General features: G+C 41.4%; 1 protein-coding gene across 2 annotated transcripts; it reads right to left on the reverse strand.

The window, feature by feature from the left end:
• Window positions 1-47,565: 47,565 nt before the first annotated feature.
• Window positions 47,566-215,041, reverse strand: LOC126188855 (piwi-like protein Siwi). 2 transcript variants are annotated; one of them, XM_049930498.1, is made up of 17 exons: window positions 214,891-215,041; window positions 190,355-190,595; window positions 167,912-168,014; window positions 167,588-167,701; window positions 167,286-167,497; window positions 154,130-154,324; window positions 153,879-154,046; window positions 153,594-153,749; window positions 153,257-153,508; window positions 138,659-138,809; window positions 133,254-133,395; window positions 112,129-112,283; window positions 100,885-101,012; window positions 99,169-99,337; window positions 82,884-83,154; window positions 51,340-51,487; window positions 47,566-48,236 (listed from the first exon to the last, which is right to left on the reverse strand). In XM_049930498.1, the coding sequence occupies exons 2-17, from the start codon at window positions 190,592-190,594 to the stop codon at window positions 48,120-48,122; spliced, it is 2,721 nt and encodes a 906-aa protein (XP_049786455.1). In that variant the 5' UTR covers window position 190,595; window positions 214,891-215,041; the 3' UTR covers window positions 47,566-48,119. The 2 variants fall into 2 exon arrangements, with proteins under 2 accessions (XP_049786455.1, XP_049786453.1); XM_049930496.1 differs by lacking the exon at window positions 214,891-215,041 and adding an exon at window positions 214,541-214,709.
• Window positions 215,042-288,358: the final 73,317 nt, after the last annotated feature.

The following is a 288,358-nucleotide window of genomic DNA, read 5'->3' on the forward strand; positions in this document are numbered from 1 at the left end:
CCATTCAGTTCAGCTGTGCTACCATCAAGACCTTACGGATTACTGAATGTGCAGAAGCTACATGTTCCTCAAAGGCTTGCAGTGGGTGCTATGGATCTTCCAACGTCTTGGCGGCATTATTACGACCGTATGTGGGCCAAGCGGATTCATATATCATGAATTTGGCACATTTTATCACTATATTAAACGGCATAGTGATCCAGCTGGAGGACATATAAGTTAATTTTGATGTGGTATATCACTATACACTGTGGTCGCGCTAAGTGAAGTGTAGCAACAGCTGAGTCGGCGTTTTCCTCCCAAAGTTGCAAAACTGTTTAAATATTGTCTCTCAACCATGCATTTCAAGTGCAACGATGAGTTCTATGAACAGACGGACGGTGACGCTGTGGGGAGCCCCTTAAGCCCAGTTATAGCGAACTTCTGTATGGAAAAATTCAAGGATCAGGCACTGGAATCTCCGAACAAGAAACCGAATCTTTGGTTCCGGTACATGGGTGATATGTTTGGCTTTTGGATCAATTCAAAGATTCAGTTTACCGTGGAGGAAAGAGGCAGGGCGGAAGATTAAGCTTTCTTGATGTGTTTCTTCAAGAAAGAAGGTAGTTTGGGTCACACGATTTATCGAAAAGCCATGTGCACAGACCACTACCTACACTAGGATTTGAACCACAACCCACAACAAAGACGAGGAATCATGAAAATGTTGGTGGATAGAGCAAGGAAAATCTGTGAACCATAGCTGTTTGAGACAAAATTAAAACATCTCACCAACCCATTACTCAAAAATGGTTATTTGTTCATTGACGTAAAAGGAACGTTAAGTCCACCGTGTAAAAATCAGACCGATGTTCAAGCGCTGGTGAAATCGAAAGCTTTCTATCTTTCGTTAAGGACATTACTGACCGCATAGGAAAAATCCTGAAAAAGCGGAACATTATAGTAATCTGGACACCCACCTGGAAGACTGTAATGTTCCCCAAACCTTACCGGATTTCGTGACTCTGTGTTTTCGCGCAGTAGCACTGAGATGATTTTAACGCTGCTTAATAGACACTGTGATTACAATAAAACCTGGTATAGCAACTAGGCCTAAGCACAATGAGAAACTCAGACAGGAGAGTACTGCAAATGTTAGAATAAGGAAAGGTTCTCATGAAAGTATAATTAAAAATAATGTAAGTATATTTCATCAAAATATTGGGAGTTTAAAGAATAAAATAGATGAGCTTCTGGTTTGTTTAGAAGATTTAGAAGCTGAGGATGAAATACATATACTATGCCTGTCTGAGCATCACATTGTTACTGATATGGATAAGGTAAATGTAAGTGGGTATAAGCTCTCTGCACATGTAATGAGAGAAAATATGGAGAAAGGAGGAGTTGCCATATATGTCAAAAGTTATCATTGTGCAAAAAATATAGAAACAAAAAAGTTTTGTTTAGAGAAACATATAGAAGCATGTGCCTGTGAGCTTAAATTAAATAAAGGCACATTTATAATTGTAACCGTATATAGGTCCCCATCAGGAAATTTTCATCTATTTCTGAAAAATTTGGACTCCTTGTTGTGCTATCTGTCAGACAGGGGAAGCAAATTATTATTTGTGGGGACTTCAATGTAGATTCTCTGAAAGAGGGTAATAGGAAAAATGACCTTGAAGTCTTACTCGGTTCTTTCAATTTGACACCCGTTATTGATTTTCCTACTCAGGTGGTAAAGGATAGCAGCTCACTGATAGATAACTTCTTTATAGACCAAGATAAGTTTAACCAGATAAATGCTCAGCCTGTTGAGAATGGTCTTTCTGATCATTATGCACAGCTAGTTACAATATACACTCCTCGAAACTGAAATAAGAACACCGTGAATTCATTGTCCCAGGAAGGGGAAACTTTATTGACACATTCCTGGGGTCAGATACATCACATGATCACACTGACAGAACCACAGGCACATAGACACAGGCAACAGAGTATGCACAATGTCGGCACTAGTACAGTGTATATCCACCTTTCGCAGCAATGCAGGCTGCTATTCTCCCATGGAGACGATCGTAGAGATGCTGGATGTAGTCCTGTGGAACGGCTTGCCATGCCATTTCCACCTGGCGCCTCAGTTGGACCAGCGTTCGTGCTGGACGTGCAGACCGCGTGAGACGACGCTTCATCCAGTCCCAAACATGCTCAATGGGGGACAGATCCGGAGATCTTGCTGGCCAGGGTAGTTGACTTACACCTTCTAGAGCACGTTGGGTGGCACGGGATACATGCGGACGTGCATTGTCCTGTTGGAACAGCAAGTTCCCTTGCGGGTCTAGGAATGGTAGAACGATGGGTTCGCTGACGGTTTGGATGTACCGTGCACTATTCAGTGTCCCCTCGACGATCACCAGTGGTGTACGGCCAGTGTAGGAGATCGCTCCCCACACCATGATGCCGGGTGTTGGCCCTGTGTGCCTCGGTCGTATGCAGTCCTGATTGTGGCGCTCACCTGCACGGCGCCAAACACGCATACGACCATCATTGGCACCAAGGCAGAAGCGACTCTCATCGCTGAAGATGACACGTCTCCATTCGTCCCTCCATTCACGCCTGTCGCGACACCACTGGAGGAGGGCTGCACGATGTTGGGGCGTGAGCGGAAGACGGCCTAACGGTGTGCGGGAGCGTAGCCCAGCTTCATGGAGACGGTTGCGAATGGTCCTCGCCGATACCCCAGGAGCAACAGTGTCCCTAATTTGCTGGGAAGTGGCGGTGCGGTCCCCTACGGCACTGCGTAGGATCCTACGGTCTTGGCGTGCATCCGTGCGTCGCTGCGGTCCGGTCCCAGGTCGACGGGCACGTGCACCTTCCGCCGACCACTGGCGACAACATCGATGTACTGTGGAGACCTCACGCCCCACGTGTTGAGCAATTCGGCGGTACATCCACCCGGCCTCCCGCATGCCCACTATACGCCCTCGCTCAAAGTCCGTCAACTGCACATACGGTTCACGTCCACGCTGTCGCGGCATGCTACCAGTGTTAAAGACTGCGATGGAGCTCCGTATGCCACGGCAAACTGGCTGACACTGACGGCGGCGGTGCACAAATGCTGCGCAGCTAGCGCCATTCGACGGCCAACACCGCGGTTCCTCGTGTGTCCGCTGTGCCGTGCGTGTGATCATTGCTTGTACAGCCCTCTCGCAGTGTCCGGAGCAAGTATGGTGGGTCTGACACACCGGTGTCAATGTGTTCTTTTTTCCATTTCCAGGAGTGTATATTAATGACTTGCCATTCTATATTCATGAAGAGGCAAAGTTAGTTCTCTTTGCTGATGATACAAGTATAGTAATCACACCTGACAAACAAGAATTAACTGATGAAATTGTCAATACTGTCTTTCAGAAAATTACTAAGTGGTTCCTTGTAAACGGACTGTCACTGAATTTTGATAAGACACAGTACATACAGTTCCGTACAGTGAATGGTATGATGCCATTAATAAATATAGATTGATGAGAGATTAAATTGGAAGAAACACATTGATGATATGCTGAAACGTTTGAGTTCAGCTACTTATGCAATAAGGGTCATTGCAAATTTTGGTGATAAACATCTTAGTAAATTAGCTTACTACGCCTATTTTCACTCGTTGCTTTCATATGGCATCATATTTTGGGGTAATTCATCACGGAGGAGTAAAGTATTTATTGCACAAAAGCGTGTAATCAGAATAATAGCTGGAGTCCACCCAAGATCATCCTGCAGACATTTATTTAAGGAACTAGGGATATTCACAGTAGCTTCTCAGTATATATACTCTCTTATGAAATTTGTTATTAACAACCAAACCCAATTCAAAAGTAATAGCAGTGTGCGTAACTACAATACTAGGAGAAAGGATGATCTTCACTATTCAAGATTAAATCTAACTTTGGCACAGAAAGGGGTGAATTATACTGGCACTAAAGTCTTTGGTCACTTACCAAATAGTATCAAAAGTCTGACAGATAACCAACAAGTATTTAAGAAGAAATTAAAAGAATTTCTGAATGACAACTCCTTCTACTCCATAGAGGAATTTTTAGATATAAATTAAAAAACCAAAAAAACATAAAAAAAAATAAAAAATAAAAAAATAAAAATAAAAAACACAAAAAATGAAAAAGTTGTTATATTAACCTAAGTATGTTGTTAAATTAACTTAATTATGTCATGTATTGGAAAATTTGACTCGTTCCACATCATTATGAAATATCGTATTCATGATCCATGGAACTAGTATTAATCTAATCTAATCTAATCTAATCTCTGTAATTTAATTATCTATGTTAAATGAACCGGACCGGCAACCTTTTGTTCTCTCTCTTCTTGATCAGCCATTGTCCGATACGGTCGCAGTTAAGTAGAGATTCTGTTGTTTGTGCTCATTTTGTGTAATAATAATTATTTAATTTCATTGCGTTTATCATTACGACTAATCATACTTTTCTTCCTCTGTTTTTTCATGAATTTGATAAGTAAATGTGGCTTACTTTGTTGGGGATGTCTGTTGGTGAATGACCGCATATTAACGGCACCAATCAGTGGAATACGATTGGTCTGCTTTCAAAATAGAAACTGCAACTAAAATTTCACATTTTACAAAACCAAGTCCGACGGCTTTTAGGCGTAAATCACGTCCGAAAATTATTCTCGCCAACAGACAGTCCCGGTAGAGAAGCCTAGCTAAAAAATATGGTGGTCATTAAATTTCAAAATTTCAATATTTAATTTCAAAAAGATAAAATAAAAGAAAAAAGAAAAGAAAAAACCGCCACCATAAGACACAAGATTACTTACCACCGGTCAAGATACTCGCCAAACGCTGGAAAAAGCAGGGAGCTATAGGATTCCATGTAGTTGTGGGGAGGTGCGCGTGGGTACTACAAAACGAAAGGCCAAAACACGACAAGAAGAGCACAAGGGCAATTGCAGAAGAGGGCAGATTGACAATTAAGCTGTTGCAGAACGTGATTTGCAGCCAGGAGACCACCACATTTATTTTGATAGGACTCAAATACTGGCAGCGACAAGCGGATACTATGAAAGACTATACAGAAAGGCCTTAGAGATTGTGAAACACCTCAGGAATTTCAGTAGGAAGGAGGAAGGCGCGAAATTGGGTGACATCTGGATTCCAGTGCTGAAGAAGATGTGTACCAGTCTTTCACCATGGGGTGATAGCAACAGCGGACGATGGCAGTCGACAGTGGGCAAATGCGCTCGGGTATTCCAAACGTGTGATATCACACCACTAAGTTGGATTTTTGTTGCAGTCAGTAGCGAGCGCAGGGTGTGAAACAGACATTCAAAGAAGCTACGATTCCCCTTGAAAACGTCTTCTGCAAATGGGGACGAAACGTTTGGTTTTAATGTGAAAGCCATTTGACCACAACATAATGGCCCAGAATATTAACTGTGACATATCTGACTGAAAGTTTATATTTTACAAGTAGACTGGTATCTGCACGAATGGGTTCATGCATTCGAGGACGATGAACACTAAAGTGCCATTGAAGGCATGGTTTAGGTCTTGAAGATTCTGGACTCGATATCTGTCCAGTGCGTATGCATTAAGAGTACAGTAGTAGCCACAGGGTCTCCAGGATGGATCCTCTTTCGATATGAGGCGAGACGCGAGGACGAGGTGCTTTAGAAATGGCGAATGATGTCATCTCATTGTCAGATTCAATCATTAAGACATAACCATGACATAATAGTCCAGAATATTTTATTAACTGAGACACCAGTCTCCACAGAAGACAGCCTGAAGACAGGCATCAACCGCTCCCTTTGGTCTCTCCGAATTACTTTACATGCTAACTGGTCTCCAACATGCTGCTCAAATATTGTAGTGATACATCAGCAATGTGCTATGCGACCCACCCTTTTGCTTCCCTTATCTTGACGACAATCTGGTGTCTTCTTCTTTATCACAGCAACACAGTGAATATGTGTCAGCAATATTTCCGTTGCTCAAATATTTTAGGGTTATCATTAATCCTTCCAAATCCATCTTTGGTGCCACCCAGGTGACATTCTTGGACCACCACATTTGTACACAGGGCATCACTCCCCTCCCTGAAAAATTTCAGGCTGTGAGTGAAATTCAGTGCACAGAAACTTTTTGCCAAGACCACCAAATCCTCAGGATGCTAAAATTTACCATTGTGACCTCCCAAGCACAGCCTCCTTTCAAGGGTCATTGACAGATGCACTTTCTGGACCTAACACAAAGGGCAACAATCCCATTACTTTGATGAACCAGACAGATGTCACCTTCACTGCTGCCAAGAACAGTCTTGCTAATGTTGCACTTTTGGTTCATCTACGTCATGACACCCAGCTGACAAAGGTGGTCGACAGAAGCCAGCATGTCTTAGGTGGATCCTTGCAGCAACACTTCAATGGTTCCTGGCAACTGTTGGTTCTCATTTAAGTGAAGCTCATGCCTGCACAACGTCAGTGAAGTGCCTATGACAGGGAGCTGCTTGCCCTCTACTTCCACTACTGTCAGCCACTGATAGGCTGGGAACTTTATGATATTTACCGAAAACAAACCCATCACACATGCCTTCCAGTAGACCAATAATCACTGCTCAACACTCCAGTTTCTCCAGTTGGATTATACCTCTCTGTTCAGCACAGACATTCAGCACATCTTGGCGATGGTCAGTATTGTTGCTGATACTATCAGGAGTTGCCAGGATCACCCGCTGCATTATTCTGGCACACTCGCTGCAGCGTAAGAGATCAGTACACAACAGCACTCTTCTCATCTTGATGTAAACACTGGCCTCATATTGGAGTGTATGTCTATCCCTGGCACAGACACAAAACTGACCAGTCAACCTCCACTGCCAACCCACGACCTTCTATCAGCAGAACTTGGCACCATCACAACCTAGGCCACTCTGACGCTATGGCCATTACCAGGCTTGTTACCCATCGCTATTTATGTCATGGCAGCCGCTCACATTGCCACAGTTGGGCCCACTGCTATGCTGTTTGTCAGTGTAGTAAAGTAGTTCATCATGTTCATGCTCTTGCTGATGATTTCCCTGAAGCTACATGGAGGTTTATCCATGTCCAAGTTGATATTGCTGGTGAACCTCCCACGTCTCAGGCAGCCAATAGTATCTTTCAATATCATTGATCAGTTCACACATTTTCCAGAAGCAGTGCCAGTACTTAAGATCTCAACTGAAACTGTGGCACAGGCATCCATGAGTATGTGGATAGCTCGTTTTGGTTCCCCACTCTACATCATTGTGGATTGTGGAAGGGCATTAGATCTCCAGCTGTTCAATGACCTTGCCTGATTCTGCAGCACCCATAATCACTTCATCACCACATACCACCTAGCCGTCAATCGTGTTAATGAGTAATGGCATCACACTTTGAAAACTGCTCTACTTTACCCTTGAGACAGCATCAACTACTGCACTCCCCATTGTCCTTCTATCCAGTGCACCAGCTTCAAGAAGGGCCAGTGTGCCTAAATGAGATAACTGGTCTATGGTAGGCAACTTCTTATACCTGGGGAATTTATCAAGCACTCTCCTACCAATTCTGCCTCTGGCACACTAAGGCTTCCTGGATGGGCTGCCCATTGTGAACATCCATCCTCAACCTGTTTCTCAACATGGCTCCCCACTTTAATTTATTCATACAGATTTGGCCATTGCCACACACATCCAGATTGAAAGGGCCATCCCTGGTCTCCAATCTCCATACTCAAGTTCTCACAACAATACTGGGCATGACAATCTTACACTAGAGGTTGTCATCAATGGGAACACCCACACAGTGTCATTGGACCTCATTAATCTGACCTACACCTTCCCATCTGAAACTGTCCCTATGCTGTCCCCTCACATGGCCTCAGCACCACCTAACCTGCCAGCATAGCCACCTATTCAAGACCATTAATCCCACTATGCATGATGAATTTGCTTGCCATCTCAATTTGCCTCCATGCTCCACAACTCCTTGGGGGAGGGGGTTGTTTGATTACTACCGTCCATAACAATAACTTTATCTTGGAAGTCTTCCATTTGGCCCGTACTTGCATAGAAAAACAAAAGTATGGGAATTGTGTGTCCACCTTGATGCAAAACATTTTGTCAATTTGTTTACTTATTCCCAAACTAATTTCAGCGACAAATAACGCCATCATCACTGGGTTCTTTAAATATTATTTCTTGTACATTGTGGTATGTTTTTAAGAATTATTGTCGCTGTTTGCAGCACATTTTCTGTGCCATTTTTTCTCAGCATACATCATGTCAGCTGCAAGTTCTTCGGATGGCGTGCAGCTAATTCTATACAAGGAAAAGCAAAACTTTCGTACTTAGTTCATGATCCAAACATTATCCATCACTGTCATGCACACCCAGCCATGATATCCCCATCTGTTAAACAAGATGCAAACTTACAGCACAGGTCGCAATGCAACACTGCTTACAGCCTAAGCCCACCTGTGAGCTTGCAGTGTTGGCCGCAGCACATGGATGGGCCAGCCAACAAAGGCAGAAATACAGCAACTAATGGTAGAGTTTGTAAGTGTAGTACCCAATTCCTACCAATTGTAGTGTCTTTCCACCTCAGTGGTCACTTATGCGACAAAATATGTCAGTGGTTGCGGCAGTCACCCATGCGAAGGATTGTGTACAGTGTTTTCAGAGGTTACTTGTGATGGGTCATATTCAGTGACTAAGTGGTCCCCCTGCAACACGTAATTTTCTCATGACAGTGTGATCATTTCTGTAACTAGTTTCTTGTACCAGTGAAACTATCAATAGGTGCTAATTTAGCGAGCAACTGTGCCAGAACATGCTTCTTATATGTTCTATGTAAATTATCCCAAAAGCACATGGAGGCTGTTGTTCACTTCCTCAGAAGAAACCGAAAGAACTATGAGAACCAAGTCTTTCGCGACGACACTGATATGTAAACATTCTCGGTTTTCTAGCCGCGTCCATTCGGGATAAAATCTCAAGCTTTCGACGATAGCCTCCATCGCCATCGTCAGGAGCAACCGTCTGTCTTCACTGCTGCTGTGGTGGCTTATATAGCCTGTGGACGGCTTGTCATTGGTCAGCTTGTCATTGGTCGGCGATATGGAGGCAATTATATAGGTCAGACCATTCGTACCGTTTCCAACCGCTGTACAGAACACCAACGGCATATTAAAAATAGAGAACTTGAGAAATCGGCTATTGCGGAGCACAGCCTCCCGAGCAAACACAAAATACTGTTTGATGAAATAAAAATTTTGTCCCATGCCTCCTCATACTGGGATTCTGTTATTAAAGAGGATATTGAAATAAGAATGAGCGAGAAGAACTTTACCAAATCCCTCAAACGCCCTATCCTCTCCTACGCCCACCCTGCCTGGATCTCCGCTCCTCCTACCTTGTACAAATCCCTTCAGATCCTTGAACGCCATGCTCTTCGCATCGCCTATCGCATCCGTCTCCCCTCCCCCACGCGGATCCTGTACGACTTTATTCCGTTCCCCACCTCCTCCTTTTCCTCGAACGGATATGGATCATCTACAACTCCCGTAAACTCGATCCTCCTCACCCTCTTGTCTCTCCCATCCTCTCCAGCCCCCGTCTGCTGCCACGCCTGTATTTTCATGTCCCCCCTGCTCTCCATCTCTCCACTCTCTTTACCCTCTCCCTAGGTGGCTTCCGCCAGCTCCCCCTCCCTGATGATGCCCTCCTCCCCTCCATCTACCCCTCCTACCAACTTTGATACTCCGCTCCCTCTTCCTGTGTTTGTTCCCATGGGCACCCTCTCTCCCCCTTCCCCCCTCCTCCCTTTCTCCCCCCTTCTCCCCCGGGCTTCCCCTTGCCCCATACCTTCATTCCTCCCACCATCTCCTCTGCCATTGGCATCTTTGCTCCTCCCTCTCCCTATCCCTCTCCCTCCCCCACCACCTTCTTCCCCTCTTGGCAGGTCGCCAGACTCGCACACGTTAAGTGGACATTCGCACGCCAGAGAGCATCACCATCGTTTTAGTGTGTGTGCCGTCGTGTTTGTGCCTTAGTGGTTTTCGCCTCCAACGCTCCATCGTTCACATGTCGTCTCCGTCATCAGTGTCCGTCTGCAGTACCAACAGTTTCTTTAGGTGTCTTCGCGTGTGAACGGCTACGTGTTATTTGTTTCTGTGTCTACCGTTTTTTGTCCCCCACTTTGTTCTGTATATTCTGTGTCTCCATTGTTTTTCCTTTGTAAAACTTGTGGCTGAAGAGCAGCGTAGTGTGCTGCTGCCAGCTCACCTTATGTAAGATGTTTAAAAAAAAAACTTTACCTGTGATAGCGAATACTACCTGAGCAGTGCATGGAAACGAACGCTCGATGCAGAGAAGCAACACAACATCCCTTGCAGGGTTTACGTTCCCCCGGAAGCATTGGCGTCACCAGCGCGGACATTGACACCGTCTGCGACAGCAGTAAGTAATCGCCGGCCAACCAGATGGCGACCACGGGCTACATAAGGCCATCACAACAGCAGTGAAGACAGTCAGTTGCTCCTGACGATGACGATGGAGGCTATCGTCGAAGGCTTGAGATTTTATCCCAAATTGAGCGGCAAGAAAATCGAGAATGTTTTACATAAAGCCTTAAGAACTGGTGTAAAAGTGTTCTGACAACAGAAATGAGCTTGAATTACAAACTAAGCAAATGAAGTTGAATCTGAACAAAAAAATACAGATATAAGTAAATGAAATGCAAGCTAATTAAACTGTAAAAATTATCAGATTATAAACGAATCAGAATCCTCTGAAATTGAAAACTGTGTTAAAAATTCCAAAATGTAGCCCCCAATATACACACAGTATCTAATGAAGCAGCATTTGTTAATTACAAAAGTTTAAGAATCTTAAACCTTATGGTAATGTCCATCCTATTGATTTTATAGCGGAATTTGATGATTCAGCTCATAGCTAAAAAGAAAGGATAAATATGTCATGCGTAAGAGATTGGATTAAGGGAGATGCTCATGGATAGGAACCAGAGGTCACCGATTCTCGTAATTTGTGGGAACACTTTCAAAAAATTTATTGGGAAGAACAGGTTCCACATACACTACCGGCCATTAAAATTGCTACACCAGGAAGATGACGTGCTACAAACGCGAAATTTATCCGATAGGAAGAAGATGCTGTGATATGCAAATGATTAGCTTATCAGAGCCTTCACACAAGGTTGGCGCCGGTGGCGACACCTACAACGTGCTGATATGAGTAAAGTTTCCAACCGATTTCTCATACACAAACAGCAGTTGACCGGCGTTGCCTGGTGAAACGTTGTTGTGATGCCTCGTTTAAGGAGGAGAAATGTGTACCATCACGTTTTTGACTTTGATAAAGGTCGGACTGTAGCCTATCGCGATTGCGGTTTATCGTATCGCGACATTGCTGTTCGCGTCGGTCGAGATCCAATGACTGTTAGCAGAATATGGAATCGGTGGGTTCAGGAGGGTAATATGGAACGCCTTGCTGGATCCTAACGGCCTCGTATCACTAGCACTCGAGATGACAGGCAACTTATCCGCATGGCTGTAACGGATCGTGCAGCCACGTCGCGATCCCTGAGTCAACAGATGGGGACGTTTGCAAGACAACAACCATCTGCACGAACAGTTCGACGACGTTTGCAGCAGCATGGACTATCAGCTCGGAGACCATGGCTGCGGTTACCCTTGACGCTGCATCACAGACAGGAGCGCCTGCGATGGCGTACTCAACGACGAACCTGGGTGCACGAATTGCAAAACGTCATTTTTTCAGATGAATCCATGTTCTGTTTACAGCATCATGATGGTCGCATCCGTGTTTTGCGACATCGCGGTGAACGCACATTGGAAGCGTGTATTTGTCATCGCCGTACTGGCGTATCACCCGGCGTGATGGTATGGGGTGCCATCTCGGTCACCTCTTGTTCGCATTGACGGCACTTTGAACAGTGGACGTTACGTTTCAGATGTGTTACTACCCGTGGCTCTACCCTTCATTCGATCCCCGCGAAACCCTACATTTCAGCAGGATAATGCACGAACGCGTGTTGCAGGTCCTGTAGGGGCCTTTCTGGATACAGAAAATGTTCGACTGCTGCCCTGGCCAGCACATTCTCCAGATCTCTCACCAACTGAAAACGTCTGGTCAATGGTGGCCTTGCAACTGGCTTGTCACAACACGCCACTCACTACTCTTGATGAACTGTGGTATCGTGTTGAAGCTGAATGGGCAGCTGTACGTGTACACGCCATCCAAGTTCTGTTTGACTCAATGCCCAGGCGTATCAAGGCCGTTATTACGAAGCAAGATGAAAACAAACTGAGATCACATGAAAGAAGTATATTGAGGAAGATTTTTGGGCCTGTATATGAAAATGGGACCTAGAGAAGGCGAAGAAATGACGAACTTTATGACTGCTATAAGGAGGATGATGTGGTAAAGTTCATAATGCTGTGTAAACTGAGATGGGCTGGACATGTAATGCGACTCGATGAGACAGATCCCGACAGGAAAACTTGCTGCAGTGAACCTGGAGGAGGAGGAAGAGCAAGAGGATGACCTAGATTTAGATGGAGCGACGAGGTTGGAGAGGACGCTGCCAGAGTCAGTTGCCGTAACTGGAGGCCCACGGCGAAGTCCAGAGAGGAATGGCAGAAACTTATTGAGGAGGCCAAGTACCATCACTGGATGTAGTGCCAATAGAAGAAGAAGGAGGAGGAGGAGGAGAAGGAGGAGACGGCTTAAACTTACAGAAAAATGCTTCGAATGTAAGCACCAACCTAATACTTCTATTCTAAATTCAAAAAATATTTTCTACATGTTGTTTCAACTTTGGAATATAACGAATGTGCTGAATACTCACTAATCAATTACACGCCTAAAGACTTTGTTATATTTCTCCTATTTCTGCGTCGTCTCGTAGTAAGAAGGTTCTTCATTACCTCTGTCAACGCCGTCCATTGTATCCTTATAGTCGCATGAGGTTTCATTACGTATTTAATCACCCCATTTTTTGTTTGCTTTATCTGCGAAGACGTGTTGTGTACAGTGCTCAAAACACAAATTATTTCTTTGTCTTGCTATTTTAGGACCATGACTGTCATTTTTGGAAGGCTCCGATTTCTCCTTTTTAGTTTTCATGGCCGCACGCACAATCGGCAAATCCTTACTATTTGCTGTAAGAGTTCCATAGATGTTTATTCCGTATTGTACAAAATAAGTTCAGGTGATGTGTAAAATTTTTACAAAACAGCTTTTGTCAAATAGAAAATAAATTATATTTAAAACTGTTTTGGTAGACACAACATATTACTCAACCAAGTATGCACTATTGGTAACACGATTTTTATTCAAGTAGAACAAATGATTCTTTACCAAAGTTTTTCGCTTAAATAATAACAATAATAATCTGTCGTTCTGCTACCATTTATTTCTGGAACTAATGCTGCGCTGAAATCGTTTTGTTCATCTTCCTTATCTTCGACACTTTTCGTAACTTTGGAAATGGATTTGCATCTTCCTTGAAAGTAGAATTCTTCGAAAAATACCAGTATTTCACAAACAGTTTGGTGGCACGACTTACGGGAAAAAAATATTTTTTTAAACTTCTAGTTTTCCTGGTATGCATACTTACCGGTTTTAATTAACAAAATACAAATCAGCATATCATCAAACAATATTTCAAAATGCTTAAGTGGCCCAGCATTTCGATCTAAATGTGTTTTTATTCCTAGGGCTCAAGTAAAAGGGAAAGCTGGTAGAGCAGGAAGAAAATTACACCGATTTCATTCCATACGTGTATGTGACAACCTGTAAATCCATCACCTTTACTGGGTTTGCTGTATTGAGTATCATCTCGTTACCAGAAAATATTGCACATCGACATATTTAGGATATAGGCTCACTCCAACACTGCTGCTGCACAACTACACGTAAGTTGTTACAATCCTTTCCACTGTTCAGTTTCCGCGGCTGTAGAGTCATAATTTTAAGAAATAATTTCGACGCAAATCCATTATTTTCATGTCATTAATAGCTTCAGACGATCATGTCCGTTTCCAAGCTACATCCAGTAACTGAAAACGGCAACATTAGCTGTAAAGCGAGTGAAGTACCTATTACTCGCGCAAAGATGACACTCGGCGAGCTGGCTGATGGAAGCGACTGTAAATGGGAAATGCCTTTGCAGTCGCTCCCATCAGCCACCGCGCCGAATGTTAACTTTGTTTGTGCACTATGTTTATACAATTTGCGGTGTACATATGCATTTTCCAATGAAGAAATCGATCGTAGTTTAATGAAAAATTACGTTTACAGATGCATCTTGCTATTTCGACATAAATTTCGCAATGTTACTATAGGTTGTTGGCAACAGTTTGTAGAATACGAGTACAAGTGTATGGCACCTGATGTATATTCTACGATGCAGTCAAACATATCATAACTAGTTCATTTCTGTCAGCCGTGAAACCTGAGAAAGTATAAAAAACACGACTCCCAATGTTCCACAGCAACAGAAAAAGATTCAGTGTGAAAACAGCGACTTCCAACATATAAATTACCTACTTCTACTGCGAGGTGCAAACGCATTTGTAGTATAGGATACCTTCTCAAAAGATGTAAAATTATACCGAATAAAAAGAGCCAACATGAGGACAATTACAGACAAATTAGAAACATTTTCATCAGACAATTGGCCACAATTCATTTCAGGACTGTTTATGCAGTGATTAAAATCGATCCTACCAAGATTTCATACTCTTTCTACAGGGAAATTTAAGTAAGAGAATATAGAAAATTAACAGGCATTACTATTGTAGCAAAAAAAACTGCTTAGAGAAGTCAAATAAGGAATTTTCACAGCATAATACACAAATTATGGAATAAATTTACTGGTTTTGCTCCTTGTAAATTTATGTTTGCAAAGAAGCCTACCGATATTATTGGGGAAAAAGTTTCAAATTTTAAGCTAAATAACTGAAGAAGAAAAAATTAGGACAGCAAGAGAGATTATGAAAAAAGAAAGCCACAGAAAGGAAAAGAGGGCATGATGATGGCTAGTTTCAAATTGGGAGATCTTATATTAGTCAAAACTAAGGCAAAATCCAGTAGCATGAATAAAGAGATATCTAAATTTCTATGTGTGTACCATAGTCCATTAAAATAAAACAGGACTGCCCACAAAACTGAATATGAAATAGCATACCTTATATCATCTACAGTGAAGTGACACAGCCTTGGGATACCGATATGCACATATACAAATGATAGTAGTGTCGCATAAACAAGGTATAAAAGGGCAGGGCATTGGCGAAGCTATCATTTGTACTCAGGAGATTGATGTGAAAAGTTTTCTGAAGTGATTACAGCTGCACAACAGGAATTAACAGGCTTTGAATATGGAACGATATTTGGAGCTAGATGCATGGGACATTCCATTTCTGAAATTGTTACAGTGTTCAGTATTCTGAAATCCACAGTATCAATAGTGTGCCAAGGATACCAATTTCGGGCATTACCTCTCATCACGGACAATGCAGTGGTTGTCAGTCTTCACTTAATGACGAGCAGCAGCGTTTGCATAGCATTGTCAGTGCTAAAAGACAAGCAACACTGTGAAATAACTGCAGAAATCAGTGTGGAACATATAACAAACGTATCCATTTGGACAATGTGGCAGACGCTAGTGTTAATAAGCTATGGCAACAAATAATCAACGCGGGTGTCTTTGGTAACAGCACATTGCCTGCCGTGCCTATCCTGGGTTCGTAACCGTATCGGTTGGACCCTACATGATGGGAAAACCATGTCCTGGTCAGTTGAGTCCTAATTTCTTTTGGTAAGAGCTGACAGTAGGATTTGAGTGTGGTGCAGAACCCAAGAAGCCACGCACCCCAGTTGCCAACAAGGCAGTGTGCAAGCTGGTAGGGTTCCACAATGATGTGGACTGTGTTTACATCAAATGGACTGTGTCCTCCAGTCCACCTGAACCGAACATTGACTGGAGTAGACCATTTGCAGCCAACTATGGACTTAATGTTCCCAAATAATGTTGCAATTTTATGGATGGCAATGCACTCTGTCACCAGGCCACAGTTTTTCACGATTGGTTCGGTCACCCAGATCGTCCAACATGAATCCCGTTGAACATTTATGGGACATAATTGAGAGGTCGGTTCGTGCATAAAAGCCTGCACCAGCAACACGTTCACAATTATGGATGGCTAGAGGGGCAGCATGACTCAACATTTCCGCACGGGACTTCCAATGACTTGTTGAGTCAATGCCATGTCGAGCTGCTCCACTATGCCAGGTAGCATATTAGGAGGTATCGCAAGACTTTTGTCGCCTCAGCGTATGCTATGATTTGAAACCATTTGCACTTTTCGATGAGTTGCTTAACAGTAAAACAAGGCAATTAATCATCTTTGAAATAAGAAATTATTTTGTGATCAGAGTTGAAAAAACACCAGAAGCAAATAAAATGAATAGGTATGGTGTTCATTGTTCTTTAGTGAATACAATACCTGGTGAGTAGTGCCTCCCCAGCTGAGTCAGCACATTCTTTTCCTGGGTCACGCCTTTCTTCTGCTATCCTATGTATACATTACACTTTTCTTACGATCACCTTATACTATCCTGAATTCACTTGTAATTTTTTAATGTTTATAACTGTACTTTTTGCATCAGTTGCCTGAAGAGGATGGAAGCTAATGATAAGCCAAAAAAATTAAATGTGTCTTTGTCTTTGAATCTACCATGCTGCACAAATTAATGAAGTACTCAAAAACATGATAGAATATAGAAATTTAAGAAAACAAAGTATATAAAAGCACCAGAAGTTGTAGAGCAGCAGTAGAAAAAGATCTTTCATATACGAAATTCATTGCCATTTGTGGAAGTATATGGAAGTGTCTAAGTCATTTGTTCTAGTTACAGTGAAAGTAAGGTCAGTTCTCTATTTTTTTAAAAATATTTTGAATAAAATGTGTGTCAGTGTAGCACTTCAGGCCAGATTAAAAGAAGCTAAAGTGAAATAAGTTATGCTGCCTCTGGTAATACCTATTATGAGAAAGATTCGTCACAGTATAGCTCTTCAGGCAGAAGTAGGGAGAAATATGTAGCTTAAATCAAATGATACTTGGATTAACTGGTGTTTTGTCTGATATTCACAGGAAGTAAGGGCTTTTCAGTAATATTGTTGTTGTGCAGCATCGTCATTTAAAGTCAGTTTTCTGAGAAAGACTAAGCAGGAAACTTTGTTTAATGGATTTGTAATGCCAAAGTCTTAACACTAAAAGTACCAGACTTCGCCATACCCCTCGAAGTACCATGTGGGTCATTTTTTACCAAGAGCAGGAAACTATTTTATCGGTATTTGGGTGGTGAACAATATGTTCAAGGAGACTTAAGAATAACCGAAAGACAATTTTGTCTCTAAAAGTGTCTAAAATAAAAAGAAAGTCCTCAGTCTTTCATCAAACGTCATTGAAACAAGTAAAACAGTATTACACTTTTTTATATAAAACGATTGAAACGGAGTCAAAACATACTGTTTACATGCGCACTAACAGTATTTTTACTTTTGAAGACAAATAAGGTCTATAGCATGCATTTGTAAAACATTCTAAAACGCAGAATATGACTAAAACGCTATGCATGTTTTCTTGCTTACTGCAATCAAGGAACAAAAACACAAGAACAAACTATTTCATTCTAGAATGATAAATATTTGGAAATACTTAGGAACAAAGCAGTGGACAGAACTGTCTAAGCTGGGATGGACTCCTAGTTTAGACATTCGACAAGTTTTGGCTTACAAGCTTTTGCACGCTTACTTGTTGCACATGAAACGTGTGTGACTTTGTCCCATTTTGTTCTTTGCAGGAAATCTGAATTTGACAAGACTTTCCATTTCCACGTTGACCAGCGCTGGCATCAAGTGTAGGGGGGCTTAAGGTTATCTGCTGCTCCGAGAATAAAATCTTGCCATTAATCTTCTAGAGATATGTAACTCAAAAATTGTGTGAACACTGATCATGGAAAAGTAAAGAATGTTGTAGAAGACATGCATAGGCTATCGGTTGGTACCAGCTCGGACAGTAGAATCTGGTCACCTGCTCAACTGTACTGAGTCCACCCTTACAGTCATTATAAAACTTAACAGTTTCTGGAAGTTTCTTCTCAGTATTCTCATTGACCTGAAAATGCGCGTTGCACAGAATAAGGATTTTTTTCCCTTTTTCCATTGGTATACTGTAAGACGATTGTCACCTGACTTGTACAAGCGTGCGCACATCAGTTAGTCTCCACTTTGTTTCACAAGAAGGACCTCTTTCAGTGATCTCCAAAGAGTGAACTGAACTTGTTACTTTTTGTTTCAGCTCATCCGTCAGTTTCACAAAGGTGAAGAAGTTGTCAGTCATATTGTTACGACCACAGCTGAGGGATGGTTGTGTCAGCATCATAATGACATGATGACAAAGACCCTTACTCGGATCATGAATTTCATGGTTGCCACAGTCAAGTGAATGTTTTCAGGAAGTAGTTGCTGTCTGAACTGCTTTAGCCTCTAGGCTTGACCACAGACAAGGATATACATTCAGAAACGCTCCGTAAGAGCAATTCACCTGACCTCTAATGTTCTCTGCTGGAACTATTAGCAGAGCCCCAGACAGTGGCGCAAGGGGGCCTACCTCTCTTTATAATTATGTTACTCTGTGGCTTCCCCACATCACTTCGTTTGTCTGCATGCCGCCAGTTGATAGGGAGCGGAAAGCCGCGCTGATATAAAGCATGGTCCGACCACGGAAGTCTTCATATTTCGGGTTATATTTGTCCTAAATCATCATAATGTTCTCCAACATCTCGTAATATTTGAGTCATGCCCAGAAACTGACAACCGATGTATTGATACCAAATTGCATTTCACTGCACACAGATAAAAAATGACCCACATAGTACTTCAGATATAACTGACACCTTTTTTGTACTTCGAGGCGGGCTAGGAGTATGAAATTTTGCCAAGGTGTACAACCCCATAAATGATGAAAAGTCACGACAGCGTTTGGTCCTGCAGTGATTATGGAAGGGTGTAGGGGCCTCGACAAACACTCGTGGGTCAAAATTGACTCACGTGGTACTTCTAGTGTTTGGAACGAATTGTAGTAATGAATCAAGAACCCAAGGAAGTACCATCGATGACATGTAGGACTGTGTACAGCGAGCTGAGAGGTAAGATACATGGGAGAACCATGAGAGTTTCCTATCGAGCATGAGCCCCAGGAATTACGTAGTTTCAATGAATGGAAGAGAAACAGGCACAAGATGTAGAGATGGTGACAGAAACCATTTGCGCCACCAGAAATTCATACAAATGATTTTGTCGGGGGAAAAGCAAAAGCTATTGTCGATGCTCCAAGAGTAAAGATGATCAAGACATCACTGAAGACGCCACTCAGTGAGACAGGTCCGTGGAGAACTGCAATAGATGGCAAAACCATCAACAAAAAGGGAGCCGGAGAAGCACGGCGGGAGGCAGGCCACAGTTTCTCGCAGCGCGCGTGCCTCGCTAGCACCGTGGGAAATTTGAAGCGGGGAGCGGAAAAGTAGCCCGGCCATATGCTCACATCGGAATGGCGCATATGAGCAGTGTTAGTATTGCCCATGCGATAAATTTTGTCTTATTGTGTACCAAATTTTATTGCCTTTGGGTAGTGTTTCGTTTTTCGCCATTTAAACGCTCGAGCTTTATTCGTTAGTACATTATACTTTTCTGTTATTTATATCTGTATAATTTTGTTTTGTTTTGTTTGTTTTTCTTCTGTCAAGAAAAATGCATACTTCAGTAACTGATGAGCCATTGGCCGCTGGAATTGTATCATATGCCTCCGCGATGTTGTCAGATCGCAAGAAGGGTCAGAGGGTAGTGAATAGGGAAGCAAGGAATATTATAAAATCATGTGATTAAGAAGCAAGGGAGGAAAGTAAAACAAGGTTATCTTCTCGTTGCCTAGTATGCTGTACGATCTGTTACAAAAATTTAGAAAGGGATTATCTCGACAGGCGTGATCCCTTTGTGCTCCTGGTAAAAAGCGTCCAAGATCTGAAGTATAGAAGTCTCACTGATTACTTGGATATGGATGTAATAATGTAACACGACACACTGTACTACATGCAAGTGAACATCACATTTCCACTGCAAGCTAGAAACAGTCGAAAAGCAGTCACAAATAACGAAGTTTTAATTGTTTCGCCGTGATGAGAAAAAGTATTTTAGTTATCATTAATAAACTAATTTTACAACAGGCTACACAAATGAAGAAAATGGTCGGTATTATTACGAAAGTAGGAATATCCTAAAAGAGTGATATGATCAGATATATTTAATTTGTTGAAATGTACTACTGACAAAGGCAGATCTACTTCTATGACAATGTTTTTCGAACTCCAACTCACAAGGCACACATGCGCATTCCTGTCGCGCGCATTATCCTCCGCTGCTGACAATACACTGACCATTGTGTTGTGCGACAGATCAATTGTTTATTTTTCTCAATAACAACTATTTTATTCGCGATCACACATTGTCAGTTTTCCATGCCATAGGTGAGTAACCATTATCTGGCATGTGCCTATCATTCCGCCTGAAGGAACGCTCGTCATTATTTTAATACAGCTCAGATCAAGAGAAGCAATAAAATCCTTTGTTAAGTTTCCATTCCAGTCGCTCAGAGTTAAAAATACGATGAGTTGCCGGGATTCCACCAAAATTCCAACAGAATTGGCAATCTGTTTTTGTGTGAGTTGTTAACCTTTTCTCATTCGAAGAAGCATCACCATTTGTGAGTAACGGCCACATTTCTCTTGGTGACTGGTTTAATTGTACTTCTTTTGTCACAGTGTAGTTTGCCAAATTCACCTCACAGCAGCTATTGCGACAGAATTCCATAACGGAGTGCCTCATTAAACAAGTAATTGGCAACCACAGAGCTAAATAGCTTACGAAAAACCTCATAGTGTCGGTTTGCAGTAACATAAAAGAAGAAATTTCATGTTAATTTTCATACTAGGAAGCTCTTGTTTCGCTAGCTGTCTACAGCTCTTAAAAAATTACAGTCACTGGAGTGAAATAAAAAGGAAAGCATAAGCACTGATATATAGCCATAGAAAAAAAAAAGTTGAGTGTGTTTAAGAAGTGGCAAAACACTCTCCTCCTTGTGTGCTATCATCCGCCAAACTTTCGTTTCGATGTCTCGAGCGGTTTAGGAGATATGAGAGATGTTGCGAGTATTTTATTCTCGCGGGCGTGAGGTCGGAAGTGAGCGCGCTACATGGGATCCATTTTCTCGAGATCGGAGGCAGATGGAGACCTCCTCCCAACTCTAAACAAAAATTCAACATGTTAGCTAAATTTCACACGCAGCAGCATACGGTGTAATACGCACCAAACGCAAAATCATAGCGACCCCTAATTTTCGTTGCAAAACTTTTGGAGTTTTGCGTAGTGTCTTACTAAATCGTACACATCACAATAAGAATGGTCATTAGCGAAATGATGAGCACTTCGCCACGAAGCTGACATACAACGCTACAAGTAAGGCAAAAATCAAATATTTTCAGTGAATAGTTTCTGTAAAATAGTTTGAGAAAGATAACAGATTGCGCGCGCTTCCGTTCTGTCAGCGCAGAGCGTGGTCAGGCGGCGCGTGCGAAGTATGGTGTACGCGTCGCAATATGCGCTGGACCCGCGCGACTCGTGCATATCGCGCTGTGGTGTCGTCACGGCACACGTGCTATACGCTTTTCAATTTGCGCCTAGCCTTATAGGGCTAATGCCGATAGCAAAGACGATAACGCTCAGGACGGAACCCTGACTAACACAATTTTCCTAGATAAAGGTGTCCGACAAGGCAGAACCCACCTGCACCTTGAAAACTATGTCTTGTAAAAATGTCTGAAGCAAACAGGGCAGGTGGTCACGGAAGCCCAAGTATATAGAGTAGGATACCAGTTCTCCAGCAGGTGTCGTAGGCCCTCTCCAAACCCAAAAACACGGCCACAGTCTGGGATTTCCACAGAAAACCATTCATGACATGGGTGAACAAAGTAACGAGATGGTCAACTGCAGAAAGCCACACTCGCTATCCACACTGGGCATTCGATAGTAAATTGCGAGATTCCAGCCACGACACCAGCCGGGCATGAATCATACGTTCCATCACCTTGCAAATGCAGCTGGTGAGAGAGATGGGGCGGCAGCTAGAAGGAAGGTCTTTGTCCTAACTGGGCTTAGGTATGGGTATGCAGTGGCTTCATGCCAATGTCCGGGAAATGTGCCCTTTGCCCAGATGCAGTTGCACGTGTTAAGCAGAAAGCGCTTGCCTGCAAGAGAAAGCTGCTGTAACACCTAAATGTGGACGGCGTCTGGTCCTCGGGCGGAAGATAGGGATGAACTGAGGGCATGATATAGCTCCTTCATAGTAAAGGCGGCATTGTAGCACTCACGATTCAGAGAAGGGAAGGCTACTGTCCGAACCTGCTCGTGTCTGATGGAAGAAGGCAGGGTGAGAGTGGGGAGAGCTCGAAACTTCCGCAAAACGGGGACCCAAGGTGTTGGAAATAGCAATAGGGTCCATGATGACATTGGCAGTGGCTGGTATTGGGGAATGGAGACTGGCCGCACGACAGAGGAAGGTATGGAACCGTTAAAAGAACTAGTGAATGAAATCGAGCTAGCTCATTTGCTATCCCAAAGAATGCAACGTCACTTTGCCCACATCTGTTTATAATGGATTGTAGGGTGGTGGTTAAAAACGCGGAGTGCACGTCTCCGTGCGCGAATTACGTCGCAGCATGCCTCAGTCCACCAAGGGACTGGGACACAGCATGGCAAAGAGGAACTGCGTGGAATGGAATGTTCCACAGCAACAAGAATAACGTTGGTGAGATATTCCATCTGGCCATCACAACTAGGGAAATCGTGCTCTTCGTAAGTGGGCAGGAAGGAGTAAAGCACCAGTCAGCCTTAGGAAACAGCCATTTGGGCGCGCATATGGAGGGTGTAGAAGTCAGCAAACGGATAGCACATGCAAAATGGTCGCTCGAGTAGGTGTCAGAAAGAAGGGACCACTCAAGATGAGGGGCAGGCTGGGCAGTGCACTAGGAGAGGTCCAAATGGGAATAGGTGTGTGAGGTGTCAAAGGAAAGTGGGTGCTCCAGTGTTAAGGCAGAAGTGGTTAAGTTGGTTAAGAAGGTCAGCCAAGAGGGCAGCTGTCTGACAGGTCCTGGGAGGACCCCAAAGGGGATGATGCACATTAAAGTCACCGAGTAGCAAAAATGGGGGAGGTAGCTGCCCAATAAGCTGAAGGGAGTCTGCCCTCATGACAGCAAATGGCAGAAGGACATATACAGTACAGAGGGAAAAAGTCAGGTGTGGAAGGAAAAGACGAACTGCAACAACTTGAAGACTAGTATTCAGAGAGATGGGTTGACTATGAATATTATCTTGTATGAGCAGCATGACACCCCCCGATGAGATGGAATGCCGAATTCAGGGGGAAGGTCAAAACGAATCGCTAAGAAATGTGAATGCTCAAAGCGGTCGTGAGTGCGCAATTTCGTTTCCTGAAGGCACAGTACAAGGGGATGCTGCGATGCTAAAAGCAGCCGTAAATCCTCTTTGTGGGAGCGAAGGCCGCGAACGTTCCATTGGAGGGGAGTCATGATGAGGAAGAGACGTAGGGGTGTCACCTCAGTGGCTGTCGAGCGACAGATTGGCGAGAGGCATTACTATATGGTACAGAAGCAGAAGGATCCTGCTCCATGGGGTCCACAGAAGCATCAGCTTGCTTGTGCGGTCAGTCTGTGGAGTCCAATGCTGGAAAACAATTGTTGGTGTGCACTGGCGGCATGGACGCGGTCGGGCTATGGTATTGTGTGGCACCACCATCGAAGAGGATCTTCGAGGTGGCGAAGGAGAAGACTACCTTGGGTGGACTTCTTCGGGCCTTTGCAGTTAGAGAAAGATTTGGGTGTCGTTCGGCTGGAGGGACATAGAGGTCTTCACGGGTGTACTCCATCTGTCCTATCAGTTGTGTAACTGGTGGCTTCACCCCTTCATGGAGCGAAGGTAACAAGAACGGAACTATAGGTACCATACAGTAGAATGCAGGTTTTGCGACAAGCCAATAACTTGTGAGCGATGGGTAAGGCACCTTTTCCTTTACCCGGATCTCTTGTAAAGCCTGCTCATCAAGATACACTGAACAATTCCGAGATAAGGTGGCGTGGCTGCCATTGCAGATGATACAGTGGGGAGGAGATGGACAATCGCCCTCGTGCACATCCCTACCACAGGTGACACATTTGTCCAGGTTCCCCCAAGACGTTCTAGTGTGGTAGAAATGATGACCACTGGTGGCAGCACATTGGGTTCAGAATGTACATCTCGACTGTGATAATTTCATAACCTGCTTTGAGCTTGGACGGAAGCACTACTCTATACTAAGGACGAATCTACCTTTTTCATTACCTGATCGACGGCAATGGCACCCTGATCAGAGAGGTAAGATTGTATTTCGGCCTCAGTTAGACTGTCGAGCAGCCTGGTGTGAATTATACCATGGAAAGAATTCAAAGTTCTATGGACCATAACACGAACTGGTATCCGTGGAGAAGCGAGGCAGCAAGCAGTTGTGTTTGAGAGTCAGAAGTGGTCTCCAAAAGCAAAGTAACGTTCCGTAAACAAGAGCAGGATTTCACAGGGCCAGCAACTGCATCTACACCTTTCTGAACAATAAACAGATTTACTGTGGTGAAGGACTGACTGACTTCAATATTTGAGACCCCGAGGAACCCTGGTGCAGTGTGAAGGGTCATTGGATCAGTATCCTCATTACGTTTACTTTTTGTAGACATTGAGTGGGAAGAAGATTGACTAACTGTGAGGAAATCCCCATGATTGCCAGCATCTCCAATGGTGCGCTCCTGCAACTATAGGCCCCCCTTCACAATGGGGTGCACCCACCTTAGGTGATTGTTCACACCTCAGGTCACACCTCCCCAACACCTGACAAAAGGGACGAATCGGCAATTTCAGAAGATTACAGCTCAGGCAGTCACACCTCCCTGGGCCTGGCCTGTACCAGGGGGTACATGCAAACCCTACCTGTTGACCCGGGGCTGGGAATTACCCATTACCCAATCACCTGTTACACGTCAGATGTGTGGGCTGGCCTTCGGGAGCACACAGGGAGGAAGAAGAAAAAGGGGTTCCTGAAACGCTGAAGCAGAGGAACGAGAGGAGAAGGAAAACAAAGAAAGGAAAAGGGAGTGAAAAACAAAGGTGAGACTGTTCGTACATCAGCGGCAGAATGCAGAACATTCCTAATAATACCCCAGACATGTTCCCCACGGGAAGGAAAAAATAAGAGCAAGAGGATAAACATGCAGCAGGGAAGGGGAAAAATGCTGCAAAGACTAGGGTGGTAGCTAAGCACAAACCAGCCAAAGAGTGGCGAGCCCCCCTGGGAGGGGTCCTGTATGGTGCCAACTCCCTCCAGCGACCTACCAAGGCCTCATTGATTCCATATCATGACGAGTCATCGCTATTATCCATGCCAAAGGTGAACATGCCAGCTATTACGTAGGTGGTCATAATATTCAGGCTGATCAGTGTATACATAACTAAGATGAAGACGGCCAGTGATCTCTTCAGTGGGGAGGAACAACAGGCTCAATCTCCTTCTTCAATCAGTGAAACGCCGCAAGTAATGAGGATAATGGACAAGGGGCACTACATAAGTAGTGTGTGGGTAAGTTGATAATTTGGGTTTGACAAGAGATGTGCTAGGGTAGTCCATCCAGTTGCGATGACCTAGGTGTAAGAGCATGTGCCTAATAAGCACCAGACCTGGGTTCAGATCCCAGTCCAACACAAATCTTCAATTTCACCACTGATTTAAATCAATTTTCACTCACAGCCAATGTCTGAAACACCTTTGTTTGAATTCATAGTTGCTGCAGGATCAAAACATGTTCGAAGGAACAGACATATTCCTCCGTAAAAAAAGATATCCATAAATATACATAGTCAGCTTGAGGATTTACATCTCTGATAGGCTACATTATCATTAATGAAAAATCAGAAGGCAAAGTAAGAGTTACAAACGTGTACAGGATTATGACTTACGTTCTCACCATTTCTTGGTGATACCTCAAATACATATGTACATAAAATGGAGAAAGAACAAAAAGTTGACAGGGAAAAAGGCTAAGGAAGAAATCTATAAGGTATATCTACTAAATGAACAAAGCGTACGGGATCACCATCAGAAGGCACTTAATCAAGAACTAAAAAAGGAAAAACAGCATAAGAAATAGAGACGGAATGGAAAGAGATAGAAATTGCAGTTAAGAAATCTGCTGAAGAAGCCTTAGGGAAAAAGAAAAAGATAAGAAGGGAAAAAGGGTTAAAATTTGGACATCGAATTTATATAAACTCAGTATTAAGAAAACAGTCTTAATCGCGTTTTTTTATTTATTTAGTGCTGACCGGTTTCAGCCCATCGCAGGGACCATCTTCAGGGCGAGCATACTGTGAAATTACTATATATATCTTAGACAAAACTAATGACAACTATCTTAAAACAGTAGATTATGTAAATGTTTTACCCGCTGGTTGACTGCTGGTGGCGTCACGTCTACCACGGTGTGACACGAGACTGTACGGAATTTACCTAATGTCTGGGTTTATATAGCAAGCTATGAGGAAAAAAAAAAAAAAAAAAAAAAAAAAAAAAAAAAAAAAAAAAAAAGAGAGAGAGAGAAAACCATACTACACACGATACGTCGATATTTTAATATTATTTGATGATACGATGGATGAAATAAATAATCAGACGGACATGGTGAATGACATACACCCGAAACTTAATTTTACAGCCGAACATGAACAACAATAGACTATAAATTATTTGGACCTCACCATTTCCAATGTTAACGGACAACATATGTTTAGTATTTATAGAGAACCTACCACGACAGATGCTATTATTCATGCTACGTCATGTCATCCTAACAAATATATAAGGGTTTTCTTCTTTTCCTTGTTAAATATACTAAACAGGATACCGCTAGCACCAGATCAAAGACAGAAAGAAATTAATATATTTAAGCAAACAGCGATAACTAATTGATATGAATCAATTATAGTAGAGACACTACTACGTAATATACAGGCAAGTCAACTTCAGCGACCCAAGAAGAGGATTTTTTTCGAAAATGCAGTATACGAGTAACATTTCTGATACGGTGAACAGACTTTTTAAAAACTCAGTTTAAGACATAGTACAGAAGATTCCAGAAGTAGGATACTGACCAAATCGGGAGTCTACAAATTGACATTTAAGGATTGCAAGAACCTTTATATCGGGCAGACAGGCAGAAACTTAAAGGCAAGGTTTAAAGAACATACTTTAGGATCATCACGCAGTAAATCAGTTTCTGGACAGCACCTAGATACAGAAAAACCCACTGAAATAAATATTGATGAAGGCTTAAAGGTGTAAAATGTAGTCCAAAAAGGGCCGATGATGGGGAAAAAAATTGGAGATCTTCATACATCATGAACAGGAACCAAAAGCTCTACTGAATTACCAAGAGGAGTTATATGATGGAACATTCTTTTCGAGCTTTTCGAAAATATTATTTGCATGTAAGGATGATACTTTTCCTTTCTGTAACTTTGATGATTTTTTTTTTTTTTTTTTAAAAAAAGGCATCCCACACACACGCACACACACACACACACACACACACACACACACGACAATAACCATTAAGTATTCCTTTGTAAATGACCTCTGTAAGTCTTCTAGTTACATGACATCTAACTATGACCTTAAGACATTTACTTTAAGTTTTACGTTGTTTTATGGTAATCCTATGAGACATGTAGCGCGACGGTGCTTTAATGATGATATTCATACCATAAACCACTAAGTGACCTAGCTGATACTTCTCTCAGCATAATGTACTGTTTGACAACCACATAACTATTTAGTAAATATTTACTTTTCTGCAGCTAACAGCAATATGACAACCGACATCCGTAAAAATAAAAATTAATACCTCGTCACTCACTAAATAGCGTTCATTCAAACATACTCAATATAAAGGCAAATAATTGTTCGTATTTTTGGGGGACGCCTCTGTATACAGTGGAGGCAACTTTGGCACTATGAAGATGGATTCCCTCGAAATAGGTATCGATCCTATCGTTGCCTAGGCGACGGACAGCAGCACGGCAAAGGGGGCAGTCATATTGCGCCGTTGTCATGACAACAGCGTCCATAGGGCCTGGGCTAGGCAACAAATAACATCGTAGCAGAGACGACAGCCATGTTGGGCAACGGGGTCCTTAGCATCTGGAGTAGAGTGCTCTGTGTATACGATTACAGATAGGCACACTTTACGTTATTAAATAATAGAAGTAGGATATAAATAAGCAGAAAGTAAATAGAATACAGACAGGAAATTGTTATCCTTCTCCCATGTGTATTACAAAAGAAGTTAACTTACTAACGTTCTTTTATAAGTTTGGCATTGAAAAGTTTTTTTCTCATACTTTGTTTGTCTAACAGTGTTTTTTTTTAAATGAACATGGTTTTTTTACATTGTAATTTTAACACAAATTGTATTTATATTTCAATTTTTAAGCCTAGAAGTCTACCATTGGTCACCGCTGGAGGCGTTGCTTACGCTCACATGCTCATAGCTTGCTATATAAACCCAGACATTAGGTAAATTCCTTACAGGCTCCTGTCGTACCTTGGTAGACGTGACGCCACCAGCAGTCGACTAGTGGGTAAAACATATTTACGTAATCTACTGTTTTAAGATAGTTGTCATCGGTTTTATCGAAGATATACTGTATATTGTTATTTCACAGTAAGCTCGCCCTGAAGATGGCCCCCGCGATGGGCTGAAACCGTAACCATGTTGTCCAAACATCGAATTTAGATAAAGTTATAGGGGAGGAGGGAAAAAAAAAAAAAAAAAAAAAAAAAAAAAAAAAAAAAAAAATGATGATCTTGAGTATCTCAGTGTAAAACAACACAAGAGAATCATCAAATTTACGAACAAGAGAGAAATGCAGCAAATTGAGTAGTGGAAAGAGCTTGTCGAGAATCTTGGGATAGGTTTATAAGCATAACAGAAAATGATATTCAGTGAAAGCAAATGCTAGCTTATAAAACAACGCAAATGCTAAATCAAATGGAAAAAGAAGTTGTTCAATTAACTAACATCCAATAAACAAATGGATAAGAAAATTGCCCCAAATGAATATGGAGGATGAAATTGAAATAGGATGTTAAACAATTTATGCATGGATCAATTTAAGTGAAGCTCGTAACTCCACACAAAAAAAAGAATTTACTGGTATGGATGGTATAAACACTGAACTGCTAAAATATGGAGGCCCCTTGCTACGAAAGACATTACTACATTTATTTAATATGTGCTGGAGAAAGGGAGCTATTCCAAATCCATAGTTGCAAGCAAATGTGATGTCGCTAGTCAAGAAAGGAGACTGTAGTCGGTGTAAGAACTATAAAGGAATCAATTTATTTGACATTGCATACATAGTTTATATAAGAAAGTGAACAAGGGGTTAAAGACTATAGCTGAGAGTTTATTAGATAAAGAACAAATGGGAATTCAGAGGGCAGATCAGATGCAGTATTTATAATAAAAAATAATCAAAAAACAGGAGTATAACAGGAAACCCATTTAGCACTCATTGATTTCATTAAAGTAGGCTATCTGATAATGCTGACTGAAGAATTATGAGAAAAAAGAGATACCCACAGCACCTAATAAACATTTTTAAAGGTCGGTACACCACACCTGTAATTTTACACGTAAATGGCACTAACACAGCCTACAGTCACAAACAGGAGTAAGAAAATTGTGCAGCATTTAACCCACACTTTTTAACATGTTTTTAGGTGATGCAATACAGAAATGGAAGGTGATTTTTAACGAGCTGGGGGGGGGGGGGGGGGGGGGGGGGAATTAAGGTTAACAATAATTCACCACTTGATTTTTTTTTTTTTTTTTTTCAGAAAAGAAGACAAAATTAATGGCTTTCAAAATGAAATATCCTATTCTGACAAAAATTGCGAACAAGAACAGAACAGGTCAAACATCTTAATTATTTAGGTTGTGATATCACATGAGTATGACAAAGGTATTGTGGAGAAAGCAAAGTTTGGGAATATATGTAGAACAAGAAAAATATGTCTAACAAATAAAACGAGGAAATAAACAAAATTGAAATTTTATAAGACAGTGAGCGTGCCAATGCTTGTTTATGAAAGTGGATCGCGGATTATAAGTACATGTCAAGGAAGTCGCATACAAGCAACAGAAATGGAGTTTCTAAAAGCTGTAAAGGAGATGACAGACTTCAAAATTGGGAAATTAGGGAAGAGCTGAACATACTGTACTTATCATCATCAACAATGTACAAGAACACAGAAGAAACTGAAATGAACATTTTGAAAGAATGAGTGGAGAGAAATTAACTCTCAAGATACAAAGATTTAAGCCAGTTGCGAGAGGTAGTCAACAAAGACTGAGGAAGTGATGGGTATTTTAACATGCAAAATAAAAAGGGAAGCCCTAATGCTTGAAGTAAAGCTGATAAGATGTAATAAAAAAAAACGTGAATTTGTTTTTGTTCTCCACAACTGATAGTAATGGGATAAGGTTCTCAATGACCGAACATTTAAAAAACTTTAAAATTGTGTATAACTGTAAAAAAAAAAAAAAAATTCATGCTCTCAAGATTTTACTATCATTTTTGCATTCAGCATTTAATCTGTGAGAATTTATGTTCTATATTTAATTCTTACCGTCCATTTTAAAATTTATATGACAAGCTGGAAGGAGCCAATTGTATGGAATTATGCAATTACAGTTCCTTTACTTAGGAGTACCCAGTTAAATATGTATCTGTACAATACATGTCTGCACCTGGCACTTATGCTTGCTGAGACTGCACAGTACATGTAGTTCTGCCTAGCAGATGTCAGTACAGCAGCTTTGAACCTGGGAAGCAACTGCACCTTGCTACCTTCATGCTTGTTCCAGCATCCCGTGCTCAAATGGCCTGACCGTCTCATTATCCGATCACCACTCCATCGCACGCTGCAGGATCCTGATGCAAGACTGCGTGATAGGTGAATGTGAAAGCAAAACTTAATTCAAAAGAATATTGCCAGAGTGCAAAAGACACTGCTCATTGCGAATTTCGGAGATATTTTCATTAGTGACCGACATGGATGAAAATCATATCAGCTACGTGTGATAGAGAATGTAATGCCATTTTCAAGGGTTTTACAAGGCAGGATCATGTTGCGATAGTGGGTGGAGCAGAGAACGACATTGATAGGGAGCAGGGTTACAATATTGAGTGTGACATGGTGAAGTATCCTCTGCAATGAACCGTAGAAACGTTGGCTTAGTTCTGCTTTCATGCAGTATGGTCATCCCATATGAACAGCTCTGTCAGGAGGGTCAATAAAGAACTAGTTCAGCTGCTTCTAGTGACTAATTTGTCAGGTATACATTGACTCCTGTTGATGGTATTGGTAGCATCTTAGTAGGAAAGGGAAGGGGTCTAAGACTAGTGCAATGTCAAATGATTTAACATTGAATGAAATTAAGCTGAATCATAAGCTCAGACCGGCACGTAATAAAGAAGTTAGTTTCACAAGATTCTCAGTGAAAAACAATGGTAGTATATTGCATCAAAATATCAGGGGATTCCAAAACAAAGTAGAAGAGCTTCTCGTTTGTTTAGAAGATTTAGAAGCTGAGGATGGAATAGAAGTACAAGGCATGTGTGACTGTAATGTAGTCACAGATATGGAAAAGGTAGTCTAAATGTAGGTGGCTATAAGCTTCCAGCACATATAAGTAGAGACACAGCATGGAGAGAGAGGAGGAAGAGTTGCCATGTATGTCAAAATTTATCATAGTGTGAAAAATTTAGAAACTAAAAAAAAATTGTTTAGAGCAACATATAGAAGCATGTGTTTGTGAGCTTAAACTAAATAATGGCACTTTTGTAATTGAAGCCATGTATAGGTCCCCACTGGGAAATTTTCAACTATTTTTGAAGAACTTTGGAGTCTCTGTTGTGCTATCTGTCAACAGAGGGAAGCAAATTATGTTTCTGGGGATTTCAACAGAAAGCTTCACCACCTTGAAGTATTACTTGGTTCCTTCAATCTGATGTCAGTTACTGATTTTTCCTACTCGGGTAGTACAGCAAAGCAGCACACTGATGGATAATGTCTTTACAGACCAAGATATATTTAATCAAATAAAAACTTTTTCCTGTTAAGAACGGTCTGATCAGGATGCATGGCTAGTTACAGTATATGTCACAGCTGCAAACAGTAATGCAAACCAGTTTTCCAAAATACCATTTTAATTCAAATTTTAAGGAAAGTTTACAACAATTAGATTAGGATGAGGTGTACAGGGAACCTTATGCTAATTCAAAATTTAACATGTTTCATGATACCTTTGTGATCACATTTGAAAACAGTTTCCCCTAAGTGAACAGTAAAACATTAAATTAAGAAACCAACTAAAAAGCCATCGCCTACTGAAGAGATAAAAATATCTTGTAAATGGAAAAGGGAAATTTACCTTACATCTAGAAGGAGTAATGATCCACAAAGCAGTCAAACATTATAATAACTACAGCACTGTTTTAAGAAAAGTTATTAACAAGTCCTGAAGTATGTGCACTATGCCTGAGATTAACATCTCTGATGATAAAATTAAAACAATCTGGAATATCGTTAAAAGGGAAACAGGGAAACAGGGCAACCACGAGCACAGAAAACTGTTCCTATAAAACGCAATGAAAAGTTCAACAAAAAATCAGAAGTAGAAAATATTTTAATAATAATTTGTTAAGTGTTATAGAGAAAACAGGATCCAGCTATTAATTAGAAAAAGCAGAAAACTGAAATTCAAACCCATCTCTCCTACAGAAATTAGGAAAATAATAATTCACTCAAAAGTAAAAGTTCACATGGAATTGATTGCATTTCCAACAGAGTACTAAAAGTTTGTTCCTAAGGGGTAAGTAGGATTCTCAGCCACGTATGTAGCAGCTCACTGCAACAGTGCATTTTTCCTATAGACTGAATTATCCTATTGTTAAACCATTGCTTAAAAAAAGGGGATCAGTCTGACACTAATAACCAATCTCAATTCTGACAGCTTTATACAAGTCTTGAGAACGTATAGTATTCAAGAGCAGCTTCACATATGAAGTACTAACAAAATGGCTTTGAACAGAAAATGCTGTATATGCTTTCACTGATGAAATATTAAATGCTCTGAATAACCAAACATCACCCATTGGGATACTTGTGCTCTCAAAGGCTTTTGGTTGTGTCAATCATGGAATTCTTCTAAGTAAGTTTAATTATTGTGAGTGAGACAGTGCACGAATGGTTTCATTCATATTCAGCTGCAAGAACGCAGAAGGTTGAAATTAAAAGTACAGACAGTCTGGAAAAGTCAGCAGATACCTCTAATTGGGGAGGTATCGATAATGGTATTCCATAGGGTTCAGTCTTAGGTCCTTTATTGTTCTTAATCTATATTACTGTCTTGCTACTCTATATTCATCAAAATACAAAGCTCATTCTTTTTGCCGATGATAAAAGTATAGTAATCATACAAACATTAGTCGAGGAAATTGTAAATAACATCTTTCAGAAGATTGTTAAGTGGTTCTCTGCAAATGGACTTGCTGAATTTTAAGAAAACACAGGGTATACAATTCTTCACAGTAAATGGCATACCACCACTGATAAATACAGACTTGAACAGAAGTCTGTTGCTTAAGCAAAATGTTCGCAATTTCAGGGTGACGAGAAAATTTTAGACATTATTTCTTGAAAGTATAAATAACTCTGTCGCCCATGGGTTGCAGGATAGTTGTGAATCAATGGTGGAAAGTGGTCCCCCCCCCCCCCCCCCCTCTCTCTCTCTCTCTCTCTCTCTCTCTCTCTCTCTCTCTCTCTCTCTCTCTCTCTGTGTGTGTGTGTGTGTGTGTGTGTGTGTGTGTGTGTGTGTGTCATTGTCGAAGCAGTTTATTAAAAATTAGTCAATGTAAATAGCAGAAGTCATTCAATCTTTTCTATTCAGTCTCCAGTGAACTCCCAGCCCACTCGTCAACTTGCTGATGCTGCTTTTTCTCTTCGTTAGAAATCATTTGGCTCGGCATTTGTTTAAAAAATAAGCCCAGGTCATGGAAGTTTAAAACGTGCTTCACAGTTTAGTCTTCCTCTGTCATACTTACTCTAAACTTTAAATTACTCAGCTCCAACTTCATCTGCTGCAGCTGCCTCTCGTCACTTTAACGCTGTTTCAGAGAAAACTGCTTGAAGTGAACAAATCAACCTGAGGACGCCGAGAAATGGGCCGGATCGTTCTCTTGTTTCGCAAGATCCGCATACAAGCTCTTATCTTTAACTTGGGTAGCAGCTCCAGACAGAGGCATGTGCGGTTGGTTGTGGTGCTCAATCCTACGGCTTAGCATTTTTTCCATTCTTTCCATTACCTACGACTGAGATCTGGTCATTCTACAGTTAGCTGAAGATTGAGCAGGTTTTCAAATTGATTTCACTTTGTGAAGCACAGTTCTCACAGTGGATTCACTATGTACGAGCAAGCTATGTAGAAGCACACTGGATGTCACAGCGATCCAAAACTTTGTTGCTACTGAACACAGCCACCGTACATGCTTCTTTACCTGGACAGGCACACTTACTGTCATTCTAGACGACATTTGAAATACAGACACTATCTAGCTCAACTTCACAGCTCTATTAAACTGAACTGAAGAGTCACATCTCCGCAAACATGACAGAAGATGTGCATAAATTGGAAAGTCATTGTAACGTTATGTCCAACAATACAGAGGTATGTTTAAGTAACACAAGACCCCAACATCTCATTTAGAACACACTTTGCGCCCAGAAATGAAAAATTGTACTTAATTGTACAAAGCATTTCAGTATCACTGGTATCTGGCAGCACAGCACAGTTGTCATTACCTTCTATTAATTGTAGATTATACGAGCAGTGAGTGCTGTCTCTGTGTCTCAGGAGAAATTCAAAATTCAGACACTGCATGCAACAGAAACATTACTGTGGTTGCCTTTACCATTATTGGAAATGTCTGTTTCTGATACAGATTAAACAAATACTGTGCATCAAATATGTGATGAAAGCTAGAACAAAATTATAATATGACACTCATCTTGTTCAATTTTTGTAGATCTGCAAATATATACTTAAAGCCTCTCTCACCGGTCAAAAAGCTGTAGTTTTCGGAGCCAGGGTTTCCCAAATTGTGTTCTGCAGAACACTGGTAAATACTTTAGTAAGCGCTCCATGAAAAACTATTCATAACAAGGTGGGTTTTTTCACAACATTTTGACAGTAGTAATTATTTATTTTAAAAAATTGTATTATGGTTTCTGTCATTAGGTATAATTTACAATCTGAGTATGTTAATGAATAAAACAAGTTTCTAATTTTTTTTTAATTTTATTAACCTGCAAAATAAACATGTTCCATGAAAGCACTGTGAGAAAAATTCCCAATTTGCAGACTTTTAGATAACCTAAGAAAGGTGATACAGAAGAGGAAGGAAAACCATGCCATTTGCACCGGGACCACTCCTGACAAACCCACTTCTTATTCTTTACTAGCTGATGATAACCTGCTTCGCTGGGGTTTTACTTTTCTGTCAGTAGTTCTATAAATGCCTATATTGTGAAACAATGAATTACTCATAAATATTATAAACAAATTGGGACGGCTGTTTTTTCTAAATAAGTCATGACATCTTGTGGATACTCATGCCTATGTCTGGGGCCGACAGTGAATTTATAAGGCAAAATTACTAAATCATCCTCAATTTTCAACATTTGTGTCCTTGGCTACCGCAACGCTTAAATGAATGTCTTCAACCTTTTGCAATTTGTTTTGGTTTTGACAGGGATAGAGATAGAGTATTTTTCCATACATATTGACAGTAAACTGTAGAAACAATTGTCAACAATGAAGTACACTATGTGATCAAAGGTATCTGGACGCCTGGCTGAATATGACTTTCAAGTTTGTGACGCCATCCATCGGTAATGCTGGAATTCATTATGTTGTTGGCCCACCCTTAGCCTTGATGACAGCTTCGACTCTCGCAGGCATACATTCAATCAGGTGCTAGAAGGTTTCTTGGGTAATGGCAGCCCATTCTTCACAGAGTGCTGCACTGAGGAGAGATACCTATGTCGGTCAGTGAGGTATAGCATGAAGTTGGCATTCCAAAAGTGTTCTATAGGATTCACGTCAGGACTCTGTGCAGGCCATGCATTATGAACAGGTGCTCGATCGTCTTGAAAGAAAGGTGCTTAAAACATCAGTGTAGGACTCTGCTGTGATAGTGCCACGCAAAAAAACAAAAACACGACCACACCGTAACACCACTACCTCCGAATTTTACTGTTGGCACTACACATGATGGCAGATGACGTTTACTGGGCATTCGCCATACCCACACCCTGCCATCGGTTTGCCACAACGTGCACCATTATTCATCACTCCTCAGAACGTTTTTCCACTGTCCAACTGTCCAATGTTTATGCTCCTTACACCAAGCAAGGTGTCATTTGGCATTTACCGCTGTGATGTGTGGCTTATGAGCAGCTGCTCTACCATGAGATTCACCTTTCTCACCTCCTGCCTAACTGTCATAATACTTGCAGTGGATCTTGATGTAATTTGGAATTCCTGTGGGATTGTCTGGATAGATGTCTTCCCATTACACATTAAGACCCTCTTCAACTGTCGGCAGAGGTCTCTTGTCAGTCAACAGAAGAGGTCTGCCTATACGCTTTTGTGCTGCACGTCCCTTCACGTTCCCACTTCACTATCACATCAGAAACAGTGGGCCTACGGACGTTCAGGAGTGTGGAAATCTCGCGTACAGACATATTACACAAGTGACACCAATTCACCTGACCACGTTTGAAGTCTGTTGAATTCCACGGAGTGCCCCATTCTGCTCTCTTACGATGTCTAATGACTACTGAGGTCGCTGATATGGAATACCTGGCAGTAGGTAGCAGCACAATGCACCTAATATGAAAAACATACATTTTTTGTCTGTCCGTTACATGTTATGCATAAAATATTTTTGAAGTAACTTTTTTATTTGTTGGACTATATGAACTTCATGTATACTGAAATGGTAACCATTTTCGCCTCGCCAAAGAATTCTTTGATATTTTAAGGCATCATAAGCGCGATTTGTTTCAGTGATACACTGCACTATATTGCTCCTCTGCTGTAACACAGTATCACAATAGCTATTTTCATTGCCCACAATCACTGCAGCTACTTCATTTGATTGAGGTGCACTGTACGTCTCATGCTCACCTGTTGGTTTCTTATCAGCTCCAACTTTTATTTTGTAATTACCTGCAACCATTTTTTCAATTTGATTTTTAAGCATATGTACCAATTCATTATTTTGATGTGTGAAACATTGCAGATACAGAATTATATCTCTATGCAATCCAGCGATGCTCAAAGAGCACTGATTGGCTTCATCACCTTCATTTCTTACAAAGTAAACTCGTAAATACTTGGGTGTTTCATTTGGAAATGGTAACAATGACACAATTTTATAACACACTTGTCATTGGTTCTAAACACTGGATTAAATTCTTCCTCCTAAACACTGTATTAAATCCTTCCTCCTGTGTTATTTCCCAAAAAGTCCTTCGATGTCAGTGCTTTGTCTTTCATATGTTCAAAGAATTCAGGTGGAGGTATTTAGTGCTGGCAATAAAATTACCATTTTGGCAGGATATACTTAGTGTTTCACCTTACAATATTATGTTGTTTATTCTTCCAACTGCTATACTTGGATGTTCATTACATTTTATAACTGGATCATAACGAAATGCCTCATTTTTAAGATACTGATGTTCTTGCCTCATTGCGCAGCTAGTATTTGGAGATTACTTCAATGATTGTACCACAACCTGGTTTTCTACGTGAATATTATTACTTCTATAATTTGTTCATCACTTTTACTGCTTCCCGATATTTTTCCTGTTTTCTGTAGAACTGCTTTCTTCTCCAATCTGTCTCACTAATATTTTCCATTGCTCTTCTGTTAGATTATTTCTTCTTCATCGAGAAATTTGTTGTTACACAGAGATGATGTCCTCCTCCTCCATCCGTTTCGTTGTTCCACGCCATCTTTCATCTTCCTGATACTGTAAGGAGTCGTGAAAAGTTGCTTTCAACTTTTACTTTTGGGCACTGTGCTCCAATATATTTTCTTGTTCTTTGTTATCACACGCAGATATTAATTACTCCTCCTGTGAATGTTGAACTGGAACTGAATCCCAGTTTCCGCAAGCAGTTTTTCCTTTGTTATTTTTCTCCTGTGATTATTATTAATAATAGTAAGATGTGCTAGGCAGGACCAGTACACTGTAGCTACCTGGAAATAATTTCATTAGGAAATATCCATAATTTAAGATTCATCATGAACACATGGAGATGAAATCTGCAGTGAAGTAATTGATGATTCTGGTTAAAATGGGACAGTCCTTTTTAAAGCCCTCATTCTCCTATTCTCCTTGAACATCATACTTTTCCAAAAAACAGTGTTTCAAAAATTACTCTTACGCAAAAGTCTCGTATCCAGAATGTACGAATCTTACATGAAGATTATTTCAAAAATTCAATACCCTAATTTAGCAGTCCTGGTAGTTTAGTCCAGCCCACGAAGGAAAAATAAGGAAGAAGAATTTGTGTTGTCAGTGAGAGCGCCATGAACTATGAACCAAAACTCCTGATCACTGAGGTGTTGACACAGGGGAGGAGAGGCGGGGGGGGGGGGGGGGGGGGGGTCTTAATGTTATAAAATTAATATTTGTTCTTACATGACATGGGTTAAGAACAAATACTGGATGTGTATACAAGAGGTTTGAATGAAAAGGGGCAAAGGAGGAAGATGCGCGAGGGAAGGCAGATCGCCAGATAATTGTCATAGGTTTCACTCCTTCATAGGTCGGCACATAGAAGAGTGGACAAGCATTTCCCCCACTCTAACCCCCTCCCCCTTTTCACAAGAAGCAAGTTCATGATGTTTCAAAAAGACATACCAACCCTTCTGCAGCGTGCTTCAAGAATCATTGGCAGTGCAGTGCAAAACATGAGCTGGGGTATTTATGATCCACGAAGTGTGTTAACACTACATGAAATACAGATAAGAGATACTAATAATACTAACACAAGAAATACATGTGGGCAGAATCTATGTAAATCTCTGCCTGCACGCTGTTCTAAACTGTGAAAGAGGAAATTTAGTATTAGTCATTCCGCCAGTTGCACCTGCAGCATTCTTCTGGGAAAGGCAACTTCGTCCACCATATGAGCTGGTCTGCTTTATACACTGACTATACGTCCCCAGCATTTCCTACCCAGTTCTCTGATGTTAGTAGACTCATTAACTTCCCTGAGCGTGTTTATTCAGTGAGTACTTATTTGCAGGTGATAAGCGAGCTGTTTTGTAACAAAGCTCAACAGCTATCAACTGTTAATCATATGGAAGAGTCTGCCCATATTGTAAAATGCTGTCAATATGTATTTGACAAGGCTAATTTCATTGCCTCCACTATCAATGGCTGGAATACTTTTCACAGCATGACAGGTGTCAAATGCACTTCCCACTATCTGAAGGTCCTAGAGACTTAAACTGGTTCCCTCTGCAACAGAAGTATTCCACCTAGATGTTATACCTCAGAATTTCAACCCATGTCAAGTAATGCATTACAGAAGGTTAATATTCTAGACTTAAACATGGTCAGTGCTGCTCCATCCAATATATTGAGAACCACCCTGCAGGATCAGTATATCCCACTAGTAATTTCTGAATGGAAGACATTTATGCAGTCAACAATAAACACAATTAATGGTGAGAGAAGTACAGCAACATTCTGGTCATTCATTAATTCATTATGAAGTGATGACAGCAACTTACATAGCTTTACAATGTGATGCCAATGAGAAGACAGCAGCTAGGTGCCACATTTACCAATCCAGTCTCTCTCCCACCAACACTAAATTGTTCACAGACATCATCACACTTACAAATTTCATATTTCTCAGCCAATGATTATAAGAACATGTTTTACATAAAAGCTCACTTAACAATTGCAAATAAGTACTCTATTAACAAACTGAATTTAACTTAACTCCATAAACATGAGCTCTACTCAGATATGAGAAATGGACAGTAAATTCTGGGGAGTACCGTATTTACTCGAATCTAAGCCGCACCTGAAAAATGAGACTCGAAATAAAGGAAAAAAAAAAATTCCCGAATCTAAGCCGCACCTGAAATTTGAGACTCGAAATTCAAGGGGAGAGAAAAGTTTTAGGCCGCACCTCCAAATCGAAACAAAGTTGGTCCATTGTAATATGAGACACAATTTAGGTCGAATGAATGACGATACAGCTACAGTAGTTTGGTTCGAGTCGTAAGCTTAGCAGTTAAGCTTTACCACGTAGCCATTGCTATGCGTCAGGCGCTCCGTCCGTATTTATACGGGTACCCTTCCTTTTTCACATGCTTCATCTGGTTTGAATCGATTGCTTATTTTGCTTTGATCTGATAAGTGCCGTTTTCTTTCTTATAGGTGTTTGCGTCACTCTTAAACTGAAAATGCGTTACTGCACTGTGTCGTGCATTGTTTGTCGCATTCTGATAGTGCGTGTTTACGGCCTGTCGCGGCTCGCAGCTTGGCTTGCTTTTGTGCGCGCTACCGCCGCGTACAATTAAAAAAAAAAAAAAAAAAAAAAAAAAAAAAAAAAAAAAAAAAAAAAAAAAAAAAAAGAGGAATCGTCTCATTAGCGAAACAATGACAAGAGACTGCTATTTGTTGTTACTTACACTGCTGCTTTCTTTGATAATGATCAACAAGAACCAAATAATAGACTGCGTATGATAGAACATGTTCTGAACGAGAGTTAGGCGAAAATTTTTCTCCGTTTGAAAATCTTTGCGGTCGCTTCTTTATTACATCAAATTCTGCACAGAAATTAGTCATCTTAGATTTAAAAATCTAGTCACTTGCCGTGCTTCATTTCTGACTGCATCACTATTAGGCATAAGAATAATACGAATATAAACATGACACGATACGTATATTCTTCCGCGTTTGCTGTTGTCTCACTCTAGTTTCGTAGTTTATTAGGCAGACAGGATTTAAATGAGATAGCAGCAAACACGAAAGAATACATGGCAAAATGTTTATATTCGTACTATTCTTATGGTGAAGAGAATACTGTATGTGATTAAAATTTCATCAGGTTCCTATTAACAACCATCTCTTCTCACAGATATGAAAAAATTCAGAACGTACAGTTGGCCATATTGACAAACATCCCAAACAGTCTTGCCAGTCAGATTTTCGTAGTACACTGAAATTGTGCCCACATTCGAAGATGAACAATACGGAATTTGTATTTACTTCGTTGGATAATGTATGAAAATGCAGTGGTCGAAACTCGCGGCGGAGAAAAACAGCTCGTCTTCCACTTCTTTTTAAAAAATTTATTTACTGACGCAGAGGTTTTGGCGCCAGTATTTATCTTTGTGCCTACAAAGCATGCCTGCCTAGCGCTACGTATATTAGACGGCAGAAGTTAGTTGTGGCGGCACGTACCAACATTTTTCATAACTTCAGCTTGCTTATTCGAGTAAATACGGTACACTGAAAATTGAGCAGTAATTGTGATGAAACTGCTGTACAAGATGATTAAGAATCAATTTTCCCTCTGGCAGTGTAGAATAGTCTCCAGAGATTTACACAGAATCTGTCTATATGGGTTTCTTGCATTAGCATTATTAGTAACTTTTTCATGTATTCCATGTAGTGTTTTGTGCTTAGTGGAAAATAAACACTCCCAGCTTGCCTGTTCACCGTGTCACCAGTGATTCCGAAGTCGAGCTGTGGCAGGGTTGGTATAGCTTTGTGAAACACCCAGTAGTTGCTTCTTGTGACATGTTTGAGTAGAGAGGGGAGAAAACTTGCCTGTTCGTTCAACCTACGAAGGAGGAAAGTGCAACACCATAATCTGACAACCTACCATCCTCCCATTGCACATCCACTTTCAACCCAATCCTCCTCCTCCTCCTCCCCCCCCCCTCCAACTGCCTGAGTCATCCAGTTACACCCTCCCCCCTTACCCACAATACAGTTTATCCATTAATATAGCTCTACTGCACGTAAGATGCAATCCACGCATTTAAAATTTGTTCCTAATGCATTTCATTTAAAAAATAATCAATTTCATACCACTAAAATACCACCTTTAATAATCTAATTTTTTCATTCCCTGCAACATGGAAACTGTTTGCCCTACAGAAAAAATGAACAGGAACTTTTTGTGGCAAATTCAATATAATTTGTACTTTGAAATATTTCCAGAAGAACCTGAGTCATTCAAGAAAAACGAAAAAAAAATGACCCTATGTTCACACCCCACCTGTTAGGATTTAGTATTTTCTTCGCAGCACTCACTGCTATTACTGAACAAAAATTTGCTGTTACACAAATTTTCCCCCCAAGTTTAACTTTTTTTGGTATCCACTGATGGACTAGTCTGTCAAATATTTGACTTTCTTGCCACTTTTTGGGTGGGCCCCAAATCCTAGTACAAGTAGAAGTAATACCCATTAAGTAGTACTTATTTGCCTTATTGCTAATCATACAGGTGATAGTTGAATGGACTTCACATTTTGCTTACTATATGTTTGTATCATCTTGATGTTTTAATTCTGACATGCATCTAAGTAATTGTGCAGGACAATGCTTTGTCAGTCGGGAGTATTATCTTGTAATATTGATGTCTATGAGTAGGGTTGCCACAATCCAAGATCTAACATGGAGGATGTCGCATCAACACTGTCGACAAAGGAGTAGTCATTAACAAAGTAAATGACTTTTAGTTTGCATTAAAGAACTTTTAATTAAAAAAGTGAACACAAATTACTATAATTTACATAGTGGTTTTGTTACGGTTGAGACCTGTTATACACTAAGCTTTGTACAAGTCATATTTGTTCTTTGAGCTTTGAACAGAAGAAAGGAACTTGTTCCAATTCTGAATGAAACCATGATAACATTTGTAACATATTTCTCATGTTTTAGTGGATTAAGAGCATTCACTGGCTGAAATTAATGCCAGCCTGTTCCTTTTTTCTGTCCATAGTGCAATCACATAAGAAAATACTCTCCACATTAGCATTATGCTCTGGAATGACAAAATACTATTGCACAACTTCAAGCAGTTCTGAATATTGCTCTTCAGAAACACAATGTTCAAAATATTTTACCCATTTCTTATGAGTCATAACTTCCAAATTATGATTCTTTGCTTCTCCTAGGAAACATTTCAATTTCGCTACCTGGTAAAACAGCACTCTTTCATCCAGTTTCTAAGCTGTATTTTCTTGCATCCACTTCAGTGTAGATCCTACATTTTCTCAATCAGGTACAGCCTTCAATAGTATTGTCAATGTTGAAAATGGTATAGACACTCACTCCACTTCATCAAGTAATCTATAGATATAGCCTCTTTCTCAATGCTGACAACTGCCCTTTGAAAGGGACACTTCTCAAGGAAAGTTGCAGGAAATAGCTCACCCACCTACTTTCGCATGCAAGAGTAGATCTGTGTGTCATACACAGGAAATCACAAAAATCCTTCAGTGCTTCGACATGAGAATACATCTAAAATGAGTTACACACTTTGTTATACTTCAATTGTCTTGTGGAAGTATGTCTGTTCCACTTTGGACTGCATTATGTAACACATGAACTGGTCAACCTATCCTTTCTATTGACCTGTTTGGTGTGTTTTCAAGTTTACTGAATACACTGTTTTCCCCTTCCTTCTAAAACCTCCAAATTAGTTTCAGTGTTGTCCCCACCACAAGCACAAACACTGCCACCAACGCTGTCACTGTCTGGACGGTCCATTATCACACTCACTTGAATGTAAGAAATTACTTTGACACTTCCCATGATATCAAAATACTGGGCCAGAACAGAAAACTTTTTCCATGCTTACTTTACCTTACCTCCGTTTTATTTCTTAAACTTTAAAACTGAACAGCTTCCTATGAATTACTAAAAATCAAGGAATGGTGGTGTTTCACAGCATGAAACACTAATGTGGCTTATGCTGCAGCAGTCTTATTTTGATCATCACTAAAGAATTCACAGCTCACGTTTTTTTTTGCTTGTAAAATTTTCATTCAGAACTGATTTCTGTCCACTGGAGACTGAAATATAACAATTTTAAATAAATAACTTGGGTTAGGTATACAGAACTGGTAAACCAGCCAGCAATTCAGTTTCAATTTGCTCCATCATTTAACAGTAATGTGAATCTCTTGCAATCATATGTTACTTGTTAATTTGAACTGATATGAAAATAAATTGTGCTTTTTAATTGATGTATTTTACTTACCCACACATTTTATGAAAAGCCTCATGTTCATTTCTTCCATGTCATAAATTGAACGAGTCATGTAGTCTTCTCAGAAGTGACCTTTTCATTTCAACAACATTTTGCTTTAAAATTCCATACAATGCTGTCACCAGTAACTGTAAATTGGGTTCAGATTCACAATTACACTCCACATAGCCAAATATTAACCTCATACAAACCACAGCACAAGAGATGCAAACACGAGGCAGGCACCAGAAATATAGGAAACTAAAACTGCACGATTCACAGCAAATCTGTCCCTGCACTGCTTCTGCTTTCACCGTTACCACAAAACCAGCAATATTTCAATGGTTTTGATCAAATAGTAAAGTACTGGATGTACGTAAAGCCCGAGAACACTTTCAATCATTTATTGCACAAGAACTAAACATTGTACAGATATCATGCATATGTTATTTTGAAGAGAAAGTCTTGAAGTCTCCTCCCCCCCCCCCCCCTCCTTAGTGGTGATCAATGGTAACATTCAAATTAGTAAAAATAGTATTTTAAACACTCACTACCTTTGCAGATTTTATCCTTGTCTAGAACAGGTATCCACAAACTACAGCCGAGGGGTTGAATGCGACTGCGCAAAAATACTTTCAAAGATGTTGAGAAAACATTAATGAAGTACAACCTGCAAGATGTGTGACAAATGCTGGTGGTAAAAATGTGTGTGGAAGGAACACAGGCTTAGTTGGACACATTTACAAGGCATGCTAAAATACACGGTGTTCAAAGCCTGTAGCTACTCATTGGACTATTCATCAACCGGTACTGTGTGGCAAGTATTTGAACCTATTGTATTTTTGAATCAGTTGTGTCATCAGTGAATGTCATTCGTTCTCGTGGACTGAAGCACCATCAGAAGTGGAATCTAAATTTCCTGATCATCATTTCAATGGCTTAGCAGTTGTGGTAAATTTTGTGAAGATATTTTGAATTCAGGGCAGATATTGACTTCTTCTTCTTCTCCTCCTCCTCCTCCTCCTCCTCCTCCTCCTCTCTCTCTCTCTCTCTCTCTCTCTCTCTCTCTCTCTCTAAGCCGCCCTGAATCACTATTATCCAACACAGAATGGCTTTTGAAATTAGCTTTTGCTGCCAATATCTTGAGATTTCTAAATGGGTTCCGTTTAAAATTACAAGGCAAAACAGTTCTAATAAGGGAGACCTGCACTATGATAAAGTAATTTCGACAACAACTGGCTTTGGGCCACAAATCATGTGAACGTGTTTCGTGCGCTTCCCGTGCTGTCAAACATTGTGATAAGTCAAATCTCCACTGCCTCAAAAAATCTCTAATGATAGATTTTCAAAGCTCAAACAACAGTTCCAACGACTGTCTTTTTACATCCTGGTGCAAGTGCAGAAGACATCTCTAAATCTGATAATCAACTTGTTGACTGTACCACTCAGAATTGTGACAATATGCTAAAAGCCAAATTTCAAGAGAAAAATCTACCAGACTTCTGTATGTGCGTGATGAATGGGATGTCGTACGCCGAGCATTAGATCTTTATGTGGTAGAGCCTATTTACCGTATTTACTCGAATCTAAGGCGCACTTTTTTTTCCGGTTTTGGTAATCCAAAAAACCGCCTGCGGCTTAGAATCCTATGTTTATATCTGACGTCAGGTCATACCAACCTAAGACTGCTCATCTAGTACGGATTAGCGTATTTCATACTGAAGTAAAAAGTTGTGAAAGCCCATTGTAGTTATGGCTGTCTTCAAAAGCAGTATTTATTGGTATAAATAACTGTGAAATTAAATTAAAGCTCTTTTAATTCCTTGCAATGAACAGAAGAAAGGTTCCTGCTATAGCAATTATCATCAGCATGTCACCATCATCACCATATGATCACTGTTAAGGCAGTGACTCAACATACTTTCTCCCCTTCCAAACACTGTGAACCTGTGAAGCAGGAAGCTATGGCCCCAACATGAAAACAATGAAAATTTTGCTTACTGTGCTAACGCTACATTATATGATCAACAACCTTGAATATAGTTTGTTTTTTCTGCTTTGTTCCAAGGTTGACTTCGAGCAGCAACATGATGTACTTCTTTGCAGAAATCTGTATGAAAATTAATGTTAAATGACTGATAACATTAAGTTAAAATGTGGGAATTGTTCTAACACAGAATCATTACTGATGGGAAAGCATCTGAGGGAATAGAACTTCTGTTGGGCATATACATGCATTTTCATCTGTCCCAAGGAGGTTGTGTGTGTGTGTGTGTGTGTGTGTGTGTGTGATATATATATATTTGCATTTTTATCAATATGGAAACTTTCTTCCTGTTATTAGTAGACCTACCAAAGAAACTCCAGCACAACATCCTAAGTAATGTTTGGCCCTTAATAAAATGTGTGTGCTGACCCTCAGTCCAGGGCAGGCAGCAATTTCCTTACATTACCCAGAATGCAGTATTAGTTCTGTGACCTATTCCATTAAAATTCTGAACAGTTAAGAAATTACTTCGAAGAAAGCACCCGGTACCTTCCATACAAAACTTAGGGTGACTGACGTTGATCTGAAATCCAACATAGACTGTTATTGGACCTAATAATATATGAGTAGCTACTCAGCACAGGGCACTGACGTTTTTGCAACTCACTGTTAAGACAGTAAACTGCTTTGCTATTGCTCAGTCCAAAAAAGTGCACACGCAACCACACACGCATACACACACAAGCTATATTCTCAGTAAAATTCTTTTACATTGAAAGTTGAAAAAGTGTTTCATGCTCGCGCATTTGTTTTGTAACCCTCACAAAACTGGAAAATACATGTGGACGAATTGGCAAGAAAATCTTTTACAAAATTACAAAAATATATTTTAACATTAAACACAATGACTCCCAGATCACACAGAACATTCTTGCTCTATAGGAACATTTTATATACAAAAAACAATACTACAAAAATGAAAATTCCTGAGATTCTCAGAGATCTCTTAACAGTGTGTCAACAACTGTACAATCCAGAAAGCCTCCTTTCATGTTAACATCATGTAGTAGAGAGTCTACAGCATCTCAATTGTCAGCAACACTATCAAACAACTATCATGAATATAAACGATCTGCTCATTATATTTAAATCTCCAGTATTTGAACAGAAATACTCATAAGGAACTCAAAAGGTCCTACAATAAATTATGCACTTACATTTTCACATTCATTTAACAAACCCTGGTTAAGCAAAATAATGAACTTAATTTAAAAAAATAAAAGTGATAAAGATTAAAAGTGATAAATGCTTCCTTCAATGAAAACACAAAATCCTCTTCAGAATGCATTACCGAGTTTGTAAAACTCAAGACAACATAAAAGCCTTTTACTCTTTTCAGCATGTACTATTACTACTTCTTAAAGGAAATACAGCAAGTCTTCCAGTGCTGGTTGTGGTGGCCTGTGTAATGCTTGTCCAACAAGATATGCCAGCTTATGAGCATATTGGCAGGGGGCCGGAACACGGACAGTACCCTGAAAATTAAATTTTCTGTTTAGAAGATTTCTCAGAATAAATTTACAATGTCTTAAAGATCTTTGTTTACTGGGGCTTAACACACAAACTGTTCACCTTTCCTCAATTGCCACATTGTACTGAATGTTAAATGCACTGTGAATAACAAACTGAAAACCATGTCAAAGCTGTATACAATCCACTCGGTCTGCACTATTAAAACAGAATCAAACATTTTGCAAAACTTGTCTCAAAAACGAACAACAGTTTGGCAAACACCAGAACAGCAGAAAAGTGTCAAAATGAACTTGCCATTGCTTTCTTTAATGTCACATCCAATTTCTTTTTATGTTGTCATATGAATTTCCCAAATTTTTCCCCCATTTGCAATGATGTATTACTATTCAAACAATATTTGTTTTCTTGGACATTACCTAGAATGGCAGAAGGAGTCCATCAACACCACTGTTATTTGTCTTCTGAATGCATGTAAATTAATCAACTGGCAACAATCGCGCTAAGTTGTTGCAGTCATTGTTATGTCTTTGCGCACACAAACACATTCCAATCTGGCACAATTTATATCATATCATTCAAGTAATATTATTTGTCCATGTAAGAAGTTTTCAAATACGTCTTGTCAGCAGGGACTGCCTGAGTAACTGTTATTCTGATGTTTAATCAGTAACTGACTTCCCCAATGGAGATGAGGATTTTTTATCAGGCAAGTACAGATTAAGCCATTGTAAGTGAGGAAGGATTATTGGAGGAGGACTCAGATGGTGGCCTGTGTCAATCTTTACCCAACTCATCACAGCAGACCCAGCTGCATATCTCTAAAAAAGAAGACTGCTAGTGATGGAACCAATTCGAAGATGGCTAATTTTTCATCTCCTTGAAGATCAGTTTTGAACATTCTACAGTAGAGAGGAGGTCCCACTTTTTACATTTGCAAAACAGTAAATGATTGCCATCAGTGCTTTCTGTCTTACTTGCGCTGATGCAATGCTATGTTTACAGAATCAAATGCTCAAAAAGTATTAAAAACAGTTAACCATGTCACTTTAGGAACAGGAAAAATCAATAGGTGCCGTACGTTCAGGGTGTCATTTGCACAACCATACATCAACGGATGACATTCAGTTGCATTCATAGAGACCTTCTTTGAATAGCGATGTTAATGGCATGAAACAGATTTCAGGAGTTTTGATAAAAAACCAATCCGAGCCTAATGCCTGCCAGCCAACAAATTTGCTCTTGTATCCGAAATTTAGGGAAAGTTCATTAAGTCGGTATTGGTTATTACCAGCCTGGGAAAAAAAAAAAAAAAAAAAAAAAAAAAAAACAACTATAGACATGCAATTATTACCAAGAAAAGTAATACAGGTTCACTTAATTCCTACCTCACAAACCTGACAAATACGGTCTCAGATCTTGGATTGCCGCCAATATAGCAATGAAGTATATACGTAATGCCTCCCATACCTTGGAAAAAGAGGACACACAGTAAGAAGCAACCACTCAAAGCCTATTGATGTTCACCTCATGGAGCCACTTCCAAATCAAGGAAGAAATGTAATGACTGACAACTTCTTCACGTCTCTTCAACTGGATAAGAAGCTCCGAGAATGGCAAACTTCACTAGCTGGTACAACGAAGAAGGTCCATCATAGACTTCCTGACAAGGTAAAGATGCCATATGCTAAAATACACTTCACGAGCATCCTGAACAATACTGGCAGAACATGCTGCATCCACTGTGCCTGTATACCCTTAAAAGAAGAATTAAGATGTCTTTCTTCTAATTACACTGCAAACTGAAACAGCAACAAGCAAAGTGGCTGACTGGAACCCTAACATTCTACAGTGCAACAATGTATCAATTGGGAGTGGTTGATCAAATTACCTGTAAATAAACTAGAAAGGTCACAAACAGAAGATGGACAATGCATGTCTGCTACAACATCCTGGACATGGCTACAACAAATGCATGATCATCTACCAAATAGTAAAGAACAAGAAAATGGAAAGTATTCAATGAACTGTGGATGAAGCCCCAACAGGCTAGCTTCTAACTGAAATCTAGACCTGCCAATAAAATTTATAAAGGGCGACTGATCGCTGCAATCTATAATTTACAAGCAAAGGAAGAAGTTCATACTTTAGCTACCAAACGTACTCAAGAAAACTAAAGAGCAGCAAGAGGAACAGGCAAAATAAGAGGATATGGCTTTCACTATCCATCCACGTTTGGAGTTTTCCATTGTGCTCTGCAGATTTTCTAGAGCACAATGAATGGTCACAAGCCATGGTTAACAGCAGCAGCTCACAATTCATAGGAATTATTAGAATTTTCTGTGACTGAGGTATTTCCTTTCCCGGCCCTAGTGAGAGTGTGTGTTATAATGCATTCACATGAGCAACAGTGTCCCATTCTTCTGATGGCATAATCATTTGCTAACAAACTAACGTCCAGGGTGTGTGTTATGAAATCAACCCCCCTTAAGGAACCTCAATAATAAGAAGATTTTTGCGTTGTTACACGATTCCAAAATTTGAGGAGACAATATCCCATGTTAATAAATGTCCTTCCCCTTGGAGTATAATTTACCAGTTTTTTCATCTACGTACATTCCACCACTTCCACCTCAGTCATTGGTGATAATAGCTGTCTTGTTTGAAAAATTTCCTAAATTATGGATGGAATTAATACCCTGTCAGTTGTGCTCGGATCATTTACTTGTATTCCATTGCATGTTACAGATGAATCACAGTAGCTTCAGGAAATCCTTTAGACATTACGAAAGATGTATCCTATATTTTTAATAGAACTTAAGTTCAGAATCAGACGGCTGATAGCATCAATGCTTAAGGTTAAATCTAATTGAAAGAACTACAAACATCTTTAAATATTGTAGCAACCACTTACACTGCCCGACAAAGTTGACAAAAGCACAGCTGGATGTCAAGGATCATCTTTTGCCGCAAAGAGAGCGGCACACAATGCATACTATGGACTCTTCCATTATACAGTTATAAATTAAATATTTTCATACTAACAGGTAGTAGCTTATATTTCACTGAACTGCAATTTAATTTAAAAAATCAGTTACTATTACTTACACTCCAGTTGTAATACAGATGTGTCAGTTTATATGTCAGTCGCTGCATTTTGTCAGCATCCAGTCCACCATTATCAGAGATGACATTGTATGCTGTTGGGCTCACAGTACCTTGTCGCACACTCTGTGATACTATGAAAAAATCGTACCTGGTTGGGGAAAAAAATTCAAATTTAAAGCAGTACCACAAAATGGGTGGCAAACCAGAAAGCAACATTTCTTGACATTCTACATATTTCTATATATGTTATATTTTTTTATGAATATAGATTGAAATGTGGGAGTGAACATTGAAAACTTTACCCTGAAAAGTTATTTACAGCTATTAAAAAGGTGTACAACAGGAAATCTCCTCACAAATACTCTGGACATCAATTAATTTTTCTATTCTGTTACTAGAACTATTATCCATTTCAAGAGCAACAGCGAAGTGCTGTACACGACACTAACATGACAGATCCATGCACCTTCCTGCAACTGTATTTGCAGAATAAATGGTGACTACCAGCTAAAATACAAACACTACAATTTATATTTTTTCATGTAGATGAAGCATTAGTCAATTAGATTATCAGAGAAATGTTAATGCCGCAGAATCTACTTGCTCAAAGCTCCTTAACTTTTTCGCTTCTACAAAAGTCTCCCCCACCCCCACCCCCCTCAATTGTTAAAGACCCATAGTAAACTGTTTGTTTGCCTATATCCAATTGGCTAAGTCAGCTTAAGGGTGGGAGGAAAGCAAGGGCAATGACTTTTAATAGAACCATACCTAGAAAAGCACTATGGTGTTCAAAGCAACATCAGAGTTGACAGCTTCACACCAGGATTCTTCCAATGAATCTGACTCTGGCAATCTGCCTTTACAACTCATTGGGTGTTGTCATTGGACCATGTTGTTGTTGTTGTATTCAGTCCTGAGACTGGTTTGATGCAGCTCTCCATGCTACTCTATCCTGTGCAAGCTTCTTCATCTCCCAGTACTTACTGCAACCTACATCCTTCTGAATCTGCTTAGTGTATTCATCTCTTGGTCTCCCCCTGCGATTTTTACCCTCCACGCTGCACTCCAATACTAAATTGGTGATCCCTTGATGCCTCAGAACATGTCCTACCAACCGATCCCTTCTTCTGGTCAAGTTGTGCCACAAACTTCTCTTCTCCCCAATCCTATTCAATACTTCCTCATTAGTTATGTGATCTACCCATCTAATCTTCAGCATTCTTCTGTAGCACCACATTTCAAAAGCTTCTATTCTCTTCTTGTCCAAACTATTTACCGTCCATGTTTCACTTCCATACATGGCTACATTCCATACAAATACTTTCAGAAATGACTTCCTGACACTTAAATCTATACTCGATGTTAACAAATTTCTCTTCTTCAGAAACGCTTTCCTTGCCATTGCCAGTCTACATTTTATATCCTCTCTACTTCGACCATCATCAGTTATTTTGCTCCCCAAATAGCAAAACCCCTTTACTACTTTAAGTGTCTCATTTCCTAATCTAATACCCTCAACATCACCCGACTTAATTCGACTACATTCCATTATCCTCGTTTTGCTTTTGTTGATGTTCATCTTATATCCTCCCTTCAAGACACCATCCATTCCGTTCAACTGCTCTTCCAAGTCCTTTGCTGTGTCTGACAGAATTACAATGTCATCGGCGAACCTCAAAGTTTTTATTTCTTCTCCATGGATTTTAATACCTACCGTATTTACTCGAATCTAAACCGCACTCGAATCTAAGCCGCACCTGAAAAATGAGACTCGAAATAAAGGAAAAAAAAAATTCCCGAATCTAAGCCGCACCGGAAATTTGAGACTCGAAATTCAAGTGGAGAGTAAAGTTTTAGGTCGCACCTCCAAATCGAAACAAAGTTGGTCCATTGTAATATGAGACACAATTTAGGTCGAATGAATGACGATACAGCTACAGTAATTTGGTTCGAGTCGTAAGCTTAGCAGTTAAGCTTTACCAGGTAGCCATTGCTATGCGTCAGGCTCTCTGACCGTATTTATATGGGTACCCTTCCTTTTTCACATGCTTCATCTGGTTTGAATCGATTGCTTATTTTGCTTTGATCTGATAAGTGCTGTTTTCTTTGTTATAGCTGTTTGCGTCACTAAGCTGAAAATGCATTACTGTACCGTGTCACGCATTGTTTGTCGCATTCTGATAGTGCGTGTTTATGGCCTGTCGCCGCTCGCGGCATGGCTTGCTTTTGTGCGCGCTACCGCCACTTACAATTAAAAAAAAAAAAAAGAGAGAGAAATCGTCTCATTAGCGAAACAATGGCAAGAGACTGCTATTTGTTGTTACTTACACTGTTGCTTCCTTTGATAATGATCAACAAGAACCAAATAATAGACTGCGTATGATAGAACATGTTCTGAACGAGAGTTAGGCGAAAATTTTTCTCCGTTTGAAAATCTTTGCGGTCGCTTCTTTATTACATCAAATTCTGCACAGAAATTAGTCATCTTAGATTTAAAAATCTAGTCACTTGCCGTGCTTCATTTCTGACTGCATCACTATTAGGCATAAGAATAATACGAATATAAACATGACACGATACGTATATTCTTCCGCGTTTGCTGTTGTCTCACTCTAGTTTCGTAGTTTATTAGGCAGACAGGATTTAAATGAGATAGCAGCAAACACGAAAGAATACATGACAAAATGTTGATATTCGTATTATTCTTATGGTGAAGAGAATACTGCATGTGATTCACATTTCATCAGGTTCCTATTAGCAACCATCTCTTCTCACAGGTAGGAAAAAATTCAGAAAGTAGAGTTGGCCATATTGACAAACATCCCAAACAGTCTTTCATGTCGGATTTTCGTAGTACATTGAAATTCTGCTACATTCGAAGATGAACAACACGGAATTTGTATTTACTTCGTTGGATAATGTATGAAAGTGCAGTGGTCGAAACTCGGGGCGAAGAAAAAAAAGCTCGTCTTCCAAAAAAAATTTTTTTTTTTTTTTACTGGCGCGGAGGTTTTTGCGCCATGCCTGTGTAGCGCTACATATATTTGACGGCAGAAGTTAGTTGTGGCGGCACCTACCAACATTTTTCAGAACTTCCACTTGCTTTGCACTCGATTCTAAGCCGCAGGTGGCTTTTTGGATTACAAAAACCGGAAAAAAAGTGCGGCTTAAGATTCGAGTAAATACGGTACTCCAAATTTTTCTTTTGTTTCCTTTACTGCTTGCTCAATATACAGATTGAATAACATTGGGGAGAGGCTACAACCCTGTCTCACTCCCTTCCCAACCGCTGCTTCCCTCTCATGCCCCTCGACTCTTATAACTGCCATCTGGTTTCTGTACAAATTGTAAATAGCCTTTCGCTCCCTGTATTTTACCCCTGCCACCTTTAGAATTTGAAAGAGAGTATTCCAGTCAACATTGTCAAAAGCTTTCTCTAAGTCTAAAAATGCTAGAAACGTAGGTTTGCCTTTCCTTAATCTTTCTTCTAAGGTAAGTCGTAAGGTCAGTATTGCCTCACGTGTTCCAGTATTTCTACGGAATCCAAACTGATCTTCCCCGAGGTCGGTTTCTACTAGTTTTTCCATTCGTCTGTAAAGAATTCGTGTTAGTATTTTGCAGCTGTGGCTTATTAAACTGATTGTTCGGTAATTTTCACATCTGTCAACACCTGCTTTCTTTGGGATTGGAATTATTACATTCTTCTTGAAGTCTGAGGGTATTTCGCCTGTTTCATACATCTTGCTCACCAGATGGTAGAGTTTTGTCAGGACTGGCTCTCCCAAGGCCGTCAGTAGTTCTACTGGAATGTTGTCTACTCCGGGGGCCTTGTTTTGACTCAGGTCTTTCAGTGCTCTGTCAAACTCTTCACGCAGTATCGTATCTCCCATTTCATCTTCATCTACATCCTCTTCCATTTCCATAATATTGTCCTCAAGTACATCGCCCTTGTATAGACCCTCTATATACTCCTTCCACCTTTCTGCTTTCCCTTCTTTGCTTAGAACTGGGTTTCCATCTGAGCTCTTGATGTTCATACAAGTGGTTCTCTTATCTCCAAAGGTCTCTTTAATTTTCCTGTAGGCAGTATCTATCTTACCCCTAGTGAGATAAGCCTCTACATCCTTACATTTGTCCTCTAGCCATCCCTGCTTAGCCATTCTGCACTTCCTGTCGATCTCATTTTTGAGACGTTTGTATTCCTTTTTGCCTGCTTCATTTACTGCATTTTTATATTTTCTCCTTTCATCAATTAAATTCAATAATTCTTCTGTTACCCAAGGATTTCTACTAGCCCTCGTCTTTTTACCTACTCTATCCTCTGCTGCCTTCACTACTTCATCCCTCAAAGCTACCCATTCTTCTTCTACTGTATTTCTTTCCCCCATTCCTGTCAATTGTTCCCTTATGCTCTCCCTGACACTCTGTACAACCTCTGGTTCTTTCAGTTTATCCATCTGTGCAAAATTCTATCAGGCGGCTTCCTCTTTCATTTCTTAGCCCCAATCCATATTCACCTACTACGTTTCCTTCTCTCCCTTTTCCTACACTCGAATTCCAGTCACCCATGACTATTAAATTTTCGTCTCCCTTCACTGTCTGAATAATTTCTTTTATTTCATCATACATTTCTTCAATTTCTTCGTCATCTGCAGAGCTAGTTGGCATATAAACTTGTACTACTGTAGTAGGTGTGGGCTTCGTATCTATCTTGGCCACAATAATGCGTTCACTATGCTGTTTGTAGTAGCATACCCGCATTCCTATTTTCCTATTCATTATTAAACCTACTGCTGCATTACCCCTATTTGACTTTGTGTTTATAACCCTGTAGTCACCTGACCAGAAGTCTTGTTCCTCCTGGCACCGAACTTCACTAATTCCCACTATATCTAACTTTAACCTATCCATTTCCCTTTTTAAATTTTCTAACCTACCTGCCCGATTAAGGGATCTGACATTCCACGCTCCGATCCGTAGAACGCCAGTTTTCTTTCTCCTGATAACGACATCCTCTTGAGTAGTCCCCGCCCGGAGATCCGAATGGGGGACTATTTTACCTCCGGAATATTTTACCCAAGAAGACGCCATCATCATTTAATCATACAGTAAAGCTGCATGCCCTCGGGGAAAAATTACGGCCGTAGTTTCCCCTTGCTTTCAGCCGTTCGCAGTACCAGCACAGCAAGGCCGTTTTGGTTATTGTTACAAGGCCAGATCAGTCAATCATCCAGACTGTTGCCCCTGCAACTACTGAAAAGGCTGCTGCCCCTCTTCAGGAACCACACGTTTGTCTGGCCTCTCAACAGATACCCCTCCGTTGTGGTTGTACCTACGGTACGGCTATCTGTATCGCTGAGGCACGCAAGCCTCCCCACCAACGGCAAGGTGCATGGTTCATGGGGGGGCATTGGCCCACATATAAAGGGTGTTTGAAATTTCAGGGTCCTAACTAACAGGGATGTTGACAGAGAAACAAAAAATATACTTTTAAAGCACCCATGTGTCGGAAATGCATATTATTACAGTACCGAATACGCAAGGAGGTTATTGTGTTTGTTTGAGAATTAAACTGTCGTAAATGTTTTTCTTCGCATCATTGTTCTGATCACTATTACATTAAAGTAGATGTTTAAAATGAGCACCATTAAGCACAGTGTAGAGCCAGTATCAACAAGGCATGTTGTCCGGTGTTTACTGGAAAAGTGTGGTGTGCTCTGTGTTTGTATGCATGCTGCAAGAATTCTTGCAAACAATTCCACCTATGAGTCAACAATGGTTGAATACACCTTGCCTTTCATGTTGCCTCAGAGAAGGAAGTCTAATGGGATGAGGTCCAGGGATCTTGCAGGCCAATGTACAGGTCCTCTCCAGCTGATCCAACAATTTCCAAAAGGTACTGGTTATCACTGCTCAGCCTAGTTCCGCCAAGTGCGCTGGAGCTCCATCGTGCCACACCCACATTATCCTCTTCATATCTAGGGGTACCCGTCCAATAACATTGGTAAGCAACATGTAGGGCCCAAATAATTAGTTACCCACGATATCCACAGGCTTACTGCAAAATGTCTTTAATAACCTCACACAACTGTAAAACATGGTTTTTCATCTGATCATACATGCAAATGGTGACTATTGTAAATGCCTACCCAAGTAAACTGAGCCACATCTGTAAATATGACTTCAGAAAAACAAGGGTGTTCACTGGCTCATTGCAGGAACCAGCACATGCACTCGAGACAAGATGGATAGTCATCTGGTCCCATGGCTTATACTCTCATTGGACAATAATAATGAAGCAGCTGCTCACGCAACACATCCCTTACTAAACTATGGTGAATACCAAGCACAGCAGCAACTACTTGAGTACTTGTCTCTGGACTGTTCTCAAATTGTAACAGCACGACTTTCTCGACATTAGGTGTATATACTGTCCATGGTCTGTCAGCATTAGCACTGCTTATCATCATCAGTGCGCTAGTACTTTCCTGTCGACTATGTACTACAGTAAATTTGCGATCGTGTGGAGATTGCAGTGCAGGGAAGTGTTTACGATACATTCACTCGGCTCAGACAAATATCTTTAGGCAGACCGTACACAAAGTGCATGTGTCTCATTTCTCCCAATGTGCCGTACTCCCTGTTGACAATGTAACAGTCATGTAAGTATTAGTGCTATCTGCTGTTGATTGACTCAGTGTCTAATAAAATGACATTTGAACATATTACACATCTCAAACCAACTACTACTACTACTACTACTACTACTACTACTACTATCTGCTCCACTTGTGCATTATCTATCCAGGCTCAGTGCTCACACAATATCTGTTTCCGACACACGGTTGCTTTACAAAATGTATTTGGTTTTGTTTCCTGTACCACCCCTGTTAGTTTGGGTACTGAATCTTTGAAACACTGTATAGTTCAACACCCTGTATACTCCCTAGTTATTTAAATGAACTACAGGAAACACTGAATATCTGCTGCTAAGTAAGACCATATATAAGAGGGCTTTTCAGACTGTACGAATCTCTGGAGACTCACTCTGATAAATACTACAACTCCCTTATTCATACACAAATGATGATTTTAAATAGTGTTGAAAGTTGGTGTCTCCCCAAAATGCTTCATCAAATCAAGTGAGAGCTATAACCATGAATACACTGAACTAATCCATCAGCTAATTCCTTTCCAAATTCAAACCATTTCAATTTTAACTTAACTGAAATTGACCTGAAACACATTGAATTTGCTACCCTGGTACAGGCCTATTGCGTGCATGTGATGCACGACAAATTTTCGAATCTTGCACTCAAGTCTGCAGCAACATTTGATGTATCTGTTGCTTTTACATCCAGGAGGGCATGGTCATCAGGAAAACCAAAACTGGCATTCCGCATATCAGAGCATGGAATGTTAGATTCCTCAATGGGGCAGGTAGGTTCAAAAATTTAAAAAGGCAAATTGATAGGTTGAAGGTAGATACAGTGGGAATTTGTGAAGTTTGGTGCCACCAGGAACATGACTTCCAGTCAGGTGAATTCAGGATTGTAAGTACAAAATCAAATAGAGGTAATGCAGGAGTAGGTTTAAGAATGAACAAGAACATAGGATCGTGGGTAAGTTACTTGGAACAGTTTAGCAAACGCATTATCACACCCAAGATTGACACAAAGCCCACACCCACCACAGTAATACAAATTTATATGCCACCTAGTTCTGCAGATAACGAGATTGAAAAAATGTATGATGACAAAAGAAATTACTCCATTAAGGGAGAGACAAATTTAATTGTGATGGGAAACTGGAATTCGATAGTGAAAGGAAGAGAAGGTAAAATTGTGGGTGAGTATGGACTGGGGGGGAAAGAATGAAAGAGGGAGTCATCTGATAGAGTTCTGCACTGAGTATAATTTAATCATCATTAACATGTGATTTAAGAATGATGAAAGAAGGCTGTATGCGTGGAAGAGACCTGGAGACACCTGAAGGTTCTAGATTGATTATCTAAAGGTAAGAGATTTATTTAATGGTAATACAGATTTCGGAACCAGATTTTACATTTTAAGCCATTTCCAGGGGGCAGATGTGGACTAACCACAATTTATCAGTCATGACTCGCAGATTAAACCAAAGGAAACTGTTAGGAAATTAAGGGGGGTAGGACGTCAAACGGGCATCTTGGAGTAGGAGAGACACCACAGGACATTTTAATTTCCCACTGTCTATACTTTTACAAATAAATTCATAAAACTTTGTCAGCTTGACCAGGAAGGATTCAGCATTCACAATCATAGCAGTGGAAGTTCAAAAAAGTAACAAAATAATTTTTTGTACATGTGATTGTTCATTTTTTCACATCTATTGGCTGCGTTTGTTGCTACAGGTACACGTTCCTTCATAAGTAAGAGAGATTCTTCAATGAATTTTGCACAGCATACAAACCATACTTATAGGTGTAGGAAACTCTAGAAATTATTTAATTTATGAAAACAATGAATGTGCCATTACATTTTCAACTTCATGTTTAGAAAAAACTCAAATTTTATAGTTAATTATCTCGATTTTTACCACAGTTTTTAATAGATTTGGGAAATTCTAGAGTTTCATACACCTGTAAGTACAGTTTGTACGCTGTGCAAAATTCATCGGAGAATCTTCCTTACTTATGAAGAAACTTGTACCTATAGCAACAAATGCAGCCAATGGTAAGTGAAAAAAGGTGAAATACAAATGTAAAATAATAATAATAATAATAATAATAATAATAATAATAATAATCCCCGTGGAGGCCCGGGAGAAGAATAGGCCTCCGGTATGTTCTGCCAGTCGTAAAAGGCGACGAAAAGAACAAACCACTAATAGGGCTAACCCCCCTTTTAGTGTGATTACTTGGTTCAGGACAGAACTAAAGAAGCCTTGGACAAGTGCCGTCATGGTCGGGGACGACGCTTGAACCCTATGCCCGCCCACAATGGTAACGACACTGCTAGCCAACTGGAAAAGGATTTAAATCCGAATAGAGGTGTTTTGCAGGATATGCTTCCTGCAACCACCCTAGAAGGAAAACAAAGACAGAGGATGAGATGGTCAGATGAAGTTAATCGACACCTCATGTTCTGTTATTACCAAGCAACAAACCTAGGAACCAACACAACTGGATACAGATCACAAGTATACACAACATTTATTACCAGATACCCGGAATTAAAATTTTTAACAGAACAACGACTAGCTGATCAGATCCGTGTAATAATAAAAAATAACAGGATACCCCAGTCAGAATTAGAAAACATCAAACAACAAATACTGGAACAAAATAATGTGCAATCAGAAGAGGAAGGAAACACAGTAATGGACTCAAACATCCCAGAGCAAACAAACAAAGACCAACACGCATCAATTAAACAATCAGAGGAAAACGAAATCTTAAGACAGCCACCAGAACAAGCACAAATAGAACACGAAGAGAGACATGTGTTAGATATAGAAGAGAAATTTCAGCTGACATATATAGAATACAAAGACACAAATACAGACATTAGACCATTCTTGCATAGACCGCCAAATAACCCACAAGTCGAAACAACAATAAAAACTATCAACACAATCATACACAACAAAATAAATGAAAACACAACTATGGAAGAGTTACAACTACTGGTTTATATAGGAGCACTCACTACACTAAATATACACACTAGGCAGAGATCAGAACAAACCAACACACAGAAGAAACCCACAAAACCAGCATGGCAACACAGGTTACAGATCAGAATAGAAAAACTGAGAAAAGATATCGGACAGCTAACACAATTTATAAGAAATGAAATATCAGACAAAAAACGAAAAAGGTTAGGTAAAATCTCACAACAAGAAGCAATAGAGCAATTAGATGAAAAAAAGCAGAAATTGCAAGCATTGGCCAAACGACTTAGAAGATACAAAAACAGTGAAAATAGAAGGAAACAAAACCAAACATTCAACACAAACCAAAAGAGATTTTACCAAACAATGGATAACACACACATTAAAATAGACAATCCACCAAACATAACAGACATGGAACACTTCTGGAGCAGCATATGGTCAAACCCGGTACAACATAACAGGCATGCACGGTGGATACAAGCAGAAACAGACACACACAAGATGATACCACAAATGCCTGAAGTGATAATTTTGCAACATGAAGTCACCCGAGCAATTAATTCTACACACAATTGGAAAGCCCCTGGAAATGATAAAATAGCAAATTACTGGCTAAAGAAGTTCACCTCAACACATTCACAGCTAACTAAATTATTTAACAGTTACATTGCAGACCCATACACATTCCCTGATACACTTGCACATGGAATAACCTATCTGAAACCTAAAGATCAAGCAGACACAGCAAACCCAGCTAAATATCGCCCCATAACGTGCCTACCAACAATATACAAAATATTAACTTCAGTCATCACACAGAAATTAATGACACATACAACACAGAACAAAATTATAAATGAAGAACAAAAAGGCTGCTGCAAAGGAGCACGAGGATGTAAAGAGCAACTGATAATAGATACAGAGGTGACATATCAAGCTAAAACTAAACAAAGGTCCCTACACTACGCATACATTGATTACCAAAAAGCCTTTGATAGTGTACCCCACTCATGGTTACTACAGATTTTGGAAATATACAAAGTAGATCCTAAATTGATACAGTTTCTAAACACAGTAATGAAAAATTGGAAAACCACACTTAATATCCAAACAAATTCAGATAACATCACATCACAGCCAATACAGATTAAGCGTGGAATATACCAAGGAGACTCATTAAGTCCTTTCTGGTTCTGTCTTGCTCTGAACCCACTATCCAACATGCTAAACAATACAAATTATGGATACAATATTACTGGAACATACCCACACAAAATCACACATTTGCTATACATGGATGATCTAAAACTACTGGCAGCAACAAATCAACAACTCAACCAATTACTAAAGATAACAGAAGTATTCAGCAATGATATAAATATGTCTTTTGGAACAGACAAATGTAAGAAAAATAGCATAGTCAAGGGCAAACACACTAAACAAGAAGATTACATATTGGATAACCACAGCGACTGCATAGAAGCGATGGAAAAAACAGATGCCTATAAATACCTAGGATACAGACAAAAAATAGGAATAGATAATACAAATATTAAAGAAGAACTAAAAGAAAAATATAAACAAAGACTAACAAAAATACTGAAAACACAATTGACAGCAAGAAACAAGACAAAAGCTATAAATACTTATGCTATACCAGTATTGACCTACTCATTTGGAGTAGTGAAATGGAGTGACACAGACCTAGAAGCACTCAATACACTTACACGATCACAATGCCACAAATATAGAATACATCACATACATTCAGCAACAGAAAGATTCACATTAAGCAGAAAGGAAGGTGGAAGGGGATTTATAGATATAAAAAACCTACATTATGGACAGGTAGACAATTTAAGAAAATTCTTTCTAGAACGAGCAGAAACTAGCAAAATACACAAAGCAATCACTCATATAAATACATCAGCTACACCATTGCAATTTCATAACCACTTCTACAACCCTTTAGATCACATAACATCAACAGATACAAAGAAAGTAAATTGGAAAAAGAAAACACTACACGGCAAGCACCCGTATCATCTAACACAGCCACACATAGATCAAGACGCATCCAACACATGGCTAAGAAACGGCAATATATACAGTGAGACGGAAGGATTCATGATCGCAATACAGGATCAAACAATAAACACCAGATATTACAGCAAGCATATTATTAAAGATCCCAATACCACAACAGATAAATGCAGACTTTGCAAACAACAAATAGAAACAGTAGATCACATAACAAGCGGATGTACAATACTAGCAAATACAGAATACCCCAGAAGACATGACAATGTAGCAAAAATAATACATCAACAACTTGCCATAAAACATAAACTAATAAAACAACACGTTCCCACATACAAGTACACACCACAAAATGTACTGGAGAATGATGAATACAAATTATACTGGAACAGAACGATTATAACAGATAAAACAACAACACATAACAAACCTGACATCATACTCACCAATAAAAAGAAGAAATTAACACAACTAATTGAAATATCCATACCCAACACAACAAATATACAGAAGAAAACAGGAGAAAAAATTGAAAAATACATCCAACTGGCTGAGGAAGTCAAGGACATGTGGCATCAGGATAAAGTCGACATTATCCCAATTATACTATCAACTACAGGAGTCATACCTCACAATATTCACCAGTACATCAATGCAATACAGCTACATCCAAACATATATATACAACTACAAAAATCTGTAATTATTGATACATGTTCAATTACCCGAAAGTTCCTAAATGCACTATAACATATACCATACAGTTACAAGGAAGTCACGCTTGACCGAGGTCCGCGTCACATTCCATTTTTAACCAGACTTAAGTCTGAGAAAAAAAAAGTAAAAAAGATAATAATAATAATAGTGTTTCATTGTTGAGTGAAAGACGTCGACACATATGTAGTCCAGCCTCTTAATTGCTACGGTTTTCCATCTTTTCGAGCATTGGCTCCTATGGTCTCCGGAATGGGAGTTTAGTTGCAAGTATAAAGTTCCGTGCAGATGACTGTGGCGACTTTAATTCAGAACCCTATTGTTGATGACGAGAGTGTCCTGCAACCTCATACGCATGCTCATCCAAAGTACCTTAGAAGTGTTCGTGTTGTTGAAGTTGGTCCACGGGATGGTCTACAGAATGAACCACAAATTGTTCCAACTGAAGTGAAAATGGAGTTCATCAACCGTTTATCAAGTGCTGGATTTAAAACGATAGAGGTTACAAGTTTTGTGTCACCAAAATGGGTTCCTCAAATGGCAGATCACAAGGAAGTTCTAAAGGGCATAAAGAAATGGGAAAATGTAAGCTACCCTGTACTTGTCCCAAATCTCAAGGGACTTAATGCTGCTATTGAAGCTGGCGCTAAGGAGGTAGCAGTTTTTGGTGCAGCTTCTGAGACATTTAGCAATAAAAACATCAACTGTTCCATCAGTGAAAGTCAACAGCGGTTCAAGGAAGTAATAACTGAAGCTTTAAACAATGGCATTAAAGTAAGAGGCTACGTTTCTTGTGTATGCGGCTGCCCATATGAGGGAAAAATTCAGCCTGAAGCTGTTGCGAAGATGGCTGCTGCTCTTTATGAATATGGTTGTTACGAAATTTCGCTTGGTGATACTATTGGTGTTGGCACGCCAGGTTCCATGAGAACGATGCTGGAAGAAGTGATGAAACATGTACCTGTCAAAAGTTTAGCAGTCCATTGTCATGACACATATGGACAGTCATTAGCCAATGTCCTCACTTCTTTGGAGTTTGGTTTAACAGTTGTGGACTCATCAGCCTCTGGGCTAGGTGGCTGTCCATATGCCAAAGGTGCATCAGGAAATGTTGCTACTGAAGACCTTGTCTACATGTTACATGGAATGGGCATTGAAACAGGAATTGACATGGAAAAGCTTCTCGAAGCTAGTGAATTTATTGCAAATAGTCTTAAAAGGCCAACTGGTTCAAAAGTGTGTCAAGCTCTTACCAAGTTTTGACATGTTGACAAAAAACATCTTGGCTGTATTTATATCTGTGATCATACCTCATTATAATAACTCAAAAAAAAAATTCTGTACTTGTGAGTGTAATATATTCTATTTTCAGGCGCTACTTTAGCCATTGTGCAACATATTTTGACACTGTTAAGCAAAACTACCTATGATATAGCAATACCTGTTAGTAATTCGGCTGTGTGAATAGTAGATGCTTGCCTGCTGCACATTCAACCTTTGTTTTTGAAGAGTAATTATTTGTTATCTTTTAACAGTAATTCCAAATTAGATTTGTGGATTTCCCATTGTAGGAGAAGTAATATTTTCTATTTATGGGAGCAAAGATTGATATTTTGCAACCATTATGTTTCTGTGATATCTGGTACATCTGCATCTATAGTTGAGGCTACTAAAGCATGCTGGGGTGGTGCCACATGTTTCAGAGGTAGTTAGTTCAAATCCTGGTAATGGAAGAAATTTGACCAGTAAGGTAGGTGTACAATTGTTGATCACCAGACTGCACCAGTGGAAAGAGAAATATGCTATTTGCTGTACCACATTTTTACACTCTCCTTCAATAATAATAATAATAATAATAATAAAGCCCGTGGAGGTCCGGGAAAAGAATAGGCCTCCAGTATGTTCTGCCAGTCGTAAAAGGCGACAAAAAGAACAAACAACTAATAGGGCTAACCCCCCTTTTAGTGTGATTAGTTGGTTCAGGACAGAACTAAAGAAGCCTTGGACAAGCGCCGTCATGGTCGGAGACAATGCTTTTTTTTTTTTTTTGTGGTTTTAGGGCGCACAACTTCAATGGTCATTAGCGCCCTGACTACTCTAAAAATGCACCGCGAGGCACAAGTTGACAACAACAACTAAAAGGGAAAACACGATAAAAGACAGACTGACAGGCATAGGATTAAAAAACAGCATCATCAAATGTCCTTAGAGAGGTTTGTCAAATTGATAAAACGAAGAACACGAGCAGCTGCTCGTGGGTCATCCGCTAAAATGGCATCGAAAGTACTTGGCAGGTTAAGATCTAGACGCAGTGTGTTAAAATCTGGACAGGACATTAAAATGTGTCGAACCGTCAGCAAGTGCCCACATGGGCAGAACGGCGCCGGCGCAGCCGTCAGCAGATGGCGATGGCTGAACCGGCAGTGTCCAATTCTTAACCGGGCCAAAACTACCTCCTCCCGCCGAGAAGGGCGTGAGGAGGACGTCCAAGCCACGGGAAGAGGTTTTAAGGCCCGTAGCTTGTTGTTGGTAAGTGCAGCCCAATCGGCATGCCACAGCGACACGACGCGCCGACAAATGACCCTGCTAAAATCGGACGAAGGGACACAACAAGAAGCTGTCCGAGGCTGGAGGACCGCAGCCTTGGCCGCGGCATCTGCAGCTTCGTTCCCAGGGATACCGACATGGCCAGGAACCCACATAAAGCTAACCGGAGAACCGACGTCCACCAGCTGCTGAAGAGAGCGTTGGATCCGGTGTATGAAAGGGTGAACCGGGTATGGATCACTGAGGCTCTGGATGGCGCTCAGGGAATCGGAGCAGATGACATAAGCAGAATGTCGGTGGCGGCAGATGTAAAGAACAGCCTGGTAGAGGGCAAACAGCTCAGCTGTGAAGACCGAACAATGGCCATGGAGCCGGTATTTGAAACTTTGTGCCCCGACAATAAAGGAACACCCGACCCCGTCATTGGTCTTAGAGCCATCTGTATAAATGAAAGTCATGTTGATGAACTTCGAACGAAGTTCCAAAAAACGGGAGTGGTAGACCGAACCGGGGGTAACCTCTTTTGGGAGCGAGCTGAGGTCAAGGTGAACGCGGACCTGAGCCTGGAGCCAAGGTGGCGTGTGGCTCTCGCCCACTCGAAAGGTTGCAGGGAGTGAAAAATTAAGGTGTTGAAGGAGGCGACGAAAGCGGACTCCAGGGGGTAGCAGGCAGAGACATACAACCCGTATTGATGGTCGAGAGAGTCGTCAAAAAAGGAACGATAAGACGGATGGTCGGGCATTGACAGTAGCCGACAGGCATACCGACAAAGCAGTATATCGCGCCGGTAGGTGAGTGGCAATTCGCCAGCGTCAGCATGAAGACTCTCTACGGGACTGGTATAAAATGCTCCGATCGCAAGTCGTAAACCCCGATGTTGTATGGAGTTGAGGCGGCGTAAGATGGATGGCCGTGCAGAGGAGTATACGAAGCTCCCATAATCCAGCTTGGAGCGGACGATCGACCGATATAGACGAAGTAGGACGGTTCGATCCGCTCCCCACGACATACCACTGAGAACACGGAGGACATTTAAAGAACGGGTACAACGGGCGGCCAAATATGACACATGTGGAGACCAGCTAAGTTTCCTGTCAAAGGTAAGGCCTAAAAATTTGGTTGTCTCCACGATTGGGAGAGCAACGGGACCGAGTCGTAAGGACGGTGGGAGAAACTCTTTGTAGCGCCAGAAGTTAATACAGACCGTCTTCTCGGCAGAAAAACGGAAGCCATTGGCGACACTCCAGTAGTAAAGACGGTGAAGAGAACGCTGAAGACAGCGCTCCAGGACACGTGTACACTGCGCGCTGCAATAGATGGTAAAATCGTCCACGAAAAGGGAGCCTGATACATCAGCTGGGAGGCAATCCATTATTGGATTGATCGCGATGGCGAAGAGAGCGACGCTCAAAACTGAGCCCTGTGGCACCCCATTCTCCTGGCGAAAGGTGTCGGACAGGACAGAACCCACACGTACCCTGAACTGTCGATCCAATAAAAAGGAACAAATAAAAAGAGGGAGGCGACCGCGAAAGCCCCATGTATGCATGGTGCGGAGAATGCCCGCCCTCCAACAGGTGTCGTAAGCCTTCTCCAAATCAAAGAACACAGCCGCGGTCGGGCGCTTCCGCAAGAAGATATTCATAATGAAGGTCGACAAGGTAACCAGATGGTCAACAGCAGAGCGGCGCCTACGAAATCCACATTGTACATTGGTAAGTAGGCGTCAAGACTCGAGCAGCCAAACCAATCGAGAGTTAACCATTCGCTCCATCACTTTACAGACACAGCTGGTAAGCGAGATAGGTCGATAACTGGAAGGCAAGTGCTTGTCCTTCCCCGGCTTAGGAATCGGGACAACAATAGACTCGCGCCAGCATGCGGGAACATGTCCCTCAATCCAGATGCGATAGTATGTACGAAGAAGAAAACCTTTACCCGCAGGAGAAAGGTTCTTCAGCATCTGAATATGAATAGAATCAGGCCCTGGAGCGGAGGACCGTGATCGGCCAAGTGCGTTTTCGAGTTCCCGCATGGTGAATGGGGCATTATAACTTTCACAATTCGAGGAGCGGAAGTTAGGTGGCCGAGCCTCCTCTGCCTGTTTGCGGGGGAGGAAGGCAGGGTGGTAATGAGCGGAGCTCAAAACCTCTGCGAAAAAGCGGCCGAATGCATTGGAGACAGCCTCAGGGGCCACAAGGACGTCATTCGCGACCTTCAAGCCAGAAACTGGTGAGTGGACCTTAGTGCCAGATAGCCGGCGCAGGCTACCCCAGACAACAGAAGAAGGAGAAAACTGTTGAAGGTGCTTGTGAAAGCAGCCCAGCTGGCTTTCTTGCTTTCTTTGATAATACGACGACACTGAGCATGTAATCGTTTATAATTGATACAATTCGCCACTGTAGGGTGGCATTTAAATGTGCGTAAAGCACGTCGACGAGCACGTAAAGCGTCTCGACATGCTGCGGTCCACCAGGGGACCGGTACGCGACGTGGAGAAGAAGTAGGGTGAGGGATGGAATATTCAGCAGCAGCGAGAATGACTTCTGTGAGGTGTGCAACCTGACGATCGCAGCTTGTGAAGGTTTGATCCTGAAAGGTCGCCCTGAAAGAGAAGAGCCCCCAGTCTGCCTTGGAGATGGTCCAACTAGAGGAGCACGGAGAGGGGGTATGCTGCAGGAGATGGATAACACACGGGAAGTGGTCGCTCGAATATGTATCAGGAAGTGCATGCCACTCAAACCGGCGTGCAAGTTGGGGAGTACATATAGAGAGGTCTAAATGGGAATAGGTGTGAGATGTGTCCGAAAGAAAAGTAGGGGCGCCAGTATTAAGGCAGACAAGATTGAGCTGGTTGAAAAGGTCTGCTAACAAGGAGCCCCTCGGGCAGGATGCTGGAGAGCCCCAAAGGGGATGGTGGGCATTGAAGTCTCCAGTTAACAAAAATGGTGCAGGTAGCTGAGCAATAAGTTGCATCATGTCTGCCCTGGTAACGGCAGATGACAATGGAGTGTAAACGATACAAAAGGAAAACGTAAAAGTGGGGAGAGTAATGCGGATGGGAACTGCCTGCAGGCCGGTGTGCAACGTGATGGGATCGTAGTAAATATCATCCCGGACCAGCAACATAACCCCTCCATGAGCTGGGATACCTACCACAGGGGGTAGGTCAAATCGCACAGAGGTGTAGTGTGCCAAGACAATTTGATCGCATGGGCGTAGCTTCGTTTCCTGGAGGGCTACGACGAGCGGACGGTGCAAGCGGAGCAGCAACTTCAACTCCTCTCGGTTGGAGCGAATGCTGCGAATATTCCAGTGAATAAGTGCCATCGTAAGAAAAGGAAGATGAAGGAAGGGGTCACCTCGAAGGCCGCTGAGGGCCTGGCTTCGAGCGAGCACTGCCGCCGCTATCAGGAGGCGGACAGTCATCGTCCATTGGGTCTATAGGTTCATCGGCCATCTCGGGAGGATGGCCGGGAGGGGGAGCTTCCTCCGCCGGTGAACGGCCAGATGTACGGCTACCAGCGGTGCGGCCAGGCGAAACGAATGACGGCCTGGGGCGGCAACCGCTGGGTGGCGCAGGAGAAGAAATGCGCCGTGGCGGAGAAGGAGAACTGTGCTTCCTATGAGCCTTTTTGGAAGGACGTTTGGTGGAAGTACCGGTCGAAGGCTGGGAGGTCGAGGTACGTAGGAAGTCTGCACGGGATGGTTCCTTCTTGAAGGCCCGTGCATCTGACTTCGGGGTCTTCGTCTTAGCAGAAGCTGATGAAGGGGCTGGTGTCTGTGGGGTGATGGGAGGAAGAGGAGACGTCGACCGCGCGATCTTAGCACTGGCCAAACGGACGACCGTGGTGCTGAAGGTCAGATCGCATGTCTGGGTTGCTACCTCCCTGGTAGTCCGAGGAGAGGCGAGGACAGTACTGTATTTCCCCGCTGGGAGCAGCGCGGGCTTCCTACTAGCCAATAGCTTGCGAGCAGCCGAGGTGGACACTTTCTCTTTGACCCGAATTTCTTGGATACAGCGTTCTTCCTTATAGACAGGACAGTCGCGGGAGGATGCGGCATGGTCACCCTGACAGTTCACACAACGAGGAGACGGAGGTGGACAGTCACCCTCATGGGCATCCCTGCCACAAGTGACACATTTAGCCGCATTGGAACAAGACTGTCGAGTGTGATTGAAACGCTGACACTGGTAGCAGCGCGTAGGTGTCGGGACATAGGGGCGAACAGAAATAACCCTGTAGCCCGCCTTGATGCGCGATGGCAGCTTAACACTATTGAAGGTCAAGAAAAGTGTCCGGGTCGGTACAAGGTCATTGTTGACCTTTTTCATGACCCTATGGACAGCCGTCACACCCTGCTCAGCGAGGAAAGATTGAATCTCCTCGTCAGTCAAACCGTCGAGGGAGCTAGTATAGACTACACCATGAGACGAATTCAAAGTTCGGTGGGCCTCCACCCGGACAGGGAACGTGTACAGGAGTGTGGCCCGAAGCAGTTTTTGTGCCTGAAAGGCACTCTCAGTTTCTAGTAATAAGGTACCGTTACGCAACCTGGTACATGATTTGACAGATCCGGCTATGGCATCTACGCCCTTCTGGATAACGAAAGGGTTGACAGAGGAAAAATCCTTTCCGTCCTCAGATCGAGAAACGACGAGGAACTGTGGGGCAGGCGGTAGTACTTTTGTCACTGGTGGCTGGTCACGTTTCCGTTTTTGGGCAGAAGTCGAGAGAGATGGAGTAGAATCCATTGCGGAGGAATCCCCCACGATTGCCAGCGTCTCCGATGGCGCGCTCCTTCCTTGTGGGGACCCTCTCAGAGGGCACTCCCGCCTTAGGTGAATGTTTACACCTCAGGTCACACCTCCCGAGAAACAGACGGAGGGACCAATCGGCATGGTCAGAAGGTATCAGCTCAGGCAATCACCCCTCCCCGGGCCTGGCCTTTACCAGGGAGTACGCGCGTGCCTTACATGTCTACCCAGGGCGGGGAATTACGCGTTACCCCGTCACTGGCTACGCGTGCGAACGCGTGGGTCGGCCTTCAGGCACGCACAGGGAGGAAGGAAGAAAGAAGAGGAAAAAGAAGAGAGAGAGGGAGAAAGAGGACAGACTGTCTCAAACGCCGAGGCGGAGACCAGAGAAGGCAAGGAGAAGAAGGCAATGAGAAGGCAAGGAGAAGAAGGCAATGAGAAGGCAAGGAGAAGAAGGCAATGAGAAGGCAAGGAGAAGTCAAGGGAAAGAGTAAGGAAGACAGTGAGGTGGAGAAGAGCAAAGAAAGGAACCAACAAAAGGAAGGAAGAAACGAGAAGTGAAAAACCAAAAAGACCACAATTATAGGTCGTGGAACCGTCCGTCTCCGGACGCAGGCGCTAACTACCCCCGTGAGGGGGATGGACTCCTTTTAGTCGCCTCTGACGACAGGCAGGAATACCTCGGGCCTATTCTAATCCCCGGACCCGCAGGGGGGGGGGGGGGGGATGCTTGAACCCTATGCCCGCCCACAATGGTAACGACACGGCTAGCCAACTGGAAAATGATTTAAATCCAAATAGAGGTGTTTTGCAGGATATGCTTCCTGCAACCACCCTAGAAGGAAAACAAAGACAGAGGATGAGATGGTCAGGTGAAGTTAATCGACACCTCATGTTCTGTTATTACCAAGCAACAAACCTAGGAACCAACACAACTAGATACAGATCACAAGTATACACAACATTTATTACCAGATACCCGGATTTAAAATTTTTAACAGAACAACGACTAGCTGATCAGATCCGTGTAATAATCAAAAATAACAGGATACCCCAGTCAGAATTAGAAAGCATCAAACAACAAGTACAACAAATACTGGAACAAAATAATGTGCAATCAGAAGAAGAAGAAAATACAGTAATGGACTCAAACATCCCAGAGCAAACAAACAATGAACAACACACATCAATTAAACAGGCAGAGGAAAACGAAATCTTAAGACAGCCACCAGAACAAGCACAAATTGAACATGAAGTGACACACATGTTAGATATAGAAGAAAAATTTCAGCTGACACATATAGAATACAAAGACACAAATACAGACATTAGACCATTCTTGCATAGACCGCCAAATAACCCACAAGTCGAAACAACAATAAAAACTATCAACACAATCATACTCAACAAAATAAATGAAAACACAACTATGGAAGAGTTACAACTACTGGTTTATATAGGAGCACTCACTACACTAAATATACACACTAGGCAGAGATCAGAACCAACCAACACACAGAAGAAACCCACAAAACCAGCATGGCAACACAGGCTACAGATCACAATAGAAAAACTGAGGAAAGACATTGGACAGCTAACACAATTTATAAGAAATGAAATGTCAGGAAAAAAAACGAAAAAGGTTAGGTAAAATCTCACAACAAGAAGCGATAGAGCAATTAGATGAAAAGAAGCAGAAATTACAAGCATTGGCCAAACGACTTAGAAGATACAAAAAAAGTGAAAATAGAAGGAAACAAAACCAAACATTCAACATAAACCAAAAGAAATTTTACCAGACAATAGGTAACACACACATTAAAATAGACAATCCACCAAACATAACAGAAATGGAACACTTCTGCAGCAACATATGGTCAAACCCGGTACAACATAACAGGCATGCGCGGTGAATACAAGCAGAAACGGACACATGCAAGTTGATACTACAAATGCCTGAAGTGATAATTTTGCAACATGAAGTCACCCAAGCAATTAATTCTACTCAAAATTGGAAAGCCCCTGGAAAAGATAAAATAGCAAATTTCTGGCTAAAGAAGTTCACCTCAACACATTCACATCTAACTAAATTATGTAACATAATAGAGGGAAACATCCCACGTGGGAAAAATATATTTAAAAAGAAAGATGATGAGACTTACCCAACAAAAGCGCTGGCAGGTCGATAGACACACAAATAAACAAACACAAACATACACACAAAACTCTAGCTTTCGCAACCAACGGTTGCCTCGTCAGGAAAGAGGGAAGGAGAAGGAAAGACAAAAGGATATGGGTCTTAAGGGAGAGGGTAAGGAGTCATTCCAATCCCGGGAGCGGAAAGACTTACCTTAGGGGGAAAAAAGGACAGGTATACAATCGCACACACACACATATCCATCCACACATACACAGACACAAGCAGACATTTGTAAAGGCAAAGAGTTTGGGCAGAGATGTCAGTCGGGACGGAAATACAGAGGCAAAGATGATGTTGAAAGACAGGTGAGGTATGAGCGGCGGCAGATTGAAATTAGCGGAGATTGAGGCCTGGCGGATAGCGAGAAGAGAGGATATGCTGAAGGGCAAGTTCCCATCTCCGGAGTTCTGACAGGTTGGTGTTAGTGGGAAGTATCCAGATAACCCGGACGGTGTAACACTGTGCCAAGATGTGCTGGCCGTGCACCAAGGCATGTTTAGCCACAGGGTGATCCTCATTACCAACAAACACTGTCTGCCTGTGTCCATTCATGCGAATGGACAGTTTGTTGCTGGTCATTCCCACATAGAACGCTTCACAGTGTAGGCAGGTCAGTTGGTAAATCACGTGGGTGCTTTCACACGTGGCTCTGCCTTTGATCGTGTACACCTTCCGGGTTACAGGACTGGAATAGGTGGTGGTGGGAGGGTGCATGGGACAGGTTTTACACCGGGGGCGGTTACAGGGGTAGGAGCCAGAGGGTAGGGAAGGTGGTTTGGGGATTTCATAGGGTGAACCACCTTCCCTACCCTCTGGCTCCTACCCCTGTAACCGCCCCCGGTGTAAAACCTGTCCCATGCACCCTCCCACCACCACCTATTCCAGTCCTGTAACCCGGAAGGTGTACACGATCAAAGGCAGAGCCACGTGTGAAAGCACCCACGTGATTTACCAACTGACCTGCCTACACTGTGAAGCGTTCTATGTGGGAATGACCAGCAACAAACTGTCCATTCGCATGAATGGACACAGGCAGACAGTGTTTGTTGGTAATGAGGATCACCCTGTGGCTAAACATGCCTTGGTGCACGGCCAGCACATCTTGGCACAGTGTTACACCGTCCGGGTTATCTGGATACTTCCCACTAACACCAACCTGTCAGAACTCCGGAGATGGGAACTTGCCCTTCAGCATATCCTCTCTTCTCGCTATCCGCCAGGCCTCAATCTCCGCTAATTTCAATCTGCCGCCGCTCATACCTCACCTGTCTTTCAACATCATCTTTGCCTCTGTATTTCCGTCCCGACTGACATCTCTGCCCAAACTCTTTGCCTTTACAAATGTCTGCTTGTGTCTGTGTATGTGTGGATGGATATGTGTGTGTGTGCGATTGTATACCTGTCCTTTTTTCCCCCTAAGGTAAGTCTTTCCGCTCCCGGGATTGGAATGACTCCTTACCCTCTCCCTTAAAACCCATATCCTTTTGTCTTTCCTTCTCCTTCCCTCTTTCCTGACGAGGCAACCGTTGGTTGCGAAAGCTAGAGTTTTGTGTGTATGTTTGTGTTTATTTGTGTGTCTATCGACCTGCCAGCGCTTTTGTTGGGTAAGTCTCATCATCTTTCTTTTTAAATATAAATTATGTAACAGTTACATTGCAGACCCATACACATTCCCTGATACACTTACACATGGAATAACTTGTCTGAAACCTAAAGATCAAGCAGACACAGCAAACCCAGCTAAATATCACCCCATAACATGCCTACCAACAATATACAAAATATTAACTTCAGTCATTACACAGAAATTATTGACACATACAACACAGAACAAAATTATAAATGAAGAACAAAAAGGCTGTTGCAAAGGAGCGCGAGGATGTAAAGAGCAACTGATAATAGATGCAGAGGTGACATATCAAGCTAAAACTAAACAAAGGTCGCTACACTATGCATACATTGATTACCAAAAAGCTTTTGATAGTGTAACCCACTAATGGTTACTACAGATATTGGAAATATACAAAGTAGATCCTAAATTGATACAGTTCCTAAACATAGTAATGAAAAATTGGAAAACCACACTTAATATCCAAACAAATTCAAATAATATCACATCACTGATAATACAGATTAAGCGTGGAATATACCAAGGAGACTCATTAAGTCCTTTCTGGTTCTGCCTTGCTCTGAACCCACTATCCAACATGCTAAACAATACAAATTATGTATACAATATTACTGGAACATACCCACACAAAATCACACATTTGCTACACATGGATGATCTAAAACTACTGGCAGCAACGAATCAACAACTCAACCAATTACTAAAGATAACAGAAGTATTCAGCAATGATATAAATATGGCTTTTGGAACAGACAAATTTAAGAAAAATAGCATAGTCAAGGGAAAACACACTAAACAAGAAGATTTCGTAATGGATAACCACAGCGACTGCATAGAAGCAATGGAAAAAACAGATGCCTATAAATATCTAGGATACAGACAAAAAATAGGAATAGATAATACAAATATTAAAGAAGAACTAAAAGAAAAATATAGACAAAGACTAACAAAAATACTGAAAACACAATTAACAGCAAGAAACAAGACAAAAACCATAAATACTTACGCTATACCAATATTGACCTACTCATTTGGAGTAGTGAAATGGAGTAACACAGACCTAGAAGCACTCAATACACTTACACGATCACAATGCCACTAATATAGAATACATCACATACATTCAGCAACAGAAAGATTCACATTAAGCAGAAAGGAAGGAGGAAGGGGATTTATCGACATAAAAAACCTACATTATGGACAGGTAGACAATTTAAGAAAATTCTTTCTAGAACGAGCAGAAATTAGCAAAATACACAAAGCAATCACTCATATAAATACATGGGCTACACCACTGCAATTTCATAACCACTTCTACAACCCTTTAGATCACATAACATCAACAGATACGAAGGAAGTAAATTGGAAAAAGAAAACACTACATGGCAAGCACCCGTATCATCTAACACAGCCACACATCGATCAAGACGCATCCAACACATGGCTAAGAAAAGGCAATATATACAGTGAGACAGAAGGATTCATGATTGCAATAGAGGATCAAACAATAAACACCAGATATTACAGCAAGCATATTATTAAAGATCCCAATACCACAACATGTAATGACACATTCCGACGCAGAGACGTACAATACCTTAAAGGCTGCGCCAAAGATTAAATTGAGAGGCATGTAGGTTATAATCTTTGTAATGTTCACATTGGATTCTCTTTTGTTTCATACTCCAAGAAGGAGCTAAGGGATACTTTTGATTGTTGCCTCGTGGAGGATGGACGTAATTTTTGGTGTCTGCGGAAAGGCAGCCATATTGTTAGTAATTATGGTTTGTGCGACGAGCAGAGCAAGTCTTATTGTCTTGTGAATAAAAAAATAGTGAGAAGTATCGAAGTGTTACGAAAATTATTTAAAGCAACGTAGCATTGTATTCCTTGGTTTCCACCGTCTTCGTGAAGTGGACCGATGCCGACTTAGGAAGATACACACGGTCAACAAAGAGAAGAACTTCGATGGCGACTGATGAATTAATATTGTGGCAGAAGGACTAATTCTACGTCTAAGGTGAGAACTCAGATTAAATCAACAATGACGTAGAATTCAAAATGTAATTGATCGGAATGGTAAATTATATTACAGGCATATTTCACGCAGCACTGTATTTGTCCGCATTCAAGCCGGTCAATACAATCCGTAAAAAAGCCTTTCAAAAATTCTAAAGTTAAAAAACACAATAAAATCAAATGTTTTTTTATTTATTTCGCCACAAACAGATAAATGCAGACTTTGCAAACAACAAATAGAAACAGTAGATCACATAACAAGCGGATGTACAATACTAGCAAATACAGAATACCCCAGAAGACATGACAATGTAGCAAAAATAATACTTCAACAGCTTGCCTTACAACATAAACTTATAAAACAACACGTTCCCACATACAAGTATGCACCACAAAATGTACTGGAGAATGGTGAATACAAATTATACTGGAACAGAACCATTATAACAGATAAAACAACAATACATAACAAACCTGACATCATACTCACCAATAAAAAGAAGAAATTAACACAACTAATTGAAATATCCATACCCAATACAACAAAAATACAAAAGAAAACAGGAGAAAAAAATTGAAAAATACATCCAACTGGCTGAGGAAGTCAAGGACATGTGGCATCAGGATAAAGTTGACATTATACCAATTATACTATCAACTACAGGAGTCATACAACACAATATCCACCAGTACATCAATGCAATACAGCTACATCCAAACTCGTATATACAACTACAGAAATCTGTAATTATTGATACATGTTCAATTACCCGAAAGTTCCTAAATACAATATAACACATACCGTACAGTTAAAAGGAAGTCACGCTTGATCAAGGTCAGCGTCACTTTCCATTTTTAACCAGACTTAACGTCTGAGAAAGTAAAGAAATAATAATAATTTTCGTATATTTTTGAACTTCCGCCACTGTAAGTGTAAATCCTGAATCCTTTCTGGTCATTCTGATAAAGTTTTATGAATTTATTTTTAAAATTATAGACAGTGGAAATTAAAAACTCCTGTGGTCTCTCTCGTGCTCCAAGCCGTCCCGTTTGACGTACTACGCCCCTTAAGGAGATGGGATGTGGGTAAGCTGAAAGAACCAGAGGTGGTTTCAAACGGAGCACTGGGCAACAACTGACTACAACAGGGGAAAGGAATGCAGTGAAAGACGAATGTGTAGCTTTGACAGATGAAACAGTGAAGACAGCAGAGGATCAAATATGTAAAACAATAAGGCCTAGTAGAAATCCTTTGATAACACATATTGAATTCAATTCATGAAAGGAGAAATACAAAAATGCAGCAAATGAAGCAGGTGAAAGAATACAAACATCTAAAAAATAGATTGACATGATGCACAAAATGGCTAAGCAGGAATGAGTAGAGGACAAAACTAAGGATGTAGAAGTATATAGAGGGTCTACACAAGGGAGACATTATAGGAAATTTTATAGAAATGGAAGAGGACGTAGGTGAAGACAAGATAGGAGATGACATACTGCGAGAAGAACTTGATAGAGCTGTGAAAGATCTACGTTGAAACAAGGCCCTGGGAATAGACAACATTCCGTCAGACCTATTGATAACCTTGGGAGAGCTCGCCATGACAAAACTCTTCCATATGGTGTGCAAGATATAGGAGACAGCCAAGTATCTTCAGACAAGAGGAATGCAGTAATTCCAATTAAAAGAAAGCTGGTGCTGACAGGTGTGAATATTATCAAACTATCAGTTTAATTCCTTACAGAAGAACGGGAAAACTGGTAGGAGCTGACCTTGGGGAAGATCAGTTTGGATTCTGGAGAAATGTGAGCAGATGCGAGGCAATACTGACCCTACAACTTGTCTTAGAAGTTTTGTTAAGGAAAGCCAGATCTACATTTATAGCAATTTTAGATCTAGAGAAAGCTTTTGATAATGTTGACAGAAACACAGTACTCTTTGAAATTCTGAAGTAGCAGGGATAAAATACAGGGAGCAAAACGCTATTTACAAGTCGTACAACAACCAGACTGCAGTTATAAGAGTCTTGGGGCATGAAAAGAAAGCAGTGATTGAGAAGGAGTAAACAGGGTTGTAGCCTACTGCCGATGTTATTCAATCTGTACACTGAGCAAGCAAGTGAAGCAAACTAAAGAAAAATTTGGAGAAGGAATTAAAGTTCAATGCGAGGAAAACAAATTGCAGGATTGGTCCATGACACTGTAATTCTGTCAGAGACACCAAAAAGAAAAGGAAAAGCAATTGAACAGAATGGACAGTGTCTTTAAAGCAGGTATAGGATGAACGTCAACAAAAGCAAACCAAGGATAATGGAATCTATTCGAATTAATTCAGGTGATGCTGAAGGAATTAGATTAGAAAATCAGACACTAAAAGTAGTAGATGAGTTTTGCTATTTGGGCAGTAAAATACCTGACAATGGCCAAAGTAGAGGAGATAAAATATAGATTGGCAATGGCAAGTAGAAAGTTTCTGAAGGAAAGTAATTTGTTAACATCGAATACTGAAGTGTTAGAAAGTCTTATCTGAAAGTATTTGTATGCAATGTGGCCATGTATTAAAGTAAAACACGGATGACAAATAGTTAGACAAGAAGAGAATAGTAGCTTTTGAAATGTGGTGTTACAGAAGACTGCTGAAGATTATACGGATAGATCACATAACCAATGAGGCGATACTGCATAGAATTCAAGAGAAAAGAAATTTGTGGCACAACCTGACCAGAAGAAGGGATTGATTGACAGGACACATTCTAAGTCATTAAAGAGAATCACTAATTTAGTACTGGAGGGAAGTGCGGGGGTAAAAATCGTAGACGGAGACCAAGAGATGAATACAGTACACATATTATGAAGAATCTAAGTTACAGCAGTTATTCAGAGAAGCAGCAGCTTGTGCAGCATAGAGTAGCATGTAGAGCTGCATCAAATCAGTCTTCACATTGGTAACACTACCAACATGTGATTATTGCTTGCAAGCAGAAGTCCCCAACAGTGGGATCGACTTTTTGAAACCACCTATACTGCTACGTAGGTTAAAATCCCACGTATCTTACACTGCAACCATTCACCCTGATGGGCGTTTGTTTGAAAATCATTGATAAAAATATTCAAAGTTTTGCACGATGCTCATTAGTGTTAAAGTTGTAATACGTGGATTGGTTGTGTGGTTTAATGGACAGGGTAAGGACTTCACATGCAGAAGGTTGTAGGTTCAAATCTTGTCATATGCATTAAATTTTATTTTATTTTTAAATCTTGATCAAAATGACTGGTCTTTATTTAAATTCAATTAATTTATTTGAATGTACTTTTTATTTTCATTCCTCTGTCACATCATTTTAATCATAATATTAACCTCTTCATTTGCTCTCGTTTTCCTTCCTATCATTCTCCTTCCATTTGAAATCTTTTTTCATGTGTTTTTAATTAATTTTGTGTGTTAATTTTGGAATAATTTCTTTTGTCTTTATCATCCTATTTGTTTCAAGTTCATGCACTTATTGTATCTATTCCTTATTTTGCTTGAATTTCATTTTACTTATAAACCCTTCCTTCATTTAGATCTTTATCTGCGTTATTTTTTCCATAGTGCGATAGAAATTTAGACTCCTTTTTAAATGTTTGTGAGATTACCGCGCAAAATAATTGCACATCTTGTATTAAATTCACATTAGCAAAAATTCCAAGAGAAGAGAATGAATGATATAAAGAAAAAATGAAATAGTTATATGGTGATTAAAGTGGCGTGACAAAGGAGTAGAACCGCTCTATTGTCATCCTCCCGGCAGATAAAGGCTCCACAACTGTGGACCTTGACTGTGTGGAGTATGTGGCAGAAGGACTGCGTCAACTCTCCAACACCTCAACCTACAAAGCTGTTGCCCAGGATCCCATTCCCTCCATCCAGACTGAGCTGGGCAAACGTATCTGCTCCAGTGACTAATCCCTCAGCAATTACACCAATAACCTGACCAGTGCTTTCCTCTCCCCCAACTAACCAGCAGACCTTGTCCACAAACAGATCTCCCGAGCAATACATTCCTCCCTATCCAACAACAATGTTCCTACCCCCAGACCACACAGAAGCATCCCCCGTCACCCAATATTATCCTGGCCTCGAATACATCAACAAATTACTCCGCCAGGGATATGACTTTCTCAAGTCAAGCCCAGAAATGAGATCATCCCTTGACAAAATTCTCCCCACACCACCCAGAGTTGCCTTTCGTCGCCCCCCTAACCTCCGTAACATCCTTGTCAAACCCTACAATATTCCCAGACCACCACCTCTACCCATTGGTTTCTACCCCTGTAACCGACCCCGCTGCAAAACCTGCCCCATGCATCCCCCCCCACAACCACCTACACCAGCCCCGCTACTGGTAAAACATACACAATTCAAAGCAGGGCCACATGTGAAACAACATGTCATTTATCAGCTGACATGCCTGCACTGCACAGCCTTTTACATCGGTACGACGACAACGAAACTGGCTGAGCGCATGAACAGGCACAGACTAACTGTCCGCCTAGGAGATGTCCAATACCCAGTAGCAGAGCATGCCCTCCAGCATAATTCTAGGGACCTAGGAACCTGCTACAACGTACGTGCCATTTGGTTTCTCCCAACCAACACCAGTCCCTCGGAACTGCGGAGACGGGAACTTGCACTGCAACACATCCTTTCATCCCGCCATCCCCCTGGACTGAACCTACGTTAACCAACCTCACTCCCATTTACTCTTCAGTCTCGTCCTTTTTCCCTCTCCTCTTTAGCCATTCACGCATCTTTTCATCCTACATAGTTGTGTTTATCTTTATACTATATATCTCTTTACTTCTGCACGCATCCTCTTTGGTTTGAAGCTGGCACAGTACTTAACAGTAGAATATCTTTGGCTTCCCTCTGACAACCATGCCTCCATCCTTGCTACCCTCCCTGTTTACCTTTCCCTGTTGCTTCATAACCTGGGTTGTGAGTAACTGAATCCACTTTCCCTTCTTCCCCCTTTTCCCCCCTCTCTCCTCCCTGATGAAGGAACAAAGTTCCGAAAGCTAGGAATGTAAATTTTCTGTTCTGTTGTGTGTATCTATCGGCTGTACTGAGCTAAGTACTGGCCAGCCCCTTTATCTCTTTGTTAGAAATAAAATATTACATTTAAACCAATTAATACAAATAATGATAAAAATCATTTCAATAAAGATTTAAAAATAAGATGATTTCATGCACTTGATGAGACTTGAGCCCACAACCTCTTCTATGTGAAACCCTTATCCCATCCATCATGCCACGCAACCCGTCTTCATAATGGAACTTTTTTGATCTACTGAGTCCCATGCAAAATTTCAAAAAATCGTTTGTCAATTACTTGCAAATATGGGCCCACCAGGGTGAATGGGGATACATGGGACCTTAAACCTCATCACCATATATTTTATTTCAAAAAGTTGATTCCACTGCTGGGGACCTCTCCTTGCAACAATATTACCACTGTCAGCATGTCACATTAGAACTAGTAAAAAATATGTAGATTTGGACACTGTTAAAATCTTATTACTCCAAACATTTGATTGGAGTTCAATTGTTTGCTTCCAGATACAAAGAACCTGTCGCATCAGCCCTGTGTATATTATGTGAGTCTTGGATGCTTAGCTGTTGAACACTGAAGGTCTGCATCACAGATGTATATGGCCTGCATATCTGCCGTGCAACAAGTTAGGAAGTGCTCATTCAGTGCAATACACTTGTAAAGAATATAAATGTGTTATACAACAGACATGTATTATTCTTTAACCACTGACATGTATCATTTTTAGGTATAAAGAGAGAGATGCATGCACTGTCTTATTTCAAAGCAATTCCTTGCACACCTCTCTCTCTCTCTCTCTCTCTCTCTCTCTCTCTCTCTCTCACACACACACACACACACACACACACACACACACACACACTATTTAGAAATGATGTAACATACCAGCTAGGATTTGTTATGACATCATCCACAACTGTTCCTGGTGGAGGATTTTCTTGTTTCAGGAACAACCTTGTATTTATTCTTTTTGTCACTATGATTACGGACAGCTTGAAAGCTGCAGAACCATATACTTCCTGCAGCCTCTGCTTCAACAAGGCCACCTCATGTTCAAAAACGTAATGCAATTGTCCTTCTCCCACACCATCACGATACAGAAATATTCGCTGTGGGAGAGAACCCTGGTTCACTTGCTGGTATTTCCGCAAAGCTTCTGTAATTCACAAAGGAAGAAAAGCGCTATAACAAAAGCAAGTGTGACAATTTAAAACCACTGATTCACTAATGTTTACTTTCTCAACATCATATGAGAAGAAAAAAGCAACCATGAATGCACATATCTACCTTACTGGTACAAATTAGATCTATTTTCATACCTGAATAGTATTTTAACTAAATGCAATACAGTGAAACCCCGCGTTTACTTTTGCAAGGAACTTTAAAAAAAAAAAGGTGTGTAAAAAGGGGGAAAATGTAAAACGTGAGAAACAACATTTTAAGCTGTGAATGTTGTGTTTAGGATACCCCCTTGCATTTTTGCACTTCATGTATGATATGTGTACATAACAGGCACCAAAAGACTTATCAGGGACTTGCTTATTATGTAATAAAGGTTAATTATCTAATAAGAACAGTTTATGTAACTGGAACTGATAACTGTCTAGGAAGTAGGAACTTTTGACTCAATTTCATACATCATGTAAATAATGAAATACTGCACTAGTTACGTATTTTGTCATGCTTAGCACGAAGTTTTTTGAGAATATTTCCGTCAAGTGCAAATATGTACATACGTATTTTGTGTGGTGTTTGAATGTGTGTTATTCTGCGTCCCTTCCACTGTAGTCATCTTTTTGAGGTTATCAAGTGCTGTGCCTCCTCAGGTATGTGGAAACCCACACACATGAAAACTATCACTCACATTACAAAAAATATGTAAGTAAATGCTGCACTTGATAACGAAAATAAATTCTCAAAACATGTTTTGCTCAGCATGAAAAAACTACATAACCAGCGCTGTGTTTAAACTGAAAACGTTACAGCAACACAAGGTGAATGACAGTGTCAACTTAATGCCCCATCACAAAACTGTGTTTGGGCAGTAGAGATAGTTTGGAAAGTGTTGTAATTGGTCACGATATCTTTATTCGAACAAACCTAGTTACTCCAATCAGCCACCACATCAAGCACAGCTTGGCAGCGGTGGGATATACAGCATTAATTGTCCCAAACAGATCATATCTACTGAGTGCACTGGTGTCAAGAAACTTAACCACGTAATATTTGTAAACACTACTGGACGGTCTGATTTTGCACTTCAGAATCCCAGAAAAACTGAAAAAGGTCAATATCACAAGAAGTATCATTTGACTACAATGGAATGTTAGCACAGAATTTCACTACAGTATTTTACTACCTACGAATGCAATCCACATCAACTTCAAGAAATTTGCATTCCACAGATAACATTTCTGTGTATGTGAAGTATCATTTTCAAACAAGGAATTACCAAACTTCATTTGCAAGAGCACTGCTTTCACAAATTTAATTGGTTAATATGTCTTATGTACAGTGTTACATTTCCATTGACATGTGTTAACTGGATCATGATTTGACAGTGATTAGCATGCACTTTAAATAGTTTACGACACCTTTTCAGAATTAGGCTAGTTTAAACAATCTGCAAGTGCTTTTTTTTTCACTAAAACAAGACAAAACTTTGCAAATGTCACAAAACGATGTGTGCGCACTTCAGAGACAGGGGGCCCGGCTACACGAATAAGGTCACAATGAAGTTCTTTTGTATCACATCTCCCGTAAACTCTCGTAACCGTGAAAAATTATTACATTTCCATGCAATGCTTCACATGAAATTCAGATACTATGTGGTGGACAATAAGTGGGCATTCCAATGAATTGTGGAACAAACTTATTTGTGATGTACATCAAACCCACATCAATAAACAGTATCACCTCCTCCTGCTCCTCCTCCTCCTCTTACAGACTCGTTGGACCATTTGAGTGACTCATTTTCTTGGGTTTTCCTACCTAATTTTCCAGAGTTTTTTTTTCATTTGTTCTGTTTTTTGTTGTTCCTCACCTGTAAATATCCTTTTTATTATAGGATGCTATTTTCATAGCAAGCAAGGACAAAAGAATAACTGCAACACCACAAGATGATCCTCTTTATTGTTTGCTGTTTGTCTGTTTTTGACTTAAACCTAATTATGTTTTTCAGTTTTTTAAAAATTTCCTATTTTGAAAATTGTCCAGTGTTACGTCTAGCTCTTTCACACACTCCCCGATTTCCTTCATCCATTCTACTTCTTGTTTCACATTCCAAGTTTCAATATAATTTTTCTTGCTAATCACATTTCTGGTGTTCTCATGTGGGGGGGGGGAGAGGGAGAGGGAGAGAGAGAGAGAGAGAGAGAGAGAGAGAGAGAGAGAGAGGAGGAGGAGGAGGAGGAGAAGAAGAAGGAGAGAATCATTTTTTCCCCGTGTAGTAGTTTCTATGGTCTCTAGTCCACTGCACACCACTTCATTTGGCACTATCTGCCATTGTCCATCCTCCTGACATTTCTTATTTAGGAATGTTACAGCTATTCTTCTCTCTAATTTTAGGATTTTGTCAATTCTGTTTTTCTGGGCAACTCAGAAAAGATTTTCACTCCACCAGCTTTCAGTTTTGATTGCTAGGACATTTTTTTATTGTATGTAGGTCATGTTAATTTTTCAGCTTCAGAATTTTGTTGGTTATTTCTTGTCAAGCACATTTCTTGTCCAATTTGTATATTATAATTTCTCCGAAGTATTTAAATTGTTTCAGTAGTTTCATTTTCTTGTTATTTGCTGTTATGTGGTTAATTACTAGTGGTCCGCTACCTTTACCTCAGTCTGTTCGAATGATATCTGGATTCCTATTTTTTGTTGCTATATTTTGTATGCTAGTTATTTGATTTCTGGCTTCTTGAATGTTATCAGTTAGTAAATCTAAGTTATCTGTGAACTCCAAGCAATTTAAGTTTATTTAATCTTTCTTGGTTCCAATTGTTACGTTTTTACGATTTTCCTTGTAACATCCCCCATCACGCACTCCATGCACAACTGTAAGCACCTCAGATATTTTTCCTCTAAACTTTACTTTACATCTGTTGTTTGTCCAAGTAAAGTAGATAATTTTTATTCATTTGGAATAAAGACCAAAATCATTAGTATTTTCATCAATAAAGATCTGTAGAAACAATCATAAGCTTTTTTGACGATCACAGAGGTCTGACTTCTTGTTTTGCCTCCTTCTTTGGGACTGATCCATTACCAATTTCTAAATGACTGTGTGTTTTGGGCTGTTTCTCCAGAGTCTAAACCTCCTTGATATTCTGTTAGATTCTGTTAAATTCTTGACATGACTTTATATGTGATATCGAAAAAGGAAATTCCTCTATAGTTGTCTGGATTTGATTTGTCTCCACTTTTGTGTAGTTGAGTGGATTAAAGCCCAATTTCCTGCTAGTAGTTGTTTGTTCGAGGTTTTTACAATGCACTGGCGTATTAGTATCTTCACTGGTACTGCTACATATTTACGAAGTTCTCCAAATGTTTGATCTTCTCACTTATAATACAGACTAAAACCCACCACCAAATTTTTCCATTCATAAAATTTGGACATTTATTCTTCTGAAACTGACAACTGTGCACGCGATTTAATTCATGAGCTGTGGTCATTCAGTTTTCACAAGGATAAATTTTGGAAAAGCACAGGAAACCTCAATGGAAAATAGCTCAAGTGTAGGTTTTTACACTGCACGCCAAAATATCTTCAGTGATCATTTTAACCTTTCATAAAGCTTCAGATATTTGTATGTAGTCAGCCAGTCAGTCATAGTATTCGCAAGACCTCTGCCCTTTTCTTGAATCACTCTGCAAAACTTTCCTAGCTGTTACACAGTGTAACTGGTATGTGACCAACATACAGTCAACTCATGTGTCTAGTGTGCATTATAGGAAACAAAAAGTGAGATGCCAACCCTCGATCACACCCACAGGAGGTGATGGACTTCATTGGGCTGCGAAGATACTGATGATAACTTCAGAGAAGGGAGAGAGAGAGAAATTTTAACCATAATTTTTTTTATCGGTATTAGCATGAGTTTATACCTATATGCAAACAAAGTGATGTCTCAACATAGTCCTTTCAGTTTTACTAAGATACAGACAACTTTTTCCTTGTCTTCCCAATTCTCAAACACTTAATTAAAATGAAAGTCACAAACCAGCTGGATCAAACAAAACATATTTGTTGGCAGTCAGACAAGGCAGGACTTGCTTTACAACCTTTTATGAATTAGTAGAAGACACATGGCCAAACCATTTTCGGATTGGTCACATGAAAGTTTTTGCCTTCCAGCCCTATCTGTTGCAAGGATGGCTAAATACTCGTCTCAACTAGTCTTTAGCACACACAGAAATAGCAGTTAAAATATCAATATAAATATGCAACAAATGTAAGACAGCTGCGATGTTGTTGATGACAATTTACTTTATAGACGACACAAACTACCAGGCAGTGGGATCAGTGTGGAAACAATAATTCTAACAGAACCCCAATAAACAATAAATTACTTAGTTGCAGGTTACAGTGGTTATTAGTTTCCTTAATAGTGTGTCTGAAGGTACGAGATAACAGATTATTTTTTTTATTTATTTATTTTATTTCTGAAATGAGGGTGCCAAACTTCCCCCCAGTATTTGTTTGCAGTTCCTATAGAATAATACCCACAAGCTCAACATGTTGACAATCTGTTGTGGACAGACCAGCTGACACAACACTGATAAACCAAAGGCTTTCATTGGTTCATAACCTGCACTTGTCAAGTTTTTGTCGCATTTCATTATACAGCTCACTTTGACTCTGCCATCACAAAGAACAACCATGTTTTAATTTTAAGAATACTGAAGGACTGCAAACTCTACAGAGAAATTATGGTTGTCACTTACAGCCATTTTTCTGTAACCCTGAAAGCACCTGAATACTACAAAAAGAAACTTAACTGTGCAAGCACTGGGCGACTCTCCTGAAGTCTTGAGTTTGCAAACAGATAACTATTTTTTAAATTATTTTTAAATAATGGCACAAAACTAAATTTTGTGTTTAGCAATTTTTATTTGGTGCAACACAAGCCTCTGTCATGTTCTAATCCAAACAAAGTCAGCCCAGTTACAGCAGCTTGCACAAAGGCAGTGGATAGTGAGGCAATGCACAGTGGCAAGACGCAGTGTACAATGTGACACTCCAGCCAATAGCAACATTCTGCTGCGTTTGCCTGTAGCATGTGCATCAGACCATGTGTGAAACATTTAACGTTGTCTTTCATCTCAGTTCATGTATAGTGATGTTACTGCTCCACTGTAATTTTCATTATGGGTGATATAAAGCAAACATGAGAAGTACTATGCTAAGTAGCAACAGCAATAGCTTTTAAAGCACATTAATTGCACTATGCACATTCAGAAGCAGAAATAATGGCTGGGTGTAGTGGTTATCCCTGTGTTGCCAATTATCAAGGTAGGCAATGGCTGGACTGTGAGGCATGGGACAAAGGACAGTTGGCACCACCAAGAAGTACACATTGTGCTTCCGCCTTTTTAAGTGTACCCCATTTTAGCAGCAGGTTACATCACAATTAAATGGGATTCCAAACAACAGTCAAGCTCAGTGTTTTGCACCTGGCTTTGCCAGATATGAACGACATTTTTTAATACATGTGAACCCTTACCTGCTGCTGTGGGACAATGTAACCCGAGAGTTATTTCTTCTGTAGGTGACATCTGACATGGTGAGAAACTAAAGTAGGCAGTCTCACGCAAATTCTTTCATTGTGTGGTTCTCTCTTGAGCACTATGTAATTCCTTTGTCGCCCTTACTGTGTCACTAATTTGCATGTTTCGACCCTGTGTTGCTAGGTATTTCAGTGAAGTGACCAGATGTAACTACACATCCTATACAGTGCTTCAACTCTTAAATTTTTTGCTGTCACTTTTCTGACTTGTTACATGCTTTAGATGTGTACACTCAATACAAAGTTTCTCATATCCTTTCTGAAAATGTCATCCTCCTCACAGATGAAGGAATCACGCCAGAGCCACTATGAACTTATGAAGAGTCTCTGAGGGAAGTTCACAAGCTGGAGAGGACAACACTGAAACAAGTGTGTGTGTGTGTGTGTGTGTGTGTGTGTGTGTGTGTGTGTGTGTGTGTGTGTGTGGATTAACAGCAAGAAAGGGAGACAAATGTGGATGAAAGCTAAAAATGTTCTTACACCGTGAACACAGTCTATAAAAGGACACACACTCATTCCCACTTCACTCTAGCACCTGCCGGCACTATTCCATTCTTCTCAAATTTTTATCTATTGTGTTCCTTCCTGAACAACCATCAAGAAAATAAACTTTAAACTTAAGACTGATGACACCTTTAACCACAAATTAATAGGTTTCTACAGGCAAGAAGTCTAAAAAATATCTGAGCATTGTCAGACTGTTTTAGACAGTGGAGGAAACTATACTGCTGAGTAATAGTTTCTCTCTTTATCTCTGCATTCAATAAACTAATAAAAAAATGCTATAAAGATTGCACTATACTAATACAAATGAATACAACTTACAATAATCTTACGACAAAGGTCTTCTTTTAAAGTGCCCATAAGACAAGTATACCCATATCTTCAAGAATTAACAAGATATTACACATTTTTAGCTGCAAAATAGTACATGTCTACATGCAGTCCACAGTCATACTGAAGTATTATTATAGAACTACCACAAAGGATAGCAATGGGGGAAGACAAACGACAAAATCCAGTTACGTTACTCAGTGCCACAATAAAGTCAATACAATTGTGTGTTAACAATGAACTAAAAATTATCTAGTCAGAAGAAGAAAAAAAAGCAGCCATTAAGAAGCGTGCAAATTCTGTATATTTTCACCTTTATATGTACAGGGTACTGAAACAATGCAGTGAGAAAACTTACGGGGGAAAGTTAGTTTTTTTTTTTTTTCCTTTTTTTTTGGGCCCGACTTTTATCACCGCTGATAATATATTAAATCATCATGAAGAATCTTTTGTTCGTTTGGTAATTATGAACATAACAAGAATACTTCTTTTACCTACTTTCATTGGCACTATCCTGAGGCTAAGAATAAAAAAGTTTGAAATCAAGAAAGTGAAGTGGGTTCAAAAACTCACAAAGAAATGATAACAGCAAGTGTTTCCAGAGCAAATTTGATTCCAGCCTCTGCCAACATGAAGGGAGGAGCAGTTGAAATAACACGTAAAAAGTATCACATAATGTTCGGAGTACTGTGTAGAATGAGTCTTCATTAAGCAAAACTGTCATTAAGCAAAACTGTCATTCCATCTGCAATAATCACAAGAACGATAATATAGCTGCCAACCTTGAAAAAAGGCTGTCAATAATCTCATGGTCAATATGGAAGACAGTCCAAGGGGCCTCCCCACAAAAGTTTAGGTATTAGAAGGCTGAATTAGGACTTAAAAGCTATATTTCAGACACTTTTTGACCCTAAATAAAGAAGATTTTCCAGGAATGAAAATAACTGTAAATGAAAAATCAAGTTCAGTGGAGAAGGCTTAAAATTAATTAGTGAACACCATGGGAGCTTTGGAAACATTTCTGTAGTTTTCATGTATGTACTGCAATATATCTCATGGATTACAAACATGGAAAAAAGCCACTTATTTCGGCATTTGTTTGGTCTCTGTTGTAACTGGTGCTTTTTTAATTTTTTACTGATAATCGACTAAAAACACTGAAACGTCTATTAGCCATACTAGTAGTGCTGAAGTTTTCATTTTTAAATAAACTTTTTACAAAAGGAATAATTCATATTCATAAATTTTGTGTTGGTTTGAAATATTGCATTATTATAGGAGAAAGGAAAAGTGATCAGTGCTACCTTACTAACAATGCTGATAGAAAAAAAGCAACAAATGCATGGCATAAGTACAGCATCGCTGAGATGATATGTTCCTGTTGCCATGTGTCATGGCTTAAGGTAGGCGTGTATGTGCAGTGTGTAAGACTTGTCCCCACCAGGTCTACATGGTAGTATCTCATTGTCGTCACCGGGCATCCATTGCATTGCAAAGTGGCGACAACCCTACTCTAAGTATTTTTAAGAAGCGGTATAGTGATGAAGTACAATGCTTCATTTGTGTTAAAAGCTTAAAGATTTGTCTGCCATTTCTAATGAAACAATAAAAGAGGAAGGTAATTATAGTAACAATAATAAATTATAAACTCAACAACAAATCATTCATATAATTGCATAGGCTTCCACAGTCAGAGTAAGTCGACATAAAAGCTTTCTGGGCATGGTACCGTGTCCTAATGTATAAAAATACTGCTGCTGGAGGAAAAAATCCAAATTTTTCTCCAGCAGCAGTATTTTTATACGTTATGATGCAGTACCGTACCCAGAAAACTTATGTCGAATTCATTCATAGTATGCAACAAAAAACAGATAGTATTTGATCAGCTGTCTGTGTCTACATAATATGCTTTCAAATGGTTGCAGCCCTTGGAAACAGACAAACTAACATGAAAAAACAATGAAAAACAAGAGTTCTTTAACCTCAGTTACAACAAAAAATCAGTTGTTTTGGTAATAACCACCACCCCTAGTGTTTTATATAAAAATAATCACAAACCATTCTCATTCACTGGCTCTTCTTGCTGGATCTGCCCTATACTTGTATTGTTAAGTATGAATTAACAGGCGAACTGTGTACCTTGTGATGTCATCTGGTTAGAAAAACCGCAACAGCTTACAGACAAATGCCTGGAACCTTGTGATGGCACTAAGTTCAAAAGCAGCTTTATTCCCATCTTTTAAGGTGACACACAAAGAATGAAAAAATTGTCGCGTACCATAACCTATCTTAGTAACAGCGATGAAATCATTCATGGACAGGTATACTACATACTCCAGAAGGAAACTATTACAACCTAGGAAGGAAATCATTACGTTTAAAGAGCATTTGATTAAGTGATGTGATCAGTACTTTTTCCAATTCTTTTTAAAACATCGAATTGTAAAATGTCAATTTCTGTAATTCTTAATATGTTCCCATAACTCCATAATTAAGGTGCTATATCCGTAACAATTATGGACAATCCATAATAGATGGCAGCCATACAGTATCATCTACTCGTATGATTAGAATGTGAATACTGATTTTGTCAACCTGCAGTATATTTCATGCAAAGATCAATGAAAACAGTAAGAGATCCACCAAGTCAAGCCTGTTTGCTCTTAAATTAGTTTCTGATGGTTTCACATTAACTAAGCCTCCAGGGCTGGTTCGCCACAGCTTGGCCAGTCAAGGCACTATTCAGTACTTCTCAGCTGTGCTGTGTCCTCCTTAGAACTACAGTACAGCACAATACTTCATTTAGTAGTGCAATGTGACAACGTTTCTCTTACAATTTTTTGTCAGCACAACTCCAGTTTGGCAGAATGCTGGTGGCACCAATGTTTTTCCTTAACTTTTGTTCCTAGTATAAAGAATGTTCACAAGTCCAGTGGCTGGCTGTGAAAAAAAGGTAATCTAGCAACCCATCGCCACATGTCTTTAAAATTATTTTGGGATTCACGGCTATTTACTGAAAAGGAGGATGAAAATTCTCAATGTCTATTCCGCAGTCACATAATTAACAGGTATCGCCTACTTGCTATAGAATGGCATTACAACACTAAGAGACTCCATTTTCTAACGCTTCAACGCCACCCTCCATAACCTACAAATAGGCAACATTCAATGTCACCACATAAAAAATACTGGAACTCCAAATGAAAATGACAGTTGATGAATACACTTATAGCAACCCGTGAGACAATTAACCAAACAAAAATGCCACAAGCTAATGAACCAACCTACTTCTTTCAAATACAATTTGTTGGCCACGATAGATTACATCGTTCAATATGGTCACATAGGTGTTACTGCATAGTGTTTACTCTAATTATAGTACACATTTACTGTTGGAAAATCAAACCAATATAATAAATAATTTTATACTTGTCAATGTGAATGCTGCACTGTAGATCATAGACACAAGGCACAAACCATCACAATTACCTGGAGGATGTTGGTTGCTGTCGCAGGACTGGTGGCTCATTGCTGTTGTCTGCATCGAGATAGAACTCTTTACCAGGAAGTGTTCTCAGCAAGACAGGCAGCCTCATGATCTTACACAGAACTGTTTTTGGGAAGTTTCTCGATTATTAGCTGGTTATAAAGGGAAGTACATTATCTTTGCGGTGCCATCTGAATGATACATTGAGCACAAAAAATGTGGTTTAAGACAAAAGGAAGAAGCGGGCTCAAAGTCTCGACTAATTTCAAAGTCGATCATCGAGAAGTCACTGTTTCTCAACATCATTTTTGTGGGTTGAGTTGGTTTTGTGGACTGGTTACTGCATAGTATTTTGAAGGTCTCATTTTCAATCCCCCACTAAATTACAAATTTTAACACATACCAAAAGACATCCTTTACTTTGGCAAAGCCTAGTGAAGAAACCAAGCCTTGGCCGTTGTTTAGAATCCCATTGAAACATATGATCTCCCACTTCCACTGCTAACAGGGCTGAAGTCTGTTTAGATTAGAGCATAACAGAGAGGTACATTTCAGCAAAGGAAACTCTTACATACAAAATTTAGTTTTTGTGACATAACTGAAAATAAGTAATTTAAGTGAATCACTACACATTTGTGAAAAAGTGGCTTCGCAAAATTCAATTGGTGCTACACAGAGTTCCGTTTTTCGTTAGAATTAGTATATACGCTACCTAGAAAAACATACTGGTTTGACTTGTCACTTGTTTTAGCTTCATGAGTATTATGTCCCAATATCATTATTATTTTTAATAAAAAGCTAGTTTAGGATCCATCAGGTGCTGCTGTAAAGGTTCACTATCTATTGGCAAATTTTCAGTTGTCAGAATTAATGTATGGGAATTAAAGTGTGGGGTAAATAAAAGTGGATAATATTAGACGTGAACGTATGCACAAAACCACACCCTGTAACGCGCACACCACAAGCACTCTTTGCCAGCAAAGAGTGCCATACAACACTTAGTCCGGAAATGGTGTCAGAAAATATCTGTTTTGAACAAGTCAAAAAACATTCCAAAATGTGCCTGAAAATCTGAAAATATCGCTGCAGTTTATCAGAAAATGCTTCAGTCCTACCAAATCAACCAACACCTGTCACAAGAGACCAGCATATCAAGTCAATCATACGGACGAATGCTCGAATTGGACCTGCACATGTATCCTTGCCAAAGTCTGTTGTTCATGCATTAAAACCAGCAGATGCTCCTCAGTTTCTCCAGTTTTGTGAATGGCTGTTCACTGAGATAACAATCAATGGCTTGGATATGGATCTGTTCTTTACGTCTGATGGAGCCTGGTTTCACGCGAGTGATGGTGTTAACACTCACTATCACAGGTCTGAGAGGTCTGAGCAACACGGGAAGCCACATAACTTCCATGAAACACCACTGCACGATCAGAAGGTTATGCCACATTAGTGGTCCCATCTTCTTTCACCAGATGCTGACTTTCGCACATTACATGTCAACATTTTGAAACCATTTGTGGCATTAACGGAAGAGGAAAAGTCCTACAGTTACTTCCAACAGGACGGAGCAACTTCTCAAACAGCTGAAGAAGAGGAAACCAGATGTCTCTAGAGGCACAATTAAACTAGAAGAGAAATGCTTAGGATACATTGCAAGACACAGTACCATCACTGGAACAATAGCACAAGGAGCTATTGAGGGGGGGGGGGGGGGAAGGGGGGGGGGGGGGGGGGGGAAGGGGGGGGGGATCGCCAGGGATGACTAAAGATGTCAGCCGCACAGTAGATTATGAATGATGTGGTATGCACAGCATATGCAGAAATTAAGAGTGAACTGGTGTGCTACTGCAAACCAACATGAAAGTTGAACATTAAAGAAAAAGAAGTGATACTGGTCCATGTGGTTGGCAGCTTTTGTTTTAGACAAACGTCTGACAATCAGAAAAATCAGGAATCTGTATCTTAGCACAACTACAAGGACTACCTTAATCTGGTGCTGCAACCAAGACAAAAAACCAAGTTAATGCCGATTTCTCTCTCTCCCTTATCCGAAGTTGTTGGCACCTTAGCAACCCACAAAATGTTCATCACCTCACTCCCGTGTGAACAACAGATCTAAGTACGGTCGAAATTTTAATGCCCTTGATCCAAGTCACAGAATTCCATGTGATGTACATTCCATTTTATCCCAGTGCATCATGAATGTAAAGTAATAACTGGAGCATGGGAAGTCTCATTGCTGTCTCCATTCACTGAAACTAAATGACAGATGTAGGAAAGAGTGAGTGTGTGTGTGTGTGTGTGTGTGTGTGTGTGTGTGTGTGTGTGTGTCACAACTTCAAATGCTGCGGGAAAACTAAAATTGCAGATCGGTTAGTTATGAAAAGGGAAAAGTTATAACAGGAATTTGAGCCAGTGATGGAGTGGCAGGGTAGTAATTAGGCCAGTTCTGGAGTCAGCCAAGCATCGGTCATTGACCTTCATGCTGAGTGGACTTATTCATACACCTTCCACAACACACCCTTCTGGGTGACAAAATCAGGGCAGTTACCAGGAAGACCTGCACTTTGACCTGCTGCCAATTATGATGACAAGTCATTGTCTTCTTTGCTGATAATTTGTCCTGACACACTAACACCGTAGCTACCTCCCAGTCAGTGAGCCGCCCATCAGCACTCAGGTAGCAGGGTCACTATGTGATGTCACAACACTGTCGCTCTGTGCCAATGACACAGAGACAACCACCACCACCCACCACAAACTGCTGCCTACTGCCTAAGCACCAAGGCATTGGAGCAGCCCTCACCCCATACTTTGTCACTGTCTCTGAAGTATGGCGTGGAAAAAAAAAAAGGGCATCACTGCCCTGACTGGAGTATCAATGGAAGGTCTCTAACACTCTGGGCACTGGAGGCTAACGAAGCCTGATGTCCTCACAGCAACTCCGTTGGTGACTATGTCTCCAACAGGAATCTGGGACAGGGTGTATACGGAGACAAGGGAAAAAAATTCCCAGATTTTTCCCGGATATCCCGTTTAAAAAATATCGAAAATACACTTTTTCTGTGCTAAGTGACAGTAGGTTTTCCGTAGATTTTCCCTCGGAACTGTAAAACTTATCAATCCTTTGAATGGTTAACGTTTTATATAATCGCGTAGAACTTCTCGAAGAAGGGGGGGGGGAGGGGGAAGGATGGAGCAGAGAAGTTTTGGAGAGACCTTTGATTTGCAGCAACATATACGCTGCATATTTTCGTACTACGAAAGCATAAATTCGAACTGCACCAAACACAGCGCGTTAGTTTCTGGAACGTTGAAACCGAGGTTGCAATGTCCTTTTGTAAGCGAGTCATATCTCAAGCCACGAGATCTCGCCAGCCGATGACAGCAGCTATTCATAGCATAGGATACGTGTTATAGTCAGCCAATAGCAAGATTACTGGTTACATAGCGCGAACACACAAGAGGAAAAGTTAATGGTTTACATTAATGGACACAGTACCGTATATCTACAAGAAAAGCTAAGATTTCACATATAATATTGGTCTCTAAGATTAACACGCTGCAATAGAAGTTAAACTTTCACATGTAATATTGATCTTTTTTCGCGTGTGTTATACTTTAAGATACATCACACAAATGTGCCAGTAAATTTAAAATTATGACATAAATGCCTCGGCTCGAAATTCTTGTAAGTGGCTGGTCCTCAAACTGTTCAGTTTCGAACGCTCTGTGATATCCATCCCACTTTCTCACACATAACATAATTCTTCGTGCGTGAAAAGAAATTTCCTTTGAAAGTAACGCTTTTCTAACCACCGTTCGCAATACTGTTAGAAATAGGTTCTATTTACCAGTTGCTAGAGAGCTCCAGAAAACGCATTACTGTGCGTGTGCAACTGCAGTGGTGTAGGAAGCCCGCATGTTCGTTTGTATAAAGCACTATGAGAGCTTACATTGCACCATAAAAGAAACAGGGCATCAGAGGATACTCCTACGAGCATCGAAAATTCGTAAACCATACTAAAATGCATAATTCGGCTTGAAGTGCAAATTGGCTTTTTCCAGATTCACAATGAAGTAGGTCCCATCTGATATTAAGCTTTTCAGTGTGGTTTTTGGGATGTAAATTTTCTTGGAGTACCAGTACTCTACGATCTCATGTTTGGTTCTTTATTATGGCCTAATGCCATACATGGCAGAAGATGATAACGTGCACTTGAAATTCAGCGAACAGCCGGCCGGAGTGGTCGTGCGGTTCTAGGCGCTACAGTCTGGAACCGCACGACCGCTACGGTCGCAGGTTCGAATCCTGCCTCGGGCATGGATGTCTGATGTCCTTAGGTTAGTTAGGTTTAAGTAGTTCTAAGTTCTAGGCGACTGATGACCTCAGAAGTTAAGTCGCATAGTGCTCAGAGCCATTTGAACCATTTTTCTCAGCGAACAGTTGGAACTAGCCAATACTGTAGAATGAAACACTTCGTTTCAAATAAAATGATTGCCTCAGCGGAATTTCTTTAGCAAACTTGCTAAAATTACTTTATTCTTCTGCAAGGCGATTAATGCTCGACTGCTACTAACTTGGAAAGAAAATAAAATCAGAAATTGAAATTAATAATATACTTTTGCCCTCTGTAATTATGTGAATGTATTTTAATTCACTTGATAGCTCCCGGCCACAGAAATCCGTTTTGTTTTCATTTGACGTGGGAGCTGTACACGAAGAGAAGCATCGAAATCATTTAATGTAAACACGGGTCACGTCGAACTAACCCCCTCCCCACTACAACTCTGACAACTCTGTGCAAGCGCGAATCTGGCAGCTAGGGTGTGCGAGAAAAATTGTTCTCGTTTGCATCTGGCTGCTTGCTGCTACTACCGATACAGCTAACAGCCAAACTTCAAGTAGCGGGAAGCGGGAGAAGGTACTGCTTATACGCGAGTCAAATGCGCATGCGCAACAGACCGCTGGCAACTGGTTAAACGAACCTAATGTGAACAGTTGTTACGTCATGCTCATAGCAAGTAGTTTATTGTTACGAATAATTACAGTCTGCGCCCTACGGCCTTTGACATATTTTTGCTATCTGCAAACACTTGTGCGTGTACGGTGTTTATTGTCCTAAATTGCACATTTCCTTTGCCACTAAAGTTATATTTTTTTCCCTCTCGTTTATATTTTATTGCTGCAGTTCTCCAGTAGCCAGGATACAATAACATTCTTTGCTAGAGAATCAATTCTGCAGTCAAAATAACAAAAATTTAACAGAAAGCTAAAACAATGAAAAATTCCTGGAATTCCGAAAATTCCCAGGTTTTTCCCGGTTTTCTCCCGAATGAAAAAATTCCCGGGTTTTTCCCCGATTTCCCGGTTGTCCCAGGTCGTATACACCCTGTGGGAATATGGCCATGCTGCTACACCACCACCACCACCACCACCAGCAACAGGGGTGTACAGTCAGTAGCTGGGGGGCCATTGCACTTGAATACACTGTATTCACCTCACTCATCATCGTTACTTGCCGTCCAACCCAATATTGTAAACAAGCTACAATAACAAGTTACTGTAACTCTGTCTGGACCTCCTTCAGCTTCATATCTCATCCTTCTTCAGTACAGAATCCTAGCCCACACTAAGCAATCATTAACATGTTATAGTTACATCCATTTATGGGTTGCACACCATGTTACACAAAATTGTGCACATCAAAGAGAATGTTGATGTTACTGGCTATGATGCTCATAGATGCCCTATTTCCTGCCACATTTTATGGGTGAAGCAAATGGACCTTCTCCTTAAACAGTTTTTTTAATTATAATTCATTTTTGTTATCTCCTAACTGACAGTATGTTGGAAGGGTTGTCTCTCCTACCCTGTTATGCTTTGTAACAGACAGTAATGCTTTGTGGTTCAGCAGAATGGAAAGGCAAGGAGTCTCGCAAATTCTGTCGCCAAAAATTCTTTCTATTGTCATTTTTACTGCCTTTATACCTTTGCAATGAGCTCTGTTGTTCTAATTCAACAACTGCATAAACATTTAAGTTGAACACAGGTACTTACTTATGATATTGGTTGTCATTTCATTTGACAGCTCTTCACCCGAAGCATGTGGTGCAACTGCACTGAAGTATTTAGACATTTGTTTGTCCAAAGAAGCCACTAGAGCTCCATATGAGCGTGATCTGTTTGTCGTGTCGTGACAAACATCAAATCCAATAGTCATCATACCCTAAAAATATTTGACAAACATGAAGACAAAACCATATTGTAACCTGATTTCACATAGGTTTTTAAATTAACCAACAACTCTGATATTTAAAAAAAAATGTCATTAAAGCACAGGTGATAACACTGTGTATAATGCACTAAGGACTTATAATCTGAAGACGTTAGTGTATGCTTACAAAAACAGTGACTAGATCTTTTTCAGCAAGAAAATTATTAAAATTAGGTGCAACAATCTCCCACGTCCTGTGATTGCAATACCCCAACAAATTCTTACCCATGCCAAATACACATAATAAACTAAAATTCTACAACATCCTACAAGAGAAACAGCCAACTTCTGTCTGAAGTTCCTACCAATAAACGTATTTCTAAGTTTGCAAAACTTGAGATAGCAAGTGTAAGAGCAGAAATAATTTGGCAGGTCAGTAAATGATGGATCAAATCTGTCGTTATCACTCGTGCTCGAACAGTATGTTTATGACTCCGTTTGTAATTGCCACTAGGACAGAAGGAACTACATAAAATGGGACATGCACACAGAATCGCCAATAAATGAGCTTCGCAGTCTGAACAAGGCTGACAAAATGAACTGCTGTATCTGACAGGGTTAGGCCACCAAAGGAGGAGATTAGATGGCAGATAACCTTTTATCACAGCCTTTACTAGATACCAAGAGGTCACTACAGTGAAGACACCTTCTGTGGCATATACTACGTAGTGCTGCAAAATGCTGGCATTGAAAGTGATTCTAGTGAAATAATCATTTAGGGAGGCAGAATTTACAATCTTGTCTACAGATCCTTCTCTTCATAGCTATCAAAACTGGCACAGGAGTATACGTTGCAGAATATGGTAACTAAGAATTTTTCTCAGTTTAAAGACTGACTTATTTAATACCAAACTGCTTTATGGGACATCATTCTACATGAGTTGTTATGCCCCAGCCTTTCTATAACTTGTGAACTACCTTTCCCAGCCATTTTAGAATGAAATTTATAATGCTATGCAACTTGGCATTTCTCACACCCAAAAAATATTTCTTAATGTGATGAAAAGTTTTGAGTGGGGATCAAACACCAAATATTTGAATTTCTATGTGACAGTCATCCACAATGCCACCAAGTGCCACACATTACACACAAGTTAGTCTCAGCTGTGTTTAAACTTTTAACATCCACAAACACACAACATGACATGAGAAAATAGAAGAAGACTTGTATATAGGATAGAAATAATGTAAGAAGGTAAACAGGTAACTAGCATGCTCCGCCAATTCAAAAAACTAGTTAACGACTCCTCAAGATCAGAATACACAAGCTCAAATGGACTAGAAAGGCTACATTCCTTGAACAGAAAGGAAGAGATCATTGTTAAAAACTACTATATATTCTGCAACTGCTTTAGTAGCGATTTCCAGACATTATAACTGAAACCGAAATATGAATGAATGAAGCTACTTCAACAACAGTATCAAGGATAGAAATTACACTTTCATATTTGAATCATCATCACACTGTCTTGATTACTGAACAATAAATGCATACTCACACTGAGAGGTATCTCTACAGTCCAGGGTATACCGCCAAGTTTACAATTTATCTGAATTGCAACTTTGGTTGCAATTGACAACACACCTTTCGCTGCCAAATTTTTGGCCAGTATCACTTGTGTCGGAACTGAAAAATACAGTACACAGTAGATACACATTTCTGGCACTACAGCTGTGCTCTTCAAAAAAAAAAAGAATAATGAAATAAGGCAATCTTATTTTAGCAATATTTTTTAATGACTTAAAATAAACCAGTAACTTTTCTCTAGTATTCATTGGAAGTGGCTGACATGACCAGGGGCAGTGACTGACATGACCAGGAAGAACATACTTGGGCAATAAAATACCACAAATTTTTATTTGCAAAACATGGCAATTATCAAGTCATCCATATAAACAACAGAAATGCATCTTCTCTCTGAAAATATTCCTTTTTATTCTATGCAGCACACTGTGACAAACATCCACAAATTAGTTTCTTGAAAAGCATTGGACGACATTTAATACACATAACCCATTTTTGAAAACTGAATGGATAAAAAAAATCTACTCACTACGTGGTGGCAGGAGAACATACTTATAAAAGTTAAGCAAATGCATGAGATTTTGGAGCCACTTCCACGATGTTTTGTCAGTATTTTGTCTTGCTTACTGCTGTATCTTCCACCTTGAAGTTCTCAGGTTTACAAATCTTACCTGATGCATCTTCAACAATCAGTTTTTTTTTTTGTGGTTTTAGGGCGCACAATTTCAATGGTCATTAGCGCCCTGACTACTCTAAAAATGCACCGCGAGGCACAAGTTGACAACAACAACTAAAAGGGAAAACACAATAAAAGACAGACGGACAGGCAGAGGATTAAAAAACATCATCAAATGTCCTTAGCGAGGTTTGTCAAATTGATAAAACAAAGAACACGAGCAGCTGCTTGTGGGTCATCCGCTAAAATGGCATCGAAAGTATTAGGCAGGTTAAGATCGAGGCGCAGTGTGGTAAGATCTGGACAGGACATTAAAATGTGTCGAACCGTCAGCAAGTGCCCACATGGGCAGAACGGCGCCGGCGCAGCCGTCAGCAGATGGCGATGGCTGAACCGGCAGTGTCCAATTCTTAACCTTGCTAAAACGACCTCCTCCCGCCGAGAAGGGCGTGAGGAGGACGTCCAAGCCACGGGAAGAGGTTTTAAGGCCCGAAGCTTGTTGTTGGTAAGTGCAGCCCAATCGGCATGCCACAGCGACACGACGCGCCGACAAATGACCCTGCTAAAATCGGACGAAGGGACACAACAAGAAGCTGTCCGAGGCTGGAGGACCGCAGCCTTGGCCGCGGCATCTGCAGCTTCGTTCCCAGGGATACCGACATGGCCAGGAACCCACATAAAGCTAACCGGCGTACCGACGTCCACCAGCTGCTGGAGAGAGCGTTGGATCCGGTGTACGAAAGGGTGAACCGGGTATGGATCACTGAGGCTCTGGATGGCGCTCAGGGAATCTGAGCATATGACATAAGCAGAATGTCGGTGGCGGCAGATGTAAAGAACAGCCTGGTAGAGGGCAAAGAGCTCAGCTGTGAAGACCGAACAATGGCCATGGAGCCGGTATTGGAAACTTTGTGCCCCGACAATAAAGGAACACCCGACCCCGTCATTGGTCTTAGAGGCATCTGTATAAATGAAAGTCATGTTGATGAACTTCGAACGAAGTTCCAAAAAACGGGAGTGGTAGACCGAACCGGGGGTGACCTCTTTTGGGAGCGAGCTGAGGTCAAGGTGAATGCGGACCTGAGCCTGGAGCCAAGGTGGCGTGCGGCTCTCGCCCACTCGAAAGGTTGCAGGGAGTGAAAAATTAAGGTGTTGAAGGAGGCGACGAAAGCGAACTCCAGGGGGTAGCAAGGCAGAGACATACAACCCGTATTGAAGGTCAAGAGAGTCGTCAAGTAGCCGACAGGCATACCGACAAAGCAGTATATCGCGCCGGTAGGTGAGTGGCAATTCGCCAGCGTCAGCATGAAGACTCTCTACGGGACTGGTATAAAATGCTCCGATCGCAAGTCGTAAACCCCGATGTTGTATGGAGTTGAGGCGGCGTAAGATGGATGGCCGTGCAGAGGAGTATACGAAGCTCCCATAATCCAGCTTGGAGCGGACGATCGACCGATATAGACGAAGTAGGACGGTTCGATCCGCTCCCCACGACATACCACTGAGAACACGGAGGACATTTAAAGAACGGGTACAACGGGCGGCCAAATATGACACATGTGGAGACCAGCTAAGTTTCCTGTCAAAGGTAAGGCCTAAAAATTTGGTTGTCTCCACGATTGGGAGAGCAACGGGACCGAGTCGTAAGGACGGTGGGAGAAACTCTTTGTAGCGCCAGAAGTTAATACAGACCGTCTTCTCGGCAGAAAAACGGAAGCCATTGGCGACACTCCAGTAGTAAAGACGGTGAAGAGAACGCTGAAGACAGCGTTCCAGGACACGTGTACACTGCGCGCTGCAATAGATGGTAAAATCGTCCACGAAAAGGGAGCCTGATACATCAGCTGGGAGGCAATCCATTATTGGATTGATCGCGATGGCGAAGAGAGCGACGCTCAAAACTGAGCCCTGTGGCACCCCATTCTCCTGGCGAAAGGTGTCGGACAGGACAGAACCCACACGTACCCTGAACTGTCGATCCAATAAAAAGGAACAAATAAAAAGAGGGAGGCGACCGCGAAAGCCCCATGTATGCATGGTGCGGAGAATGCCCGCCCTCCAACAGGTGTCGTAAGCCTTCTCCAAATCAAAGAACACAGCCGCGGTCGGGCGCTTCCGCAAGAAGATATTCATAATGAAGGTCGACAAGGTAACCAGATGGTCAACAGCAGAGCGGCGCCTACGAAATCCACATTGTACATTGGTAAGTAGGCGTCGAGACTCGAGCAGCCAAACCAATCGAGAGTTAACCATTCGCTCCATCACTTTACAGACACAGCTGGTAAGCGAGATAGGTCGATAACTGGAAGGCAAGTGCTTGTCCTTCCCCGGCTTAGGAATCGGGACAACAATAGACTCGCGCCAGCATGCGGGAACATGTCCTTCAATCCAGATGCGATTGTATGTACGAAGGAGAAAACCTTTACCCGCAGGAGAAAGGTTCTTCAGCATCTGAATATGAATAGAATCAGGCCCTGGAGCGGAGGACCGTGATCGGCCAAGTGCGGTTTCGAGTTCCCGCATGGTGAATGGGGCATTATAACTTTCACAATTCAAGGAGCGGAAGTCAGGTGGCCTAGCCTCCTCTGCCTGTTTGCGGGGGAGGAAGGCAGGGTGGTAATGAGCGGAGCTCGAAACCTCGGCGAAAAAGCGGCCGAAGGCATTGGAGACAGCCTCAGGGGCCACAAGGACTTCATTCGCGACCTTCAAGCCAGAAACTGGGGAGTGGACCTTAGTGCCAGATAGCCGGCGCAGGCTACCCCAGACAACAGAAGAAGGAGTAGAACTGTTGAAGGTGCTTGTGAAAGCAGCCCAGCTGGCTTTCTTGCTTTCTTTAATAATACGACGACACTGAGCACGTAATCGTTTATAATTAATACAATTCGCCACTGTAGGGTGGCGTTTAAAGGTGCGTAAAGCACGTCGACGAGCACGTAAAGCGTCTCTACATGCTGCGGTCCACCAGGGGACCGGTACGCGACGTGGAGAAGAAGTAGGGTGAGGGATGGAATATTCAGCAGCAGCGAGAATGACTTCCGTGAGGTGTGCGACCTGACGATCGCAGCTTGTGAAGATTTGATCCTGAAAGGTCGCCCTGGAAGAGAAGAGCCCCCAGTCTGCCTTGGAGATGGTCCAACTAGAGGAGCACGGAGAGGGAGTATGCTGCAGGAGATGGATAACACACGGGAAGTGGTCGCTCGAATATGTATCAGCAAGTGCATACCACTCAAACCGGCGTGCAAGTTGGGGAGTACATATAGAGAGGTCTAAATGGGAATAGGTATGAGATGTGTCCGAAAGAAAAGTAGGGGCGCCAGTATTGAGGCAGACAAGATTGAGCTGGTTGAAAAGGTCTGCTAACAAGGAGCCCCTCGGGCAGGATGCTGGAGAGCCCCAAAGAGGATGGTGGGCATTGAAGTCTCCAGTTAACAAAAATGGTGCAGGTAGCTGAGCAAGAAGTTGCGTCATGTCTGCCCTGGTAACGGCAGATGACGATGGAGCGTAAACGGTACAAAAGGAAAACGTAAAAGTGGGGAGAGTAATGCGGATGGCAACTGCCTGCAGGCCGGTGTGCAACGTGATGGGATCGTAGTAAATATCATCCCGGACCAGCAACATAACCCCTCCATGAGCTGGGATACCTACCACAGGGGGTAGGTCAAAACGCACAGAGGTGTAGTGTGCCAAGGCAATTTGATCGCATGGGCGTAGCTTCGTTTCCTGGAGGGCTACGACGAGCGGACGATGCAAGCGGAGCAGCAACTTCAAGTCCTCTCGGTTGGAGCGAATGCTGCGAATATTCCAGTTAGTAAGTGCCATCGTAAGAAAAGGAAGATGAGAGAAGGGGTCACCTCGAAGGCCGCTTAGGGCCTGGCTTCGAGCGAGCACTGCCACCGCTATCAGGAGGCGGACAGTCATCGTCCATTGGGTCTATAGGGTCATCGGCCATCTCGGGAGAATGGCCGGGAGGGGGAGCTTCCTCCGCCGGTGAACGGCCAGATGTTCGGCTACCAGCGGTGCGGCCAGGCGAAACGGATGACGGCCTGGGGCGGCAACCGCTGGGTGGCGCAGGAGAAGAAAGGCGCCGCGGCGGAGAAGGAGAACTGTGCTTCCTATGCGCCTTTTTAGAAGGACGTTTGGTGGAAGTACCGGTCGAAGGCTGGGAGGTCGAGGGACGGAGGAAGTCTGCACGGGATGGTTCCTTCTTGAAGGCCCGTGCATCTGACTTCGGGGTCTTCGACGTAGCAGAAGCTGAGGAAGTGGCTGGTGTCTGTGGGGTGATGGGAGGAAGAGGAGACGTCGACCGCGCGATCTTAGCACTGGCCAAACGGACGACCGTGGTGCTGAAGGTCAGATCGCATGTCTGGGTTGCTACCTCCCGGGTAGTCCGAGGAGAGGCGAGGACAGTACTGTATTTCCCCGCTGGGAGCAGCGTGGGCTTCCTACTAGCCAATAGCTTGCGAGCAGCCGAGGTGGACACTTTCTCTTTGACTCTAATTTCCTGGATACAGCGTTCTTCCTTATAGACAGGACAGTCGCGGGAGGATGCGGCATGGTCACCCTGACAGTTCACACAACGAGGAGATGGAGGTGGACAGTCACCCTCATGGGCATCCCTGCCACAAGTGACACATTTAGCCGCATTGGAGCAAGACTGTCGAGTGTGATTGAAACGCTGACACTGGTAGCAGCGCGTAGGTGTCGGGACATAGGGGCGAACAGAAATAACCTCGTAGCCCGCCTTGATGCGCGATGGCAGCTTAACACTATTGAAGGTTAAGAAAAGTGTCCGGGTCGGTACAAGGTCATTGTTGACCTTTTTCATGACCCGATGGACAGCCGTCACGCCCTGCTCAGCGAGGAAAGATTGAAGCTCCTCGTCAGTCAATCCGTCGAGAGAGCTACTATAGACTACACCACGAGACGAATTCAAAGTGCGGTGGGCCTCCACCCGGACAGGGAACGTGTACAAGAGTGTGGCCCGAAGCAGTTTTTGGGCCTGAAAGGCACTCTCAGTTTCTAGTAATAAGGTACCGTTACGCAACCTGGTACAAGATTTGACAGATCCGGCTATGGCATCTACGCCCTTCTGAATAACGAAAGGGTTGACAGAGGAAAAATCCTTTCCGTCCTCAGATCGAGAAACGACGAGGAACTGTGGGGCAGGCGGTAGTACTTTTGTCACTGGTGGCTGGTCACGTTTCCGTTTTTGGGCAGAAGTCGAGAGAGATGGAGTAGAATCCATTGCGGAGGAATCCCCCATGATTGCCAGCGTCTCCGATGGCGCGCTCCTTCCTTGTGGGGACCCTCTCAGAGGGCACTCCCGCCTTAGGCGAATGTTTACACCTCAGGTCACACCTCCCGAGAAACAGACGGAGGGACCAATCGGCATGGTCAGAAGGTATCAGCTCAGGCAATCACCCCTCCCCGGGTCTGGCCTTTACCAGGGGGTACGCGCGTGCCTTACATGTCTACCCAGGACGGGGACTTACGCGTTACCCCGTCACCGGCTACGCGTGCGAACGCGTGGGTCGGCCTTCAGACACGCACAGGGAGGAAGGAAGAAAGAAGAGGAAAAAGAAGAGAGAGGGAGGAAGAGGACAGACTGTCTCAAACGCCGAGGCGGAGACCAGAGAAGGCAAGGAGAAGAAGGCAATGAGAAGGCAAGGAGAAGTCAAGGGAAAGAGGAAGGAAGACAGTGAAGTGGAGAAGAGCAAAGAAAGGAACCAACAAAAGGAAGGAAGAAACGAGAAGTGAAAAACCAAAAAGACCACGATTATAGGTCGTGAAACCGTCCGTCTCCGGACGCAGGCGCTAACTACCCCCGTGAGGGGGATGGACTCCTTGTAGTCGCCTCTTACAACAGGCAGGAATACCTCGGGCCTATTCTAATCCCCGGACCCGCAGGGGGGCTTCAACAATCAGTCTTTCCCCCTCATACACGCAAGCAAGCCTCCCCTGACCTAGGAATCTGCACAAATTTTCTGTAACTGTTGTCAGTCCTTTTCCTTTATCCTTCAACCTTTTAACCAGAAGGAGCTTCTGGCTCCAAAAGCTTGCACATTTCCTGAACTTGTATGCGGGTTTCCTTCTGCCATCATTTCGGTGAGTAGTTTTTTTTTATCTATCTAATTATATTCCATGACATTTATTGCTATTTTCCTACATAATACCATCATTTGTCTCCATATGTAAAGGTTCCTATTCCATCATTTGTCTCCATATGTAAAGGTTCCCAAAAAATATACTCCTTTAAGTCCTGTAAACAAGTGTGCAATCCATGCGCATATTTTAGCTTTCAGATATTATGTATGTTAATATACTTTACAGATCCTGTCCACAGAAATCCGTTTGGTTTTCGTTTGATGGGAGATTAGTAAATGAAGAGGAAACAGCAAAATCACTAAACGCAAACATGGGTCAAGTGTAGACTACTTCCCTCCCCACTACTTCCCTCCCCAGACAGCTCGGCACACACGTGACTGACAGCATGGGTACACCAGAAAACTTTTTCCAGGTAGCATCTGGCTGGCCGTTTGTTGCTACTGCTGATACAGCTAAGAGACGCTAAGAGACTCCGGAAACCTGAGAAGGTACTGCCCACATACGACTCAAGTGCGCATATGCATGAGTCCATTGGCAAATGCTCAAAGGAACTGAATGAAAACAGTAGTGATGTTACGGTCACTTGAAGCAGTTTGTTATGAAGTATAGTATAGTCTTTGTCCTAAATCCTTTGACACATTTTGCTGTTACAGGGTGTATACATGGATAAGGAAAAAAAAATTCCCAGATTTTTCCCGGATTAAAATTCGCTTTCTCCCAGGTGAAAATACACTTTTTCCATGTTAAGTGACAGTATACTTTCCATCGGAACTGTAAAACTTGTCAATCCTTTGCATGTTTACGGTTTTATACACCGATGTAGAATTTCACAGCACTTTAGAAAACGCAACTTGGGAAAAACACGTTCTGGAAAGATCTTTGATGTGCAGTAACATGTACGCTGCATATTTTCGTATTTTTTTAAATTCAAATTCCACTAAACAAAGCAAGTTACTTTTCTGAAGCATCGAAATCGAGATTGCGATGCACCTTTGTAAGCCAGTCGTGGCTCATGTCACGTGAACTCTGCATCCGACAACGGTGGACATTCAGAGCATAGGACACATGATGTAGTCAGCCAATAGCAACATCACTGTTCAGTATTGGAAACACATAAACAGGGGAAGTTAATGGTTTAGATAAGATACATAGTGTCACTACAAGAACAGCAAAGCTTTCACATATATTATTGGTCTGTAAGAGTAATGAGCTGCAAGAGAAGCTAAGCTCTCACATATAATGTTGGTCTTTATTACAAATGTTACACTTTAAGATACATCACACAAATATGCCAGTAAAATTTTTAATAATGACATAAATGTCTGACCTTCCGAGTTCAAAATTCTTCTAACTGGCTCACCATCAAAGAGTTGATTTTTATATGAGAGTCAAACGCTCTGAGATTTAAGAAACTCATCGTACATTCTCACACATACTTCATCTTGCGTAAAAGGGAACTGACTTTGAAATTACCGTATTTACTCGAATCTAAGCCGCACTCGAATGTAAGCCACACCTAAAAAATGACACTCGAAATAAAGGAAAAAAAAAAAAAAAAATCCCGAATCTAAGCCGCACCTGAAATTTGAGACTCTAAATTCAACGAGAGAGAAAAAGTTTTAGGCCGCACCTCCAAATCTAAACAAAGCTGGTCCATTGTAATATGAGAGACAATTTAGGTCGAATGAATGACGATACACCTACAGTACTTTGGTTCGAGTCTTAAGCTTAGCAGTTAAGCTTTACCAGGTAACCCTTGCTAATGCGTTGGGCGCTCCGTCCGTATTTATACGGGTACCCTTCCTTTTTCACGTGCTTCGTCTGGTTTGAATCGATTGCTTATTTTGCTTTGATCTGATAAGTGCCATTTTCTTTGTTATAGGTGTTTACGTCACTAAGCTGAAAATGCATTACTGTACTGTGTCATGCATTGTTTGTCGCATTCTTATAGTGTGTTTACGGCTTGTCGCCGCTCGCGGCACCGCTTGCTTTTGTGCGCGCTACCGACGCTTACGAGAGAGAGAGAGAGGGGGGGGGGAGGGGGGGGGGGGGGGGAGATCGTCTCATTAGCAAAACAACAGCAAGAGACTGCTATTTGTTGTTATATACACTGCTGCTTTCTTTGATAATGATCAACAAGAACCAAATAATAGACTGCGTATGATAGAACATGTTCTGAATGAGAGTTAGGCGAAAAATTTTCTCCATTTGAAATTCTTTGCGGCCGCTTCTTTAGTACATCAAATTCTTCACAGAAATTAGAGTCATCTTAGATTTAAAAATCTAGTCAGTTGCCGTGCTTCATTTCTGACTGTATCACTATTAGGCATAAGTATAATACGAATATAAACATGACACGATACATATATTCTTCCGCGTTTGCTGTTGTCTCACTTTAGTTTATTAGGCAGACAGGATTTAAATGAGATAGCAGCAAACACGAGAGAATACATGGCAAAATGTTTATGTTCGTATTATTCTTATGGCGAAGAGAATACTGTATGTGATTCACATTTCATCAGGTTCCTATTAGCAACTATCTCTTCTCACAGGTAGGAAAAAATTCAGAACGTAGAGCTGGCCATATTGACAAACATCCCAAACAGTCTTGCCAGTCGGATTTTCGTAGTACATTGAAATTCTGCTACATTCGAAGATGAACAATACGGAATTTGTATTTGCTTCGTTGGATAATGTATGAAAATGTAGGATTGAAACTCTGAGCGGAGAAAAAAAACCTCGTCTTCCATCTTTTTTTAAATTTATTTACTGACGCAGAGGTTTTGGCCCCAGTATGTATCTTTGTGCCTACAAAGCATGCCTGTGTAGCGCTACATATATTCGACGGCAGAAATTAGTTGTGGCGGCCCCTACCAACATTTTTCAGAACTTCTGCTTGCTTTGCACTCGATTCTAAGCCCCAGGCGGTTTTTTGGATTACAAAAACTGGAAAAAAGTGCAGCTTAGATTCGAGTAAATACGGTAACGCTTTTCAAACCGCCATTCGCAGTATTTTCCAGCGACCTGTTAGAAACATGTTTGTTCCAACAGTTACCAGGGAGTGGCACATAGGCGTCACTGCGCTTGCGCAGCTACAATGATGTAGAAAGCCCATATGTTCATACATGTAAAACATTAAACAATCTTACATTATGTCATAAAAGAAACAAGACATTAGAGATACTCTAAGAGCATCTGATTTTTGTGAACCAAACTAAAAAGTGTGGTGTCACCGCCAGACACCACACTTGCTAGGTGGTAGCCTTTAAATCGGCCGCGGTCCGCTAGTATACATCGGACCCGCGTGTCGCCACTGTCAGTGATTGCATACCAAGCGCCGCCACACGGCAGGTCTAGAGAGACATCCTAGCACTCATCCCAGTTGTACGGACGACTTTGCTAGCGAAGCTACACTGACAAATACGCTCTCATTTGCCGAGACGATAGTTAGCATAGCCTTCAGCTACGTCATTTGCTACGACCTAGCAAGGCGCCATTACCAGTTTATATTGAGATTATATAATGTATCAACAAGAGCGATGTTCTCCAATTATGGATTAAAGTTAAGTATTACATCAACTCCGTACTTTATTTATTAGACTCAACTCCTTTACTTGTTCCAGACCTCACGCCAGTCTGCGTGAGCTTAAACGCATGCTATTCGGCTACAAGTCATTGTGGATTGGCTGTCGGGTCAGTCCACTACAAAATGCATGATAAGGCTTAAAGTTGAAAGTAGCCAATAGTGTCTAATTAAACACTTTGTTTAAAATAATTTGACTGCCTCAGTGGAAAAGATTAATGAAAGCCAAATTTCTGTAGCAAACTGACAAAAAACATTATTCTGCAAGGTGATTAATGCTAATAACACATTGTAGCCTTCCATAATTATGTGAATGTATTTTAATTCACTTGATAGCTACTGGCCACAGAAATACATTCTGTCTTTATTTGATGCGAGAGCAGTGAACGAGGAGGAAACAGCAAAATTATTAAACATAAACAAAGGACAGGTGGAGACTATCCACCTCCCCACTACAACTCAAGATTGCCCTGCGCGTCAGCCCTGGATTTACAATATTTCCGAACCGGGGAACTACTAGATAGTGAGTATTGTTGCTGTTTATGGTGCATTTCCTTTGCAACTTAAATTTTACTTTGGTTTTTTTCTCTTATATTTTATTGCTGCAGTAAATTTTTTACCCATTTTCTCCCAGACTATAAAATTCCCGGGTTTTTCCCGGATTTCCCAGTTGTCCCGGGGCATATACACCCGGCACATAATAATACAGAGAGAGAGAGAGAGAGAGAGAGAGAGAGAGAGAGAGAGAGAGACAGAGAGAGAGAGAGAGAGAGAGAGAGAGAGAGAGAGAGAGAGAGAATTTCAATACTACCACAAGCAGTATGTCCAATACGTAACAATGTAAATAAACTTACCTGCTCTGTCAATGCAACACTTTTTTTTAATTGCACCATAACGATCTGTTCTGTTATTTGTTACAACACACATAATCAGCTGCGGATTTTTTGAGTTTATTACATACTCTAGAGCTTCCACATATGTGCCCTGGCGATCATCTGGTATATCTTGGCTGGAGGAAAAAAAAAGCATGTAATGAAAAGGGAAATTAATTATTAATCAATTAACTCACAGAAATTTACAAACAACAGTAATTACTCTAATATCAGCAGAGATAATGTGAACAATAATATGAAAAAAGAAACCTTCATTCATGTGTGCATTTCTTAGGTACTTCACACATTCCAACGAAGTTTGGGGCATTCGGAGTAGTGCTTATGCAATAACCCAGGTTGCAAAAATTACGATATGTTCATAGTGGTGAAATGAGAAGATATTAACAAGATTATTCAAATAAAAAGCAAACTGTTTTAAAAACTGACAAATCTGCAGCCAGATATTTCAGATCCTTTGATTGCCAACAGATTATGCCACCATCAAAGCCAAAAATTCTATCAATTTCTGTAAATATTGCCCGCATCCCCCCATATTTAAATGTACGAAAATTTATCCTCTGATAAATAATGATCATAAGTAATTTGAAGCCGCATAAAATGAAAATGCCATTAAAAGGATGGGTTGCGAGTAGAAGCAAGAAATATCTCTCAGTTTTAAGTCAACGAAATTCTTAATCTACGTGTTCCTCCTCCTCCTCCTCCTCCTCCTCCTCCTCCTTCTTCTTCTTCTTCTTCTTCTTCTTCTTCTTTTTCAATAAACTGTTTCTATGGAAAAATGTTCTTGAACCAGCCATGATTATAAAACACAACAGGTGAATGGGACACACAAGTTAACAATATACATTCACACAGCTAACAAATAGTTTCTGGCATACTTTCTACTTCAAATACTCTCCTGAATTACGACTTACTTTAATTACTGTAATAAGCAGTTGTCATGTAAAGGACTTCTTTCTTTACACACACTTCGTCCTGTTTCTTTTGTCATTCAATTGTTTATTTTTGTCCCTAATCCGATGGGATCATGATCTCCATGTTTGATGATCTCCCCCGAATCAGCCATCCAACCAACGAAGTTTAACCAAAATGGTAAGCTTCACGGAATGCACTTTTAACAATCTAGCTATATTGTGTTGTACAAGAATTTCATCCCGCATTACTCAGCCTTATTTTCTACAATCACGTGAAAATAAGTATACACAAATTCGATGCTGTCACAGAGGCTTCAGAATCATTATGAAAATCTCATTACAACGGCATTAAGTATTCAGCGCACAAGTTTAGTGGCCATTTTCAACCATTTGGAACAGTAAGTAAACTCATGAAGAGCACAGAAAAGCGATACCAGGAGATTATGAAACACATCCCAACTGTTAATTCGCCATTACTTCCTATTACTATTATGCAACAGTTTTTTTCCTCATCCACAATTAAGAGGGTTCATAATAGTTGAGAAGGTAAGAGCTTAGGCAACAAAAGGCGGCAGTATATGTTTGAACTCTGGTCCAGCTAATGGTTTTAATTGCACATATTGAGATCCCATAATTTTTACTGCTGCAAATTTTTTCACATCTCAGTATGAGCAAGAGCTACAAACAGGAGAAAACTTTAAAGAACTGGCAACTTCTACACAGTTTCATCAAATTTACATCAATGACAAACATTGGAAACAAATAAAAATGTTAGAGATTAATATAAGCATACTCTTTCACAAAGAATGTTTTTAGAATCCCATACACACTTAATGTATCTCACAGAATGCATGTTGTATATTTGGAAAAAAGGGCAGTTTATTGCAATATAAATGTTGGCTGCTGAGAACAAAGATGCACAAATGCAGTCGATTGATTGCAAAGTCACACATGCCATTGCTTTGATTCAGTAGCCATCAACTGTGATTGAAAGAAAAAGACTTCATAAATCATTACTGCACCAGTTGCAAAGTATGTGCCGTGATTCGACTTTTGTCTGCATGATGTTTTACTGTGGATCTACAGCAATAGGGCAAGAAAGGTTAGAAAATGATGTCGAGACTTTTTTGGTCACCGTGAAAATGAGGATGATTAGCAGACTGGCAGGCCCAGTTATGAAATCGTGCAGAACTTGACCAAAACTGCAATCTGACTGCCATCTAACAATTGGTCATCCAGCTGAAAAATTTCTTCACGTTTGGTGCACCACTACTTGCACAACTGTTACAAATTATGTGCAAATTGACTATCTTAAATGCTTACTGAAAAACACAAAAGGGAATGAATGACAAACAGACAACTGATTTTCAATTGCTATCGACAACACGGAGATGATTTATTTTCCAACATCATTAAAGGCAACAATTCCTACATAAAAACATAACACAAACAGCAGTTAATGTGGTGACGCCACTCAATTTTGCCAAAACCAAAAATATGTAATGAATCTCCTTACTTAGTTTGAATAAAATGATGCCTGCCATTTTCTGGGATGGAAAGAGTAGTGTTTCGGTTGATTTTATGCCAAGTGAGTTGGCAATCATTGCCAACATGTACTGCGAAATGCTCACCAAATTGAGACATGCCATCTAAAATAAACAGCACAGGGAAATGTCATCCACGGTAATTTTCCTTCTGAACAATGAGCATCTACATCTTTGATTACTCTGTAATTCAGAGTAAAGTGAGTGGCAGACAGTTCATCGAAGCACCTTCAACCTACTTCTCTACCGTTCCACTCTTTAACAGCACCTAGGAAAAACAAAACACTTAACTCTTTCCATGCGAGTTCTGATTTATTTTGTTATGATATCATGTTTCCCTATGTCGGTGCCAAAAAACTTTTTCACACACTGAGGAGAAAATTGGTGATTGGTATTTCGTGGGAACATCCTGCTGCAGTGGAAAACACCTTCATTTTAATGAATGCCAACCCAATTTGTGTACTGTATCTGTGGCACAGTCTCCCCTATTTCACAGTCACATAAAGCGAGCTGCCCTTGTTCGAACTTCTGTGATGTCCTCTGTCAATCATACCTGATGCAGTTCCCACACCACACAGCAATATTGGTTGGTTGGTTGAGGTTTAAGGGACCAAACAACAAGGTCATCAGTCCCTTGTTTCAGATAGGCCCCATTCCGTTAATGGGACATCTCAGGAAAGTCAGAAAAATAAAACAGAAAAAGGTAAAAACGTAAAAGGGCAGTCATGTCGTCATTGGTAAAAAACAAAATGAGGGAAGTCGGCAAGAGAACGAACCCAACACTATGCTGAAGCAGCATAGTCAAGATCACCTGTGATGTAAAAGGCACAACTACTAGAATGTAGAAAGTACGTATGGGAATAGAAAGACTAACCAAGCCTTAAAAAAAAAAGAAGGGTAAAAACAGAGTAAAAGGGGAAGAAAAGAGGATTTCGGTCAGGGAGGGGAATCGGGAATTTCCGAACACTGCTTACAGTGGGAGACACCCAAACACTCACCGCCCTGCCCCAACACCAGAGAGAGATTAAAAACCTTAAAACTGAGAATAAAAACCACTTTCCCGGAGGAAACCAAGAACCAGAGAGACCATCCAGGAATCGTCAGCCAACATCAAAGGTAAAGTGTGGGGGAGCCTGTACTTAGCACGTAGAGCCAAAAGAAGGGGGCATTCAACCAAAATGTGGGCTACTGACTGGAAGGCTCCACAATCACATAGTGGGGGTGGCTCATCACGCAAAAGAAAACCATGGGTCAGCCTGGTATGGCCAATGCGGAGACGACACAGTGTGGTCGAGTCCTTTCGGGAGAGGCGAAAGGAAGAACGCCACAGGCCTGGTGTCACCTTAATTGCACGAAGTTTATTAGACAGGGGAGTAGCCTCCCAAGAAGTGGCCCATGACTGCGAAGTGGGATTTGATGTGAAGCCGTAAATCCGATGCAGGAGGGGTTACAGAAAATGGGGGGTAAGTGACTTCTCCCCCAGACAAACGATCAGCGAGCTCATTACCTCTGATACCCACATGGCCAGGGACCCAAAGGAAGTCAATGGAACAAGCAGCACAGTGAATATCAGCGAGATGGTCATGGATGGCAGAGACCAAGGGATGGCGCGAAAAACACCGGTCAATAGCACGAAGGCCACTCATCGAGTCCGTACATAACAAAACGTGGTTGTGTTGGGACTGTTTAATAAAGGTAAGGGCCTGGGAAATTGCCATCAATTCCGCAGTAAACACCCCACATGTAGGTGGCAGCAGATGATTTTCCGTTCCGACAGAGGACGTGAATGCATACCCCACATGATCAGCAGATTTAGAGCCATCAGTGTAGAAAACAACAGCATCCCGAAACGCCCATAAAATTTGGCGGAAAAGGGAACAGAACACCACCGGGGGGATGGAATCTTTTGGACCTCGCCAGAGATCCATCCGAATTCAAGGCCGAGGAACTAACCAAGGAGGGGTAGAGGGGAGGGAGCGAGGAAGACAGGACAAAGAAGGAAGCTGAAAATCATGGCAAAGAGACACAAGGCGCAGCCCAACCGGTAAACCCGCCCGAGGGCGGGAGTCGGGTGGGCGACGTCCATGGTCTGGGAACAGGATAGAATAGGAAGGATGAGTGGGAGAGGAACGGATACTGAGTGCATAAGACACCAGAAGCTGGGACCACCGAACAGAAAGGGGGTGGGGGGGGGGGGGGAGATCCCAGCTTCAACCAGGAGACTATCAACAGGGCTAGTAGGGAAGGCACCGGTGGCCAAACGGATACCACGATGGTGGACTGGATCCAGCACATGCAGTGTGGAAGGAGCAGCTGAACCATAAACTTGACAACCATAGTCCAAGCGAGACAGAACTAGAGCACGATAAAGACGGAGGAGGAGGGAACGGTCCGCACCCCAAGAGGAGTGGGAAGGAAGCCAAGGACATTGAGTTTACGGAAACATCCTACCTTCAGGAGTCTGATATGGGGCAGCCAAGTGAGCTTGTTGTCGAAAAGAAGACCCAAGAAACGAAACTGTGGGACCACAGGCAATCTTTGTGCAGCGAGATAGAGCTCTGGAACAGTGTGGATCGTAGTACGGCGACAGAAGTGGACCACTCGTGATTTTAAAGGAGAGAATTGAAACCCGTGTGAGAGGGTCCATGCAGAGGCGCGCCGTATAGCTACCTGGAGCTGCCATTCTGCAGATGCCATCGAGGAGGAACTAACCCAAATGCAGAAATCATCCACATACAGGGCAGGGGCGACCAAGGGACCGACAGAGGCCACAAGTCCATCGATAGCAATGAGGAAAAGAAGGACACTCAAGACAGAACCCTGTGGGATGCCCGTCTCCTGGGTCCGTGGAGAACTAAAAGCAGTACCAACTCGGACTCTGAATGACCGATGGATCAGGAACTGGCGGATAAAAATCGGGAGTGGGCCCCGAAGACCCCACTGATGAAGGGTAAGTAAGATGTGATGGCGCCAGGCCGTGTCATAGGCCTTGCGAAGGTCAAAAAACACTGCAACCAAATTGCGGCGCTGGGAAAAAGCCTGCCGGACTGCGGATTCCAAGCGGAGTAAATGATCGATTGGAGACCGTCCCTCTCGAAAGCCACACTGGTAAGGGGACAATAGATCCCGAGATTCGAGGACCCAATTGATCCGACAGGCTACCATCCATTCAAGTAACTTACAAACAACATTGGTCAAACTAATTGGCCGATAGCTGTCAACATATAGGGGGTTCTTACCAGGCTTAAGGACAGGAACCACAATGCTATCCCTCCACTGAGAAGGGAAGTCACCCTGGAGCCAGATACGGTTAAACACCTGAAGAAGATGTTGCCGTTGTGGAGCACTGAGATGTTGAAGCAGTTGGTTATGAATGGAATCTGGGCCAGGGGCCGTATCATGAGAAGAAGATAGAGCAGAAAGAAATTCCCATTCAGTAAAAGGTTCATTGTAAGATTCTGACTCACAAGGGGTGAAACGTAAGGTGGAAGCTTCAGTCAGCTGTTTTTGATGAAGCAAAGCAGCTGGATAGGAGGCTGACGCTGATGCCACTGCAAAATGGGTCGCTAGATGTTCTGCAAGAACTAATGGGTCCGTACAAAGGTCATCTGGGAGGTGAAGGCCTGCGAGGGTGGACTGCCGATGGCAACCTTGGAGAGAGCGAAGTGTAGCCCATACCCGTGACAGAGGGACAGTAGAACCAAGGGAAGAAACGAATCGTTCCCAACATATCCGCTTGCTCTGTTTGATTAAATAATGGGCTTTAGCGCGAAGGCGTTTAAAGGTAGTAAGGCTGGCTACGGATGGGTGCCTCTTAAAGTGTTGCAAAGCTCGACGGCGACACGGATGGCAATGGCAATAGCCGTACTCCACCACGGGACTTGCCGGCGACAAAATAGTCCAGATGAGCGCGGGACAGCAAGGCTAGCAGCACGAACAATCGTGTCGGACACGTCACGTAGGATGTCATCAATACAACCCGACAAAGAGGGAGAAAACGCAACCTGTGCAGTGTATAGAGGCCAATCGGGGCGTTGGAAAGACCAACGAGGCAACCTGTCCATTGGGGAGCGGGAAGGGAGCGTGATAATCAACGGGAAATGGTCACTATCACAAAGGTCGTCGTGTGGCGACCAGTGTAATGAAGGGAGGAGAGAGGGAGAAAAAAGAGAAAGATCAATGGCAGAAAAGGTACCATGACCGGCACTGAAATGAGTAGGGGAGCCATCATTAAGAAGACACAGGTCGTGGTCCGCAATAAATTGGTCTATAAGAAGACCTCGTCTAGATGGAAAGGCACTGCCCCACAAAGGATGATGAGCATTAAAATCCCCGAGGAGGAGGAAAGGAGGAGGAAGGGAGGAGGAAGTTGCTGAAGAAGGGCGGTTAAGGGAGCAGGTGTAAGAGTTCTGTCAGGAGGGAGATAAAGATTGCAAACTGATTGCAGAGTCGAAGTGGAACCTAACAGCAACCGCTTCCAATGTAGTTTGAAGAGGAATCCAAGTGCTAGCAATGTCTGTACGGACCAATGTACAAACGCCACCAGAAGCCCGCAGGGGTCCGACCCGATTTTGACAGAAAACACGGAAACCACGGAGGGTCGGTGAGTGAGCGAGCATCAGTAAAATGATATTCCTGGAGAACCACACAAGCTACAGAGTAGGAAGAAAGAAGGGATTTCAATTCCGAAGGTGGCGATAGTATCCATTACAATTCCATTGTAGAACCACAGAACGATGGTTTAAATGGGGGCTGAACACTTTAAATCCAGTCATACCGCCGGGTCCCCACCCGTCACCGACAAGGAGGGGGCGACATCCATGAACGACAGGTCAGAATCCGGTTGTGAAGTCGGGGAAGGGACCTCCGGTGACACCAGACGCTCTTTGTCCCGGGACTTATGTTTCTTCTTCCGTTCAGGCTGAGATCGAGGAGGGCTGTGTGGCATGAAGGAGCCAGCTGCAGCAAGATCAGGAACAGAAAGAGACCGGGCGACCTGGGGGCCGACAGACCGCGGCTCTCGCGGTCGTTGCGCGGCAGTAAACCTTTGGCCTGGAAGGTGCGGGAAGGGGCATCCCGGGAGAGGCGCCCTTGACCGGCAGACGCCGAAGAAGCGGGACACTTCTCCGGCTGGGGAGGGAGAGCAGCGCCCAGAGGAGAAGGTGTGGGAGCCGCAGGGGAGGGGGGGGGGGGGGGAGGAGAGGGGTCTGGGATGGGGGGGAGGAAGGGGTGAAGATGTAACCAAGGCGAAACTAGATGTCATGGACACAGGGTGGAGTCGTGCATATTTCTTACGGGCCTCTGTGTAGGTTAAACGATCGAGGGACTTATACTCCTGTATCTTTTCTTCCTTCTTATATACTGGGCAATCTGGTGAACGTGGAGAATGACTACCATGACAATTTACACAGACAGGAGGGGGAACACAGGGACTCCCCTCATGGAGTGGACGTCCACAGTCACCACAGAGAGGGGCCTGCAAACAGCGGGAAGACACGTGTCCAAAACGCAAGCACGTAAAACACCTCATAGGAGGTGGGATGTACAGCTTCACATCACAGCGATAGACCATGATCTTAACTTTCTCAGGGAGGGTATCCCCTTCAAAGGCCAGGATAAAGGCACCAGTATCAATACGATTGTCTTTAGGACCCTTCTGAACACGCCGAACAAAGTGAACACACCGCCGTCCGAGATTGTCCCGAAGTTCCTCATCAGTTTGAAGAATGAGGTCCCTGTGAAAAATCACACCTTGTACCATATTTAGAGACTGGTGGGGGGTAATTGACACAGGTATTGTGCCAAGATGGGTACAGGCACGAAGGGCCGCAGATTGGGCAGCTGAAGCAGTTTTTATCAGCAACGAACCCGACCGCATCTTGCTCAGGGAGTCCACTTCGCCAAACTTGTCTTCAATGTGTTCCACAAAGAATAAAGGTTTGGTATTGGTGAAAGTATCTCCATCGGTCCTGGTGCAAACTAGGTAACGGGGGAAAGGTTTTGCCCCTAGCCGACGGGCCTGACCCTCTTCCCAGGGGGTAGCCATGGAAGGGAAGACCGAAGGGGCAAGAGAAGCAGCACTTGGAGGAATCAGTTCCACGCAGAGACGGCTGCAGAAGAACGGCCAGAGTTCTGCACCTGTATGCGTTTCATTTGCATAGCGTCCACGCTGATACCACCCACTCCGATCAGGGGCTCTCCTCACGGGCGCCACCCAGCCACAGCAAGGGCCGTCTGGCACGGCGGCCATTGCCGGGAGTTCCGATGCTCCAGGATGACGAGCAACCACTCCAAGGCATGCATGAGGAGGTCACGGCTCAGGTATCAGAAGTGTGATCCCTGTGTGTTCAGGGGGCTCAACCAAAAGGGTACATAGCGACCCCACCACACGGGCTGGCTACCGTGCTGGCTATGCACCCTAGCATCAGACAACGACGTGAAAGAAAAGATGGAATGTACTAGGAGGGCGCACGTCGGAGACACTAGGTAAGGTGCTCTTCCCCAAATGGCTCACACTACGGAGGAGAAATTTTGTAATGGAGGTCAAACCCCAGAGGGGGACCAAGGAATGCCAAAACGAGGAGATGATTATGCAACAAAGCCGAATTAGAAAACCAACAGAACCAGGAGGATAGGGGGGCCAACATAAGCAAGGACACCAAGACAGGGAGAGGAGAGGGCGAGGGGAAAGGAGCAAGGAGGGGAAGGGAAAGAAAATGCAGCCCTGGAGAGAAAGAAGGCTGCAATGGCTCGGGGCCCCGTGCTCGCCACGCACGTATCCACAAAAGAGTTGTGGACCCCCCTGGGGGGCACAGCAATATTCCAGAAGTGGGCAGACAAGCTTACTGTAACCAATGTCTTTAGTAGCCTGTTACATTTTGTGTGTGTTCTGCCAATAAATCACAGTCTTTGGTTTGCTTTTCCCGACAACCTTATCTATGCAATTGTTCCAGTTTAAATTATTCGTTAGTGTAAACCTTAACAGCATTTAGATTTGTTGTGGTTAATTGTGTGACCGAAATTTAGTGAATTTCTTTAGATACTCATGTGGATGACCAACAATTTTCATTAGTTAGCATCAATTATCAGTTTTTGCACCATACAGATATCTTGTCTGCATCATTTTGCACTTCTATTTGATGATCTGATGATTTTGCACAGTGGTAAATGACAGCCTCATGCAAACAATCTAAGAGGGCTACTCCACTTGCCTCCAAATCATTTACATAGATCAGGAACAGCAGATGACCTATAAATTCCTTTGGGTAATGCCAGATATCATTCCTGTTTCACTTTATTTTCAGTCAATTATTATAAACTGTAACCTTTCTGACAGGAAATCACGAATCCAGTCAAGTCACTGAGAAGGCACTCCGGAGGCATGCAATTTGATTAGGAATCGCTTGTGAGGCACGGTGTCATAAGCCTTCCGTAAATCTAAAAAAATGGAGCACTCATTACTTCGTGATAAAAGAATGTTATCTTCTGAATCTGTGCTGTCTGTTTGTAAATAAATTGTTTTCCTGAAGGTGATTCATAATGTTTAAGCACAGTGTATGTTCCAAAACCCTATTGCAAATCAACATTAGGGATATAGGTCTGTGATTGCCAAGTATGGAACTATTGTTATTAGCATATTCTGAAAGGAACCTGACTGGTTGACTGGTATACAATCTGGACCGAGGGCTAGCTGCTTCGCTATACCGCGGCTACCTACTTGCATGTTACTTATGTTGGTAGTTGTATTTGATTCGAATTCTGAAATATTTACTTTGTTTTCTTTTGCGGAGTAATTCTGGAAAATGTTTTTATTAACTATGCTTCAATGGCACTCTTCAACCACGGCACCTTTGTTATCATGCAGTGAAGGTATTGATTGCGTCTTCCCACTGGTATACTTTACATACAGCCAGAATCTCTCTGGGTTTTACAACAGATTTCGAGTAAGAGTTTCATTGAGGATACCATTTAAAGCAACTTGCATCCAACCTCGGAGATTTTGCCTTCTTTTAAATCATGTTTTCTTCACTGCTTCTGCAAAAGTTTTCTAATCCATTTTGTGTACCAATGGGGATCAGAACCATGTCTTATTGATTTATTTGGTATATATATTTCAACTGCTGTCAACAGTAGTACTTTGAATATAAACCCCATCTGGTCTACACTTACATATTCGGCTTGGAAGGGGTGAATGCTCTCTTATGAAAGGGTCAAGCAAATTTTTATCTGCTTATTTAAATACACGTATTTTGTGTTTTTTTTGGTGGGTTCAAATGTTACTGCATCCAGTCAAGTTACAACAACCTTGTGGTTAGTAATCCCCGTGTCTATCGTGATGCTCCCTATTTGGTCAGGATTATTTGTTGCTAGGTGGTCAAATGCATTTTTTAATCAAGGGTTTGGTAACAGATACCAGTAATTAATTTATTACAGTTATCAAGCATAACATCTACCCATAGTAAGTCACAGAAACCATCTACTTCTATTTCACTACATGGTAAATTACTACTGAAAGCAATAAACACTCCATCAGCAACTACACCGAAGTGCCAAAGAAACTGGTACACCTGCCTAATATCGTGGAGGGACCCCCCACGAGCACACAGAAGTGCTACAACACGACGTGGCATGGACACGACTAATGTCCGAAGTAGTGCTGAAGGGAACTGACACCATGAATCCTGCAGTGCTGTGCATAAATATGTAAGACTACGAGGGGTTGGAGATCTCTTCTGAACAGCATGTTGCAAGGCATCCCAGACATGCTCAGAATGTTCATGTCTGGGTGTGTGGAGGACAGCAAAAGTGTTGGTTCATGTCTGGGTGTGTGGAGGACAGCAAAAGTGTTTAAACTAAGAAGAATGTTCCTGCAGCCACTCTATAGCAATTCTAGACGTGTGGAGTGTTGCAATGTCCTGCTAAAATTGCCCAAGTCTGTCAGAATGTACAATGGACGTGAATGGATGCAGGTGATCAGACAGGATGCTTAAGAACATGTCATCTGTTACCATCGTATCTAAACATATCAGGGATCCCATATCACTCCAACTGCACATGCCCCACACCATTACAGAGCCTCCACCAGCTTGAACAGCCAGTCCCCTGCTGACATGCAGGGTCCATGGATTGGTGAGGTCATCTCCATACCCATACACATCCATCCGCTCAACACAATTTGAAACGAGACTCATCTGACTAGGCAACAGTCATCAACAGTCCAATGTCAGTGTTGACAGGCCCAGGCGAGGCATAAAGCTTTGTGTCTTACAGTGATCAAGGGTACATGGGTGGGCCTTCGGCTCTGGAAGTCCATACCAGGGTGTATACATGGACAAGGAAAAAAAAATCCCAGATTTTTCCCGGATTTCCCAGTTGAAAATACACTTTATTCGTGTTAAGTGACAGTATACTTTTCCTCGGCACTGTAAAACTTTAATCAGTCTTTTGAATGTCTATGGTTTTCTACACAGACGTAGAATCTGCCGGCACTTTACGCTGCATTTTTTACGGAGGTATAAATTCAAATTCCGCCAAACACTGCATGTTATTTTGCGAAGCAATGAAATTGAGATTGCGATACGCTTTTCTAAGCCAGTCATAGCTCATGTCACGTGATCTCGCCACCTCATGACGGCATAGGACACGTGATGATGTCAACCAATAGCAAGATCACTCTTAAATAACGCGAACACACAAAAAAGAGAAGTTAATGGTTTAAATTAATATACATAGTGTTGCTACAAGAAGAACAAAGCTTTCACAAATAATATTGGTCTCTAAGATTAATAAGCTACGAGAGTAGTTAAGCTTTCACATATAAAATGCTGATCTTTTCGCGAGTGTTACACAAATGTGACAGTAAAATTTTTAATAACGACGTATATGTCTGGTCTAGGCTTGAAATCCTTGAAGATGGTCATCCTCAAAGAGTTGATTTTTAAATGAGAGTCAAACGCTCTGTGATTTAAGAAATTCATTGTACATTCTTGCACATAGTTCATCTTGCGTAAAAGAAAATTTACTTTCAAAGTAACACTTTTCAAACCACCATTCGCAATATTTTCCCGTGACCTGTTAGAAATTGGTTGGTTTCAGCAGTCTCCAGAGAGTGCCTGATAACAGGCATTACCGTGCTTGCGCAGCTACGATGACGTAGGAAGCCCGCATGTTTGTACGTGTAAAACATTAAAAAATCTTGCATTATGTCATAAAACTCGTGAATCATACTAAAATGCATAATTCGGCTTAAAATGCACAATCGTGTGTCCAGATTCGAATGTAATTTTTCTTGGAGTACCAGTACCATATTATCTCATGTTTGGTTCTTTATTGTGGCATAATGCCATATGAGCTAGAAGATGGAAACGTGCACTTCAGATGCAGCGAACAGTTGAAACTGGCCAACAGTGTGAAATTAAACACTTCTTTTCAAATAAATTGACTGCCTCAACGCAAAAGATTAATAAAAGCCAAATCTCTTTAGCAAAGCGACAAAATTAACATAATTCTTCTGCAAGGCGATTAATGCTCGACTGTCGGAAAGGTGGAAATAAAACCTGAAACTAACAATATATTTTAGCCTTCCGTAATTATGCGAACATATTTTAATTCATTTGGTAGCTCCCAGCCACAGAAATCCATTTTGTTTTCATTTAATGTGAGAGCAATAAACAAAGAGCAAACAGCAAAATCACTAAATGTAAACACAGGTCACGTGGAGACTACCCACCTCCCCACAACAACTCAGACTGCTCTGTGCATCAGCCCCGGATCTACGGTATTTCCGAACCGGAGCAATTTAGATTGTGGCGTCCAGCCACTCATCTGTAGCCAGAAGCGGGAGAAGGTACTACTCATATGAGACCCAACTGTGCATGCGCAAGAGCCCACCCGCAACTGCTCAAATGAATCTAATGTAAACAGCTGTCACGTCACGCTCATCGGAGGCAATTTATTGTTAGTAAGTACTGCATACTGTTCCTAAAGCCTTTGACACACTTTGGTTGGCAGACGCTTGTAAGAGCACTGTGTTTTGTTGTTGTATATGGCGCATTTCCTTTGCGATTTAAATTTTATTTTCCTTCTCTTTTTTTCTCTCGTTCATGTTTTGTTGCTGCAGTATTATTCTGCAGAAGTGGGATACAGTAATATTCTTCATGAGAGTTGGTTCTTACCAGTCAAAATCACAAAAATTTAACTGTTAACTAAAACAATGAAAAATTCCCGGAATTCTAAAAAATTCCCGGGTTTTTCCCGGTTTTCTCCCGGACGAAAAAAATTCCCAGGTTTTTCCCGGATCTCCCTGATGTCCCGGGTCGTATACACCCTGCCATACTGATGATGTTTCGTTGAATGGTTCATATGCTGACACTTGGTGATGGCTCAGCACTGAAATCTACAGCAATTTGTGGAAGGGTTGCACATGTCACATTGAATGATCCTCTTCAGTCGTCATTGGTCCCGTTCTTGCAGGATCTTTTTCCAACCACAGTGATGTCGGAGATTTGATGTTTTCCTGGATTCCTGATATTCACGGTACACTTGTGAAATGGTCATATGGGGAAAATACGCATTTCATCACTACCTCCGAGAAGCTGTGTCCTATCACTCGTCCGCTGACTGTAACACCATGTTCAAACTCTCAAATCTTTATGACCTGTCATTTTAGCAGCAGTAACCAATTTAACAATTGCACCAGACACTTTTCTTATATAAGCATTGTCGACCACAGCACCATATTCTGCCTCTTTACGTGTGTGTGTGTGTGTGTATTTGAATATGCATGCCTATACAGGTTTCTTTGGCACTTCAGTGTATCTGAACACTGTTAACCCCTTTGTAAAAATTTCTTCTGAACTTATTTCCAGCTTTAGCCAGCTTCCCGTACATATAACGATTTGCATCTACACTCCCCTGCCCATACCCAGCATATAATTCAAAACTCCTGGTGGGAACTTTTCTACCACTCACCAAACAGCCTAAACATCACACCACACAATTATATCTCTTCCTGCACCTTGAACAACTTGGTGGATGACAGTCTGAAGATTTAAAACTGCCAGTGTCAATTGGTTCAATTCCCTAGTGAGAACTTCTATGCAGAGGGGTTGAAAAACTGACCCTGTTGTGTCTCATGAAATGGTAGAGCATCACGTTCGGTATTTAGTTTTCCCACTATTTTTTCATAGTTTAATTCTTCAATTCCCTCCGTTTTTGCATTTATGAGATGTAATCTCATATTTTAATAACCATAAAGTGTAGTCATGCAATCAGTAACACAGTTGTCATTTCCTTTGAATGGCCTGCCACACAGATCAGTAAGCTATCAACTTTAATTGGTGTCACGTCAGGAGGGTCGCAAGATGCATTTTTAGCTTTTCGGTGTGCTTTTATAGTTTACTTCTTGAGTTGGTCATACTAGGATGGGTAGGATGCGTGCATGCTGAGTGCAGAAACATGATGAGTTGGCCAGTTCACAAAAAGCCTGACACTTTTGGCCATGATCATCTGTCTCCAGTCTGCTGCCTCAATGTTAAGCAGTAATGGAGAATCATTGTATCACATGGAGAATCATTTTATCACATGGGACATTTAAGGTGTCACTTGTTTCACCCACAGACTCTGATGCCGAGGCATCTTGTAGTGTACCCAATGAACTAGATCAGCCCTCACTGCAGTGAGAGTGGCAAGTGGTAACTCATTCATGTTGATTAAGGCTTATTTCAATCTCTAATGTTAGGGATCTTATGGAGCCCCTTAGGAAAATAGTATCTAAAGCCATTAAGAAAGCAGATTTGCGCTCAGTTTGTCTACTGGAAGCCTCATACGAGATGTGGAGGTGACCCTCTCTATGGCAATGAAGCATGCAGTATGAAGTTGTCTGCAAGTTGTGGCATACATCAGCACCACCAACACTGGTCACTTGGATTCAGAGGGCACTGCCAGTTCATACAGGCAGCTGGCGGAAGGGGTGAAGACTGCTGGCCTCGTATATCGGGTGCAAGCAGATCTTACAATTTGCAGAATCATTCCCAGAACTGACCAGGGTCCTTTGGTCTGAAGTCGAGTGGAAGGTCTCAAGGCTTCATCAGCTGACCATCTCGACTGCAAATTTCTGGACGTGCATTATGGGGTGGAGAATTTGCAGGATTCCCCTTGATAGCACAGGGACCCAGTACACAAAAAAAGCAGTTATTTGAGAAGCCGAGTGCTTGTGGAGTGCATATGGGGATTTCTTAGGCTACACTACAGTCGGAGGTCTTCCGATGAACACTCACCAGTTGACACACTGATAGCGAAATCTGACCACGTGGAGACTAAATACATTACTGTACTATAACAGTAAATTGCTGAAGTATTCACAATAATGTTCCTAAATTTATTGCCCTCTAGGAAAGTTGCTGCATTCAAATTACTCTCAGAACCGAGAGCTGGCTTAAACACAAAGTACAAAGCTCAAATATATTAAGGAAGTCACAAACACGCATAGAAAAGACTGATTAGATGCCATAGGAGGGGAGGGCTGTTCATTGAAGTTGGCAAAAATGTTGTCTATCAAGGATGAAACAGGGTCCGACTAAAGATGTAACAGGTACAGGTGAAATCAAGGTAATTGTTCGATGTCTTTACCAGTCATCCGATTCTGCTGTGAAACTTTTATCGTCATTCAAGGAAAATCTATGCTCCATAGTGCATAAACACCCAGATCAAGCGGTATTAGCTGGATGTGACTTTAACCTACCACTTACAGGTTGGGCTGTCTATGGATCCTTTGCAGTTGGTAGAGACAGGCAGATTGTGAAGTATTTTTGATGACGTTTTCTGTAATGTGTCTTGAGCAGCTATATCAACAGCCCATGCACAATGGAAATATTTTAAGTCTTTTAGCTGCAAACAGGCTCACCTTATGGATGATGTCAGTTGATAAGGATCACTGGTCATGATATATTGACAATGGTTACTGAAGTTAACAAATCGCTCAAGAAGGCTAGGAGAGAAGTTTTGCTAGAAAGAGCAAATAAGGAGTAGTTAGCAAATCACTTAGACAATGGATTGGCATCATTTAGTTCCAGTAAATGAACATAGAGGAATTACAGGCAAAGTTTAAACAGACTGCATGCGTCGAGTAAGTGGATTAAGGAGAGAAAAGACCAATTGTAGTTAAATAACAAAATCCGGAAAACGTCAAGGAAGCAGAGACTGCTGCACACTCAGTTCAGTGCAAAAGACAAAATTTAATACAGAATTTGCTGGTCTGTAAAGAGAGCAATGCACGAAGCAGACAACCGCTGCTCTCATACCTTAGCAAAAGATCTTGCCAAGAACTTGAGAAAATTCTGGTCCTAGGTAAACTCGCTAAGTGGCTTGAAGGCTTCCATCCACCCTCTCTTTGACCAGTCTGATGTGGCTACAGAAAACAGCAAGCGGAAACCTGAAATTTTAAGTTTCTCACATCTGTGCAAGAAAATCATGGAAACACACTTTTGCATGGACTCCAGTATGATGGAAACAGTAATGGACATCCCTGGTGTAGAGAAGAAACTGGAAGAGTTGGAAACAATTAAGCTGCCAGGTCCAGAATGAATACCCGTTCGGTTTACAGAGAGTACTCTACAGCTTTAGCCACTTACTTACCTTGCATTTACTATGCATCTCTTGCATAGCACAAAGCCCAAGTGACTTAAAACAAGTACTGTCTCCTGTATGTAAGACAGGTAAAACAAAGGACCCACCAAATTACAGGCCAATATTTTTAACACTGATCTGCTGCAGAAGTCTTGAACACAAAAATGGTACAAATGGCTCTAAGGGCTATGAGACTTAATATCCGAGGTCATCAGTCCCCTAGACTTAGAACTACTTAAACCAAACTAACCTAAGGATATCACACACATCCATGACCAAGGCTGGATTCGAACCTGCAACCGTAGCAACAGCACGGTTCCTAACTGAAGCACCTATAAACACTCGGCACAGAGGCCAGCTCTTGAACACATTCTCCGTTTGAATAAAATAAATTTCCTTAAGAAGGAAAAGCTTTTATACACAAAATCAGCAAGGATTTAGAAAGCGTGACCCATGTGAAATTAAGCTTGTCCTTTCCTCATATGGTACACTGCCAATAATGGATAAAAATGAACTGATCAACAGGGTGAACAGCAATCTGCGGTTGTTCACTGATCATGCTTGGATGAAAGGGAAGATGTCATCAGTGAGTAACTGTAACGGGATACAAGGTGACTGAAACAAAATTTCTAGTTGTTGTGATGAATGGCAGCTTGCTCTAATTGTAGAAAGATTTATATCTAAAAACAAAGATGATGTGACTTACCAAACTAAAGTGCTGGCAGGTCGACAGACACACAAACAAACACAAATATACAAAATTCAGGCTTTCGCAACCAACGGTTGCTTCGTCAGGAAAGAGGGAAGGAGAGGGAAAGACGAAAGGATGTGGGTTTTAAGGGAGAGGGTAAGGAGTCATTCCAATCCCGGGAGCGGAAAGAGTTACCTTAGGGGGAAAAAAGAACAGGTACACACTCGCACGCGCACACACACACACACACACACACACACACACACACACACACATCCATCCGCACATACACAGACACAAGCAGACATTTGTAAAGGCAAAGAGTTTGGGCAGAGAAGTCAGTCGAGGCGGAAGTACAGAGGCAAAGATGTTGTTGAAAGACAGGTGAGGTATGAGCGGCAGCAAATTGAAATTAGCGGAGACTGAGGCCTGGCGGATAACGAGAAGAGAAGATATGCTGAAGGGCAAGTTCCCATCTCCGGAGTTCTAACAGGCTGGTGTTAATGGGATGTAACCAGATAACCCGGACGGTGTAACACTGTGCCAAGGTGTGCTGGCCATGCACCAAGGCATGTTTAGCCACAGGGTGATCCTCATTACCAACAAACACTGTCTGCCTGTGTCCATTCATGCGAATGGACAGTTTGTTGCTGGTCATTCCCACATAGAAAGCTTCACAGTGTAGGCAGGTCAGTTGGTAAATCACGTGGGTGCTTTCACACGTGGTTCTGCCTTTGATCGTGTACACCTTCCGGGTTACAGGACTGGAGTAGGTGGTGGTGGGAGGGTGCATGGGACAGGTTTTACACCGGGGGCGATTACAAGGGTAGGAGCCAGAGGGTAGGGAAGGTGGTTTGGGGATTTCATAGGGATGAACTAAGAGGTTACGAAGGTTAGGTGGATGGCGGAAAGACACTCTTGGTGGAGTGGGGAGGATTTCATGAAGGATGGATCTCATTTCAGGGCAGGATTTGAGGAAGTCGTATCCCTGCTGGAGAGCCACATTCAGAGTCTGATCCAGTCCCGGAAAGTATCCTGTCACAAGTGGGGTACTTTTGGGGTTGTTCTGTGGGAGGTTCTGGGTTTGAGGATATGAGGAAGTGGCTCTGTTTATTTGCTTCTGTACCAGGTCGGGAGGGTAGTTGCAGGATGCAAAAGCTGTTTTCAGGTTGTTGGTGTAATGGTTCAGGGATTCAGGACTGGAGCAGATTCGTTTGCCACGAAGACCTAGACTGTAGGGAAGGGACCATTTGATGTGGAATGGGTGGCAGCTGTCATAATGGAGGTACTGTTGCTTGTTGGTGGGTTTGATGTGGACAGACATGTGAAACTGGCCATTGGACAGGTGGAGGTCAATGTCAAGGAAAGTGGCATGGGATTTGGAGTAGGACCAGGTGAATCTGATGGAACCAAAGGAGTTTAGGTTGGAGAGGAAATTCTGGAGTTCTTCTTCACTGTGAGTCCAGATCATGAAAGTGTCATCAATAAATCTGTACCAAACTTTGGGTTGGCAGGCCTGGGTAACCAAGAAGACTTCCTCTAAGCGACCCATGAATAGGTTGGCATACGAGGGGGCCATCCTGGTACCCATGGCTGTTCCCTTTAATTGTTGGTATGTCTGGCCTTCGAAAGTCAGGAAGTTGTGGGTCAGGATGAAGCTGGCTAAGGTAATGAGGAAAGAGGTTTTAGGTAGGGTGGCAGGTGATCGGCGTGAAAGGAAGTGCTCCATCGCAGCGAGGCCCTGGACGTACGGAATATTTGTGTATAAGGAAGTGGCATCAATGGTTACAAGGATGGTTTCCGGGGGTAACAGACTGGGTAAGGATTCCGGGCGTTCGAGAAAGTGGTTGGTGTCTTTGATGAAGGATGGGAGACTGCATGTAATGGGTTGAAGGTGTTGATCTACTTAGTCAGAGATACGTTCTGTGGGAGCTTGGTAACCAGCTACAATGGGACGGCCGGGATGATTGGGTTTGTGAATTTTAGGAAGAAGGTAGAAGGTAGGGGTGCGGGGTGTTGGTGGGGTCAGGAGGTTGATGAAGTCAGGTGAAAGGTTTTGTAGGGGCCCTAAGGTTCTGAGGATTCCTTGAAGCTCCGCCTGGACATCAGGAATGGGATTACCTTGGCAGACTTTGTAAGTAGTGTTGTCTGAAAGCTGACGCAGTCCCTCAGCCACATACTCCCGACAATCAAGTACCACGGTCGTGGAACCCTTGTCCGCCGGAAGAATGACGATGGATCGGTCAGCCTTCAGATCACGGATAGCCTGGGCTTCAGCAGTGGTGATGTTGGGAGTAGGATTAAGGTTTTTTAAGAAGGACTGAGAGGTTAGGCTGGAAGTCAGAAATTCCTGGAAAGTTTGGAGAGGGTGATTTTGAGGAAGAGAAGGTGGGTCCCGCTGTGACAGAGGACGGAACTGTTCCAGGCAGGGTTCAATTTTTGTTTTTAGATACATTTTTCCCACGTGGAATGTTTCCCTCTATTATATTCATGTAGAAAAACTTAAATTAATGTAGACGAGTATGAAATACAATCCTGCAGTGTTTGAATACAGTATTAAAAGTATGCTGCTTGAGACAGTCACACTGAATAAATAACTGGGTATAATGTTGGTAAGCCGAACGAGCATTAAGGACTGTAGGGAGGCAAATGGTCAACTTCAGTTTAATGGGAGAATTTTATTGGAGAAATGTAGTTTATCTGTAAAGGAAACTGCATGTAGAACACTAGTATGACCCATTCTTTAGTACTGCCAAAGTGTTTGAGATCACAACTAAGTCCGATTAAATGAAGACCTTAAAGCATTTCTGAGTATGTGTTTTTAATGACATAATTGCCATTACCTTATCAAATACATTTTTAAGTGTTATTCTTTGTTCTATCAAATTCACTGCTCTACTGCTCTGGAGTACACACAAAAAAATTACAGAAGCACACACACACACACACACACACACACACACACACACACACACACACACACACACGCTCACACGCACGCACACACGGAGAGAGGAAACATTTGTGTAAATTTTTTCTGTGATTTTTTTAGGTGTATTCTAGAGCAGTGAATGTGATAGAACAAAGAGTAACACTTCAAAATGTATTCAAAAAGGTAATGACAAAAATTATGTCATTAAAACCACATAGTCAGGAATGCTTTAATGTCTTCATTTAATCTGACTTAGTTGTGATCTCAAACACTTGGGCAGTACTAAATAATGGGTCATACTAGTGTCCTACATGCACGCGCACGAGATAGATAGATAGAGAGAGAGAGAGAGAGAGAGAGAGAGAGATTACAGAAGTACTCACTAGTGGGGGTCTGGCATGTTGATCCGCATACCACCGGCAGCTCGCTGAAGTGTTTGCACAAATGATTTTGCATCCCTCATACATCTTGCTGGACTTATGACAACCCAGTTCTTTAAAGTGCAACACACAAACATTTGATTTGCTGCAAACAATAATACACAGAACATTTAGAAGATTTCACACTATATTCCATGTACTATTACATCATGTGAAAAGCATTCATGTTTCATCCCACCCAAATATTTTTTGTTATTCACACACACACACACACACACACACACACACACACACACTCTCTCTCTCTCTCTCTCTCTCTCTCTCTCTCTCTCTCTCTCTCCCCTCCAATATTAAATTGATTCCTTGATGCACCTGATGTGTCATTTCGCTTTCATACACGGCTACACTCCAGCAGACCAATTCAAATTAAATTCACATCTAATGTGAGTGAAATTCCTCCTTTTCATAATTGTTTTTCTTGTCTAGTCAGTCTACATTTTATATCCTCTCTACTTCAGCCTTCATCAGTTATCTTACTGCCCAAAATAGCAAAACATCTACTTTTTAGTGTCATTTTCCTCCTATCTAATTACCTCATCACTGCCTAATTTAATCTGAATACAGTTCATTACCCTTGTTTTGCTTTTGTTGATGTTCATCTAATATCCTGCTGTTGAGAAACTGTCCATTCCACTGAACTGTTCTTGCAAGTCCCTTGCAGTCTCAGAATTATAATGTCATCAGCAAACCTCAAAGCTTTTATTTCTTCTCCCTGCATTTCTATTCCCTCCACAAATTTCTCGTAAGTTTCCTCTACTGCTAGCTCAATGTATACAATCAACATCATTAGGAATAAATTACAACCCCATCTCACTCCCTTCTCAGCCTTCTTGCATGTACTTGGGACTTTTATAGCGGCTTTCTGCTTAATGTTGAAGTTGTTTACTCTGCTACCTTTCAAATTTCGTGGAGCCCATTCCAGTCAGCACTGTCAAAAGATTTCTTTAATTCTACAATATCTGTAGTCATATGTTTGCCTTTCTTCAACATGTCTGCTACTAATGTTGTAGGGTCAATATTGCCTCGCATGTTCCTACATTTCTCCAGAACCCAAAATGATGTTCCTCAAGGTCAGCTTCTACTAGACTTTCCATTTGTCTGTAAATAATTCGTATCAGTAATTTTGCAACCATGATTTTAAATGATGTAACTCATAGCTGGGTAATATTCGCGCATGATAGCCAGCACCTGCTTCTTTGGAATTGGAATTGCAATGTACTCCCAATTATTTGGATTAATATGGGGGAGAAAAATCCACAAATAATCAAAAAACATGAATAATCTACCAATTTTCAAACCTGTATTATTTGTCAAAAAGTTTATCCAAGTTCTGTGCATAGGTAAAGTAAGCACATTTATTTTTTTAAAATAATCTGTGATGTTGTCTTCATCTCCACTTTCACATTCAGTGTCCTCTTTGCTTTGCTGTGAAGCAGCAGGACAATTTCGGCGTCACTCAGGTACTGGAAGCAGGGTTCACTGTTCCGAGCTTCTGCCTCTCACTCAAGTTTTCTTGATGAACATCTTCAAAGCCATTCAAATCAATTACCAGATTCATTATTTGTGTAGCTGTTATTTCTTCATCACTGAACCTTGAAAATAACTTTCTTCAGTATATTTAAGAATTTTTCTCCATGACCAAACTTGTGTCTGTAGCCAGACTTCCTGCCAGGTATCAGAAATCCCGTGTATGGAATCTAAAATTGTCAACTTTCTCCCAGAATGCCACCAAATAATCCCCACCGAATGGTATACCAGCCCAGTAGCACCCTTTTATCGATGCAATTACACCTTGGTCCATTGGCTGCATAAGGCAGTAATATTACGAGGTAAAAACTTAGTTACAATGAGACCACCATCAGATACAAGTTATCCTTTTGGTATGTGAAGTGGCATTATTAAGCAATAGAACAGCATCCTGCAGCAATTGTCTCTCTTCTAGTAATTGTCGAACTTGTGGTACAAAATGCCTGTGCAACCAGTTTATGAAAATTTCACTATCCATCCACACTCCTTTCTGGTTGCAATAATGCACAAGATCCTTAGCTGTGATATCCTTGAATGTTCTTTTTTATTTTATAATCTCTAGCAGTTTCATTTTATGGTTCCCAGAAGCATTAGTGGTGCACAAAATTGTAATGCTTTCTTTAGACAACCTATATGCATGACCATGAACTTTGCTCTTAAAATTAAAGGTTCTGGTTGGTAGACACTTCCAATAGAGTGTACTTTCACCTGTATCATAAATTTGACCTGGTGCAAAATTCTCTTCTTCCACAAATATCTTGAACCATTTTCCAGTAGAACCAGCTGCTGCAAAATTTGAACTAAGCCACTCTCCTTGCACAGTAGGTTCGCAAATCCCGTGATGTTTACATCCAGTTACCCATCCAGATGATGGCATTAAATTCTTCCTCGAACCCTACAGCTTCATGAAAAAATCTATCTTTTCTGGCATTCATCCTAACCGAAATAATGACACATTCTAGTCTTTTTGGCTAAACCACTGCAAAAGAGCAGCATCTCATCCGTCAAATGTAGATCTGTCCATGCTTTTTCATACAGATGGCCTGGAACTAGAATCTCATCTCCCGACAAAATCCAGTACTTTCTGCTTATTCTTTTTAATGTCCTGAACAGTCTGCATTCCAATACCATAACCAGCACAGTCTTGCAGCAGTTTCCTCATTCTAAAATCTTTTAATTAAATCTAATTTTTGTTTTAATGTCAACAAGCTTCTTTTGTTTCTCTGACATCTCTCTTACAAATCTCTAGATTTGCTTCATTGACACTTACACACTAATTAACATCAGAAAACTTAGTTTGTTTCCGATTTACACGCAACAGGCTGGCTGATAATGTAAACTGTTCTTTGTCATGTGATAGTCGTTTAAACAATGGAAATGGCACTTGCCAAGCAGCGGGTTGTTTATTGCTCTTTTCCTAGTACAAGTATTTTTTAGAGGCTCAAATAATTTGCAAACCCAATAACCTACACACGAATAATTGGGAGTGCACTGTATTACATTCTTGAAATCTGAGGCTATTTCCCACATCTCTCACATCTTGAACCACCTGGTGGAATAGTTTTGTCATAGATGGCTCTCCCAAAAGTATCGGTAGTTCTGATGGAATGTCTTATTCCCAGTGTCCTGGTTTAGACTTGTGTCTTTCAGTGCTCTGCCATGTTGTTCTCTCAGTATCGCACCATCACACCTTCAACTACTTTCTCTTCCCTTTCTAAAATCTTGCCTGGAAGTTCATTTCCGTTGTCTAGGCCCTCTATATATTCATTCCATCTATCAGCTTTTCTTTCTTTGCTTAATACTGGTTTCCCATCTGTACTCTCATATCGCCCCTCTTTTCTCCAAACACACACATTTTTCCAATAGGTGGTATCTGTCTCCCCTCCCCTTCCCCCAACCCTTATATTTGCTTTGGTAGACTCACATTTGTCCTCTAACAATTCATACTTAAGTCACTTCGCCCTTTCTGAGAATCATTTTTGAGGTATTTATATTCCCCTTCGCTTGCTTCATTTATATACACTCCTGGAAATTGAAATAAGAACACCGTGAATTCATTGTCCCAGGAAGGGGAAACTTTATCGACACATTCCTGGGGTCAGATACATCACATGATCACACTGACAGAACCACAGGCACATAGACACAGGCAACAGAGCATGCACAATGTCGGCACTAGTACAGTGTATATCCACCTTTCGCAGCAATGCAGGCTGCTATTCTCCCATGGAGACGATCATAGAGATGCTGGATGTAGTCCTGTGGAACGGCTTGCCATGCCATTTCCACCTGGCGCCTCAGTTGGACCAGCGTTCGTGCTGGACGTGCAGACCGCGTGAGACGACGCTTCATCCAGTCCCAAACATGCTCAATGGGGGACAGATCCGGAGATCTTGCTGGCCAGGGTAGTTGACTTACACCTTCTAGAGCACGTTGGGTGGCACGGGATACATGCGGACGTGCATTGTCCTGTTGGAACAGCAAGTTCCCTTGCCGGTCTAGGAATGGTAGAACGATGGGTTCGATGACGGTTTGGATGTACCGTGCACTATTCAGTGTCCCCTCGACGATCACCAGTGGTGTACGGCCAGTGTAGGAGATCGCTCCCCACACCATGATGCCGGGTGTTGGCCCTGTGTGCCTCGGTCGTATGCAGTCCTGATTGTGGCGCTCACCTGCACGGCGCCAAACACGCATACGACCATCATTGGCACCAAGGCAGAAGCGACTCTCATCGCTGAAGACGACACGTCTCCATTCGTCCCTCCATTCACACCTGTCGCGACACCACTGGAGGCGGGCTGCACGATGTTGGGGCGTGAGCGGAAGACGGCCTAACGGTGTGCGGGACCATAGCCCAGCTTCATGGAGACGGTTGCGAATGGTCCTCGCCGATACCCCAGGAGCAACAGTGTCCCTAATTTGCTGGGAAGTGGCGGTGCGGTCCCCTACGGCACTGCGTAGGATCCTACGGTCTTGGCGTGCATCCGTGCGTCGCTGCGGTCCGGTCCCAGGTCGACGGGCATGTGCACCTTCCGCCGACCACTGGCGACAACATCGATGTACTGTGGAGACCTCACGCCCCACGTGTTGAGCAATTCGGCGGTACGTCCACCCGGCCTCCCGCATGCCCACTATACGCCCTCGCTCAAAGTCCGTCAACTGCACATACGGTTCACGTCCACGCTGTCGCGGCATGCTACCAGTGTTAAAGACTGCGACGGAGCTCCGTATGCCACGGCAAACTGGCTGACACTGACGGCGGCGGTGCACAAATGCTGCGCAGCTAGCGCCATTTGATGGCCAACACCGCGGTTCCTGGTGTGTCCGCTGTGCCGTGCGTGTGATCATTGCTTGTACAGCCCTCTCGCAGTGTCCGGAGCAAGTATGGTGGGTCTGACACACCGGTGTCAATGTGTTCTTTTTTCCATTTCCAGGAGTGTATACTAGAATCCTCCCCTCCCTCCAAATTTCCTGTTTCATTTGTAGATGGTACTCGGGAAGAAAGACTTAATACAATCATATGCAAGTAATTTTCTAATTTTACTGTTGTAAAGTATCATGTCCAAGGATATAAACCAAAGGAAGTCCTGTTGCTCCATGACTGCTATTGGAATGTGATTTTGTCTAAAATAAATGTGCATTCACAGCACATCAATTGCTTATCTTTGATGTAATGTAGTTTCTCCAAAATTTCAGCCGGTTAAATAGTTCTGCCACTTACAAACTTGTGAGATTATTCACCTTACAGTGTCTTTAAATATAAGTCTTCAGACTATGGTACCTTGAAATCTAAAAGCGAGATCAGAAAGTTTACTTACACCGTAACATCTTCGTCCAATCTGCTTCACGCCCTGCATCATACTTAACAGTAGCTGACTGTATTATTTTTTCTTGAGGTAAAATTCTACCTTCTACATCAACTAAAGTCCTTCCTAGCTTCATGTTCCATTCAGTCAGACTGCTAACAACCTAAACAAAATAAAAATATTAAAAAATTAAAGTGATATACTAAGTTGCCAATTGTTTATGTGCAAAAGTAACCATACAGAGTGGCTGGTTAAATTTACTGATATCTGGAGTTAATGAAGTGCTGCATTAATTTTCTTCATCCTTCGTGTTGCCAACAATATTTTAAATCATATTACGCAACTTGTCGCTTAACTTCAAATTTTGTTATACCTAATTATAATTATGCTAAATACATCAGCAAATACTACAGTAGAAACAATAAACAAAATTGGTGTAATGTTTATGGCAATTAACAAATTACTGTTATGTCTGAAAGATAAATCATGGGACATTAAGCCAAATGGAACTGCTGATCTATTCTTATGGTTTGCACAATGTGCTGTCACTCAGAAAATACATTGCTATTAGTAGTGTAACCCAAACCACCATTACTGTTCTTGGAATGGAATTTGCTGAAGTCCGTACATACCAGTCCAAGAAAACAGCATGTTTAACCGACGTCATAACTGTGTGGAGGTTTACACATTCAAAAATCAGGAGTGGATTTAGATATTTGGACCACATAAAAGTAGATGTTAAATTGTGTGTGTGTGTGTGTTTAGCTGCTTATGTGTAGGTTAACGTGCAGCAGAAATCTACAGCCAAACAATGCTGAAAGTTTGTCAAAAAAATGTGTTGATTTCATCTCAACACCAGACATTTGACAACATCCACATTTGCTGCTGGTATTGAAAGTTTCTGTTCCACAAAATTATGAACAGATTTGCATCCCTTCAGAATATCTGCACTATAATGTGCGCTCGTCCAGACCATGCTGGCTACTGAAATGGGGTCAACGACTGAACAAAGGCAAACCACGTGCCGCTGCCCTTCCCCACCACAGCCCCAGCAGTAATCAATGCAAACTACTTAGTTGGTTCTGCCGCACCCTGTATAATAAGGAGCCCAAAATTACTATTCGAGTTGCACTTTCATGCTGTAGCTTGTGTCTTCTACACATCTAGCAAGCAAGGTCAGCAGATGAGCAGTCCCCTATCCAATTAAACTGTCAGTGCAGTTCACAAATCAAGAGATTCCACATTGAGAGCTCTTTGGTGAGCGAATAGAACTTTATCACATTATTTCACATCATAGACGATGTGGGTGTGTAAATGACCTTTCAAAATGGCAGGGAATCAACAACTTTAAGTTCAGCAGCAGAATAGGAAATTCAAAATGACAATGATGTAACAGATGCCAGTGAAAACACAAGTGAAGAGAGCAAACTAAACTCACTGACACTGTGCAAGTGTTCTCAAATTTATTTCAAAGCCACGGCTTTGCACTACCAGCTGTGAGTGCATTATTTTTTATGGATCTGTTTCAATTAGCAATGAACTGTATCAACAGTTTTCAATTATGCACCAAGAAATGACTTTAGTAGAAGTCTAAGATGTTGCCTATGAAAATGAAACCGATACTCTTCCAAATTTTGTTGGAAGTAGCAATATCATCAAAACTTGCAAGTGCATCAACATAATCACCTGTGAAATAAGGACAAGAAGATTTCGCATATGAGCCTGTATAAAAGAGATGTAAAGCTTTAGAGCAAGTACTATTCAATGTCAAAATAACTACAGATATAACGGCAAAACAACATCTTAATCGGACTCTAAAACACTGCAGACCAAGGCCAGCTTAAATGTTAACAACAAAGGACATATCGAGGAGGTGGGAAGCAGACATCCGAAATGGAAGAGATGGAGTTGACAACTTACAAGCTATCTATAAATGGACATTAGACAGATTTGTTGAAGCCATAGAATTTGCGGAGTGTGTACCAACAATAACTCTTTAGTACTGGGCAATAGCAAGTATGCAGTATAAATCAGAGGAAAGTGATTTTCACTTCACTTCATAGCATCACCACAGGCAAAGGGGTTCAAATCTAGATACAATACACCAACATCGTGTCACGTAAGACATTTCCAAGAAAGAAGTGGCATTAATTGAAAAGGCATTTGAAACTGCTGAGCTATTTCAATGGCACACCAAAGCCGCGACTGCAACTTATGACCAAGTTTGTTGTAGTTGGTAGCGTAAATAAAGTTACAGGCGTGCACAGAACCAAATGGAAAATTCAGTCCACAGGTCTCAAGAAATTTAAGCTCTCCAGAGGGAATTGGAAACAATTTGTCATATGCTCATAATCAGGAAAGTTGTTGTCCCAACCATATAAATCATATTTCAATTACACTGTGAAACCTTACGTGCAGCAAAACAAATTTTTCCTGATACTTCATTCCTGCTGCCATCTAACTTGCATGACACGCTACGATAGGACTTTCGGAGATTATCCTCACCGCCCTGCAATGTGAAAGTGATGCCACCAAACCTTACCTCCCTTTGTCAACTGTTTGACATTTACTTTTTTTAGATAGATAAAGAATTTCATCAGGCAACTTCAAAATCATGTGCCATCAGAGCAGAGCAGAGCAGATAATTACAAGATAGGCAGAATGCTATCAAAATTGATGAGTTGGTCCATAATGAATTGTCTGTGCCTCTCTTTCAAGATGTGCTTTCATAAGCCTGGTACGCACATAATTTGATACCCGATAGATCTGTTTTTAGGCAACACTTATCAGATGTTTTCCACAAAAAATTTACTGGAAAATATGCCAGTGCAGTGCAATTTTGTTTGTATACTGTGGATGGTGCAAGAAATATTTATGTTTTGCCTGTTTCAATGCTAAGTTTCACCCAGCGGACTGTGATACCTTTCACAAACAAGACAATCAGTTAGGATTACACAATAATATACCTTATGTTTATTTTTGCACTAAGTGTCACAATGAAAATAACTGAAAATACCTTATGTATAAATATCTGATTATTAACTATGCCTCACCATTTTTACTTAAAAAATGGCACACGATTATTACCGGAGTGTTATTACACTACTAGACCCATAAAAAAAAAACAAAAGGAGAATGAGAAGTCATGACCAAGAATCGAACACACACCAGTAGTGTGGTAGCCATATGCCTGAACTGCTCTGCCATAGACCTCACTCTGCTGGACATGTAGAATGACAGGTATCCAGGCAACAGCATGACAAAAATGTTTACAGCTTTGAAATCATTAATGCTTTTGCGGGCCTATTTTTTGTATTAACTCAGCGAAGTTTTTTTTTGCTGTCATTTAAGAATCGAGAGGAGGAGGAGATTAGTGTTTAACGTCCCGTCGACAACGAGGTCATTAGAGACGGAGCGCAAGCTCGGGTTAGGGAAGGACGGGGAAGGAAATCGGCCGTGCCCTTTCAAAGGAACCATCCCGGCATTTGCCTGAAAGGATTTAGGAAAATCACGGAAAACCTAAATCAGGATGGCCGGAGACGGGATTGAACCGTCGTCCTCCCGAATGCGAGTCCAGTGTGCTAACCACTGTAAGAATCGAGACTAACTGACTATATTGTCATGAATATAATAGAGGGAAACATTCCACATGGGAAAAATATATCTAAAAAGAAAGATGATGAAACTTACCAAACAAAAGCGCTGGCAGGTCGATAGACACACAAACAAACACAAACATACACACAAAATTCTAGCTTTCGCAACCAACGGTTGCCTCGTCAGGAAAGAGGGAAGGAGAGGGAAAGACAAAAGGATGTGGGTTTTAAGGCAGAGGGTAAGGAGTCATTCCAATCCCAGGAGCGGAAAGACTTACCTTAGGGGGAAAAAAGGACAGGTATACACTCGCACACACACACACATATCCATCCACATATACACAGACACAAGCAGACTATATTGTCACGTAGAAGAAGGTGTAATTAGATGAATGACAAACACTAACTTGACTTAACGAAGGTTTATTCAACACTTGCACACAAGAGTGCAGAGCGAACTGCCTCCGGCCAAAACACATATGGTATATAAACAGTTAAAGAACGTTCCAGTACAATGATTCTTGATATTTGTGGATACTTCTAGAATGTCCTCTAACTGAATATAGAAATTAAAATTTTACAGTTCAAGTGAGTTTTGAACACTCTAGCCTCCTATCATAACTGCTACACCACAGTGATGATGCTACTCAGCTTCTTCTGCGATATTGCTCCCTCCTTAAGAGAACAGTGTCTCAGTGTTACGTCCTCCTAGCCCGGGAACGAGTCAGCTGTCCTGCATACTCCAACTCTTGATGACCGATGTTCGCACTGGCAGTGATCTTCTTAGAATTTCCTTTGCTGCTACGCTCTTCATCACCTTTCTGCTTGTTGCCTGTTGCTGGAGCTTCAAATTTACCCTGGGTTGCAGAATCCTTACACGGCTTCATTCAAAGGACGTGGACCTTATCTCTGATCTTTCATCGTCTTGTGTCAGGGTTGAAATCTTCAACTTAACAAATAACATTAGACAACTGTTTTACAACCTTGTAAGGTCCAAAGTAGCGCCTGAGGAGCATCTCAGAGAGACCAACCTTCCAAAAAGGAGTGAAGATCCAGACGAGGTCACCAGGCTGGTAGACAACGGGGCGGTGAATCACGTCATACCTTTAGCATCGTTTTCTTGAGCCTGCAGCATGCGGAGTCGAGCTAACACACAGTGTCCATCATTGTAGTCGCCTCAAGCCCATGCACTAGGAAAAATGGCGTAAATCCTGTGGTGTCTTGTTCGGCGGTGTTGTAGGCAAACATCACGAAACATAGCACCTCATCCCAGTTGCTCTGCTCAACATTGACGAACATTGATAGCATATCGGCCAAGGTCTTATTAACGCGTTCAGTAAGCCTGTTAGTTTGCGGATGGTAGGCAGTCGTCATGTGATTAGTAACGTTGCACCGACAGTTTCTCTCTGTCACAAGATTCAATTGAGGAACTTTCCCTCGATCCGTAATTAATAACCTTCGGGCACCGTGTTTTAATATAATGTCTTCCACGATGAATTTGGCTACCTCGAACGCTTCAGCTGTTTTCACGGCTTTTGTAATGGCATAGCATGTCAGATAATCAGTGCAAACAATAATCCATCTATTGCCACTACCAGACGTTGGAAATCATACAAGGAGGACAATCCTAATACACTGGGAAGGCGTTTCGGCTGGTGGAATTGATAAGAGTCCGCCAGGTGGTTTCTGAGGAACTGCCTTTCTCCTCGGGCACACTCGACAGTGCGACACACAGTGATGGACACTCCTAAATAAACCTGGCCAGAAAAATCTCTTGCAGATTCTATCGTATGTCTTAATAAATCCTAATGTCCGGCCTCAGGTGTCTCATGGAATTTCTGTAGAACATCTAAACGTATGTGTTTAAGAATCACTGGTAGCCACCTCTTTCCAAACAGATCGAAGTTTTTCTTGCAAAGTAATCCATTAACTACCTTAAACTGTCCTTTCACATCCTCTGACCGATTTAAGGTAAGCATAATTTGAGATGTCTTGGCGTCGTCCCCCTGCTAAGCATAGAGATCCTGGAGTGCAGTGAGACAGTCACCTTCTTCGTCAAAGTCTTGATGGTCTTGCACAGAGTTTCTTGAGAGACAGTCGGCATCTTGGTGTTTTCTTCCACTTTTGTACACTATGGTAATGTCATACTCATGAAGACGTAGTGCCCACCTGGCGAGTCATCCTGTTGAATCCTGAACACCTGTCAACCAACAAAGTGAATGATGGTTTGTGAAAACTGTGAATGGCCTTCCATAGAGATGCTGTCGAAATCTGCACATGGCCCAGACCACATCAAGACATTCTCTTTCTGTAGTTGAGTAGTTTCTCTCGGCTTTTGTAAGCGTCTTGGAAGCATAGCTATAACCTTCTGTTTTCCATCCAAAATTTGCACCAGAACAGCACTGATCCCATACCCACTGGCATCTGTGTGTAGTTCTGTAAGTGTTCTCTCATCATACAGACCAAGTACAGGGTCAGCCGTCAGAGCTTTTCGCAGCACATCTAAAGAATCTTGTTGAGCACCACCCGAGATAAATTTAGCATCAGATCTCACCTTTTCTGGGTCTGGCCGCACACCTTCATTTGGCACAAGGTGTCTAAGTATTTTGATTTCTTTTGCTCCAAAGAGACACTTTCTTGGATTAAGTTTCAGTCCGCCTTGTTGACGACACTTAAGAACAGCCCTCAGTCTTCTTATATGTTCATCAAATTTCTCTGAGAACACTATAATGTCATCTAAATTACAAAGACACATTGTCCACTTCAGCTGACTTAGAAGATTATCCATCATCCGTTCAAAAGTTCCTTGTGCATTACACAAACCAAACAGCATTACCTTAAACTCAAACAGGCCCTCAGGAGTAAAGAATACAGTTCTCACGATCAGCCTCATCTACTTCAATTTACCAGTATCCCGAGTACATGTCCATGGTTGAGAAAAACTTAGCACCCTTCAGAAAATCTAGTGTATCATCAATTCATGGAAGAGGGTAAATGTCCTTTTTAGTTATCTTATTTAGCTTCCTGTAATCAACACAAAAGCACCAACTGCCATCCTTCTTCCCGACTAGAACCACTGGTGACGACCATGGGCTCTGTGAAGGCTGAATGATTTCCTTCATCATCTCTACCTCGTTGCAAATTATTCGACGTTCCGTTGCTTACACATGGTATGCTCTCTGGCTCATTGGTTGATGGTCTCCAATGCTAAGATGGTGCTTCACTGTCAATTTGTCTAATTTGCTCTTCACCTGTGGATTGAAGCATTCAGAGAACTCTTGAAGAATGGCAAGCAGATGCTTCTGTTGTTGCTTAGTGAAATCTGGTGATAGTCGAGCTAGAAGATCTTGTCTCTTAGTGGTAGCCCCAATTTCGCCCACAGAGTCGACATGGGATGTTTCTATGATGCTCACCTGTTTGGCAATTAACGGCTCTACGTTTACTACACACATGCTTCTTGGAAGGCTCTGTGGTTCTCGGCGACAGTTAACTACCCACAATTCACGTAATCCATTCTTAAATGAGACGACAGAGGCTGGGATGACCAAGCTATTCTTCAGTGATATGCTTCTCTTACATTGCACTACAAGATCCATGTGTTGATGCATGGCAAGATAGATGACAGTTACCTTTCTAGTGCTGACTGCAGGAATGACCGCTTCTCCAGTACACAGTCTCCACACTCGGATGAGCATTTTCCTGTCTACAATATCTCATTTCGTCTAGCATAATCTTCAAGTGATCGCACTCTATAATTGCCTGAGATGCTTTCAAAAAGTCCCATCCAAGAATGACGTCAGGACCACACTCTAGCAAGAAGATGAATTCTCAGGACTCTGTATGGCCACTTATACTCACACAAATGACACATCTTACTGTAGGTTTTACATATTTCCCATTAGCCACCTTCAGCAGAGATGTTTTGTTGTCTATTAATGCAGTTCTCTGCAACTGGCAATGGTACTTCTCCGAAATGACTGAATATGATGCCCCAGAGTCTGCAAGAGCTTGGTCAGCCATCCATAAGGATATCGATGTGGTTGCCTATCATTTTTTTAGTGATCAATGGCGGAGGATTTTTCTCTTCGGTGGCCTCACTTCCAAGGACGGTCGCACCCTTTAGTTTTCCAGGTTACGGCGGCTAGGTGATTGGCTGGAGCTTCTAAACGGCGATGAGGACCTTGATCGGTGTGTTGGGGAGCATCCTCTCCAGCGGCTAGCTTGCGGCATTGGTGCCCTACATCATCCTGCACCCACATCATCTTTTTCATCTTCATCGTCCCGGAGTTGACGTCGGCTAAGATCGGTCTGCTGTCTCCTGGAGCAGGCGTCGTCAAATATCCGCCGCCTTTCTCGACAATAGCGCACCACATGTCCCGGTCGTTCACAGTGGAAACATACTGGTTGGTTATCCTGGTTTCTCCAGACGTCAGTCTTCCTTGGTGCCCAAAGAAGGTTCCTCATGCGGCTTTGTAGGAATGTGACTCCACCTGGGTCTCGACTTTTTCACAGTTTTAAAGGAAAATGAAGAACGAGAGATTGGGTTCAATGTCTGTTCCACTTCCTCCCTTACGACCTCTTGAAGCATCTCTGTTTTTTGCTCGTCGTGCAATCCAAGTGCCTTCTGAACTTCCTCTCTCACTATCTGACGAAGAACACTTACGAAATCAGTTCCTTCTTCCATCACAGACACCGATACGACATTTTGAAGCAGTTCAAACTTCTAGCATGTAGTTATTTTTTGATGCAGTGTCTCGATATACTGGCACCATTTTACGAAGTCGTCTGCTGTCAGAACCTCCTTCAGCAGTAGGGCTTGATATATGTCCTCAGCAACACCCTTCATGAGATGTGCACCCTTATCTTCCTCCTCCATTCTAGCATCCACTATTTTACACAGCTCCAAGACTGTCTTGAATGTAGGATGCTATATTTTCTCCTGGACACTATGCCCTGCACTTTATCTTCAGCCTTGCACTTCTGTCGTCGTGTGTCGCCAAAATACTTGTGCAGTTCTGCCTGTAATACTTCCCAGCTTGTTAACTTCTCCTCCTTGTTTTCATACCATTGCTTGGCAGTGCCCTCCAAGTAGAAAAATACATTAGCCAAACACACGGTGTCATCCCATTTGTTAAATTTGGCTACACACTCATATGCCTTCAGCCACTTGTTTGGATCTTGGCCATCGGAAGAATGGCTCATGTGGTGGCACACAATTGGTGTCATCGTAACGTCTTTTTCTGTCTCCGATAGATTGCGATCTGTTGAATATGGCTCGAACTCTGGTTTCTCGCTACGCAAATGGCAGCTCTGTCGTGGCCTGATGGGAGCCACTGTGTCATCAATGTGTGCTATCACAAGTTCCACTACCCAGCGTCTCCACCAGAATAACGTCACGTAGAAGTAGGTTTAATTAGATGAATGGCGAACACTAACTTCACATAATGAAGGTTTATTCAGCAGTTGCAGATACATGAGCGCGAAGTGAACTGCCTCCGGCCAGAACACATATGGTATATACACAGTTACAGAACATTCCAGAACAATGATTCTTGACATTTGTGGATACTTCCAGAATGTCCTCGAACCGAATATAGAAATTAAAATTTTACAGTTCAGTTGAGTTTTGAACTCACAACCCTCCATTCAACAGTGTAGTATAATAACCACTACACCACAGTGACTGTGCTACTCAGCTACTTCTGCGGCAGTATTTATTGTTTGATAATTTCATTTTTGTGATTTAGGACCAAAAAACTTTGCACTTTTATGAGGTATTAAAACTATGGTGGCAAATGGATTTCCGACTTCCATTTTGTGAGCTGTTATGTGTTGTCATACATGTACAAAATAATGAACAGTTTTCAGTTTTTTTTTATTTTTTTATTTAAAATAAATATTTTACTCATATTTAAGTTACTTACTACAAAGTGAAAACAATTCTGCAATCCTGAAAATTTTGTCACACAATATAATTATGCGCTGATACAGGTCACTATGGATATTGCAGAAGCGAAGCGATGTGTTCCAACAACAGTTGTAGCAGATTTAATACACCTGGTGCAGTGTACTACCACACGACGTCAGGCATAGACAGAGGTGGTAAGACATATTCCAAAGAGCTTTGGGATACTCCTAAGTTGGTGGTAAGTATAATTCCCAAGGACCATAAATGACAGATTAATTTTGTGTTAAATGTACTTCCCAAGCCCCTTCCAGAAACTACTTTGATGGTAACCGTACATACCAAGAACCATTAAACACTATCGTTTGGTGGGATATATACTTCTCACAGTCCTGAATGCTATATTTCACAACAAACAAACTACAGCTGGTGCAGCTGACTGCCACTAGAAGCCAGGAGTGTACAGAAGTGGTAAAATACATTCCTTTAAATTCTATAAAGAAGCAGATTTAGTGGGAAATATATCCCCCACGGCCCGTGAAAGGTTTAACTCAGGACACCATATTTCTACAGTATTAATAAAAAAAATGGTTGTTTTTAGAGGATCTTTCAATATGTAGCAATGAAAATACTGTTTTTCGTTATCAAACATGACCTCGAACTTTTTATTTCCTCTAAAAATATCGATTGTCTAGCAAAAAGCTCAAAGATTTCTCTTTATTTTCAATATAGAATGTCACTGCAAAACTTTATCAAAATCTGTGACCCGCATGTCAGATCCTCCCCCGTGAGAATTTTTATCTCCATGTTTACTCTATGACATTTTTATAATTTTCGTGGCAACAGGCTGATCGATCTGTAGGCCAGCTCAAGGGCTGACTGGCTGAGAGAAACAAAGCAAGCATTCGGCATGTCGACTTTGCAAACCTAACATGGTATATTTCGTCTATCAAGTCTTTTCGGGTTTGCTGCTGGATCCTAAAATCAACTCAATTCAATATTTCGCAGCTCCAACTGTTCACCACCTTCAGGATACTGCTGCTGCTGCCACTGGGTCCCGCCAAGAACTGATGCCAAGGCTGCAAATTGACGTCCTATATGGGCCTCCATACCAAACATGGCACCTGTGCCGCTCACCACAGTTGCTGGCCTCCAATACGTAGCAGGTGACACCGCCATAAATAGAACACCTGCAGCGAAGACATATCGCACTCAGACTATTTTCCAATACTCTGACAGGTTGCACCAAAGAAGATTTTGTGTTGATGCAGGATAGTACAGGGTTCCCCGTCCTGCTAACAGGAAACGGCATTGTCTGTATTAATCAAATGATCTGCAGACCTAATTTTTCAATTGCCTCTTCATAGACACTGTTCCAAAAACCAGAAGTGTTAGCAACTATCACAGTTTTGTCCAATTTCATCCCGTGTCACTCATTTAAGCAATGTTCTGCTACTGCTGATTTTTCTGGCCATTGCAGCCTCGTATGACAGCAATGTTCCACACACCTGTCCTGAACCTGTGAATCTAGTGGCCAATGTAAGCCTTCCCACACTGACACGGAATTTTATATATGCCAGGCTTCCTAAGCCCCAAACCATCTTTCACAGACCTGATTAGTGACCTAATCTTGGAAGGTGGATGGAACACACAATGTTGAAACTCCTTCAAATTCTTCCAGTCTTAAACAATATGCCCCCTGCATACAGAATAAAGGCCAGCGATCTATGCTCCTCTTCATGCACCACCGGGGATGGTCCAAACTCCACTCAGAGTATCCATTTTCCTAAAAAACAGCCATCAAATGTGCAAGGTTTAGGGTTAAACTGTCCACGTTGGAAGCAGCACATGCTCTGTGTACCAAAGTCCAAAGAACGCCACTGCATTCGTGTGATGGATGAAAACACTTAGCATGCACATACTGATCAGTGTGCATTGGCTTTCAGTGAACACTATATCCCAGAATACCATATGGTTTATTGTAAACCGTGACGTCCAAGAATGGAAGCATACCATCACTTTCAAACTCCACAGTAAATTTAATGCTGGGATGAAGACAGTTCAAGTGGTTCAAAAATCTGTGGAGAGTAGGAAGTCCATATGGCCAGGCGAAAAAGCTATCATCTACATACCTCCAGAAGCATGTTGGTTGCAAAGTCGAAGTCCTCAAGTGCCATATCCTTGAAGTCCTCCATAAATAAATTGAATCAAAATATTGAATAGAGTTGATTTTAGGATCCAGTAGCAAACCCGAAAAGACTTTCAGGACTTATTACATTGACTTCCTCAGCAAAAAATATTAATAAAAGCCAAACTTCTTTAACAAATCGACAAAAATAACTTCATTATTCTGCAAGGCAATTAATGCTCGACTGTCAGAAAGGTGAAAATAAAATAAAATCTGAAACTAATAACATATTTTAGCCTTACATAATTAAGTGAATGTGTTTTAATTCACTTGATAGCTCCCAGCCACAGAAATCCATTTTGTTTTCATTTGACGTGAAAACAGTAAACAAATAGGAAACAGCACAATCACTAAATTTAAACGTGGGTCATGTGGAGACTACCCACTTTCGCACTGAAACTCAGACTGCTCTGTGCGTCAGCCCCGGATCGACGATACTTTGGGTAATACTAGATAGGGGCGCCCCCCTCCCTCGAGCGTTTGATACAGGACGTCTAAATTTTTAAAAAATCTAATTTTCAAAAATATGTTGATTTTGTAGTGCACATCTTTCTGAACAGTCTGATACATAAAACGTGTGTTCGAGGGAACATAAGACATGATATTTGGTCTTTAGTGTGCCAAAGTGCAGTGCCACACCTTTTTACACAGCATTCTTCCAACGCACATCACTGTATTTCGCTCTGTGGAATTGAAACGTGTATGTGTATATTTTGTAATGGATGCCATCAAACTATATTCACAACAGTGGAAATTAAAATGTCCTGTCGTGCCCCTCCTGCTCCCAGTCTAGGCTGACATCCTGCCCTCTTTCTTTAAAAGAAAAAGAAAACTCGCAATGAATACTGGATGGAATTATTTGTAATCGGGAGAACAATAACTCTTCATGAAATTTGCACTTTTTATTGCCTATTAGCTAATGACTTGCTATTTAAGAGACAAGGAAGACAGTACACATTTCTTCAATCCCTAGCACCTAGCATTTCTTTCTCTCTAATCTTGCACCAGCTTTTCATGGTCTGCTTTCCTTTCGGCAGAAGAGTCTTATCACCTCTTAAAAATTCCTCAAATGTTTTGCTAAATGAAAAACCGAAATGTCATTGTCTAATACTGAAAAAGCTATTAGTACAAATAGTACCCATGGCTGGTGTGGTTTCTCAATCTGATTACGTCTATTTTGTCATTGTCTGCTACATAAAACAAAATATGCCTTTCTAATATTGCAGCAATTTTAACACACACCAAATAAACAAGACTGTTTTGGCACTAATGGTCATTTTTATACCACCAGATTCATAATTTGCAAATTACCAATATAAAATGCCTATTAAGCCTACTACAAGCAAAAGGCTTTATGTTAGGAAATAGTTTCACATTTCATTCATATGCTCCAGTTTCTCTAGTACGAGATCGAAAAGTAATAGTACGAAATTTTATTTAAATTTGGAATCGTCATTTTCTTCCATAATTTTTGTACGATATCCCCGTTCTTCTCCTTCCTCGTTCTAACAAGCTATCTCGTCATCAGTAATTCTGAAACTATTCCTGCCATTGTCAAAACTTACTTGCCGGTTAACTTCATTAATCTTGCCAGAATCACCAGTTTGGTTATCCCAGGATTATTCGCCAGTTAGGTGCTGTTACATGTTTGTGCAACGCATTTTCCGTGCTGCTTCCAGAGTAGAACTTAAGCGGCTGCTAGGCGGGCACTGAAAAACTCGCCCTTATTAGTGTAGCGATCTGGCCAAAAATTTTCTGTCAAAATTTCATTTTCTTGGACACACCAAGAAGATAATACATAATCTTTCTGATCTATTATTCCTGTTAGTCATTTATTTTCACTCTGGTAGTCAGAATCTATGGATTTCGCTAGTAATTTTAGTAACGCTGGCATCGCAAACCCAATCAACTACATAAAACATCCATTTGCTTTACTCCGCTTGTATAGCCCCGTCCCCTTTTGTCTGCAGGAAAGTATATTTGTAGATGTGATGAGGATTCCCCTGACAGAGCTATCACATACACTACGCACTATTCAAAAATCAAATTATGATTCATTCAGAAACCAACTTAGCATGCATTCAAAAATGCTCAGAAACCAACAGGGACGTGTTTCAAAATCATATGAATAATTGATAGACCAATGTGCGCTGGATGCTTGGCATCCGAGTCAGATACCTCGGTTTTTTACATTTATTACAGACATAACTATCTGTTTCTCTTAAACAGCAGGGGCGACCACTTACGTACTTGACATGCAAGCAGATTATGCACCATATTTAACAAAAATTATCTCATTTTAGAAAACTGACAGAGTTCCAGTTTGTAGAAAATGAAAATGTCAAGCGATTTTAAGATTTTGTTTGCATGTATTCTCCTAACTTCAATAACAAAAAAATTCCCCCTCACATCAAAAATTTGGTAACATTGCAAGAAAACACATTTTTGCAAAATGTCCGTAACCTTCCTAATAATTTGTTGCTGCGCATAAAAGTAAATCTGCAACTCTTCCACAACACACTGATGCCAATTAAGTATTTGTGCACTGAATAGTTTGCCTGTTTGACCAAGTAGAATGAAATGTAACATTACGCATGCATCGTGTGCCGGATACAGCAGACGTAACACCGGAAACCTGCTCGAAAGGAGGGGAGGCAGTGAGGAGGAATAGCCTCATCAGAAACTATGCTTCAAATTTTTTTATACGTACGAAATTGAGAACATTCTCAGACAATGTTCTTTTGCTCTGAGAATCTACTCTGGAGTATATTCTCTTTTTCATTCATATGACCCAATGACATACCATTTAACACAAAGTAGCAACACATATGCAGCAGTTAAAGGGTAAGTGTTTAGCATTCAAAATCTGCTTTCATTTTAGTAAATTTTCTTAACAGACATAATTAATAAACAAATATTACCTCTGGCTCCTTATACAATCTCTCGTTGAACTGAAGCAGCTTCTGTATACGTGCCTGTGGTGCTACTCTTGTGTGCTCTGCAAGAGCACGCATGAGGTGGAAATTTGCACGCATATCATCACTGATCCCCGTCATTTTGCACAACTCTGGTACAAGATATATTAAGTCCGCTTGACCAGCTCTTCTCTCCCGCGGTTTCGATCTTGACACCAACAGAGGCTGGCGGTCTCCACGTATAGTTAGGTCATATTTCTACAGAAGTAGTGAAGGACTGCAGTAAAAACTGTTTTTGTATATTGTCATTAGTTTAACATCACAGTTAAATTACCAGACTTACTTGTTTGAAATAGTCTTTGTACGTAATCTCTTCACCAGTTTTCTTTGCAAACCTGTGTGCAGGGGTCTTGGTAAAATCAACATCATCAATTCTGTATGTTCTATTGTTATAAGGCGTCATAACAATGACTCCAACAATGGCTTTCTTGAAAGCTGCCTACAGACAAAACAAGAATATACTATAGTTCACCTTTATGTAGATCATAAAAAAAAATTTAACCAGTTCACTTTCTTAAAGTTGCTCTAGTTACAGTAACTTACATTTCTATTTTCTTGTTATACAAACCTGGTAATCCCTTTCTTTGTCACATATTTCAGTGTAAATATGGAGAACCGTATCCTGGCGCATAACTTTGAAATTAATTTCTGAATTCATGAGAATACTATTCTCATGCTGTCGGATGGACGTGATATAACCAGGCCAAAGTTCCAATTTATACTCCTTGACACTTATCTAAAAAAAGAAAGAAAGAAAGGATATTGTAACTACTATATCCAGATGATTAAATACTGACCTTACCACATAGTGCTACTTACTCTGGCAGCTGCATCAAAGTAGTTCCGTCCGACTAACTGCAGTTTGAGCGACCCCAAACATTTACGCATTAGAATGTTGAAAAATTGGAGATAATGATAATCTCCTAAGGCTAAGTCACCCACAAACTTGATATGAATTTGTATTTTGGCTCCATCCGATTTTCTCTCTGAAGTCAACTCCAAAACCGCATTCGGCTAAAAAAAAAAAAAAAAAAAAAAAAAAAAAAAAAAAAAAAAAAAAAAAAAAAAAAAAAAAAAATAGACACACATTAGGAAAATAATTCTTCTGATGTAACAGTTGTGAGTCTACGTGTCAAAGAGTATTAGAAAGATAACCTGAAGCACAGTTTCTTCAGTTGGGAAAACAGAAGGGAGGGTGTAAGAGTGGAGAAATCAGGAATGTTGATGCAAAGAAAGTGACAAAAATGGACTCTAGGAGGAAGGCAGGGAAGAGAAGGGAACTTATTTCTGACTAAGCAGGAGCAGTATGTGGGCCCAAACAGAGAAGGAAGGAATGTGTCACCAACATATTTAGCAAGTTTTCTCCATTTAATCCTAAGCGGACAGAAAACAGCAATATTAAGGCAATAAAACATTTGTTTCAGTGAAGTATTTGACATGCAACCTAGCCGCTACAATGAGTAAGTATGAATAGTTCACTTAATACAATAACAAACGTCCCTCAGGATCCCACATCCAACAATCTGCATGAACTCTCAAAACTGTATGACATGGAAGTTCTAGAGCAAGAACTGTCTTCTGTGTAAGCTACTCCGATGCAGAAAGTAGATGAAAGTGGAGATAAGGAAGGAGGCAGGGAGGGAAGAGAGGAAGCACGAGGAATAGAAATTGAAGGTAGGTGGGGGGGGGGGGGAAGAGGAAGTGGAGAAAAGGGAGTCAATGTCCACATGAGAGGAGGGCGGATAAGGAGCGGTGTGGACAGAAGGGATAAGCTAAGGGGGGCAATGAGAAACAGGTTAGCAGAGGTTTAGGCCAGGGGGATTGCTGGAGTGCAGGATATAAGCTGTAAACAATCCCCACCTGTGTAGTTCAGAGGAACTAGTGCTGGAAGAAAGTAAACGAGTGGCTCACATAGAGAAGCAGCTGTTTAAGTTTTATGTGTAGTGTGCAGCACGTTTGAAACTGGATGGTCAAATTTGCTGTTTGCCACAGTTTGACAGTGGCCATTCCTGCGAGCAAATGATTACTTGTTATGCCCACATAGATTGCTCACCAGTAGTTGCAGCTTAACAGATATATGTAACAGCTGCTTTCACATGTGCCCTTTTATAGTGCAGTAAATGCTTGTGACTGGACTGTGATGGGAGATGGTTTATGGGACAGGTTTTGCACCTGTGTCAATCACGAGGGAATAACCTACAAGGTGTAGGACTGGGAACATAATTGTAATATTTTGTAGGTTGGGTGAGCAGCAGATCACAACTTTGGATTATGTGGGTAAGATATCCTTCACTTCAGAGCATGATGAGAACAGTCTACACCTAGGTGTACAATTAGAAACATTCACCCTTCCCAATTCCGTGAGTACCTCACTCTCACCAATCTGGTTCCTCATGACCATACTATCCAGGCTAACAACATACTTTACTGTCTCTACTTCTTTCGCAAAATCCTTTTTATTCTGTGACGAAACTTCCTGAATGCTAGAAAAATGCTTGCCCTTTGATAGTTGGAACAGAGTTCTCAGCATCACCCGAGAAAGCTGTCTCTGTTACTCCTGTCCTACACCCACATGGGATTACCTATAGCGAAGAAAGATCATACTCCTCACATGGGATTACCTATAGCGAAGAAAGATCATACTCCTCTGATCTAATGCCCTCTCACACCTTTAACTCCTCAAAACACACCAACCATGTCTTTTTCACTTACTCCATCTTCCAGCTCCCCAACAACTTCCTCCACCCTCCATGAGACACACATTCATAAACACTCATCCTGTAGCATTGTTGACAACCTTTCTTTCAAATTCCTAGCGCCTGCAAAGTCTCAGTACTTTCTAAAGACCTCATCTCTAGCCCTAAACTTAAGTTCAACTTTACCAGACTCTTAAAGAACCTTCTCTCCTTTAGTCAATCTCTACATCAGAAATATTATTATGCCACACATCCCACTGACAACTGGTAACCAGAGCCTCATACAGAACCTTGTTTAAAACAATTTCAATCCCTCCAACTATGATCCTCCTCCCCTTTCAGCCAGTCATTCTCTGGTAACATTTCAGGACAGCGTGTATACGTGGACAACGAAAAAAAATTCCCTGTTTGCCCCATTAAAAACACTTTTTCCCAGGTGGAAACACACTTTTTCTGTGTTGCATGACAGTGTATTATCTTTAAGAACCGTAAAATTTATCAATCCTTTGAACGGTTAAAGTTTTACACACCGGCATAAAACTTCCCAGCACTTTAGAAAATTAACCCCAGAAAAAAAACAGCGTTCTGAAAAAATCTTTGATGCATATGAACATGTACACTGTGTTTTTTCGTATCAGGAACATACATAATCCAATTCCATCAAACACAGCACATCAGTTTTTGAAGAACAGAAATCAAAATTGCAATGTGCTTTTGCAAGCCAGTCATACCTCATGCCACATGATCTTGCCAGCTCATGATAGCAGGTATTCAGAGCATAGAACACGTGATGATGTCAGCCAATCGCAACATCAGTGTTAAGTGATATGAAGAAAAGGTAAGCTTTCAATTTTTTTATAATTACATTGGTGGAGTCAGTTGACTGAGACTGCAGTCATGTGTGTTTGAGTTGCGTTTGCGAGAGTGTGCGCGTGTGTGACTTGTCTATTGTTGACTACGGCCTTAATGTCCAAAAGCTTTAATTGTGAGAGTCTTTTTGTTGCGGTTTTCTGCAACTCGGCATGTCCGCTATATGGTGAGTAGCATCATTCCTTTTCACAATATTATTAAATAATTATATAAATTCCTGGTCTTCTGGGATTGAAATTCTTCTAAGTGGCTGGTTCTCAATGTGTTAAGCTTTAAATGAGAATCAAACGCTCTGTGATTTAAGAAACTTAAAGCACATTCACACATGTAACATATTTTATCTTCTATAAAATGACATTTACTTAAGTAATGCTTTTCAAACCACCATTTGCAATATTTTCCTGCGACCTGTTAGAATTCCTTTCAGCAGTCGTCAGAGAGTCCATAAAACAGTGTTACAGGTCTTGCGCAGCTACGATGACGTAATAAGCTCATATGTTCATCTGCATATGGGATTAAGAAATCTTACATTACATCATAAACTAAATAGGACCTCAGAAGATACTCCAACTTCATACGCCATACTAAAATGCATAATTCAGCTTCACTTGCACACATGTATGTCCAGATTTACAAAGAAGTAGGCCCCAACCTAATATTAAGCTTTGAAGCACGTTTCTTGGGATGCAAATTTTCTTGGAGTACCACTACTGTATTATCTCATGTTTGGTTATTTATTGTGGCATAATATACATACCAGAAGATAAAAACGTGCACTTTAAATTCAGCAAATAGTTGACACTAGACAACAGTGTTTCAAATAAACAGACTGTCTCTGCAGAAAAGATTAACAAAACCCAAATTTCTTTAGCAAACTGACAAAAATAACTTCCCTGTTCTGGAAGTCAATCAATGCCTGACTGCCATAAACCCGAAACTAAAATCAAAAAGCAAACTAACAAAAAAATTTAGCCTTCCATAATTATAAAAATGTATTTCAATTCACTTGATAGCTCCCCATCAAAGAAATCAATTTTGTTTTCATTTGACGACAGCTGTAAATGAAGAGGAAGGAGCAATATCACTAAACATAAACACAGGTCATGTTTAGACTACACCCCTCCCCCCTCCAACTCAGATTGTTCTGCGCATATGCTAATCTGGCTGCTCAAGCACACCAGAAAATTTTTTCCAGATAGCATCTCGCTACTTGTTGCTACTGGCGCTACAGCTAACAGCCACACTTCAAGCAGCCAGAAGTGGGACAAGGTACTGCTCATATGCAACTCAACTGCACATGCACTTAAGCCCACTGGCAAATGCTCATACAAACCTAATGTAAACCGTTGCGACGTCACACTCACTCATCAAAAGCTGTTTTTTGTTGTGAAGTATTGCACAGTCTTCTTCGCACTGTGTTTTGATGATGTAAATGGTGCATTTCCTTTGTAACTTAAGTTTTATTTTGGTTTTTTCCCCCCCTCGTTTAAGTTTTATTGTTGTAATATTATTCTGCAGTAGCAGGGTAAAGTAAAATTCTTTGTTAGAGTATCAGTTGTTACCAGTCAAAACTACAAAAATTTAACTGAAAACTAAGACAACGAAAAGTTCAAGTTTTTTCCTGGTTTTCTCATGGATAAAAAATTCCCAGGTTTTTCCCGAATTTCTTGGGGCGTATACACCCCACAAGAATTACTCACTTCTAATGTGGCCTCACCTTCCTTTCCTAAATCCCTCCTGAGGCAGCCTAAAATCTCAATATAGAACACATAGCTAACCATAACCTGATAACTATTCGAGTCCAGATTTTATCATCCTCCCACAGACAACCTGTCTTAGTGGCTGTGACTGAAGGCCCCAACTTTCTGACAAAGCTGCATACAAATCTTACAACCACAACCCTAAACTGTAAGTCCATCAGGACCTTCAGCTGCTCAAGACCTTAGGTCCATCCCAAAACCTGATACCTGAATCCATCTCCCACCTCACTCCTACTGTTTACCTAGTCTCCAACTTCACAAATCCAACCCCACAGGTCTCCTTACTCATTGTCCCATCATGGCTGGGTACAATGCTCCCACGGAATGAACCCCTGCCTATGTTGACCAACAACTTTTAACTATTGTCTGTAACCCCACTCCCAATCCTACAATCTAGACAGCACTCACTCACTCACTCACTCACTCACTCACTCACTCACTCACTCACTCCCTTCACCACCATTCCATATCCCCTGCCCCATAACCACCAGACTCCTTATTGGTCACAGTGGATGCACTGTCTTTTTCATCTTCACACCCATGGCCATGGCACATTACCATTCCCATTGTCATTCTGATACCAAACTCATCACCTCTTTAGTAATCCTCCTCAACAATCGCACCCTGAGTCACAAATATTTTCCCTTTTAAAAGGCACATATATAAACAAATCTATGGCAGTGCCACAAGTACTCGCATGGCACCATCCAGTGCCAACTTATGTGTCATTTGGAGGAATTCTTCCTATTCGAACACTTAAAAACCCCGTGTCTGCCTCTTTTTCCACCCATCTCCATCTTTCTTCCTCCTCATCTTTGCCCTTCTCTACTTTACTTCCCTCCCCCCCCCCCCCCCTCTCCCTGTCTCTACCTCTTATAAACTTTGCCCTCTAAACTCCTTTCATTTTGTTGTGCAGCCACCAAGCTATCTGTCTAAAGACATGCCTCATACTATCCCACTACTCCCTCCCAAACTCGTTAATCCTTCCCTACCTCCTAATCTCCACTATCTGCCCAGGCATATGCTATCAAAATCAGCAGTCACACAGCAGACACGTGGGTTGGTCTCTTGGTCTCCCTCTACAACTTTTACCCTCCACACTGCTCTCCAATACTAAATTGGTGAGCCCTTGGTGCCTCAGAACATGTCCTACCAACCGATCCTTTCTTCTAGAACGCCAGTTTTCTTTCTCCTGATAACGACATCCTCCTGAGTAGTCCCCACCTGGAGATCCGAAGAGAGACTATTTTACCTCCAGAATATTTTACCCTGGAAGACACCAACATCATGTAACCATACAGTAAAGCAGCATGACCTTGGGAAAAATTACGGCTGTGGTTTCCCCTTGCTTTCAACCGTTCGCAGTACCACCACAGCAAGGCCGTTTTGGTTAGTGTTACAAGGCCAGGTCAGTCAATCATTCAGACTGTTGCCCCTGCAACTACTGGAAAGGCTGCTGCTCCTCTTCAGGAACCACACGTTTGTTTGGCCTGTTAACAGACCCCTCCCTTGTGGTTGCACCTATGGTATGGCTATCTGTATCGCTGAGGCACGCAAGCCTCCCCACCAACGGCAAGGTCCATGGTTCATGGGGGAGGGGGTTAAGCATATACATCAGAAAATGCCAGTAAATAGTTTAAATAAATGTGCTGACAATTAATTTGAAACCTTCGGTGTACTCAAGTTTTTAATTTCGTGAACTCATTAGTTCATAGGTTTTTGGCAAAAAATCTAGAATTATTGTTAACAATGTGCGTGCAAGCAAGCTCATCACGCGGGTGCACGAACACACACACACACACACACACACACACACACACACACACACACACACACACAACCCGCCAACTCCAGTATCTTGGGCCGGAATACATCATCAAGTGGGATGCAAGCAGCAATCTGAAGTGGGCGCAGGAGGGAATGGGTGGTGGGGGAGAGATGAACTCTGTCTGGTGGAGCATTTAGGGACGAGAATGCCAATAGGGGCAGCGTTGGGAGGCTGTGGGGCAGGGAGGGGGGTAAGAGCAAAAAAGGAGAGGAGCAGGGAAAGATGGGCTGATGCGTTGGTAGAGGGCTGCAAATAAACAGGGTGGGAGATGAGAATAGAGGTAGAAGGGATGGAAACTGGTGGTGGTGGTGGTGGTGGTGGTGGTGGTGGTGATAAGTCCCATACTCCTTGACAGAGGGTCAATGCGGGAGACCTGCACTGCTATACTAGGCAAGGTCCTAGCAGAGGTGGTTTGCCATTGCCTTCCTCCGACTGTAATGGGGATGAATGATGATGAAGAGAACAACACCACCCAGTTATCTCGAGGCAGGCGAAGATCCCTGACCCCGCCGGGAATCAAACCCGGGACCTCGTGCTCGGGAAGCGAGAATGCTACTGCGAGACCACGAACTGCGGACTCGGTTAGTGAAGCAGCCACTGAAATGAAGTGTGCTATGTTCAACTGCATGTTGTGCCACAGGATGATATACTTTGCTCTTGGCCACAGTTTGAGGGTGGCCTTTCGTCCTGGTGGAGAGCTAGTTTGTTGTCATACCAATATAAATAGCTGTGCAGTGATAGTAGCAGAGCTGGTAAATAACACGGCTGGTTTTGCAGGTGATGGAGTAGAATAAACCTGTGACACGACTGGAATAGCAAGTGCTGGTTGGGTGGGTTGGGCAAGTTCTGTTCCTTGGCCTTCCACAAGGATCGGGATGTGGGGTGGCATATGAAACGACTAGGATGTTGTGGAGGTTGGGTGGATGACAGAACACAATTTTAGGAGGGGTAGGATGTCCCTCATTTCAGCACTTGATATGTAATCAAAGTCCTTGCGAAGAATGGGGTTCGGTTGTACCAGCCTGGGGTGGTACTGGGTGATAAAGGGGACACACTGTTGTGGTTGGTTCTTGGGGTGGTTGGAGAATTGGGGGTGTGAGGGGGAAATGGCATGGAAGATCTGTTTGCAGACTAGGTCTGAAGGATAGTGCCTGTCTGCGGAGGTCTTGCTGAGACCCTCAGCATACTGAGCATGGGAGTTTTTGTCAATACAGATATGCCCTCTCTGGATTGCCAGGCTTATTGTTAGTTATTTTCTGTTTGTGGTTGTATTCTACATGATATTGTCATTCAATAAAAATACTTGCAAGTTTTTACATCTACATAAAAAAATTTAACAGAAGTCCAAAAGTGACTCAAAAGACCTACGTGCGCATGTTATCCAAGCTGTTAGACTATTGCAGGTACAAATTCAAGGAGCAGGTAGAGGAGAACAAAACCAACAAATAATCCTAATTAACATAGATCTGGAAAGGAGTGGTTTCCCCTGTGTGATGTATTTAGTCTTATGCATGAAAAACTTTTGTTATAAGTTCCTGAGGATTGAAACTGCAGATATGCACTCGGACAAACACAATACAGTGAAACCTCTATATAATGTTTTTCAAGGGACCACAAATTCTGAACACTGTATAGAGGAAAACACTATAAAGAGGAAGGCTTCCAAATAATAATTATAGGGCATTACTGAAGATCAGGATACCACAAATCAGCTTTGACAAATGGTGCCATAGATGATGTTTTAAATTTTCACAACATATGATATTCATTGCAAATGATCAATGTATCAACTGATTAGTTTTTTTTAATTAAAACATGGGGCTCGGTAGATGGAAGGGGGAAAGTAAATGGATCAGTTTGTACAGTAAAAAGTTATAACAGATTCTTAAGATTGACATTCTCCACAGCTGACAGGTGGTATCCCATTCTTCAGTTGACCCAATTACAGAATATGAGCCAAATTTTGTTTATGATATACTGAACATATTACATAAAAACACAGTAAATGGGACAGATTAAAAAAGAATTAGTTACAAAAAAATTACTTCAATAATTAAATTATCAAATGGAACTTAAATTTGCACAAAACTCTAGGAACCTAAGCAATCTGAAAATAACATACCTATGATTTTTTAAAATATTCAAGCAGGCTTGCTTGTTTTCTGTTTCTCCTAGACTCTATGGCAATCATTTCTTGCTCCAAATGAGCAAGTTGAACTACTGTTCTGTCCTCAAGTCTATGGGCCATCGTGTACCTCCTGAATGTTTCAAAGGCTTCAGCTGCCTTAGTATATGAGGGCACAGGGTCATCTTCCTTGTCACTGTCACTTTCACTACCACTATTACTCTCCAAGCTTCTCTCTGCAGTCAGCTCCTCAATACTTTGTACTCCTGTGGTTGTCACGTTGTCATCCACAGCCACAAAGTCCTCAAAAGTGACAGAATCACTGCCTATTAATTGGTGAAACTCTTGCAAATCACTTGCAACTTCTTCCACAGGAGCTGCCACCTCATTCTCACAGAATCCCGCTTTTGTGAAACAGTTTTTAATAGTTTCTGCACTTACTTCCCTCCACGAGTACATAATTAAATTTATTGCCTGTAAAATGTTCAGTTTCAGTTGTGAGCTTTGCTGGCTTCCCGGTTTTCTTTAGTCCATCAAATTCAAGGCCTTTTTTTACAAGGGCTGTCCTATATTTAACCTTAAGGGTGTGTATTATGCCCAAGTCCAAAGGTTGCAGACGGCTGGTGCAGTTGGGTGGCAAGAAAATTACTTTAACATTTCTCAGAAAGGGTACGTCTGGTGGATGTGCCACACATCTATCCACAAACAGCAGCACTTCTTGCAGCACTCCCCTTTTAGGCATCAAATTCTCTTAGAAAACATAAAAATATTTCACTGGTCATCCATGCCTTGGTATTGTTTGTATATTTGCACGGAAACGTGGAAATGTTTTTGAAGCACCTTGGATTTTTTGGCTTCCCGATAACCAAAGGTTTCAGTTTTTCACTGCCATCAGCGTTTGTACACAACAAAATGGTAAGACGTTCCTTGCTCTTCTTACCGCCATGGCAATTTTCCCCACGAAAAGTAAATGTCTTATCCGGCATAAAATTGAAAAACACGCCGGTTTCGTCAGCGTTATAAATGTCATGCAGTTTGTAGCCCTGTATCAGATTAGGGAGAGTCTGTATCCACTGAGCTACAGTTGGTTCGTCCACACTTTTACTTTCTCCACATTTCAATTTGTACACAACACCATGACGCTGTCGAAATTTATCAATCCATCCATTGGACACATTAAAATTGTCCATTCCTAACTGAAGTGATATTTGAAGTGCCTTCTCCTTCAAAATAGTTCCGTTTATAGGAATGTTTGCAGCATGTGCTTGCTGAAACCAAGTTAATAAAACTTTCTCCATTTCGTCGTAAGTAGATTGTTTCAAACGCATACGTTTCGAATTTCCACAATTCTCAAACCCTTCCATTATCGACGATCTGTTTTTCATAATAGTGTTGAGTGTTGAAGGGGCCAGTCCCAATTGCTTCACTAGCTCCACGCGAGTCACACCAGGAGATGCCTCCACTTTTTTAATAATAGAAACCTTCTCTTCCAGAGAAATATTCTTTCGCTTTTCACCCATGACCACTGATGAAAGCTTTAAAAAAAAAAACGTTATATCGAAGACACACTTACTAGGCACACGAACTGTTTGCTGCTCAGCTCACACAACACGCTACTAAGTACTAATACAAAGCATCGACTGAAACTGCGCCAAAAAGACCGCAAGCAGAACGTGCGTCACATGTCACGTGACCGGGTTTTGCCGCTGACATATGAAATACGCTGAGCGCGGGCTTTCCGAGCCAGTGCAAACTGTGAAACCACGTAACGGAAAACGATGCATCTACATCCAGTCACTTAAACGTTATAAAGAGGTAAATAATTTACCAGGGTTCCAAAAATATGAGCGTTACATGGAGGAAACTGCAATATAGAGGAAGCGCAGTAAAGAGGAAAATTTAACACTGTTTATATGGGCTTTCACTCGGGACCGAAAAAACGGACGTAACATAGAGGAAAACATTATATAGAGGAACGTTATAAAGAGGTTTCCCTGTACAAGTGTACCACATGGCCGCCATTAATGTGCAAGCGCAAGCAAGTTTGAGCATGTCTTTTCATCAATGGCTGTACAAGACCAAAAATCCAAGCTGTTTCGAATGCATTGCCATCCATCCACAATGTGTTCCTGCAGTTAGACACTGTCTCCACAGTTGGAATATACTACACAATAATCCAATGGGTTCAAGTTGGGGGAAGTGAAAGGCAAAGCAAGGTATTGGCGAGCCACAATTCATAGACGTGCCAAAGAATTATGCTGCATATTCCAGAACAGCAACATGAAAGTCGGCGGTGCACCATTATGCATGAACCACATCAGCAACCTTCGCCACATGGAATATCATCCAGAAAGTCCATTAACATATGTTGTGGGAAAAGAAGGTATGGGCAAGTAGAAAATATGGTCCTGTCAATTGATAATCTTCACCTGCCCAAATGTTGATGGAAATCTTTGCTGATGTGATGTCTCAATGGCAGCATATGGTTTCTCATAAACCCAACATGAGTGGAGTGCATGTTCTAAATACCTACAAAGCTGCTTCGTCTTTAAACAACATGCACAAGGAACTGCGGACGATTCCTATATTGTGTAAAGATACATTGGTGAAAGGCAAGACAAGTTGGAAAGGGCTTGCACACTTTTTACGACATCAAGGGGAAACTACAGCCATAATTTTTCCCAAGGTCATGCTGCTTTACTGTATGGTTACATGATGATGGCGTCCTCCAGGGTAAAATATTCTGGAGGTAAAATAGTCTCTATTCGGATCTCCAGGTGGGGACTACTAAGGAGGATGTCGTTATCAGGAGAAAGAAAACTGGCGTTCTAGAAGAAAGGATCGGTTGGTAGGACATGTTCTGAGGCACCAAGAGCTCACCAATTTAGTACTGGAGAGCAGCGTGGAGGGTAAAAATCGTAGAGGGAGACCAAGAGACCAAGACATGAATACACTAAGCAGGTTCAGAAGGATGTAGGTTGCAGTAGGTACTGGGAGATGAAGCAGCTTACACAGGATAGAGTAGCATGGAGAGCTGCATCAAACCAGTCTCTGGACTGAAGACCACAACAATAACATGCTTAACCCTTTCATGGTTGATGTGACACACCTCTAATGAAATGTGCAATTTTGAGCACAAAAATGTCTATTACCATATCTGTCTAGTGTTATCGTATAACGATGATTACACTACAGCTGCCCAAGAACATCTGGCATCTGCTGCATCAAGGGCCAACTGTAACACAAAGTACCAATCTGAACACACTACCACAAGTTCTTCCATAAATGTTTTTGGATGGATTTGCTACAACTGGTGAGTCAGAAAGAGAAATGATCTTCGTGCTTCCACGATACTGATTTTTTTACCATGCAGATAAATTGAGGTTAAAAAAATCACAGGAGTGGGTCTGAACTCCCGAGTTTGCTTTTACACTCCTAAAATTTGCCATTAGGCTATATGTGGATATAGCTTAAATAAAAGGCACTATCCACAAACATCTGCATCCTACAGTGTTCCAATTCATACGTGAATGACCGGACTTGGAATTTTGGAAGGTAGCGAAGTTTATAGTCTATGTAAGTGAATGACTGACTTAGCCTGTGATGGCCAGCCAGCAGCCAGACTTTGTCTGCGATTATCTTCTTGTTAAGCAATATGTCATTGAAGTAGCAACCGCAATCCCACTGCTTAACTCAATAGGTATAGATGAATTATTCATGTCATTTTTAATCAAACTGTTTCAAAAATAATCAAGCCATTGGCAATCTTATTTCATCAATCATTTAATGAAGGATGATTTTCCCAGATAACAGAGGTTTCGAAAGTAGTAACAACAAAAGTTGAGAACTATCAACCACTAACATTCTTCTGAACACTCTCCAATGACAGATTATTTAAGCAGCAAGTTACCACATACTTTAATGCAAGCAACGAAATAGTAACAAACAGTTTTCGAACTGAAAGAAGTACTGAAAAACGAATAATGGCTTACAAATATAAAATAGTGAACACACACAATAACAAAGGTGTTGAGGGGGAGAAATCTTTCTAAAGCCTTCCAGAAATTCAAGGGATAAAAAAATGGTACGAATCTTATTTACAAAACAGAACAAAGAGAAAGGGGTTTTACAGCAGAAATAAGAGCATTTCTTGTGTAAGTGAATATATTAGTCCACTAAAATACTTCTCACTTACTGAAATTATCATACATATTTGTATGCTGAGAACATGTGAGCTGTCTTTACTGCATGTGTGTTTACAGAAGAAAGTCTGTGCCACTGGGTTTCTGCTTCTCTTCCAAATGCAGTTGCATATTCTGCATCTCAACAAAGTCCAATATGAATAATGAAATTTATGAATGGCGTTGGTAACAGTTCATATGTTTACATTTTGATATTTAAAAGAATAATGTTTTCTTGTTCCAGTAACTGTTTATGGTTTTGAGCACAATGTAAGCTATTTTAGTCCGATATGTTATATTAGTTTCTTTTCCTAAACCAAATACTGAGCAAAGTTGCACAATTTAAGATAGTGTACTTGGATTCAAGCCAAGTTATACAGATTTTCGATTTCCTTTGACTTCAATAAATCACTTGACAACTAAAGTACAATAGCAGATGCTATATGAATATGAAGTGTAATAAGTAACCTGAAATTTTCACTCCACAATAATGAAAAAGGATAGGATATACTCACATCTGGAGATAATCTGCTTGATGTGAACATCACTGTCCCATCAAAAATGAATCCTCCAAGTCTCTTCTTGTGAACTCTTAACAATGCTTTCCTCACAAAAGTGTTGTCTTCTTCAGGGGCAAAATCAACTCTATACTGGAATAATCTCCAATCAGTGTGAGTTTCGAGCTTAAAGTAATTTGTTTGAATCGTTGCGCGAACACCAGATGTACCTGCATTTTGCAATGGATAACATTTAACCATCAGCTAACCCACTACAAAATGTTAAATTCAAATGTTCTTGCATGACAAATCCTGCATACCTTTCTTTGTTGGCAGATGCTCTGGTCTTAGTTTCAAAGCTTCTGCACTCACCACCTTCCTTCCTCTCATCACCCCTCTTCCCACTGAAACTTGTGCACCATTACCGTCTCCTCCTAAAAGGGACATCAATTTTTTTGTTATTGAAGGAAGATTCACCAATTCACACTAAATTATCTAATTGCTGTTATGTACAGTTCACTAAAACATAAGTGAACAGCATTATCATATTAAGTATGAACTCATAAATGACTTAAAAATAACCTCAATTTCTTTTAACATGCAGCTGGAAAAAAACCTTATTGGAGATACTTCAAATACCTCACCTATAGCCAATTCCTCCATCTTCTTTTCCAGCAGTGCTCTTTCACCATCCCCAGCAGCAGCACCTCCAGGCCTACTGGCTGCACCACGCAGTAACGCACGGCCCTAGTTAATGAGAGCCAAACAAAACAGAACATATTACATGTCGAGAGTCTTAGTTGTATTTGGGTTACTGTCCATAACTATGCAGTACACTACAAGAATACAATATAAATCAACGAACACAAATGTAAAACGTAAACTTTCACACGTGGACACATCACACTAAAATATTCTGGGCTATTATACTTTAAGAGGATGAATTTCTTGTTGAAACAATGTTTCATCCCCTTCTGTGGAGGGGATCTTCAAGGGAGGGTGTAGCTTCTTCACAGGTCTGATGCAAATCCAGGTTCGCTACTAACTGAAGTAAAATTCAATTTCAGTGTGCTCCCACAAAAAGGTGTTACTTCACAGGTTTTGAGTGCTCGAGCACCACTGGTATTGTCTGCTATTGCTGTCACTCCATCGTGGAAGATTAGCATGTACTTTCTTCAACACAAGGAGGAAGAGGAGGAGGAGGAGGAGGAGGAAGAGGAGGAGAAAAATGGGAAATTTAATGGTGTCTGGATTCCTATGCTGAAGATATGTCCCAGACTTCCACCATGAAGTGATAGCAACAGCGTGCGACAGCAGCCAACAACAGCCAATTGCACTCTACTATTCAAAACATATGACATCACGCCTTTGCATGGGAGTCGAAGTTACAATATTGTTGGAGACATCTTCTGCAGAAGGAAACAAAACATTGTGTTTCAACAACAAGTTCATCCAATCACAACATAATAGATTACCAGTGCAACTTCAACTTTATTTTATTCTTTTTAGTAAGGGCTCTGACAAAAATAGTGTAAGACAGGGATGCAGTCTATACTTAATTTTTCAACCTGTACATCGAAGAAGTAATGACAGCAATAAAGGAAGTACCAAAAGTGAGGTTCACTTTCTGGGAGAAAGGATATTAATAATAAGATTCATTGATTTAAGTTGCTATCCTCACTGAAAGTGAGGAGTAATTATAGGTTCTGTTGAATGAAATGAACAGTCTGATGAGCAAACAATACGTAGAGCACACAGACAAAATTTATTAGGATTGGCAGAAACAAGAGTTAGAGATACCTATATATCCCGGGAGACAAGACTTTGGTACAGACAGTTTAGTCGCATTGTTTAACTGCCTAGAGTGTAGGAAGGCAACCAATGACAGATGGCACTTTAGCAGTCAACTCGAGTCACATTGCCGTGCTCCAACCCATGTGCTAATGTGTGTGAAATATAGTTAGTTCCTGCCATGTCATTTTGGCTATTTTTTTTTCTTTGTTTAACTCTAGTTTGTGGTTCACTGTGTTTATTCACTTCTATTCCATTTCAATCCATTTCAAATCAAGCGCACTGCAATCCAAACCAAGCAACTGAAATTAAAAACAGGAAGAAAAAGCATGCTACTCATTGTCAGCCAGCTCCACGAATCTGTGCACTTAGTAAGGGAGTACTCCAAGAAAGAAAAGAAAACAGATGTCCCCTTATTTCCTGTGGCTCAGGTTGTAAAGATTATTCAATATGTTTGAAAATAAGTGCAAATACACTGTTGTTACAATACAGAATAATGGTACAATATAGACTTTGGTGAGACTGGCATAACAAAGCTACAAGACACAAAGACAAAGCAACCAAGGAAGGAGAAGTGATAACTTTGAACAATTTTCCAACTACTACTACTTTGGCTGGTTTTTTCATACATCTTCAGCTTTATAGTGCCAGTCTTTCAAAGTCTATATTGCACAGTTCTTTCTCTATTGTTACAACGGCATATTTTCCTTATACACTGACAGAAAAAATATCATATTACCACGGAATTGTGCAACTTGAGTTGTCAACTATGTTTCTATATCTGAAAGATTATGATTATTCAAATTTCCCGCCACTCGCACAAGAGTGGAACTAGTAGCACCGCTATGAGGATCCAAATCAGGTTTGCTTTAAATACACACCACAATGGTTGTCAGCATTAAGTACATGTGAGACTGGACTTGGTGAGTTTTGTTTGTCAAGAATGCCTCTAAGGCAACAAAGACACCATTATCAATACCTCACTGTGAATGAAGTCATGTAATAAGGGCTATGAAAAGCTGGATGTTCCTCCTGTCATATTGCAGAAAGGCTTGGGAGGAATGTTGTCACTGTTTACAGTAGCTGGCAGCAATGGTCACAAGATTGTGTGGGTGCATGAAGACCGGGCCCTGGACGGCCACATGGCACTAACAAGAGAGAAGACCACTGTGATTGGCATATGGCTGCAGCAACAATTTGAGCAGCACTTGGCACCACAATGACACAACAAACTGTTACAAATTTGTTACTAAACAGACAGCTCCAAGCCAGAGGCATTGTAGCATGAATTCCACTGACACCAAGCCATCAGCATTTTCGACTTCAGTACTGTCAAGTGAGAGCCCACTGGAGGGTAGGGTGAAGTTACGTTGTGTTAGTTAGGAGACCAGCTGAGGGACTGCAACAAACTTGTCGGCATGCTTAACACACTTGACCTACACCTCGAGTTATGATCTGGGATGCAATTTCGTATGACAGCAGGAGCAGTCTCTTGGTTGTCTCATGAACCCCCGAGTACAAATTTGTACATCAATCTAGTCATTAGACCTGTTATGCTGCCATTCACGAACAGCATTCCAGGGGGTGTTTTCCGACAGGGCAATGTTCACCCACATACCGCTGTTTTAACCTAACATGCTACAGTGTCGAGATGTTGACTTGACCTCCTTGATCACCAGATCTGTCTTCTTTAGCACACATAGGACATCATTGGACAAGAACTCCAGTGACATAGAGAAACAGCATTCATCATCACTGTATAGGCCAACCAAGGGCAACAAGCATGGAACTGGCACCTCTACAATGCAGTACATGCATGTTTGCATGGCTGCATTCAACATTCTGACAATTACCCCAGTTGTTAATGTATCAGCATTTCATATTTGCAATGACTTATGATGCACTTACATTAATATGTGATCTTGCAATGTTAATCACTTAAATATGTTACCTAGATAAATGTATTCCTGAAATTTAATTGCTCTACATTAATTATTTTTTGGTGTTGTGATTTTTTTCTTCAGTCTATAGATACTGACCAATTTCTTTATCTCTTTGCTTTAGCCAGTCGAAATTTAGTCAGTTTCTCTCATCACAAGATTTATTCCTGCATCAAGAATAACAATTCTCAAGCAGGAATGCATCTATTGACGAGAAGACTACTAAATTCTAAGTAACTAAAGCAAAGAGAGAACGAAATTGGAGGTCAACACAACATTAAGAATAGATTAAAGTAACGAAAACCGATTATCAATACTGATAGCTTGCTTTAACAAGGTGTATCTGTGTACAAGAAAAACACTCGTCAGATATGAATGTTAAAAATACACTTTTTCCTGAGGGAAAATACTTTTATTTGCATGGAAAGTGACAACGTACTATCCCTCAAAGCTGTGCAACTTATTACTCCTTTGAATGGTAAAACTTTTATATACCAGCATAGAGCTTCCCGGCACTTTAGGAAACTAAACCCAGCAAAAAAAACTGTGTTTTGGAAAAATCTTTGATGCACAGCAACATGTACACTACAGATTTTCATATAACAGAACTATAAATATGAATTCCACCAAATACAGCACACTGGTTTCCAAAGCACTGAAATCGAGATTGTGCTAAGCAATATGCTTCTGCAAGACAATCACAGCTAAGGTCACATCATCTCACCAGCCAATGACAGCAGATATTCAGAGCATAGGACATGAGTTTTTTCTTTATTTTTATTATGGTTTTTGGGTGCAAAACTGCTACGATCATAAGCACCCATTCTGTGGCTTAGTGAAGGGTAAAAAATCGAAATTGATATCAGCAGCAATGGGAGCGAAACTCAAGGACGGAAACTAAAAGTGGAAAGAAATGTTAGAAAATTGCTATTGAAGGGAGGTTGTTTTCCCCAGAAAGAGCTTCAAGTGGCCGATGTCATCTCAGTGACACTGGTAAACTCAAGGGCTTGATCGGCTGAGCACTGGTAAACTCAAGGGCTTGATCGGCTGAGCACGTCGTCTGCTAAAAGGGAAGATGTATCAGGCAGCAGCTGTAAATGGGCAAGTAGTGGATTAAAATAGGTGCACTGAAGTAAAAGGTGTTTCACCGTTCACAACTGAAAGCAGTGGTGGCAAAGCAGGGGAGGATTGGCACTTAAAAGATGTCAATGGCTAAAAATACAGTGCCCAATCTGGAGTCTAGTTAAAACTGCCTCCTCATGACGAGGCCGAGAGGAAGAAGTCCAAGCACAGGGAAGAGGTTTCAGGTCCCATAATTTATTATTGGGAAGCGCAGACCATAAAAGACGAACACGATGACATAAAACACTCTGCAGATCGCCAAAAGGAACCGTGTGAACAATGGGCCGGGGAAGACAGAGTTTTTTTTTCTTTTTTTTTCTTTTCTTTTTTGTGGTTTTGGGGCGCACAACTTCAATGGTCATTAGTGCCCTGACTACTCTAAGAATGCACCGCGAGGCACAAGTTGACAACAACAACTAAAAGGGAAAACACGATAAAAGACAGACTGACAGACATAGGATTAAAAAACAGCATCATCAAATGTCCTTAGAGAGGTTTGTCAAATTGATAAAACGAAGAACACGAGCAGCTGCTCGTGGGTCATCCGCTAAAATGGCATCGAAAGTACTTGGCAGGTTAAGATCTAGACGCAGTGTGTTAAAATCTGGACAGGACATTAAAATGTGTCGAACCGTCAGCAAGTGCCCACATGGGCAGAACGGCGCCGGCGCAGCCGTCAGCAGATGGCGATGGCTGAACCGGCAGTGTCCAATTCTTAACCGGGCCAAAACTACCTCCTCCCGCCGAGAACGGCGTGAGGAGGACGTCCAAGCCACGGGAAGAGGTTTTAAGGCCCGTAGCTTGTTGTTGGTAAGTGCAGCCCAATCGGCATGCCACAGCGACACGACGCGCCGACAAATGACCCTGCTAAAATCGGACGAAGGGACACAACAAGAAGCTGTCCGAGGCTGGAGGACCGCAGCCTTGGCCGCGGCATCTGCAGCTTCGTTCCCAGGGATACCGACATGGCCAGGAACCCACATAAAGCTAACCGGAGAACCGACGTCCACCAGCTGCTGAAGAGAGCGTTGGATCCGGTGTATGAAAGGGTGAACCGGGTATGGATCACTGAGGCTCTGGATGGCGCTCAGGGAATCGGAGCAGATGACATAAGCAGAATGTCGGTGGCGGCAGATGTAAAGAACAGCCTGGTAGAGGGCAAAGAGCTCAGCTGTGAAGACCGAACAATGGCCATGGAGCCGGTATTTGAAACTTTGTGCCCCGACAATAAAGGAACACCCGACCCCGTCATTGGTCTTAGAGCCATCTGTATAAATGAAAGTCATGTTGATGAACTTCGAACGAAGTTCCAAAAAACGGGAGTGGTAGACCGAACCGGGGGTAACCTCTTTTGGGAGCGAGCTGAGGTCAAGGTGAACGCGGACCTGAGCCTGGAGCCAAGGTGGCGTGTGGCTCTCGCCCACTCGAAAGGTTGCAGGGAGTGAAAAATTAAGGTGTTGAAGGAGGCGACGAAAGCGGACTCCAGGGGGTAGCAGGGCAGAGACATACAACCCGTATTGATGGTCGAGAGAGTCGTCAAAAAAGGAACGATAAGACGGATGGTCGGGCATTGACAGTAGCCGACAGGCATACCGACAAAGCAGTATATCGCGCCGGTAGGTGAGTGGCAATTCGCCAGCGTCAGCATGAAGACTCTCTACGGGACTAGTATAAAATGCTCCAATCGCAAGTCGTAAACCCCGATGTTGTATGGAGTTGAGGCGGCGTAAGATGGATGGCCGTGCAGAGGAGTATACGAAGCTCCCATAATCCAGCTTGGAGCGGACGATCGACCGATATAGACGAAGTAGGACGGTTCGATCCGCTCCCCACGACATACCACTGAGAACACGGAGGACATTTAAAGAACGGGTACAACGGGCGGCCAAATATGTGGAGACCAGCTAAGTTTCCTGTCAAATGTAAGGCCTAAAAATTTGGTTGTCTCCACGATTGGGAGAGCAACGGGACCGAGTCGTAAGGGCGGTGGGAGAAACTCTTTGTAGCGCCAGAAGTGAATACAAACCGTCTTCTCGGCAGAAAAACGGAAGCCATTGGCGACACTCCAGGAGTAAAGACGGTCAAGAGAACGCTGAAGACAGCGCTCCAGGACACGTGTACACTGCGCGCTGCAATAGATGGTAAAATTGTCCACAAAAAGGGAGCCCGATACATCAGCTGGGAGGCAATCCATTATTGGATTGATCGCGATGGCGAAGAGGGCGACGCTCAAAACTGAGCCCTGTGGCACCCCATTCTCCTGGCGCAAGGTGTCGGACAGGACAGAACCCACACGTACCCTGAACTGTCGATCCATTAAAAAGGAACGAATAAAAAGAGGGAGGCGACCGCGAAGGCCCCATGTATGCATGGTGCGGAGAATGCTGCCCTCCAACAGGTGTCGTAAGCCTTCTCCAAATCAAAGAACACAGCCGCGGTCGGGCGCTTCCACAAGAAGTTATTCATAATGAAGGTCGACAAGGTAACCAGATGGTCAACAGCAGAGCGGCGCCTACGAAATCCCCATTGTACATTGGTAAGTAGGCGTCGAGACTCGAACAGCCAAACCAATCGAGAGTTAACCATTCGCTCCATCACTTTACAGACACAGCTGGTAAGCGAGATAGGTCGATAACTGGAAGGCAAGTGCTTGTCCTTCCCCGGCTTAGGAATCGGGACAACAATAGACTCGCGCCAGCATGCGGGAACATGTCCCTCAATCCAGATGCGATAGTATGTACGAAGAAGAAAACCTTTACCCGCAGGAGAAAGGTTCTTCAGCATCTGAATATGAATAGAATCAGGCCCTGGAGCGGAGGACCGTGATCGGCCAAGTGCGTTTTCGAGTTCCCGCATGGTGAATGGGGCATTATAACTTTCACAATTCTAGGAGCGGAAGTTAGGTGGCCGAGCCTCCTCTGCCTGTTTGCGGGGGAGGAAGGCAGGGTGGTAATGAGCGGAGCTCGAAACCTCTGGGAAAAGCCGCCGAAGGCATTGGAGACAGCCTCATGGGCCACAAGGACGTCATTCGCGACCTTCAAGCCAGAAACTGGTGAGTGGACCTTAGTGCCAGATAGCCGGCGCAGGCTACCCCAGACAACAGAAGAAGGAGTAAAACTGTTGAAGGTGCTTGTGAAAGCAGCCCAGCTGGCTTTCTTGCTTTCTTTAATAATACGACGACACTGAGCACGTAATCGTTTATAATTGATACAATTCGCCACTGTAGGGTGGCGTTTAAATGTGCGTAAAGCACGTCGACGAGCACGTAAAAAGTCTCTACATGCTGCGGTCCACCAGGGGACCGGTACGCGACGTGGAGAAGAAGTAGGGTGAGGGATGCAATATTCAGAAGCAGTGAGAATGACTTCCGTGAGGTGTGCAACCTGACTATCGCAGCTTGTGAAGGTTTGATCCTGAAAGGTCGCCCTGGAAGAGAAGAGCCCCCAGTCTGCTTTGGAAATGTTCCAACTAGATGAGCACGGAGAGGGGGTATGCTGCAGGAGATGGATAACACACGGGAAGTGGTCGCTCGAATATGTATCGGAAAGTGCATACCACTCAAACCGGCGTGCAAGTTGGGGAGTACATATAGAGAGGTCTAAATGCGAATAGGTGTGAGATGTGTCCGAAAGAAAAGTAGGGGCGCCAGTATTGAGGCAGACAAGATTGAGCTGGTTGAAAAGGTCTGCTAACAAGGAGCCCCTCGGGCAGGATGCTGGAGAGCCCCAAAGGGGATGGTGGGCATTGAAGTCTCCAGTTAACAAAAATGGTGCAGGTAGCTGAGCAATAAGTTGCATCATGTCTGCCCTGGTAACGGCAGATGACGATGGAGCGTAAACGGTACAAAAGGAAAACGTAAAAGTGGGGAGAGTAATGCGGATGGCAACTGCCTGCAGGCCGGTGTGCAACGTATGGGATCATAGTAAATATGATCCCGGACCAGCAACATAACCCCTCCATGAGCTGGGATACCTACCACAGGGGGTAGGTCAAAACGCACAGAGGTGTAGTGTGCCAAGGCAATTTGATCGCATGGGCGTAGCTTCGTTTCCTGGAGGGCTACGACGAGCGGACGGTGCAAGCGGAGCAGCAACTTCAAGTCCTCTCGGTTGGAGCGAATGCTGCGAATATTCCAGTGAATAAGTGCCATCGTAAGAAAAGGAAGATGAAAGAAGGGGTCACCTCGAAGGCCGCTGAGGGCCTGGCTTCGAGCGAGCACTGCCGCCGCCATCAGTAGGTGGACAGTCATCGTCCATTGGGTCCATAGGTTCATCGGCCATCTCGGGAGGATGGCCGGGAGGGGGAGCTTCCTCCGCCGGTGAACGGCCAGATGTACGGCTACCAGCGGTGCGGCCAGGCGAAACGGATGACGGCCTGGGGCGGCAACCGCTGGGTGGCGCAGGAGAAGAAATGCGCCGTGGCGGAGAAGGAGAACTGTGCTTCCTATGAGCCTTTTTGGAAGGACGTTTGGTGGAAGTACCGGTCGAAGGCTGGGAGGTTGAGGTACGTAGGAAGTCTGCACGGGACGGTTCCTTCTTGAAGGCCCGTGCATCTGACTTCGGGGTCTTTGTCTTAGCAGAAGCTGATGAAGGGGCTGGTGTCTGTGGGGTGATGGGAGGAAGAGGAGACGTCCACCGCACGATCTTAGCACTGGCCGAACGGACGACCGTGGTGCTGAAGGTCAGATCGCATGTCTGGGTTGCTACCTCCCTGGTAGTCCGAGGAGAGGCGAGGACAGTACTGTATTTCCCCGCTGGGAGCAGCGCGGGCTTCCTACTAGCCAATAGCTTGCGAGCAGCCGAGGTGGACACTTTCTCTTTGACCCGAATTTCTTGGATACAGCGTTCTTCCTTATAGACAGGACAGTCGCGGGAGGATGCGGCATGGTCACCCTGACAGTTCACACAACGAGGAGACGGAGGTGGACAGTCACCCTCATGGGCATCCCTGCCACAAGTGACACATTTAGCCGCATTGGAACAAGACTGTCGAGTGTGATTGAAACGCTGACACTGGTAGCAGCGCGTAGGTGTCGGGACATAGGGGCGAACAGAAATAACCTCTTAGCCCGCCTTGATGCGCGATGGCAGCTTAACACTATTGAAGGTCAAGAAAAGTGTCCGGGTCGGTACAAGGTCATTGTTGACCTTTTTCATGACCCTATGGACAGCCGTCACGCCCTGCTCAGCGAGGAAAGATTGAATCTCCTCGTCAGTCAATCCATCGAGGGAGCTAGTATAGACTACACCACGAGACGAATTCAAAGTTCGGTGGGCCTCCACCCGGACAGGGAACGTGTACAGGAGTGTGGCCCGAAGCAGTTTTTGTGCCTGAAAGGCACTCTCAGTTTCTAGTAATAAGGTACCGTTACGCAACCTGGTACAAGATTTGACAGATCCGGCTATGGCATCTACGCCCTTCTGGATAACGAAAGGGTTGACAGAGGAAAAATCCTTTCCGTCCTCAGATCGAGAAACGACGAGGAACTGTGGGGCAGGCGGTAGTACTTTTGTCACTAGTGGCTGGTCACGTTTCCGTTTTTGGGCAGAAGTCGAGAGAGATGGAGTAGAATCCATTGCGGAGGAATCCCCCATGATTGCCAGCGTCTCCGATGGTGCGCTCCTTCCTTGTGGGGACCCTCTCAGAGGGCACTCCCGCCTTAGGTGAATGTTTACACCTCAGGTCACACCTCCCGAGAAACAGACGGAGGGACCAATCGGCATGGTCAGAAGGTATCAGCTCAGGCAATCACCCCTCCCCGGGCCTGGCCTTTACCAGGGGGTACGCGCGTGCCTTACATGTCTACCCAGGGCGGGGAATTACGCGTTACCCCGTCACCGGCTACGCGTGCGAACGCGTGGGTCGGCCTTCAGGCACGCACAGGGAGGGAGGAAGAAGAGGAAAAAGAAGAGAGAGAGGGAGAAAGAGGACAGACTGTCTCAAACGCCGAGGCGGAGACCAGAGAAGGCAAGGAGAAGGCAAGGAGAAGAAGGCAAGGAGAAGAAGGCAAGGAGAAGTCAAGGGAAAGAGTAAGGAAGACAGTGAGGTTGAGAAGAGCAAAGAAGGGAACTAACAAAAGGAAGGAAGAAACGAGAAGTGAAAAACCAAAAAGACCACAATTATAGGTCGTGGAACCGTCCGTCTCCGGACGCAGGCGCTAACTACCACCGGGAGGGGGATGGACTCCTTTTAGTCGCCTCTTACGACAGGCAGGAATACCTCGGGCCTATTCTAAACCCCGGACCCGCAGGGGGGGGGGGGGGGGGGGGGGGGGATAGAGAGAGAGAGAGAGAGAGGGAGAGAGAGAGAGGGAGAGAGAGAGAGAGAGAGAGAGAGAGAGAGAGAGAGAGAGAAGCCTTTGCCACTACATCGGCTGCCTCATTTCCGTGTATACCAACATGCCCTGGGATCCAGAGGAATGCCACAGGAAGTTCGTATGTTCGTACGTGTAAAACATTAAAAGATCTTATATTATGTCATAAAAGAGAAGAGACATCAGAGGATACTCCAACAACATCGGAATTTTGTGAACCATACTAAAATGGCACATTTAAAGTGCATACTTGAAGAGCACATTCGTATAGCCAGATTCCCAATGAAGTAGACATCGGCCTGACATTAACCTTTTCAGTGTGGGTTTCGGGATGTAAATTTTCTTGGAGTACCAGTACTGTATTAACTCATTTTGATTCTTTATTAAGGCATAATGCCATATGTGCTAGAAGATGAAAACGTGCACTTGAAATGCAGCGAGCAGTTGAAATTAGCCAATAGTGTGGAACTAAACACTTAGTTTGAAACACATTGACTGATTCAGCATAAAAGATTACAAATTTCTTTAGCAAACCGACACAAATAACTTCATTGTTCTACAAGCTGATTAATGCTTGGCTGTCAGAAAAGTGGAAATAAAATAAAATCTGAAACTAATAACGTATATTAGCCTTCTGTAATTATATGAATGTATTTTAATTCACTTGATAGCTCCCAGCCACAAAAATCCATTTTGTTTTCATTTGACGTGAGAACAGTAAAACGAAGAGGAAACAGCAAAATCACTAAATGTAAAAACGGGTCACGTGGAGACTACACACTTCCCCACTATAAGTCAGACTGCTCTGTGCATCAGCCTCGGATTTACGATATTACCAAACCGGGGCAATACTAAGATAGTGGAAAGCCTTGCTGGCGGGGTGGAATCTGAGCTAACTATTTGTCGTATCATTCCCAGAACCGATTGCGGTCCTCTGGTTTGGAGCTGAGTGGAAGGCTTAAACCAGAGGCTCAGACAATTCTGCAGAGATCTGGGGTACAAATTTCTCAACCTCCGCTATCGGGTGGAGAAATGTAGGGTCCCCCTGAATAGGTCAGGCATGCACTACATGCAGGAAGTGGCTACAAGGGTACCGAAGTATGTGTGGAGTTCACATGTGGGTTTTTCAGGTTAGAGAATTCCCTCCCTAGGCCCGACAAGACGCCTCCTGAGACACAGCAAGGTAGGAGTAGGCAAAATGCATCAGGGAATAACAATGTTTAATGTGCTAATAGTAAACTGCAGGAGCGTCTATAGAAAGGTCCCAGAACTGCTCTCATTAATAAACGGTCACAATGCCCACATAGTACTAGGGACAGAAAGTTGGCTGAAACCAGATGTAAACAGTAATGAAATTCTAAACTCAGATTGGAATGTATACCGCAGAGACAGGCTGGACAGTGAAGGGGGGAGGCATGTTTATAGCAATAAGAAGTGCAATAGTATCGAAGGAAATTGACGGAGATCCGAAATGTGAAATAATTTGGGTGAAGGTCACGGTTAAAGCAGGCTCAGACATGGTAATTGGATGTCTCTATAGGCCTCCTGGCTCAGGAGCTGTTGTGGGTGAGCACCTGAAGGATAATTTGGAAAATATTTCGAGTAGATTTCCCCACCATGTTATAGTTCTGGGTGGAGATTTTAATTTGCCGGATATAGACTGGGAGACTCAAACGTTTCATAACGGGTGGCAGGGACAAAGAATCCAGTGAAATTTTTTTAAGGGCTTTATCTGAAAACTACCTTGAGCAGTTAAGCAGAGAACCGGCTCGTGGCGATAACATATTAGACCTGCTGGTAACAAACAGACCCGAACTATTTGAAACAGTTAACGCACAACAGGGAATCAGTGATCATAAAGCGGTTACCGCATCGATGATTTCAGCCGTAAATAGAAATATTAAAAAAGGTAGAAAGATTTTTCTGTTTAGCAAAAGCGACAAAAAGCAGATTTCAGCATACCTGATGGCTCAACACAAAAGTTTTGTCTCAAGTACAGATAGTGTTGAGGATCAGTGGACGAAGTTCAAAACCATCGTACAATATGTGTTAGATAAGTATGTGCCAAGCAAGATCGTACGAGATGGAAAAGAGCCACTGTGGTACAACAACCGAGTTAGAAAACTGCTGCAGAAGCAAAGGGAACTTCACAGCAAACATAAACATAGCCAAAGCCTTGCAGACAAACAAAAATTACACGTAGCGAAATGTAGTGTGAGGAGGGCTATGCAAGAGGAGTTCAATGAATTCGAAAGTAAAGTTCTATATACTGACTTGGCAGAAAATCCTAAGAAATTTTGGTCGTGTCAAAACGGTCGGTGGATCAAAACAAAATGTCCAGACATTCTGTGACCAAAATGGTACTGAAACAGAGGCTGACAGACTAAAGGCCGAAATACTAAATGTCTTTTTCCAAAGCTGTTTCACAGAGGAAGACTGCACTGTAGTTCCTTCTCCAGATTGTCGCACAGATGACAAAATGGTAGATATCGAAATAGATGACAGAGGGATAGAGAAACAATTACAATCGCTCAAAAGAGGAAAGGCCGCTGGACCTGATGGGATACCAGTTCGATTTTACACAGAGTACGCGAAGGAACTTGCCCCCTCCTTGCAGCAGTGTACCGTAGGTCTCTAGAAGAGCGTAGCGTTCCGAAGGATTGGAAAAGGGCACAGGTCATCCCCGTTTTCAAGAAGGGACTTTAACAGATGTGCAGAACTATAGACCAATGTCTCTAACGTCTATCAGTTGTAGAATTTGGAACACGTATTATGTTCGAGTATAATGACTTTTCTGGAAACTAGAAATCTACTCTGTAGGAATCAGCTTGGGTTTCGAAAAAGACGATCGTGTGAAACCCAGCTCACGCTATTCGTCGAGACCCAGAGGGCCATAGACACAGGTTCCCAGGTAGATGCCGTGTTTCTTGACTTCCGCAAGGTGTTCGATACACTTCCCCACAGTTGTTTAATGAACAAAGTAAGAGCATATGTACTATCAGACCAATTGTGTGATTGAATTGAAGAGTTCCCAGATAACAGAACAGAGCATGTCATTCTCAATGGAGAAAAGTCTTCCAAAGTAAAAGTAATTTCAGGTGTGCCGCAGGGGAGTGTCGTAGGACGGTTGCTATTCACAATATACATAAATGACCTTGTGGATGACATCGGAAGTTCACTGAAGCTTCTTGCGGATGATGTTGTGGCATATCGAGAGGTTGTAACAATGGAAAATTGTACTGAAATGCAGGATCTGCAGCAAATTGAGGCATAGTGCAGGGAATGGCAATTGAATCTCAATGTAGACAAGTGTAATGTGCTGCGAATACATAGAAAGAAAGATCCTTTATTATTTAGCTACAATATAGCAGGTCAGCAACTGGAAGCAGTTAATTCCATACATTATCTGGGAGTACGCATTAGGAGTGATTTAAAATGGAATGATCATATAAAGTTGGTCGTCGGTAAAGCAGATGCCAGGCTGAGATTCATTGGAAGAATCCTAAGGAAATGCAATCCGAAAACAAAGGAAGTAGGTTACAGTACGCTTGTTCGCCCACTGCTCGAATACTGCTCAGCAGTGTGGGATCTGTACCAGATAGGGTTGATAGAAGAGATAGAGAAGATCCAACAGAGAGCAGCATGCTTCGTTACAGGATCATTTAGAAATCGCGAAAGCGTTACGGAGATGATAGATAAACTCCAGTGGGAGACTCTGAGGGAGAGACGCTCAGTAGCTCGGTACGGGCTTTTGTTGAAGTTACAAGAACATACCTTCACCGAAGAGTCAAGTAATATATTGCTCCCTCCTACGTATATCTCGCTAAGAGACCATGAGGATAAAATCAGAGAGATTAGAGCCCACACAGAGGCATACCGACAATCCTTCTTTCCATGAACAATACAAGACTGAAATAGAAGGGAGAACCGATAGAGGTACTCAAGGAACTCTCCGCCACACACCATCAGGTGGCTTGCAGAGTATGGATGATTATTATTATTATTATTATTATTATTATTATTATTATTATTATTATTATTATTATTATTATATTTTTTTTTAGGGCGCACAACTTCAATGGTCATTAGCACACAGACTACATTAGGAATGCACCGCGATGCACAAGTTTAAAACAGCAACTAAAAGGGAAAACACGAAAGACTGACAGGCATAGGATTAAAAAAAAAAAAAACAGCATAATCAAATGTCCTTAGAGAGGTTTATCAAGTTGATAAAACGAAGAACGCGAGCAGCTGCTTGTGGGTCATCCGCTAAAATGGCATCTAGAGTACATGGCAGGCCAAGATCAAGATGCAGTGTGTTAAAATCCGGACAGGATGTTAAAATGTGGCGACCGTCAGCAATTGCCCACATGGGCAGAACGGCGCCGGCACAGCCGTCAGCAGATGGCGATGGCTGAACCGGCAGTGTCCAATTCGTAACCGGGCCAAAACTACCTCCTCCCGCCGAGAACGGCGTGAGGAAGACGTCCAAGACGCGGGAAGAGGTTTCAAGGCCCGAAGCTTGTTGTCCGTAAGTGCAGCCCAATCGGCATGCCACAGCGATAAAATGCGCCGACAAATGACCCTGCTACAATCTGATGAAGGGACACAACAAGAAGCTGTCCGAGACCGGAGGACCGCAGCCTTGGCCGCGGCATCTGCAGCTTCGTTCCCAGGGATACCCACATGGCCAGGAACCCACATAAAGCTAACCGGAGAACCGTCGTCAACCAGCTGCTGAAGAGAGCGATGGATCCGGTGTACGAAAGGGTGAACCGGATATGGATCACTGAGGCTCTGGACTGCGCTCATGGAATCGGAGCAGATGACATAAGCAGAATATCGGTGGCGGCAGATGTAAAGAACAGCCTGGTAGAGGGCAAACAGCTCAGCTGTGAAGACCGAACAATTGCCATGGAGCCGGTATTTGAAACTTTGTGCCCCGACAATAAAAGAACACCCGACCCCGTCATTGGTCTTAGAGCCATCTGTATAAATGAAGGTCATATTAATGAACTTCGAATGAAGTTCGACAAAACGGGAGTGGTATACCGAACCGGGGGTAACCTGCTTTGGGAGCAAGCTGAGGTCAAGGTGAACACGAACCTGACCCTGGAGCCAAGGTGGCGTGTGGCTCTCGCCCACTCGAAAGGTTGCAGGGAGTGAAAAATCAAGGTGTTGAAGGAGGCGACGAAAGCGAACTCCAGGGGGTAGCAGGGCAGAGACATACAACCTGTATTGATGGTCGAGAGAGTCGTCAAAAAAGGAACAATAAGACGGGTGGTCGGGCATTGACAGTAGCCGACAGGCATACCGACAAAGCAGTATATCGCACTGGTAGGTGAGCGGCAATTCACCAGCTTCAGCATGATGACTCTCGACGGGACTAGTATAAAACGCTCCGATCTCAAGACGTAAACCTCGATGTTCTATGGAGTTGAGGGGGCATAAGATGGATGGCCGTGCAGAGGAGTATACGAAGCTCCCATAATCCAGCTTGGAGCAGACGATTGATCGATATAGGCGAAGTAGGACGGTTCGATCCGCTCCCCACGACATACCACTGAGAACATTGAGAGAACGGGTACAACGGGCAGCCAAATATGACATGTGGAGACCAGCTAAGTTTCCTGCAGACAATCCATTATTGGATTGATCGCTATGGCGAAGAGAGCGACGCTCAAAACTGAGCCCTGTGGCACCCCATTCTCCTGGCGAAAGGTGTCTGAAAGGACAGAACCCACACGTACCCTGAACTGTCGATCCATTAAAAAGGAACGAATAAAAAGCGGGAGGCGACCGCGAAGGCCCCATGTATGCATGGTGCGGAGAATGCCCGCCCTCCAACAGGAGTCGTAAGCCTTCTCCAAATCAAAGAACACAGCCGCGGTCGGGCGCTTCCGCAAGAAGTTATTCATAATGAAGGTCGATAAGGTAACCAAATGGTCAACAGCAGAGCGGCGCCTACGAAATCCACATTGTACATTGGTAAGTAGGCGTCGAGATTCGAGCAGCCAAACCAAACGAGAGTTAACCATTCGCTCCATCACCTTACAGACACAGCTGGTAAGCGAGATGGGTCGATAACTGGAAGGCAAGTGCTTGTCCTTCCCCGGCTTAGGAATCTGTACAACAATAGACTCGCGCCAGCATGCAGGAACATGTCCCTCAATCCAGATGCAATTATAAGTACGAAGAAGGAAACCTTTACCCGCAGGAGAAAGGTTCTTCAGCATCTGAATATGAATAGAATCAGGCCCTGGAGCGGAGGACCGTGATCGGCCAAGTGCGTTTTCGAGTTCCCGCATGGTGAATGGGGCATTGTAACTTTCACGATTTGAGGAGCGGAAGTTAGGTGGCCTAGCCTCCTCTGCCTTGAAGACATCCTCAGGGGCCACAAGGCCGTCATTCGCGACCGTCTAGCCAGAAACTGGTGAGTGGACCTTAGTGCCAGATAGCCGGCGCAGGCTACCCAAGACAACAGAAGGAGGAGTAAAACTGTTGAAGGTGCTTGTGAAAGCAGCCCAGCTGGCTCTCTTGCTTTCTTTAATAATACGACGACACTGAGCACGTAATCGTTTATAATTGATACAATTCGCCGCTGTAGGGTGGCGTTTAAAGGTGCATAAAGCACGTCGACGAGCACGAAAAGCGTCTCGACATGCTGCGGTCCACCAGGGGACCGGTACGCGACGTGGAGAAGAAGTAGGGTGAGGGATGCAATATTCAGAAGCAGTGAGAATGACTTCCGTGAGGTGTGCAACCTGACTGTCGCAGCTTGTGAAGGTTTGATCCTGATAGGTCGCCCTGGAAGAGAAGAGCCCCCAGTCTGCTTTGGAAATGTTCCAACTAGATGAGCACGGAGAGGGGGTATGCTGCAGGAGATGGATAACACACGGGAAGTGGTCGCTCGAATATGCATCAGAAAGTGCATACCACTCAAACCGGCGTGCAAGTTGGGTAGTACATATAGAGAGGTCTAAATGGGAATAGGTGTGAGATGTGTCCGAAAGAAAAGTAGGGGCGCCAGTATTAAGGCAGACAAGATCGAGCTGGTTGAAAAGGTCTGCTAACAGGGAGCCCCTCGGGCAGGATGCTGGAGAGCCCCAAAGGGGATAGTGGGCATTGAAGTCTCCAGTTAACAAAAATGGTGCAGATAGCTGAGCAATAATTTGCATCATGTCTGCCCTGGTAACGGCAGATGACGATGGAGTGTAAACGGTACAAATGGAAAATGTAAAAGTGGGGAGAGTGATTTGGATGGCAACTGCCTGCAGTCCGGTGTGCAATGTGATGGGATCGTAGTGAATAATATCCCGGACCAGCAACATAACCCCTCCATGAGCCGGAATACCTACCACAGGGGGTAGGTCAAAACGCACAGAGGTGTAGTGTGCCAAGGCAATTTGATCGCATGGGCGTAGCTTCGTTTCCTGGAGGGCTACGACGAGCGGAACGGGGCAAGCGGAGCAGCAACTTCAAGTCCTCTCGGTTGGAGCGAATGCTGCGAATATTCCAGTGAATAACTGCCATCGTAAGAAGAAAAGGAAGATGAAAGAAGGGGTCACCTCGAAGGCCGCTGAGGGCCCGGCTTCGAGCGAGCACTGCCGCCGCTATCAGTAGGCGGACAGTCATCGTCCATTGGTTCTATAGGTTCATCGGCCATCTTGGTAAGATGGCCGGGAGGGGGAGCTTCCTCCGCCGGTGAACGGCCAGATGTTCGGCTACCAGCGGTGCGGCCAGGCGAAACGGATGACGGCCTGGAGCGGCAACCGCTGGGTGGCACAGGAGAAGAAATGCGCCGTGGCGGAGAAGGAGAACTGTGCTTCCTATGAGCCTTCTTGGAAGGTCGTTTGGTGGAAGTACTGGTCGATGGCTGGGAGTTCGAGGTACGTAGGAAGTCTGCACGGGACGGTTCCTTCTTGAAGGCCCGTGCATCTGACTTCTGGGTCTTCGTCTTGGCAGAAGCTGATGAAGGGGCTTGTGTCTGTGGGGTAACGGGAGGAAGAGGAGACGTCGACTGCGCGATCTTAGCACTGGCCGAACGGACGACCGTGGTGCTGAAGGTCAGATCGCATGTCTGTGTCGCCACCTCCCTCGTAGTCCGAGGAGAGGCGAGGACAGTACTGTATTTTCCCGCTGGGAGCAGCGTGGGCTTTCTACTAGCAAATAGCTTGCGAGCAGCAGAGGTGGACACTTTCCCTTTGACCCGAATTTCTTGGATACAGCGTTCTTCCTTGTAGATGGGACAGTCGCGGGAGGACGCTGCGTGGTCACCCTGACAGTTCACACAACGAGGAGACGGAGGTGGACAGTCACCCTCATGGGCATCCCTGCCACAAGTGACACATTTAGCTGCATTGGAACAGGACTGGCGAGTGTGATTAAAACGCTGACACTGGTAGCAGCGCGTAGGTGTCGGGACATAGGGGCGAACAGAAATAACCTCTTAGCCCGCCTTGATGCGCGATGGCAGCTTAACACTATTGAAGGTCAAGAAAAGTGGCCGGGTCGGTACAAGGTCATTGTTGACCTTTTTCATGACCCTATGGACAGCCGTCACGCCTCGCTCAGCGAGGAAAGGCTGAATCTCCTCGTCAGTCAATCTGTCGAGTGATCGAGTATATACCACACCACGAGACGAATTCAAAGTTCGGTGAGCCTCCACCCGGACAGGGAACGTGTACAGGAGTGTGGCTCGAAGTAGTTTTTGTGCCTGAAAGGCGCTCTCAGTTTCTAGTAACAAGGTACCATTACACAACCTGGTAGAAGACTTAACAGTTCCGGCTATGGCATCTACGCCCTTCTGGATAACGAAAGGGTTGACAGAGGAAAGATCCTTTCAGTCCTCAGATCGAGAAACGACGAGGAACTGTGGGGCAGGCGGTAGTACTTTTGTCACTGGTGGCTGGTCACGTTTCCGTTTGTGGGCAGAAGTCGAGAGAGAAGAAGATAAATCCATTGCGGAGGAATCCCCCATGATTGCCAGCGTCTCCGATGGCGCACTCCTTCCTTGTGGGGACCCTCTCAGAGGGCACTCCAGCCTTAGGTGAATGTTTACACCTCACGTCACACCTCCGGAGAAACAGACGGAGGGACCAATCGGCGTGGTCAGAAGGTATCAGCTCAGGCAATCACCCCTCCCTGGGCCTGGCCTTTACCAGGGGGTACGTGCGTGCCTTACTTGTCTACCCAGGGGGGGGAATTACGCGTTACCCCGTCACCGGCTACACGTGCAAATGCGTGGGTCGGCCTTCAGGCGCGCACAGGGAGGAAGGAAGAAGAGGAAAAAGAAGAGAGGACAGACTGTCTCAAACGCCGAGGCGGAGACCAGAGAAGGCAAGGAGAAGAAGGCAAGGGAAAGAGTAAGGAAGACAGTGAGATGGAGAAGAACAAAGAAAAGAACCAACCAAAGGAAGGAAGAAACGAGAAGAAGTGAAAAACCAAAATGACCACAAATATAGGTCGTGGAACCGTCCGTCTCCGGACGCAGGCGCTAACTACCCCCTTGAGGGGAGGGACTCCTTTTAGTCGCCTCTTACGACAGGCAGGAATACCTCGGGCCTATTCTAACCCCCGGACCCGCAGGGAGGGGGAGTATGGATGTAGATGTAGATCTAAAAGTAGTAGTATAAGATTTTTTATATAAATTTGGAATCGTCCTATTCTAGCCTAATTTGTGTGATGTCCCTGTTTCTTCTCTTTCCTCATTCTAACAAGCAATCTTGTCATGACTGATTCTGGAACTATTCCTGCCTTTGTCAAAACTTATTCGCCAGTTAACTTCACTAACCCTGCCAGAATCACCAGTTTAGTTATCCCTGATTATGCATTTTTATGTTCGTACAAACCATTTTCCGCACTACTTCCAGAATAGAACTTCCACAGCTGCTAAACGGGGACTGTACAACTGGCCCTTTCTAGTGTGCCAATCTGGCCAAAAGTTTGACAAAATTTAATTTTCCTGGATACACCGAGAAGATAATACGTAATCTTCCTTACCTGTTATTCCTGCTAGTCGTTTATTTCCACTCTGGTAGTCTGAATCTATGTATTTCCCTAGTAATTATAACAATGCTGATCATTTGCAAATCCTATCAATCACATAATCAGACAGCGATTGGTGTTCACTCATTCAGCTTTACTCTGCTCAGCTTGTATAGCCCGGTACCCTTTTGCCTGCATCACATACACTAAGCTCGCATTCAAAAATCAACTTATGATTGTATTTTTTTTTTTTTACCATCAGACCAAATTGCTGATGTCATCGGTCCCTAGGCTTACACACTACTTAATCTAAGTTACGCTAAGGACAACACACATACCCACGCCTGAGGGAGGATTCGAACATCCGACGTGGCACTCACGCGAACCATGACAAGTCGCCCCAAACCGCACGGTTACCCCGTGTGGCTTACGATTCATTCAGAAATCAACTTCCAGAGTGTGCTCAGAACCCAACAGGGATGCGCATTAAAATCATATGAGTAATCAATAGACCAACATGTGCTGGATGCTAGGCACTTCATGAAACTACATTTTTTCTCATCAAGAATATGAATCTCTAGAGGAACCAGCATGGTCGCCCATACAGTTGATGCAGTGAGAGGATGGGGGTGGACAATCACCCGCATGGGCATCCTTGGCTGCATTGGAACATTTTTGAATGGCTGGCATGATTAAACCTCCGAAACCAATAGCAACGCATAGTTTGGGGATGCAAGAGCGAACTGAAATTAAAATCTCACTTTAATGCTGGATGGAAGCTGAACTCTGTCAAACGTCAAGAAGAGAGTGCGGGTCAGTACCAATTCCCTTTCAACCCTTTTCATTACTCTATGTATGGCCGTAACTCCCAGATCAGACAGGTAATTTTGAATGTCCTCATTTGATAATCCATCGAGTGATTTGATATAAACCACCCCGCACAATGGTGAGTTTAACATACAGACAGGGATGGTGTGTAGCAGTGTAGTTCAAAGAAATTTTTGTGCCTGGAGGTCACTGTCTGTTTATAATGATACGGTGTCATTTTGTAACTGGGAACTAGACTTTACAGGACCTGCAATTGCATCAAAGGGGTTTACTGTTGAGAAGTCTTGACCTTCGTTGGACTGAGAAACAACTAGGAACTTCAACACAGAGAAGAATTTTCTGTGGCTGAGACTCGTCTAGGTTTCTTTTGTGGGCATAAGTTTTAGAAGTAGAAGAGACCACTGTGAAAGTATCCCCCATGATTACCGGCATCTCTGATGGCACACTACTTCCTAGTGGAGGCCTTCTCTGAAGGTACTACCGCCTTAAGTTCGACACCTCAGGTCACACCTCCCGAGAAACAGATGGAGGGACCAATTGGCACATTCAAAGTCAAACACTCCACTATTCGAGAAATTCATGGCACATTTTCACAGGTAACAATTCATCTTACATTAAAGGAAATTTATTTTGAAACTAACACTTTTTAAACCACCATTCACAATATTTTCCCACAACCTGTTAGAAATGTAGACAGCTGTGATGTCTTACTCATCGAAAGCAGTTTGTTGTTACAAAGTATTGTGCGGTCTTCATCCTAAAGATTTTGACACACTTTGCTGTTGGCAGATGCTTGTATGTCCACTGTGGCTTGTAGCAGTACATGGTCAATTTTCTTTACAATTGAAGTTTCATTTAGGTGTTATTCTCTCGTTTATGTCTTTATTGCTGCAGTATTAGTCCGCAAATTTGACTAAAATCAATACAATGTAAAATTCATGTAATTCTAAAAAGTTCCCCGCCGAAAAATTTCCCACATTTTACTGGATTTACCAAATGTCCTGGGGCATATACATCGTGAAGGAAGAGAAAACAAACACCTGAAATCAAACCGTTTACAGTACAGTTCAATAATAGACCGGAGGCATCCATATTCTACTTACTCCAGTTTCAGAGGGAGTGAATGTTTCAGGTGGCTGCACAGGGCCTTCCCCAGGGCGCCTAGCATGCATGGTTGCGGCAGCTCTAGCCGCTCTGCCAATACCGGGCTGAGAAGGTGCTGGTTGTGGAGGCCCTTCACCTGGGCCACGTGCCTGCTGCATCCTTCCTACACCTCCTTCTTGTGGCTGTATCTGGCCCCTTGCCCTTCCTCGGGCCCTTCCACGTCTCCCAGTACCTTCCATCCTGAGGAAAGTATATTATTCACTATTTTAAGCACAAAATTATGTTCAAGTAACACAAATATCAGTTATGAAACGTAACTGTAAAAACTCATTACTGTCAGACATCAATACTATGTCATAAAAAATACTGAAACCTTTTTCAGTCCACAGATATATAGTGTTAAAATGTTTATATCTACAAACATCTAATGTGAGATTGAAACTAACATTTAAATGCATTTGGCCCAAACCTCACCGAATTGGCCTTCGGATCTGAATCAATGAACATTTTTACGTTGTTCATTGGCCAACAGGTGGTGGCAAATACTCATGCCCCCCCCCCCCCCCCCACACACACACACACACACACACACACACACACACACACACTAAAATTAGAAAGATCAAATGCACATTAAAATATTTGGAATCCATTCCATGCCATGTGGTCTCGACATTCCTGCATGACCATCATGGATTTTGATGAAATTTTGTACAAACATTCGCATGTGTTCCCAATAAACGTAAATGAAGTTTCACAATCACTAATTCAATACTTTCAGACATATAGTCATTTGTTAGACACCATAACGCAGCTACCAACAGGACACCCTCGAGTTTTCAGGAAATTTGAGACATGATAGCTGTGGTAATTTTTCTTAAAAGAAACAAAACTAACCTATCTTCTACAACTTTTAGCCCTCTCTTAATCAAAATAATGAAGTTTTGTCGAGCAATTTTCAAATGGATAATATGAAGCAAAGTTGGCCAAAAATGTAAATTGTTTAGGTTTTTATATCTATAGAAATAACTGCCAGGTAAACCTGAAACACTGCAGGTAATGACTTACCAATACAAGCCCTTACAATATAAAATTTCTAGCACACTGGACTCTTGTTCGGCAGGACGATGGTTCAAACCTGCCTCCGGCCATCCTGATTTAGGTTTTCCATCTCTTTCCTAAATCACTTCAGGCAAATATTGGGACGGTTCCTTAGAAAGAACATGGCCAGTTTCCTTACCCATCCTTCCCTAACCCAATTGGACCAATGACCTCACTGTTTTATCCCCTCCCTCAAAATCAACCAATCTACTAATATAAAATTTCATTCTCCTACCGGCTTTCCAACAGTTTACAAACTGAGGGCAAAGTTGAAGATTCTCTACAAATCACCACTGGTCCACTTTTACACAAAGTCTTCTGTAAAATCTTTTAAAATTTTTTCACAAGAAAGACTATGTTCTAAAGAACCTAGAAACTAGATTTGGTTTTGCAATGTGGGCATATTTGTGTTCTACAATTGTTTTGTACTACCTGTGGAAGGCAATGTCAAATGTCTTGATGACTAGGAGGGAGGTAAAGTCCAAATACTAATAACTTAAAAAAAGAAATGGGGGTATATTGTCACAACTCAGTGACATTTTTTCAGTCTGTTTTTCTGCTATAGCTTCACAATCAAACTGGTTATAAACTTCACAATATATTTCTGCATTACCAAGATTGTGGCGAACATAGTGGTAAAATTATTGCTTAACAGCTGCAGCACACGTCATGTAAATAGCCTTCAAGTTTTACACCACTGTTACATTGGGGTCATTCCACATCAAATCAACAAATGAAACCATCATTTTCAACCTTACCCTCTTGGATTTAAATGATATTACGAATGCCTATAGTACTCATAAATAGTACCATAAATTATTTTTTTTCACATTTTCCTGATAAAAAGTTACAGAGTAATGGACTTTCAAAAGTTGAAAAGATGACAAATTTTTGACTCGCGGACCAATGTTTTCTTTGTAACTCATGTTCTAATTAAGCTAGAACAATAAAATTTACTTCATTGGAAAGCTCTTTTACAGAACTTTTATATGATACCAATACAGGGAAACATTACATGTGGGAAAAATATATCTAAAAACAAAGAAGCTGTAACTTACCAAACGAAAGCGTTGGTATGTTGATAGAGACAATAAAAACAATAAAAAACACACAGAAATTTCAAGCTTTCGCAACCCAAGGTTGCTTCGTCAGGAAAGAGGGAAGGAGAAGGAAAGACAAAAGGATGTGGGTTTTGAGGGAGAGGGTAAGGAGTCATTCCAATACCGGGAGTAGAAAGTCTTACCTTAGGGGGAAAAAAGGGACAGGTACACACACACACACACACACACACACACACACACACACAATCCATCCGCACATATACACACAAGCAGACATAGTAAAGGCAAAGAGTTTGGGCAGATGTCAGTCAAGGCGGAAGTACACAGGTAAAGATGTTGTTGAATGACAGGTGAGGTATGAGCGGCGGCAACTTGAAATTAGCGGAGGTTGAGGCCTGGTGGGTAACGTGAAGAGAGGATATACTGAAGGGCAAGTTCCCATCTCCGGAGTTCCGATAGGTTGGTGTTAGTGGGAAGTATCCAGATAACCCGGACGGTGTAACACTGTGCCAAGATGTGCTGGCCGTGCACCAAGGCAGTTTGGCCAAAGGGTGATCCTCATTACCAACAAACACTGCCTGTGCCCATTCATGCGAATGGACAGTTTGTTGCTGGTCATTCCCACATAGAAAGCTTCACATTGTAGGCAGGTCAGTTGGTAAATCACGTGTGTGCTTTCACACATGGCTCTGCCTTTGATCGTGTACACCTTCCAGGTTACAGGACTGGAGTAGGTGGTGGTGGTGGTGGTGGTGGTGGTGGTGGTGGGAGGGTGCATGGGACAGGTTTTACACCATGGGCGGTTACAAGGGTAGGAGCCAGAGGGTAGGGAAGGTGGTATGGGGATTTCATAGGGATGAACCAAGAGGTTACGAAGGTTAGGTGGACGGCGGAAAGACACTCTTGGTGAGTGGGGAGGATTTCATGAAAGATGGATCTCATTCCAGGGCAGGATTTGAGGAAGTCTTAATCCCTGCTGGAGAGCCACATTTGAAGTCTGATCCAGTCCCGGAAAGTATCCTGTCACAAGTGGGGCACTTTTGGGGTTGGGGTTCTTCTGTGGGAGGTTCTGGGATTGAGGGGATGAGGAAGTGGCTCTGGTTATTTGCTTCTGTACCAGGTCGGGAGGGTAGTTGCGGGATGCGAAAGCTGTTTTCAGGTTGTTGGTGTAATGGTTCAGGGATTCAGGGTTGCCAAAGCTTGAATTTTGTTTGTTTGTGTTTGTGTGTGTGTGTGTGTGTGTGTGTGTGTGTGTGTGTGTGTGTTCGTGTCTCTATCAACATACCAACGCTTTCGTTTGGTAAGTTACATAATCTATGTTTTTAGATATATTTTTCCCACGTGGAATGTTTCCCTCTATTATAGTCATATCATTAATTTGAACCCATCAAGTACGTTTGTTATTGTCACTGTTGCATTTCGAAATCTTTTCTGTCATCTTACTTTCTCTTTCTGTTTGTGCAAGTAGTTTTACTTTGTATTCACCTTCTCCTTTTTACTGTAATCTACCATACAATTTTATCCTGCCTATATATACTCAATAATATGTAACCCACTTCCAAACCATAACCAAAAAATTTTTTTACGCTTTCAACACTACCGCTGCTATAAAATCCACCGTTCCCAGTTCACAAACAGTTCCTTTCACCTATTAAACAACCATTTCGGCTAGTTCTAACAACTTTCGCTTTATTTCCATTTCTGTTTTTCCCACATCATCGATCATTTTAGCCGCTCCCACAGGTTTTAACGTCATTTTTTCATCAGACAATTGTCAGCCTCATTTTCATAATCTGCCACCACAAAACCGCTCTCCTTTTAATACATTTACACGCAGTTTTTTCGAAATTTTCCCAAATTTCTCCACCCTTTAACGTGTTTTGGCGGCAACAACCACCTAACCTTTGTGCACATCGTTGTTTACCAACACAAGTTCACCACAGGATCAACATAGCTCAGCTTTAACCAACACTTTTTCTACTTTTTTCACACCAGATCTCAGTTGCTCTCTAGTTCACCTTTATCTCTTCCCATATATTTTTATTTTCATTTTCATTTCAGCCTCATGTTACACTCAAGACCATGTCACCCTCACAACATCCCCACAACGACCCCATTAACTTGTTTACATTCCCTCCGCAAACATGCCTTCGCCCTAGCCAGATTACGCTCCCATATTTTATTTACTCAGGCTTGTCTGACATTTGGCATTACCCCCAAAGGCCTCACACTTAAAGTTCCCATCTCTGGCTGTAACCCTTCTTTCCATCAGTCCCTATACCAGTTCCAAACTGAACAATCCATTGCCCTCACCCATCTAATCCTTCACCTACACATCAACTCAGCCAATGAACACACCCGTCAACTCCTATCCTTAATAAAAGTCCTCCATCTTTCCTCTCCCACATCCACACCGGCTGTTCAGAGCATCCGCCTACAAGCCAACCACGAATTAGAACAGCATGCCACCCTCCACCTCAAAAAAACTATCCAATCTCCTGGTTTCTCACCTCCGGAAAGGCAACTCTCTCACCCTCCACAACCTTTCCAGCAAACCTCAACCTCCTCTCGTCGCACACAGACCCAGTCTCTCCCATCTACTTAATTTCCCACTTCCAGCCCCACTCCCCCCAAAACCTCAAAATTCTAATCAACACAATCTGCAACCACAACACCCTAATTCAGTAGTTAACCTTTCCTCCAAACCTCTCTCCCAATTCGAAACCTCTGTCCTATCCAAAGGCCTCACCTTCAGCCCTACTCCCAGATTCAACCAAACAGCCCTCGTCAAAGATTTACTGTCCTACACTCTTACTCTCTGCTGGAAATATCACTTTGCCACGAAGAAAAATAATCCTAATCCCACTTCTAATGACACTACCCAAATTGAACCCTGCCTGGAACAGTTACGTCCTCCGTCACAGCGGGACCCACCTCCTCTTCCTCAAAATCACCCTCTCCAAACCTTCCAGGAATTTCTCACTTCCAGCATTGCCTCTCAATCCTTCTTGAAAAACCTTAATCCTACTCCCAACATCACCACTGCTGAAGCCCAGGCTATCTGTGATCTGAAGGCTGACCGATCCATCGTCATTCTTCTGGCGGACAAGGATTCCACGACTGTGGTACTTTATCGTCGGGAGTATGTTGCTGAGGGACTGCGTCAGCTTTCAGACAACACTACATATACAAAGTTTGCCAAGGTAATCCCATTCCTGATTCAAGGAATCCTCAGAACCTTAGGCCCCCTACAAAACCTTTCACCTTACTATCAACCTCCTGACCCCACCGACACCCCGCACCCCTACCTTCTTCCTAAAATTCACAAACCCAATCATCCTGGCCGCCCCATTGTAGCTGGTTACCAAGCCCCCCACAGAACGTATCTCTGCCTATGTAGATCAACACCTTCAACCCGTTACATGCAGTCTCCCATCCTTCATCAAAGACACCAACCACTTTCTCAAACGCCTGGAATCCTTACTCAATCTGTTACCCCCAGAAACCATCATTGTAACCATTGATGCCACCTCCCTACATACGAATATTCCACACGTCCAGGGCCTCCCTGTGATGGAGCACTTCCTTTCACGCCGATCACCTGCCACCCTACTTTTAACCTCTTTCCTCATTACCTTAGCCAGCTTCATCCTGACTCACAACTTCTTCACTTTTGAAGGCCAGACTTACCAACAATTAAAGGGAACAGCCATGGGTACCAGGATGGCCCCCCTCGTACGCCAACCTATTTATGGGTCACTTACAGGAAGCCTTATTGGTTACCCAGGCCTGCCAACCCAAAGTTTGGTACAGATTTATTGATGACATCTTCATAATCTGGACTCACAGTGAAGAAGAACTCCAGAATTTCCTCTCCAACCTCAACTCCTTTGGTTCCATCAGATTCACCTGGCCCTACTCCCAATCCCATGCCACTTTCCTTGACGTTGACCTCAGTCTGTCCAAAGCCCAGATTCACACATCCGTCCACATCAAACCCACCAACAAGCAACAGTACCTACATTATCACAGCTGCCACCCATTCCATATCAAACGGTCCCTTCCCTACAGCCTAGGTCTTCGTGGCAAACGAATCTGCTCCAGTCCTGAATCCCTGAACCATTACACCAACAACCTGAAAACAGCATTCGCATCCCGCAACTATCCTCCCAACCTGGTACAGAAGCAAATAACCAGAGCCCCTTCCTCATCCCCTCAAACCCAGAACTTCCCACAGAAGAATCCCAACCTCAAAAGTGCCCCACTTGTGACAGGATATTTTCCGGGACTGGATAAGACTGAATGTGGCTCTCCAGCAAGGATAAGACTTCCTCAAATCCTGCCCTGAAATGAGATCCATCCTTCATGAAATCCTCCCCACTCCACCAAGAGTGTCTTTCTGCCATCCACCTAACCTTCGTAACCTCTTGGTTCATCCATGTGAAATCCCCAAACCACCTTCCCTACCCTCTGGCTCCTCCCCGGTGTAAAACCTGTCATGCACCCTCCCACCACCACCTACTCCAGTCGTGTAACCCGGAAGGTGTACACGATCAAAGGCAGAGCCACAAGTGAAAGCACACACATTATTTACCAACTGACCTGCCTACACTGTGAAGCTTTCTATGTGCGTAGATCACATAACTAATGAGGAGGTATTGAATAAAATTGGGGAGAAGAGGAGTTTGTGGCACAACTTGACTAGAAGAAATCGGTTGGTAGGACATGTTAAGAGGCATCAAGGGATCACAAATTTAGCATTGGAGGGTAAAACTCATAGAGGGAGACCAAGAGATGAGTACACTAAGCAGATTCAGAAGGATGTAGGCTGCTGTAGGTACTGGGAGATGATGAAGCTTGCACAGGATAAAGTAGCATGAAGAGCTGCATCAAACCAGTTTCAGGACTGAAGACCACAACAACAACATGGTTTACGTGAAACGTGAGTGCACCAATTAAAAATGATACAAATTTATTGTTATGGTAGATAGCAGCTTAACCACTATCGATTTCTTTAAAAATGAGAAATCTCAATATCATAGGGGCCCTGCCCGAAGAGGTGTGCAACAGCAGCCTAGGGTGGGTTTCTTAACCACAGGGATTCCAAGCTTGTTAACACATAATCCGTATCACTTCAGGTGGGGGCAGGGGGTTACCTTCATAGTCTCAGATGTTATTGAATTTAGCACATGTTAAAACTCAGGAGTAAGTAAGAAACACTTTTTTTGTTTTCTAAAAAAAAAAAAAAAAAAAAAAAAAAAAAAAAAAAAAAAAAATCCTGCCCCGAGATACAGGCCTCCCAACATTGACACCGCGAACACCATTCTGAAGATGCAAATTTTGGAAATTTTTTTAAAATGCTGCATCTCTTTAATAGTTCTCAATATTTTGTTAGAGTCTTTTTATTTGAAAGATAATTGCTTCATGATTTACAATGTTATCTTCCTTTTAGACATCTCTGTCAAAGTTCTTTTACTGCCACCTTTTGAATTTTTTTGTAATTTAGAGAAATTTCTTTTTCCAAAAATTCCAATCCAGAAAATTTAGATTTTTTTTCTGTTGATTAGTACCAGGTAGTACTGTAGTCTCTGTAAAGCAAAGCTTGCACTTTTAAGTTGGACATGATTTATTTTTAAAAAAATCATTTTTTTAACTTTCAAGGATAATTTATGTCTTCACTGAAGTTGTTTCTTACTAATTTCTTTGTTACAGTGTTTATTTCCATTGTCTCTGCAGTTATTTCTTTTCACTTTCTTTGTTGCCAGATATTTCTTACACTTTCACTGTTGCCAGATATTTCTTACTTTGCTTGTCAGTTTCTTTGTTGTGGTTGTTCAGTGCTAATTAGTTTACCGAAGAGGCTTCTAAGAAATCTGAGACCATCCAGTGAGTTGTGTGTTTTAGTGAGGAATTTGCCAGTTGGCACAGTTGCAGTGTGTTTTGTGAAAAGGACTGTTTGACATGTCTTCTGACTGGGGCCACAGGAGAGTGAAGTGAGCTATTTTCATATCCATAAAAGAGTGATACATAAATCAAACAAAAACAACAAAATAACAGACTTTGTTCAGGTTGGGAACAAGTGTTCTCATTAGAAGACTCTTGTTTCAAAGTGAAGATGTTTCCAGTGACAACTTTTTGTGTTTCTAAATGTTTTGAGAGAATAACAATGATAGTATCTGAACAAGGTGAAGCCTCCTGTGGTGGAGATGATACAGATTTTCCACCAATAGAGGAAGAATTAAATACCCTGAATCAGGTGTTAGTCCTGTTAAGGAACCGTCAGTGAAGTCCAGTCATGCATCAAGAAATCACAGAGAATTTACTAAAGCTATGGAGGAATACACTATAGCAAAACTGACAACACTCTTCAAAGTACAAATTCCATCTTCAGAAGATGGATGCTCCTTTTGCCAAATATCAATTCAGCTGTTGAGTATTGTACACCCTACAGTGAAAAAGTGCAAGTTTTAATTATTATTCCCCAGACACATTTTCAAAGAAAACAACTTTAAACCTCATTCCATCAGTATCGAAGTACATGGTGGACATATCAAGAAATGTGAGGTCTGTAAAAGGAGTCTTGGGAAGACCAGATCCATACTATGGTCATACTGAAGAAGCAGCTCAAGTTCATATAGTGCAGTCATTCTATTTGGAAGATAAATGGGACTGTTCTCGCCAGACGGCCAACTAAAAAGACACCAAGTGTAACAGATGAAGGTCAAAAAGTTGTGAAGGTGAAGAGGTATATGACTTGCAGTATTAAAGAAACTTCTGCAATTTATTAGAGCAACTGTAAAACTTCACATATTGGAAGATCAAAATTTTATGCACTAGGAGCGAAGTGGGTAGTTCAACACCCACCTAGAGATGTCTATGCGAGTCCTGCATGAATTTTCAACTTCGTGTGGTAACTTTGAACAACATGATGTATGACACCTTGGTTGGGTGTGTGAATTCATTAGTAGTCTGTGATGTAAAGCAAGAGACTTGTTTGTTTCAAGAATGTGGTGACTGCCCTGGAAATGGAGGGCTGTCTTTGCAGACACTTGGCCTGGAAGATGTGGCAGATAATTCTGCAGAAATTACATATGTGACATGGGAGGAATATAAACTAATTAAGAAAACTGTTGCCTTTGACAGTTTCATTGATGAACTTGGTAAATGGTCAGTGAAAGCAGTAACACCCCAGCATCTGCAAAACTTGCAACAACACCACATTGCAAAAGTGAAAGGGTGTGCACAGGCTGAAGAACTATGTTAGTGCTTCACTGTAATTTTGCTGAGAACTCCTATGTAATTCTCCCACAAGAAGTACAAGGGTATCATTGGAGTAATGACCAGGTTTCAATTTTTGCAAGAGTAACACATTTTCAAAACAAGACCACAAGTGTTGCAGTTGTAAGTGATGACATAGGACACGACTCAGCCCATGCTTTGCTAGCAATCGCAAAATTTTTCAACTGCAAACAGGGGTAGTGAAGATCATCATCATTATTTCCGACGGTGCTCCTTGTCATTTTTAAAAATCGTTACCAGCTGTTCAAACTGAGTACGTCGCTTGTGCCAACTGACTGAGTATACAGTGCTGCTGGTCACAGGAAGGGGCCTTGTGATGGTACTGGAGGCCTGGTGAAGCACCAAGCTACAATACAATCTTTCCAGATCAAATACAGCTGTGATTCAAAATGCCGAGGATTTTCATGAGAGTTACTGAAATCTTACACTTCCACAGCCCTCATTCTTTTGTCCAAAGAGGAAGTCTAAGAATTCCATGAGCAGAAAAATGAAGAATGGTCCAAACAAACTACTACTGTGAAAGGAAGTAAAAAAGACATTTTTTGACTCAAAAGTGATGGGCGAACTCATATTGCACACATTGTAAAGAGCAAGAAAGAAGAAATTTTGTTCATTCAGCCAACACCTCAGAAACAGCTGGATAATATTCAGATTCATAACCTGAGAAGGGGGATGTTTGTGGCATGTGTGTGTGACTGATGGTGGATTGCAGAGATTATAGACACCAGTTACGAGTTAAATGAAATTGTAGTGAACTTATGCTAAGACATGGACCAGCTGCTGGATATAGGTTTCCAGCTATAGGACAGCAACAACCCAATCGGTGCTCACTTCCTGTTCACAATGTTTTGAAGATTTTAACTGCTCCAGTTCCTTTTGGTTCAACAGGAAGACATCACTACATCATAGGAACATACTGAAGCAGTGGAACACATGTTTAGTTCATTGACTGGCGAATTTCAGTACAAAACGGAGTGCACAGAAGTTGTACAAATTGAAATCTAAGTCTTTGGTCCTTTCACATACATTTTGGAACCATTTAAAATGCTTGAAAAATGAGTTTCTTACTTATCTTTTAAAGCTAAAATTATGTTAAATAAGGCTAGGTTTTGATTTTTATGAGCCTGTTAGGTGATAATGTGGCAATAAAACAGGTTTTATGTATGGCAAAAATTTCAATCGTTAATAAAACTTGTTCAATCTTGAAGTAGTAACTATCCTTTCCAGGGAATGTAGAACTACAGGATACTAATCAACTGAAAAAAATTCAAAATTTTATGGATTGGCATTTTTGGAAAAAAAAATGCTTTTCCATAAATTACAAAAAAATTCAGAAAGCTATAGTAAAAGAACTTTTCTGTAAAAGTCCAAATGGAGGATTTCTTTGTAACCATAAAGCAATTATCTTTCAAAAAAACAACAAAATATCTAGAACTGTTCCAGAGATACTGAATTTTAAATTTTTTTCCACATCTCACATCTTCAAAATGGTATGCAGAGTGTCATCTTTGGAGGGCTATCTTTGAGCAGAATTTTTTTTGGAGAAAACAAAAGAAATACATGTTTCTTACTTACTCCTTCATTTTAACATATGCTACATTCAATAACATTCGGGGCTATAAAAGTAACATTGTTTCCTAGCCTGCATGAATTGATATGGACTATGCCTTAAGAGTTTGTTTCCATGGGGTCTCAAACCTGGTGACATTTATTTACGGGTCCCATGTCAAACCTAGAAGAGTTTTCTTTTAGGATCTGAAGCTTACATTTACTCCAAGCTACTTGAAATTTTTAATGCTTTCAATAATTTGCTATTGAACATCACACAGAAAATTATACTGACAGCCAGACAGTGTTACCAGTGGAGCTAGAGTAACTGCAAAAACGAGCTGTTCTAGAACCCAACACTAATTACTCTTTGATGGGCAACAATCTGAATTGGTTCAGTTACAATAGTTCATAAAGCACATTAAACCATCCTGCTAAAGTCTGATGTTAATATACAAGGTGTTTACAAATGAATGTCAGGGTTTTAACACTTTATAACATTTATTACATTAAACTTAGTTATAAATGATATGCCAAATAAAAGAGCAATGCAAACAGTTTTGCCAAGAACCTTATAAATGTTCACTGGCATAGCAAAGTACGTGACAGGTTGAACTTCACTGTACCCAAGCGCTGGATAGGCCACAAGGGGCCCAATGACAGGGCTAGCTTTGCACGGCGTCCTCGTTCACCCTACCTAACGTCATGTGATTTTTTTCTTTGGGGCTTCATCAAGGATCACGTGTACAAGCCTCTGCTACCAGCAGACCTCCCTGAATTAAGAAACCAGATTGAAGCAGCTGTTGCTACAATCACTGAAGACACACTTATCAATGTTTGGGAGGAATGTGTGCCGTGTGACAAATGGTGCTCACATAGAACATTTATAAGTTTCTTGGTAAAACTGTTTGAGTTGCTCTTTCATTGGACATTTCATTTATAACTGTAAGTTTAATATAATAAATATAATAAAGTGTTAAAACCCTGATACTCATTTATAAACACCCTGTACTTCCTTTACTACTATCACTACTTTTGGCCAGAAATGATGCTGCATCATTTTAACTCATAATCTGAATTACTGTTTCATTTGTTTACAAAAATGGTTTTCTCCAGTTCCTGCTGGACTATACACATGTTTAAATCTCTCCCCTTGTGGCATTTCATTTTCTTCAATGCCTTCTTTGCAGATGAAAGCCACTCTACCACCATTAATGCTTTCAGTACTGAACATCACTTTATCCCATCGCTTGACTTCTAGCAAAAAATTTCGTTCCGTCGTCATTCCAGATTCTCTTATTAAGGCATAAATCAAGAAAATTTTTGAAAAGTTTGGTGTTGGACACTGGAGTCATCACAGGGATAATTCAGGTGGGAAATCTGTATGAGCTGTTTTTATATATTTCATCAGCTCCTTAATAAAAGAATCAACAGTAATTGTGCCATGTCACCAACAATGAAAAAATTCAGATTCTATCAAAGAATCAACAGTAATTGTGCCATGTCACCAACAGTGAAAAAATTCAGATTCTATCTCCTGATTCTGAAGAAAATAAATGACATATAGAAGGAATGATGCTTGACTATTTAACCTGTGGAAACCTCACTCTCCATCCTGAAAGATAAATGAATAATTTTCAATGAAATCCATTGGGATAAAAATTCATCCTCCTTTCAATCAAATTTAAAGACTTTAAGACACTAACACTGATGTTTGACAATGTAATGATGGACTGAACTACTCCAAATTTTTGTTCCAACTTGTTCAATGAAGAAATAGGCCTACTACTTTCTTTACAGTGTTTCAGGTTTTATACTTCAGGATCATTCCATACCAAGTGATCCAAGAAAAAAATAATTGACAGCTCGACCATCTCAGAAAATTCTGATATTTGATTCCCTAATGTTTAGTGGGCTCAAAAACATTTTTAAAAAAATTTTATTGGTTGAGTCCAACAAACATGGGGGAAGTCACCCAGTGAATATCGATTTTTTCTGGGATGGTCAAGCAACCAGTGCTGACCACTTGGTACAGATTGACCCTTCCAGCTGACTTCCTACTCATTAAAACTTCTGACTTTACTTTCCCTTTAACATTACTAAATAATTTTAAAACATAATAAAATTTGTTAGATTTACTTTCAGTACCAGTGTAACAGTCATATTTTTGCTGCGTCTTTATCTTATGTTTTCAGTGCCTTATATGCTCGCAATTCAAAACAAAATTACTTTCTTAGGTGGTTTAAAGCAAGGCATTAATAGTGAAAATCGTTGAAAAGCATTTGCAGCAAATATGTTTTTGTAAAAGTCTGCGAAGAATGTCCGACATTTCTACAAAAATGTCAACATTGCCCTCAGCTTGTATACTCTTGGAAAGCAGTTTATATTCCAAGACCTTGTGACGGAATCGCACACCTCCTTCCAGAACATTGAAATCCTAAACACCATTTTTTTTTAAGCTGCTATTTTCTCGGCCACTTTCAGATCATCCATGTGAAAACTGATCACAAAATATCTCATCAGAACATGTAAGAAGTTTTACAGCGTGGCACTGTTTCGACCCTTTCAAGAAAGTATTGCCTGAGATTACATTTCAAACCTGCCTAAAACTTAAGGGTGCACTGCTGAAAACTGTGTTTAGGGGTTTAACAACAGGCTATATCCCTCCAAATATTAAGTAGATCAAAGTAAAACTTTACCAATGTTCCGACACAACAACTTGGCATGGAATGGCTTACATCCTAATTTTAGGCCCCAACATGCAGAATTCCATTTCCATTGAAAGTTCCCATCATTCTTTTGGCACAGAACCCATTGCATGTTTAGCCATCATCCTGGGAGTATATCAGTGTCTTCCTTTTGTTGGTTGACTTCAATAAGTTCTCAACAGACAAGAAGCCCTTGTTAGAAATTACACAGTCACGAAAGAGTTTTTTTTTGTTTTTTTTTTACAAGTCTGGAAAGTAGGAGATAAAGTACTGGTAGAAGTAAAGCTATGAGAAGTCATGAGTCATGTTCAGGAGGTTGGCAGCCCTGCAGCCAGGCGACTAGCGCGAGTTTTGGTGTTCTCGTAAGATAAGTTATTTTAGATTATAAAACATATAGATTAGTACTGATTACGTGGTAAATAAGTTTATTAGTGTACCGTTTAAGTGTACCATTAAAGGTTTCATTTTTCTTTACGTAATATAGCAGAAAACGCGAAAAGACCGTACAGTCGTATTTTCTGTTTACGTTCTGCTGCAGCAAATCTATAGAATTTCGTTTAGTTGTTCCTTGCTCTCTCCAGCAATTTAACTTAGCGTACCTCTTCATTAACTAACTAGCATTTCCGGAAAGTAGCCTAAAGTTTAACTTGTTGTTTCAGAAACTTTGCACTTTTGTTTTTGTTTACACACAGTTGCGTATAGGCCAAATTTGTGTACCCATATTTTCGTGTTTATCTGTAATTTAACTGACTTATTCTTAATAAACTATTACGTTTATCATGAGTGAAAAGTGCTTGACTTGCCGTAGAATTGTTAGGTCGGGGCTTTGGTGTGATGGGTGCTGTAGTTTTTTCCATGTGGGTGACTGTAGTGGCGTGGGAATAGGGGAAGTAAATGAGACTCATCAGTGGTTTTGTAGGATTTGTAGTAGAGATAGGAAGATACTGGAACAGGAGGGGAAAATTGCTGCCCTTCAGGCTGAGTTAGACAAGGCCAGGGGAGATCTTGACAGGTTAAGGAGGGAGAAGGGTAAAGAGAGGTGGGAAGTGGCAACAGGCGGAACAGGCCTAGAACTTTGTCTGACAGCTTTATGGTGAATGTGGAAAATAGATTTGACCTGTTGCTTCAGTTAGAAGCTGGTGAGCCTCAAGCAGTTGCAGGTGTAGACAGGGCACAACAAACTTTCAGCAGCAAATTGAAAAGTAAGAATGTAGGGAAATCAGAAAAGAGAAAGAAAGTGTTGTTGTTAGGTAGTTCCCATGGAAGAGGTGTTGGCCAACTCTTGCAGGATGAACTAGGATCAGAATACCAGGTCACCAAAATTTTTTTAAACCTAGTGCTGGTCTGGAGCAGGTGACAGAGGATTTAGGATCACTTTGCAAAGATTTCACTACGGAAGACACCGTGGTTATAGTGGGTGGGGCAGGTAACAGTATTGACAGAGATCATGGGTACAGTATAGAGTGTGACCTGGCGAAGATTGCATCAGCATCGAAGCATACTAGTGTTGAGTTTGTATCTGTTCCTGGGCGCCATGACCGACCTCATTTGAACTCTTCTGTCAAGAGAGTTAATTTGGAGCTGGAACGGCTGCTCATGTCGGGTGCGGGGTCACACATTGGTGTGGTTCATGTTGATTCTCTCAGTAGGTGGGATTATACTAGGCATGGCCTTCACCTCAACAGGAAGGGGAAGGGTAAATTGGCTGGGGAAATAGCAGGAAAGTTAAAGGGGGGAGGCACTGTCATGAGTGGTAAAATACCAGTGGTTATAGGATTCAGAAAAGACCCTTTTTTAGGGTAGGGAGGACAGAAAGAAAGCAAATTTTAAGAGAGGTTAGAACTGAGACAAACCTTCAGTTTGAGAAAGAAATCAAAAAACATAATTCCAGCTTATCACATCAGCATAAGCAGCCATTGGTTAAGAATTTTCAACTGTCAGCAGATATTTTAACTCCACCCAATTTTAACTCAGTCAATGTGAAATGTCAGCTATCTTTATTGCATCAAAATATTCGAGGACTGAGAAATAAAATTAATGAATTAACTATCTGCATAGATGAATTAGAGTCTTCAAACCCAGCTGACAATCTGCCTCTCTGAACATCATGTGACCACTGGTACAGAACTTTTAAGTGTTACAGGGTTTAGGTTAGCATCTCACTTTTGTAGATCAGAAATGGAGAAAGGAGGAGTTGCCACATTCATCAGGAACTGTCATAAATTTAAGAACATAGACATTCATAAATTTTGCCTAGAACAGCATATGGAAGCATGTGCAACAGAATTAGACTTTCACAAAAAATCTTTCATAATATTAAGTGTATATCGAGCACCTGCAGGTAACTTTAATCTGTTTGTAAACCACCTTGAAGCTGTACTGGCCCATTTAACAACCAAAAACAAAGAAATAGTGGTTGCTGGTGATTTCAATGTAGATTTCCTTAAAGACTCTCCCAATAAGAACTTATTTGAGTTAGTAACACTATCATTCAACTTAATTCCCACAGTAAAGTTCCCCACTAGGATAGCCACTTGCTCACGAACAGCCATTGATAATATCTTTATAGAAAAGTCCAATGAACAAAATTATATTACAAAACCAATAGTCAATGGCCTCTCGGACCATGACATGCAGTTCCTTCTGTTAATTGTTAACACTGAACAGGATATAAAATCTGTTAAATCTGAGCTCAAGAGGGTAATCAGTAAGCCAAAAATTGATTATTTTAGGACACTCCTCAGAGACATTCACTGGACTAATGTTTACAGTGCTCATGGCATGAACGAAAAATATAACACTTTTGCTAATAAAGTGCTTACCTTATTTGAACACTGTTTTCCCCCAAAACTTACCAAGGCTAGAGCAAAGTCTACAAAGAAGCCATGGATTACTCGAGGAATAGGGGTATCTTGTAAAACAAAAAGAAAACTGTATCTGTCAATCCGAAACATTTCCAATGTTGATGCTATATAGCACATTATAAGAAATACTGCAAAATATTAAAGACTGTAATATGGATGTCAAAGCAAATATATTACAAGGAAAAGATAGTCATATCAGATAACAAAATAAAGACAATATGGGATATAGTGAAGGAGGAGACCGGTAGAACCAGACGTGAAGAGGAACAAATAGCATTAAGAGTAAATGATACATTGGTGACATGTGTATAGTGATGCAGAACTTTTTAACAAACATTTTATAACTGTTACTGAAAAGATGGGGTTGTCAGGTTCGGTAGATGCTGCTATGGATTACCTTAGGCCAGACATTTCAGGTAACTTCCATAATATGAATTTGACCCTCACTACCCCAACAGAAATAATGTCCATCATAAAATCTTTAAAATCAAAAACATCTAGTGGGTATGATGAAATATCAACAAAGTTAATTAAAGAATGTGATTCTGAGCTAAGTAACATATTAAGCTATCTGTGTAACCAGTCGTTTATCAGTGGAATATTTCCTGAATGGCTGAAATATGCTGAAGTTAAGCCACTGTTTAAGAAGGGAGATAAAGAAATAGCATCAAATTTCCGTCCAATTTCACTGTTACCAGCATTCTCAAAAATTTTCGAAAAAGTAATGTACAGTCATCTTTATAACCATCTTATCTCAAATAACATACTGTCAAAGTCACAGTTTGGATTTCTAAAAGGTTCTGATATTGAGAAGGCTATCTTCACTTACAGCGAAAATGTGCTTAATTCATTAGACAAAAAATTGCAGGCAACTGGTATATTTTGTGATCTGTCAAAGGCATTTGACTGTGTAAATCACAATATCCTTTTAAGTAAACTAGAATATTATAGTTTAACAGGAAATGCTGCAAAATGGTTCAAATCTTATATCTCTGGCAGGAAACAAAGGGTGTTATTAGGAAAGAGACATGTATCAAGCTATCAGGCATCATCCAACTGGGAACTAATTACATGTGGGGTCCGACAAGGTTCCATTTTGGGGCCCTTACTTTTTCTTGTGTATATCAATGACCTTTCATCAGTAACATTACCAGATGCCAAGTTTGTTTTGTTTGCCGATTATACAAACATTGCAATAAATAGCAAATCAAGTGTAGTCTTAGAAAGATCAGCCAATAAAATATTTGTGGACATTAATCACTGGTTCCTAGCCAATTCTTTGTCACTAAACTTTGAAAAAACACACTACATGCAGTCCATAACTTGTAAGGGGTGTCCCAAGAGTATATGTCTAACATACGATGACAAGAAGATAGAAGAAGTGGACAGTGTTAAATTCTTGGGGTTACAGCTTGATAATAAATTCAACTGGGAGGAGTACACCACAGAACTGCTGAAGCGTCTTAACAAATCTCTGTTTGCAATGCGAATTTTCTCAGACATAGGGGATATAAAAATGAAAAAGCTGGCATACTATGCTTACTTTCATTCCATAATGTCATATGGGATTATTTTTTGGGGTAATTCATCAAGCCAAGCTAAAGTTTTCCGGGCACAAAAACGTGCAGTAAGAATTATATGTGGTGTGAACTCAGGAACATCCTGCAGAAGCCTGTTTAGGGAACTAGGGATACTAACTACAGCTTCCCAATATATTTATTCCTTAATGAAATTTGTCATTAAAAATATATCACTTTTTCAAACCAACAGCTCAATTCATGGAATCAATACTAGAAATAAGAATAATCTTCACAAGGATTTAAAGTCACTTAGTCTTGTACAAAAAGGTGTGCATTATTCAGGAACACACATTTTCAATAACTTGCCAGTTGTTGTTGTTGTTGTTGTTGTGGTCTTCAGTCCTGAGACTGGTTTGATGCAGCTCTCCATGCTACTCTATCCTGTGCAAGCTTCTTCATCTCCCAGTATCTACTGCAACCTACATCCTTCTGAATCTGCTTAGTGTATTCATCTCTTGGTCTCCCTCTACGATTTTTACCCTCCACACTGCCCTCCAATACTAAATTGGTGATCCCTTGATGCCTCAAAACATGTCCTACCAACCGATCCCTTCTTCTAGTCAAGTTGTGCCACAAACTTCTCTTCTCCCCAATCCTATTCAATACCTCCTCATTAGTTACGTGATCTACCCACCTTATCTTCAGCATTCTTCTGTAGCACCACATTTCGAAAGCTTCTAGTCTCTTCTTGTCCAAACTATTTATCGTCCATGTTTCACTTCCATACATGGCTACATTCCATACAAATACTTTCAGAAACGACTTCCTGACACTTAAATCTATACTCCATGTTAACAAATTCCTCTTCTTGAGGAACGCTTTCCTTGCCATTGCCAGTCTACATTTTATATCCTCTCTACTTCGACCATCATCAGTTATTTTGCTCCCCAAATAGCAAAACTCCTTTACTACTTTAAGTGTCTCATTTCCTAATCTAATTCCCTCAGCATCACCCGACTTAATTCGACTACATTCCATTATCCTCGTTTTACTTTTGTTGATGTTCATCTTATGTCCTCCTTTCAAGACACTGTCCATTCCGTTCAACTGCTCTTCCAAGTCCTTTGCTGTCTCTGACAGAATTACAATGTCATCGGCGAACCTCAAAGTTTTTACTTCTTCTCCATGAATTTTAATACCTACTCCGAAATATTCTTTTGTTTCCTTTACTGCTTGCTCAATATACAGATTGAATAACATCGGGGAGAGGCTACAACCCTGTCTCACTCCCTTCCCAACCACTGCTTCCCTTTCATGTCCCTCGACTCTTATCACTGCCATCTGGTTTCTGTACAAACTGTAAATAGCCTTTCGCTCCCTGTATTTTACCCCTGCCATCTTCAGAATTTGAAAGAGAGTATTCCAGTTAACATTGTCAAAAGCTTTCTCTAAGTCTACAAATGCTAGAAACATAGGTTTGCCTTTTCTTAATCTTTCTTCTAAGATAAGTCTTAAGGTCAGTATTGCCTCACGTGTTCCAACATTTCTACGGAATCCAAACTGATCTTCCCCGAGGTCGGCTTCTACCAGTTTTTCCATTCGTCTGTAAAGAATTCGCGTTAGTATTTTGCAGCTGTGACTTATTAAACTGATAGTTCGGTAATTTTCACATCTGTCAACACCTGCTTTCTTTGGGATTGGAATTATTATATTCTTTTTGAAGTCTGAGGGTATTTCGCCTGTCTCATACATCGTGTTCACCAGATGGTAGAGTTTTGTCATGACTGGCTCTCCCGAGGCCATCAGTAGTTCAAATGGAATGTTGTCTACTCCCGGGGCCTTGTTTCGACTCAGGTCTTTCAGTGCTCTGTCAAACTCTTCACGCAGTATCTTATCTCCCATTTCGTCTTCATCTACATCCTCTTCCATTTCCATAATATTGTCCTCAAGTACATCGCCCTTGTACAAACCCTCTATATACTCCTTCCACCTTTCTGCTTTCCCTTCTTTGCTTAGAACTGGGTTGCCATCTGAGCTCTTGATATTCATACAAGTGGTTCTCTTCTCTCCAAAGGTCTCTTTAATTTTCCTGTAGACAGTATCTAGCTTACCCCTAGTGAGACAAGCCTCTACATCCTTACATTTGTCCTCTAGCCATCCCTGCTTAGCCATTTTGCACTTCCTGTCGATCTCATTTTTGAGACGTTTGTATTCCTTTTTGCCTGCTTCATTTACTGCATTTTTATATTTTCTCCTTTCATCAATTAAATTCAATATTTCTTCTGTTACCCAAGGATTTCTATTAGCCCTCGTCTTTTTACCTACTTGATCCTCTGCTGCCTTCACTACTTCATCCCTCAGAGCTACCCATTCTTCTTCTACTGTATTTCTTTCCCCCATTCCTGTCAATTGTTCCCTTATGCTCTCCCTGAAACTCTCTACAACCTCTGGTTCTTTCAGTTTATACAGGTCCCATCTCCTTAAATTCCCACCTTTTTGCAGTTTCTTCAGTTTCAATCTGCAGTTCATAACCAATAGATTGTGGTCAGAATCCACATCTGCCCCAGGAAATGTCTTACAATTTAAAACCTGGTTCCTAAATCTCTGTCTTACCATTATATAATCCATCCGATACCTTTTAGTATCTCCAGGATTCTTCCAGGAATACAACCTTCTTTTATGATTCTTGAACCAAGTGTTGGCAATGATTAAGTTATGCTCTGTGCAAAATTCTACAAGGCGGCTTCCTCTTTCATTCCTTCCCCCCAATCCATATTCACCTACTATGTTTCCTTCTCTCCCTTTTCCTACTGACGAATTCCAGTCACCCATAACTATTAAATTTTCGTCTCCCTTCACTACCTGAATAATTTCTTTTATCTCGTCATACATTTCATCTATTTCTTCATCATCTGCAGAGGTAGTTGGCATATAAACTTGTACTACTGTAGTAGGCATGGGCTTTGTGTCTATCTTGGCCACAATAATGCGTTCACTATGCTGTTTGTAGTAGCTACCCCCCACTCCTATTTTTTTTATTCATTATTAAACCTACTCCTGCATTACCCCTATTTGACTTTGTGTTTATAACCCTGTAGTCACCTGACCAGAAGTCTTGTTCCTCCTGCCACCGAACTTCACTAATTCCCACTATATCTAACTTTAACCTATCCATTTCCCTTTTTAAATTTTCTAACCTACCTGCCCGATTAAGGGATCTGACATTCCACGCTCCGATCCGTAGAACGCCAGTTTTCTTTCTCCTGATAACGACGTCCTCCTGAGTAGTCCCTGCCCGGAGATCCGAATGGGGGACTATTTTACCTCCGGAATATTTTACCCAAGAGGACGCCATCATCATTTAATCATACAGTAGAGCTGCATGTCCTCGGGAAAAATTACGGCCGTAGTTTCCCCTTGGTTTCAGTCGTTCGCAGTACCAGCACAGCAAGGCCGTTTTGGTTGATGTTACAAGGCCAGATCAATCAATTATCCAGACTGTTGCCCCTGCAACTACTGAAAAGGCTGCTGCCCCTCTTCAGGAACCACATGTTTGTCTGGCCTCCCAACAGATACCCCTCCGTTGTGGTTGCACCTACGGTACGGCCATCTGTATCGCTGAGGCACGCAAGCCTCCCCACCAGCGGCAAGGTCCATGGTTCATGGGGGGAACTTGCCAGCAGCCATAAAAAGCTTAACAACCAATGAAATTCAGTTTAAGAGAAGCCTAAAGGATTTATTGGTGGCCAACTCCTACTCCATTGATGAATTTCTTAGTAAAACCAACTGATTTGTATATAAGTACAACATAACTTCTGCACAATTTCAGTGCAGTAATGTGTTCACTGAAAATTTGTGTGTGTGTGTGTGTGTGTGTGTGTGTGTGTGTGTTTGTGTAAGTATAATCTAACTTCTGTACCATTTCAGTGCAGTAATGTGTTCATTGTAAATAAGTATTACAGTAGTTGTATTACATGTTTATTACCTTATAAATAAATAAAAAACTTTATTTTAAATTCAGTGCATTAGTATTTGTAAAATGACTCTTAGTATCATTAAAAAATGACGATCATTCCAATTGGGACCTGTGGAATGGTACATTAGCTTATTTGTTTTAGTTATAAATATTTGTCATGTATTGTTTTTCTGACATGTTCCACATCCTGGAGGACCTCCTCACTACGGATCAATTGGAATGAAAGTAAATCTAATCTAATCTCAGTTGGTGGAACACTTGTACCCAAAAGGCACAAGTCCTGGGTTCAAGCCTCAGTCCAGGAACTTTCAATGGCATGTGTTTACATACCAGTAGATTTCGAAAAATGTCTTAGGCCTATACAGGAAGATGCAACTGACACAAAATGCTTGAAAAATCTTCAGAAATGAGCAGCACAGGCAAAACTTAGTATCCACTCTAATTTCTAAAGGCATCCACAAACTCGACAAGCCTGTATGAATCCCATTCGTCTTCACACAATCCAAGCTTGCTTGTACATGCATTAATATGCGATTCAAATATGTGGTGCTCTTGAGGATGACAATATGCTTGTTTCTGTTGTGATGCAGGGAAGGAACAATAAATAAGCATTGTGCATGGTGGACAGACTGGTAGATGACAGGAAAAACATCCAACTAAACTGAACTGAAGATATATCTACATGACTGGCATAATTATTGGTATTTCCAAATTAATGGACGACATTTGGACCTATCATTCTTTAACACTCCTGTTTAATAAGCAGAATATCATCATCATCATCATCATCATCATCATCATCAAAAATGTACCACCACACCAATACCTGAAAGCTATACTGCAATTTCTCCCAAGCTCATCCGGCTATGAAACCTCAAATACGTATCTGCAATCTCTCCCTATGGCAGATTAGTGAATAACTTTGATATTTTGGCTCCTTTAGTTGGTTGTGGGTAAATTTAATAGAAGTGCTATAGGGATAATTGCTTTGTATCTTAAAAAAAGGTATATGCATCTCTTTAGCTTAGCGTAACACACATTAAGTTTAATGTTCCTGCAATAAGGCTAGCTTTCACACATTTTGAATAAACTTTTCCTGCACTGTGCAGTTAATTTGTTTCACACAGTATGACACAGGGCTTGTATGTGTATGAATTTATCAGTACACAAACTGCAATAGTCTTCAAGCCCGTGTAAAATTTTCCCACGGACATTCAAGCAAGAGCTCAAATTATGTCAAACATCTGGTCCCCCTTCACAAAGTATAGTTATGTTCCACTGTATCTCCTGATGATTGTTGACACCAACAACAGAAGTTTTTGGTGGCAAACTCAAAAGCAAGTCAAGCTTTTCCATCTGCCCCTACACAGAAACAAAATAAATAATTGGAGACATTTGAAGTAACAGGCATATTTCTGCTGACACTACATGACGACAGGAGTCTAACTCATAGAATGCAATGAACATAAAAAATAAATAAAATATAAAAAACAGTCACACAGTTACTTGAACTTATGAGAACAATGATTACAGATAGAGTACATGCAATATTTCACACTAAATGGACTTCAGTACTCTGTGCCTTCAGAGTTCATATCCTGGTATTAAATGGTTAGCCCAGGCAACCTCATGTTACACTAACTTGAAATAGAAGTATCTGGTACGTATGTATGATGTATGCGTATGTATGTACCTGTTGAGTACACAAACCCAACCACCACCACCACATAGACCTGCATCTCTTTCGTAAATGTAACAGGAGGAAACACACTAACAGCAATTTTTTTTTTAAATTGCTGTTATGGGCCACATAAGGAACTATTCTGCATCTGCAAGTAGCCTATTAACCTATCCTGTGTGCCCCGCGATGTTCGAAGTTCTGCAATGTTTGAAGTTAACAGTCGTTTACGAAGAATCCAATGGAAAGGCCATTGCAAACTTTTAACTCACCTATTACAGACCAACAGTTTTATTTTAGTTTTATATATAAGCTATACTAAGTAATGAAACTGTTCTTGCAAATGTAACTAGCTCCATCCAAGTACGATCATTTGTATGCTACGCCCTAAATGTAATATAAATAAAAATATTGAAATCTTGCTGCACACCTTGGGTCCATCAACAGCACGCCAAACATTCACCCGGCTTTCACATCGAGAGTTCCTATACACATATAAGTACACAACGAACAGACAACAGTCTTCCTTACATGTAAATTCCACATCGAATTTCTGACAGCACTTACAATCACTTCCAATCATCAACATACACGCTTACGCAGTTACCTCCACCTGTTTCCCTTACAACTCACTAGAATACAATGGCGCACGATGTACATATATGTATTGTAGTTTATTAGAGTGGAGAAACTAAATCGGTGACAGACGATAAAAGCAACAATAATGACAAGATAACGTTTGATACAAAAAAAAGTACACACATTTCAACAAATACATACCTCAACCACTTCCACCCTACAACCTCAAGGGAAAATACAACTCTGTAATCCCGCGCGGTAACACTGACTAAAGATGGCCACAGTAAACCGTACTACTTCATTCTTTTCGCGCTTTAAAATCAGAGACATGAAGATCCTACAAAGTAGAATAATAAATACTAGAAAATAATTTCACTGATTTTAGTAACAAAGCTGTAATCATTTTACGTAGCGGAAATTTTAGATACCGTTTACATATATAAACCGAGTTTCTTTTCGCGACTTGACAAAAAATCGATTGTTAAAAATAACCGTAACCGATGTAACTTTCAACTATACAAAAATCCATTCCACTACGTAACTTCACTAGCAATTCTCCCATAGAATAAAACTCAGGAACGCAGACCTCAATGTACAATTAACTTGAATTAGTATTCTGTTATTAAAGAAATACACGTACTATAGATATATAGTAGTTCAACCCGCAGTATTTTCTTCTTATTTTTTTCCATTTACAGTTGTCTGACTCTTTGAATAATCTCACTTTTTCCTTCTGAAAACCAAAATTGGTCATCATAAGCTACTTAAGCCGTAATTTATTCAAAAGGATGGAAGACACCAAGTTATATACCGATACAAGAAATTTATGCAGGACTCAGAAAAAAATGAAACAATATAAGAAAGAAATACGAAACTCATAAAATAAAAGCATAGCAATTTCAACATAAAGTAGTCCAGATCGCAATAATTTCTAAATTTTTAATTTCAGGGACAAGTTTAGGACTATAAAACCAACTTCAGACCCGAGGTCTTAGACGACGTGGTTCGTGCAGATACTGAATAGTACCTATTGCTACATGTCACAGCTCCTTACGCCCTATAGACCGAAACTGATTACCGGAACCAAAAATAAAGAAGTTGCAATTTGGACTATATTTTATTACATTGCAAGTACAGTGGTAGTCCCACAACGATCTCAAAAATGGAGAACAATGCATTTCGGAATACAGCAACAAAGCCGTAAAAGATAAACACAGAAGTCAGATGTAAAGATGCCTTAATGATAACCGAATGAGCTGGTCAACCTTGTGTCCTATTACTTTAGTAGTATAGAAACCAAACTTCAAGAAAAGTTCCCTAAAAAAACTACACAGCTGCAAATAAAAATGAATAATATTAAATTTGCTGCCAGTGTTGCCAATTTAGCGACTTTGTCGCCAGAAATGGCGACTTTTACCTTCGTCTTAAGCCCGGTCCACACGCAACGATCTGTCTGCTCAGACATTGGCGCAGATGTCTGTACATGCAAAAGATCGCTGCAAATGTGGTGTGTTCACACGACACAAACCCCAGTCTACTACTCGCCCGCCATCTGTCGTTGTAGAAAAGAAAAATCCGTGGCAAGCGACTACGCTCCCCGTAAACGTCAAAAATTTAATTCAGTTATTTTGAAATATAGACATGGAGGAAGTTCTGTTGTGGTCTGTGTTCGCAACTTGTGTTGCAAAAAACATTCAGACCAACCGCAGGAAACAGAGAAGGCGGTCAAAATGGTGTAGACAGTGGTTGCTAAAGCGAAAGCAGTTTTCTCACGTACATTTACTGCGAGAGTTGCAGGGCGAACCTGTTTTGTTTTACATTACCTCGTGTTCCATTTCCTGGCACATTGACACTCCAATTTCATCTTCAATTGTACTCCTGCTTGGTCTTGGCGTTTCTTGATCACTAAGAAAGCCAAGCAGATGAAAATACCATAACGTTGGCTGGTATATTTGATCTACTCTTACACCAGATCTTCTAGATTTCTGAACTTTGGATAACTCTTTTCGGTAAACAGTTCGCTGACAGACTTAATTTACTTAGCTTGCCTTCATGAACTCATCCTTCAGGACAGCGTAAATAGCTTCACATGTGTTGGGTACTCAACGCTTGTTTCGATATTGCAGCTGAAAATTCCAAATCCTTGTAGCTCCTTCCTGTTGCTAGGAATCTTAATGTTACCGCCAGCCGTTCATGAGGAGAAATTGCCCTTCTCATACAAGTATTTTTTCTCATAATATGAGGGGTTACAAGCTTTAAGAGATAATTATAAGTTTCGACATCCATCCGCAAATAATTTCGCCAGTTCGCAACGAATATTTTTTTTTTTTTTTTTTACCGTTTCTGTGTTTGCCGAGGCGTCAACTGCCCGCAATTTTTCAGTTAGAGCATTGTATGCTGCTGTCTTTTTGTCTCGGTCACTATATTCTTTACTTTTAATCTTCCACAAACATGGGTGGTTTCTACATATTTCAATGAATTCACTTACAAACTCTCGAGAACACTGACGAGTATCAGCCATTTTAATGCCCTATGCGCACAAATACAAACACTAGACTGAGCAAACAGCTGTTTCGTGCCAGATTTGCGGCGATCTCCTGTCCACACGCTCCAACTTGTCTGCGCAGATGTGGTTTGAACCCACAGATTTGAGAGGTTTCGCTCAAACCTGCAACTGCAACTTCCAGGTTTGCACACACCTCAGGTTGGTGCAAATCTTCTGTCTACACGCAACGATCTGTCTGCGCAGATATGATGTGCGGAGACATTTGCGCAGACAGATCGTTGTGTGTGGACGGGCCTTTAGCGACAAAAATACTTTTTAGCGACAAAAATTATTTAGCGGCTTATCTGGCGACTTTAGGACTACTAACGACTTTCGAAGTACAAATCAAAACTATTTTGGACCAGTATTTTCATTAACAAAACTAAGATTTTAACTACAGAATAGATACTACACTGACTTTGTTCTACATTTAAGAAGTTAAATTAAGTTCTTAGCAGATCATGTAGCATTGTTCAGCATTTAGTAAACCTGAATGTGGGAATTGTCTACAGAGTAAGAAAACAATTCATTATTCATTACATACTAGCCTGTTATCGTCGATAGCGTATCGATCTACAGTTCTTCAAATTTTGAACTCCTTTTATTTTTCGAATTGACAAAAGACATATGTAATGTTAAGTATAATAAAATACATTTCTGTCCAGCAACCTCTAATTTTCCGAAATGATAACTAGCAGTGAAATTATTACCACATGGACAGTGGTAACGCAAGAACAATTCGGTGGGGTTACCTCAGACATTATTAAGTTTTAAACAATGAACAATAGGTCTGATATCGAGTTACCAAGTGAGTAGATTGTTGCATGACTTCTAGTTCGCCTGAGTTTTGATGTATTTTCAGTGATTATAAATTGATGAAACTTATGTTGTGGTGGCTTACATAATGGATTTACCGCAGAAGAAGAAGCAGTACGCTCAAAAATATCCGGATGCGTGGGAAGCAGAACCTGAATTCAATGGGTGGCTAAAACCGGAGTTGGAGACTTATCCAAGGCAAGATGTCAAGTATGTGCAACAGAGTTTGTGGTATTAGAAAGTATTCGAAAACTATTAAGCATAAACAAAAAATTGATTTAAAAAAAAACACAAACCACCTTACCTGTGAAAATTGTTCCGAAAACTACAGCTGGAATAGCAAGCAGAGCGGAAGGCGCCTTTTCTTTATTTATTGTTGAACATTGTTATATTTTAGCTGTAGATCATTTAGGAATACTGTGCAAGAAGGTGTTTTCCGCTGCTGAGGGCGCTAAAAACATGCAAGTACATCGTACGAAGTGCACTAAAATTATAACTGAAGTTTTGGCTCCATATTTTGCACAATCATTGGTTGAGGATATAAATAACCAAAAATACAGTGTACTAATAGATGATTCCACAGATCAATATCCAAAATGCTAGGTATCGTTATACGGTACTATAGTGTAGACAACCAAACCATTAGATCAGCATTTCTCAAACTCGCTGTAGTAGAAACTGGAGATGCAAGAAATCTGGCTGCTGTTCTTGTGAATTCTTTGAAAGATCTCAAACATCCAATCTCTAATATGGTAGAAATTGGCACAGATAATGCTTCTGCAATGGTTGGAATAAACAATAGGCTTTTCGAACAACTCAAGAGAGAATATGGTTTCAAGCATTTGGTATTGATCCGTTGCATTTCTCACTCTCTTCAGCTTGCAGTTTCGCACGCCTCAGTGAATACCATACCTAGAAACATAGAGTTTCTTGTACGGGAAACCTACAATCGGTTCTCCATTTCAACCAAAAGACAAGAAGAATATGAAAAGGTTTATGACACAATAAATTGTGGAAAACAGCCACTAAAAATTTTGAAGGTCTGTGCAACACGTTGGCTTTCAATTGAACCAGCAATACGAAGAATTCTGGATCACTGGGAAGAACTAAAGCTACATTTTTCACTAGCCATGGTTCAAGACAATTGTTGCACTGCCGATCTTTTGTACAAGATGTATTATGACAACTCAAATCATCTTTACATGTTTCACCATAAACATGCTTTAAAAGACGTACAAATAGCAATAAAAGCTTTTCTAGGAGAAGACAATGACCCCGCTAAATTACTACATACACTTGTATTTCTCATGCAGTCGCTCAGACCAAACATAGTTTTTCCAACTGTTGATTTGTTGACAAAACCAGTTCTAAGCGAATGTATGAACGCAAATCCGAACCTTGGTTTTATGCTTGAACATAAATTGTCTGAGTCAAGTTTGTCTGAAGAAAATAAAGTTTATTTGAAGAAAAGCTACATTCAGTTTAGTCTGAAACACACAAAACAAATTCAACAAAGACTGCCAAGTAATGTTACGATCCTGAAAAATATGTCAATGCTGAATGTTGAAGAAACACTGAAAGTGAATAAAAATAATGCTGTAGCGGATGTAGCCAAAGAATTAGGTTTTAGTGGCAGTTTCATAGACGGTATGCTGCAAGAATGGCATAATATCAACTTCATTAGGTGGAATAACACTACTAATACTGTTCGATTTTGGAGTGAGGTTTTGCAGTATAAAAATGCCGCAGGTGAGAATCCTTTTTCTTTGATTTCACAACTAGCAATGACTGTTCTATGCCTGCCGCATCAAATGCAGAAGTGGAAAGAGTATTCAGTTCTATGGACATTATAAAATCTAAACAATGTAACAGATTATCGTTAAAGACAATTAATGCTTTGATCATATTGAGAGACCAGTTGAAGAAACAAATTAAAGATTGTGCATCTTTTGACATATCATCAGACATATTGGAGCTTATTGGTGCGAACAAAAGTTACTCTAGTTACTCTTTTACGACAAAACCAATCGAACTCCAACATCATCTTTTGAGCGATGTTCAACCCTCTACATCAACTACAGTTCTGTCAGAGCATGAAACAGAAGAGTTATTCAGTCTTCTGAGTGACGATGATGAATAGCTCACATACCGGTATGTATATATTTTGTAACCTAATTTGAGTTCTTGCTTTCTTTTGTTACAAATATAGTTGTATATTTATAGTATATTTGAATACTGTGATTGAAACAACAATTTATGTGTTGTGTCAATTATGATAACATGTTTAATTAAACGTTAGTGTATTTTATATGCATGTTGTTGCAAGTGATGCATCATTTAATTAAGACAATATAGCAATTACGTATGAGACCATTTTTATTAATATTTTATTACCCCCCCCCCTTCCCCACTGGCTAATTGTACCATTCAAATTTTCAGTACAACTCTAGTAAAATCAGTTTTAGCGACTTTCTAGCGACTTTTGATATTGAATCTAGCGACTCAGGTTTTTTAGCGTTGGCAACACTGGTTGCTGCTATGAAACACTGAAGAGGAAACCAGGGGGATCATGCATTAGCAGCATAAAAGAACCCCTAATAGTTACAATAAATACGCTGTTCACATCCAATTACAAGATGGCGCAGAGTAAAACTGTAACATATTCAAAGCTCACGAAAACTGATATAAATACGAGACTATTATGTGCGAAATACGTAAATAATGGTGGCGATAAAGACAATCTGTGCTACTCATGTGCTATAAAATTAAATAACTGTAAAGGTATGTTTACACGAACAAAAACGAAGAACTGTGTTTTGGTGCCACATGGCGATCACAAACTCGTAACAGACTCAGTATCGAAAGACGAAATAATTAAAGTGTTGCAAGAGGATAGAAACGTTCTGTTAGCGAGAATCAGTGAGTTAGAACAAGAACTAAGCAAATATGTAAGCAGTGAAAAATGGTGTATCGTAAAAAGTGCGTCGACCACTCACAATTTAAAATCGGAACTACCGATGCACTCTTGTTGTAATGTATATGCAACGCCAAAGGTATCCAGAAAAAGTGCATCTAACAAGTAAGTGCACTTTCAGACAAAGAAACTGTTCTGATGTCAGCTGGTAAAAAGCCAGTGCAATGTGTAAGTGCAACTGAATACAGTGTTTACATCGCAATCAGCAAAAACGAAACTGTAATGAACGATACCAATAGTGTTCCAGAAGATAAAGCACCTGAACATATGAAACAAAGTTACGAGTTAAGGAATGCAGTACAGAATCCGAAAGTTTTAATGGTGAGTGACAGACAAGGCAGGTATTGCAGAAAGATTCAGGAGACAAAACTAGACATAAAATATGACATTCAAAGTTTTATTAAACCAAATGCTCCTCTCTGTGAAGTTTTTAATCGAATTGACTAATTAGCAGAAGACTTGAATGCGAGTGAAACTCTTATATTAATGGCTGGGTCGAACGATACTGAAGAGTCCTACAACAACATTATGGAAAGCATTGATAACGTCTTACCAAGTTTTCTCCAACTCAGTAACAAGACAAATATCATTTTGCATCCAATTCCCAAGATATACGACAAAGGATATATAAATCAACGTGGTTGATCATCATTTAGTGCAAAAAGTAAACTGTTGAAAATCTTGCAACAAAGGTGGAATATCCATAAACTTTGAAATGGAAAGACTGTCTCGTGATAAATTCACACATCACGGATTCCACTTGAACAGACAGGGGAAGGAGCAAGACTGTCTTCATTAATTAAAATTAACAGTCGTAGAAATGAGATGCATTTATCTCTGAATCGACCAGTCTACCTGAAGACATCAGTGTTTCACCAAAATAAATACAATGTGAAAACCAGTGCAATAAAGTGCCTAAAATCAAACAAATTCTATTTGACAAGTGGATTACCATTAGAAGCACCACAGCACACGAAAATAATGGCCCAGAATCCAGCGAACCAGCTAGCAAGAAGACACAACACACACCTCAAAACAAGAAGGATTTTTTACAGCTAACAATAGTAGTTGTAAAAAAGAGATAAGTGGTCAAGCAAGACACAATATAGTCACAGCTTCATACTTTAAATTGTTCCATCAGAATGTTCAGTCTCTTCCCAATAAACTAAATTAAATACAAATCTTGTTAAATGATATGAGTGATATTTCTGTTTTATATTTTGCTGAGCACTGGCTGAATAAAGACATGATAGATGTAGCACACCTACCTCAGTTTAAACTAGCTGCCACATTTTCTAGAGAAGTGCTCGGGCATGGTGATTGGTGCATATATGTTCAAGAAGATACAGACTTCATTAACAGAGCCAAATTTGACAGCTTATCTAAAGAAAGAGACATAGAACTCAATAGAAGAACTGTCAATTAGAAATTCTTTAATCATCTGTGTGTATAGGTCGCCAGATGATGACAAAAAAGTTTTTTATAATAATATGGAAGAGCTGTTAGAGGATTTCAACACCCTCAAAAAAAATATTATCATATGTGAAGACTTCAATGTTGATTTCTCCAAACCCAGTAAATTTAAAGATGAAATCAAAGACTTACTGAAGTCCTTTAAAATGAAACCAACTATAACTAACCCAACTCATATAACCACTACTTCTGCAACAACCGTAGATCAGGTGTTTGCAAATACAGATAAATATATCTGCAACACACAGGCTGCAAACAGTGGTTTTAGTGATCACGATGCACAAATACTAACAATCACTATTCCAGGAAAATAAAAGCCCAGAAAACTAGAGCTATTGTCAGGAAGTTAAATAATGAAAACATAAATTACTTTTGTTCTTTCTTGAGAAGAGAAATCTGCACTGATGTTTACAGTTCAAACAACACAGATGACAAGTTTGATAAATTTATGGCCATGTACAAACGTTTTTTTTTTAAATAGCTTTTCCTAAAGAAACGTCTCTTATAAATTCTGTACACAAACAAAATAAATGGATCACAACAGGAATAAAAATATCATGCCAGAAAAAATAAACTTATATGAATACTCAAAGCAAATCACAAATCCTATATTTATCAACTACTTTAAACAATATAAACAAATACTTAGACAAGTTATAACAATAGCAAAGATACTGGAAAATGACAAACAAATAAAAAATTCCAGGAATAAGACTAAAGCAACCTGGAGTATCATAAAAAGAGAGACAGGTACTACATCATTAGCCCACAAAGAACAGAACTTCATGGAAACAACAATAAAATAATCAACCCCACAATAGTGGCCAATAAATTTAACAACTACTTTTCTAACGTAGCACACCACCTGATTAACACACATTACAACTCACAACCAGGCAGCAATACACTCCAGTCAGATACAAAAATTCTTACAAGAACGTTATTCATGTCTCCTACACCGCCTCAGGAATTATCTGTCATTATAAAAAGGTTACCCACTAAGTATTCAGTAGGTACTGATGAAATACCAGATATTATCATCAAAGTAAGTGTAACATCTATCGTAGAACCATTGACGGATGTTTAGATGTTTTCAATTCATCATTCGTGAATGGCATATTCCCAAAAAATCTGAAAATGGTGAAAGTGGCACTTCTGTACAAGAAAGGGGACAAACATGAAGCTGCAAACTATAGACTTGTAGCAATATTGTCAGTCTTTGGCAAAATTCTTGAAAAATTATTTCTTAGAAGGCTGCCAACCTTTCTAAATAAATAAAACATAATAAGTGATGCGCAACATGGATTCAGAACTGGCATATCAACACAGTCAGCTAATTATATCTTCTTAAATGAAAGTCTAACAGCAGTAGATAACAAGAAACATGTGTCTGGCATATTTCTTGTTCTTAGTAAAGCCTTCGATGTAACTGCTCATAACACCCTGTTGCAGAAGCTAGGTAATTATGGAATATTAGGCCTGCCGAACAAGTGGATACATTTCTACCCTCATGACCGTCTACAGATCACACAAATAAAATACAAAGACATAAAAACAAAAAAAAATTAATTTTTACAGTAATGCACAAAACATTACATATGGAGTCCCTCGAGGATCAGTCCTTGGGCCAATTCTTTTCATTCTTTATGTTAATGATTTCTCAGAAAAAAATAACTAAAGGGACAACAGTACTTTTTGCAGATGACGCAAATATCCTAATGAAATCATCTGATGAGGAAAGCCTACAAAAACAGCTACAGATATAATACAAAATTTAAAACAATGGCTCAGAACAAACAATGTAATAATAAATAATGAAAAAACAGTGACAGTCAATTTCCACAATTCACAGAAACCACATCCTGCAAGACCGATTTTTAAAATTGATGGAAAAACTGTCTGATATGTGAGTGACACAAAATTTTTAGGTATACATATTCAGCAAAACCTAAAGTGGCAGACACATCTTAATAATGTATATAAAAAGTTAAACATACTTACATATGCAGTAAGAATCCTCTCACAAAATAGAAGCCATGCATCAGTGATCACAAGGTACCATGGCAGTATTCAGTCACTGTTGATGTACGGTGTTATTTTTTGGGGGAACTCTGTAGGTACAAACAAAACATTTAGGCTACAGAATAGGATTGTTATAACAATAAAACATATTAAATACAGAGACTCCTGTAGACCAATATTTAAAAATCTCAATATACTGCCTCTTCCTTGCTTATATATGTATGAAATACTAAATTTCACAAAAGGAATCATTTTAAAAGATGGAAATATCTTCAAGTATAACTGTGATTACCACCCTCATGATACTAGACAGAAGCATTATTTGCATGTCAATACAGTAAGTACAAACATTTGTAAGAGAGGAGTGTATCATACTGGCATAATGCTGTACAATCACATGCCATCCTATTTGAAACAGAAGCAGTTTAAAGTGAAACTGAAAGAGTACTTGCTTAACCACTGCTTCTATTCTGTTTCTGAGTTTTTAAATTACCAGCAAAGTATAGTGTAACTGCTCAAATATTCTTAACCAATCTATCATTTTATTTCAGTATATTAATTTTGTCATCAATATTCAACATGTATTGAATAGTTTTTAATTATTTATCGTTTCAAAATAACAATGTGTATAATGTCTATACTTTACCAACCTGACTTGTCCTACATCGTTTGTGCAAAATATGTACCTAAACACGATGTACAGTACCAATAAACAAATACAAATACATCCCAAATTACCCAAAGCATGTTAAAGTTCTTCCCAGCAACAAAGCAGATGATACAGAAAGTATGTAGAATTGCTGAGCAGTTGTAGTAGTGTCTTCTTTTCCAAAAATACAGATACCATTTTGATAAACAGACTTATGGATTGTTTGAACAAATACAGATCTGTGCCTAAAGAACAGATTGGTTTCAGATCTGGAAAGGGATCAGAAGCAGCTATAGCAGAATTTTCAAAAGCAGTTTTAAAATTCCTGGATAAATAGTATATAACAGCTTCTTTTCATAGCCCTCAATAAATTACTTGACACAGTTGATTATATAATACCTCTATGTAAACTTGAAGCACTGTGAGTAAGAGGGGGGGAGGAAGAGGTTTGTAAAATAACTGTTTTGCCCTTACCTAGCAAACAGAGAGCAGTGGGTAGAGATCTCCCAGCTTTTGAGTGGATCCAAAATATTTAAATATTGGATTCACTCAAAGTATTACGTTAGGTCCAATATCGTTTCTTATCTATACTACAGTCTTACCACAGACTATCACATAACATGGAACTGTTTTATTAGCTCATAACAATCATATACTAATTAATGGATAGAGTACCAGAGATGTTAGGAGTAAAAGCTGACAAGGCACCCATGGCAATATACAAATGGTCAACAAACAAAATGATAACAGTCAATTTTAGAAAAACACTAATAACTCGAATTTTTATAAGTAAAACATCTAATACAAGAAGATTTAAACTACATACATAATGAGACCATAGCATATTTAGATATAGCGAAATTTTAGATATGCATGTTGATCAACAATTAATGCAGGACAAGCATACAATAGTAAATTAGCACAACATCCTGTGACTATTAAACATATTGTGTCATGATGTTATTGTCACAATGTGATGATACTGTCACATATGACTATGTAGTAGTATGTCATTTTTCTGCTGTTATTTCACAGGTATCGCATGAGCATACTTGAGCAGTATGAGAAATCGTCTCTGCAGTCGCCATGGTGGGTAGTATGCCACCAAAGGTGTCTCTAAAGTTATGTTTGTTCGCAGGGAAACAGATGCCAAATCTCACTGGATCGAGCAGGCATACTTTCTGGGGGTGAGAGGGAGTGGGAGGAAGGGCAGTTTGCTGAACTGAGGCAAGGACTGGATCGATGGCTGTAGAAAGATGGGCTGGTGCCTAAATTTTTGCGGTCAGTGTATGCCATAGCTCTCAGAAAATAACTTAGTGAAACATGAATTCTTTTCTGTGCGATTTCGAATGTTCAGATGCAGCGGTACCATCTCGCCAATGTGGGAGAGTCTGTTGCATTTGCCCTACAAATTTGGTTCAGCCAATAGCACTGCACCACTCTGGGCAGAGTTCTTTGTGTATAAGGTTGACCATTCATTAAGGCAACTTCTCTGGCAGAGTGCCAACTTTGTGTTCAAAATTTTTTCTTGTATGTTAAAGCAGAGAGGTTACCTTCACTTTCCCCTGCCTTTTCATGAACTTCGCACCAATTCTCGCTGATCACCTTAGCAACTGCATTCACTACATGTAGAGCTTTTTAGAAAGTAGTGAATTGGGAGCCTCAAACTTGGATTCTGTGCATTCTGTTCCAGCCCTTTGTGGGAAGAGCTGTGCATTCTGCTCTGGGCCAAAAGAGCGAGCATCATCACCAGCTGCTATTTGGTGCTGGTCACTCCATGCTACCATTTCAATGGGATGTAAGTAGAGCATTTGTGGTGGCACAATCCAAATTCTGTGGAATCGTTACTTGCTTACTTTGCTAAACAACTTGTGTTGCATATTTTGTTTATATTCGTGTCTTCTTGTTGTAACATGGCTCTGATCATGCATACTGCACAGATAAGCATATCTTCTTGCACTAGCTGCATTTAGTCTTCCACAGCTTTTGGTAGTTCCCACTGTGCTAGCGTCATTTCGTAATTTAATTTGATTTTTATAGAACATTGCTCTCTGTTAACCTAATTGTTAAATTGTGATTTATGCAATCATTAGACAAAATAAATTACTTTTAATCTCAGTCTTGATTTAGACTACAAGATTCTTTAACTTGTACCACAATTTGTCCTAGTTAGGGGATATATATATATATATATATATATATATATATATATATATATATATATATATATATGTGTGTGTGTGTATGTATGTATATGTATATAAAGCCACAAACATTGCACTCGGTCACCTTATATCAGTAAGACTTAGTTTCTCCCGATAGTATTTTGTCAAAACAATGAGCATTGCACTTGCTCAGACTGTATTAGTATACTGCACTCTTAAGTGTGGTGTGAAACCAATGAGCACTGGGCATGGTCAGCTACATTCACTGGATGCACTAGGATAATGGCTCATCAGTTATAGCATAACATTCTCAGATGTAGATGGGCAGACAGTGGGAAATGTCTTCAAACAGCAAAAAAGGCAATCAGAATAATGACCAGAACCCACAAAAGGACCCATCACATTGAGCTATTTAAAAAGTGGGGTATTTTAAAGGTAGCAAATCAGTATGTCTTCCAAACTGAAGTTTTTATACAAAAACCATTGAGCATTATGTAGCAAACTGTTGTGTACATAATCGCCAAATCTGATATAATGGTTGCTTGTACCTGATTAGAAAGAATGATCAAGAAAGTTACCACTGAAATGATAATGAGTCAAGCTATATAATAAGCTGCCAAAAGATATCCAAGACATAAAATGCTGTACAATTTTCTTTTAAAAAGTTTTAAAATATTTGTACTAAGAATGTTTTTAATCAAATGAATATGTTTATATTCATATACAAAACATGTTTGATTCATTCTGAAAATTAAAAATCTTTAGTAGAAAGGAATCAGACCAATTTCATATAATTCTGTTGGATATCAACAAAAATAATACATCAAGACATGCCTTTCAGTAACATACCTCAAAATTTCTATTTTATTATAATAAATAATTAAATTAAAAATACTCATTCCTGTCATGTGTTGACCAATCAAATATGCCATGAAGTATTTCACCAGGGACAGACAATCTGATACCTGCATGCTGAGATGTGTAACATTTCATATGATTTCCACCTTACATCATGGGCAGAAATTACCTTATAAGCTTTTAATAAAATGTTAGAGTAATAATTCAATGAGTAACCTCTGTCTGAGATAGCACAAAGCCCCAGATAAGGATCTAATGTACATCTATGCCTACATTCTTATGTTATCCATTTCGATATCAAAAATACAGTGAAATAATCCACTTGCACTACCCTCTCAAATTAATTGTTTAACTTTTTACGGGAGTCAAATAGGTCTCTTAAAACGCTCGCGTCCACCTTACAATGATACTTCTTGATAATAAAATGTATTTTCAACGTGTGGATGTCACACGCAAACATTATGTAAATCAGGTAATGAAATTTCCATCACAAATATAATGTAGTGCTAAATGTATCTGAGACGTTGTACGCGCCCTCCTCCACCACAACGTTTCTACTAAATGTATCCGGTGAAAAAAAAAATTCTGATGATCACACAAACTCGTGATCCCGAAGTGCGCCGTCCGCCGACTGTAGGGGGAGACCCACACTCGCGCCGGCCATGCCCGCTCACATCGAACGCATGTGTCTAAGCAATACAACTACCACAAAGAATAAATTGATCAGTTGGGAATTTGACAGCGCTGTTGGATTTTTAAGGGAACAGTAGACTTCCTACATTGGTTCTCTCTGGTATATTCACAAGGAGAGAGGGTGGTTCTACTGCCTCATAGAACAACAGCAAATACCACAGCAAGGCCCGCATCTCGTGGTCGTGCGGTAGCGTTCTCGCTTCCCACGCCCGGGTTCGCGAGTTCGATTCCCGGCGGGGTCAGGGATTTTCTCTGCCTCGTGATGGCTGGGTGTTGTGTGCTGTCCTTAGGTCAGTTAGGTTTAAGTAGTTCTGAGTTCTAGGGGACTTATGACTACAGCAGTTGAGTCCCATAGTGCTCAGAGCCATTTGAACCACAGCAAGAGAGAGTCCAGTGCAATGTATTGAGAAGTGCTAAACACGACATACTTTAACCACAACCCAGTCCAAGCAGCAGCTGCCGTTGGTAGATGTCAAAGATCGCTGAGACACTTAAACATCCTGCACACTCACCTCCCAGACGTCCATACACAGCCCACCTTCCACTCATACCCCGCCAGCGCGAATGCTCTAAGACCAGAGGAAACTACAGCCGTGGCCACAGCAGCAGTCATGGACACGTGTGCATGTCAGAGTGCACCACCTCCAGCCACCGAGAACATCCAGGAATGATTGCATTGGTAGGAATTCGGATGTTATCAATGCATTCAGTGCAAACATCCATCATTTAGAGTCTTCTCTCTCGCCACATACACACGTCCGCTTCTATGTTATCCAGCACACTGGTCAGTTCGCCAGCCTCTGCTGCCATGGCCAAGATCAGACAGGTCGGCGCATACCCTGTTTCCGCCCCAGGCTGAGCTAACCCGTTACTTCCAGTTGTCAACTCCTCGTGACTGCCGCTGCATCCAGTTGCAGTGCAGTGCGAAACAAGCAGCTGCAGTCTCGACGTATACAGTAGTTCTAAAAAATTCCACTCTGACATAGACCCACCAGTTTAAAAATCTACTTTACCCAATCCAAGGCAGCGATATTGCTGACCATACACCTGAAATTTCTCATGCCAATTGTAAGTTTCTCCCTTTTATACGAGTTATTTTCGAAGATATAAGAAATCGCGCAATTCACATGTTTTAACATCGCTAACGTATCGTTACTTGTTGTGAAAATCCTATACAGGACTATTTCATAGGCTATATTCCTTCTAGGTGTTCTCTCGTCAGTTAGAAAAATGTCATATCTTATCTCTCATGTCCTGCATCATGCGACTAGAATATTAACCTCATTTTTGGCTGATGATGGAGTGCTAAGATGTACCACTGTCACAGGATGCCTCCTCACTTTCGGACTCTCTCTCAAGGTAGCAGCACAGAGAAATTGTTAGTATAAGATTTATAATACATATCACTTTATAAATTCGGTAATGCATCTTATTTTATTACGATGGTCGTCTCTCCTTTTGTAGGTGAGAGATTCAAATATTGTTGAAAGATATCGCCGCAAATGAAAAAAAATGCAAAGTCAAGAATTGTATCTGTGGTGCCCTGTCCATCCCCTCCACCTACTAGGTGGCACGTCACTGATATCAAATTGAAAGGCTAATTAATTAAATTGATCACGAAAGTCACTTTGCATGGCGAGTAATTTTTCTATATCAGTAATCGGATTACACTCACCACGTAGCTGAAATGGGAATCTCTGGTGGGAAGATGATGTTCTTTTTCAGGAACACTATTGAGGACCGACATTTGAAACTGACCACAGAAGGATTATGCTGCCAGCAACATACATTTCACGTAAGGACCACACTATTACAAACACGATCACAACGACTATGTTACCATCACCCTGCATAAAATGCAGTGTTTGTTCCACAGGCACAAACAAGAGTCGCTGATAGCGTTAGGATTTTTTGCAGAAATGCTGTCAGCAATTTGGATTCAAGTCTCTCCATTCAACCACACACCTGCGTTGGATCCTATGAAGATGTCTCTTAATGATTACAGCCACTAGTGAATCATATTCGTGCCACTCTCATATCTCGAATCGAGTCACCTTTTTCGAACCTATCTGCTACAGAAAAACTCCAACACGGTTTTTTAGGTAGCCCCTATGCATCCTCAGTTTCTGTCCTACATTCCCTGCAGCTTTGTGCATTTTATCGTTCCAATTTAAGTCGGAACTGAACAGAAACTGGACAGTGCTATATCTACCACCTTCTGCATCCTGTGTAGAAACAGGGTAAGCTGAGTTAATGTGACAGAACCATGCTCTGAACATTTGGTGGAAATGCGAACTTGTTGTCGTAGCTCCAGCAACACTTTACGATATGTAAGGCCAACGCTGAATGAAGCTTTCTCCTGCAACACGAATAGTAGTAGGAAAAGACAGTATGGGAACTGGAATAAGGATGAGGATTAGCTACCGCATTGCAGTGTGTCTCTAACTACAGACAGGTATTGCAGTCTGAAGGAGATCTGCGTCCATCAGGGTACATTCTCTCTCTCTTCGGTATTTTGCACCATGCAACAGAGAATAAACGGTCTCGTAAACTGAAATATGATCAAGAGAGTGGTGTACTAACCACATGACCCTGCATAACTGCATCCAGTGATTTTTGGGGGCTGAGGATGATACGGCGGGCGCCTGGTCGGTGCCGTTGGGCCTTCATGGATTGTTTGAGCAGCGTTTAGTTTTTTAACAGAGAATAAAAAACTATGAACTATAAAAACACCACTAGTGTAAAGTGTCATCGCCTGTACTGTAGGAGGGCCATATCCCACAGTCACAAGAGAGGGGTCCCTGTTTTGTTGTTTGATACAATGTTTTTTTCCTGCTGTAAAACGTCCAAGCAGCATATGAACAGCTTTGTACACTGCCATACATTTTGTTTTCTCCACCACGACTTCTAGGTCTGTGACAGGTTATAAAGTGGCAGTAACAAGGTTTGATCCATTGGCTCTGATTGAAAGCTGGAAATTGCACAGTGTAAGTTATGCTGCGGCTCCCACAACACGCGCACACGATGATTTTAAGTAAAAGACAGTCACAACATGTGGAAACTGAGAGAGTTTTGCGGCATTGTAGAGCGTTTCCAAAGAGCTGTCCGAAGGTGACTGACGACCTCTACATTCAAACTCGTCTTTCACTGTGACAGGATAGCAGATGGCTCAATATTCCATTTCGATTGATTCCTCAAATTGCAGTCATGTACCAATCACTGTTTCAGTGCTAGCCACCCCTGGAAGGTATCGCCCCTCCACTAAGACTCTTTCTCCATCTCAGACAACTGATGTTGGTCCATCAATATGTGGTAATCAACAGTGTACCAGTGGACAGATGGGATGGAAAAGGCCCCGTTGTTGTACTGTAATAAGCTTCACAGTTGATACTGTGACCAATTTTTCAATTTTACCACTTTTTCCGAAATTTCTGCACCAATCAATCATGCTGCAGCATGCTTCCCAATTTCTGTATCATCGCTAAAGCGCCCTACCATTACTTTGCGAGTACCATATACTAGATTGTGGTAGTAGATAGATGACTGTGCAGTACATCCATTCATTGATAATTTTCGAACTTATACACCAAGTTATACAATACAGTGATCTACATATTTTCTAGCACTTCGATCACAGTGCTTAATTCACGATTACAATTGCCCGTGTTCCACTGTATGGATGCGAGTCACGGAGCATTCTCTCATTCTTAGGATAATCGTCTATTTAATTTACAGTTGACCGGAAGTAGACCACTATATTCCACGTCTCGTGCAGGAGTAGAAGGTGCCGAGTCCATAACTGCTGTTCCGCCCAATCTTACTCACAGAACACATCCACTGCACAAGATCTCTCCAGATGCGCGCATGTTGAGTAGATTAGCGTCCCTTATCGGTGTTTAGTAGATATTAAAGTATTATGATGATATAACAGACGCTTATGAAGAAGAAACGTGTGATTTATGCATAATGGAGTTCCAGACGGACATAGTTTGAAGAACTTTACGTAAATCTACAGTACTATCAATTCAGAAGTTTTGTTCTAGTGACTGAGGTCAGTACTAAGGAGGTATTGGTAAGAGAGAACATACACACATGAATTCCTAAGCATACAAAGTTCAGCACTTAAAACATGCTATAACGCTAGGGCGGTGCGGCTTCTGACCTGTTAGTCATGCTGAATGCAATGTTGTCAATACTCCAATGTAAGAAGCATATCCCCAGTGCATACCTTCTCCATGCAAGTTTCTCTACAGTAAACTATGGTAACAAACTGTAAAGAGATAAAACTGTTACCTCCCACACCATAGAAAATATCGATTCTTTGTAACACAACCACCATATAGATTTCCAGGTGTGTGTGACTTGCCCTCTCCACAATGGTCCACTTGCATTCATTTAGGATATGACAAACATGAAAAGCATAGTAACAGTCGTTTCCCACCTATATGAAATGAAGACTCGACGGCAAACCTCTCCAAACCACAGTCATCAGAGGACTTCCAACTCATGTGTCATGAAACACGTCTATCAATGGAAAACCGGTTTCAGTGCCCTCCTCTAGAAGAACGTATATGTGGGAGAAGTAGCTCATTTCTCCACCAAGCTTGGAAGGTAGGAGACGAGGTATTGGCAGAAGTAAAGCTGTGAGGACGGGACATGAGTCTTGCTTGAATACCTCAGATGGTAGAGCACTTGCCCGCAAAAGGCAAAGGTCACGAGTTCGAGTCTCGCTCCGGCACACAGCTTTAATCTGCCAGGAAGTATCATATCAACGCACACTCCGCTGCAGAGTGAAAATCTCATTCTGGTAACTGAAATCTTCCCGTATCGCCCAGCTTTCTCCAAGTACACCACCTCCTCCTGTGATTCTTTATATACTGTATTACCTTTTCAGTATCCTCACACACTTTCTCTATCTCTTCATCTTCAGCTTGCGACATCAGCATGTATACCTGAACTATTGTTGTTGGTGTTAGTTTGCTGTCGATTCTGATAAGGGCAACACACAGTGAGAGGCACCCACACGCCTTGCTCATACTGTGGCATCAAGCAGTCAGGCCTGCAAGATGAGTGGTCTGCCAAGCGAGTGGATTCATTCTTATTTATCGAGTAGCATGAACTCTAGTACTCACACTTAAGTTACAAGTTATCCTCCTATATGATTAATATGCAACGGAAACACGCATCTGACTATCAGTAATTTACAGAACTCTGACTGTACACTACGCACTGGCAATACCACATTATCTTTCTTTTTTATTTAACGGCTTTTGTCAACACGTGGCCACCGCACTGAATATGAATGGCGCACACATTGAAAATTCGGGACATTATGACAACATACAATTCGAAGGAAAAGTCCACCAATCTTTTTCTTTTCACTACCTTATTTACTCCGATAAGTTCTCTAACCTAAACACACAAATTCTATAACCTACAACAATAACACATGAAAAATTCCACCCAGTGGGCATGGCTTTACATTGGTGAATCTCTATATTATGGTCTCGTAATTATTTAACGCTACAGTGCACTTTCTGGATAGGATGGTGGATCTTTTATTATTTCTCGCACTTCGACTCTCACAATCATCATCACGAAACTTTCCTCCAGATCGAGCGGTACAGAAGCAACAAGCATAACCCACTAATCTTTTGAAACTACCTCACTACTCTCCCATGCAAACCACACATACCCAAATTACATGACATACTCCACACTACAATATGAAATACTACACAGGTAATAGTCACAACATTATCACTTTCAGCTTTCCCACTTCAATTAATATGTATCCCAGTTTGACATGACACTGCCCCACTTCGTAATTCTACTTTCCTACTATGAACTCTGGAGATATATGCGCGTCTTCCTGTGCAATGCAAGCCAAGTGGCGTTGCTGGATAGACGGCCAACTCACCTTGTTTCTCTCTCAGAGTTTGAATCTAGCGCCACACGGAATCATATCACGCAAAGTAATATTAAGAACATATTCATCACACACGCGAGTCCTCAACTGATACCATGGACGAGTACTTCTCTTTATCCTTTGTCTCATACACAGTTTGAGACTCACCACGTGAAAGTACTCGTCTCTAATTTCAAGTCCTGCACATGCCATTTCTTAAATATTTCAACTTATGGTACACACACTATTTCTTAAATATTTCAACTTATTGTACACACGCTAGTAATTCAGCTTAACTTAAGCACACGGAAGTATTTCAACTTATTGCTACACGTGGTTTCATTGTGACCGTTGGTCACTTCCGAAGATTACAACAATCCCATTAATATTACCTGCCTGACATTTAATTCTCCCCACAAAAGTTCCTGAAATAGAGAAATTATTATTTGAAACTACTCTTAAATACACTCCTGGAAATGGAAAAAAGAACACATTGACACCGGTGTGTCAGACCCACCATACTTGCTCCGGACACTGCGACAGGGCTGTACAAGCAATGATCACACGCACGGCACAGCGGACACACCAGGAACCGCGGTGTTGGCCGTCGAATGGCGCTAGCTGCGCAGCATTTGTGCACCGCCGCCGTCAGTGTCAGCCAGTTTGCCGTGGCATACGGAGCTCCATCGCAGTCTTTAACACTGGTAGCATGCCGCGACAGCGTGGACGTGAACCGTATGTGCAGTTGACGGACTTTGAGCGAGGGCGTATAGTGGGCATGCGGGAGGCCGGGTGGACGTACCGCCAAATTGCTCAACATGTGGGGCGTGAGGTCTCCACAGTACATCGATGTTGTCGCCAGTGGTCGGCGGAAGGTGCACGTGCCCGTCGACCTGGGACCGGACCGCAGCGACGCACGGATGCACGCCAAGACTGTAGGATCCTACGCAGTGCCGTAGGGGACCGCACCGCCACTTCCCAGCAAATTAGGGACACTGTTGCTCCTGGGGTATCGGCGAGGACCATTCGCAACCGTCTCCATGAAGCTGGGCTACGGTCCCGCACACCGTTAGGCCGTCTTCCGCTCACGCCCCAACATCGTGCAGCCCGCCTCCAGTGGTGTCGCGACAGGTGTGAATGGAGGGACGAATGGAGACGTGTCGTCTTCAGCGATGAGAGTCGCTTCTGCCTTGGTGCCAATGATGGTCGTATGCGTGTTTGGCGCCGTGCAGGTGAGCGCCACAATCAGGACTGCATATGACCGAGGCACACAGGGCCAACACCCGGCATCATGGTGTGGGGAGCGATCTCCTACACTGGCCGTACACCACTGGTGATCGTCGAGGGGACACTGAATAGTGCATGGTACATCCAAACCGTCTCGAACCCATCGTTCTACCATTCCTAGACCGGCAAGGGAACTTGCTGTTCCAACAGGACAATGCACGTCCGCATGTATCCCGTGCCACCCAACGTGCTCTAGAAGGTGTAAGTCAACTACCCTGGCCAGCAAGATCTCCGGATCTGTCCCCCATTGAGCATGTTTGGGACTGGATGAAGCGTCGTCTCACGCAGTCTGCACGTCCAGCACGAACGCTGGTCCAACTGAGGCGCCAGGTGGAAATGGCATGGCAAGCCGTTCCACAGGACTACATCCAGCATCTCTACGATCGTCTCCATGGGAGAATAGCAGCCTGCATTGCTGCGAAAGGTGGATATACACTGTACTAGTGCCGACATTGTGCATGCTCTGTTGCCTGTGTCTATGTGCCTGTGGTTCTGTCAGTGTGATCATGTGATGTATCTGACCCCAGGAATGTGTCAATAAAGTTTCCCCTTCCTAGGACAATGAATTCACGGTGTTCTTATTTCAATTTCCAGGAGTGTATTCCACATGCATACCATGTCTCCACTCTTTCGTCATTACGGAGCACAACTAAAACAGGTCATAACAGCACAAGATCCAGCGGCAGAGTGTTGAAACATGGCCATTCTCGAGGTCCTCTCGCACCTCTGCTGAAGTGGGGGAGCACCTTGCTACCGTATTGGTCAGCCACATTTCAGGCGCTCAAAGCTCAGGTAAGTTTCATCTCTTTGGTCCCACCAAAGGTGGCCAAAGGATCGACTCAAAGATGATCATATATTCACATTCACTATCTGCGGTTAGCAGACGACCATACATTCATTCATTTCAAAAGATCTCACCAAACTGGACGTAGGGATTTATTTTGTGGGAGTGCACATGTGATCAATTAAATAAATAAATTGTCATTCTTTCCCACACTGGTATCCGGCTTCGCTGTATTAATTGAAATTGAGTTATTTTACAAAAAAATGTGTTGTTCTGACAAAAATAATGAAGTATGTTGTACCTATTTTCAATGTCGGGCGGTACTGTACCCTGTCAACGAAATTACTACAGAATAAAGATGTCATGATATTTTCTGTAAGTGCACACGCTGTTCATTGATACACACGTTGAATGACTGTCTATATTGTAAATGTATATGCTCTTATTGTTGGTGTGGACTGAAATTCTCACTATCCAGACAGAGTATCAATAAACTGTACTTCTTCCAAATGTTAACGAAGACAATATTGGCTACCAAAACCATTATTTTTATGTACACTACAAAAAACAACATATGGATAGCTGACTACACTTGTATCTTAAATACAGCTTTATACCTACTGATACTTACAAAATATCACTCCATGACCACATAACAACATGGGTGAACATCAATACATCTATAAAGTCTTGGTAGGCATTACTAATACTTCATGCTGCCTTCTCATTATTTTTTACAATATTGACAGATGGTGCAGACAAGTTCCTTATTATGTGTATATTTTGAGGTGTTTGTTCTTTCAGAGACCATGCTAGTGATATTAAAAACAGCGATTTTCTTCCTAGAATCTGTATTTGAATTGTTTGAGTGTTTATAGTCATTTGACGCAATCACAAAACATAGGTTACAAAGCAGTCCTGTTCGCTTGACTCTGCAGAAACTGGTTCAGTTGTAGGGAGGTTACGATGCATGTGACACTACCTACTTGTTTTCTGCTAAGTAGTTGCTCTTACAAAAAGCATCCCATATGAGCAAAACAGTTGCGACTTTACCTGATGTTGCTTGCATCTTAGGCAGTTGGGCTATGCACGGCTCTGTTTAAAATGAATTGCTCGACATAGTCATAGGGACGTAGCAGATTAGAAACACATCCAAAATACTACAGTAACATTTAAATAACCCCTTGAAATTTCCCCCTGGACCTTATGTACAAACAATTCATATTTCTCTCTTTCATAAATGTTGAAACGTATTTACGTTTTGCCAATCTCCTTGGACCAAGATTTGCGCTGCCATTATCGACACTTTCCTTGAACAAAGTTGTGCCTCTCTACTCTATCACACACATTTTAAACTTGTCAATGCTTTACACAAAATAGAAATAACCCAAAATTCTTAAAACTACACATCAAATTACACACACACACACACACACACACACAAACCACAAATATATATAAGTAGTGTGGCAAGGTGGTTTGTGGCGCATTTTGTTAGTGTAGGTTGCCTACATCAGGGGCAGATACGCACTCAGGGGCAAACCTATTGTTCTCCTTTGATTGACGGGTCCTTAAGCTATTGTCAGGCACTCAACCCATTGTTCCCCAGGACCTTCCTCTCCCCCTCCCCCCTCGCTGCTACAGGTACACTTTCAGGTCTGAGTTATTGGAATAGGTCCCAATCACTCTTATCAATTTGATTCACTGCTTAATTAAATTGTTCAATTAATTAACCTCTCTTCCTCTGGTAAACTCCCTCCCCTCCCATCCTCCCTCCCGGAAATTGGCGGGAAAAGACTCTGTTGATCGGTTATTTGGAGGGAAATCGATCGCTGTGTATGGAATATTGTTTTAGGGTTTTCAAGGCAGTGTATGGAATATATGAAAAATGGTGGAGAGGAAGGATCTCATAACAGGAAATTCAAGGATATATTGGTTATTTATAAAAAAATCAGTTTGTGGGCTTGGATTTCTCTTGCTCATCATTCTCTGCTATTTGCAAACGTGTAGGTCCTGCAAGAAGCGATTAAATGAGGCAAACATGTTGCATAACCTAATGTTAGGCTCTGTACTCTGGGTGTCTTAACATAATGTTTGAGCCTTTGTTGGCACTTAACCTATTGTTCTATTAACTGGTTTTCCTTGTCTCCCCATTTCCTTGAACTATTGTACCGCCTTTGATACCAAATTAAGTAATCAGTTATGTCCTCCCACCATTTTCTGATACAATTTTCGAATTTCACATGCTTTTGAACGCCATTTCTGGCGCAGTCTTCTTTGTCACCAACTCTTTTAAACTATTGTACTGCGTTTTACACAGAAGTTATGCAAACTAACGTAGTTGTTCTGCACTTAACCAGCTATTCTGCTCCATCTCACCCACTCACACACACCCTCCCCTTAACTGCTGTACCGTTAACACCATGTTTATATACAAAAATTATGCAAATTAATTTAATCGATATTCTTCACATGTATGGGCTAGTTTTTTTTTTAATTCCTATTGGTCGGTGAAATCGATGGAATATAGTTTAAACAAAAGATCGCTAATAAAAAAACACATTCTACCACGCAATGCCCGACCCTGACGCTGGAGTCGGGGTGCACCAGCGGCCTCGTGAAGTGACAGCATCTCTTTCATACATGACACCTGAGAAATTCCTCTCGAAATACGTGATCACCTAGGTACTGTTGCTGACGCCACCGGACGGGTGCTAAGACCTATTTGCAGAACACAGACGCTCCAGGGGTGCGCGCACAGCAACGCCAACGTGAGCCACCGGCAAACTCAAGTCAGCTCTCACACCTCTGCTGCCTACAGCGAGCAGGTGAAAGTTTGGTCTGTTTTCGGGTATACAGTTGGAGTTATTCAAGTGTTATACTGACGCCACAGAACTTCAAGGCACGCTCACGCCGGTTCCATGTGCGAGACGCCTCTGGGATGCACGTGTGTTTACCATTGCTGACGCTATACCTGCGGATACTGACATCACAGAATAGCACAGAGTGCAATTGTACCTAGCAATCGTAAAGGGACAATCCGTTCGTCACTGAATTTACACATCAAATTGCTGTTGCTGATGGTGTGGGAGCATCGTCCGCCATTATTTTCTGCAGACGAGACTTTCAGCGGCAAAGTTATTTTATACAGATCGCTAAATTCCACCAACAGTTAAACACTGCAAAAGTTGTCTACAGATGATCAAATACACACAAGAATCACAAGAATATGGGGAGCCAGGAACATATTTACCAGTGTAATTACAATTAAATATTACGACTGCTTAAACTTCACCTCCTTAATAGCACTCATCTTCAGCATAACTAATGTCATTTGAGAGATGTACAGCCTTTATATACATATACATACATAATGTAATAGGGGATAGAGTTTGTTGTAAATAACAACAACTTAGACATATGGTGAATAGTTTTGTCCTTGGTTTATTCAGTTCACACAAATACAATATAATTCTTGAGGTACAATGCAGTTTTTGAGGTACAATATAGTATTCTTGAGGTACAGATCGACTCTGCTATTTCAATGCAGAAATACTTTTAACTTACACGCTACAACAGTAACACTGGTAGGAATTTTTTTTATAAATCTATGCTTAAAACTAATGCAGAGAATCTTTCTTTACTACTACAACTAAATTCGGCCCCCCAGGGGCATAGCTTTTACAATAATTTGATGTACTGTGCATTTAATATCAAGAGTCCACAATAGCAAAGGGTTTTTACAATAACAATTCTGATGGACTGTGTTCTGTATACACTTAAATACTATTCTGACTTGGATGGCTAGTGGCAGGTGAAAAAATTAAAAGATATTCTATTTAAAACACGTATTGGTGTGTAGATATATATAAATATGTTGTGTATCAACAAATAAATAAATATATAATTTTTTCTGTTTTTGCTTTTTTAATATTTTTTGTTTATGCTTTTTTCATTCTTTTACATACATCGTGTGCATATATAATCATAATTTTTTCATCTTTTTGATTTGCAGCTCCTTGTATTGGCCGTGTTTGCAGTTAAAAAATTTTGGATGTGAGGTCCGCCAGTTATGCTAAACACTGTTATTTTCAGTACCCAAACATGTTTCGGCACCACTGTGCCATCGTTAGTGGGTTTTTGTTTTTATTTATTTCGCAATGTGAACATTTTTGTTAAATGATTATAAAATTATGTTCACTTTTAGTTCAAACAACAGATCATTTCTTTTTGTAGATACCTTTACATTTGGTGTGCATGAATTTTCTGGGTCACATTTGTGTTTATTACTGCAGTTAGCTTGTCATCCACAATCAAACGATATTGATGAGAAAGTTTTTTGCTGGGAGTTAACCTATCTTCTAGAATGTAATTTAGTTTTTCGCGATGTTTTCGGGCCTATTTTCGCATTTACTTACGTGTTCGTGTGGCAAGCACTTCCATACTCCGAATCATGCTGAGATGTTGTGATGCGTACGTATCTATGACAAGTATTTTCCACAGATAACGTAGTAAAACACTTTTTCACTACACCAGAACACAGTGTGATTGTGGTTTGGTATGTGTCCCAGCCCAGTCAGTGTTCATTTGTTCACCAGAGAGTTTGGCACCATATTTGAATTTTGTTTGCATTTTATCTTTGCGTGTTTGTGTGTGTATGTGTATGTGTGCGTCTGTGTGTGTGTTTTCTGCGTGTTTCTTAGCTGTGTGTTTTGTCTTTTATATGGTATTCCTTTGGTGTGTAAATGGTGCGTCTTTGCAGGTTTTAGTGTACCGTATTTATTTTTCGCGCGCGCGCGCGCGCGCGTGTGTGTGTGTGTGTGTGTGGACTTCATCTGTTTGTGCTGTTTTTATTTGTGAAGTTCCTGTAATGTGTTAAACAGTGTGCCCTTGCAGAGTGTAGTGTATTTGTTTAAGACCTGTTTTCCTTTTGCTATTGCCTTCTGTATATGGAAGTTTTCCTCAAAGATCAGTTTGCTGTATAGGCTGTGGCTGGTTCACATTGCAGAATAAATAAAAACAAAAACCCACTGATGATCGCACAGTGGTGTCGAAACATGTTTGGGTACTGAGAAAAACGGTGTTTTGCATAACTGGCGGACCTCGCATCCAAAAATATTTTTTTTTTTCTTCAACCGCGCGACCGCATCCTCCAAGATGAAGCCCAAGTCGCGCGGCGTGAAGATTGGGTTCGAGTTGATGGTGTCGAGGTCCTTCTTCGTGACGAATTCGAGCATAATTGCCCGATATCCGCCACGATGCTCGAACGGCCAGTGTGGAAGTGGTGGCTTCCGTTTCCCTTCCGCTTGCGCGAAAAGGTAGGTTTTTCTTTGGACGTCGTACCGCCCATCTCGCACCATGGTTGCGATCTTCTTGAGAACCGCTGGCAGGTTCGTGACGCCCGGGAAAGGAATGACTTCAGAGCGCATCCCTCCTCCCTTTTCATCTTGTTTGTCCTGCTGCGTCTTCTTCTCCACATCCGGCGGTGGCGGCGGCGGCGGCGGGACAGGCTGCACCGCGTCCATGAGCGTCTCCCCGGTTTCCTGTATTGCTACAGATTCCGGGACGACGTCCGTTTGCGTAGACACATCCACCCCAGCTTGTCGTACCACCGTGGGGGTGGCATCGGGGGCGGGTGTCTTCTTTTGCAGCGACCTGACTTCTTCCCGTAACTCTTGCAGCTGCCGGTGGAGACCGACGATCTCCTTCTGCATTGCCGCCCTCTCTGCCGCCACGGCGTCGTCGGTGGTGGCGCTGGGCGGGAGTGGCGGGAGTGGCGGGACGGCTGCCTCTTCTCCGTGTACCGCTTTCTTGGCGATTGATGTCCGCTGCTTCAAATACGTGCAGCTGCGTGCGTTTGCAGCGTGCGCGCCGCCGCAGTTAACGCACGTTGGCGCGACGTGTGGTGACTTGTCGCAATCGCGTGTGTCATGTGCCTTGGCACATTTCAAACACGCGACTGCGTCCCTACACATCCTGGCGACGTGTCCCATCTTCTGGCAGCGGTAGCACTGCATCTTGTGCTGCGGTCGGCTGCGCTTCTTCTTGTTGCCGCCACGGCCATCTCCTGCCAGCGTGAGCAGAAGCTTGGCCACAGCAGCAAGTTTGCTTCCCTTTCTGCGTCCCGACATGGCGTTGGGCTAGTGGCGTTGGCGTGCGCGAGCGACGGTAACGAAGTGAGCCACAGCGAGTCGAACAGCGGAGTGCGTGCGTGCGCGTGCCGCGTGCGTCGCGTGAGAGGACGACTGGGGGTAGAAAGGTCTTTATATACTCCCTGCCCCCCATCAACCCACCACTTCCCTCAGGGAGCCAATCCTATGTCATATGGGTGCTGATGTATTCTATCGAAGCAAAATATATTCGGGCACTGTCGTCCGTTCCGTGACGTAATCCAAGCCGGAAATAATGTAGCCCACAAACACTCATTGCACGTAAAAAAGCTTTCGAACTATCGTCAACGTATCAAACGCTCCAAGGGCGCGCGTGCGTCGACGCCGCTGTGAGCCACCGCCGGACGCAAGCCATCACCCTCACGCAGCTGCGGACACTTGGAACTAGTTGATGAACTCACCTGTAATAGTGAGATCTAAACATGTCTAAAACATACGAACGATATAGCAGGAATATAACCATACATGTAACTGTGACTTGAACACAAATGTACCTACCTTAGTTATGCAAACATGAACACTTAAGCATTGATGATAGACGATAGTGAAACTGTACATAAAGTAGTAAACCACATTAAGTACACCCTCACTAGGGGGCCCATGTGACGGTACGTCACATAAATTGACATTTTAGTAAAAGAAAAAAGGTTTTTTCTTGTGTCACTTGTGAATTATAAATCATTTCGAGACTGTGTACGTGTACGCGATGTATAAGAAAGATTTTTAAAAAAGTTAAATAATACCACCAAAAATCACAAACAGTGATGCGATATAAAAAAGTACATTTTTTTGTGTAATCTCTGTGTAACATAGGCCATGAAGATCAGAGACAGTGCTTTGATTGAACTCTCTCTCCTGTTTTTGTTTCGTCTAGACCTCTAGAGGTAGGCCGCTATTGTAGCGCTGGATAATATTTAACGTAAGTTTGGTTGTAATTTAGTAAAATATACTTATAATTGTTATTAGAAAGAGTGTACTATTGACTTATTTGTCACCTCTCATGATCGCAACCATAAATTATAATTAACAAAGTTTTTACAGAATTTCGTAGTGCAGGGAGCTCATCTCCCCTAGCAGGATTTAGTCGGCCATTACGCTGACTCTATTATTTAATTAAAATTTCATGTCATAATATTAAATGTAAATGCGAGAGACTTCTCAAGTTTTCATCTTTCATTAATTTCAAAGTTAAAAAGAGTAGTGAGAGATATCGTTTACTAAAATTCACAGCTATGAATGAGTTCAGTATGTTTCATTTTGGCCACCTAATGACAGATGAGATTCTTTCCAGTTTTGCCTTGCAAATAATGAACAAGAAATATTGAAAATCATTCCATTCAGCAAGCTCAGCAATATTTCAGTTAATCTTTGTGTAGTTTGGTACATAAATAACCAGTAGCCCCGGAGACCCATATTAATAATTACAGTTTGCGTAAGAATACGCACATTTTCTTTTCTAAATAGCAGCGCTCACGCAAACTATTTATTAGAAGGCGGTGAGTCGCGCGTTGCGTTTAAAGCATATTATATCGTACGTACTTCGGGGCAGCTGATGTCCGTACGAGTGTTTTCGCGGTATAAGGTAATTAAAAGTCTCATGCTAATATCATGAAATATATAATTATAAAAATAAAAATATATAATTATCCCTTGATAAGGCCACACATCCATATACAGTTATACCGTGATACTTCACATACCAATTTGTATGAATTTCATCACACGAACTATCCCCATCCATACTATTCACTTCAGCCTTCTCTAAATTATCTGTTAGTTCTTCCACACATTTCGCCGCTTCACTACCCACAGCATGCGCAACTTTACTGTTTTTCCCCTCCAAAATATCGACACTTGCAGCTTCAACAAACTTACCCATCAATTCACTGTTAAACACTTTGTCTTCCTGAAATAATACGTCGATGCATAAGCCATCACATCATAAATATTCATCTCAGCTACCTTATCTGCTGATTCACCATTTAAATCACTACGTAAATTCACGCCATAAACCTTACTTTCCTCCGTCGGCAGTTTAACTTTACGTGAATCGTACACAACTTTATCCTCCGCCGCTACAGCACACAAATTGCTTCTACTATGACGTACGGTTTTGGGACTTCCAGACTTGCCACATTCCGCTTTGATCGGACAAAAATCTGCACGCACTGCCATTTCTATACACTTTTCATCCAGATTAACCCCCGATCTTACGTTACAGATATTCTCACATTCATACTCGGACAAACGTGTTAGATCCACACATTCATCAATAAGTTTCGTTTCGCCTTCATTCGTGAATAGAAACGCGTAAATTCCTTCCTCCAATGTATCAATACCAGTAGCTTTTACAGAATTACATAAATTACCATTACTCTGTTCCTTTAAACAGAAATCATCTACCACCGCAGATACATTTTTAACTTCAGCTGCTGGCGAGACCACTGCTAAGCCTCCCTTAGTAACATTGACACTTTCCACCGAAACACAATCATCCTCACTTGCAGCTGGCGAGACCAAAGCTACGCCGCCGTCACTAACATCGACGCCTTTCGCCGACTCACAAATACTTGCTACGACAACGTCTTCCTTACTGCAATTGCTACTGTTTGCTGATACCTCTTCAGAACTCTTCACACAATTTGCTTTCACAAATTTCATCTCCTCTTTAACTTCTTTTTGAACCGCTGAATCTTTCCATTCGCCACCATCCACACACGAATTCGTTACACATTCATAACTTACATTATTCACCGCAAATTTATTCCCATTACTTAAATCTCTCACTAATCTATGCTTACGCCGTTCGTGCCTGCTTTTATTGAAAGAACCATCTATATAGCCTTCCTCTTTAACATACTCCATATTACATATTGGTTGCCTTTCTCCAAACCTATCAACATTTCTACCATTACCATTATCTCCAGTCCTTTCCGTCGTCTGTTCAGATTGCCATCCCCAGGGCTGAGATGTGGCGAACATCAGTTTACCGACCGGTTGTTATGCGATTGCACTTCGCGCGAATGTCCACCGTCAAATCTGCGTTCTTTACTTGGGTCCCGTTCAAAGAAGTTATCATTCCTGTTCGTTCTCCGACCATTCTGCTCATTCCAGCTACTATCTCCCTGAGAATTGCTTTAATTTCTCTTTCGATTAGTATTTTGGTGCTGATTATTTGGATTCTCATTTTGATAACTACCACCCGGTTTCCCCTGAGGTTTGAACTTCAAAGCCCCCTCTAATTTTTCTACAAATTCTAGAAATTCGTCCAAGGAATCACATGGACATTTCCCACTGCAAATCTTCGGGTAATCGCCTTTTTAACGCGGTGATTTCCATTAAAACTCCCAACGGATTTTTCACATGCACTAATTTGCCAAGTTCGCGCTTGCAAAAATCTCTCATCGTCCCATTACCGTACCTGAAACTCGGCCCGTTTAAGAATTCATTTTGGATCCGCGTCTGTTTTGCCTCGCTCCAAAATTTGTTCAAAAAACAATTTTCGAACTCTTCACACGATTTGCACGAACTACATCTAACATTTGCCCAAGACTGTGGGTCTCCCTTCAAATGCCATTTAACGTATTTTATTTTCGCTTCGTCCGTCATGCCGTGAACAATAGCGTCCCTACACACGGCCAAGAAATTCACTGGGTGATATGTTCCGTCATCTGCGTAACATATCACAGATCCGGTATTTGCCCAAGGGACATTTTTAACCGCCGTGGCCTGTTAGGAGGATAACGAATTTAACTCACTTTTTATCTGTTGCTTTTTTTTTAAATTCATATTCACTAGTGATACTGGACTCTATTTTATCTTTGATTTTGCCCACTTCTTTCTCCCCCTCGCCTACTCGATTGGTAGTGTCACTAATTGCTAAATTTATATTGCTTTTATGAGCATCTTGCGCTTTTATACAGTCGCTTACCTTGTCCCAAAAGTTCCGTCTGTATCTTATCGATTTTTCCCCCAAGATCTTTTTCCACTGATTCGATTTAAGATTTTGCTATTACAACTTCGTCTGTAATTTTCCCCATATGCACTCGGACACATTTTAATTTATCATCAATTACTTTTTCAAGGTTACCCATAATTTTTTCAACTTCCTCTTTCACAGCGGAACCTATTTCAGTTCGCATTGTACCAATATCTGTTCGAATAGTACTGATATTATTTGCCACTCCCTGGATCATTTGCTTTAGCTGAAACATCATATCTCCCCCACATTCACTCCCCTTGCCTGAATTCCTACCGGACTAATCGACTCACTTCCGTTTTCAGGTGACTGTTTTGTTTGCGACATCTGTAAGTGGAGCTTGAATTTCAGAGTTAAACAATGTTTCAGTATTTGTGCAGGCACTTATATGGTTTGAGATGGTTCCCTCTGCCATGGTGATGCCGTCGGTTGTAGTGGAAGTCGACATTGGAGACGGCACTGGAGTACTCGAAGAAGGTGCCACTGTACAGCTGTTGATCTGCGTCCGCCACTGAAGTCGCCTGAAGTAATTGTAGCTGCCGACGGTTACCGCGTGTTCCAACCGTCTCCGATACCTCTCTATTAAACGCGCTAACCGCTACTGTTCCCTGCACTCAACTTACTTAGACTCTGAGCCCTCACATAAATTGCCTTTAACGTGATAGATTAGGACCTCGATCGATAACATGTGTTAGTTGTGAAAATTACTGCGTAATTTCGCTATTTCCATAAACCAACTTGGAAAAAAAAATCTCATATTGTGTATTGTGAGAGGTCCCGGATTCAAATCCCGGACGAGCCCTCAATTGCGGGATTTCAAAATTATAAATAAAAATAGAATGAAATAATGAAATGGCTTTCAACTACGTACCCTCCGACTCAGTGTTGCGATATTAAAGTTTTCGCTGGTTTCGTTATCGAGGGGCTAGGATACGTAGTTGCCATATTACAGGTTAAATACTGCTGAGTCTACAGTATACGATAAGAACACACACATGAATTGAATGGTTGAAAGTTTCTATCACTCAGCAATTGGGAATTAGTGCAGAAATTTGTAAAAGAAAGATTGCAATAAAATAAAATCTGCAGGTGCTATTTTAACGAATTTAAATCAAGTACTTTTGAAAATTCCATATATTTCTGCAAACACTTATTGGTTTCGATGGTCCAGCAATTAAATAAAATATAAGTTGAATAACAGGGAAACAATAGATTCCTACTGCACGTAATTAGTTATGAACGAGAATATAGGTCGTGAGATATTCACTTCTAAACGCACACTACGTCTTCACTGTAGAAGCCACGGAAATCTCACAAGTGCACAAGTCAGAACTACGAAATATTTCTATCTGCCGCGACCACGCGCAAATCGCTCCTCACTCTCCAAGTCAGTCTCCCACGTCCGTCCGTCGCGCTATCACCTCCAGCACCTCCATTCATGAGCGATGTGATTGGCTAGAGCGGTCACGTCATTTCTTCAACCCAACAAACATTCACAAACATAATGAAACAGATTCGAAATACTGGATTTACATTTAAATAACTTGAAATCAAATAAATATTCCTACGGCTGGACCATAAACACGCTCCAACACGCATTATTAGATACATAAACAAATTAAATAAGCATATATCAAAGGAATAGAACAAAAGGTAGGCCAGTAGCCTAATGTCTCTGTACTTTCTAAAACACAGTAAATGTTTGACAAATTTCTTCATGAATAGTATATATCGGATATAAACAAAGCCATAGATGAATAAATATATTTATAAGCATACGCTACCGTTTTTTCGTGTAACTGTGGAGTACTTATGGTCTGCCGCGATCGTTAGTAATCGGCCACTTTAACCTCCAATAACTTATGTACTATTCAAGTTACATGCCTGTAATTCATACCAATTTAGGTTTACACTAATAGCTTTCTAAGGAAACGTAGATCTATGAAATCGGATGAAGCGTTTAAATTTTGGAAATTCGTTGCTCGGTGTTACTTGTATAATTTACTGTCAGATGCTAAACTTTAAACTAATAAAGATATTAAAAAAATGCTTACACCATCAGAATCGTCGTGCAAATAATAGTAATGTACATGTTTCTTTTTGAGGTATCATGATTCATCTGGCAACTATTAATTTCTATGCGAACTGTGAAATGTCTGCCATGATGGTTTCACAAAGTCCGCCATCTTTGGCACTCTCGCCATACAAGCCTCTTTCATTGACACAGCATCACCATGGGATTCCCAGCCACGAGGTTGTGCTGGACCCCTCCTGCTTCGGCTAACATCCAGCACCACAAGTCGTGTGAAGTTAACACCCTGTTTTCGAGAAATATACATTTTTTCATAATTCTTGATAGATGTGCCATAGTTCTAGAGTTCTTTGTACAAAATTTGAATAGTTCTGCAGATTTAACGAAGAAAACAACAATACTCGAAAACATTTTCGCATCGAAAATATTCTTTGTAAATTTCCGCAAATTGCAAATTCGTACAACAGTTTGCGACCGAACCGCTGAATCTTTCCATCAGTAAATGGGGTATGTTCTCCCCTGACTCGGTTGTTTTAACCCCCTCCACTGACGGAATGACCCACTTCCCAATTCCGTATGTATAAAACCAATACGGACTTGTAGCTGTCACGCCTTTGCGCTTACTGCTACGTATTTTAATTGTAAATAGCTCAGTCCCAATGGTAAGAGGCAGTAGTGGATTCACGTAGTTAATATTTGAATCCAGCACAGCTGCCACAAGCTCAGCTCTGATTTCACTATACTATGTTTGAGGTTAATACACTTTACAATGAACAACATGCGTCGTAATTTTACTCATTACTATATTCTGTCCTCTGCACTTGCATAAAAGAAAACTGGTATTCTCCTTTTACATGTATACAAAGTTCGACTTAACAATTGCAAGCAGTCTTCCCTTGGGTAGACGTGTCGGTGCTGGTGGTGAGATGCATGTGGCTAACGCAGCTCTTCACGCCTCATGCCCTTAATGGCGGCTGGAACTATGAGCTGTAGCACTCGTATAAGCTACTGCACGTCCGCCATAAAATCTGGGCACAGGAACTCTTACAATCAGCCCCAGTGGCATAGAGGCGGCTTCAACAACCATTCGTCGCGTTTTACTCCAAACACGGCGACGATATTTGCCTCTTCGCTGTTGCACAATCACTTTTGCGTGAGCACAGTTACGCATGTCCGATCACGTCAACACTCCCCAGGCCATTCCATTGTTCAGTCCCTGTGTCTCCAGCTACCCCTAGCTACGCTCGTGTCACCAAGAGTGGGGGCGTTCCCCTACCACCTTTTTACCGAAATCATTTAGTATTTAAGAATATTTATATTTACTACCCTGGAGTCCATACCAGTCATAATAATTTACTACTAGCGCTTTACAACATTAAATTATACAGTAATAACTTATAATTACCAAGAAAAAGAATACATTTGACTCCGAGAGCTTTGTGCATTGTCTGACAGGCAGCGCTAATTCCCAGTTTCGCCAATAGATGGCATCAGGGTGCACTCCCTGACAGTCTCACACAAGCGCGCCCATTTCAGACGCGCGGGCTCCAAATTACTGTCAGCCCACCATCATTTCAGTTCCGTTACAAGTTCTGACGACAGTTCTGAACAGAACTCCAAGAGTTCAATCGAAAATCCTAATAACATTTTTTGTGCAGCTAATAGTTTACGAGATAATTGCAATTTAATTGCAAAATGCAAATTCGTACAACAGTTCTGACGACAGTTCCGAACAGAACTCCAAGCGTTCAACCGAAAATCCTAATAACATTTTTTGTGCAGCTAATAGTTTACGAGATAATTGCAATTTAAGGAGAAAATCTTTTCACTTACTGTGAAGTTAGCACCTTTTTTTCAGAAATGTATAATTTTTTTCAGAGTTCTTGATAGGTACGCCATTGTTCTAGATTTATTTGTACAAAATTTCCGTAGTTCTGCAGAATTTAGCGATGAAAACAACAATACTCGAAAAAATTTTCCTATCGAAAACATTTTTCATCAATTTCCACAAAATGCAAATTCGCACTACAGTTCTGAGGACAGTTCTGAACAGAACACCAAGCCCTATTGAAAATACTAGTAACATCTTTTTGTGGCGATGATAGTTTATACGATAATTTCTTTAATGTTAGACCCACTTTCTCCATAGAAATTCGTACAACAGTTTTGATGAGCAGTTCTGAAAAACACTTCAAGACTTCTATCGATAATCATAATAACATTTTTTGTGGTGATAATAGTTTGTAAGATAATTTATTAATTGTGGGATTCACTTACTCTATAAGAATTAAAAAAATATCTATTCGTACAACAGTTCTAATGACATCTCTGGATACCACTGTGAGAGTTCTATCGAGAATGTTAGTAATATATTTTGTGGAGGTAATTGTTTACAAAGTAACTGCATTTAATAAGGAATGCTTATGAGCATTTCCCGTGAAGTTTGCACCCCTTTTATGAGAAATATACATTTTTTCGTCGTTCTTGATATGTATGCAATAGTTCTAGAGTTCCCTGCTCAAAACACGAATAGTTCTGCAGAATTTCGGGAAGGAAACAATAACTTTGCAATATTTTGGTATAGTAAAAAATAATTTGGCAGTTTAGAAAAAAATAAATTTGTATAACAGTTCTGTTGGCAGTTCTGGACAGCACGCGAAGAGTTGTATTGAAAATGTTAAGAACATTTATGTGGCGCTAATACTTTATGCGATAATTCTTTTAATCTGATACTCACATTTACAGGGGCAGATGTGCACTCTGACCACAATCTATTGGTTATGAACTGTAGATTAAGACTGAAGAAACTGCAAAAAGCTGGGAATTTAAGGAGATAGGACCTGGATAATCTGAAAGAACCAGAGGTTGTACAGAGTTTCAGGGAGAGCATAAGGGAACAATTGACAGGAATTGGGGAAAGAAATACAGTAGAAGAAGAATGGGCAGCTTTGAGGAATGGAATAGTGAAGGCAGCAGAGGATCAAGTAGGTAAAAAGACGAGGGCTAGTAGAAATCCTTGGGTAACAGAAGAGATACTGAATTTAATTGATGAAAGGAGAAAATATAAAAATGCATTAAGTGAAGCAGGAACAAAGGAATACAAACGTCTCAAAAATGAGATCGACAGGAAGTGCAAAATGGCTAAGCAGGGATGGCTAGAAGACAAATGTAAGGATGTAGAGGCTTATCTCACTAGGGGTAAGATAGATACTGCCTACAGGAAAATTAAAGAGACCTTTGGAGAAAAGAGAACCACTTGCATGAATATCAAGAGCTCAGATGGAAACCCAGTTCTAAGCAAAGAAGGGAAAGCAGAAAGGTGGAAGGAGTATATAGAGGGTCTATACAGGGGCGATGTTCTTGAGGACAATATTATGGAAATGGAAGAGGGGGTAGATGAAGATGAAATGGGAGATGTGATACTGCGTGAAGAGTTTGACAGAGCACTGAAAGACCTGAGTCGAAACAAGGCCCCAGGAGTAGACAACATTTCATTAGAACTACTGACAGCCTTGGGATAGCCAGGGCTAACAAAACTCTACCATCTGGCGAGCAAGATGTATGAGACAGGCGAAATTCCCTCAGACTTCAAGAAGAATATAGTAATTCCAATCCCAAAGAAGGCAGGTGTTGACAGATGTGAAAATTACCAACTATCCGTTTAATAAGTCACAGCTGCAAAATACTAACACGAATTCTTTACAGATGAATGGAAAAACTGGTAGAAGCTGACCTCGGGGAAGATCAGTTTGGATTCCATAGAAATGTTGGAACACGTGAGGTAATACTGACCCTACGACTTATCTTAGAAGAAAGATTAAGGAAAGACAAACCTACATTTCTAGCAATTGTAGACTTAGAGAAAGCTTTTGACAATGTTGACTGGAATACTCTCTTTCAAATTCTGAAGGTGCCAGGGGTAAAATAAAGGGAGCGAAAGGCTATTTACAATTTGCACAGAAAGCAGATGGCAGCTATAAGAGTCGAGGGACATGAAAGGGAAGCAGTGGTTTGGAAGGGAGTGAGACAGGGTTGTAGCCTCTCCCCGATGCTATTCAATGTGTATATTGAGCAAGCAGAAAAGGGAACAAAAGAAAAGTTCAGAGTAAGTATTAAAATCCATGGAGAAGAAATAAAAACTTGGAGGTTTGCTAATGACATTGTTATTCTGTCAGATACAGCAAAGGACTTGGAAGAGCAGTTGAACGGAATGGACAGTGTCTTGAAAGGAGGCTATAAGATGAACATCAACAAAAGCAAAACGATGATAATGGAATGTAGTAAAATTAAATCGGGTGATGCTGAGGGAATTAGATTAGGAAATGAGACACTTAAAGTAGTAAAGGAGTTTTGCTATTTGGGGAGCAAACTAACTGATGATGGTCGAAGTTGAGAGGATATAAAATGTAGACTGGCAATGGCAAGGAAAGCGTTTCTGAAGAAGAGAAATTTGTTAACATCGAGTATTGATTTAAGTGTCAGGAAGTCGTTTCTGAAAGTATTTGTATGGAGTGTAGCCATGTATAGAAGTGAAACATGGACGATAAATCGTTTAGACAAGAAGAGAATAGAAGCTTTCGAATGTGTTGCTACAAAAGAATGCTGAAGATTAGATGGGTGGATCACATAACTAATGAGGAGAAACTGAATAGAACTGGGGAGAAGAGGAGTTTGTGGCACAACTTGACAAGAAGAAGGGATCGGTTGGTAGGACATGTTCTGAGGCATCAGGGGATCACCAACTTGGTACTGGAGGGCAGCGTGGAGGGTAAAAATCATAGAGGGAGACTAAGAGATGAATACACTAAGCAGATTCAGAAGGATGTAGGCTGCAGTAGGTACTGGGAGATGAAGAAGCTTGCACAGGATAGAGTAGCATGGAGTGCTGCATCAAACCAGTCTCAGGACTGAAGACCACAACAACAACAACAACAACAACTCACTTTCTCTACGAAAACAAAATTCGTAGAGCAGTTCTGATGACAGTTCTGAATAGCACCCACAGAGCTCTACCGAAAACTATAATAGCATTTTTTGCGACGATAACATTACATGACATAATTACTTTAATGTGGGACTGACTTTTTGTTAAGTATAAGTAATAAATTCGTACAAAAGGTCTGATGGCATTTCTCAATAGGACCCTAAGAGTTTTACCGAAAAATGTAATAACATTTTTTGTGGGGATAGTTAATGAGATAATATCATTTACGATAGAGCCACTTGGTCTACATTATAACAAATTGGCACAACCATTTTGTTGACAGTTCTGGATAGCACCGAAAGAGTTCTTTTAAAAACCTTCATAACATTTTTGTGGTGTCAATAGTTTGTGAAATAGGTTGTCTGTTCACTCTGCAGTGGGTGTGCGCCAATGTGAAACTTGCTGGCAGATATAAAGTGTGTGCCGGACCGGGTCTCTGACCCCAGGCTGTGACGAAGCAATAGCTTTACAATGTCCTTTCTTCCAGGAGTGCTACTTCTGCGATTTTCGTAGGGCAACTTCTGTGAAGTTTGAAACGCAGGAGATGAGGTACTGCCTAAGTACAGCTGTGAGGACAGATCGTGAATTCTCACTTTTATTTTGGAATTATGTGAGACATAAACAGTGCTACAGTGTGCAGTGCAGTACAAAAGAAACTCTTTTATCCAGATTAGGTGGGACCAGATGTATTCCAGATTACCGAAAATCCGTATAATCCGGAAAAACTCTACCAAATACAAAAAGTCTAAATGTTCAGCAATGTACAAATGCCGGTACAGCTTCTTATCACTGACTGTAGTAACTGTAGGTGGAAGTGTGGGATATGCATGCTTAGATGATTCAAAGAGAGAAGGCTCGTCAGTGCAAAACAAACAGGTGGATGAGAGAGCGGATATATTCACATACGCCACTAACCAGATATTGTCACACCTCTCGAGAAGCGCACCAGAGGTACAATGAGGTGGGAGAACTGTTGGCGTGGTTACTATGCAACTTACTTGATAGGCCCCAATACACCGTTGTATTAATGTACAATACTTGAGAAACAATGTCATTCACACAGTCTGAGCTCCTTAATCACTCGGTAGTAGACTAAATTACCGACCTAGTGATGAGCAGCCTATGTACCCCGCCGACTACATATCTTCGTGTTAAAAGAAAAAAAGAGAAAAAGACCAAGGGACACAAAATACGAATCCGGATAAACCGGAAATCCGGATTAATGAGGACCATATAAACGAGGTTCTTGTTTACAAATTTCGCACTCCTTATTAACGTTAATACTGTGTCCCCTCAACATAATAACACCTCTATCAGTCATGTACTGAATTAGGATTTTAACACACTACTTAGTTCGTTTGTACAATATATTCATTTAAATGTACTTATATTTCTATACATTGTAAAGACTTTTGACTCTCGCAGTAGTGTAACTCACCAAACTTCCATACTTCCTTTCTAACTAGAACAAATGTTTGCAACAATATAAACGATAGCAACTTCAAATTTACTCGTTACACACAGCACATGTTTTTTTGTATCCTAGAGTCTGTTGATGTTGCCTCCTAACTTTCATCCATGAGGGTTCTGGGCATATACACTCCTGGAAATGGAAAAAAGAACACATCGACACTGGTGTGTCAGACCCACCATACTTGCTCCGGACACTGCGAGAGGGCTGTACAAGCAATGATCACACGCACAGCACAGCGGACACACCAGGAACCGCGGTGTTGGCCGTCGAATGGCGCTAGCTGCGCAGCATTTGTGCACCGCCGCCGTCAGTGTCAGCCAGTTTGCCGTGGCATACGGAGCTCCATCGCAGTCTTTAACACTGGTAGCATGCCGCGACAGCGTGGACGTGAACCGTATGTGCAGTTGACGGACTTTGAGCGAGGACGTATAGTGGGCATGCGGGAGGCCGGGTGGACGTACCGCCGAATTGCTCAACATGTGGGGCGTGAGGTCTCCACAGTACATCGATGTTGTCGCCAGTGGTCGGCGGAAGGTGCACGTGCCCGTCGACTTGGGACCGGACCGCAGCGACGCACGGATGCACGCCAAGACCGTAGGATCCTACGCAGTGCCGTAGGGGACCGCACCGCCACTTCCCAGCAAATTAGGGACACTTGCTCCTGGGGTATCGGCGAGGACCATTCGCAACCGTCTCCATGAAGCTGGGCTACGGTCCCGCACACCGTTAGGCCGTCTTCCGCTCACGCCCCAACATCGTGCAGCCCGCCTCCAGTGGTGTCGCGACAGGCGTGAATGGAGGGACGAATGGAGACGTGTCGTCTTCAGCGATGAGAGTCGCTTCTGCCTTGGTGCCAATGATGGTCATATGCGTGTTTGGCGCCGTGCAGGTGAGCGCCACAATCAGGACTGCATACGACCGAGGCACACAGGGCCAACACCCGGCATCATGGTGTGGGGAGCGATCTCCTACACTGGCCGTACACCACTGGTGATCGTCGAGGGGACACTGAATAGTGCATGGTACATCCAAACCGTCATCGAACCCATCGTTCTACCATTCCTAGACCGGCAAGGGAACTTGCTGTTCCAACAGGACAATGCACGTCCGCATGTATCCCGTGCCACCCAACGTGCTCTAGAAGGTGTAAGTCAACTACCCTGGCCAGCAAGATCTCTGGATCTGTCCCCCATTGAGCATGTTTGGGACTGGATGAAGCGTCGTCTCACGCGGTCTGCACGTCCAGCACCAACGCTGGTCCAACTGAGGCGCCAGGTGGAAATGGCATGGCAAGCCGTTCCACAGGACTACATCCAGCATCTCTTCGATCGTCTCCATGGGAGAATAGCAGCCTGCACTGCTACGAAAGGTGGATATACACTGTACTAGTGCCGACATTGTGCATGCTCTGTTGCCTGTGTCTATGTGCCTGTGGTTCTGTCAGTGTGATCATGTGATGTATCTGACCCCAGGAATGTGTCAATAAAGTTTCCCCTTCCTGGGACAATGAATTCATGGTGTTCTTATTTCAATTTTCAGGAGTGTATTTAGATGTTAGTGGGTCCTAGATGTCCTGAGAGTTCAAAGAAATTACTGTTTTACGTAATAAAATTCTTCTGGTTCTACCTGATTCTAAAAATATTCACTTCATGTACAGGACCTCGTCATTCTCGTGCTTAAATGTCATTTTGTTTAATTTGGGTGCCGCAATTTCCGTAGAGACTCGTTTATGTAGTATCTTTGAAGAACCTGTCGACTGTCGTGTGAGCAGGATAAATGTTTACATGGCATAAAGCAAAATCAGAATGCATTTCAACAATTGCATTTGGGAACACTAACTGAAATATGTTTTTGTTGGCATTTCAGCTTATCACATTGGTGGAATGGCTGTCATAATATGTTTTAATGATGGAGTAAAAAGCTGACTAAAAACAATGAGCAGACCAGGCATCAAAACTAGGAACACCATGAAAATTGTGCGCTATGAGCGGACAGGCAACATGTCCCAGGAATTGAAAAAGTTGCTGAAAGCATGAAAAAGGAGGCCAGTATAACAAAGAGAAGTAGTAAAACTAAAGAAAATGAAAAGGACACGAAAGGAATCAACAAGATTATGGAGCAGGAATGGTTTGAAATATCGTGATTGATAAGAAAAGACATACAAATGTTTAGTTGCAGTTATCTGTAATCAACGTGTTTGCATACAGAGATATTGTTACCGGTATATCATCCACTATTAAAGATACATAAACAATGTAACCTCCCAACAGAAAAAAATATAATTATAATATTCACATTTAGTATAACCTCCCAACAGACAAATCTCGTTTACATTCCCAACAGAAAAATTTATTTCCAATAATAAAATTTCAAATTTTAATGTGACCTTCCATTACAGACTGACTACATATCGACATTAATAAGTTTTGACGTCATCAGTGCTGTGTCATGGCACTGTGAAATCATACTGAATAAACTGAAAAATTCTTACCTCGCAATGATGTTGCTCGATAATGCTATCTATATATCTGCTCCTATAAGAAATTTTTGGCACAGGCCAGTGCAATGCTGGCCACTATATTTTCATTTGATGGAAAACAACTGATTTTCTTTTGCTTAATCAATGTAAGTATGCATGGGAAAAATTCGTAAACTCTTTACACTCAGATAAATGACTGGCAAAAGTTTTCTTCAGAACAAAAGTTATTACTGAAACATTTCTGCAAGGAATTTAACATTACAAACGTGGTTAAATCAGCTGTGGCAATTAACATATGCGCACGGTAACAAAGAACAATAATTTTTTTAACTTATACTACATTGCTCAGGCAGTGCCATCGTTCTGCACGACTGGCCCAACACAAGTCAACCGCTCGACTGCCCTGTCCGAACTCCAGAACTCAAATGCTCTGTGCGAGCTACAAAACACGACTGCTCTCTGTGAGCTACTAAACTGCCAACACTGCTCTGACCTGCGATTCTTTTGTAGCATAGATATTCCATATCGCAGGTAGTGCGTGAGCAATCCATCGAAATTACATCTACTCAAGTCCGCTAGAGAATAATAATGAACCCCTTACAACAAAGTTATGGATGAACAGTAATATAGTGCTTGTCTACACACTAAACCACATTATTCAACAATGGATTAAATATTTGAAGCTGTAGCATGTCATATTATTGTCTTAAATTATTAGGAGAAAAAATTGACTCTTCAAATACATTTTTTAAAAATAAACAAAATATGAAACTGGTAAATAATACTAGTTTACTGTTTCAACAATGTAATAACTCAAAGAACAAAATTTGTTTTCAATTTTTTATTTGGAACAGTGTGTAAGTACATTGAACCTAAAATAACAATTACATGTAATTCAGTATGTAAGAAAAACATCAATATTTACAGTACAATGTATTCCGCAGATTTACAATTTTTTTCACCTACAGCTCACAATACACTAATTGTTTGATAAAAGTTTCATTCCTGAATGTATTGACAGTCTTGCATTATTAAATTTCAAAGTGCCAGTAGAAATTTTCCTGTCCTGACATACACGAACAGGTGTGGAGAAATTATCGTCTCTCTTGAAAGTCTCTATACATCTTTATACAGGTCGTCGTACTGCTTCCAGGAGGTTCCATCAAAGACACATGCCGTGTACTGCTTGATGGAGCTATTATAATGAATGGCACCAACGAGACTGTAGGCCTACTCTTGATTTTTGACTATGATTTCTTTCGTGACTGTTTGCAACATATATTTCTTCCTTTGACTCGGAGGAAACTGCTCTTCAGTTAGTAAACAAGTTGTTATACTAGTATCCATCATTAAGTAGCATCCGAATTCCATTTCTTTGACTGCTTCTCGTTCACATTTCTTGCATTTTATCATAGTCTTTAGACCTCCTTTTGTTGCATATACAGCCTCTTGCATGAAGTTATAACCAAGTCTGAAAAGCACATGCGTATCAACTGAAATATAATGTAGTTTCACATAGCGTGTCACACACGATATGTTTTTGTTGGAAATCGGGATAATATTGTCTCGTATAATTCCCCAACATTCGACTCTGCATTCAGAGACAATATATTTCGAGAGATTTCTACTGTTTTTAGGAACGGTATCACATACAAAATATCAAATCTCTGCTTAAAATGCTGGAAGTTTATGATTTTTTTGTCCAAAACATCCAAAGCCAGATCCAAAAATGGATGGCTCACCATTCGAATAGTACTTTTGAAATCATCGCTGAGTGATATTGTTTGCATGAATAAGGTCATCAAAGAATCGAAAGCGCACGATCCCTTCGAGTTGTATGTAGCAGATTTGAATTTGCTTGAGGACCCATTTGGGAAAAGTGGCCAATTAATGTCTATGAATTTGTTTATTTCCAGTTTGGGCAATCATCTAAGTAGTTTTTCTTGCTCTTAGTTTGCATGCTCGATCTGACAATGATTTCATTTTGAAGCTTTTTCAGCATTGCACTCTCCTCCATTTTATTGTTACAGGTCTCTCGGTTTTCATCTGTTTTCGAACCATAGGATTAAATTTCAGTGACACCTCTGGTAAAGTATAATTCGTGATGGTCTTTTGTGGAATGAAATATCACTATATAGACCAAACCGGCAGTATATTATCATCTAAAGAGCGCTGAAAATACACACTGTCACTCTTGACTAAGAGACTGTTGTTCTCCGCATTCATAACAAGTGAGCACGAAGTAGGAGAAAATCCGTATTCAAAACTATCAAAAATTTTGTTTAACTCTGTCTCATTGCCATGTTCATGTTGGGTCTCACTTCGTAAGGTATTGTTTGGGGTTTGTTATCTTCAGCTTCTTATTCTTTGCTCTCCAGTTTTCTTCTTCATGGCAAGGCGGTGGTGCTTCAGTTGGTTTGTGCTTCACAGCTTGCTTTGAATCTCGTTTTTCCATCATAAGTGGAGCTAACAGTTTTGTTTCCTCACGCAGTCAGTTCAGACACTGAAAAATGAATTTGTCTACTCGTAAAGGTAGCTTGTAAAAGCCCATTGTCTCTAATTTTGAAAATTGTCCTTCAGTCGCTGCTGACGAACGAATAGATGAAGGAATATGGAAAGAAGGATACATCACAGCTGTTGTAATCACACATTCCGACGCAGAGACATACAATACCTTAAAGGCTGCGCCAAAGATTAAATTGAGAGGCATGTAGGTTATAATCTATGTAATGTTCACATTGGATTCTCTTTTGTTTCATACTCCAAGAAGGAGCTAAGGGACACTTTTGATTGTTGCCTCGTGGAGGATGGACGTAATTTTTGGTGTCTGCGGAAAGGCAGCCATATTGTTAGGAATTATGGTTTGTGCGACGAGCAGAGCAAGTCTTATTGTCTTGTGAATAAAAAATAGTGAGAAGTATCGAAGTGTTACGAAAATTATTTAAAGCAATGTAGCATTGTATTCCTTGGTTTCCACCGTCTTCGTGAAGTGAACCGATGCCGACTTAGGAAGATACACACAGTCAACAAAGAGAAGAACTTCGATGGCGACTGATGAATTAATATTGTGGCAGAAGGACTAATTCTACGTCTAAGGTGAGAACTCTGATTAAATCAACAATGACGTAGAATTCAAAATGTAATTAATCGGAATGGTAAATTATATTACAACTTGCGAACACAAAAAAAAAAAACTTTAAGTGCGGTGTTCGTAGTTTAAGAAGTACATTGAAAAAAACAGTCAGTTAGTGAAAAACATGCATTAAACTAGAAAACATTGAAATTTCAGTTAAACATCGAAACTAGTAATCAACTGGGGGCATATGCCAGCTGAACAACGCATAGTTAACTACTCCTAATGAAACATGTGTTACTGCGAGTCTTTAACACTATAAAATAAACCATACGGTACTTTTGTAGTCTAACTCAGTTATTTAAGAGAGAGGAACGAAGACAAATTAGCACGAAGGTAAGAGTTTGTTCGCTTCAGACGAGCAACAAGCCACGCGTCGAAGTTGCAATCCAACACTCAGCTGATGAGCACGCGATAGCTGCATGGCAAGACGAGGTCATCGGCCGCGCTGTAGGCAGCAAGCCGGGGAGAAATCTTCCCCCTTCCCTGTCCGATCAGCTGAGTGTATACAAAGAGCGAAGGCGCATGCGCGGTCGAGTCCAGGCGACACGTGACTCATATTACACAATGGCGGCTATCACGAATAAAGTTCACCAACAATGCAGAGTTTTCTCCGCGCCTGCAGTCCAGTCGTGGTACATAAGCGTGCTTGCGCGGAACGTTTAAAAGTTTTGAGACCACTCTTACTATGAGACACAGTGATGAAAGCCATTCAAAAACAAGAAAGAAAATGGTACACAAGTCTTGTAAATAGTAGTTTAGAAAATTTAATTATAAGCTGGTACTACATAATAAAAGTGAACATACAAGTACATACTGGTCATGGACGGTATTGTAATATTATATTATACAGAGTAAAAAATCTTAGCTTGTACGGAAGGAGAAAGAAAATAGAAAAAAAAATAATGCAGATAGATAACCGGATGAAAGGCTATGTACACGAGAACAACACACCATTACATATAGGGAAAAAGCAGCAAAGAGGAAAGCAAAGAGATAACGCATACATTTACATTACACAGTAGCTAGCGATTTTCAGAATGAACAACAAGGTAAACGTGAGAATTTTTGTGACTAAGGAAAAGAATGACACAAGCCTTAAAATAGGAAAATAATAAACAGATCTATGCAGCGTGAGTAATGAACTGAATCGCTCTCAAAACAAATACCTAGGATCTATAGAGAGAGAACCACATTAACGTTAGGAAACACCTAAAGCACTCAGCAAACAACTTTGTAGAATATATAAGCTATACACGAGGTTACATGTACGAAAGCTAAAGTGTAAAGGAGGAAAATATGGAATGATTGCGCATTAATGGATCGTAAGTCAGTTATGTATGTAAGAAGGAATATTTAGTTGTAAGTATTACTTGTATAAGGGACGATGCTCAGCACACCCCGAATTATTTTGGAATATTGAGGGAATGGTGCAGGGTACCGAAAAAGGGCCCCACCAGCAACGTGTACATTAAGTGGTAGATATTTTTTGTGTGTATAAACGTATGTATGAATGTGTGAAAGGCGAAAGCAGCTCTGTACATGTACGGAACTTAAACAACGTAGAAGTGTATAAGGAAAATTAAACTCTAAGACAACCTCGTATAAACAGGTATACCTAACGTCAAGAAACAACTTAATTAAAACCGTAAGACTCTACGAGTTTACGAGAAAACACGAAAAACCTGATACAAAGTGCAACATTAGCGATGCTTCACTCATGTATGCAGAAGGAAGGTATGAATTACGTTACCCACTTGAAACTAGAAAGGATAAATCATGTTAAAATTATATCTTTCATACATACAACGATTTACAGTTACAAAGAATGAAAATGATATCGCCGCTATACGAGAAACAGGTAAGTAGTGTGATCGACGACCTGTAAGCAAAGGAATCGTCTGTAAAATAAACTAAAAAAAAAAAAAAAGTCATACAGAATTTCATGCTGCACTGAAGCTATGAAAGTCGGATTATTCGTGTACATAGATTTTCATGACAACCGATGTATTAAAATGTCTGTATTTTTTCTCCCATTTTAACACAAGACGCCTATAAGCGCACTTTAATGGAGAATTTTTGAAATGCTTTTTTACGGATTGTATTGACCGGCTTGAATGCGGACAAATACAGTGCTGCGTGAAATATGCCTGTAATATAATTTACCATTCGGATTAATTACATTTTGAATTCTACGTCATTGTAGATTTAATCAGAGTTCTCACCTTAGACGTAGAATTAGTCCTTCTGCCACAATATTAATTCATCAGTCGCCATCGAAGTTCTTCTCTTTGTTGACCGTGTGTATCTTCCTAAGTCAGCATCGGTTCACTTCCCAAAGACGGTGGAAACCAAGGAATACAATGCTACGTTGCTTTAAATAATTTTCGTAACACTTCGATACTTCTCACTATTTTTTATTCACAAGACAATAAGACTTGCTCTGCTCGTCGCACAAACCATAATTACTAACAATATGGCTGCCTTTCCGCAGACACCAAAAATTACGTCCATCCTCCATGAGGCAACAATCAAAAGTGTCCCTTAGCTCCTTCTTGGAGTATGAAACAAAAGAGAATCCAATGTGAACATTACAAAGATTATAACCTACATACGTCTCAATTTAATCTTTGGCGCAGCCTTTAAGGTATTGTATGTCTCTGCGTCGGAATGTGTCATTACAACTGCCCCCCTACTGTATACTGTCATTAGAAAATTTTATTTGGTTGACAGGATACAGTAGTCGACCCTGCAATTGATAGGTTTGGGGTTCTTTTATTTCCAAACTTCATTTCTATTGTCTCACTTTCATGGCATTGTGAATTCTTTGGTATTACTGAGTGTGTGTCAGTTTTTTGGTATACTTATGCTAATATTTACAAACCTTAATCCTAATATACAAAGTTTTGGTCAATACTGAGAAAACGACATCATGTGGTAAAGTTTGTACAATAAAATATACAATGAATACAACGTTATTGACAAATGTTTCCTTCCTCATCAGAGGTGAAAATTAAGTCCTTGTATTGCTTTCTGTATTTATTCTGGGGCGACGAGCTTTGTTCGCTAGCCCGTGTTGAATATGGGCGGGTGATACGCGTGCCTTTTTGTTTGGTCGTCCGTTAGCGGGCGACGTTGGTTGAATGCGCGCGCCAGTGCACTGAGTATACACCGACGTGCGGGTACCGTCGAGGCTTCCGAACCTCAGTATGCGTGTGCTTTTTGTAGTTCCTTCCAGTACTTAGACTGGATACGACGAGGTACGTTGGAATATGTGCCCCGAAGAACACACCACACTATGTGCGAGGTGGAGGACGATCCCGTCGATGCAGCACCAGGTAAGAAGCGTACCATGTCAAACTAGTTTGGCATTGTCCTTTCCTATTGTGACGCCATGGGTCGTTTGACGATACTAGCTTCAATTTTTCGATGTCACTTGTTTAGGCTCGCTGACACTTGCAACGTAGCACTACTTTGCACAACTTTAATTTCTACACACGCTACTTTAACCGCGAGTATTGCGATCGAAACTTCCTTTTTCACTACACTTTTTTCTTCGTATTAACCCCTTTTACCTATTGTACCGAGATTCATTCCCCTCAATACTTCTGGTCAATGTACATAAATATTCACAAATTTGTAAGTCACGGGACTTGGCATGAAATACAAAGTACATCACATACAATGGAATAACATAAAACACATACAATACATTGGTTACATTAATTACAGGAAAAAGCTATCGACGAAAACTGAAAAAATTTTTGACCACTCATAGTGGCTTCTTCGTCTTGGATTTTACTGACACACACACCTTTTTTCATTAATCTGTTAGAAGGAACAAGTCTTTTGTTTTCCTTCTTGAACTAGAGTGTAAGTTACGGTTTACCTTCGTTACGTATTCTTCCTACGCAACGACATGCCTCAGCATGCAGAGAACACACCTGTAGCCGCTCCACTGCAGCTTGGGAAGGGAATTTTCTACCTTCTACTTAGGGTAATGGCAACGACTACGTGTATGCTACGGTTTTTACCTATAAACTCTGAAAATGCACGAAATAATCATTTATATGCAGCATAACCCTAATATGTACAGTGTTTTGTGCTTAAGCACGTTCTGGTGTGCTTGTAAATCATTACCTCTAATAAAATTTCCTACATTAACATAGACATATAAACATAAAATCTTGAAGTTCAGAGTGTAGCTACTATTAATATGTACAGTGTTTCATAATAGCGGCACGCCCTTGTGTGCGTGTATCATTTCAATTAAAGTGCGCTTATAGGCGTCTTGTGTTATCATGGGAGAAAAAATACAGACATTTTAATGCATCGGTTGTCATGAAAATCTATGTACGCGAATAATCAGACTCTCATAGCTTCAGTGGAGCATGAAATTCTGTATGACGTTTTTTTTTTCATAGTTTATTTTATAGACGATTCCTTTGCTTACAGGTCGTCGATCACACTACAGGGTTATTACAAATGATTGAAGCGATTTCACAGCTCTACAGTAACTTTATTATTTGAGATATTTTCACAATGCTTTGCACACACATACAAAAACTCAAAAAGTTCTTTTTAGGCATTCACAAATGTTCGATATGTGCCCCTTTAGTGATTCGGCAGACATCAAGCCGAAAATCAAGTTCCTCCCACACTCGGCGCAGCATGTCCCCATCAATGAGTTCGAAAGCATCGTTGATGCGAGCTCGCAGTTCTGGCGCCACAGAAAGAAATCGCATGGGGCTAAGTCGGGAGAGCGTGAAGACCATGACGTGAATTGCTGATCATGATCTCCACCACGACCGATCTCCTGTTTAAGAAATGCCGAACATCATGATGGAAATGCGGTGGGGCACAATCCTGTTGAATGATGAAGTCGGCGCTGTCGGTCTCCAGTTGTGGCATGAGCCAATTTTCCGCGGGCTACGCGTGAAACTTGCCCGCACGCGTTCAACCGTTTCTTCGCTCACTGCAGGCCGACCCGTTGATTTCCCCTTACAGAGGCATCCAGAAGCTTTAAACTGCGCATACCATCGCCGAATGGAGTTAGCAGTTGATGGATCTTTGTTGAACTTCGTCCTGAAGTGTCGTTGCACTGTTATGACTGACTGATCTGAGTGCATTTCAAGCATGACATACGCTTTTTCGGCTCCTGTCGCCATTTTGTCTCACTGCACTCTCGAGCGCTCTGACGGCAGAAACCTGAAGTGCGACTTCAGCCGAACAAAACTTCATGAGTTTTTCTACGTATCTGTAGTGTGTCGTGACCATATGTCAATAAATGGAGCTACAGTGAATTTATGAAATCGCTTCAATCATTTGTAATAGCCCTGTACTTACCTGTTTCTCGTATAGCGGCGATGTCATTTTCATTCTTTGTGACCGTAAAACGTTATATATACGAAAGATATAATTTTAACATGATTTATCCTTTCATGTCACACGGTACAGGACTACTAGTCCCACCGCCACATCTTCACCTGCCCATGTTAGGCAAAATTTTCTGCCTGACTCATGTAGTACTATCACCGTCAGAGGGTGGTACGGGACTACAAGTCCCCCCGCCACACCTCCAAAGTGAATTGCAGCGACGCAGTCACTGCCCTGTGGAAATTTACTGCCTCACCAACACAGTTAGACCGCAATAGACCGGTGATGCTGTATTGTAACATATCACCCCGGACTACAAGTCCTTTCATGTTTCAAGTGGGTAAAGTAATTCATACCTTCCTTCTGCATACATGAGTGAAGCATCGCTAATGTTGCACTTTGTATCAGGTTTTTCGTGTTTTCTCGTAAACTCGTAGAGTCTTACGGTTTTAATTAAGTTGTTTCTTGACGTTAGGTATGCCTGTTTATACGAGGTTGTCTTAGAGTTTAATTTTCCTTATACACTTCTACGTTGTTTAAGTTCCGTACATGTACAGAGCTGCTTTCGCCTTTCACACATTCATACATACGTTTATACACACAAAAAATATCTACCACTTAATGTACACATTGCTGGTGGGGCCCTTTTTCCGGTACCCTGCACCATTCCCTCAATATTCCAAAATAATTCAGGGTGTGCTGAGCATCGTCCCTTATACAAGTAATACTTACAACTAAATATTTCTTCTTACATACATAACTGCCTTACGGTCCATTAATGCGCAATCATTCCATATTTTCCTCCTTTACACTTTAGCTTTCGTACATGTAACCTCGTGTATAGCTTATATATTCTACAAAGTTGTTTGCTGAGTGCTTTAGGTGTTTCCTAACGTTAATGTGGTTCTCTCTCTATAGATCCTAGGTATTTGTTTTGAGAGCGATTCAGTTCATTACTCACGCTGCATAGATCTGTTTATTATTTTCCTATTTTAAGGCTTGTGTCATTCTTTTCCTTAGTCACAAAAATTCTCACGTTTACCTTGTTGTTCATTCTGAAAATCGCTAGCTACTGTGTAATGTAAATGTATGCGTTATCTCTTTGCTTTCCTCTTTGCTGCTTTTTCCCTATATGTAATGGTGTGTTGTTCTCGTGTACATAGCCTTTCATCCGGTTATCTATCTGCATTATTTTTTTTTTCTATTTTCTTTCTCCTTCCGTACAAGCTAAGATTTTTTACTCTGTATAATATAATATTACAATACCGTCCATGACCAGTATGTACTTGTATGTTCACTTTTATTATGTAGTACCAGCTTATAATTAAATTTTCTAAACTACTATTTACAAGACTTGTGTACCATTTTCTTTCTTGTTTTTGAATGGCTTTCATCACTGTGTCTCATAGTAAGAGTGGTCTCAAAACTTTTAAACGTTCCGCACAAGCGCACTTATGTACCACGACTGGACTGTAGGCGCGGGGAAAACTCTGCATTGTTGGTGAACATTATTCGTGATAGCCACCATCGTGTAATAGAGTCACGTGACGCCTGGACTCGACCGCGCATGCGCCTTCGCGCTTTGTATACACTCAGCTGATCGGACAGGGAAGGGGGAAGATTTCTCCCCGGCTCGCTGCCTACAGCGCGGCCAATGACCTCGTCTTGCCATGCAGCTATCGCGTGCTCATCAGCTGAGTGTTGGATTGCAACTACGACGCGTGGCTTGTTGCTCGTCTCAAGCGAACAAACTCTGGCCTTCGCGCTAATTTGTCTTCGTTCCTCTCTCTTAAATAACTGAGTTAGACTACAAAAGTACCGTGTGGTTTATTTTATAGTGTTAAGACTCACAGTAACACATGTTTCATTAGGTGTGGTTAACTATGCGTTGTTCAGCTGGCATATGCCCCCAGTTTGTTACTACTTTCGATGTTTACTTTATGCTGCCGGAAAACTTCCATACCTAAAATACAGTTGACGATTAATTTGTCAACGATTAAGAATGTACAGTTTATCGTGACATCGCTAATGGTAACAGGTATTTGCGTCTGCCACTTAATACTTTTTGACTTGTTACCTACAGCTGTCAAGATTTTACAATTTTCCGTTGGCAACACTGGTACTTTTAATGCTTTCGAAACTTCTTTAAATAAACTGTTAGAAATAATATTCGTAGATGCGCCTGTATCTAAAATTACGTTGGTAATTATAGTTCCTATCTTTGCTGTTATTACAGCCTGCACGAGGTTACTTACCTTGTCCGGTGCTTTCATCTCTTCTTCACACAGATCATCTTCTACGGTCGCATCCTGGTCATATCTTAAAAATAATTGTCTAAGATGTAATGTGTGCTTGTTTGTGCCCCCTGTTGTCAAATCGTTCGGCCGGTGGGGGCTCATTGCGACCGATTGTTGTTTATTGTTTACCGGGGGAGACAACGGCGTTGCTTCATTACTGTCCGTTTCCTCTACGAAGTGTACTGAGTGGTTATTCTGTCGCCAATTAGTTTCCGGACCGTTACGTGCAACATTTTCTTGCGTCCGGCCGTCGCTATTCCTCCTTGGTCTGTCATTTCTATTACTGTAACTATTGTAATTTTCATTTGTGTGCCGCCTTTCATCACGCGGGCCTGACCAATCATTCACGTGATTTCTATCATTTCCATACCGGCGTGGACCGTAATCTGTACTATACCTTCGGTCTTCACGTCTCTGCGGCGCCGAATTCCTCCGATTCCCGTAATTCCAGGTTCCATTATTTGGCCTTGTCGCATACGGATGCCAACTATGTGGGTTTTGTCCACTGCCATTAAAATGATATCCGTTACCACTGTTTTGATTGGTTCCGGAATTTTCATTCCGGTTACTTGTGCTCGGCTCTTCTTCGTATATTAGATCAATTGAGTCAAGCATGGAAAGAAAGTATTGAAGGTCGTTCTCCTTTATGGTTACCAATTTTTCGCGTAAGTTCGCGGGTAGTCTGTTTTTCAGAATTTTGAGAACGTCTACGTGCGGTATTGGATTGTTCCAATAGCGCGTCTTATTCAAGTACTTTTCGAAATACTTTCTCAACCCGCCGGTTTTGAGGTTGAACGGTTGTGGGTTGAATACTTCACGTCGCAGTCTTTCTTGGACCAATATTTCTCCAAGAAAGCCCGTTCAAATTGTTCGTAGGTGACGCACTGTTCAGCCATGTCTGTGGCCCACAAAAGTGCGTCGCCTTGTGTGAAGCCTACTACATATCTAATCTTCTGTGCCTCAGTCCAGTTTCTTGGTAAGACATTTTAAATGCTCTTACAAATACGACTCGATGAGTTTATCTGGATTCTGTGGAGAAAACTGGAAACTGTCTATGTTTCAACAGGCTCTCATCGACTAGAATCGTCGAGATGCAAGGCGACACGCCTACTGCCTGTTGCAGCACCGCGTTTGGCGAATAGCCATTGTTTGCCTGTGCTGGTGCGTGCACATACGCCGGACTGGGCGCGTGATGTTCTGCGTTATTGACATCGTAATCTGGCACGGGCGAATAAGTGTCGCGCTGCCTGTTGCTTGACGTAGGCAAGTCATTTGAAACATTCAGTCTACCAGCAATTTCCTTGCGTATTCTGTCCTCGGCTACTTTGATTTCATTACCTAATTTTTCAAAAAGTTTTGTTTCCCGGTCAGTTATTGATTCATTTACATTACCGTTTTCTAAAGTTTCATTTATTTTGATAATGTCCGCGTTGATACGTCGAGTCTCCTGTTTCAGAAAACCGACTTCTTCGTTAACTTTATTAACTTGGTCAGGTATTTCTTCACATGCGGACTGTACTCTTGTTAAATTTAATTGAATAGCCTGTACGTTTTCGTGTATTTCTTTTTGTACGGTTTGTGTTTGATTGTGTGTTTCTACTATTTCTGACAGTTCCTGTTCCTGTTTGTTTGTAAGATCTGACAATTTCTTTTCTAAGTCATTTGCCAAGTTTGTAAGATCTGACAATTTCTTTTCTAAGTCATTTGCCAATACATTGTATACACTATTGACGGTTTTGATGACTTTGTCTTCGATCTTTTGATCGATTTCATTGGTGAGTTTATTTAAGCGTTGATCGAAATGTCTGTGCATGTTCGCCAGTTTTGTGTTCGTTGTGTTGTGGCTGATTTCTAGATTCGCCAGTTTTGTGTTCGTTGTGTTGTGGCTGATTTCTAGATTCGCCAGTTTTGTGTTCGTTGTGTTGTGACTGACTTCTAGATTCGCCAGTTTTGTGTTCGTTGTGTTGTGACTCATCTTTAAATCAGATAATTGCTCGCTCACGTTTGACATCAGACTATATAATGCCTCAAGCGTAACTGACGAATATTGTGTGTTTGTATTTATGCCATTATTTGTTGCCATTGTTTCTCTGCCACGGTCTGATTGAATCGAAACCGGGCTAGGTTCACTGATGTCACGCGAAATATATTCATCTGATCTGGTAATCGATGCTTCATCGACTGTGCACAAGGTTTCATTTGCAAGTGGTTCGTTATTGTTAATCCCTGTGGAGTGCAATTGAATTGTATTTACTTCTACATTATGTTGTGCTGAAAAACTAATTGCGTCATCATTTACGTCACTATTGTCAGAATCGGTGACGTGTCCATGAACAACTCGCAGTTGAATTAATAAAAATATCTCGCGATTGTTATTTGTTGCGCGTCGGAAATTTACGAGATGGCGCACTACGTCTTCTAATTCTGCGATTGTTGAACATAAAAAAGGAATTATCAAAGTGTAATTGTGTGTTGCCACAAACACTACCAGGATTTTAATATGGAAAGGAAAAGGTTCTGCTTTAAGTGGAGCTAAGCCAAGGTGCAGCCACTGCATGCGTTTGTGCTTTCCTACCTTAATTCCGGCTGAGCTGCGTCACTCACGATTACGTTAGTTTTGTAAATCCTTGTCCTTGTTCCTTCTGGTTATTGTGCCATCCGCTTATACAGTTAATATTGTTTCACCTTATTCGTCATTTTCCATGTGCGTCATGTAACAGAGAAACAGTAATTAGTACAAGTACATTTGTAGCACAACAATGAAGTACTTACTCTTTGTTCCACCAGCACTGTCCCTGTCAGCGGTCGCCAGTGTGGCGAAATAAATAAAAAACTTTTGATTTTATAGTGTTTTTTAACTTCAGAATTTTTGAAAGGCTTTTTTACGGATTGTATTGACCGGCTTGAATGCGGACAAATACACTGCTGCGTGAAATATGCCTGTAATATAATTTACCATTCCGATTAATTACATTTTGAATTCTACGTCATTGTTGATTTAATCAGAGTTCTCACCTTAGACGTAGACAAATGCGCCAAAGATTAAATTGAGAGGCATGTAGGTTATAATCTTTGTAATGTTCACATTGGATTCTCTTTTGTTTCATACTCCAAGAAGGAGCTAAGGGACACTTTTGATTGTTGCCTCGTGGAGGATGGACGTAATTTTTGGTGTCTGCGGAAAGGCAGCCATATTGTTAGGAATTATGGTTTGTGCGACGAGCAGAGCAAGTCTTATTGTCTTGTGAATAAAAAATAGTGAAAAGTATCGAAGTGTTACGAAAATTATTTAAAGCAACGTAGCATTGTATTCCTTGGTTTCCACCGTCTTCGTGAAGTGAACCGATGCCGACTTAGGAAGATACACATGGTCAACAAAGAGAAGAACTTCGATGGCGACTGATGAATTAATATTGTGGCAGAAGGACTAATTCTATGTCTAAGGTGAGAACTCTGATTAAATCAACAATGACGTAGAATTCAAAATGTAATTAATCGGAATGGTAAATTATATTACAGGCATATTTCATGCAGCACTGTATTTGTCCGCATTCAAGCCGGTCAATACAATCCGTAAAAAAGCCTTTCAAAAATTCTAAAGTTAAAAAATACAATAATTTGACAAATGTTTTTTTATTTATTTCGCCACACTGTCCACAGTGGTATATAGTTCATCAATTCTTTCAGCATCTCTGCAGCATTAGAATGTTGTACGGATTCACATCAAAGAGATTGCCATCCTTAGTCTGATTCACGACGACTTCAGCTTCATTTTAGATACGTTTTGCCCTATCAGTCAACGCGATTGCAGCAGGTTCCTAAGACTTCAAAATTGATTCCAAAAGACTGTCATCATTGTTTTCAACGTCATCAGTTTACTTGTCATCATCTTCCTTTTCGTCAATATATGAATGACGTGGACCACCTCCGATAATATTATCACGGTGGCACTGATGTTCCATTGATGAATATTCTTGACTGCACTCATCAATATCAAGATATTCACTCAATGCAACAACCAAAAGTGAGCACAAAGCACTTTCGATATTACAAAAATCTGTCATCATGTAAATATGGGCCAAAATGCGAAGATAAAGTTGTTTGACTTGTGATTTAGTCTTGAGAAGTATTTCCACCTCGATATCATGACCATAAAATGGTTTAAATCTATTCTCAAACAACACGAGGGTAGAATTACTCTTTCCTGTAAAACAATGTAACACCTATTCAAATAATCTGTTAAGTCCGAGCAATTGGCTATTGCTCTAGAAATGGCAACCAATAACGCCACACGAAAATCAGTTACCATGATTTTTGGTCTGGGAGCTCCAGATCTGACGATTTCTATAAAGAAAAATGACAAGAATGATACGTCATGCCTAAAGCATATCATCTGGTAAGTTGGGCAACTGATTGATGATCGATTGACGATATTTTGATCTTTACTAGTGACGTTTACTTCGCAGATGCACATGTACTGATACAGGTATATGTACTTTAACTTAATTTCCAAACAGTCAGCTCTGTTTGACAGATCCCCGAATCGTGAAATAACTCGAAATGCAACGCCACCTGTAGCATCTACTGAATTGTATACCGCTATTGATTTGATGACAATATTCGTACAACTGACTTTGATCTTTCAGCCAATAAGTACAGAAGAATGGGTCATTGGCTTTGATGCTACAGCGAGAAGCTTTGATGCTACTACTATTGTAACTGCTACGCTGGCGTCACTTGCCGAGTGTTTAAAAGCGGCAGTTCACGTGTTCATTGTTTGCAGATGTAGTGCTTTGCATTGTTGCTGTGCTTTGTTTATTATTATTTGGTCTTGAGAGGTCTCAGGGAGACATCATGGTTTTTATTATCCTTCCATCGGGCACAGCTGTTCAGATTGATATACGTCGAAATTTTATGTAGTTTACTTGTCAACAATTGGCAGCACTGTCACCTTCTCGTTATAGCTTCCTTCCTCTGTATGCTTTTCGTTGTTGTATGATTCAGTATCGATGCTAGTGCTCTGTTGATGAGATATGAGCTGATTGCTCATTTTTATCCACTGCACCATTACGTATTTCATTTCAACAATTAATTTATTTGTTTATCATCGTAGTAAGTAGTATAAAGCTAATCCAGAATGTAAAATGCACTTAAACTCTTTTTGAACTGTTTAATCGTCAGTGTCCACTGTCTGAATGTCAAATATGAAATTAATACACTGCGCCTGTTTGTGTTATTTTATAGGAATTTTATTATTTTAAATGAGATGTACTAGATCATGTTGAAGAAATGCAAAGCACATTGTTCGAAGAGGATAATAGTATACGAAATTTACCTGGACCAACAGGCGCCTTTGTGAGCTGTAATTGTCTCATAGATGACGATACTTTGTCTATTGTAGTTCTGTATTCAAATCAGCATTTTGAGAGCGTCAAAGAGAGAGAGCGTGAGAGTGGGGTGAAATCAATAGATGTTATTGAATTGAAAGCCTTCATCAGTCTCTTATTTTAAACTGTTGTTAACAAAAGTAACAGATAAAGCCTGGAAGATCTGTGTGGAACTGATGGGTATGGCATTGAAAAATTTCGCCTCATAATGAAGTCTGATGATTGTCTTGAAATACTGCATCCTATGTATGATATTTAAATATAATATATATATATATATATGATTTCTCTGTGTAGCCAATATAGCTCAGTTGGTTAAGTGATGGAGCTATAGTGGCTACACATTGTATTACCGTCCCTTCAAATGTATCTATCTATACATGCCAACTACTTGTCAGTATGTGGCATAGTTAGTGACATGACAGGGTGGGTGAAACATCCTTATCACAAGGACTTTGTTGTCGGTGACTGGTCCTGTGAAGATGCAAATGAAGACCTGAAGAAGAAGAAGAATGGAATTCTCCTTCCTGATAATATACAAACAATTATTGTAGGTCCATCGAATTGCAGGAAGAATAATGTCCTTCTGACGCTGCTAAGACATGTAGATGAAGTATGATTTGAACATGTTTGTGTATTCTCAAAAACACTGTTTCAACTCAACTATTTGCTATTGGAGGAGATATTGTGCGGTGTAGATGGTGTTACATAGTCGACATTCAGTGAAAGCGGTGATATCCCTCCACCTGAAAAAGCAAAGCCAAACACTGTTTTCATATTTGACAATGTTGCTATGGAAAACCAAGACCAAATTCGAAAATATTTCTGTTTCGGTCGTTGTATGAGTGGTGATGTATTTTATCTAAGCTAAACATCTTCCAGAATCCCAAAACATTTGGTTAGGGATAATGCAAACCTCATTATTGCCTTCAAACAAGACAATCTGAATTTAAAACACATTTACAAGGCACATGTCGGAACTGACATGTCGTTCAATGATTTTGTAAAGATATGTGCTGATTGCTGGAATTATTCACTCACAGTATGAGTTCCTCGTTATTGATGAAACAAGAAAACTGAGTGATGGTAGGTAAAGGCGAATCTTTGAAGATCTTCTGCATACATAGCACGGTAGTAACAATGAGCGTATGGCATTGGTGGCCGGGATACCCCTCGCGGGGCGGTTCGGCCGCCGCTCCACAAGCTCTTTGACGCCCCTATGGCGACTTGCAAGTGAATGAGGATGAAATGATGATGAAAGACACACAACACCCAGTCATGTCGAGGTAGAGAAAAACCCTGACCCCACCGGGAATCGAACCCGGGACTCCGTGCGCGGGGAGCGAGAACGCTACCGCAAGACCACGAGCCGCGGACTATAGCACGGTAAGAGAGGATAGTACATCAGTATAAGCTGCACCTTGGACAAATTCGAGGGCATGTTTAGCTCTCAACCCGAGAGAATGGATGTACACAGACAGGATATTCGCCTGTACATGAATGCGAAAATTCAGGCTATTGTGCATAAAGTTAAGGTACGCGCATGGAACTAGAGACTTATTACCAGACTCTTCTGAGAATGGTGAATGCGTTGAATGAGTTAGTTAATAAAGTCGGTAAGAAAGTAACTTAACTTTAAAGGTCGAGGCTGTTGAGGGGAAAATAGATGTAGAGTTCCTTGTTGTTGAGAAGGGAGAGCAGGTACAGAGTAAGAGGAAGAAAATGAGCGGATATATAAAGCCTCACGCTGCAGAGATGTCTGATTGGTATACACCGATATGTCAACGAAGCGGAAAGTGATTCAAGCGCGGGAAGTAGTTCGTGAGAAATTACGGTTGCTGAGTTTAGGGCATGTGGATCGACTGCAAACACTAAGAGAGACCTTTAAGCCGGTTACTGAATCTCTTCAACAGCTCTCAGCAAAAACAAAAACACCATTGACGAATTCATTATCCGTCAGGCCCCTGGTCAGATAGAACATTCGTCCATAGCAGGGGAAGACCGTACATGTTGGGTATGCATCCTATAACTGTAACTGATGACACAATACAGACTGGTAATAGGCGGTTTGAGAGAACACCTGGCTTAATGAATCTTCTTTTCCTAAGACCTACCAAAAAACCTATAAATAATTCAGTTAATGATAGGGAAACGCACCGTGAATACTGCACATGTCTGATGTACATAAGATCGCGAAAAGCCTCAGCAACAACAAATATAAAATCATTATAAAACCAATACTTGATGGCGAAAACAGCAACAACAACAGCAGCAGCAGCGGTGATGGTATTGACATTGAGCATAAAGCAGTGAACTATCGAGGAGGAGGAGGAGGATATTAGTGTTTAACGTCCCGTCGACAACGAGGTCATTAGAGACGGAGCGCAAGCTCGGGTGAGGGAAGGATGGGGAAGGAAATCGGCCGTGCCCTTTCAAAGGAACCATCCCGGCATTTGCCTGAAGCGATTGAGGGAAATCACGGAAAACCTAAATCAGGATGGCCGGAGACGGGATTGAACCGTCGTCCTCCCGAATGCGAGTCCAGTGTGCTAACCACTGCGCCACCTCGCTCGGTAGTGAACAATCGAAACTCCCTATATACAGGGTGTCCCAGCTATCTTGCCCACCCAAAATATCTCTGGAACAATAACAGCTATTGGAAAACGACTTTCACCGGTATCAATGTAGGGCTGGGGCCCATGAATGTACATATTTGGAAACATTCTAAAACGAAAGGATATGTGTTTTTAACACAAACTTATGTTTTTTTTAAATGGACCTCCTATATTTTTTCTTCAGCAAATGCATAGCATGACAAAGCACATACACAATGGCGTTGATTGCATCCCAATATTCCCATTACATCCCGAGATATTGAGACGCGAAGTTGACGCTTGAAACACCCGACATGCGCTGCTAGCGCACGTCCTGAGGCTCAGGCGTGAACCCTATGCTGCCCGTAATCGCGATGTGATTGACATGTGTAATCACACCTCCATACTTATCAAGAGGTCCGAAACGAATAACACGGTCTGCTGCCATCAACTCTCATAAGCACATAATGGTTTCCCTCTCGCACGTTTTACGTATCTACGTACACAATATGAACCAGTACCGATCGGTGTACACCCGTCAGGTTGTCTTATTTATCCTGCACACCCAAAATAAGGTTTATCTAATGCGTTATATAACCCATTGTGCCTGTCGCGCAGGGCCTGGCTCTACCTAGTCAAGTGTCCAACGTAGTTCCCACTGCTGCCACAGTTACCACTTCGCCTTGTTTATGATTTGCGACCCATGCAAACTCCTGTACTCCACCACCCTCCGAGCATCCCATTTGTTGTTGCTTTGGCATGCAGTACACCGCTTGCCAGTGTAGTCGTGCATCAGAGTAATCTAGTGACGGCACGGAGGTAGTACACATTGTGAATAAAGGTTGTGTTGTGGAACTTATACTGTACAGTATAATGTAAACACATGAAGATATGGTAGAAATGCTGCTGATCTATGGAGAATGTACGTTGACGGGAAATACGTTATGAGATTGCTTGTTTGTTGATAGTACTGTTAGCGAACATTATGATTATTAAGTTAATATATCTGTTTTCTACCCTTCTCTACATACCTGTACTGTACCCTGTTGTAGGTGGACGAAATGCTGTTCAGGCAGAACGACTGTACAGAAGACGATTCCCTGACAAGCTATCGCCTTCGCGCCGGATGTTTGGTCGTCTCACATCTCGTCTACGTGAAACGGGAAGCTTAAATCTAAGACCTCGACATCGTCCTAGAACACGCACAGATGAACGTGCTGAAGTTGCTGTGCTCGCTTCCATAGCTGTGAATCCTCAAATCAGCACACGTCAAATTGAACGTGAAGTTGGTGTGTCGAAATCAAGTGCACAGAGTATTCTTAAACGTCATAAATTTCATCCTTACCATGTTCATTTACACCAGGATCTTCATGGAAATGACTTCCGCAATAGGGTAACATTTTGTCGGTGGGCTCAGCAAAAACTTCTGACTAATCCAAATTTTTTTGCAGATGTTCTCTTTACCGACGAGGCATCATTCTCCAACAAAGGAATTGTCAATATGAGGAATATGCATTATTGGTCCGCAGACAATCCAAAATGGCTCCGTCAGGTAGAGCATCAACGTCCGTGGAAAGTTAATGTTTGGTGTGGGATTATTGGACGTACCATTATCGGACCTTTCTTTATAAATGGCTTCCAAAATGGCAGACAATACTCCAGATTTATACGACACAATCTTCCTGTTCTCTTGGACACCGTACCTCTGAACCGGATAATGGTCATGTGGTATCAGCATGACGGATGCCCTGCACATAACGCCTTACGAGCACGACGACTTCTGAACTGTAAGTTCCCTGGTAGGTGGATTGGACGAGGTGGCCCAGTTAGGTGGCCTGCCCGATCTCCGGACCGTACACCGCTGGATTATTTTCTTTGGGGAGCAGTGAAGGATGCTGTTTACCAACATGAACCAACAACACCAGAGGACATGAAGCAACGCATTATTGATGCTTGTACAGCCATCAAAGAGGAAACAGTAGCACGAAGTAGGGCATCCCTCATCCGCAGATTGACCCTATGTATGTAAGCCAATGGGCATCACTTTGAGCATGAGATGTGAACGCTATGTTTAGTATGTAGTGCTGGTATCACAGTGGAAGTTTCTATAAAGGGCCGTTTTACCCAGTGATGTTAAGAAACATTTGTTTGCAACAATTTGTCATTTAACGCATTAGATAAACATAACATTGATAATTATGTGATAATAAAACTAATTGGTTAAACATGTTTACATTCATCGTCTATGTCCTACCTGAACTTCCCAAATCAAAACATTTTTACCTAAACAACGGTAAAACTTTTAGTCCACTTGCTCGTTTCACTAAAACCATCAACATGAATTTTACTATTACGAGTGAATGATTAACTGTCACTTGCGCTAGATCTACAGTAAAGTAAAGTTTTAACGTTGAACAGCATTACCTTTTTAGTAACGGATTAACGATAAGCGAAGTTAACTTTGTGACTAACGATGCGGTACACAGATATGTTACAGAACTGCATCACCCCTAGCCTATGGGATAAATACCTGCTGGAATGTACGACGTTCATGCAGGATGGCAGCAGACCGTATTATTCGTTTCGGACCTCTTGATAAGTATGGAAGTGTGATTACGCATGTCAATCACATCGCGATTACGGGCAGCATGGGGTTCACGCCTGAGCCGCAGGACGTGCGCCGGCCGTGGTGGCCGTGCGGTTCTAGGCGCTCCAGTCCGGAGCCGCGCTGCTGCTACGGTCGCAGGTTCGAATCCTGCCTCGGGCATGGGTGTGTGTGATATCCTTAGGTTAGTTAGGTTTAAGTAGTTCTAACAAGGGAATGGTCAGACTTGTCATGTCGAAACCTGTGTTGCTTTTTTTACCACTGTGAGTTAACATTGCAAGAAGTCTGTATGCAGAATTTTAGCTGCTGACATGACCTGGAAGTCTGTAAACAATTTTATGAAGTAAGACATTATTGTCGCATGGTTTCCGCGCTTATAACTGCCTCTTGTACAACCCTGACGTCTCTCGCTACGTTATACCAACGCCATCTAGGGACAAGGTGGCGTTAGCTACGCGCCGCTCTCTCGCCACAGCAGTGAGAGAGCTGATTCCCCCAGTGAAAGCGATCGTATGATAATGAAACATTCGTTGACAAATATGGTTGATATGTTATCTACAACATTCTTTCCAAATAGCTATGAAATAGGCACAAATAAATATACGGTTTAGAGCACGTCCAAATTTTATTTCTTGTAATTACCGCAAAAATGCGAAATATTGATACAATGTTCAAAACGTAGGTTTTTTGTGCACCAAGAACATACAAGCGAAGACGACATATGGCAGCCCTGCGAATCACAGACGTTGTTAGATGTCCGTAGACAAAACTGGGCTCGTGTTAGGAATGAATCAGGCCTAGTATCAGTATATTTCGACGAGTGCCACACATATTTAATCAAATTCTGAAACCGTGGGGGAGGTTCAAATGGTTCAAATGGCTCTGAGCACTATGGGACTTAACATCTGTGGTCATAAGTCCCCTAGAACTTAGAACTACTTAAACCTAACTAACCTAAGGACATCACACACATCCATGCCCGAGGCAGGATTCGAACCTGCGACCGTAGCAGTCGCGCGGCTCCAGACTGAGCGCCTAGAACCGCGAGACCACCGCGGCCGGCCCGTGGGGAGGAAAATTGATAATGTACTACTGACTGCAGCTTGAGAATATTGTCACGGTGATAGACAGGAAATTGCAATGATCTGCACACAATAATTTTCTGTTAGTTCTCTGCAAAATGCCTTCCACTGACGGAAAAATTCTCTGTCTAAAGGTTGAATTACGTTCGTCGTGCCGGGTGGTATCTGAAGTATCTCTACTTCTTTGTCAGGGTGGGCTCGAAATACAGCTTTTAATGAATCAGACCTTTTATGACCTGACCACGAATCTAGAAGAAGAGATTTGTTCCCGCAGAACGGAAGAAAAGCATGACGCATGAAAAGTGTAACATTTTCATTTCCCATTTTTCCAGACTTTGATGCGTCTACCACAAGATTGTTTGCGTAGAACATTGTTCTTTTGACACGTGGTCCAAAACGTCCAGTTGGTTCTTGAAGACACACATATAGTTTAGGCAGCAATGAACCATCCAGACTAATTATGGGCATTGTAGTATATGAATGGGTGAGTCCAGTCGTGGACTGCGTAATCGCCTCAATATGTTTTTCCCCTTTGAATGACAGTGTTCCTTCCGCACGCGTTTCTTTTTGAAAACCTGACTGACCTGTGTTGTTCACGTACGATTCACTAAAACTAGCGATCTCATTTTTTGCATTCGTAAGAAAAGCTCCATACAAATTTTGTTATTTTTCTTACCACAATTTTATGTGATCTTTTGAAGCGACTAATCAACTTCGAGAAGCTGTAAATTCTTTAGCGCCTATTGCGTTGGCAATCTCTAACGCCCAATCACGCAAAGTTGTATCGCTGACACTAAATGACTGTTGTCTGGCGTCGGTAAATAGCTCAAAAAGTCGCGCATTTATTTCCGTCGCAATTTCCAGTCGACTCTTACGTCGTCCAGCGACTTCCTTTTTCCATCTATACAATTCACGTTCAGAACGGACAAAGCGATACTTATTTTGAACAGTACTGACACGTAGGCGTTTCTTACCACTTCCGTTCAACCAATACGTCACAGCTTTTTCTTTGTCTGATAAGGTAATTGTAGTTGCTGGTGTTACTTTCCGAGATAATTGATGATGGAACGTGGCACCATCACTCGAAGAGTCTTCATGAGTGCAACTTTCATCGGTGTCTTCGTCGTCTGTAGATTCACAGTCTGCAATATCGAGTGTTTCAGTTGTTTATAGCCACATGTCTGCGCCATTTACATGCTCGTCTAGAAGTTTAACAACCATGTCGCACAACACATAGTCTTCACGCGTGTTTTCTGTTGATTGCTTCATTTGGCGTCTGTGGTATATCTCCATGGCAAGCACCAAAACATTTACAGGGTTCGCCATCACCTGTGAGGGGAGATTGAATGTTCATCGTAAAGTGGCTTGCGGAGTGTAGATGAACATGTACAGAACATCTTTCACATCCCTAACCAGTTTCAGGACGGTATGTTTCGAAATACGTACCAGAAATTAAAAGGACGTGCATGCCACAGAAAAGAATATTCGTTTCCCCTTTCCACCAAAACCGTGCAGCGATATTCCTCTTTAATGAACACCGCGTTAAGACGGCCGCACTTCCCGACCATGCGCACAACGCTTGCGATTCGCCATTGCCAGGGGTGGCCAGCTGTCACTGCAAGCGCCAAGCAGGAAAAACAGCCATGTTCGTGATTTTTGTTAGGTGACTTCCAGTTCATGTCAGCAGCTACAATTTTGCATACGGACCTTTTGCACAGTTAAGTAACAGTGCTAAAAAAAGCAATACATGTTTCGGCATGACAAGTCTGACCATTCCCTTGTAAGTTCTAGGGGACTAATGACCACAGCAGTTGAGTCCCACAGTGCTCAGAGCCATTTGAACCATTTGAACCTCAGGACGTGCGCTAGCAGCGCATGTCGGGTGTTTCAAGCGTCAACTTCGCGTCTCAATATCTCGGGATGTAATGGGAATATTGCGATGCAATCAACGCCATTGTGTATGTGCTTTGTCATGCTATGGATTGTTGAAGAAAAAATATAGGAGGTCCATTTAAAAAAACATAAGTTTGTGTTAAAAAACACATATGCTTTCGTTTTAGAATATTTCCAAATATGTACATTCATGTGCCCCAGCCCTACATTGATACCGGTGAAAGTTGTTTTCCAATAGCTGTTATTGTTCCAGAGATATTTTGGGTGGACAAGATAGTTGGGACACCCTGTATATATTATGACGACCCCAACGAGCTAATAGATGGACTGCGGCTGCTCATGGCATCCGCCTCTGCAGGTAATACAGCTCATTCGAATGAGGTTGTTTTAGTAATCTCTGAACTTAGAGAGAGAGGTATCATCGAATAAGTATGGAGACAGTAGTTCGAGAACTGCACAAACCAGCATGCAAAACATACCCTCGTAGGTATGTTATGATTAAAGGTTTGGATGACTTATGGCAAACTGATGTTGTAGATATGAGGGAATATTCACATGAGAGAAATGGATTCAAATATATTTTAATGGTTATTGATACATACTCCATATTTGCTTTGGCCTTACCTGTTATAACAAAAACGGGTAGAAATGTCGCGGATGTTTTTGCGCGTTTGCTACAGACAGGGACGAATCGATGCCCAGACAACCTCCAAACCGATCACAGCGAAGAGTTTTACAATAGGTATTTCAGGACCGTGATGCAGCGGTATGGAATACATCACTACTCAACATTCATTCACCTGAAGGCAAGTATCATGGAGCGTCTGAACAGAACAGTAAAAGGTCGAATGTGGATGCGTTTTAGCCTTCGTGGCTCATACAAATGGACAGATATCCTCCCAGAAATAATTGTTTAGTATAATCGAACTAAACATACCACAACAAGAATGAAACCATTCGATGTTGGTGATGATGGACTCATGGATACGGTGTACTATCGCATTAAAATGCGGGATCCACGCTGACAGAAATTTAATGTAGGTGATTCGGCACGTATCTCAAAACACAAGATGGCATTTGAGAAATCATACCTACCGAACAGGTCAACAGAGGTGCAAAGAACGAATCCTAGGACTTAGGTATATTGAAGGATAGTAAAGGTGAAGAAATTGCAGGCTGCTTCTACACCGAGGACTTGCGGAAAAGCTCAGAACAGGATGTTTTTCTCGTGGAGAGAGGCATAAAGCATCGTGGAAATAAAGCACTAGTCAAATGGCTTGGTTTTTTTGCCACACAAAACAGTTGGATTGGTGCCGATGATTTCCTATGTAATGGGCGCGCATAGTCCAGAACCACTGCAGCAGCATAACTTGTGCGCTAGGAGATGCATTAGAGGAAGTGGTGGTATTCTAGACAAACTGCTAGTGGAATTACACACCCCTGCATATACACTACTGGCCATTAAAATTGCTACACCACGAAGATGACATGCTACCGACGCGAAATTTAACCGATAGGAAGAAGATGCTGTGATATGCAAATCATTAGCTTTTCAGAGCATTCACACAAGGTAGGCGCCGGTGGCGTCACCTGCAACTTGCTGACATGAGGAAAGTTTACAACCGATTTCTCATACACAAACAGCAGTTGACCAGCGTTGCCTGGTGAAACGTTGTGATCCCTCGTGTAAGGAGGAGAAATGCGTACCATCAAGTTTCCGACTTTGATAAACGTCAGTTTGTAGCCTATCACGAATGCGGTTTATTGTATCGCGACATTGCTGCTCGTGTTGGTCGAGATCTAATGACTGTTAGCAGAATATGGAATTGGTGGGTTCAGGAGGGTAATACGGAACGCCGTGATGGATCCCAACGGCCTCGTATCACTAGCAGTCGAGATGACAGGCATCTTATCCACCTGGCTGTAACGCATCATGCAGCCACGTCTCGATCCCTGAGTCAACAGTGGAGGACGTTTGCAAGACAACAACCATCTGCACGAACAGTTCGACGACGTTTGCAGCAGCATGGACTAGCAGCTCGGAGACCATGACTGCGGTTACCCTTGACGCTGCATCACAGACAGGACCGACGGCGATGGTGTACTCAACGACGAACCTGGGTGCACAAATGTCAAAACGTCATTTTTTCGGGTGAATCCAGGTTCTGTTTACAGCATCATGATGGTCTCATCCGTGTTTGCCGACATCGCGGTGAACGCTCATTGGAAGCGTGTATTCGTCATCGCGATAATGGCGTATCACCCGGCGTGATGGTATGGGGTGCCATTGGTTACACGTCTCGGTCACCTCTTGTTCGCATTGACGGCACTTTGAACCGTGGACGTTGAAAGACGTATACGTTGCCAGCGATGGGCGAGGCATGACAGAATCTCTGACCAGAGAGTAGTTTATCGTTAGCTGTTGCTAGTCTGCGCTTGACCGCGCGAGTCGACAGTAGTAGTGAGTCGACAGTAATCGTCAGTCCGTGCTAGTCGGCGGGAGTCGGCATGCGTCGGCTGTGTGCTCTGCTCGCGACTCTGGTCAGGACTCTGGAGGATGAGTATTGTTGTAGAAGGTAAAGAAGCAGCCTTGCGCATATTTAATAATGTATGTTAATTGTAATTTAATTTGTTCAAAGAAATGCCCCAATAATAATTTTTATAATATAAAGCAACTCTTTTAAAGAAAAGCATTCATTTCAATTTAAAGAATATTTCAAATGCATGATCATTCCTTCCAATAATAAAAAAAATATACGCCAGCATTGCACGAAGCTGTGTCGAAAAATTCCAACGAGCAGATATAATTGCGGTTATTATTGAGGTAAGAATTTTAGCTTTTTTATTCAGAATGCAGGGCCGAAGGGCAGCGCTGCTGTCCTCATAAAATTTATCAGGTTACTAAACTTTTTTATTATTTTTGGTGTTTAGGAATTTTTCTATTCTGAACTTGACATTAAATGAGAAAAGAATTTTGTGAGAATATTACGTGTGAATGCATTCTTTGCACAGAGACTATAAATGGGAGCCAATTTCGTTCAGAGGTTACATTAAAATCAATTTTGTTCAGAGGTTACAATACTTAAAAATTCATTTAATTTAATAATTGTATTGGGAGGTTACACTTGGCACACATTTTCATTATCATTAATTCTTTGCGCGGAGGTTACACTTGGCGACATCCGGCAAGGATCGTATTTCTTTGTGAATCTTCTGATAAGTAGTCATATATCTGCTCTTATTTACTTAAACGTAGTTTGCATCTGGCGCAACGCATTTACTAATTTGTCACTCTTTCTTTCACAGATAATCGGCAATTTGTTGCTCTTTGTTGTATTTGTGTTTGTTGCAATTTGCATTGTCCTTGTTTCGTTTGTGCTTAATTCTGATTTGTGAAAAATGCCGCGAAAAACTGTTAATAGTACATCGCGATGTGTAATGAGTGAAATAACCGACTCGAATAATTTGACCGATAGTACTTGCGACACTTAGTGTAATGATGACAATCTTCCATTTACAGACAATCAGTGCGTACCGACCACTTGTAATGATTTTTATCCTAATGATGAACAAACGAATTCAATTGTGTCGTTTGTTAATTTAACGACAATTGATGACGCGGGACGTTCTGTTACAATGAACGCTGCCCAGTTCGACACGCCCGATTTGCAAAATTTACGTAATGAACAGATTATTATTTCAAACGAAAATGAACAATGTACTCGAAGTACGACAGATTTCTTTGATTCCGATTTAGTGACCAACAGTGCATATTCGTTTGGCAAACCTTTTCAAGAATCACAGAATATCCAAATGGATACACAAAGCGTGACAATTGCAGGTACGCCATCAAACAGCACAGAGAATAGAATAGGTAATATTGGGTTGGATCAAGTTATGGCATTAATACTATTAATCAATGAAAAACAGGAAAACCATTTCAAACAACTTAATGAACTAATTAATGAAAGTTTCAAACAGTCGAATGAAAAACAAGACAACTTTAATGAAAATTTCAAACAACTTAGTGAACAGAATAAACAGCTTAATGAACAGATTACAGCCATTGCCGCGCAATGTCATGATACTAAAGAACAATTACGTGAGGAAATTAAGGCTTGTGCTAGTAACAGTAATGAAGAAATTACATCTGTAATTTCTTCAGTAATGAAGAAATTACATCTGTGACCAACAGTGCATATTCGTTTGGCAAACCTTTTCAAGAATCACAGAATATCCAAATGGATACACAAAGCGTGACAATTGCAGGTACGCCATCAAACAGCACAGAGAATAGAATAGGTAATATTGGGTTGGATCAAGTTATGGCATTAATACTATTAATCAATGAAAAACAGGAAAACCATTTCAAACAACTTAATGAACTAATTAATGAAAGTTTCAAACAGTCGAATGAAAAACAAGACAACTTTAATGAAAATTTCAAACAACTTAGTGAACAGAATAAACAGCTTAATGAACAGATTACAGCCATTGCCGCGCAATGTCATGATACTAAAGAACAATTACGTGAGGAAATTAAGGCTTGTGCTAGTAACAGTAATGAAGAAATTACATCTGTAATTTCTTCAGTAATGAAGAAATTACATCTGTAATTAATGAAAGTTTCAAACAGTCGAATGAAAAACAAGACAACTTTAATGAAAATTTCAAACAACTTAGTGAACAGAATAAACAGCTTAATGAACAGATTACAGCCATTGCCGCGCAATGTCATGATACTAAAGAACAATTACGTGAGGAAATTAAGGCTTGTGCTAGTAACAGTAATGAAGAAATTACATCTGTAATTTCTTCAGTAATGAAGAAATTACATCTGTAATTTCTTCATTACTGTTACTAGCACAAGCCTTAATTTCCTCACGTAATTGTTCTTTAGTATCATGACATTGCGCGGCAATGGCTGTAATCTGTTCATTAAGCTGTTTATTCTGTTCACTAAGTTGTTTGAAATTTTCATTAAAGTTGTCTTGTTTTTCATTCGACTGTTTGAAACTTTCATTAATTAGTTCATTAAGTTGTTTGAAATGGTTTTCCTGTTTTTCATTGATTAATAGTATTAATGCCATAACTTGATCCAACCCAATATTACCTATTCTATTCTCTGTGCTGTTTGATGGCGTACCTGCAATTGTCACGCTTTGTGTATCCATTTGGATATTCTGTGATTCTTGAAAAGGTTTGCCAAACGAATATGCACTGTTGGTCACTAAATCGGAATCAAAGAAATCTGTCGTACTTCGAGTACATTGTTCATTTTCGTTTGAAATAATAATCTGTTCATTACGTAAATTTTGCAAATCGGGCGTGTCGAACTGGGCAGCGTTCATTGTAACAGAACGTCCCGCGTCATCAATTGTCGTTAAATTAACAAACGACACAATTGAATTAAAGAATAGACAAGCAGGCACAACAGAATCATTTAGAAATGAAATTAATGCAGTCACTGAACAATGTTCAGAAAACGCAACACAGATACGCGACGAGTTTAATTTAAAGTCACCAGAACTTTCACACACTCTGGATACGGAAGTCGATAAGAAATTTGAACAACAGAATAGCCAAATTGACGAGTGTTTTAAAGTGACAAAAATGAAAATTGTTTCACTCACTAACACGTCACAGCATACGCCACATTCCGAACATTTCTTACACTCACACAGCCAGTGTAACTTAAGTAATTTACAGAGACTACGTGACTTAAAATCCGAAAAGACACAGACAAACAGATTCCTATGCAATCGTGAACCTGTTCACACGTTCAGTGACGATAACGTTGATTATAAGCAATTTGTATGTGTAAAGAAATCTAAGGTATTTAAAAATGACAGAGCACAGGTACACGCTTTGAACTGGATACGACAATTTATTTTTGTACTTTCATTGCCATTGCCTGTAATGCAGAAACTAGAATTAGACTGGATACGACAATTTGCTTTTGAATTTTCAGCGGCATTTCGTGTAATGCAGAAACTAGAATTGGACTGGA

This window comes from Schistocerca cancellata, chromosome 5 (genome assembly GCF_023864275.1).
Source record: "Schistocerca cancellata isolate TAMUIC-IGC-003103 chromosome 5, iqSchCanc2.1, whole genome shotgun sequence".
Taxonomy (NCBI): Eukaryota; Metazoa; Arthropoda; class Insecta; order Orthoptera; family Acrididae; genus Schistocerca; species Schistocerca cancellata.

Bases quoted from the DNA above. Each gene is read 5' to 3' on its own strand.
- LOC126188855 (XM_049930496.1), bottom strand. From the start codon at position 214,569: ATGTTTGGCGTGCTGTTGATGGACCCAAG. The intron at 154,047-154,129 runs GTAAGTAGCACT...TTCTTTTTTTAG, and splicing joins ACTTTGATGCAGCTGCCAGA to ATAAGTGTCAAGGAGTATAA. The intron at 51,488-82,883 runs GTATGTTACATC...TTCCCCAACCAG, and splicing joins GTCATAACAAATCCTAGCTG to GTACGATTTTTTCATAGTAT.